We start from the raw sequence: 288,358 nt of genomic DNA, 5'->3' as shown, positions 1-288,358 counted from the left end.
CTATTAACTTCTTATTTTTATAAGGATGATATCATTGGATTTTATAGAAATTGAAAGATTTCATGATATAGCAAATGACAAATCTTACAGGTTTTTCTTCTATTTATTATTTTGCTGCTGAAGAGAACGCCTCTTTTGGATTTGAAAGAAAACTCTATGTTCTCTAGTTTTACAGGCATCATTAATATTGCTTGTCAGTTATTGTTCAACGACAGTGTGCAAGGTTAAGCATGAGCAGTCAAAGTAATAAAATGAGAGACTTAAAAAAAAGAGTAGGTATTTGCACTGGTAATGTCTTTCCTTCCAAGGACCATCTATTCAGAGTTTCTACTACCATCAGTCAGATGATCACTTCTTCCTTGAACATTTTGATGATAGTGCTCCCACCCCACCCATAGCCGTATTGCTTCTTCTCAGTCTCTGAGAGTCTTGTGTCCTCTCTCTAAAGAGAGGTTTAGAAGAGTGTTGGTATCTGCAGAGTGTTGCTCCTGGTCCTCTTCTGTTATGATTCTACATTTCCTGTTCACAGATCCCAATATTTATATCTCCAGCCAGCTTCTCTACTGAATTCCACACTTGTAAGCCAACACTCCTATTTGTACATTTTACAGGAATCTCAACTCATCAGTCCCAAATTAGAATCACCATCCTTCTCCCTAAATAATTGAGAGTTTCTCCCCTTCTCCCACATCCATTAGCTCAATAGGATCTTAGGTCAATTTCTTCTTAAAACACATTCACCTTTGCCAGATCCTTTTCATCATTGTTATTACCAACATATTTCAGGCCCTCATTTCTTTCCTAGGTGATTACAAGGGTAGGTCAAACTACCTCCAGTTTCACCAAGCCATCCTACAAACTGCTGCCAGACTGACTGTCCCCAAAATACAAATAACATGTGACTTAAAATATCTTCCTTCATTGCTTACGGAGTACAGTCCAGTCTCTGACATCAAATACAATAAAGCCTCCATGATACGGCCCTGTATTCTCTGTTATCTTCTTCCTCTACTGATTTCCCAGACTGATCCAGTTTCCTGAAAAAGCCATCATGTTCTTTCATGCCTTCATGCCTTTGTGTGTGCATGCGCGTACGCGCGCGCGCACACACACACACACACACACACACACCTCCTAAGAATGCCTTCCCTCTTTTCATAAATATAGGGAGTATCTTTGTTTGCCAAGATCCAGTGTAAACATGGCCTTCTCTTTGAAGCTTTCCCTCACCCCTCCTTCCCTGCTGCAGGTGGTTTATTACTAAATGCATTGTGTTACCAATTTTGCCTAAATGACACATAACTTCTATTATTACACTTACAATGTTGTATTTCCATTATCTTTTGCATGTCCATCTTCTGTAGAAAAGCATAAGTTCTTAAAGAGTAGGAACCATAGCTTTTTACCAACAGCATCTGGTTGCAGGACCCTCCACAAAATCTATCCAGTAAACTGTAAAGTATGAATGAAAAAAATGTAAAGATAAACTGCACTAAATGTGAAATCCTTACTAATTCCTGAAATTATGTGGAGGGAGTGAGAATCACACTCTACTGTAAGAGAGAAACAGCATGAAAATCAAATATCCAGGGCGGCCCTGGTGGCTCAGTGGTTTAGCGCCGCCTTCAGCCCAGGGGGTGATCCTTCAGCCCAGGGCTTGATCCTGGAGACTCAGGATCCAGTCCCATGTCGGGCTCCCTGCATGGAGCCTGCTTCTCCCTCTGCCTGTGTCTCTGCCTCTGTGTGTGTGTGTGTGTGTGTGTGTGTGTGTGTGTCTCATGAATAAATAAATAAAATTCTTATTTAAGAAAAAGATCAAATATCCAGAAGAATTAACACTTTGAAATCCAGTCACAACAAAAAAAAAATCAGTCAGGTTTTAACAAGTAGTATCAGATGTTTTTCTATGTAACAAAGTCAGAATTTAGAAGCAGACATGATTTAAAAGAATGCAAATGAAAATAATTGATATACCAAAACAATGGCAGAGGCAGAAAGGACTGAAAATTATTTACTGTAGTATAAACACTTTGATATTAGGAAAATAATAATGAAGAACAATGTGAAACACAATCAGTAGGAAAAGAAGAATTATAAAGGAAAATTATAAATCATAATAATGATCTCTACTAATTATTGCTTATCTCTAATCTCTACTTATATTGCCAAGCACTATGCTAGAACTTTGTATATATTATCTCATTTTATCCTCACAACCATCTTTGATATAGATATTACTATTTTTGCCATCTTATAGATAAGGAACCTCGTCTTACAAGGGTTAAGAAACTTAAATTATCAAAGTCACGTAGTGTAGTGACAGAGTCAGTCCTTAAAATCTGACTTGAAAGCCAAGTTCTTATTTACTACACTAAAACAGAGAGAATTCTTTACCCATGTTTTGACCATGTTTCTCTAGTCCCAGAGTGGGAAGACATTAGGAATCACATCAGATCAAAACTTCCTTTGAATTGCAGTAGCTGGATTAGACTACATTTTGTGATCATGGTCTTGGGATGATGGGAGCAACAGTTGAGAATGGTGTTTTCTCTACAGGGGATATATATTTGCCACATCAATCACCTACTCACTAAGTCAATCCGAGTGCATATCTGAGAATCAGACAGTAGGTGATCGTTTGAGATGGGAAAAAAGTTTCCTATTCCTTAGACTAGAAAGCAGATGCTTCTGTCTCTCAACAAAGGAAATAATGTGAAATGGTTTTGATGGACACCGATGAGCTGCCCCTGGCACATAGACTTAGTCAAGGTGTCTGCATGATCAGAGGAGGGGGACAAGAAGAGGGATTTGTGCAGAAGTTGCATTTAGTTTTTAAGAGATGCAAAAGCAGTGAACAGAAGGCAGCTGTGCCCAGAAGGTGGATATTTCTTGAGGGTCAGGGGTAACAGGAGCAGGCCTGTGGATTCAAAATAGAGAAAGCTGGGTTGAACAAATAAATAAACAGTGATGTGTACCAAGAATAGCAGCTGCTACACAGACAACAGTATATAAACGTTTGTCATTATGATCAACATAATTCAGTCACTGAAAGTAAGTATGATTTTATTTTTAGCCATAAGCTGTGAAGGCCTAGACCTCTAAATTACATTAATCATATTAAAGTGCCGCTTTAGGACCATTACTACCTCCTGCCCTCTTCAAAAGGAAGCTCAAGTTCCTTAACATGGCACCAACAAGGCAATTCATGAACAGCCCTATCGCTTAAGTCCTATCCTACCAGCCTTCTGCCTCTACACAACAGGCCCTCAAACTCAAATATACTGAATTATGAGCATTTCTCCAAGGATGCTGTTCTCTTTTACCTCTGGACACATGATGCTGTCTCCACGTGTAATTCACTTTCCCAAACCCTTCACCTGGTTGTGTCTCTGAAACTCATTCTTTGGGGTGCAGCACAAGAATTGCCTTTTCTAAGAAGTCTTTCATGACTAGAATTCAGCTTAGGTACCTAGCTTACTCTATTCCCCATTCAAGCCCTACAGAGCCTTATATTAGTCTTTTTCGCCCTGCATCATTATGATGTTTACTTAACTGCTTCCTTTTTACACCACATGCTCCCAGAGTGCCTGGCCTATGTAAGTAGGATGCAGTAATATTTGTTGAGCGAATGAATGGCCAATAATCCTCTTGGTCCTGTATAGTCACTGCTCTGGTCCTGGGAGATTTGCATGTGCCCTTTCCTCTTGGAAAGTTATGTAAGCTGGAGGCTGGTTCTTCCTTTAATTTGCAAATAAGTTTGACCAAGATTGAAATTAGTGAGGAAAGCAGAATAGGAGTTAAGAAAAAGTCGACACATTTTATTTTCCTTCCTTAGTTATCGTCACTGAAGTTATTACTGATTTTTTCATGTACTACATGAATTAAATTGAAAATACTTAAAACATGACCAAATGTTTAAAACATAGATATAATACTTACTGTTTCCAACATGGCTGCTAAATGTGGTCTATCTTTTTATGTGCTCACTAAGTAGATTTTCTCACAATGAACACTATCTAATGCTCCTTTCTCATACATATAATAATAATAATAATAATTAATAATAAAGATGTGCTTTCCCCTTAAGCAAGGTGCAGTATTCGAAATGAATGAGAGTACTTCAGTGAACAAAGATTTGATTAATTTTCCCAATCCATACGAACCATGATTCCATAGCTGTTTGTAAATAATTTTTTCACCATCCTGTCATTCTCAGGCACTGTCATCTTATTCATGGAGTAGAAGAATGTGTTGCTCTGATCCTTGACCTAATAATCAAATTTCAGGGCAGCCCGGGTGGCTCAGCGGTTTAGCGCCACCTTTAGTCCAGGGCCTGATCCTGCAGACCCAGGATCTAGTCCCACATCAGGATCCCTGCATGGAGCCTGCTTCTCCCTCTGTCTGTGTCTCTGCCTCTCTCTCTCATGAATAAATAAATAAAATCTTTTAAAATAAAAAACAACAACAACAAATTTCACCAAACTTTTAAACAAATTTGATTTACAACAGTCTATATAACAGAGATCAACTATTGCTTTTTAACTTAATATATTTTTACTGTACAGACATTTTTCTCTAGAAGTTTCTGTCCCAGATCTTGTGATCTCTCTATTTCAAATTACCAAGGGACAGCACCCACTAGCCTCTCTGTCTCACTGTGTTCCAATTCTATTTTGTTAGTAGTTTATTGCATAAAAATGGATACAGATAATGACTTATCAATATTGTTGACATGTTGTTACACTCCTTTCTTTTAATTGTGAAATGAAGGTTTTATACTTTTTATATAATTACATTAATATTTGACTAACAGCTTTTCTCTCTACCATTGATTGAATATCGCTCTTGCTTTATGTTCTGTGAGGTTTTGTCACAAATACTTATCTGAAAAAATATTTAAAGCATTATTCTTTTTCAACACTCATCCAAATCAATGTTAACAGGCTTCATATGTCATCAGCCTCCCTATCAAGATTTAATCTGCAAGGCTTATCATCAACTCTTTTTAGTTATAAAATATTTCATACATTCAAAAAGGCAGGGAAAAGATAAACACATGCAGTGAGGATCCACTTCACACTCCATAAAATGGCTATAATCAAAACTAAAGACAATAGCAAATGTTGGTGAGGATATAAAGAAATTGGAATCCTCACGCGTTACTCATGAGAATGTACATGATGCAGCTCTCTGGAAAATAGTTTCGCAGGTCCTCAAAAAGTGGCATACAGAGTTAACAAATGACACAGCCATTCCATTCCTAGATAATGTGAACATATGTCAACATAAGAACTTGTACACAAATGTTCATAGCAGCATTACTCACAATGGTTGGAAAATGGAAATATTGCAAATGTCCACAACTGATGAATGAATAAACAAAATATGATATGCCCAAATAATAGAATATTTGGCCATAAAAAGAAATTAAGTACTGATAAATGTTACAACATAGATAAACCTTGAAAACAGTATGCTAAGTCAAACAAACTAATCACAAAAGAACACATTGTATAATTTCATTTATGTGCAATGTACAGAATAGGAAAATTATCTACAGAGCAGGACGGAGATTAGCATTTACCTTGGGTAATGGGGGGTTTGGAAAAAGTGAAAAGTGACTGCTAATGGGTACACAGTTTCATTTTGGAGTGATGAAAATATTCTAGAACTGATTATAGTTATAGTTGTGCAACTCTGTGAATACACTAAAAAATTGTTGAATTGTATACTTTGAATTGGTGAATATATATGGCTTCCAAATTATATTTCAGTAAAGCTGTTGGAAAATACATAGAATGAAAAAACCCCTGCATATTACACACATATTACACACATTACATTACAATATGTAGTAGACCCATAAACTATCTTCAAGATTTTAAAATATGTTGTTTGGCCATTTTTGCTCCAAATTTTTTTTTTTTTAAGAAATGAAAGGCTACAAAATAAGTTGAAATCCCTGGCCTTCACATTTGCCAGCTTGCAGAGAAATAACCACTGTCATAAAGTTGGTAAGCATCGTTCCTATACATAGTCTATCCTTTTCTACTTATGTGTATACACATAAATAAAATATGTATCTGTTTTGAATGTTTTGGACATTTTACATACATGATATAAAAATAGCTTTCAAAGCCGCTTTTTAAAGTATTTAGCATGGTGTTAAAATGTAAAACTGGGGGCATCTGGGTGGCTCAATCATTGAGCATCTGCCTTCGGCTCAGGTCATGATCCCGGGGTCCCGGGATTGAGTCCTGCATCAGGTTCCCCATGGGGAGCCTGCTTCTCCCTCTGCTTATGTCTCTGCCTCTCTCTGTGTGTCTCTCATGAACAAATAAATAAAATCTTTACAAAAAATAAAATAAAATGTAAAACTGTGTCCATGTATACATATGTAGTTCATCTATTTAAATTCTATATAGTCTTCCAGTATGTTAAAATAGCATAATTTATCCATTGTTCCAGCGATAAAAATTTAAGTTGTTTCCAAACTTTTACTATTATAAAAAATATTAGAACAAACATTCCTTGAACATATTTCTATGGTGTGTTTACGAATATTTATCTAGAAGTATATATTTAATTTCACAAGTTTCTGGGTTAGAGGTTATGATCACTTTAAACAAAGTCTAGGTTAATTTCCAAAGGTTTTGTACCAATTTTCATCCTTGCTGACAGAATTTGAGAATATGAGTTCCTCCCACCCTCGCCATCACTTGGTATTACCAATCATTTCAAAGTTTTGCCAGTGTGATGGTGGTAAAATAATATATCCTATTTTAGGGTGCCTAGGTGGCTCAGTCAGTTGAGCTTCCTACTGTTGGTTTCAGCTCAGGTCATGATCTAGTGGTTTTGAGATCCAGCCCTGGGTCAGGCACTGAGCTCAGTGGGGAGTCTGCTGGAGATGCTCTCTGCCCCTCTCCTTAAGTCTTTCCCCACTGCTGGCTTGTGTGCACATGTGCACGCACTCTCTCTCTTTTTCTAAAATAAACAAATAAATATTTAAATATATATGTGTATATATATACATAGATACATATATATGTATATATCACTGTATTTTTTTTCTTGAATTTGGGTTTGATTGAACATTTCTGTCTTTATTATCTTTTGGATGTTGTTTCTATATTTTTTCCCTATCCATTGCTTATTTTCTTATTGAGTTATTTATGTTATTCTTACTGACTTGCAGTGACTCTTCATGTATTCTGGATTGTAATTATTAGTCAGATCTACTTTAAACAATTTTCTCAATTTTGATTTGCATTTCAAGTTTTTAAGTAACGTCTTTGTCAAATACAGTTTTAAAATTTTACGTCATTAAATGTAATAACCCATTTCCTTATTATGGCCTATGTTTTTAGTGACATAAATGTACTCTGCTATATTTTTTCTAAATAGTTTCAGATTTCACTTGTCATGTATGAATCTTAATCCCCCTGAAATTTATTTTTTGTATTGCATTAAGTAGAAAGATACTTTTCTTCTTTTCTTTAAAGACCACTTATCCTAGAGCCCTTTTCTTGCTGATTAATAACTGTTATAGGGGTCCCTGGGTGGCGCAGCGGTTTGGCGCCTGCCTTTGGCCCAGGGCGCGATCCTGGAGACCCGGGATCGAATCCCACATCAGGCTCCCGGTGCATGGAGCCTGCTTCTCCCTCTGCCTGTGTCTCTGCCTCTCTCTCTCTCACTGTGTGCCTATCATAAATAAAAAAATAAAAATAAAAAAAATAATAACTGTTATACACCTAGTTCCCAAGATAGATTTTTATGTATTTCTGATTATTGATTATTTCCATTTCTATTCCAAAAATAGAAAATTATTTCTATTTTTCTTTTCTTGTGTTAATACAATGCCTTTTTTTTTTTTTTAGATTTTATTTATTCACGAGAGACACACACACACAGAGAAAGAGGCAGAGACACAGGCAGTGGGAGAAACAGGCTTCATGCGGGGAGCCCGACGTGGGACCCGATCCCGGGACTCCAGGATCAGGCCCTGAGCCAATGGCAGGCGCTAAACCGCTGAGCCATCCAGGGATCCCCTACAATGCCTTTTTAATTACTATATCATATAAGTCTTGCTGGTTGGCTATCTTTTCTTGAACCCTATAAGCATTGCTTTGACCAATCACATAATAAACTTACAAACTTGTAGAGCAAAATATTTGGGGAAATAAATTTCCCAAAATGATAAGATGTTGGCATTGATTCTGGAATGTTGTTTGGAATAATTCACAGTGGTGCCTGTTAGTGATATGAGCAACTATCTGAAATGTTTTGAATCATGGCCAACTGTCATGGGGTTTTGAACATTGTATCTACTGGCAAACAATTTTCACCTGAAGCTGCATAGAACTCTTATTAAAACATTGGACCTATGAGAAATACATTAGAGCCTTGTTTTCAGTTTTTCATATATAATATAAAACTGTGTGTGGGAAAATAATGTTAAAAGCAAAATAACTAAATTCTGGAATAGTAAGATGTATTAATCATAATATAAATTTTTATGGTGCATTACAAACATCCATATATACTTTATATTGAAGTATTAATGCAAGGATTATTGAATATACTGAAATATACAAATAGAACAATTAAGAACATGGAAAAGGTCTTACCATAGTAGTAATTGGCAGTAGTCAAATAGCAACTTTTCTAATACTGATAAAAATCCTCAATAAAGTCTGTTAGGAAATTTCATCTGAATATAATACTAATTAAAACTCAACATTTCTTTTTTTTTAAGATTTTATCAATTTATTCATGAGAGACACAGAGAGAGAGAGAGAGAGGCAGAGATACAGGCAGAGGGAGAAGCAGGCTCCATGCAGGGACCCCCACGCGGAACTCGATCCCATGACTCTCGGACCATGCCCTGAGCCAAAGGCAGACGCTCAACCACTGAGCCACCCAGGCTTCCCTTTTTTTTTTCTTTTTTTAACTCAACAATTCTCAAGATGATTTGCCCACATGTCAGTTTCTGTTCTCAACTGCCTTATTTCTGACATTGGTATCATTTTCTTTATATTTTTCCAGGTCCAAAACCTTGGAATTATCCTTGATTTATTTCACCTCCATATAATCTATACATAGTAGGCAGAATAATGCCACTTCCCTCCTCCAAAAAGAAGTTCATGTCCGAATCCCTGGAATCTGAATATGTTGTGTTACACAGTAAGGGGGAATTAAGGTTGCAAATGGAATTAATGTTGCTAATAAGCTGACCTTAAAATAAGGAAATCATCCTACTTGTATGGATGAGCCCAAATGTAATCACAAGAATCTTTTAAATGTTGATGAGGGAGATGGAAGAGTCAGTGTTAGAGTGACTTGGTTTCAGGAAGATTCAACAGGCCATTTCTGGCTTTGAAGGTGGAAGGGAGCTGCAAGCCAAGAGAGGCGGGCAACCTCTAGAAGCTGTAAAAAGACAAGGAAACAGACCTTCCCTTCAGCTTTGCCAATACCTTGATTTAAGCTTGGTGGAACCCCTTTTGAACCTCTGACCTTTCAGAATGGTAAGATAATAAATTTGTGTTGTTCTAGACCAACCATCAAGTTTGTGGTAATTTGCTAGAGCAGTAATAAGAAATGAATATGCTATCCAATCACCAATCGCACCTTCATTGGTTCTTACCTTACACTTCCTCTCAAATGTCTTTTTCATCTCAATTTCAAATGGCAGTATCTAGTTCAGGCCTTCATTTGTTACCTCCAGATGTTGCAGTAGATTCCTAACCATGATATAGGGGAAATAGTCCTAAGTTGTGAGTGACGATACTTAAGTCCCAGTTTGTCTCTGTTATTGATTAGCTTGTGACCTGAGAAAACCTTTGTTCCAAACTTTCTCATCCTCCACCCTAACGCGTGCGCCGCACACACACACACACACACACACACACACACACCCCACATTCACCTTATCAGAAAAAGAGGAAGTTGAATAAGATGATTATTTAATTCATTTCTAGCTCTTGTTAGGGCCACTGTATAGTCTACCTCTTAGCTCCTCATATCTTTAACCCATCTCAGATATCAATTCAGAATTCTTAAAACCTGCTTTGAATATATTACACACTTTGAATATATTGCACACTTATGTCAACTTGCATTGGCTTTTCATTGCTTATAGGTTAAATAAGTCCCTATTAAAGATCTTTCACAAGGGTCCCTGGGGGCTCAGTCAGTTAAGCGTCTGCCTTCTGCTAGGGTCATGATCTCAGGGTCCTGGGATCAAGCCCCACATCAAGCTCCCTGCTCATTAAAAATTCTGCCTCTCACTCTCCTTCCTTTCTCCTCTCCCCCTACTCATGCTCTCTCTCTCTCATAAATAGATAGATAAATAAAATCTTTATTTAAAAAAAAAAGATTTTTCACAATTTGCCTACTGCCCCATATCTCTCCAACATTATTTTTTCCCCCAGAGTATCTTATCCTACCTACTTTAGCAAAAACATCTACTCATTTATTCTTCAAACATGGGCTGCCTGGGTTCTTCACCTTTCTGCAAAATCTGTTCCCCATATACATAGTTCTCTGGCCCCTGCTCCTTCTGTAAGAGGCCCAGCAACTACCACCCCTCACAGTTAACTGCCACATTTATTCCTCCTCCACAATTACTACCTACGCTGTGTTTCTCAAATTAAGTTATGATAAGAATCTATAAATGATCTAAATTTTCCAGCTCCTCAGGATTGAGAATGATGGTGAAAGGATGATTGAAGAGGAATAAAGGAAAAAAGAGAAACTACTTCAAAGGGGGTAAAGCTTTGCCTCTGAAGTTTCTGGAGAGTGAGGAAACACATATGTTCAGAGATAATCGGGTGCGATCTTGTGTTATTAGTTCTCTTTTTATGGATATGTCTTGTCTCCCAAGGTATAAGCCCTTAATAACAGGGTCATTTCTGATAGTTCTTTTTATTCCCACCACCTAGGAAAAGTTTTATGTTTTACCAACAAAAGTTACTTCCTTGTTTGCTCGATGTTGGAATACATATATGATAATGACACCAACACACCAAATCCCGTTTTAGCCTCCACAATTCATGAGGGAGAGGAAATACTTAGAGAAGATTTAATCAATGAGTTCATTAATCATGTATATATCAAAAGCTCACTGGAGCTCAGTGTATGTTATTCAAATAATCCCCAGTGCTGGACTATATAAACTCTCACTTAATCTCCTTCATTTCTTGGCTTCCAAAGCCCACCCTTTTAACAGCACTTTTTGGTATGTGCCAAACATGACTCATAATTCTCAGATCCCTCTTGAGTTTCTCTGGTTTCTGGAAGGGAGTTCTTCCTACTTGTGGTCCAAGGCCTACTTCATGGCAAGATAGAGTCACAGGCATTCCCAAAACACTCAGCTGCAGCCAGTGGGCAAGGCAGTGGCTTGAACGAATCCAAAAGGCGGCTCATTTTCCAAAACGAAGGGCAATCTCTTAAGAAACTGGGGATCTGTGGAAGGTAATATAATAAATGTATTCCTATCCTGCAACTTTATGAAACATTTTTAGATTCCCTTAGTTAACTCATAATAGCACTTAGGTTCTTTGCTTGAAAGTCTGTGCTGAAACCACCCTAAGCCAATATTTGCAATTCCGAATATAGCATCATCTCCATGGGGGTGCCACAACTTTGTCATTTTATTCTGAAACCAGAAAGACTTTTGCCTCATCAACTTACACTCCTGTACTCCACTGCACTAACAGCTGAGCTGCCGTGACAGAGGAAAACCCTTGGCTCAAGTCTGGGGTAATGATTTTAATCCAAAGTGAATAGAGCACTTGCTTGGAAATCCTAGACGCCATGTCAGCACAGATCCATCACTGAGAATCTAACGTGATGTTATTTAAAGTCATTACACATGACTAAACATTTTATTATTTTTACTGGTGTTCTCTATAGTATGTTCTCTTTCAGTTTTCTCATTCCTTTTTTTCCCCCACAATCAACTTCATTTCCGTATACGTATTATACCAATGGTCGGTAGCATCCAAATGCCTCTTTGGCTTGTCAATGACATAAATTTTCTTTAGTATATCCTGACAAGGGAATTTATTCAAAACGTCATTTCCTTCTCTCAATTAGTCACAGATTTTAAGTCTCTTAAACATTCCGTATCTTTTTCATACAAATTCTCTTACCTATACATTTTTTTCTTTCCTACACAGAACATGTATTTCTATACAACATAATGAATCTAGTAAAGAGATGACTACTTCAGTCTTCTAAAACCATGATATCTTGTACCTAATATACTATGAACTAGTTAGTTCAGTCATGCATATGTGTGTATGTGTATATATATATGTATATATAACATATGTATATAAGTATATATATATATATACACCTTTAAATGATGTCATTAATCACCTTTAAATGACATCACGTACAGACTCATTTCACATACATAGTCATACATATATATTAACTGTTGCTGTTTTAGACTTACAACATAGGCCTATCCATTTAGCCATAATCTCTTGTACTTCTATTTTCTCCTTTACCATATTTGTCACCACCAGGACCATGGTGTACTGATAGGTAACCTGACTATTGTGCCCAAAACTATTCAGAAGAGCATTCAGATGAAGTACTTTGCCAGAATAACATAACTGGATTTTACAGGATAGTGCAAAATATATCTTTATTTTTATATCACATCATCTTATTTGAGGATACAGAATAAACTTCCTATGGGCATTGTTAAGTTACCCTTTCTTCTATGAAACTACATTTCTTTTATATTTCTTACCATCATTGCTGCCTCCTCATAAAACTATCTCTATCTTGGGAGAACAAAGATGAATTTATGACTCTTTACAGTCCTTTTGAAAAGTAGATTAGGGAGTGCCTGGGTGGTTCAGTTGGTTAAGCATCCGACTCTTGATTTCAGCTCAGGTCATGGCCTCAGAATCGTGAGGTCAAGCCCCGTGTCAGGCTCTGCACTCAGCATGGAGTCTGCTTTCGATTCTCTCTCCGTGTGTCCCTCCCCCCACTCACACAGACTCTTTCTGAATAAATCAATAAATAAAATCTAAAAAAAAAAAAAAAAAAAAAAAGAAGAAGACTTAGGTATTTCAAATTCTCCAGATTCTACAGAGCAGAGCAATGATAACACAAACTCTTGTCTTTCTAATGCTGGTTATTATTTAAAACAAAATTTGGTGCACAGTTATGCTATGAAGAACTGGAGCTGGAACACCTGGGTAGCTCAGTGGTTGAGCATCTGTCTTTGGCTCATGGCATAATCCCAGGGTCCTGGGATCAAGTCCTGCATCAGGCTCCCTATAGGGAGCCTGCTTCTCCCTCTGCCTCTCTCTCTCTCTCTTTCTCTCTATCTCTCTCTCTCTCATGAATAAATAAATAAAATCTAACAACAACAACAACAAACAAACAAGGGATGTCTGGGTGGTTCAGTAGTTGAGTGTCTGCCTTTGGCTCAGTGCATGATCCTGGGTTCAGGATCGAATCTCACATTGGGCTCCTGGCATAGGGCCTGCTTCTCCTTCTGCCTGTGTCTCTACCTCTCTCTGTGTGTGTCTCTCATGAATAAATAAATAAATATTTAAAAATAAATAGAAAATAAATTAAAATTTAAAAAACAAAAACTGAACTGGAGCTGAGAATAAGAAAGTGCAAAGAAGAGGCAGCCCTCTCTAACCACAAATATGTAACAGCTAGCTGGACATACCAGGTACAGAGGCCCACAATCTTGAGGCCAAGCTCAGGGTGACCCAGATTAAATAATGGCCTGGTCAAAATTCTCACTGACCTGAGTCCTCAGGGCTAAATGGGACAATTGCTTTAGACAAGAGAGATACTTTGAATGGGTAGTGAGGCATCAAGGAAATTGCCTGGGAATATCTCGAGGACCTCAATCCAGTCTTGATGACAGCAGTTGGCTCTTGGGACATAGGTACAGGCAAAATCTGACAAACGCCTGAGACTTAAGATGTAAATAATAACAGACGGTGGAGCAACAGGGAGTATAAAAACTAAAAACGAGGAAGAAACCGGTGAAAGCTTCAAGGTAATATTTACAGTAATTCAGGAGTAAAACAGCCGAAGATTAAATCCCTTAAACCAGTGAGAATCCTCACCTCAGAACATAAGCTCTGTAAGGGCAAGGATCTAGGTCTTTTGTTGAAAGAGGTAATCTGCTTATGGGCCCTGAGAATCTCTATACAGTCTTACTAGATATGACAAGAATACAAGACTCTCAGTGGTCTTTACCTGGCCATTTTTCAGGGTTACAGTAGTATCAAGAAACTTTGAAGAGAAGTAACATCTCCCAAAGAACAGGTTTGTTACCATTCATTCTAAAATTGATAGATTCTCCAAGCACAATGTTCTTCCCCTGAGATGCATTCCAATGAGTGTGTCGGCACCCGCATATTTCCCCATGTGTCAGCCAGTGGCAACTGACACAAGTAAATGTGAAGTTTATTCTGCCTACTGTGCCATCAGCAGTAAAATCCTGTGTCTCCAACTCAAGAGTCTCTATCTTTTGCCAGCATCATGACACAGTAACAGACCACTTACTAGCTTGACAGTAAAGTGCCAGACCCTTCACAGTTCTTTTTAGCTCTAGTCCCAGTGCCCAGAATAATATCCAGCAAAGAAGGGTCAATCCATTTGTTAAATGAGTGCTTTACTTAATAAATATTTGAATTTCATTATTTCACTATTAACTTCATGAGCACTAAATTAGTCAATATAGTCTTGTGAAATCACATGACAGTATAATTTATTCCTGGTTAAAAGATCATGCTAGATGTTCACTGCTCAAATTCAAACTAAATGAAATTAGTGGAACTTTTATTAAGAAATGCTGCTAATGATTCCTATACACTAGTAATGAAGCAGCAGAAAGATAAATTAAGAAAATAATACCATTTACAATTGCACCCAAAATAATAAATTACCTGAATAAACTTAACCAGGAAGGTGAAAAACCTGTAGTCTGAAAGCTATAAAACTTTGATAAAAGAAATTGAAGATGACACAAAGAAATGGAAAGACATTCCATGTTCATGGATTGGAAGAACAAATACTGTTAAAATGTCAATACTACACAAAGCAATTTACAGATTAAATGCAATCCCTATTAAAATACCAACAGTATTTTTCACGGAACTAGAACAAACAATCCTAAAATTTGTGTGGAACCACAAAAGACCCCAAATAGCCAAAGCAATCTTGAAAAAGAAAAACAAAACTGGAGGCATCACAGTTCTAGACGTCAAACTCTATTACAAAGCTGCAGTAATCAAAACAGTACAGTACTGGCACAAAAAAAAAGATGCATAGGGCAGCCCCGGTGGCGCAGCAGTTTAGGGCCGCCTGCAGCCCCAGGGTGTGATCCTGGAGACCCAGGATCGAGTCCCACATCGGGCTTCCTGCATGGAGCCTGCTTCTCCCTCTGCCTGTGTCTCTGCCTCTCTCTTCACTCTCTCTGAATGAATAAATAAATAAAACAAATCTTTTTAAAAAAAAAGATGCATAGATGAATGTAACAGAATAGAAAGCCTAGAAATAAACCCATAATTATATAGTAAATCTTCAATAAAAGAAGCAAGAATATGCAATGGGGAAAAGACAGTCTCTTTGACAAATGGTGCTGGGAACACTGGACAGTTGCATGCAAAAGAATGAAACTGGACCATTTTCTTACACCATACACAAAAATACACTGAAATGGATTAAGGACCTAAATGGAGACCTGAAACCATAAAAATCCTAAAATAGAGCATAAGCAGTAATTTATCTGACATTGGCCATGGCGGCATCTTTCTAGATAGACCTCCTAAGGCATGGGAAATAAAGGCAAAAATAAATTATTAGGACTACATCAAAAATAAAAAGCTTCTGCAAAGCAAAGGAAACAGCCAACAAAGCTAAAAGACAACCTACTGAATGAAAGAAGGTATTTGCAAATGACATTCAATAAATGGTCAGTATCCAAAATATGTAAAGAACTTATCAATACCCCAAAAACAAATAATCCAATTTAAAAATAGGCAGAAGACCTGAGCAGGTATTTCTCCAAAGAAGACATCCAAATGACCAACAGACATATGAAAAGAAGCTCAGCATCACTCATCATCAAGAAAATGCAAATCATGGGATCCCTGGGTGGCGCAGTGGTGTGGCGCCTGCCTTTGGCCCAGGGCGTGATCCTGGAGACCCGGGATTGAGTCCCACGTCGGGCTCCTGGTGCATGGAGCCTGCTTCTCCCTCTGCCTATGTTTCTGCCTCTCTCTCTCTCTGTGTGTGACTATCATAAAAAAAAAAAATGCAAATCAAAACCACAATGAGATATCACCTCACACCTGTCAGAATGACTAAAATCAAAAACACAAGAAACAAGTGTTTGTGGAGAAAGAGGAGTCCTTGTGCACTGTTAGGGGGGAATGCAAACTGGTGCAGCCATTGTGGAAAACAGTGTGGAGATTTCTCAAAAAGGTAAAAATAGAATTACTCTAAGGTCCAGTTAATGAACTACTGAATATTTACCTGAAGAACACAAAAACACTAATTAGAGGGAATATATACACCCCTATGTTTATTGCATTGTTTACAATAGCCAAACTTTGGAAGCAGACCAAGTGTCCATAGATAGATGAATGGATAAAGAAGATATGGTATATACGTACAATGGAATATTATTCAGCCATAAAATAGATTGAAATCTTGCCTTTTGAAAAATATAGATGGATCTAGAGAGTATAATGCTAAGTGAAATAAGCCTGTCAGAGAAAGACAAATACCATATAATTTCACTCATATGTGGGATTTAAGGAACAAAACAGTGAGAAAAGGGGGGGAAAAAAGAAACAAACCAAAAAACAGATTCTTAACTATAGAGAACAAACATGGTTACCAGAGAGAGATAAGTAGGGGAATGGGTGAAATAATTGAAAGAGTTTAAGAGTACACTTATCTTGATGAGCACTGAGTAATACATGGAACTGTTGAATCACTATATTGTACACCTGAAATTAATATAATCCCGTATATTAACTACATTGGAATGAAAGAAAGAAAGAGAAAAAGACAGGGAAAGAGAGAGAAAGAAATGCTGCCAATAATTTCTGAATATTTGTCAAATCATGCTAATCAGTTACCACAAATATTTGAGAAAAGGCATCAAAATCTTAAATTATATTTTAAATTCATGTGTTAAATATAAAACTGCATTTTATTAAGATAGTGAGTGCCAGTTAATAAAGGAATGAAAAAAAAAAGATCTCTCACCATCAATTTTTCATTGTAGCCAGACCAGAATCCAGAATAGGAAGCTTTGGAAAAATAAACAACATAATTTTCCCCTTCACCCAAGGAAGGCTTTGTTCTCAGATTCTCTGAGGCTATTTCCATTAAGGCCTCAGGATAATCCTCTCACTTGTGTCTATAATTGATTTGTCAATAAAATGAATAACCATTGATTAATGATACCTTTCAATGGAATCTTTATCCTCTTACGTACTAGAGAATAAAATGGCTTAGACTTGAACTAACATTTGCAGGGCTCGTGTTGTGTACTGGTCTCTTTGTTATGTCCTTTCATATCCACGGTGATGCATAATCTTTGCAACACACAGTCAATATTAAGTCTCTAAAACAGGTTTGTTGTATTTTCCTCAATATGTTGCAATCCTTTTGCATGTGGGCTCCAAACCTTTCTTAATACTTGGTAACTTACGGGAAAGGCAACTTTTTTTTTTTTTTTTTTTCCTGGTGAGATGTTGTAGAATTTGTTTTAGCTGAAAAGAACTTCCTGGTAAGCCACCAGCAGTGGCACAAGTAACATTAGAACACAATTTCAAAGAGCAAAATTGATCATAAATATTTAATCCAAATCTTTAAATATGGTGAATGCCTTGAAATAATCTTACTGCACAATCTTCTCTAGATGTCTAAAGCTATATTGGAGATGAAAAGTAGTTTATTATAAAGAATCAAATTGGTCTTTGTAGATAACCTCATTACTTTTTTTTTTTTTTTTTGCCACGGATCTTTCTCTAAACAATTCACTCATATAGGATTCTGGAGCCCTAAGAATTGGACTAACACAACCATTAAAATCCCATATTTATAAATAAATGTAAAAAAAAACCCATTTAGATTATTCAGAGTATCACATTTGGCTGAAAAAGAAGAAACTGGAAGAAAAAGAAACATTGAGATATGTGAATTGTCCTAGCAGGTGTTGTACCAAATAATAATGCAAGACTTTGTAAAATGTATACGTATTCTCTATGTCATCACATCACCAATATGACAAACATTAAACAGATTTGCCTCACATCTGCCCAGAAACAGATTTTTCAAAGATGATCTGTGACCTTGTTATAGGCAAATAAAATTGTTTTCCCTTTGTCTTCATTTTTTTAAAAAAATTTTATTTATTTGAGAGAGAGAGAAAGAGAATATGAACACATGCACCTCTCCCTCACCCCTCCCACAAGAGTAGGGGGATGCAGAGGGAGAGGGAGAGGCAGGCTCCCTGATGAGCAGAGAGCTTGATGCTGGGCTAGATCCCAGGACACTGGGATTGTGACCTGAGCCAAAGGCAGCTGCTTAAACAACTGAACCACTCAGGCACTCCTTTTTGTCTTCATTTTTTTTTGAAGACATTGGTAGTCACATCTACCTTCTTGAATATTCTTTCTCCATTTAATATATTTTACAACCATCTCCTTACTAGGTCTGTCACCATCACTGGAGGACTGAAGATCTTTGATTGAAAAGACTATTTCTTATTCCTTTAAGTATATTTATATAGTTATGCATAGCTACATGTTTAGAACATTCTAAAGAATTAATAAATGTTGACTAAGTGAATATGTATCCTCTTATATTTATTTAGTCCCTAACTTAGAGGTTTAAAAATCTCTATAGATACTTCTTTGGCTTTCACCCATATATGGAAATCATCCAAGTATATCTGTTCATCCATCCATTCCCTCTGACCATTGGCTCTTTCAACTCCAACTGATTGCTGGGTATTTCTCACCAGATGCCCTGGAAGTCTGTAGTCTCAACATATGTAAAATTCTTAATAGTTTCCATTAATTCAACTCATCTTCAAAACTACAATTCAAAAGTTATTTCTTGACATCCTTGTGTAAAGGCCACTGCACTAGACAATGCAGGTGAAATGAATAAGAGTAAATCACAACGTCTACCTTCTAGAAGCTCACAGGTTAGTAATGGGGATGAGCATTTCAAAGTGTAGCGTCATAACTATTACAAGAGAAGTACAAACTAAGGACTGAAAATTCTGGAACTACCTCATAACCACTAACTCTTTGGGAAGCAAGAAAGATTCATCTAGGGGGCGCCAGGATGGCCCCATCAGTTAAGCGGTCTACTCTCGATTTGGGTTTAAGTCCCCATCTCAGGGTCATAAGATTGAGCCCTAGGGTGGGCTCTGCACTCAGCACAGAGTCTGCTTGAGATTCTCTCCCTCTCCCTCTGCCCCTCCTCTGCTTGCACTCAGATAGATAGATAGATAGATAGATAGATAGATAGATAGATAGAATTTAAAAAAATTCATCTAAAGCTACATGTGAACTTCAAATATTATCCAACATGCTTTGCTCCATGTTTACCCCCAGATCATTCACTGATTCTTTACATTGGCATCAATGTTATAATTATATCCAAAGTTTTGGCTACAATTTTTGGATCTTGATCAGCTTTCCCACTTACTACATATTCTTATCTTTAACATGCTAGAAAAGGTTTATGTTATCTCTCCAATCTCTAAACCCCTACTAGCTATCTAGGAATATTGACACCCTGACTCTCATCCATTTGGCCTTCTATGCTCTCATCCTGTCTCAGGATGCTTCTAAATCTGTATGATGTATGTCAAGAAGAAGTGGGAAAAAAATGTATTTCAGGACATACTTTAAGAATTAGCATTTGACTTAAATATTAAAGGATAGGTTTAATTTTAATAGGTTGAGAGTGAGAAAATTTACCAAGGTAGAGGGACTACTATGAGCAAAGACACCAGAAAAAAACCCAAGGGCATATTTCAGAAAGAGTGAATAGGTTAATTTGGTGTGCTTCAGTCTGTCAGGATCCCAGCTACTTAACTTACTCCCCTACTCACAAGGACTATTTGACCACATTATCCTCAAACTCAAAGACTAATCTTGATATTAGAGAAAAGAACTAATGATGCTAGAAAAAAGGCAGTATGAAGATGGGGAAGAAAGTAAATACACAGTAAAATAGAGTGGGAAATAGCTCAATGGGGTATCAGAGTTGCACAAAAGCAATTTGGGCATGTTGGTGGTTGTGCATACTATGATTTCCCCATTCACTAGTCTAAAGCAAGACAGTCAAGAGGTTTTGAATAACAGAATTTTAAAGTAGTAGATACTCTACAGAGTCTCTGGATGAGTATCCACTAGGTGAAAGCTGTCCTAACTACCCAGATTTCTTTTCTCTTCCTAGTCAGTATCCAAGGGATCGAGAGCTGTCCACGTTGGCCCATGAGCATGCTAATGACAGTAGTCTCTGCTGGGAGTCTAAAGATTGAAGTGGTGCTGTTCTTTATGATGGATGCCTCCTCTCCTCACCTTGATGGCTTTGCCCAATGTTATTACTGCCACTTACTTCACCTCTACTCCAAATCTGTCTTCCTACTGAGGCTGCCACTCCACTCCCACTAAACCCAAGCCACTCTGCTCAGGAGTCATAAGGTCATTTGCTATAACCTGGACTCTGAGCTGTGTCAAACCAATTATATGTTATGGAAATGCACAGATATGCTAGAGGAATACTCTAGCATAGAGAGAGAAAAGTGAAAAAGTTTTTGGAAAAGGTAGAACTTGTCCTGAGCTTTGAAACATGGGGGGAGGGGAACTTTGAATGGCAGAGAAGATAAAGGAGAGTTTTGTGAGTCTGAAGTAGAATGTCAACTATAGAATTACAATGTGTATTGGGAGTCACACCATAGAACTGTTCAGCAAGTGTCAAGAATTCGTGTGAAGGACTAGTGACATTATATTTTATCTCGGATCCAAATATTTTCCTTTAAGTGTCACAACAGAAAGGTAGAATGAACACACAAGAGCCTTTTATGAAGCTGAAATATCTTTCTCTTCTTGACTGAGGAGAGTTGAAAGTAATCTTTATGAGTTGAAAGTTTTCTTCCTCTTCACATGGTCTTCACACAGAGAATGGAAAGTACATACTTTTAACTAGAAAAAGCAGAGTGAAGACACTTATCACAGTGGTTCAAGTTCTCCAGGTACAATTAGTACATTTGCTTGGGTACCAATAGGGTGGGTGGCCTTCAGTAGGTCTACCTACTAAAAGGATGCCAACTTCATCCAATCAGATATATTCTCATATGGGCACATAGATCAGCGAGCTAAGTGAGAACTGAATTTGACCCCACTCGTCCCTATAGCCAGATGTCCTTGGGTAGCACACACCCTGAAGTAAAAGAAACAAACAAAAAATAGGCAATCTCCAGGTTCTAGCTATTTTAAATTGAATGTGGGAGGCCCCATTTCTCTTTCCTGTCTGACTTGAAAATAGATCAAGGTTTCAAATGACAATTAATTTATTTTCTGGTGCAGTAAGACATAAGCCTGGATTCCTCACCCCAACATCTATTTTTCCCCATCTGTTTCCTTGAGGTTGCATTACTTGTAGCCTTGAGTGCTTAAAAGGGAAGATTCAACCCATTTATTCAATTCAGTGTCACGATATTGATCCCAGGGCTCTCTACTGGAGGGGATTCTCTGTAGGCAGTGTTCACTGTGACTTTCAGGAGTTCAGGGAGAATTTATGAGCACAATTCTTCATTTAGTTAAAAAGGAAGCACATCCAAGATGTACTAAAACAGCTGAAAAGAAGTGTAGTGCCCTGCTTTATGAGCACAAGATGAACTTGTATTTACTAGACAAAGAATTTATGGCTGGGAGAAGTAGACTTCAGCTCTTAAGAATTTCTAGCTATCTTTCTACTTAGTCCAATAGCTCACCATAGAAAATTGGTTTCTGAGAGACTCTGAAAAATGATAAGGTCATAAACAATTGGATAATAACATTCAATTACTAGCTTCCTCAACTAATAATACTGCCTGTATGATTTAATGCAATTTATAAATAGCCATTTAAAATACATTCTCCCATTACACATAGTGAAATATAACATTGAAGATATTACATAGAATCTCTTCTATTACATAGAATGTAGGTCGCTAAAAATCATGCTTTCTATTCAAAGATTTGTTGTGGGAATCTAAAGAAAGAGTGGACCCGAAAGTACTTTTTCAACTTACCTAACTGTAAGACAAGATAGGGCATTTCATACTTTGTGAGATCTTTCAATTAGATAAGAAATTAATACCCTGTTTTGTTGTCTCTGATACTCATATGCAATTTCATGTAAGGCTACTCATATTTTTCTAAGTTGTGAAATATTGAAAAGTTAATGATAGAGTTTTCTATTTCAAACAAACAAAAAAACTAGACAACAGGATCCTATGTTAACACTTCACAGTATGACATTGATCATGTCACTTCATATTGTGGCATTTTGTTTTCCATGTTTCAAATGGATATTTTAAACCCTCTACTCTGACAAAACGAGAGCATAACCTCTCATTTCAGTATCCAAATTCTACTTGCAATTCAAACCTATCTCAAGCCTCTGTAGGAAAACCCCCCGATCCATCCTCTCTCCTTGAGATCCTATATCTCTTTAACCCATATACTCATTTATCTAATTTTAATGCAATCCCATGCATTCTTATATTATGTCTGTCTAATATGTATGAGCTTTGTTCCTTAGCAACACTATAAGCCCCAGAATAAGAAATGAGGCTTATCTCATTTTTGTTCCTGTACAGAGTTTGGTGTAGAGTTGAGCACAGAATTGGTGCTACTCAGTTTAATTCTGTAAATTTGAGACAGATTCCCCCCAACATACAGATTGTGTAAATTCCCAAGATGTTTGGCTCTGTGTGTGAGCATCCCCACATACAGATCTTTACCTACACTACAAACTATGTATACAAAATATGTATATTTTCTTTTTTTAACTACCAACACTCACCAGATCTTATCAGCTTTTACCTGTGGTCTACCACTCAACCTCAACTAAAGAATACAAAACATATAATTAAAATATGTTACATAAAATTTACATTAATATTTCCTTCCTTCAAGAGACTTAATAGCTTGGAAATGAAAAATGTTTGTTAAACTGTAATCAGCACCATAATATGTGAAGGAAGATAAAGTAATGTCTAATACTTACTGAATCTCAGGCTCCATTTTAAATGGTGTCTTCTTCATCCTCATAATGATCCAGAAGTTGGGGGTACTATTATCTTAATTTTTCAGAGGAGAAAACTGAGGCATAGAGGTAAAGTTGCATAGTTAATCCATGACAGAGCTGGGATTCTAAACCACACAATTTAACATAAGATCTAGGGTCTGAAGATAAGACATACTTTTATCCATTTGGATCGATGTTCTAGTGGCAACTACTGCGCTCAACATAGCTAAATTTGCTCCTTCCCCCCAGGCCCTGTGCACTGAATTTTTAAAAACCTGAAAACCAGTTTGATTTGAACTTCTTCCACAGTCACTCTGAGTGTACTCTTCCTGGAAGACACATCATAAGATGACTCTCAGCAAGTCACACCCCTGCATAATCTCCTTTCCTTGAGTGTTGGATAAAAACGATAACTTGCAGGGCATCTGAGTTGCTCAGTGAGTTAAATGTCTGCCTTCAGCTCAAGTCATGATCCTGGGGTCTTGGGATGGAGACTCACATCAGGGTTTCTGCTCAGCAGGGACCTAGATATCCTAGATTATCCTAGATATCCTAACCTAATCAGGTGAGTCTATGAAAGGAACTAGGACCTTCCTTGAGAGATCTGAAGTGTGGGGAGTGTCCAACCCAAGGTTGATTCTCCATTGCTGGCTTTGAAGATGGAGGGGGCCATACAGCAAAGAATGCAGGAGGTCTCCAGGAATTGAGAGTAGCTCCCTGCTGGCAGCCAGCAAGGAAATATAAGCCTTATTTCTATAGTCACAGGAACAGAATTTTGCTTGGAAAAGGACCTTGAGGTCCAGATGACAATGTAGCCTGGTGTACACCTTCATTTTAGCTTATTAAGACTCTGAACAAAAAAATCCAGTCACACCATGGCCAAACTTCTGACATACAGAACAGTGAACTAATACATGCCTGGTGTTTCAAACTGCTAATTTGTGGTAATTTGTTTAATTTGTTACATACCAGTAGAAAACGAATACACTGCTCATATTTGGAATTGACATAAATTGAGTCATTTCAAGTGAGACAAGTGAAACTACCCAATGCAGTGCCTGGAATATAGAAGATGCTAAATATTTGTGTGACATTTTTCCTAGTGAGCCTCTGAAATACAAAATTCTTTCCTTTTTTGCCAGAGTGATAAGTAACATTTGCAAGGAAAAATGTTCACTGTGAAGAATAAGTGAAAAATACTATAGTCATTACAGCCAAACTATCCTGTGGACATCTATAATTACTCAGGAACTGAAGCAAAGAAAATAAAAGTCAGTAGACTTTACCTGCACATCTCAGAATTGGAGGAAAAATAATGTAAGTTACTGTCTTGGCTCTTAAAAGGTAGACTTTTGGTGTTTCATATGTTAGTTATTCCGTTACTTATTATTTCTCCAACTTGCAACCATTCGCTTTCTAAAGTCTGAGGATGTTGAGATCATGGAAAAAATTTCAACAAGTTGTCTCTTGACTGAATCATAAAACTTGGCTGCTGTGAATTTGTTTGTCATCTATGTAAAAAGATCTCTGTGCTGAGAATTCAAATGCTTAAATTCTGGCCTATGTGTCATAGATAATTTGAGTATCAGTTCCAGGGTTTGGGGATAGATTCCAGTGTAAATATGTGTTTTCTGAAATTTAGCAGTTCTCCAACAGTTTAAAGCTTTTCACTTTCTGCTTTAAAAAATGTTATGCATCAAGTTGGTACAATTTGAGATGCTTTGGATGGCCCCAGAGGTGGTTTCATCTCACTGGTAAAAATAAATGATTCTCACATATATGTCTGTTAACCCACTGTGTTTTGAAATTTGTACGTGATCCTGATCATTTCAAGATCCCAAGTATTATGATTGAAATGAGTGCATTTAAGAGTTACTCTTTAACAGTGAAGAGTCAGCATGTAACATGTTGGTTTCAGCAAGGTTACAATTGACATTTGAGCATTACAGGAAGGTACCTTATAAAGAGTAGAGCTTTCTGTTAAAAAACACATTTGAACAATGAATAAAGTTACTTTTCCGAGTTTGTGCTGGTAAGGGGAGGTATGGGATGAGATGGCCCCAAATTTTTACTTATGTAAAAAATTTACTTATGGCCCCCATGGATGTCAATTTATCCTTAATAAGCTCAAGTAAATTATTTGAGACAATGCGCTGTTTATGTTGATTGTGAGTTTGTCATATTTATTTTATTTTTTAAAGCAGGCACTTTTGCTTTTGAATGGAGAAACAATTTGATATTCAGCTAAACAAGAATGTTTTCTCCTCTCTCTCTTTTTTCAACTTTTAAACATCAGCTACCTTTGCTACTCAAACTTGCAGTCCTGCCCTTAGAAATAATTCTGTTTTAAAGGGTAATGTACTGCTGTGGAAAAGTAGAGATTCATTTTTTTAAGGAGCCTGACATCTTTTGCCTATGAAAATATTATCTTCAGGGATTCTGATTAGTGTTTAAGAATTTACAGATTCAATCTTACAAGGTTTTATATTTCTGCTCACCAAAAAGTCTTATTCACAATTTGATATATATATATATATATATATAGGAAATAAATATATATATATATATAGGAAATGTTATTCTTTGAGGGTTCTGGAATGTCCAAGATGTTCCTACTATATGTTGAAAAGTAATTTCCTGTTAGAATGACCCAGTGGCCTACTAAGGCTCTTCCTAAATTTTACTCTTGGAGTAGTGAGGATGGGGAGGGTTTTATAGGATCAGTGATACATAAGGAATATCCATACACTGGATCAAAGGAAAATAGGGGATCCTATTAGGGCTCTTCCACATATTGTATGAATATTAAGAGGTTCTGAAAGCCTGAGCAAATGGTTAGAAGAATGATGGCCCTAGCTATAAAAATATAAAGCACACTATTATATACAACTCTCTTGGTTCTCCAGCTATCTCTTGAATCAAATTTTTCTATTTGCTTTATGAGCCCCATTATTTTCCTCACCTCGCAGGTACCCAAACAGAATTCATTATCTTTCCTAAAGCACCACTGTCATGGATGGCACTACCACTGAAATATCTAAGAGCTGTCCTCAACATTCTCTCTTTTATTGCCTGTGTACAATTACCAGCTCCTGTTGCTTAAAACTTCGAGATATCAGATCCCTCCCTTTGCTTCATTCCCATTGCTTTGGCATTAGGACAAACCCCAGTCATGTCTCGTCTGCAACATTGTTAACAGCCTCCTTATAATTGGTCTTCCTGCTTCCGCTGTCACATATCTACTCCTCCCTCACACCCTGAGCCAACTTCTATGGCGCCAGAATGATCTTTCAAAAATATAAGTCTTGTCTTTTCACTTTCTTGAATGATTTCCCATTGCCTAAAGAATCAAGTTCAAACTCTTTAACATGACATGTGAGTTTTTCATGATTTGGCTTTGACTAGTTCAACTTCTTTTCTCAGTTTCTCCATACACAGAATGTGCTTCTTACACTTTGATTCCTTTCTCAACGCTCTTCTCTCAGCCTACAATCTATTCCCTTTTCTCCCTGGTCCATATGATCAGACTTTACTTTTCCTTCTGTTTGTCTGGTTGTCTATTCAGTTGATTTCATTTCCCTCCTTCATCCATGTGCAAATAATTATGAAGCTACAAAGTTGAATTAACATATAGCCCACTTTCAAGAATCTTGTCCAGTGGAGTTCAGTGGAGCTATATTAGGGTGATGTGTGTACAAGCAGCAAGATGTTTGGGACAGTGAGTGTTCAGAGAAGGGAAATAAAATTGCAGTTTTTGCATTTGCATCCTTTTGGCATCTCTCATAGCAAAAATACAAACAGACCATGGTGAAGTGGAGGACAGTCAGGACACTGGGCTGGGCCGCCAGCAGGCTGCTTTTGATGTCAGCCGGATTGCAGAGGTGCTGGCATCTGTGGTGGCCCACCCCGACTTCCAGAGACTGGACACTAGCATGTTCTCTCTGCAGCCAGAGGAGCTCTTGCAGCAGCTGGAAGAGGTCATGGTCACCACCGCCTCTCTTTAGCGAATGCAGCCTGGATCAGGCGCGACCCTGAGGCACCAGCCTGGGAGGCAGGCAGTCTGTTCTAGTGTCGCTTCCAGAAATAAAGCTCAGTGCTTCTGGAAAAAAAAAAAAAAAAAAAAAAAAAAAACAGGATCTCGTCCTTGGTGAAGGTCAGACAGTCCTTGTCCTGGTCTCTGTCTTTCATCTCGAAATCATAAAGTGCTTTGCCCTGAGACAAACCTACAGACCACAGGTTGATCCAATGTAGTGTTTCATTTATTCCTCAAACATTTCATATTTAAAGATACTGTCAACATGAATCATAACTAAATTCAACAAAGGCATTGCTGTACCCTTACATATAGCTGATATATTTACCTAATTCTTTTTACTGTTTTTCATTAGGGGCTAATATTCAACAAATACTCATTTCCTTTATTTATTTAAGGTGTTATTTATCTATCTATCTATCTATCTATCTATCAATCATCTATCTATCTATCTATCTATCTATCTATCTATCTATCTATCTATCTATCATCTATATCTATTTATGTCTTTGAGTGAGAATAACAGCATAAGCCAGGGGAGGAGTAGAGGGAGAAGGACAAAGCAGACCCCCTGCCGAGCACAGATTCCCAACTCTGGTGATCTCACTACCCCAAGATCATGGCCTGAGTTGAAATCAAGAGTCCCACACTCCTACGACTGAGTCACCAAGGGTCCCCAACAAATACTTGCTTTATTTACAGATATGATATAGAAATTTGTTTAAGTTTGTTATTGTGCTTTATATTTTGTTCTGGTTCTTTTTTTTAAAGATTTTATTTATTCATTCATGAGAGACAGAGAGAGAGAGAGAGAGGCAGAGACACAGGCAGAGGGAGAAGCAGGCTCCATGCAGGGAGCCTGATGCAGGACTCGATCCTGGGACCCCAGGATCATGCCCTGGGCCAAAGGCAGGTGCTAAACTGCTGAGCCCCCAGGCGTCCCTTTGTTCTGGTTCTTAATAAAATATTTTTTCCTGCACATACTTCAGCTATCTATACAATAATTCAGCCAAATTATGTTTACTGTGGATGCATATTTAGTTAAAATGCTCAGTAAAATACTGTAGTAACTTTGCTTTACTGTATTATGTGATTTCCAACTCTCAGGACATTTACTGTGTACCTGCCTGCTACACGCCAGCATTCCATGACACCAAAACATTTCTTTTGAAATCAATGATTTCCATTTTTCAGGACTAAAGCTTAGAAGTTCTGCCTACCCAGAATTTATGCCTTCCTGCAGGATTTAGTATTTACATAAACCAAAAAATACATGTTTCCTCACAAAACCAATTTCAAAACATGTTTGCTAGTGTTCACTCATCACCACCTCCCATAACACAAATTTTATAAACTGGTGGTATGTTTTACCTAGCAGAAAACGTCAACAGTTAGAATACTTCCAGTTAAGGGATTTGGGGAAGGATCTGTGGAGGAAATAACATTTAAGCAGGGCTGAGATAGATGATTTGGAAGCAACACAGACAATACTGACAGAAAATGAAAGCAAGTCTATGAGGAAATTTCAGGAAGATAGGAAAGTTCAGAGCATAAGTGTGGTATTGCTGTAACTCAAGAAGACTACAACTGATGTGATAAAAGGAATTTAAGAGGTAAAATTGAAAAGTTTGATTGGAGCCAGATCATGGCAGCCCCTGAATGACAGGATATGGATATAGATGTTCATGTTTTAAGAAGTTGGGCGCCACTGAAGGTCTTTGTTTCTTTTTTTTTTTTTTTTTTTTTTAAGTATAGTAATAATGCAGGGAAGGTTGCAGCATTTTAAAAGTACTACAATGGGGGTGCCTGGATGGCTCAGATGTTGAGCATCTGCCTTTGGATCAGGTCATGATCCCGGGTCCCAGGATAGAGTCTTGCATCGGGCTCCCAGCAGGGAGCCTGCTTCTGCCTCTGCTTAGGTCTCTGCCTTTCTCTGTGTATCTCTCATGAATAAATAAATAAAATCTTTTTTTTTTTTTTTTAAAGAGAGTACTAAGATGGAGAGCTGGGAAGTGGAGGACACCTGTAGAGAGGCCAACAGTGCAGGTGATATAGCATAAAGGTAATGAGAGTCTAAACTCTAGCAGTAACATGGACCCTACAGAAGGGACAGAAAAAAAAAGGCAGGGGTAGAGATTCAATTAATCCGGTTCATTAGTTATTTGAATCTGGAAGGCAAAGGAGAGAAGAGACAAAGATTGCCTTTGGTCCTTAGGGGAATGGTGGTATGACTTAGGACAGAACTGATGTATTCATTTGGGAAAGCACTGAATCACTGAATGTCAGATGTCACCAGATCATTTGAACTGAGCTTTCCAGTAGGCAGTTTACAAGTTAGAAGCAGAAATCATGCAGAAGGCCATATTTGGAGGTGCTGATTCAGTGGTTGTGGTAGCTCATGTGAATGCGCCTGACAAACTTCCCACCTTAGGCAAAGTAGCTCCAGCTATTGGACTTTAAATTCACCTAGACTCCAGTTTGAGCCGAGGCCATGCATATTACAGGTGGCTTCCAGGCAATGAACAGGTGCGGGGGAATAATATTAAGGCAGATTAGCCTAAGAAGACAAAGTATTTCTTTGTCAACCAACTTGAGCTCAAGGATTCACCAACAGCTTTTCAGAGCCTTCTATCCACTGTGATACTATCGGTAGGGCTCCTACCCAATCCTTCTTCCCAATCTTCTCTTTCTCTCTCCTTTACTTAGGATTAGATTTGCATTAGGGTCTGACCTGTCTCTCGATCTTTCTAGACTCTTCCATTTCTTTTTTTAAAAAAGATTTTATTTATTTATTCATGAGAGATACAGAGAGAGAGAGAGGCAGAGGGAAAAGTAGGCTCCTTACAGGGAGCCTGACGTGGGACTCGATACCGGTCTCTAGGATCATGCCCTGGGCAGAAGATGGCACTAAACCACTGAGCCACCCCGGCTGCCCTAGACTCTTCCATTTCACATAACATAAACTCTCCACTTAATGCTGTCTCAGAGGGGCACCTGGGTGGCTCAGTGGTTGAGTGTCTGTCTGCCTTTGGCTCATGTCATAATCTTTTTTTTTTTTCATGTTATAATCTTGGGTCCTAGGATCAAATCCCACAACAGGCTCCTCACTGGGAGCCTACTTCTCCCTCTGCCTATGTCTCTGTCTCTCTCTCTCTGTGTCTCTCATGAATAAATAAATAAATAAATTGAAAAAAAATAATGCTCTCTTGGCATTTGCTTCTCAGAGCACCTAGATTAACACAACAGTTATTTGACAAGAAATGATAAATATTCCATATGTCGCTTTGCATAATTAGAATTAATGTTCCAAATACTGATGCTAAAATTTTCTAAAATCTTGAATCATTAAAGCAATATTAAATTATTAAATTTAACTCAGAAACTATAAAATTATATTTAGTAGATTTTATCTTTAAGTGAGGATGTTCTGCCTTTATATTTTAAAAGATTATTTTATTTTATTTTTTAAAAGTTTTTTTAATTTATTTATTCATGAGAGGTACAGAGAGAGAGAGAGAGGCAGAGAAACAGGCAGAGAAATAATAAAAGATTATTTTAAATAGAAAGGTGGAATCATTATAAAAAATTCTAGTTGGTGGATATATTAACCTTCAACAAATATTCCCAAGTTATGAATTATTGAGTTGAAATCATAGATAAGAATGACCTTTGAGCAATGCAAGACTTTAGGTAAGTAATATATATATATTTTTTTGTTTGTTTGTTTGTTTTGTTTTGTTTTCCAGATACTCAGAAAGATGTAGATCTGTTCATGTTGTTCTTCAGGACCCTTCTGCTACTTTTTAAAACGTTTGAGCAACATTACTGCTTCTAATATTAAAAAATAAATTCTGGTAACATATTATTTCATAAATAAGATGAGTAAATACATTAAAAGTTATCTAACCATTCACTATAGCATATTGCAATAAGTTTAGCAGACACTGGAGGTCTTTTTTATTGCAAGCAGCAAATAATCTTAAGGCTTCTCTTACACCATTGTTTCAAAAGAAAATTCATGCTCCCTAAAAAGGTATGGTTAGAATCAATCAAATCAAGACGGCTTAATCAATATAATAATTAGGCTTGCATCCGAATCACGTACACTATTATGATTTTCAGTATTATTGATGTGACTATTCCAAAGGCCAATGTAAATTGAGAGTTGTGGCTTTGGTTGCTACCGATATGGTAGTGTATCTCCTTAGATACCAGAATTTAACTCTAAGGAAAGCATTGTATGGATAAGCCTTTACTCAAAGGACTTGTGTTTCTTTACATTCTTAGGAATTGTTTACTTTCTCTTTTGCATTAAGCTGTGGTTTAGAAATCTAGTATGTTGTTAATTCTGTCTCTATTGGATGCCTTTTGACTCAGGAGACTAACAAACAATCTTAGCAGGAACATCTGTTGATCTTTTGAAAGGAGCCAATGATTTTGGAGTTTCCCTAGCCAGACAAATAGTGGGATCACAGCCCAGCACTGAGCTAAACTTAAGGACAATAAGATCAGTTCTGACATCTAGAAAAAAGAATGGAACACATGGGAAAATGCTAGACTTAGAGAAATTAATATTGTTGATTTTTTTCTCAGTTAAAATAAATGTAAAGTTAATATTGGTGCTAGCTAGAAAAGTTGTAAACACTTATATATGCACAATTAAAGGACTGAATGATTACACGGAAAATTTGGATCATATAATAAAACCGCGATTAAAAAAAACCCAAACATTTGGTCTTGTACTGCTCAATCTTGATGGTTCATTAGCAATAGAATTATTAGTAAACATATTCAATATTGAAATGCTTAAAATAACAGTATCTAGAAATAAGGCATCACTAGCGCAGATTACCTTTGGATATTGTTGGTTACTTCTTGGTAAAATTTCAGGTTTCGATTCTTTCTAGGTTTTTTTTTTTTTTTTTTTAATCCTTTAGTTACTCAATAGACTACCACCCAGCAGACAACCTTGTCCTCAATTTTTCCATTAGGTGATCTCCTACAGGAGCTTCAATCCACTGCAAATCTTTATTCCTTGTACTATTGTCTTTGTCCGTGGAGATATTAACTCCCTGGGCTCCAATTGCTACTTGTCTACACGCATTTCATACCTATATCCATCCTTCTATCCCTATCTTGCTCTCTGGCATTCTAACTAAAACATCTCAAGTCCCATTTCCAACCAAACTTACTAAGATAATTATTAATTGTCTTGGAACTATCATATATCCCCAAATCTAGTTATATTCTCCTCTTACTTCAGAATACACAGAATACACAGAATATTTGCCAGTTCTGTGCCATTATATGCATAGTTTATCTCTCAACTATACTTATAAACTTTTATAAGACAGATATATATGCTTTTTTATATCTCTCATACGTAAAATTTGATTTTATCTCGATCCTAGTAATATATAGTATTTCTTTGCAACATCTCTATTTTTTTAATTCTCACTTCTAAAAATAAAACATGATCAACATGGACAGATGCTTCACCTTAAAATACTCTCCCTTTGGCTTCTTAGTTACCACAAACACTGCTCATCTGCTCACTCCCCAGACAGCTTCTTTTCTGCCAACTTTGCCAACTCTTTCTCCTCTGCTCAGCCCTCGAATATCAAAGCTGATTGTGACTTTTTCTAGGTCTACTTTTCTTTTTTTTTTTTTTTTTTTTTTTTTTTTTTTTTTTAATTTATTTATTTATGATAGGCACACAGTGAGAGAGAGAGAGGCAGAGACACAGGCAGAGGGAGAAGCAGGCTCCATGCACCGGAAGCCCGATGTGGGATTTGATCCCGGGTCTCCAGGATCGCGCCCTGGGCCAAAGGCAGGCGCCAAACCGCTGCGCCACCCAGGGATCCCATAGGTCTACTTTTCTTATTAATTCCTATCACTTTAGATGATTTCTCTTCTTCAGTGGTTTCCATTGTGTTCCCCATGAATGTGAAGACTTTAAAATATGGCTGCAAATGCAACTTTCAGGTCACTACATGTTATCTATTGCCTCATAACACACTACATCAAAAAGTAGTGGCTTAAAACAAGTCAATTCTTTTTTTTATAATAAATTTATTTTTTATTGGTGTTCACTTTGCCAACATACAGAATAACACCCAGTGCTCATCCCCTAAAGTGCCCCCCTCAGTGCCTGTCACCCATTCACCCCCACCCCCTGCCCTCCTCCCCTTCCACCACCCCTAGTTCGTTTCCCAGAGTTAGCAGTCTTTGCGTTCTGTCTCCCTTTCTGATATTTCCCACACATTTCTTCTCCCTTCCCTTATATTCCCTTTCATTATTATTTATATTCCCCAAATTAATGAGAACATATAATGTTTGTCCTTCTCCGATTGACTTACTTCACTCAGCATAATACCCTCCAGTTCCATCCACGTGGAAGCAAATGGTGGGTATTTGTCGTTGCTAATGGCTGAGTAATATTCCATTGTATACATAAACCAAAAAAGCCAATTCTTTTGCTTACAGATCCAAAGGGCTCAGTTGGGTGGCTCATCTCTGCTCTGCATAGTGCTTAGCCAGCTGGAATGGCTTGCCTGGGGGCTGTAGGATCCAATTTCAAAATGGCTTACTCACATGCCTAGCAAGTTGGTGCAGGCTGTCAGCTGGGAGCTCAGCTGTAGCTTTGGTCAGGGGCCTCAGTTTCTCTTTACATTGGTCCTTCCATAGCCTTCTTGGGTTTCTTCATAGCATAGTTATTGTTCTGATGGTGAGTGTCCCCAGAAAACAAGTAGATATGGATGACATGATCTTACTTTAACTTAAAGCAGTCACAATGGCCTTCCCAGGTTCAAAGGGAAGAGACTTAGACTTCAGTTTTTGGGTAGTGGCAAGGGTATTGGAGAGCACATGAATAGGAGACACAATTGCAACTGTTTTTTAAAATCACAGTCTGAGGTGATGGGCATTAAGGCGGGAACATGATATAATGATGTAGTAACTGGGAGTTATATGCAACTGATGAGTCACTGAACTCTCCCTCTGAAACTAATAATATACCATATGTTAATTTAATTTAAATAAAATAAAATTTAAAAATAAAAAAAATTTAACTTAAAAAAATAAAATCATAGTCTGCTACAGTGACTAAAGTGCCAAGTCATCATCTGTAGTTTACTTCTGGATTATACACATAATTCAAATGGTAACCCATATGCCTCTCCAATTCTAATCAAAGCAACTTTTTGTCCATCTCTCTCCAAGTGTTTAAAGATAGTAGGAAATTTCTTTCATGCATTATGTTGTCAAATCATTATACATTATATCATGTATTAATGATATATTCTATGCATATAATATATAATATACATTATATATGTATTGTATATTATATATGTACTGTATAATATACATGGATTATATAATGATTACATAATACAATAATGCATATCATGTAAATATCTTCATAAATTACAATATCAAATTAGATTCCACATTATCATCTAGGTTAAATGTTGATTGATAATCAAATCTATACTGCTTTCACGTGTCATCTTTTCTTCCCCCCAGTTTTGAAGAGTGAAGAAAGTAAAACAAGCAAATAAAAACTCTCCCTTTGAACATGTCTTCAAAGAAAGTCTTACAAAAATTAGATAGTAAAACAGACAATCTTGTTTAGTTTATGTCATTTCTGTTGAGGTGGCCAATTTTTAGAAGAAGCATTAATTTTCCAAAATACTAACTGTGCTCCTCAATTTATTTCTCCTGGAACATAATTTTTAAACGGTTGAAAAAAATAGGGATCCCTGGGTGGTGCAGCGGTTTAGCGCCTGCCTTTGGCCCAGGGCGGGATCCTGGAGACCCGGGATCGAATCCCACATCGGGCTCCTGGTGCATGGAGCCTGCTTCTCCCTCTGCCTCTGTCTCTGCCTCTCTCTCTCTCTCTCTGTGTGCCTATCATAAATAAATAAAATTAAAAAAAAATAAAATAAAAAAAAAAAGAAAAAAATAATAGTCAGCAAATACGTGAAGTTAAACCAGAGACCTTCAAACTTAATGCTAAATGTCTCATTTTTAAAATTTGCTATAGTCTTATATTTAGCTCAGTTTCACTACCTACAGTATAGCTGAGTGTAACTTTTAGGGTCATCTATCATCTATCACAGGCGGAAAATAACAAATCAACATGTGACATTCTTACATTTCCAGGGTCACCAAAATATTACTCTTTCATAAAAGACCAAAAAAAAAAAAAAGGAGAGAGAGATAATATTTGCCAGTTTTATTTTATTTCCTTACAAATTCAAATTATACAAGTTAATATCTTGTTTTTCAAAGAAAACACATGCCTGAGCCTAAAGCTCACATCTTAGGTTTCCAGGAAAAGTCTCAATTCTGATCATTAACACCCTATGCAGATTATGGATCTTTTGTTGGCTTTTGGGTTTAAAGAACTTGCTGTTTTCAGCTTGATGGTCAAGGGAAAGAATTATTTTATGTTATCGATTTTATCTGAAATAAGTAAAATTTCGTTTAGAAACAACAAACCAAGACAACATAGAATGCACTTTATCTTAATAACTTATGTGTTCTAAGTATGGGAGCTATAATATCTTCCTTATAGTTTTAAATGTTTTTGTTATGTAAATAGATTTTAGGAATGATACTATGAATCAGAATTATGTAGTAGGAGTTGTTTAGAAACAACACAACACCAAAAGAATAAGCTAAAAAGAGAAAAACATAGCAAAACAAATGATTCTTATTTAGTTGCATAGTATCTGTATAAGAATTAGTTTTGTATTTAGATTAACCGGGTTCAAAGCGAGGTTCATATATTTATCGTGAAATGAGAATGATTAATGATTATCGTCTCTGCCTTTTAGGGTTAGGAGGATTAAATGAGAAATTTCCTGTAAATCCTATTAACATAGCGGCTGACACAGAGATGGGACTTGGTGATTCAAACCATTTATGATTGTTGCCAAGCTCAGCTGTCACTTCATCTGTGAAGCTCATCTCTCACATTTTCCCAAATACTTTAATGCAAACTATTCCTCTCCTTCTGTACTCCTTTGGCATTTTGCTTACATCTCTCTTATACTTCCTTCTACTGCATCTATTAATATATATGTTTGTCTTCCTCATTAGATATCACATTCCAAAGGGCAAGGATCATGTCCTCTTCATCTTTATATTTTTCTCACAGTGCACCTTTTCCAATACCTGATGCCAGATATATATATATATATGACTTTCTTTTTTTTTAAGATTTTATTTATTTATTCATGAGAGACAGAAGAGAAAGAGAGAGAGGCAGAGACACAGGCAGAGAGAGAAGCAGGCTCCATGCAGGGAGCCTGATGTGGGACTTGATCCCAGGACTCCAGGATCACACCCTGGGCTGAAGGCAGGCGCTCAACTGCTGAGCCACCCAGGGATCTCCCCTTTTTAGACTTTTTTAAAAAGATTTTTTAAAGATTTTTTTTTTAAGATTCATTTATTTATTTTAGCAAAAGCATGCTGTGCACAGATGCATATACATGAGGGGTGCAGGGAGGGGCAGAGGGGGAAGGAGAGAGAGAATCTCAAGCAGACTCCCCACTCAGCACAGAGCCTGATACAGGGCTCCATCCCTCAACCCTGAGACTGTGACCTGAGCCAAAATCAAGAGTTGGATGCTTAACAGACTGAGCCACCCAGGCACCCCTATATCTTAGGCTTTATTTTATTTTATTTTTTTATCTTAGGCTTTAAATGAATGTTTATTAAGTTAACAGGTTGCTTTTCATCCTTCAGGTCTCATGTCAAATATCACTTCTCTGTTGACTCATTTTAAAGAAGCCTCATGATCCCACCCACCCCCTACCAAAGTCACTCTATTACATTACCCTGTTTATTTTTATTTTATCATTTTGGGAAATTATTTAATTAACATACATACTTACTTATCTCGCATGATAAGATATAAGCACTATAGCAGTGGACACCTTAATCACCACTGAATCCTTAGCACCAGAACATAAGCATCAATTGAAGTCCTCAAGAAGTATTTCTTAAATGAATCGTTATACCTTCTAGGGCCCAGGTATGACGGTGGCAGCAGAAGTGATGTGTCCCAGTGACCCTTATTTAAATAACTAGGAAAGTTGGTGATGACTTTTGATTATTAAAAAGATGATACTCAGGAACAACTGTGAATCAGTTGAGTTCCTACTTCACTCCCTTTGCCTTTGTCATCCCCAACTACTTCTGCTCACAGAGAGCCCCCCTTGCAAGCTTAAATTCAAATGAATTCTCAAACCAATCTCATCACGAAGAAGGAAAGCCCTAAGCAGCTGCTGGGGCCATGGTTGAAACAGAGTTCGTAATGCCTGGGTTATACCTGAATGGCTTAGACACAGTTTGCTTATCTGGGAGGATCTATGAAATCACATTCCCCAGCAAGGACTGCCTCTTACCATAGGTAATGAAAGACTCTGGTTCACTAGAAGAGCAAGGACTTCACATCATTTAAATGATGCCAAGTTTCAAGTCACTATTATTAAAGGTAGGGAATGGAGATGGCCTTCCACTTGGCTCATTCCCAAAGTCTGGTCAATAACCTGGTGCCTTGAGAACAGATCTAAAAGATCTGGCAGGATTTGGGTAGAAAGAATGTCGAAGCCTCATAGATCATTATGGAACAAGCGTTTCTTATTCTTTTTCTGACTGAAGATGACTGGACTCCTAACGAATTATATACAGTATGGTGTATATCAGGGCATGGAAAAGAAATAAATTTTTTTGGCAGAAATTATGACCTTGGTGTTAAAGAAATCACATGGGCTATATCATAGTATAAAATTTTTGATGCAGTTTCTCATTAACTAAAAATGTTCTTACTTGGACCACAAATCTTGACTCTGGAGTCTCCAAGTTGGTGAACATGTGGAGGTGCTGGGAGAGCAACACACCCAGAGAGGGTGTGGAAGCTCCATCATCTCACACACCTTGCCCTAAGTACCTCTTCCATCTGGCTGTTCCTGCTTCGGTAATCAACCAGCAATTTAAAACCCAAGACACACAGAGAGAACACCACACTAAAAGAGGCAGAGATTGAAGCGATGCATTTACAGCCAAGGCACACCAAGGATGGCTGGCAACACCAGGAGCTAAGAAAAAGGCATGAAACAGATTCTTCCCTAGAAATTTCAGAAAGAGCACAGCTCTGATAACTCCTTGATTTTTATATTTCAGCATCCAGAACTGTGCAAGGGTAATTTCTATTGTTGTAAGCCACCTAGTTTGTGGTACTTTGTTATGCAGCCCAAAGAAACTAATGCTGGTTCCTCTATGTGCTGCCACCCCCATTTATAAATCACTCACATGGTAACAAAATTTTCCTCTGAGCACAGCATTCATTTCATAGCAAAAGAGTACAAAAGTCGTTTGATTCTTGGAGAATTTATTGTAGTGGCCCGGTTGTCTCATTGAAGGATTCAATGCATTTTCAGTTGTGATAAATTACTGCAATAAGATTAAAGAAAGGTGCATTGGAGCATGTTCTTCTCTGTGAACCTTATAGAAATAAGCATGAAATTTTGCCATTTGCAAAGACGTGGTTGGAGCCAGAGTGTATTATGCTAAGCAAAATAAGTGAGTCAGAGAAAGACAAATACCATACGATTTTACTCATATGTGGAATTAAAAAAAGACCAAAACAGTTGAACATAGTGGAAGGGGAAAAAAAAAGAGAGGGAGGCCAAGCATAAGAGACTCTTTTTTTTTTTTAATTAATTTATTTATTTATTTATTTATGATAGTCACAGAGAGAGAGAGAGAGGCAGAGACACAGGCAGAGGGAGAAGCAGGCTCCATGCACCGGGAGCCTGATGTGGGATTCGATCCCGAGTCTCCAGGATCGCGCCCTGGGCCAAAGGCAGGCGCCAAACCGCTGCGCCACCCAGGGATCCCAAGAGACTCTTAACTATAGAGAGCAAACTGAGGGTTGATGAAGGGAGGTGGGGGGAGATGGGCCAGATGGGTGTTAAGGAGGGCACTTGTTATGATGAGCACTGGATGTTATGTGTAAATGGTGAGTCACTAAATTCTACTTCTGAAATCAATATTACACTGTATGTATGTTTACTAACTCAAATTTAAATACAAACTTTTAAAGGGCATTAAAAATGTGAACTATTTAACTGCAATTTACTTTGAATTTTTAATAACAGTAGAAAAAATATCTTTAATTTTGTCTCTGCTTTCATTTGCACTTTTAACCAACACTGTAGCTAAGGTTTAAATTACAGGTTCAGAATTAGTACATTGAAAATGATACTGGAAATTGGGAAATCACGGTGGCTTTCTAGAAATTAAAATTTTTCTAAGTATGTTTTGCAAACATTAGTTCTATAAGAAGGTTGTGAAAAGAAAGGAAAGTCCATGAGCAAACATATGTGGTGGAAAACACACATATTGTATTGGTCTTTTATTATGTGTGAATTAGAATATCACAGGCTCTGTCATAATCTGTCATAAAGAAAACTGTTTTAACTTTGTTCAATTGAAAGAAAAGAAAAGGAAAGAAAGAAAGAAAGAAAGAAAGGAAGGAAGATGAAAAGAAGGCCTGTTAAGATTTATAATGTAATACTGGATATAAGATGAGAATATAATTTGTTTAATTGCTTTCCAGAAATAATTTATAAGGATTTTGAAGTACATTGCCTTTTCTGACAAAAGTTACATCTCCATATTATCAATTGTATTCTATTGGAGTTGCAAAGTTTTGATGTAGGATGAAGACAAATCATCAGCTAGACAAATAAGTGATAAAACAGGTGACAAAAGAAATACCCACTTAAAACTATAAAATAAAAATAAAAACCAATCTTAGGAAGTTGCTGGAATAAACAGTAGTCAAACCAGAATAGAAGCCATATTTTATACAACATAATATAGGCATTTAATAAATGTGAGTGTTTTCACTAAAACAAACAAACCTTGACTCTCTCTCACAGCCTCCATCCAACCCATCAGCATATTTTGTCAGCTTTTCCTTCAAAACATTCTAGTACCTGACCACTGTGTATCACCTCCATTGTACCACAGTTGTACAAGATTCCATCATCTCTCTAGGGGATTATTGCAATATCCTAATTTTGTTAGAATATTGTAATATCCTTTGTCAACTTTTGTTAACCTCAGATCATCTCACTCTTTTTGTTCAAAACTTTGCAGTTAGCTTCCTACTTCACTCTGATAGCCAAAATCTTTACAATGTCCTCAAAGACCCACATGATCTCCCCCTGTGCCTGCCTCCATCTCTCTCACTTCATCTCCTACCAACCTCCAACTTGATGACTACACTCAAACCTTGGTGGCCTCCTCGCTCCTCTCTTCCCTGAAATGTTCTTCATGCAGGTATCTAAATGGCTTTTTTATTTCCTTCAGTACTTTGATAAAATGTGACTACTTTAGCAATGACATTCTCTAGAGCCCATTCTTTTTCTGCACAGCTCTCATCACTATATGCCACACCATGTATATTATTTGATTATTTATCTACTCTTTCTGTCCCCATTAAAATATAAGCTCCATGAAAGCATAATGGGAGTGCCTGGCTGGTTCAGTCCATAGAGCATACGACTCTTGATCTCAGGTTCATGAGTTCAAGCCCCATGTTGGACATAGAGATTACTTTAAAAGAAAACGAAACAAAACAAGAGAAAACAAAAGTAAAGAAAACAAAAGAAAGCAGGATGTTTGTATGTTTTGCTCACTGCTCTGGCCTAGTCTTTAAGATCTTGCCTGGAACACAGTAGCACTGTAAATAAATATTTTTCATACATGATAATTCTTCATTTTTCTGACTCCTTCACTAGACTCTGTGTAAAGGCTATGTCTTATTCATCTATCTCAGTGATCTATGGTGTTCTTTGGATGAATTAATATGAAAGGTTTTTAATAGAACTCTACAGTGCCACTTATTTCAAAATATCACTTTACATTCACACCAAATAGCAATTAATAGGCACAGATGGTGTTATTTTTAAGTTTGTTTGTTTGAAAAGATGAGAAAAATAATTGAAAAGCAACCCATATTCATTTTGAATATTGACTTCTAATCTTCTTATTTTAAGATTCAAATTATGCTCTGTAATACACAGAAGGACTGAAGCAGACACTTAATTCTCTAGACACTGAGGCCATATTTCTTAGGTTGATGCAAAACTTAGGCTCTCTGTTCTTTTATTTTAATTCTCCTTTTTTTCCATTTCTATATGCAGAGGATAAAGAGAAACATTCATCCTCATAGAGTGGCATAGCATGCAGAAGAGATGAGGGCTGCTCTGTAAGAGGATTAAACACACAAAGAAGATAATTAACTTGCTGAGGCCCCACAGAAAATCATGGAATAGCAAGAAAAGCATTCAGAGTTTCTGTTATCCTATGGAAGATTCCATCGAATAGCTATGGTTCACATCGCAGAGTTTATAGTAGCCCGAAGTGTTAACATAAATTAAGAAAAATATTTAACCTTATAATGCAAAGAAAATAAACTATTAATAATTTACAAAACTAATTTGTTCTTAAATATAGGTTGACATCTACTTTAAGAACAAAATGCACTATATTTTTTGCTACAGTCTTTAAAATAATTGACAACAGCAATAGAAATCCAAATAAGAAAATTTCACTGGGGAAAATGAGAATGCAGAGATACAGATTTACTTCTCCAAATGCAAACCCTTATAATTGGATATATATTTTGGGATACTTTCCCTGGATGGGGAAAATAGGAATGATTTTAATTTTTCTTTGAGCTTTTACAGTCAGAAATTTTATAGAGGGCAGCCCCTGTGGCTCGGCAGTTTAGCACCACCTTCAGTCCAGGGCATGATCCTGGAGACCAGGGATCGAGTCCCACATCAGGCTCCCTGCATGGAGCTGCTCCTCCCTCTACCTGTGTCTCTGCCTCTCTCTCTCTCTCTCTCTCTCTCTCTCTCTCTCTGTATGTCTCTCATGCATAAATAAATAAAATCATAAAAAAATTTATAAAAACATTTTTTAATCAGAAAAAATATGAAAACTACAAGGTGTTTATATATTCTCTAATATACAGTAATTCCCCTTGAACATAATGTTCAGGCCTTAAATTTAGACATTAAAAATGCACTTCACATGTTGAAAAGCAAAAGGCTCAGTTGATCTGAATAAGAGCTCCAAGTCTTCCAAATTTGACTTATTCACCGAATACTGTTTATTTTAAATAAAAAATGTAATGCCAGGCAGATAAGTCATCATCTAACTAAAGTGAAACAGAGAGGAATCATTTGTGACAAGCAATTGGACTTGCAAAGAAAGGGGAGGGAGTAAGAGAAAAAAACTGGAGAGGATTTGGGATTTCTTTGATTACTGAATATCCTATATGCATACAGCAGTGAGAAATGGGCAATAATTAATTTAAAAAATCATACCTAAAGATCTGGTATCCTCTAAAATCATGGAAATTAATATTATCAATATCCCTGAATGTATTATTTCAGGAAAGACTTTAAATCATTCTGCCATAGATATATGCCATTATAACATTCTTCACAGAAGTGTCCTTTTTCCTACTACTCTCTGACTTTGGGAAGCTTGATCCAATTCTTAGCTTTCTGCCAACATGGAGTTGGTATACATAGAAAAAGGGTGGCAGTCTCCTAGCCTTGAATAACATTTGCTAGATTAATTCCTAGGAGTATCATCTTTAAGCCTAAAGGTCTAAATCAAGAATAAAAGCAAAAGTAAATTTAAGCGTGAAAGGAATTCCAGCCACCTTTTAAATAGTGAAATGGGGCTATTAGAATACCATTGATAGGGATCCCTGGGTGGCGCAGCGGTTTGGCGCCTGCCTTTGGCCCAGGGCGCGATCCTGGAGACCCGAGATCGAATCCCACGTCGGGCTCCCTGCATGGAGCCTGCTTCTCCCTCTGCCTGTGTCTCTGCCTCTCTCTCTCTCTCTGTGACTATCATGAATAAATAAATAAAATCTTTAAAAAAAAAAAAAGAATACCATTGATAGGAATAATGCCAATAATGCCAAACATTATATGGTCTCATTCATTTGGGGAATATAAATAATAGTGAAAGGGAATAGAGGCGAAGGGAGAAGAAATAGCTAGGAAATATCAGAAAGGGAGACAGAACATGAAGACTCCTAACTCTGGGAAACGAACTAGGGTGGTGGAAGGGGAGGAGGGCGGGGGGTGGGGGTGAATGGGTGGCGGGCACTGAGGGGGGCACTTGACAGGATGAGCACTGGGTGTTCTGTATGTTGGTAAATTGAACACCAATAAAATAAATTTATTATTAAAAAAAGGAATAATGCCAATAAATGTGAGGTGTTCATAAGGAAATGGACTTACATTTTAGATAATCAAAAACCACATTTTTTAGCATGTATTGAAATATCGTATAAACATAAATATATTATAATTTGTTGGTTGAAAAATAAAAATCTTTCGTAAACCATGCACCAATTTCTACAAAGGCGCTTCAAGGTTATAAATGGGGCAACACATGTGAAGGGACTGCCATCTAGTGGCTAAAGAAAAAATATATTTTGCGTAGGATGGGGGTAAAAACTAAGCAAATATTAGTATTCTCCATTATCCGTTTTACTAATCAAACATTTTATCTTTATTTAGGAATAATAAAAGAGGTTCAGATAAATAGACACATCTTGTGTTTTTAGGTATATAAATTATTTTTTCTGATAAATTATATTATTTTTTCCGTTTTACAACAATATGTTATTGTAGAAAATTTCTAAACTACAGAAAACTACAGAAAAGAAAGAAAAGTCTACAATTCTGCCACATAGATGCAACCATAGTTAACATTTTAATCAATTTTGTTCAACTCTTTCTACGCATTCACAATTTTAATTACACACATATATAATCGACATCACAGAAAGTAATCTGTTTTGAGGGATACTTTAAAACATTAAAGTCACATTATGTGTTTTTAACCATGTGATTAAAACTTGCTGTGTTTTGAGGGAGGTTCTTTTCCTGGAGGGAATAAAATATGCACATGCATGGATAAGTGGGAGGATGTCTTATGTTAGAAATTGCAAGTGGCTCAACACTGTTGGAAAATAAAGTGAGAATAAAGTTTACAGTTCAGTGAGAGTGTTAGGAAGAACTAACTGAAGTTGGGGAGGTGTGTAGAAACCAGACCAAGTACCATGGGCATGCCAGTTAGATACATTGTCTGTTAATTCGGATAACCACTGAGGAATTTTGGGTAGTGGACTGACATTATTGGATTCACGGACCACACAATAATAATAAACTAACTTGATACTAACATGGGGGGGGAGACTGAAATAATGGTTCTTGAGACTGGCCGCACTTTAGAACTACCTAGGAAGCTTTAAAAATGTTGATCTGCATGACATGATAGAAAACCCAAAAGACTCCACCCCAAGAATGCTAGAACTCATACAGCAATTTGGCAGTGTGGCAGGATACAAAGTCAATGCCCAGAAGTCAGTGGCATTTCTATACACTAACAATGAGACTGAAGAAAGAGAAATTAAGGAGTCAATCCCATTGCACCCAAAAGCATAAGATACCTAGGAATAAACTTAACCAAAGAGGTAAAGGATCTATACCCTAAAAATTACAGAACGCTTCTGAAAGAAATGGAGGAAGACACAAAGAGATGGAAAAATATTCCATGCTCATGGAATGGAAGAATTAATATTGTTAAAATGTCAATGTTACCCAGAGCAATTTACACGTTTAATGCAATCCCTATCAAAATACCATGGACTTTCTTCAGAGAGTTAGAACAAATTATTTTAAGATTTCTGTGGAATCAGAAAAGACCCCGAATAGCCAGGGGAATATTAAAAAAGAAAACCATAGCTGGGGGCATCACAAGGCCAGATTTCAGGTTGTACTACAAAGCTGTGGTCATCAAGACAGTGTGGTACTGGCACAAAAACAAACACATAGATCAATGGAACAGAATAGAGAATCCAGAAGTGGACCCTCAACTTTATGGTCAACTAATATTTGACAAAGGAGGAAAGACTATCCACTGGAAGAAAGTCTCTTCAATAAATGGTGCTGGGAAAATTGGACATCCACATGCAGAAGAATGAAACTAGACCACTCTCTTGCACCATACACAAAGATAAACTCAAAATGGATGAAAGATCTAAATGTGAGACCAGATTCCATCAAAATCCTAGAGGAGAACACAGGCAACACCCTTTTTGAACTCGGCCACAGTAACTTCTTGCAAGATACATCCACGAAGGCAAGAAAAACAAAAGCAAAAATGAACTATTGGGACTTCATCAAGATAAGAAGCTTTTGCACAGCAAAGGATACAGTCAACAAAACTAAAAGACAACCTACAGAATGGGAGAAGATATTTGCAAATGACATATCAGATAAAGGGCTAGTGTCCAAGATCTATGAAGAACTTATTAAACTCACCAGCAAAGAAACAAACAATCCAATCATGAAATGGGCAAAAGACATGAACAGAAATCTCACAGAGGAAGACATAGACATGGCCAACACGCACGTGAGAAAATGCTCTGCATCACTTGCCATCAGGGAAATACAAATCAAAACCACAATGAGATACCACCTCACACCAGTGAGAATGGGGAAAATTAACAAGGCAGGAAACCACAAATGTTGGAGAGGATGTGGAGAAAAGGGAACCCTCTTGCACTGTTGGTGGGAATGTGAACTGGTGCAGCCACTTTGGAAAACTGTGTGGAGGTTCCTCAAAGAGTTAAAAATAGACCTGCCCTACGACCCAGCAATTGCACTGCTGGGAATTTACTTCAAAGATACAGATGCAGTGAAACGCCGGGACACCTGAGCCCCGATGTTCATAGCAGCAATGTCCACAATAGCCAAACTGTGGAAGGAGCCTCGGTGTCCATCGAAAGATGAATGGATAAAGAAGATGTGGTCTCTGTATACAATGGAATATTCCTCAGCCATTAGAAACGACAAATACCCACCACTTGCTTCGACGTGGATGGAACTGGAGGGTATTATGCTGAGTGAAGTAAGTCAATTGGAGAAGGACAAACATTATATGCTCTCATTCATTTGGGGAATATAAAAAAAACAGTGAAAGGGAATAAAGGGGAAAGGAGAAAAAATGAGTGGGAAATATCAGAAAAGGAGACAGAACATGAGAGACTCCTAATTCTGGGAAACGAACAAGGGGTGGTAGAAAGGGAGGTGGGCAGGGGGTGGGGGTGACTGCGTGACGGGCACTGAGGGGGGCACTTGATGGGATGAGCACTGGGTGTTATTCTATATGTTGGCAAATTGAACACTAATAAAATATAAATAAAATAAGGTAAAAAAAATAAAAAATAAAAATATTGATCTGCAGACTCCAGTCCAAACCAATTAAAACAGGATGCTTGGGAACAAGATTTTTTATAAATATAAAAAGAATACCATATGATATTATTAGACAGCATGGTGTGAGACTCTCTAGACTAAAGACAAATGGAACTTGATATAGAAGTACCACTTAGAAGGGTGTTATACTAGATCATGTGAAAAATGATGTGTGCCAAACGAGGTGAGTGACAGCATACATGAGAAAGTTATTTAATTGACAAAAGCTGATAATTACACAGAAGGAATCAAAGATTATTCTCTGATGGTGCCTTGGTAAATGGTGGTGTTGGCAGGAAATACAGCCAATTAGGAATGTATGTGGGAAGTGGGGACCATGTTAAGAAGCTAGCATCTTTCTTTAGATTCATCGCCAGTGACACAAACATACAGATATATATTTTCTGTTTACCCTATTATAAATTCTTGGGCCAGATAATTTCTCTTAGCTTCACCCACCCTTTAATTATCTCCTATGTACTAGGGGATACCTGGACTCTGCAAATCACATGTTAGGCTCTTCCAGGAGGGACAAGAAAGGAAATCTACAATAGGAGGAGAAAAAGGGATTCTTGCTTTCCTGTTTGATTCTTGGTGGTTTCCTATCTGTTACTCATTCTACTGAAAATCACTCTGGCTGCACTTGTCCACCCCTGTAGCAGTCATGCTTTTCTGTAGTAGCAGCTGAATCCAGTTCAAAATTTTTTTCAACACTTGCAGAAACAGCCTCATCGCCACCCCCCACAGACACCAGAACTAAGTGGCTGGTATCTGCTCCCCAGATGTCTAGGTTTCAACACCCCAGGATCCCTTCTCTAAGTTTCTAAGTTTTTTTCTTTGTTCCTTCAGGCCTATACCTATGTCCACTAGACCTGCCTTACAAAGGAGGCTTAAAAGAGCTCTTCAAGCTGAAATGAAAATATGCTAATTAGTCACATAAATACATACAAGACACTGGTAAAGATGTGTTAGTACCTTAGTCAGGAATATGATGGAGTGTTTACCACTTAACCATGGAATAAAGGTTAAAGTATCAGAGTATTAAAAAATATGTATAGCTATAATAATTTATTAATGGATACATATTACAAAGGTGAGGTAAACTATGACATTAAAAACATAAAATGGAAGAGTTTTTGTATGCAATTGAAGTTAAATTGTTATTAGCTTCAAATAGACTGTTATATTTATAAGATATTTTATGTAAGCCCTGTGGTAATGACAAAGGAAAAAGCTATATAGTAGATTCACCAAATATAAAGAGAAAAAAGTCAAAGACTATCATATGGAAAATCATCAATTTACAAAAGAAAGCAGCAAGAGAGGTAGAAAAGAACAAGGGACTTATAGAACAGCTCAGTGAAGGTGTAAAAAAATATGCTCCATGCAAGAAAAAATCAAAAGAGGCAAGGGTAGCTAACCTTACATCAGACAAATAGACTCCAAGCCAAGAATAATAATGAGAGACAAAGAAGGTCATTTATATAATAATAAAGGGGTAAATTCATCAAGAGGATATAAAGCTATAAATATATATGCACTCACATTAGAGCACCTAAATACATTAAGCAAATACCAACAAATGATAGATCATCCAGACAGAAAATCAACAAAGAATCATTGGACTCAGCCCATATTTTAAACCAAATGGACTTAACAAATATATACAGACATTTTATCCAACTGCAACAAAATGCAATCTTCTCAGAAAGCACATGGAACATTCTCTAGGAGTGATCACATGATAAATCATACAAAACAAGTCATAGCAAATTAAAGAAGATTAAAATTGTGCCAGGTATATTTTCCAACCACAACTGTATGAAACTAGAAATAAATAATAGGAGAAAAGCTGGAAAATTAACGCAAATTAAACAACATACTCCTGAGTAACCAATAGTTCAAAGAAGAAATCAAAAGGAAATTTTAAAAAATCTTGAAACAAATGAAAATGGAAATGAGACATACCAAAATTTATGGTATGCAGCAAAAGCAGTTCCAAGAGGGAAGTTTACAGAAATATTAAGAAAAAAGAAATATATATGGGTACCTGGCTGGCTTAGTCAGTATAATATGACTCTTAATCTCAGGGTTGTGAGTTTAAGCCCTATACTGGTGTAGAGATTACTTAAAATTTTTTTTAAAATCTTTTAAAAAAAAAAGTTTCTCTGGGGCACCTGGGTGGCTCAGTCAGGCCTCCAACTCTTGATTTTAGCTTAGGTCATGATCTCAGGGCTGTGAGATCAGGACCTGCATTGGGTTCCACACTTAGCGCAGAGTCTACATGAGATTTTCTCTCTCTCTCCTTCTGCTCCTCCCCACTGCTTGTATACTCTCTCCCTAAATAAATAAATAAAATCTCTGAAAGAAAAAGGAAAAAAATACTAAATAAAAAAACCTAACTTTGTACCTCAAGGAACTTAAAAAAAAAGACAAAGTAAGTCCAAAGTTAGCAGAAGAAAAGAAATAACAAAAAAGAGAAAGAAGAAAAGAAAGAAAAAGAAAGGAAAAGAAGACCAGAAATAGAACTGAAAAGACCAATGAAATTAAGAACTGTGTTTTTTGAAAGATAAACAAAATTGTCAAACCTTAAGTAGACTAAAAGAGAGAAGACTCAAATAAATAAAATCAGAAATAGAAGAGGAGACACTATAATATACCACAGAAATAAAGATCATAAAAGAACATTTATACGCCAACAAATTGGATAGCCCAGAAGAAATAGATAAATTTCTAAAATATACCTACCAAAACTAAATCATGAAGAAATATAAAATTGTGATGAACCAATTAGGAGTAAGGAAATTGAATCAGTAATCAAAAACCACCCAACAAAAGCCATACCAGATGGCTTCACTGGTGGGTTATACCAAATACTTAAGGAAGAATTAACACTAATCCCTTTCAACATTATCCAAAAATTGGAGAGAAGGAAACACTTGCAAAGTCATTTTATAAGACCAGCATTACCTTGATCATGAAAGCAGATAAGGACACTACAAGAAAACTACAGACAAATATCCCTGATGAATATATATGTAAAATTCTTAACAAAATATTAACAAGTCATATTCAATAGCATATTAAAAGGATTATACATCATGATCAAGTGGGATTATCCCTGGGATACAAGGATAGTTCAACATATGCAAATCAATAACTGTGATAATATTACATTAATAGAATGAAGGATAAAATAATGTGATCATCTTAGTAAAGGCAGGAAAAGCATTTAACAAAATACAATATACTTTCATGACAAAAATGTTCAATTTTTGTATAAAAGGAATGTACTTCAACATAACAAAGTCTTCAAATAACAAGCCCACAGCTAACATCATACCCAAGGATGAAAGGTTGAAAGCGTTTCCTCTAAGATCAGGAACAAAGCTATGGTGTGCATTCTTACTATTCCTATTCAACATAGTACTAGAAGTCCCAGCCAGAGCAATCAGATGAGAAGAAACAAAAGGCATTCAAAACAGAAAGGAAAAAATAAAATCATCTTTGTTTTTTTTTTTTTTTTAAAGATTTATTTATTCAGAGAGGGCGCAAGAGAGGTAGAGACACAGGCAGAGGGAGAAGCAGGCATCATACAGAGAGCCTGATGTGGGACTTGATCCAGGGTCTCCAGGATCACACCCCGGGCTGCAAGCGGCGCTAAACCGCTGCGCCACCAGGGCTGCCCAAAATCATCTTTGTTGAAGATGATATGATTTCATATATAGAAAACCCTAAAGACTCCACCAAAAAACTGATAGGACTAATCAACAAATTCAGTAGAGTTGTAAGATACAAAAACAACATGCAGAAATCAGTTGCATTTCTATACAAGAACAATAAAAAATCTGAAAAAGAAATAAAGGAAATAATCCCATTTACACCTGCATCAAAAACAGTAAAATACTTCAGAATTAAGTATTTATTTAACTAAGAAGGTAATAATATATATACTAAAGACTCTGATTAAAGAAGTTGCAGAAAACACAAACCAGTGAAAAGATATTGCATTGGAAAAATGCACAGATTGGAAAAAATAATATGGTTAAAATGTCCATACCCAAAGCTATCTACAGATTCAATGCACTCTCTATGAAATTTCCAATAGCCTTTTTCACAGAAATAGAAAAAAAATCCTAAAATTTGTATGTAATCAAAAGACCCCAAATAGAGGTAACAATCCTGAGAAATAAGAACAAAGCTGGAGGCATTGAACTTCCTGATTTCAAACTACACTGTAAAGCTATAGCAATAAAAACAGTATGGCACTAGCATAAAAACAAGCATATAGATCAATGGAACAAAATCAAGAGCCCAGAAATAAACCTTGTATATAGAACCAATTAATAATTGATGAGGAAGCTGAGAATAGACAATTGGAAAAGGACAGACTATTCAATAAATGATGTTGGAAAACTGAATAATCACATGCAGAATAATGAAATTAATTTGAGATGGTTTAAAGGTTTAAACATAAGAACTAAAGTGATAAAACCAGGGAAAAAAAACAACAGGACAAAACTCCTTGACTTTGGTTTTGGCAATGAGTTTTTGGATATGACACCAACAGCATAAGCAACAAAAGCAAAAATTAATACATGAGAGTACATCAAAATAAAATACATCTGCACAGCAAAAGAAGTAACAAAATTAAAAAGGAACCTATGGACTGGAAGAAATATTTGCAAATCATATATCAGATGAGTTAATACTCCAAATATATAAAGAACTCATACAATTCAAAAGCAAAAAAAAAAAATCAATCCAGTTTAAAAATGAGCAGAGGATATCTTTATGTATGGTGTAAGATAATGGTCCAGTTTCATTCTTCCTCATGTAGCTGTACATGAATGTACAATTTTTCCAGCACCGCTTATTGAATAACCTGCCCTTTTTCCATTGGATATTCTTTCCTGCTTTGTTGAAGACTAGTTGACCATAGAGTTGATGAGACAATCCATCAATATCCTAGAGGAGAACACAGGCAGTAACTTCTGTGACCTCAGTCACAACAACTTCTTGCTGGACACGTCTTCAAAGGCAAAGGAAAAAAAAAAAAAAAAAAAAAAAAAAAAAAAAAAAAAAGGCAAAGGAAACAAAAGCAAAAGTGAACTTTTGGGACCTCGTCAAGATAAAAAAAAAAAAAAGCTTCTGCATAACAAAGGAAACAGCCAACAAAACTGAAAGGCAATCTACAGAATGGGAGAAGATATTTGCAAATGTTGTATCAGATAAAGGGATCCAAGATTTATAAAGAACAAGATTTATAAAGAACTTATCAAACTCAACACCCAAAAAACAAACAATCCAGTCAAGAAATGAGAAGACATGAACAGACATTTCTCCAAAGAAGACATATAAGTGGCCAACAGACACATGAAAAAATGCTCCACATCACTTGGCATCAGAAAATACAAATAAAAAACACAATGAGATACCATCTCACACCAGTTAGAATGGCTAAAATTAACAAGACAGGAAACAACAAATGTTGGAGAGGATGCAAAGAAAGGGGAACCCTCTTACAATGTTAGTGGGAATGCAATCTGGTACAGCCACTCTGGAAAACAGTGTGGAGTTTCCTCAAGAAGTTAGAATTTAGAGCTATCCTACAACCCAGCAATTGCACTACTAGGTATTTATCCCAAAGATACAAATATAGTGATCAAAAGGGGCGCCTGCACTTCAATGTTCATAGCAGCAATGTCCACAATAGCTAAGCTGAGGAAAGAGGCCAGATGTCCATCAACAGATGAATGGATAAAGATGACATGGTATATATACACAATGGAATATTATTCAACCATCGGAAAGGATGAATGCTTACCATTTATATCACCATGGATGGAACTGGAGGTTATGCTGAGCAAAATAAGTCAATCAGAGAAAGACAATTATTATATGATTTCACTCACATATGGAATATAACAAACAGTTCAGAGGATCACAGGGAAAGGGAGGGAAAACTGAATGGGAAGTCATCATGACAGAGAAAAACCATGAGAGACTCTTAAGTATAGGAAACAAACTGAGGGCTGCTAGAGGGGAGTTGGGTGGGGAGATGGGTTATTTGGGTGATGGGCATTAAGGAGGGCATGTGATGTGATGAGCATGGGCTGTTATACCCACCTGATAAATTACTGAACACTACATCTGAAACTAATGATGTACTATATGTTGGCTAATTGACTTTAAAAATAAGATACAAATGGGCAGAGGAACTGAATAACATTTTTTCAAAGAAGGCATACAATGGGTGACAGGTACATGAAAATCCCCAACAGGTACATCACTGATCATCAAGAAAATGAAAATCAAAACCACAATAAGATATCATTTCAAATCTATTAGAATCAGGGCACTTGGGTGGCTCAGTCAGTTAAGCGTCTGCCTTCAGTTCAGCTTATGGTCCCACAGTCCTGGAATCGAGCCTCACATCAGGCTCCCTGCTCAGCAGAGAGCCTGCTTCTCCCTCTCTCTGCTGCTCCCCCTGTTTGTGATCTCTCTCTCTCTGTTGAATAAATAAACAAAATCTCAAAATAAAATCTGTTAGAATGACTATCTTCAAAAAGAGATAACAAGTGTTGGTGTGGAGTGGATGTGGAGAAAATGGAACATTTGTGCCTTGTTAGTAGAAATGCAAATTGGTATAACCATTATGGAAAACAGTATGGAGTTCTCTAAAAGAAAAAAGAAGAAATTGAGCTAGTATGATCCAGTAAGCCCACTTCTGAGTATATATTCAAAGAAAATGAAATCAGTATTTTGAAGAGATATCTGTACTCCCATATTCATTGCAGCATTATTTACAATGGCCAAAATATGGAAACAACCAAAGTGTCCATCCATGGATCAAAGAGTAAACAAAATATGATACATATGTAATGTGTTTTATATATACTATATATGCAATGGAATATTATTCAGCTGTAAAAAATGAAATCTTGCAATTTGTACCAGCATGGATGGACCTCGAGGATATTATGCTAAGTGAATTAAGTCAGGCAGAGAAAGATACTCTATAATCTCACTTATATGTGGAATCTAAATTTAAAAAAGCAAAACAAGCTGATTGATAATGAGAACAGATTAGTGGTGTCCAGAGAAGTGGGGGGAAAGGAGAAGGGGCAAAATGGGTGAAGGAGGTCAAAAGATACAAAATTCCAGTGCTAAAATAAATAAGCCATGGGAATGTGATGCATAGCAGGGCAGCTATAGTTGATAATACTGTATTGCATATTTGAAAGTTGTGATCATTTTGCCATATACACAAATATCGAATCATTATGTTGTACACCTGAAACTGTTATATGTGAATTATTAAAAATTAACAGCTTGAAATATCACAAATTTGCTATCCTACAGTTTTTGTGTATTAGGTGTCCAGCGTGTTTTAACTGGGACTTCTGCTCTCACTATTTTAAAGGCTGAAATCAAGGTGTGGGCCCACTGAACCCTTATTGGGAAGCTCAACTAGGGAAATATCTGCTTCCAACTCGCTTAAGAACTTCATTATTATTCTTTTTCCCCTAATCCACAGTATAGCTCTGTCCCTAATTAGATTTTTTTGTATATGGACTATTATTTTGTTCCTTTCTTCTATTTGAATCCTCTGACATTGCCATAATGTTTATTACACTTGAAATTGAAAAAAAAATCATGATCTCTAGTTAAAGAAGTCTTCTCTTGTTTTTATTCTTTTATTTTTTTAAGGTTTTACTTACTTATTTAGAGGGGGAGGTTAGTGTGCAAGAGAGGGAGGAGGGGCAGAGGAAGGAGAGAATCTCAGACAGGCCCCATGCTGAGCACAAGGGCTCCATGTCATGAGCCTGAGATCATGACCTGAGCTGAAACTAAGAGTCAGTTGCTTAACCAACTGAGCCACGCAGGTGCCTGTTTTTCTTCTTTTAGAATGTGTCAGTGAGTTTTGGTCTTTTCCCATTCTGTATATTAACATTAGTTTGTAAAGTCTTATTTTAAACAATTGGGACTCTTATTTGGAATTGTGTTGAATCTGTGTATAAATTTGGAAATGTACTAGTTTGCAAGGGTTGTCATAACCAAATACGACAGACTGGGTGGCTTAAGCAAGAGAGATTTATTTTTTTTCACAGTTCTGGAGGCTAGAAGTCCAAGATCAAGATGTTGCAAGTTTGATTTCTTCTGGGTCTCTCTCCTTGGCTTGCAGATAGCTGCGTGTGGTCATCCATTGGTCTGCATCATCTCTATACTCTTCTGATAGTCCCCCATTATATTGGATTAGAGCCCACTCATATGATCTCATTTTACCTTCATTACCCCTTTAAAGGCCCTACCTCCAAATCTCTAAATACAGTCACAATTTGGTGGTTAGACTTGGAGGAACCAATTTGGTGGGAAAGGCATAGTTTAGCTTGTACTCGAGAAGCACTAACATTTTTCCAATATTGAATCTTCCAATCTATAAATACAATATATCCATCTATTTATTTTTATATTCAATGCCTCTCAATAAAATTTATCATTCTCCATAGAGATCTTAAAAATTATGTTGAATATTCTCAATGTACTTCATCAGATCCTCGCTTCTGCATTATGGTTCAAGTCTTAGAGGGTTGACATTTATCGGCTCCATCGAAAGGCTTCCTTGCCTCCTGACCTCTGAATAGGTTTAGCTAGAGGTAAGCATGGGCAGGAGATCTCAGTATTTATTTCCTCACTGCTTGTCCACTACTGGGCACATGATGATTGGCTGTAGATATGTTCCTCTCCTGAGTCTTGCTGTTCTAGCCTTCTCTTGTAGCTGTAGCTCTGGGAATTCAGGTTAGATAACTGCTTCCTTTCAATAAGTATTTTTTTTAATTTTTATTTATTTATGATAGTCACAGAGAGAGAGAGAGAGAGAGAGGCAGAGACTCAGGCAGAGGGAGAAGCAGGCTCCATGCACCGGGAGCCCGATGTGGGACTCGATCCCGGGTCTCCAGGATCGCGCCCTGGGCCAAAGGCAGGCGCCAAACCGCTGCGCCACCCAGGGATCCCCCTTTCAATTGTCCACTCAGATTTAAGGTTAGAAGCCCATCATCTTCCTGGGTTTCTTCACCATTCCTTATTGGTTACTTCTTTTTTTTTTTTTTTTTTAGAGAAAGAGTGCGTGAATGCATAAGGGAGGAAGAAGAGGAGGAATAGATAGAGAATAGTAAGTAGGTTCCACACCCAGTGTGGAACCCCACACTGGACTTGATCCCAAGACCCCGAGGTCATGTTTTGAGCTGAAATCAAGAGTCAAGGGCTTAACTGACAGAGCCACCCAGGTGCCCCTTTATTGGTTACTTTTGATTCTGACTACATCTTAATAAATGATCCATTCATTAAACTCTCCTCAATTTCTACATTTCAGTGTTCCAGATTTTTTCTGCTGGGGAACATACTTGGTCAGATTTAATCTCAAGTACTTTTCAGGTCTTGATGCTATTTTATACAGTACATTTAAAATTACATTTTGTTTGTTGTTAGTTATAGAATTGCAATTAGTTTTGCAATACCTTTTTTAAAAAATCCAGCAACCTTGGTGAACTTTCATTACTTCCAATGATTTATATTAGATCTTTAAAACATTTTTCTTTATATATAGTCCTCATAAATACTCTTTAAAGTCCTTACAGACTTGTAACTTACTTTGCAACACTTATGCCTTTTTGTGTTACCTAAACATCTAATAGAATGCTGTGTTGGAATGGTATTATTTTAATTGCATTAATCTGTCTTCTAATATTAAACTACCCTTGAAATCCACACCATTGATACACAATACTCTCAAAGCTTAGAATCCAAATGAGGAGGAAGTACACTTTCAAAACACCAATTTTTCCCTGTTTCCTTTTATTTAAAAAATTGAAGTATGGGGTGTCTGGGTGGCTCAGTGGTTGAGCATCTGCCTTTGGCTTGGGTTGTGATCCCGGGGTCCTGGGATTGAATCTTGCATCAGGCTCCCCATGGAGAGGCTGTTTCTCCCTCTGCCTCTCTGTATGTGTTCCTCATGAATAAATAAAATCTTAAAAAATAAATAAATAAATAAATAAATAATTGAAGTATTGTTGACATGCAATGTTCTATTAGCTTCAGGTGTACAACAGTGATATGACAATTTTATACATTACGCAATGCTCACCACCACAGGAATACAAGTCACTATGTAGTTACATATATTCTTTAGAGACAAGGTAGTTGTCAGTTATATGCTTACCTACACACAATGAGCAACAAATGGATCTATATCAATAGTTTACTGACAGTTGTTCTCACTTGAGTTGTCTTTTATTTACATCTATCGGTAATGCAGTGATTTATTTAATCAGTAAACAATCATTTGTTGAGCACCCACTAAATGGCATTCACTCTTCCAGTGCTAGAGTACGAAGATGCTAGAGCAATAACCACTGCCATTAAAAAGTTCATAATTTAAGTGTGTGAATGGAGTCTCTGTGTGTGTGTTGAGCCATGGGATAAGGTTGGAACAGAGGAAGTAGAAACAAAGATAATGGAAAACACATATAGCAAGTCTGTACTATAAATGAAATGAACAAAATGCTAAGTTATTTGTGGAAGTACTTCCAGCCCCCATTCAAGACTTGAACTTTGAACTACCATATGTTTATTTAAAAAAACATGACGGAGAAGGGAACATTCAGTCATTTGTGCTCCTTTATTGGTATATGCTTAGGTATTACAGTCTTGGGGGTAAAGTAGTGAATGTCACAATAATCTGTCTTCGGTTTACCTTGTAACATCAAAGGAAAGAAACAACTTGCCCCAGAGAGGATGTTTCTTTCCTACAAAGGTTTTATATAAGTCAACCGACATTCCAGTTGTTACACCAAACAGCAATACCCATACCCTACGTAGGCTACCTGCAGGAAGATAGACCAGTTTCTTTCTTTAAAAAAAAAAAAAAATTAATTAATTAATTAATTTATTTATTTATTTATTCATGAGAGATGCACAGAGAGAGAAGCAGAGACTTAGGCAGAGGGAAAAGCAGGCTCCCTGCATCAAGCTTGATGGGAGACTTGATCCCAGGATCCCACCCTGAGCCAAAGGCAGATATTCAAACATGAGCCACCCAGGCTCCCCAGAGTTTTTATTTATATTGAGTTTTCAGATCCTTCTAGTATGTTTACGCCTAATTATAACGTACAGGTATGTAACATCTACATCATTATCCGCACAACGAGAGTGCAGACTCGAGTTTTACAGCCTGGGTGGCCCAGCGGTTTAGCGCCGCCTTCAGCCCAGGGCGTGATCCTGGAGACCCGGGATCGAGTCCCGCGTCGGGCTCCCTGCATGGAGCCTGCTTCTCCCTCTGCCTGGGTCTCTGCCTCTCTCTCTGACTCTGTGTCTCTCATGAATAAATAAATAAAAATCTTTAAAAAATAAAAAAAAAGTTTGGGGGCCACTGCTCCAGAGTCCTCTGAGGTCCTTAAAAGGTTGAGTCATTTATTTTTTTTAAAAAGATTTTATTTATTCATGAGGGATCCAGGGAGAGAGGCAGCGACCCAGGCAGCGGGAGCAACGGGCTCCCTGCGTAGAGCCCCATGCGGGACTCGATCGCAGGGCCCCGGGATCACACCCCGAGCCACCCGGGCGCCCAGGATAAGCCACTTGAAGGTAACGTAACACTCAGGACGAAAACGCTAACGGTACGGGGACTTTTACATAGGAGTGCCTGGAGAAATTACTTTTCTCACGGCCCTTAACTTGCAGACAACACCAGAGGGTCCTCCTTTGTAGTTGATAAGAACTGGAAAAAAAAAAAAAAAGTTTTTAGACGATGTTTGCCGGTTTCCCCGCCTAGATGTTCAGGCGACAGCACAGCCCGGCCGCGGGCACCGCTCGGCGCGTAATCCCCAGGGGCCGCCGGGGCCGCGGCGGAGACGAGCAGCCACGGCTCCCGCACTCACCACGCCCCGCCCGGGGACCGACAGACGGCGGCGGGCGGCTCAGACCGCGCCCCGCGGGCTCCGCGCAGACCAGAGCTCCTCCCGGCGTCCGCAGCCGGCGTGGGGCCAGCGTCACGTGCCCAGCGTGCGCCGACCTCGCGCCTGCGCGCTGCCGCACTCTTCGCTCCGCTGCCGGGCAAACGAGCCCTCTTGCCAGATCGTCACTTCCGACGGACGCTGGCGTCATTGGTGTCATCACTTCCTGCCAGTACCGGTGTGGACGGTGCGGGTCGTGGCCGCCGGCTCTGCGGTTCTCCCCCTCCCCTACTCTCCTCCCTCCCTCCCTCTCCCTCCCTTGGCGGCTGTCGGTCGCCGGGCGCAGGCTCCCTGACCCGTCCCCAACCCTTTCCTGACCTCGGTGCTACCCGATTGGCCTCTTTTTCCTGTTTCTCGGCCCAGCCCCAGCCCCCAGTGTCAGGGCGGGGGCCCTGAGCCGGAGGCTCTGCGGCAGACGAAAGAAAGAGCCCAAACGACGACCCTCGACGCCTCCGCCGCATCGCTCGGTTCGCCGCCGCCATGGCAATGAGGCAGACGCCGCTCACCTGCTCGGGCCACACGAGGCCTGTGGTCGATTTGGCCTTCAGTGGCATCACGCCCTATGGCTATTTCTTGATCAGCGCTTGCAAAGGTGAGCGGGGCCCCTGGATGCGGGTCCCTCACGGCTAGGACTGGGCCAGAAGGTAGTGTGGCCGGTCCTCCCCAGTGACAAAGGGGGAATCTCAGTCTTTGAGGTTGGGGCCAGCAGTGGTCTGATGGGGAAAACAGTGTAAGTACTGCCCCCAACTCAGGCCTCTCCTTTCACTTTCCAGAAATTGGCATTTCTGGAGAAGCGGGGCTGTACACTTGCCTAGACACCCCGGCCATCGTATTCTCTAAATAAATCTTTCAAGGATGGGGGGTGGGGGGGTGGGGGGGTGGAGAAAATATGCCAAGCCAAGCAATACCTTTCCCTATTTTAGAGACTTGTCATTGCTGTTAGTTTATTGGACATTCCTTTATGGCATTAGCCCCATTTTTCAATTGGAAACCGAGGTTTAGGTTAAGTTTGTGCAAAATTAGGCCCAACTTTAGATTATTTTGATACGGACCAGCGTTAGTCCCACCGAATTATAAATGCTTCAGGGAGAATGTCTGGCTCAGCGCTTCAGTTTATTTCTGGACTTTTCTTAGTGACCCCAGCGAATAACGATAGTTACACAACAAAAGCCGTTTAACACTTTGGCATTTATCACGGTCACTTTATGTTTGGGTCTTTGATTTTAAGTAATCCGAACTCCTAAGTCACATGTCTTTTTAAATGTGTTTTAGACGGGAAACCTATGCTACGCCAGGGAGATACAGGAGACTGGATTGGAACATTTTTGGGTCATAAGGGTGCTGTTTGGGGCGCGACATTGAATAAGGATGCCACCAAAGCAGCTACAGCAGCTGCAGATTTCACTGCGTAAGTATAGCCAAATTGGCGGGTGTTGGAGATCCCCGTGGATTGTGTTGTGAAGTACTCAAAACTTCAGCTTCAGTTCATAAAATTTTGACTCCGTGCCTGCCATATAGAGCACATGATGTTTGATCTTTTCTAAAAACTCCACTCTGGTTCTTCCTGCTTTTTTCTCTTCAGTGGTTCTCATCAATTTTCAGAGACTTTAAATGACTTATTCTGTATGTCTCAATTGGGAACCAGGAATCTGTATTGTCGATAAGCACTCTAGATAACGAATCTTGGTTGTTGTGCTTAAAAATGCTCAACATGTGCTTCCTGAGTAATACCATTCCTGTGATGCCCTACTGCTGATGGCCCAGATTTTTAGCCCTGTCTCACTCCATTTTTGTTAACTAGCTTTGTACCTATTTAAAACTCAAATACTCTTCATTTTTAAGTTTTTTAAGGCTGAAATTTAAATATTCTTGATTTTTTCCCCTCTATGTCTATGTTGTATACCAACGGAGTGTCTACTATGATGGTTTTTATGCCTCTACCACTATCTTTCTGTCTCTGCATCTTCCCAGCTTCCTAAAAACAAATTTTATCATGTCATTTCTCCAGTGATCTTCCTGTCTTCCCTGTGCAGTTTCAGTGGTTCATGACCTTGAGTGAACCCAAAAATAACCCCAGAAGCTTTAAAATATTCATATGCATGTGTCTGAGAAATTCTGAATTGATCTGGGGATGGAATCCCAACATCAGTGTTTTCCTTTCCTAAAGTTCTTCTGGTTGGTTCTGATGTCAGGCCTTAGAATCACTGGCCTAAAGATTGAATTGCAGTTGTTGCCAGTTTGAAACTTGACTTCATCCTAATTTATCAGCATCGTCTGACACTGCACAGCATATGCCCTACAGTCTGGTTATATTAAACTTACTGTTTGCCAGAATACACCTTACCATTTTGGTTTTTGGCTTTTGCATATGTTAGAGTGACTTGCAATGACCCACTTTCCCCTTCAGGGCACTTTCCTATTTTATATAATCTTGGTATTCTAGTTCCTAATTGTGTTTATGACTTAACCCTGAGAGGTTTAAACTGATAAAGGCAATGTCAAGAGCTATTGTGCGATAGTAAACCTTGTTAGACTCCAGTCTGGAAAGTCAAAATAGCTTTGTTTTCCTCTCTCCTCTCAGAATTCCAAACGGGAGCAATTGTTAATGTGTTACTTCTTTGTTCTAAGCAAATCAAATATACAAAGTGTCTTATAAAAAATGAAGGTAGATTGATGGTGGTAATGGATTTATGACTATGCATTTGTTGAAACATGTAGATTTCTATATCACAGAATGGATTTTACCATAGGTAAGATTAAAAAATAAGTTCCAATTTTTTTTTAAATAAGGAGAGGGCGATACAGTGCTTACCTGGAATTAAATTTGAGATGATGAGAGATCAACAAGAAAAGTTATAAATGTCAGCCTGAACTTTTTTCTGTGCCTTCAATGAATAGATTTCTATTATGTCTTTCTTCATAACCATTGTAGGGCTTTGCACTGTGCCCTGTTGTGATTGTATGTTCTACTGCTGAAATGAGCGGCTTGATTTTATATAAATTCTTTAATATCAGCAGCTTCAGGTCAAATGTTGCTTTAGATGTCAGCATGCATACTTGTAATCTGTCATTTTCTTTTGTTAATTTGGTAAAAGTGATTCACAGATGGAAGACTTAATGGAGTGCTGTAAGGTGAAGGTGTTCATTCCTTGTTCTCACATTGTTACCTGTGTTAAAACTTCTGGTACTTTTATACTACTTAATTGTTTGTGTGTTGTTGCTTCTTGAGGTCAGGTTATATTTTTTATATGCTAGGCTTATTTAATACCTTAATGTTGAGTAAATAAGTAGAAGAAATTTTCTAAAGTAGAGGGTAAAGAATGGGTGAATTATAGATCTTGGTTTTGCTTCTGGAACACTTGTGTCTAATTGCCATGAGTTTAGCTTTTTTTTTCCCCCCTTCAACTCCTCCAAAGTTTGTTTTTTGCTCACTTTAGTAGGAAGATTCTCATTGGGAATGAATGTCATTGATTTTATAATAGAGGTAGAAATTGGGATTCCCAACTCTAGACTTCAGAGGTTTGATAAGTGGATTTTAAAAATGTCATTAGATGTTAGATGATAGACCCTACAGACATTAGCATTAAAAAAAAGATAAGCTTTTGAATTGCAATTCTAACGGGATACCTTTTTATTAACTTCAGTTCTGGGCCCTGTCAATGTTTATTATGTGAGGAAAATGCTGTCACCTCCTACCTGATGGTTTTGCCCTCATGTTTAAGAGACTTGTACAAAAGCTTGTTGGGAAGGATGCCTGTCTCTTTAAAATCTGTGAAGATTCTCAGTTTGTGCATTTGATCAAATGATATAATACCCGTCCTTGGGAAGATAAAGAACTAGATAGAAATTGCTGCGTTTGATTGGCGTGATAACCCCTCTGAAATGGAGAGAGAAACAAGCGTGAAAAAATGTGGCACTTTAAATACTTAATAGTCTTGGAAAGAGCAGTCAGGATTGTATCTTGATGCCAGTTATCTTTATTTAGGTCACTTATGATGCATTAATAACCATGCCCCACATTCCAGGACATGTCCCTGGATAGGTATTCAGCGTTGTTTTGTGCTTAACATTTCATGTCTCCGTGTCTATGTTTACAAGTGGCATTAAAAGCGTGAACCCTGTACTCGAATCCTATGACCTTGGGAATTTATTTAACCTCTTCTCTGTCATTGTCTATAAACATGAGAATAATAATAGTGCTTATCTCATATGACAGTTGTGAATATTAAATGAACTAAAATATTTAATATTTTAAAATATTAAAAAAATATTTTAAAATATTTTAATATCAACATTACATATTTCTAATATTCAGAACATTGCCTAAAATCTAATGGGTATATAAGTGTTACATGTGTAAGTTAACAATGATAGCTACCATTACCACTGGGCCAAAATCCTTTAAACTGATAAAGGCATTAGGTTATTTTGGACTTTCTGGGCTGAGGCCATGAAACTTTTTGCTTTTGTGCAAGACAGGTTGAGTAGATTTAAATATTAAGAAGAAATGCTTTTGGGTCCCCCTTCCACCCGCCCTGTTTCCTATTATATCATGGCAAGAAAGATGTAAGCATTCACTTTGCTTAGGCCTGAGTTCATGTGCTAGCTATGCTTTATATTTCCAGTTTGATCATGGGTTGCTTTTTAAAAGTTCGGTTTTCATATCTGTAAGATGGGAAGACCACATGGATATTGGGAGGATTTGAGAGATCTTTCTCCACTTACGTTCTTGGAATCTAGCAATAATATCTATTGCATAGTAGGTTCTCAATAAATAGTAATTGAGTCTTAACCCTTATTTGTTCAGTGTCTGTTTTTGAGGTGTGAGAATGTTGTATGTATTCTCTTTTAATGATTTGTCTGGAGCTTGCTGTTAAGGAACTTGATCCAGCTAAAGAATAGCTTCCCCAACCTACCTGATTATAGTCGATATAGATCATTTTTAGGCAGTTCTCTCCCCCAACTCCCATTTTTCTTAAAAAAAAAAGAAAATCATTAAAGTCATGTTTATGTGGAGGTGAATTTTGTTCTTGTGGAGAAAATATATTCAGCAGAGATGGGTCTGTGGGTCAGTTGGGAATGTTACCTTGAGGTAATTTGGGCATTTGAGTCAGGTGAGGAGTACACTATTCCCTTAAATTCCCTCCTCTTATTATCTTTTAATTCATGAAGCAAATATAAGCTTTACTTCCCATGATCCTCTTCTTAGCATCTCCACTTTCCTCTCATTAAAATCATCTGGAGAGAGTGCCAAAAATGGAGAAGATTATTGTACTCTGTTCCAGAGGATGATTAAATAGACCTGGAGTTGGGCCCAGCACTCTATAGGTAACCAAAGTATATGATCACTTTTCTCTCTTGTAAAAGAAATTAGATCGATTTCTCTCTGAATAGGTTGTCGATAAATTGAAGGTGGTATTATCTCCTTTTTGATGACTTGGTCATGTTAGGAAATGTTTTTCACCCAGAACAGCTTAATTTTTTTGTTAAGGCTTTAAAGTTAAGCAGCCCCTTTTTTGAGACTTGGAAGTATGTTCTCAGGATATGAAAAGCATTGAACAGATAGCATTAATTATGTGCATGAAACGGGGATATAAGGTGGGTCAGTAGTTTAGGGAGGTGACAAGTTCTTCATGAGTTGTGCAGGAAATAAATGTTAGAGGGTTAGCTGATAAAAAGATACTGTTAATGATGTTTCAGTGCCTTAATGTTAGTCCTGCAGCCAGCCTGGTAATAATCAGTTTCATGCCTGGAGATGGAAAAATACATTAAAAAACATTTAGGTTATTCCAGAATATTTTTAGGGCTGTAAGCCCTTTTTAGGACTTTTAGGACTCTTACTGTGAATAATGAAATATGCCAAAGTTAGTACAAGTGATTAGAGCATGCTTCTGTCAGAGAGCGTCATCTTCAATTTTAGTAGTTTCTAAACAGAAGGGAAAAGACTATAGATATGTTGGCCTCTCCTGTATGATACGACTTTGGTCAGCTCCACCACCACCTCTGTTTATTGTTTCCTTTATTTTTAAAAATAAATGTCAATTATATGAAAATGAAAATCTTTATAGAACATAGCTTGTTGTCTTTTTTTTTTTAATTTTTTTTAGCTTGTTCAGTCTTAACAGTTATTTTCCCAGTAAGCAAAGTTTTCTTGTTTATTTTTCAATCACCTCTTCTGATATAAAAATGAACTTTTTTTTCTTCTTTAATCTTTTTTATTGGGAGAACCCTGTACAGTATTTTTCTAATGTATTATTTAGCCATTATCCTGTGATTCATCAGGTGTGTGTGTGTGTGTGTGTGTGTAGACATAGAACCACACATATATTTTGGGTTGGATGGGGTCAGTGTAACAGTTGAGAGGTTAAAAATCCTGTTTAGCATTATATAATCAAGACTGATACTTTGTTGGAGAGTTAATTTGATTAGAATTTGAGAATTATGGGACACCTGGGTGGCTCAGTGATTGAGTGTCTGCCTTTGGCTCAGGTTGTGATCCTGGGGTCCAGGGATCGATTCTCACATCGGGCTCCTCACAGGGAGCCTGTCTCTCCCTCTGCCTATGTCTCTGCCTCTCTGTGTGTCTCTCATGAATAAATAAATAAAATCTTTAAAAAAAAAAAAGAATTGGAGAATTTTAAGAGTCAACTTTGAGAAAGAGATAGGGAGAATATTTTCTTCTCAGTAGTCTCAATTTAAAATTTTATGTAACCTGTATCAGGGCCTTTCATTCTCCTGTAAATTCTTGTCAGGATTTCTTGTTTTTCTTTTTTATGTTTTGCATGTTACATAATAAAGAATAGAGAAACAAATTGGAGAAATGAAATTTAAAATGTTTTGCAGTCTTGCTAAAAGGATATTATGGCTATAGACTAAAAGTAAGGATGGGCTGGTTCATGGATCTCATTTACTTAAATTTGTAGATCTTTTCCATTGTCAAAATTAGACTGATTATATGGCTACTACAGGTAAATTTCTTTTCCTTTAGAATTGTTTAAATATTTAATCAAATATTTAAATCTTAACAGTGAGGGATATTAGAGATAATGGGAGACTTCTAATACATTTATATAACATTTCACATATCTAACATATTTGGTAATCACCAAAATTACCATTATATTTATCTTTTAATTTTTTTTTTTTTTTTTTTTTTTTTTTTTTAACTTTTAGCAAAGTGTGGGATGCTGTCTCAGGAGATGAATTGATGACCCTGGCTCATAAACACATTGTCAAGACTGTGGATTTTACACAGGTATCAGAAAATAGAATTTATTTTAGAAGGTTTAGATTGCTGTTATTATATGCTGTAATAATGGTTGTGTATTTGGTTTGTATATTTATTGTATATTTGGGGGGATACAATTTGTTTATATTTGATTTAATTACAGATTAAGCTATACAGATTTATTTATTTGATTAATCCTAAGGTACTGTGGAACTCTTGGGTCAGTTCTTCCATCAGTAGCAGCAGACATCTAAAATGTGCAAGTAATGTTTCCTCAGTACTTTCAGAAGGGAGAGGAAAAATTTGAGGTCATCAAAGTGGTGTTTCTTAGGAGGGAGAGGTGCAGGATCAGGGCAGAGGAAGAAAATTAATGTGGTAGGTGGTATAATATATTTGAACTGGAGAGCTTAAAGGGTTTTGGCAATTATGAGAAAGATAAATGTTTTCTAGAAGCAATTGGCATGTATTGCATCTCTTTATGAAGTCTGAACTTTATTTGGATTTTAGTTGGTGTTAAAGTTTTAAAGAGATACAGCTATTAAAATGGCTAATCTGTTAACATTTTGCTTGTGTGTGTTTTCAGGATAGTAATTACTTGTTAACTGGGGGACAGGATAAACTGCTACGCATATATGATTTGAACAAACCTGAAGCAGGTGAGCATAATTTATATGTCTTTGGATTATATTTTCTTTTAATTTAAATGAATTTTTAATGTCTCTTTATTTGCTACATTGTGCTTGTGTAGTTTTCTTGCAAATTAAACACTTACCAGTTTATCATGCTAAATTTTTATCATATTAAGTTTAAAAAGGTACAGAGCAGTGTTACTACCTTTGGAAGGAAAGAATGGTTGTCTATAGAAAGTGAGAAGGGTAAGATTTTTTTTGTGTATATATTCAGATTTTTAAACCATGTGAATATATTAGCTAATCAGAAGAATTTTTTCTTTTTTTTTCAGAAGAATTTTTAAAATTAAAAAATTAACATTTTTTTCATGTCTTTATTCTATCCGCTGTTTTTAATGACTATATCATTTTCATCCTATGAATAAGTGGATTAACCCATCTCTTATTCTGGTCCATTTGGGCTATTTAGAAATCTTAAATATAAGTAGTATTATGCTGAACATTCTTAGAGTTGCAAATATTTCCGCAGTTATTTCTATAGAATAACTACACAGAAATAGAATTGTTGGTACAGAAAAGAGGTACACTTGGAAGCCATTGGTAGGTATTACCGAAGTGTGCTCCAATGAAATCTAAAAATATATAGCTAACCTGTTCTGACAAGGACCGATAACTAATTCTGCCTTTCCCAATTTAATAGAAGAAAAGTGATTCTGTGATTGTAATGTGAACTTGAAAAAATTATTCATGAGATTAAAATACTGTTGAATACCATTTTAATGTATTCTTTTGTGAACTAATAGTCTGTTCATGCCCTTTGCCAATTTATCTGTTAGGATGTTCATCTTTTTATTAATGGTTTTAAGGTTCTTATCTTCTAATTTGTCTTTTGCTTTTAAATTTCGTTAATAAAGTTTATGGTATACGCATTGTAAAGGCTCTGGTGGTGGAATTTATCATTTACTTTATGAATTCTCTTATTGCACAGAAGCTATAAAAGATGCTTTTTCAAAACTCCCTGGTCCAGATATTCGTCTCTTTTGTAGTTTCTTAATGCTTTTCTAGCCACATAGTATATATATTTCAAAAATCAGCAGATTATGATAAACAGGGTTGTATTTATTTTATATAAGTTGGTATCTTCTATATTGTATCATGGGTATTTATTATTTATTCGTAATAAATCTATGAACGTCAGAAGTTTGTATGAAAGTCAAAGTTACATTGGATATTAAGCAGTTATTCTCAAGATACTCTTTTCTAAAAGCATTTCTAAGGCGAGCAAACTGACTACATTTATAGATTATTCTTCACAGACCCAGTGGTATTTCTTTTCATTTTCTTTAATAACGTTATGCCAAAACATAAAGCATTTGGACCTCATTTCATCATGTATCTTTCTGACTCAGCAAGGTGGTTCAGGTCTTAGGCGGACATTTTTCCATCTTTTACCTTTCTCAAAGCTGTTTTTTGAAAGTGCCTCTTTACTGTATTGTCAATAGAAATAATAGCAGTTAACTGCTTTTACTGTATGTCAGACTCCAGGTTAGAAACCTTAGATGTATATTCTCATTTGATCTTCATTCTCAAGCTATGAGGTATATGGTAACTATTGTTATCCCATTTTGCAGATGAAGAAATGGAAAGGGTTAAGTAACCTTTATTTCAACAGGTTTATTTCAACAGGTTAAATGACTTGCTCAAAATTGTGTTGAATGGCTTTGCCTCCAGCATCTGCTTTTGCCCAAAGATAAGAGTAGGGTTTTTTTTTTTCTTGTTAATCTTTTGCAGGGAAAGTCTCCAGCAGAGACAGATTCCCCCCCCCCCCCCTTTTTTTGATGCTTTGTTCTCAATGTAGAAATATTCTTGGGAATTACTGCATTGCTTTTTATTTTCCTTTTCTCCTGTCAGCCTCTACTTCCCTCTTTTTTCCTGTTTCTACCAACAGGCTGGGAGGAGGGTCCCAGTGTTAGTGATAATGTTGGATGAGCTTCTTTTATTTCAGTGTGGTACAGTTATGCTACTGAAAGCAGAAACAGCCTGGAGGGAGCAATGCATTCACTCCCAGATACATATAGCAGCATTGCTCTTGGGTTCTTTGTCATGCAGATAAATTTTTAATCCAGTGTAGAAAAACTAAATGTATTCTGTGGAAACCATAAGTTTTCATTGTGTTGGGCTTTGAAAAGTTGCAGCTTAATTTAAAATGTACTTCTTTTTTCTTCACATAGTTAATTGTTCCAGTATTGCTTAGTTTAAAAAACCAAATATTAACAAATATATTCTACATTGTTTCATTTTAAGAACCTAAGGAAATCAGTGGTCACACCTCTGGTATTAAGAAAGCTCTATGGTGCAGTGAGGATAAACAGATTCTTTCAGCTGATGATAAAACTGTCCGGTAAGTAATTTTTCTTTAGTAATTTAAAGTTTGAAACATTTGACCTTAGTGCTTATATTTTAAATATTTCTCATAACTGTATGTAGGAAGAATTATCTCTATACATTGAAAGTTAAGTTGTACATAGGTCACATTTTCTTGGAGCTATCCATTTACTGTTATAAACATAGAGCATAATCTACAAGACACTGAATTAAAATTATTGACATCTTTATAAGCATGTGCTCTTGACCTGAAGTAGTGGACACACTGGCTACAGGAGGTCCATGAAACTCCTGAAATTCTATGAAATTTTGTGTGCTGACACCTGATGTTTTTTTCTGTGGAGAAAAAACCCCAATCAGATTTATAAATACAGAATTTAAGAACTGTTATTTAGAGTGACACTAAAATTGCTAAGATTAAAACCTTACATGACTTTTAGCATAGTTTTGCCAAGAGAGGTATTTTTAAGTATAAGTTAACTTTACCAACAAGATACCAAGTAATTTAACATTGTATAGGAACCCCAAATTTCTCCATATCATCTATAATTTATGAGTTGGAATGGAGGAGGTTTTACTACAATTGTGATTATGCTTTCATTGGTTAATCTGTAAATATAATTGGGAATTAAGCTTTTTTCTTAAATAAGCTAATTATCACCTTATTTTCCTCTTCTTTTGCAGCCTTTGGGATCATGCTACCATGACAGAAGTGAAATCTCTAAATTTTAATATGTCTGTTAGCAGTATGGAATATATTCCTGAGGGAGAGATCTTGGTAATAACTTATGGACGATCTATTGCTTTTCATAGTGCAGTAAGGTATGTCCAAGAAATACCTTCCCTTTTTTTTTGGTAACTTAAAAATTGGAAGGCAGAAGTGAAAAATATATAACTCTTTAATAAGGCAAATCTTGACCATATTATATGGGGAAAATGTTTCCATACCACTAATAATGTGTATTTTAAGAATTTGATACACTAGGGAATTAATCTAATTATTTCCAGTGTTTAGGGGAGATTTATTGGTAAAATTTAGTAACTTTTAAATTTTCTTTTTTTGATTATATTTTTCTTAAAAGGATCTCTAGACTGGAATTATACTTAACGTTCATTACTGTATAAAGCTACTGTGATCTTGATTCTCTTATTCATTTTCCCTTTAACATTTTAGAGAAATAGTGATTTTTTTTTCTTCTATTCCAAAGTTTGTATAGACCTAATAATGTTTTTTAAAAACAGACGTAGGGGATCCCTGGGTGGCTCAGAGGTTTAGTGCCTGCCTTTGGCCCAGGGCATGATCCTGGAGTCCTGGGATTGAGTCCCATGTTGGGCTCCCTGCATGGAGCCTACTTCTCCCTCTGCCTGTGTCTCTGCCTCTCTCTCTCTCTCTCTCTCTCTCTCTGTCTCTCATGAATAAATAAATAAAATCTTTAAAAAAAAAAAAGATGTAATTTTTTTGTGACTGTAAATATAGTAAATGCCCTTGTTGAAAATTTGGGAAATATAATTTTTAAAAATTTACCCACTGTTCTTCAACCATAGATGCCAGAATGTTAATGGTAGTTGTATCTTCCATTAGTTTTTTTTCTTGGTTACACATTTTTTCTTCATTATACATGTGTAACATTATATATGCATGTATTTGTGTGGGTATTTTTTTTAATTACTAGGGCCCTATAAGTGTAATTTTGATTTTTTATTTTAAACTGTTGTTAGCTATTCAAAATTGTTTGAAAATACTTAGGTTTTACTAAATTATGTATCAATTTCTCTGAAAAAGCTGATGTGAAAACTCACTGATATTCATGTGAAACTATTGGTATGCATTGATTTTTATTATATAGCTATAGTTTCAAATTTGGTTTTTCTTTCAAGCTTGATAGCAAAGATGGAACCATCTTTAGCAGTTTTATATTTTTGTGATATTGAAGGTTTTGTTTCAGAAGCTTATAAATTCTCAGCAGTTGAGAATAATGTACAAATAGTGTTTTATGTTAATTACTATAAAACATTTTCTCAAAGATAATGTGTAGTTGTCATGGAAAAATCAAACAATACAGAATTAAATTTCTTTCAGGGCAAAAATCCAGATATATTAACCATACTGTTGTGAATTAGCCACCACAGTCATTTCTAGGGAAGCGTTCATTGTACAAAGTGTACTTGTATTCCTGGAATGAATTCCACTTGGGCAGAGTATCCTTCTGGACTTTTGCTAATATTATTTAGAGGTTTTTTTGTTGTTGTTGTTGTTGTTTTAACATCACTATGTTTGACTAAATGAAAATATAATTATTTCTTGGGTTTCAGGAATTAGGAACAGTTTAAAAGTACTCTTTCCTGGTATTGTTTATGCAATATTGAAAATTTATAAATATTATTTAAATCATTTTTCAGTTTGGACCCAATTAAATCTTTTGAAGCTCCTGCAACCATCAATTCTGCATCTCTTCATCCTGAGAAAGAATTTCTTGTTGCAGGTGGTGAAGACTTTAAACTTTATAAGTATGATTATAATAGTGGAGAAGAATTAGGTGGGTTGTTCTCTTTTTCCTCCCTTAAAATGATGTGGTTACATTTATCAATGCTGGATTTCAGTAATACCTCAGTTAACAAATTTTTCAGCTAACTAAAACTTTCTATTTTCAAGTGAAAAAGGATTTTTTTCCCACTCTGGATAGAAGTATTTATAGAGCTATAAACAAAGCATGCTAAACTCTCAATTTTACCTTTTCCTTTTAACTTAAGTTCATTGTATTCAGATATTCTATACAGTAGTGCAGTGTATTTATTTGAGGGAAGGAGGAGGCAGGCAGTCTTACGTCAAAATCATGTTAAACAGATGTAAGAGTATTTGTTCTTTCTGAAGTATAATGCTAATATGTAGCTCATCTACCTGGCTTCCCTTTTAGCCAATGTAAAAATCTCTAAGCTCTATAGAGAATAGTGTAGACAAAAAACAGTTATGGTGTATTATAGGGATACCTTAGGGATCTGAATTGGAGGGGATTTTTGTTTGGTAGGGGTTTTTTTTTGTTTGGAGTCTGACTTTTGCTTCCGTTTTCATAGTAGTCCTTCATAAAGGAAGGGGAAGGGCAGGTAAGATTAATTTGAAGTTAATCTACATCCTAACTTTACATTTATCTGATTGACTAGCTATTTTATAATCATGGTTCTCAGTATCTACTTTTAGCCTTCACAGAATTTCTTTTTGAACTAGTGTATTTAGTCTTTTTCTGTAAGCTGCTACTTGTTTCTAGCTGCCTTGCTTTACTACCCAATGAAATTAAGCTTGTTAGAATTATACACAAAGAACAAAAGACAACTATATGTTTTGTTTCTTTAGGAAAACTGATAGATTTGGGTTGGATAAATGGAAGTTTGGTGAATGAAACATAGAATCTATTATAATTGTTTATAGTTCACCCTATATTGTTTGAATATAGATGACTTTTAAATGAGAGACTTTTTTTATTATTTTTATTTAATGTCACTTTTCAAAGTTTCAGAATGTTTTGGCCATGTTTTTTATTTTTTGAAAAAGAAGTAAATTATTTGCCTGAGATCTGAGATCACAGTTAGTGAACACCAGACCTTGGACCCAGCTTATTCTCATTACAAACCTCTCATATTCTTTCTACTTTCATGAAAATTTTACTCTCACGATAAAACTCTCTTGGTATTCTCTGGTTGTACAGAGATGGGGAAGATGAGGTTCCTTGAGTTGACCCAGAGACAGAATAGAAGCATTGGTCTAGGTAATAGTAAAGACTTTGAAAACTACTAAGGTGATGAGGCATTATCATCAAAAATTTGTAAATAAGTATAGGACTTAAACAGAGAAACACTACTACTGATCTGTATATTTTCTCATTAAATTCCCCAGACTAAAATATTTAAGGATTGCCATTGATCTTGTATCTTCATGTTCTGTGTGACAGAATGACTAGTAGACTCTTAGATATAGTCTGGCAGGAAATTAAGAGGCAGATTGTGTAAAAGAGCTCCATCTGGTGGCTCTCTGTGGTCATAAGAAGAATTGGTTCCCTGGTAAACAGGCAGTGAGTTTATGATGTGGAAATTGGGGCTGAATTGACAGACTTTAGATTTGCTTTCTGTAGAATTTACTCCTTTCCTTCACCCTTACTGGGATTGAAGCCATTTTTTTTTTTTTTTTTAAAGAGGGACAGTATGAAACCATAATGTGTGATAGAATTAGAAGGGGGTAATTTTACAGAGAAATGGTAGATATTATGTACCACTTTGCAGTAAGAATCACTTTATTTTTAATGAGGTTTAGTTCTTTGAATTTGCACTTAAGAATTTCATGTCTTTCCAATAATACAGATAGTATTTTCCTTAGTGTGTCAATACTTAACCAACATTTAAGTCTTAAGTTATCTAATAGCACTTCTCTTCTTTTCCAGAATCCTACAAGGGACACTTTGGTCCTATTCACTGTGTGAGATTTAGTCCTGATGGAGAACTCTATGCCAGTGGTTCTGAAGATGGAACATTGAGACTATGGCAAACTGTGGTAGGAAAAACATACGGCCTTTGGAAATGTGTGCTTCCTGGTAAGGATTTGTATCTAAAGTTATCAAGTAAAGGGGTGCCTGGCTAGCTCAGTCGGTGGAGCATGTAACTCTTGATCTCAGGGTCATGAGTTTAAGCCCCACGTTGGTAGAGTTCACTTAAAAATGACAAAGTTGTCAAGTTAAGCTTCATGATTTTGTGTCATTTTTCATCTTTAACTTTGTTTCTATTTTTCTGTCTTCTGTAGATTTTAAATTATTCAATACAGTTTAAGCAGAGACCCATAACTATAAATTGGCTATTGTGTTATTTTGTTTGGTTAAGTTTTTTGTTTTGTCTTCTTTTATGTGTGTATGTGTGTGTTTTCTATTTTGTTCCTGAATTTTTTACACTAGATCATTTGGTGAATGACATGAATCTAATTCAGAATTTGCTAGAGGGCAATATAAAGAATTTATAAGTAAATTTATTTAATCTCTGAGTGGTTAGTACTCACTGATTCTTAGAAGGTAGACATGTTTTTAATAAAAATACTTACTGATCCCAAAGTAGTTGTAATAAGAACTTAAAAATGAATTTTGAGGAATGACAAACTATTTTAGAATCACAGTTATTAAAAAAGAAGAGGTTCCCATTATGTTCTGTAGCTCATTGCTGAGAATAGTTTTAGTGTACTCTTCTTGCTTATTAAATACTGGAAGTTATTGGTAATATTGTGGTTCACATAATCATGATTACTTTTTTTTTTTTCATAGAAGAAGATAGTGGTGAGCTGGCAAAGCCAAAGATCAGTTTTCCAGAGACAACAGAAGAGGAGCTAGGTAAATACTAATGAATTAACTTTTGTAGAGTCCTGGGGTATTTAAAATTGAAGTGTTAGGTGAGTTTTACTCATTGTCAAAGGGAATTTATTTAATATGAGCATATATTTCATAATATAAATAGTTAAGTGTTTACTGCATAGTAGCAGGCATGGAGATGTAGTATGGATCTGAGGTCGTTACTCTTACAGTACTTAGAGTCTAACGTAAGGAGGCAGTTGCTAAAATAAAAAAAATCGTTATAGTTGCAGTTATTATTTATGAGGCACTTACTACTTACTAAGTGCTATTTCCCAAATCTAGAATTACAGATTCTTACAATCTGATTGTAAGATACACCAATCATATAATCTTGCTTGAAACTTGAATAAATACAGGAGGGAACCAAATCTTTCAAGATACAACTTGTAATTCATTGTTTACTAGATAGTTGGGAGTCACTGAAAGTTTAGCCCAGAAGCAGAACCCCTGGGAAGTTAAGATATGGTGTAAAAAAGTTTGGTGGGTGAAATCTATGAACTTATTTTTCACTGCATTGTCAGTGGCCTGAGTCTAGTCATTAACAGCATGTGCCCTTGTTCTCTTTTGCCTCTCCTCATCAGCACACTTTCAAAAAATCTTTATTCATTCATTTCACAGGAAATGAAGTCAACATAGAAATTTTCTTTATTAAGTTGACTAATGTGGGTTTTTTTTTAATTATTTTTTTTCATTACAGAAGAAATTACTTCAGAGAATTCAGATTCCATCTATAGTTCAACTCCTGAAGTGAAGGCCTGAGCACTGGGCACATGCCGCAGATAATGTACAACTTATGGACTAAAACAAGCAAGCAGAGAAAAGCATCAGCATCCCAAAGTGACTCTCTGCTTAAGGCAAACATGAGCAGTAAATAATGGGGAATATGAATTAGCTCCAGTCCTGGAACTAACTTGGTGTTACCTGTATGTGAAAGGCAAGAGTATCAGATGAAGGCAGGTGGAATTAGGCTCTTGTGGTATGATGGCCTGTTGTCTTTTTAATGAATATGTGCAAGCCAACATCCAATTTCTCTTATTACAATTAGATTTCTTGTAGCTGTTTATGTTATTATGAAGAAGAAAAATATATTGGCCTATTTTTCTGACTTTTCCCTTAAAGCAGAAAGCCTTTTTTTTTTTTTTTTTTTTTTTTTTTTTTTGCTTTAGTTGTAAAGAAGAGGGAATACATGATAAAGTAATTGGTTTGATTTCTCTTTCATTGTACACTGCTTCTGAACATCTAATTGTTTTAGTTGTCTAAATAAAATGCCTCTAAAACAAAACAATGTTTGTTTCCTGGGAAAAATACTGATTTGAGTTTATAGATGGAAATTGCCAGAAAGTTTTTCTACATCAACTATATCAAAAGACAATGTGGTTAAAGAATCTTTAGTAAACATATTGGTTCCTAATTTTGAAATGCAATTACTTCTACTGGGTTTTTAAATTTTCCATGTTTTTTGCTGGAGTTGCATTCACCTTCCTCCTAGGTTGGATAGAAATACTTGATTTGCTTTTTAAAAAAGTATCAGAATAATGTCTTACTAAATGACACGTACTAGTTATAAGGGGAAAAAATGAGGTAAATCAGAATTGGCAGAAAGCAGGAGAATTGCTTAAAATCCCACCATCCCCAAAATCTGTTAAAAATTAGCATTAATTTTGTGTACCTGTATGTGTGTATACAGATATAAAATATTTTATAGAAGTGGGATAATTGTAGATCTACAATGTTTATTTTACTTTATCCTTTAAGTTCAGATGGCATTCAAAAAACCTTTTTACCAGTCTCCTAATAAAATGGGTCAACTGGGTTTAGACTATACTGATTTTTTAAAATACAAGAGGTATATTAAACTAGTAATTTGGAAATATTTTAGACCAATGAATAACATCTTTGTCAAATCGCTTCTTGTCTCCTCATTCATCTTGTGAATGGCCCTTGATAACTTTCCTTAAAAAAAAAAAAAGATACAGGCAAAGAGTAAGTTTTCGGAGATTTGTGGTAATCTGAAGAAAAGCACTGTGGGGTAGGACTGTCTCTAAAGCCCAAGAGCGGTTATGTCATGGGGAGAGCCACTGAAAATCCACACAAGGTCTCATAGAATGGTTGTTTTGTGTCCGTCTTGCTCCATGCCTGGTCCTCTACTTTGCTGTAGCAATATTGTCAGTATACCCTGGGTTGCTTAGACTCTAGTAAGAGTCTGACTTACCTTAAAGTTGAGATTTATATGCACCAGATTGGATTAATGAAATTGCTGGATATTTATGAAATTTATGGTTCAAGAGGATTTCTCCTACTTGGGTTTTATAAAAATCTAAAGACTGTGCACAGATACGTGTTTACACATCACTGGGTGGCAGACAGCTTGGAATCTGTAAAAGTTGTTTGAGTTAAGTTTGTAAGCTGAAAAATTTCAGGCCATGAAGTCCTACTATGCCTTGTATTTCTTTTGTGACTAGAATGTTCATGTTGTTCACATCTCTGTGTTGATGTGAACTATCAGGTTCTTAAGCTTTTAACCCATTATTAGGTTCTGGTTACTCAAGTCCTTTCATCTCAATTTTTAGCTTTTGCCAGATTAATAGAGTTGTTTTTGATTGTTAGCTACTTTTGTTCTTATTTATTTTTTTAAGATTTTTTTTTTTTTAATTTGTAAGTAATCTATACATCCAATGTGGGGCTCAAACCTACAACCCCGAAGAGTCACATGTGCCACAGTCTGAGTCAGCCAGGTGCCCTGCTACTTTTGTTTTTAATAACAGAGGGCATGTTTTCAGAGATTTTACCTATTTAACTTTTTTTTTATTTTTGAAGATTGATTGATTTTAGAGAGCATGTGGGGGCAGAGGGAGAGGGAGAAAAAGTCTCAAGCAGACGCTGAACTGAGCTTGGAGCTTGATGTGGGGCTCCATCCTACAACCCTGAGATCATGACCTGAGCCGAAACCGAGAGTTGGATACTTAACCAACTGAGCCACATCAGGCACCCCTAGTATTAAGCTTTTAAGGCTAACAGTTTCCCTTTGTAGTGGTATATACTGGGCATTTAGACCACTAGCAGGCTACGGAAATAACTGCTTTGGTATCCTTTGTGTATTGATTTTCTATTGCTGTTGTAACAAATTACCATAAATTTGTGACTTAAAACAACACAAATTTGTCTAACAGTTAAGGAGGTCAAAAATCCAAAATAAGTGTCACTAAACTAAAAATAAAGGTTTTTATTGACAGGATTGCATTTCTTCTGAAGGACTCTAGAAGAGCATCTGTTTCCTTATATTTTCCTGCTTCTAGAAGCCGCTGACCTACCTTGGCTCATGGTCCTTTCCTCTGTCTTCGGTGCCCGCTAATATCTTCAAATCTTGGACTCTCCTGCCACCCTCCTTCACTTAAAAGGACATGTGTGACTATAGTGGACCTGGATAATTTCCCCAGTTCAAGTTTCTTAATGATATCTACAAACTCTCTTTTGGTGTGTAAGGTCATATTTGCAGGTTCCAGGAATTAAGACATGGACATCTTTTGTAGGCCATTAGTCTGCCTACCACATTATGTAATGGGAGAATCTTCTAATAGAACAAACTTTCACAAAAAGTTCAAGTATCTACTCTAGTTGCACTTGTCAAAGTCTCTAGCATTCTTTGTGTTTCTAACCTAATCACTGTTCTTGTCTTACTCAACGTTCAGCAGCACTCAGTAGTTGTCTTTTAACTTGTTTTTGAAATATATTTTCATTGCTGTGAAACCACATGCCTGGTTTTCCTTATACTTTTCTAACTCCTCCTATATTTGCCATTTCTTTTTCTGCTTGACTTCAAGTCTGGGTTGTACTTCCTAGTTCCTTCTCTCCAAAGGGGGAAAAAATATCCATTGTTATGGCACTCAGTATTTTCTGATATCTTCTAAATTTGTATATCCAGTCTCTCTGAGCACCAGAGTTTAATGGTATAGTTGTGTGTTGCACCTTAACCTTTATAAGTATCTCAGACTTAATTATTTAAAACATCTTAATTTTTCAACCAAACCAATTTCTCTTACCTTATTACTTATTCCAGTAACCAGCACTACCTAATACTTAATACAAACTAAAAGATAAGTCCTTGGGTTGCCTGGGTGGCTCAGTGTGTTAAGCAGCCGACTCTGTCTTGGCTCAGTTCATGATCTCAAGGTCTTGGGATTGAGCCCTGTGTCGGGCTCTGTGCTCAGTGTGGAGTTGACTTCAGATTTTTCTCTCTCTGACTCTCCTTTTACTCTCTCCCTCTCTCTAAAATAAAGTTTTTTTTGTTTTTTTTTTTTTAAGTCCTTGAGTCCATTCTTACCCCATTTCTAGTTTATACACAAGTCCTGCGGGGGCTTCTGAATCTAACTTGCCTCTTCTTCATTGTTACCCCCTCCAGGCCAGGCTTTCTATTTGTCACTTGACATTATTACCATGCCTCTCTGACTACTCTTATTACCATGCCTCGCTGACTGCTCTTCTTGTGCCTTTTCCCTCTACCCTGTCCCCATCCATCCATCCATCCTCTACATGGCAGGAAAGCTGATTGCTTTAGGATTTGAAGAGGCCAGGGGGCTGCCTTATTTAAATCCATAGTGGCTTCCTATTCTAGCAATTTCTTATTATGATCAGACTTCTGCCTTCTGTGACCTTTTCATTTTTCCTTTGCTTGCTTACATTGCTGTAGCCATGGTGGCTTCATTTCAACCTCAAGGCCTTTTCACTTGGCTTGCTATGTCTCCTACTGGGTCCACTCTTACCTAGGTATTTGGATGGCTAACCCTTGTGATTTGGGTCTCAAGTCCTCCTGTATTCTTTCTCATCACTTATTTTGCCTTTATTTATAGTTCTTATCTGAAATTACCTTGCCTGTTTTTCATCTTCAGTAATACTACCCATTGGCTAGAAAAGAGGCTGGTGTACTAGTAAGTACTCAGAAGTTACTGAAACAAGGCCCTAAATTAGCACCAAATCTTATTAGACTAGGAGGGTAATTTTCCATTTATCCCCCTTGCAACAGATCATCCTGTTCAGTCATTGAAAATCAAAGCCCTTGGCCATGTACAGCCAAAGGCAACCTGTGGCCCATTTACTTAGAAGGAGCCCAGCTTGTATGAGAGTCTCATCCTAACCAACTGTTTCCCATTCCATTCTTCCTATGGAGCTGCCTCTTTAGGTCCTACTGTGCAGTAGGTCATGATAATTGAATTCCCACCTCACTTTTAGTAATTTCACTTGTGAATCATTACTTTTTAGTTTTAGTATCGTCCAGAGGTTTTTTCCCAAGAAACCAGGATTGAGTGTGGTCAGTAAATTGTCTTGAGAATTTTTTCCTATCAATAAATAAAGGCCACATTCTTTTTAATGGCTATAAAATAGTACAATAAATATGTGCTATAATTTATAACTTAAAATATTAAATTTTTAGTAGTTCATATTCAGCGTAGAATTATTTAATTGAGCTGGCTTTTCTTTGAGACTAAGGGCAGAGGAGTGGGGCACATAGTATGTAACTTTCCAGAAGGAGCAATAACATAATGGGAGTTGAAAATGCAGACTAGGAAGAAACATTTCTTTAGTAGCTACCAATGTTTTATACCAGGAGGATTAATATTTTGAAAAAAATGTGATTCCTGTTGGATTACCGTATAAATTACTGTACATGTTGGATTTTATACCAGGGGGATTCCTAAGGAGCAAGAGCATTCTCAGGAGGTGTAGCTTTTGTTTATAGGGATGCACAATTGCCAGTGATACAGTGCCACTTAGAACAGTACAGAATCACAGTTCCTGATGAGACAAAGGAGGCATCTAACAAATTTACCTAGGAAAACAAGGTCAAAGCCTCTGAATGATGGCTAATGAACAGTAATAATACTTTATAGGTTGAGTCACTTTATATAATGGGAGAATAGAACTTGGTCAAAATATCTCCAGTAACCCAATGAAGGTTAGGATATTACCCATTTTATATATTGAGAATCTGACTTTGAAAGGTTAAATGGCTGGTCTAATGAGTTTGGCTTCAGCAAGATAGTGGGAACAGTACTTCTTTGGTCTGTAGAGTTATATTGCCTGGGCTTTAAACCATCCGCTAGCACTCACACTAATTTCACTTTATCTGTAAGAGGAGATAATAGCTCTTATACATTTTTTGGGGGAATCTCTAACATTTAAAAAAAATATATCGAATAATTGATGTAAGGAACTTAACCCATAGGAAGCACTTAGTGTTAGATAGTATTATATATTCTATCAATGATTGTATAACTTTGAGATTTTGTGGAGCAATAGGTTAAAGGAAAAAAGTAGATCGGGGCAAGATAGAATGGTTTGCTTTTAATCTTGACAAGTGAGGCTGTTCAAATTTTTTTCTACTACCATAATCTTCATAAAAGAAAAGAAATTTTAAAAAATCCAAGTTGGTACTGAAAGACCTAGTCTCAGAATAAAGATCAGTTACTTAAATTGAATAAATTTAGGTTCCATAAAAGACTCAATATAATTCTTATTCTCTTATTTCACCATGAAGCAGGATTAGATGTTCTATTAAGTGTCCTTCCAGTTCTGAAATATGTTGATTTGACATTCGTACTTTTGCCTAGTTCTCATTGCTTCTACATCTCTCCTCTTTTGACTTAGAAAACTGGTTACAATCCATGATCCGAGTCCATATTACCTAAGGAATCTGAGTTCTCCTAGGAATCATAGGATTTGAGATTAGTCAAATGGAATTGGGCTGGATAAAACCATTGCCACCATAAGAAAATAGCCTAGCAAGTAATACATAATCCTTCATCTAATAAATAGACACATATGACTACTATGTGGCAATGACTCCACTAGACCCTAGGCATATGAAGAAGCAAACACAAATGGTCCTTTCAAAGTTAACAGTTGAATTACTCCTAACTCCAGGCTTTGTAGGTTCTTGAGACTTCAAGATAAATATGATAAATTACTAGAGCTTTAATTTTAATTGAAGATAGTGTGGGGATGGGAAAAGTAATTTATTTGGCAATTTAAAAATTATATTAAAAAAGGAACAACAAAATTTGCATGACCTAAAAAAATGACAATACTTGAGTTTTTACTCATGTAAGAGCCGGTTTGAGCAATAGCTCCAGACTGGCATGCAGAGTTTACTCTTCTCTGTTCCAGGTTGATGATTCTTTACAATTAGGTTGCATTAACATTATGTGAAGGAACTTAAAAACATGGATTCCAGAGTGATGCCTAGGTGGCTCAGAGGTTGAGCGCCTGCCTTCCACCCAGGGCATGATCCTGGGACTCCATGAGTCCCACATCAGGCACCCTGCATGGAGCCTGCTTCTCCCTCTGTCTGTGTCTCTGCCTCTCTCTTTGTCTCTGTGTTCCATGAATAAATAAATAAAATCTTTAAAAAATATATATGAATTCCAGGATCCTAGAGACTGTGATTCAGTAGGGCTGTGGTAAAGCCTAGAATCTAGAAAAAACTCTTGGAAGATTCCAGTATAGTAGTGGTGGTCTACAGATAATTCTTTGAGAAGCCTTACTTAGGATACTTCAAAAGTTTCAGAAAGCAGTCAGTTTAAAAGGGAAAGTCACAAAGTGAAGCTTGCCAACATTTCTCCATTAAATTTATTTCATGGGGTGCCTGGCTGGCAAAGTTGGTAGAGCGTGTCATTCTTCATCTCAGAGTTGTGAGTTCCAGCCCCACATTGGGTGGAGCTTACCTAAAAAAGAGTAAGTAAAAAGCATAAAACAAACCCTCACTTTTTGCGTTCTATCCCTACTATCTTTCTGAATCCTGACAATTTAACTGAGTTTCAAACTGTAGAGATTGATTCCAGATTAGTATCAGCAACTGGCCAATTTTAGAAAAGGTCACTGAGAAATTTTTGAAGGAGACTGCCCAGATTTTGGTGTTTGTTTAAAATTGTATTTATTTATTCATGATAGACAGAGAGACAGAGAGAGAGGCACAGACACAGGCAGAGGGAAAAAGCAGGCTCCATGCAGGGACCCCGATGCGGCACTCGATCCCGGGACTCCAGGATCACACCCCGGGCCAAAGGCAGGCGCTAAACCAGGGCCTGGTTTAGCCACCCAGGGATCCTCCAGATTTTGGTGTTTTAATTAAGCTAGAATCTCACTGCTTTTGTTTGTTTTAATAAGTTTACATTATATGTGGATACATATAACAAGTGGCTTAGAATCTGGCTTAGAGTTGTATCTTCCCCTAAAATCAGAATTCCATTTATTTTCTTTATATCTTTTAGGGATGTCAGTGCTTTCTAGCTGAAGACCACAGGAATGCACCTATAGTTGGATAAATTTGGGTTTATCGATTTGTTGGAACAAGGATAAACAACATATGGAACTGTGAAGTGCCTCAGTAAGAAAGTGTTAGAAATGACATAGGGTTTGGGCTTGTGTTACATGATTTGGAGAAGGTTCAAAGAGGCAGAACATTACTCTGGATTGGATGCTGGCAGGAAGTGGTGATAATTCTATGACAGGGCATCTTAATTCTTGGTTGAAATACGAGAAAAATGAGGTGAGGTTAAAGCAGATGGGTAAAGAAGTGACAGTTATATTAGCCAGGATGGGAACTGTTTTTTCATTTTTTGTGGTTTGTACATGTTCATGTTTGTTTTCTGTGTTCAAGTGCGGTTCCAGTGACCTTGGCCGATATTGATGTTTTGTGAAATTGTTTATGTTCTACTTGGGAGCACCATGGTCTAGCTGCTCTGGACTTTCACAGCCTGTTTTTCACTTTTTCAGGGTTAAAATGAAAATAGAGGAAAAATGCTGTTATACATATGAGTAGAATCTAAACATGTCTAAAATCACTGAGCAATAGCTATGTCTTGACAAGCAGAGAGGCAGCTCAGCGTAGGGGAATAAGACTGGAATTACTTTTCCTATTTATCCCCATAACTGTTGTGTGAACCCGACAATAACATTAACAGCTTTCATTTGTTGAGCATCTACTATATGCAGTAACATTTTTTAGGTGTTTTATACACATTGAGCAGCTTTGCAAGACATATATATTTTGATCTCCCCATTTTACAGACAAGTAGACAGTAACATTCCTAGAACCACCTAGTTAATAAGTGGGATTGCTGGGACGCCTGGGTGGCTCAGTGTTTGAGTGTCTGTCTACCTTTAGCTCAGGGCAGGATCCCAGGGTCCTGGGATGGAGTCCTGCATCAGGCTCCCTGCAGGGAGCTTGCTTCTCCCTCTGCTGATGTCTTTGCCTCTCTCACTCTCATTAATAAATAAATAAAATCGAAGAAAAAAAAAGTGGAATTGCTGATATAATAAGGGGAGGGGATAGAACCTACTCACTTTCCGCTATACCAGGACGCCTCTTTATTCAGAACATTGGTGTCTGCAGGCTTAGCAATGGAGATCTACGTACTTGGCGGGATTGTTCTGAGACTCCCACGCTGTCATACATCTGAAAGCACCTAGCACAGTGACAGGCTCATGGTGGACAAGCTACAACTAAGACTTTTCTTTCAGCAGAGTGGAGGTGCCTCTGTCGAGATGAGGTGGCTAGTAGTCCATGTTGAGTGACTCCAGTCAATTTAAACATCCTGGATACAGAAAAGTCAGGCTGGAAAAAAAAAAACAAAAAGTTAGTATCACAGATTCCGAGTTTCTCTAATAATTTCCAAGAAATTGTCAAGGTCATTTCTTAGAGATGACAAAAATGAAGCTTAGAAAGGCAGTTGATGGGGAAGAAAAACAAAAAGAGAGAGAGAGAGAGGGAGAGAGAGGCAGCTGATGCGTCCCGCGTCCCACTGCATCACTCAGTGCAATGCTGAGGCACAGGCGTGACTTCATCTTGCAGTTACAAGTTTCTAAACGTGTTGGCTCAGCGCATTTGGCAACTGAAGCATTTTAAAACGGGCTTCGGTGCCCCGTGCGGGGCGCTGGCGCCCGGCGGAGGAGGGCGGCGGGGGGCGGGGCGAGCGCGGCGCCGCCTGGCGGGGGGCGGGGGGCGGGGAGGGCCGCGCCGAGGGAGCCGGGCGCCGAGCAGCCGGCGGCGCCATGTCCGCGCGCAACTGGGGCACGGAGCTGGGTAAGGGCCCCGCGGGTGGTCCCCGCCCGCACCCACCGCGCCCCCGCACAGCGCTCCCCGCGCTCGCCGCCCCCGCCCCCCCCCCGGGCTAGGGCCAGGGCCAGACCCGGGGCTCGGCGGCTCCGGTGCTCGCGGGCGCCGGGCCTGGGGCGAGCGGGAGGCGGAGCGCGGGACCCGCCTGGCGCCTGGCGTGGCCCCGCGGGACTCGCTCCCTCTGCCCCCGCTGCTGGCAGACGGACCGACCCCAAACCAGCCGAGCGCACTAGCAGCGCCTCCCCGGAGGGGCCCTCACACAGCAGAGCAAGCCCTCAAACCACCAAAACGCACGAGCGGAAACAACCCCAAAACCGAGGCAGCCCCCCCCCCCCCCGCCCCGGGCGAGCCCCTCGCGACGGCTCCCCGCCGGGCGTCCGTGGGGGTCCGCGGTGACCACCTGCGCCCCGATGGCCCCACGCGGCCTTGCCCCTGGGAAAGTGGGCCCGGGCCCGTTTCCGTGAAGTCCGGAGATTCCCGAACGCGCGTGCATTGATTATTTGATCGTTTTTCATTTTATTGATACTATCGACTATGGCAGGAAAAAGTTTACTTCTGATTTCCTCAAATGTGAGAATTTCACGATCCAAACAGCAGAACCACGATCGGGGCCAGAGGTCAAAGATCTCAGTTCGAGTGTAGCTCCGGATGCCTGGATCCTGGATCTTCAACTTAGTTGTGTGATTTTGGGCAACTTCCTTGATCACTCTGTGCTGAAGTTTTTTTGATCTGTAAAATGGTTATAATCGTAGTACTTCGTAGGGCAGTTTGGAGATCAAATGAGAGGATTTAAAGTGTTTGGTACATTCTGGGGCTAGTTTTCAGAGAATTAGCTATGATTTTTTGCGACACACGGAAGCACTTTTTGTTTTTTTTTCTTTAAAAGCGACGGTTCCAATTAAATAGGCCAGACTTAAGGAGGTAGTCCAGAACTTTTGTTAAATGGTAAGTGTGTGTCTTTATAAAGATACTCGATTTCTTCACCAAATTGATTCTCCTTCAAGTTATTGCCCTTTAGCAGATTATGTTTTAAACTCTAGTTTTAAATCTGAGACGTGGACTTTAGTAATAAAGGCATATTCCCCAGATTAGGAGATCCAGAAAGATGGTGGATGGGGTACAGGATGGAGTATAGGCCTTACGTTGGTATCTTCTCGAATATGGCTCTTGTACTTGGCACACATTGAGCATACACCATTATTTTCCAAAACTTAGATGCTTATTTTTCTTCCAAGAAATACTATTAAAACCATTTTTACTTTTTTATTGATAAAATTGACACGTGACATTTTACCTTATTTGCAAAAATTACCATCACATCCGTACATTTGTTGAAAAGTATCAGTAAAGACAAAAAACAATTGTTATGTAGAATCATTGTAAATGTAGTTTTTTTGCAGCTATTTAAAGGATCATAGTTTTGCTTTATTCTCTTTGTTTAAATAAAATCAGATACATTTCAAGGATTTTTTTTTTCCTTCCCTGGTATTAATCATTATTCCAGACAGAGATTTAGCCTAAAATGTAAAATAAGTTACTTGAATTATTTATGTACTAGGAAAAAAATCATTCAGTATTAATTTATGCAGTATATTAACTGATGCCTTTTATAGTTTTCTAATTAAAAGTCTTTTTGAATAAACACTGTCACTTCTTTTAAAGAAATTAATGTGAATTCCCTATTACAAAAGGAATTCATGACTATTGTAAAAATTTTAGAAAATATAATTAGCACAAAAAACCTGAAATTATTACTAATCCAATCACTTATTTATATGAAGTGTATATACCTCTAGTTAATAGATTTTTTTTGAATAAATAAATAGGCTCATTTGAGACTGAGCCTCACCCTTATGATCAAACCCTTTAGGGAAAACCTACTTTTATCATGGCATTTAGATATGTGAAAGAAAGCAAATCCTCTAACTTTAATGTTAATTTTTATGTCTGTGGTTAGTGATCAGTGCTGTCTGTGTAGGGTATTTTATACTTAAAACATTTCTGATTTTCTCCAACTCAAACATAAAGCTAAAAACACTTTCTTTGGGCTGTGTTTGCCCTTTGTGCATAAGTGACAGCTGTATCCTCATAAAAGCTTGATCAGTTTGGAGTCGGAAGGGTTAAAAGCCCTAAATCTGGGCCTGGTATTGAGAAACCTATGGTTCTGGCCAAGCTACTTGATTTGTTTCCACCTAAGTCATTGGCTGTCAAAGTTTGCTTCCTGGACTAGCAGCGTTGACATTGTATGAGATCATATTAGAAATGCACATTCTCGGGCCCTGTTGACATCTTAATGAATCAGTTCTGGGATGGGGCTGGGCCTTCTGAGTTCTAAGTCCTCTGGGTGGTTCTGCAGCACACACGTTTGAGAACCACTAGCCTAATGAGCTCTATGGTGCTATGGGGCGTTTCTTGCCTTATGTATTCTATTAAAATGTTCCTATGTTCTTTTCTTTATTCTCCTAGACACCTCCCAAGTTTTGCCTAAAATGTAGGTACAGCACAGGCAGTGATCTTTCTTTTTGTTCATTGGTGTATCTCAGGCACCTGGAATAGTTTTCACCGTACCAGAGGCCCTCAAAGATATCTGTTGAATGAACTAATGAATTTAGAACCGCTCCTTGCTTGGGAGAACTGGGGCATTTCTGTGTAGGCAGGTGCTAGGGGAGGTACACTTTCCTTTTTCTGTACATTATTAAAATTTAAATTTGTTACTTTTGTCTCAAGAGGCTTATGAAGGATGTTGACTGTGTGGCTTCCTTTCATTTTTTAAAAAATTATTATTTATTTATTTATTTATTTATTTATTTATTTATTTATTTATTTTATTTATTTATTTATTTATGGCTTCCATTCAAATGTAATTTTCTTTGGAGGCATCTGGAAAATGGGGGTGTTGTATTAGGTGACTTCTAACGATCTCCCTACTCTGTATATCTGTAAGCTCTTGTGTACAGAAAGAAAAATGTCAAAAGTATCTGAAAAACAATAGGGAAAGAAAGCAATTGAAAACTGATTTTTATTTTATGTAAGTATTTATTTATTTATTTTTAAAGATTTATTTATTTGTTAATGAGAGACACAGGCAGAGGGAGAAGCAGTCTCCATGCAGGGAGCCCGATGTGGGACTTGATCCTGGGTCTCCAGGATCATGCCCTGGGCTGAAAGCGGTGCTAAACTGCTGATCCACCTAGGCTGCCCAAAAACCGATTTTTATTTTTATTTATTTGTTTATTTATGTATTTATTTTTTTATTTTTCAAAAACTGATTTTTAATTTGGAGGGATGGCTTTCCTGTATTACATACACAGGAGATTATTTTAGGCATATATCCTCAGTTGGAATGATCAGAGATCATGATTACTGAGGAATGTAAAGATTATTTTACTCTGTGGAGGCGCTTTCTGTAGTGCAAGTCAGAACAAACAAAAGGGGCCTCTTATTTGTTTAAAACACAGATAAAGGAGATTAGCTTTGGCTAGTTGCCAAACCAAGAGCCATGATGGGATTTTGTATTTTATGAAGCACATTTATTCATTCAGAAAGTGGTTATTGAATACCAATTAGGCACTGGGTAGTAGTATTCTGGATACAAGATGGACAAGGATAGTTCCTGCTTTCACAGACCTAGGTCTGATTCAGGAGCTGGGCATCAAGCCAAAGGTACAATTAAAATAATTGCAAATGTGATAAGCAGTTATTTTTCATTTATTTTTGTCCGCTTAAGCAATTAGCTAGAGGTACCTAAGCTGTACCTTGAATGGATTGTGATATCCAAGTGTTCCGCCTTCTGACATTGTAACTTTTATTTTCCCTTGAAGAACTTAGGTAAGAACCAAGAATGTAGGGAGCTCATTTTTGCCACTCCTGCTGAAGAGTAACTTTGATGTAGAACACAGATTTTGGTAATGATGATTTTTCCACTGCAAAGCTATCTTTAAAGAATTTTTTAAAAAATAATTTGGAATGAAATTTTAAATCTTAAAGTTTGGCCAAGCACAGGATGCTGGAGAATAATTCTTCAACACTAGCCACGTGCCAGACACTGTGCCTAGATGCTAGGTACAAAGATAATGGTTAACATAGAGCTCTAGCTACATTCCAGGCAGTATGTTAAATACTTTTTGCATTATCTGTTACTCTTCGCAACAGCTCTATGAAGATTCTACTATGATGTCCTTTGTGCAGATGTGCAAACTGAGATACAGAGAGTTTTAAGTAACTTGCCAAAAACCAGTTAGGCAGAGCTTAGGCAGAGCTAAGGTGTCAGAGCCAGAATTCAAACCTAGGTGGTTTGGTGCTAACGCTGCATGGTTAACCACTGGACACTGTCTCTTGGTGCTAATTGGGGGCACTCAGTCTGTAATACAAGACTGTATTGTTGACCAGCAAGTCAATAGCAGGTGAATAATTTTAATGTGAGTCTCTTAGGTTTGCCCATGTCTTTGTGAAATCTTGTTTTTTTTTTTTTAAAGATTTTATTTATTTATTCATGAGAGACACAGGGATAGAGAAAGGGGCAGAGACACAGGCAGAGGGAGAAGCAGGCCCCATGCTGGGAGCCCAACATGGGCTCCATCCTGGGTCTCCAAGATCACGCCCTGGGCCGAAGGCAGGCGCTAAACCGCTGACCCCCCCCCCCCCCCCACCAGGGATCCTCTGTGAAAGCTTTTTGTTTTCTTCCCATAATCCACCTTTTTCTTTTTCTTTTTTTTTTCTTTTTTTACCTTTTTTTCTTTCTTCTTTTTTCCTTTTTTTTTTTTTTTTTGAGATTTATTTATTTATTCAGATTGAGAGAAAGAGAGAGGCAGAGACACAGGCAGAGGGAGAAGCAGGTTCCATGCAGGGAGCCCGATGTGGGACTCGATCCTGGGTCTCCAGGATCACACCCCAGGCTGCAGGCAGCGCTAAACTGCTGCGCCACCGGGGCTGCCCTTTTTTTTTTTTTTTTTAATTAAGTAAATTCTACACCCAATGTGAAGCTTGAACCCAAGATGAAGACTTGATGACTGAGCCAGCCAGGTGCCCCCATAATCCACACCTTAACCATTGCAATTTGTTTTAGAGAAGATGAAGTTTATTTTGAGAAAGAATGGAAGTATCCAATCTTTGGTAGATTAGGAGAGTAGGTTTAGATATCACTGAATGAGAAATTTTCTGGGATGACATGTTAAACCCATCCTTCCTCTGGGAATTTTTTTTTTTAAGATTATTTATTCATTCGAGAGAGAGAGCAGGGGAAGGAGCATGAGGAGAGAATCTCACTCAGATTCCCCACTGAGCATGGAGCCCGATGTGGGGCTGGATTCCATGACCTATGAGATCATGACCTGAGCCAAAATCGAGGGATGCTCAGCTGACTGAGCCACCCAGGCACTTTTGGGAATTCTTTACATAGATGTACTGATACACCTCAGAGTATGCCTCAGAGCATCGTGGAGTGGGGACCTGGGAGTGATTTGCCAAGTGATCAGAGTAGAGGAGTTTTAGTTTCCTTAATTTCTTTTTCTTGTCTCTTTGTATTTTTATAAAATCCCAGCTTTCATGCTCCAGTCTTTGGGCTTACCTTGTCTTGCTGGGTTTAAAAACCAATCCTGTCTCTTGATGTCATCTCATGATTAAAAAAAGAAGAAGAAAGAATGAAAATAAGTACTTACTGAAAATTTGTAATTTGTTTTGTTAATTTGAGATGACTTTCTTGTCCATTTTGTTTTTTTGATTTCTAAGTCTGAGGCCTCTCTCTATAGTTTCCTGAGAACTAGAATCTCTTCAGTTGTAAACAAGGCAAGCAGAATTAAAAGTCTCTAGATTTTAGGAGAGAAATGACATAAATCACCCTTCAATAATTCCATTTATTTATTTATTTATTTAGTGAGACAGAAGGATGTTGAAGTTTGTTTTTGAGTTAAAAAAGCCAATCCCTGCTTAAAACAAAATGTATGGTAGCATATTCTATTAGGTGGCATGTGAAAATTTGGCTGTAGCTCAGGTTAGGTAAGAATAAAATTTAAAAATTTATAGATTTCTGAGGGAAATGGACCAAGTGGAGTTAACTTGAGATTTTTTTTTGACATTAAACTTGGTTTGTGCAATATTTTAAGTTAGTGTGTATTTTATATCTGAATCCAGTATTTTTTCTCCTTAATGCTTAACATATGTATATATTCTTTTGGGTCTAATAGGGTAATTTTGTAAACATTTTCTCTTTTAATTCTCCTAGTAATCCTCATCTCATAGGTGAGAAAACTAAAGCATTGAGAGTGTAAGTAACTTGTTAAATGTTTCAGAGTTAGTAAGAGTTGAGGTCGTGATTCAAATCCAGAACTTCTGATTCCAAGTTCTTTGTACCATAGCTGCCTCTGTATGTGCATGTGTGTGTGTGTGTGCACTTATGCACGTGTGCAGAATATTCTAGGAGCTTGGGTAAAAAGATACTATGAAAGTAATTATTTTATGTAATTATGATATTGGTAATGATGAATTTATTATCCTTCCATTAAATATGATTATAAACCAGAATAACAAAAAAAATTCTTTTTGCTACACCTTTTTCTTTTAACTTTAAAACAACCTTAAACTTTTAGGAAAGTTGTAAGTACCATAGGAAGATCTTTTTCCTCTGAACCATTTGAGGAAAATGGCTGACTGCCATGTGTGTCACTACCTCTGGTTGTTTATTTCCTCTAGGAGATTTTTCTTAATAGCTACAACAGCATTGCACCCATTATAGTGAGAATGTTGACATTGATGCATTATTATATCCAGTACATGAATCTCATTCAAATGTAACCACTTGTTCAAATACTGTGCTTTATTTCAAAAAAATTCGGTTCAGAATCACACATTGCCTTTGTCCTGTGTCTCTTTAGTCTTCTTCAGTATAGAATAGTCTTTCATGGACTTGCAGGATCTTCACGCTTTTGCAGTCTACAGACCAGGTATTTTGTAGAATGTTCCTCAGTTTCTGTCTGCATTGTTTTTTGTTTTTTTTTTTTTGTGGTTAGATATAGGTCATGCATCTTTGATGGAATTATCACAGAAAAGATGCTGTGTTCTTGCTGCATCCTATTGAGTAAGCATATGATTTTGATTTATTTCATTATGGATGATGTTCATTTTGATCACTCGGTTAAGGTGGTAGCCAGCCTTCCCATAGTAAAGTTAGTTTGTTTTTTAAAAAGATTTTATTTATATATTTGACAGAGAGAGAAAGAGAGCACAAACAGGTAGAGTGGCAGGCAGAGGGAGAGGGAGAAGCAGGCTCCCCAATGAGCAGAGAGCCCAATGTCAGGCTGAATCCCAGGATGCTTGAAGGCAGACACTTAACCAACTGAGCCACCCAGATGCCCCAGTAAAGTCAGTTTTTAACCTTTGTAATTAATATGTATTTTGTGGGGGGTGGTACTTTAAAAATTTTAACTAGGCTCCATGCCTAACATGGAGCCCAACGCAGGGCTTGAACTTATGACCCTGGGATCAAGACCTGAGCTGAGAACAAGAGTTGGATACAGGGTGCCTGGATGGCTCAGTCAGTCAAGCATCCAACTCTGGATTTCAGCTCAGGTCAGGATCTCAGGGTTGTGGGATTGAGCCCCACGTCAGTTTCCGAGCTTAGTGTGGGGTTTACTTGTCCTCTCTCTCTTCCTCTTCCCACTTGTGCTCTCTCTCTCTCTCTCTCTCTCTCTTAAATAAATAAATAAACAAAATCTTTTTTTTTTTTTTTTAAGAGTTAGATACTTAACCTGCTGAGTCACCCAGGTGCCCCTGTGGGGTGGTACCTTGAAACTATTTAAATATCCTGTTCCTCTGCAAATTTTCAATTTATGTTTGCTTGTTTATATTAGTATGTATTTGAGGTTTCTTATTTTCCCCATGTGTTGTAATTGTTACTATTATTAGTTAATATTCAGATTGTCCCAGATTTTGCCTACGAGAGCCCTTTCAGCCTGGCTTCTCTCTTTTTTTGACATGACCATTACTTTTAAGTACTTCCTATTTTCCGGCTTCACAAGGTATTCCACGTTTATTTGATACTTTCCTTGCCCTAGCACCAGAGCCAGCCATTTCTCTGAGTGTTTCTTTTGGTGGATGATGGTATTTAGAAGCAAGATCTGGGCAGTTGGTATGCTCATGGTAAATGGAGTGTCTCTATTCCCAAGTCTCCCACTTGGCAGAGCTAGAGAATGTATGTACTATACACACACACACACACACACACACACGCATTTACTTCTATATTTATCTAATTATCATCTATCTATGTTTCTCTCTATAATGAGAACTTTGATTATCCTTTCCCCCCACTACCCTTCCCAACAATGGTCAGAAAGGAAAAGGAAAGAGGGCACCAGAATAAATTTTTTTAAATTTATTTTTATATGTTATAAATTTATAGTATAAATAGTTTATACTATACATAGTATATACATAGTTTTTTTAAAAAAACAAACTATGTGGCGTGCCTGCTGTTGCTGGCACTTGTTTCTGGATACTTATAGTATCAAATTATCAAAATAAGCATTACCTGTTCTGTGCTCTCCCTGGAGTTCACAGTCCACTAAGGGAGATAGTCATATAAATCATTACAGAGAAGTAGTCAGATTGCAGAAATACAGAGGAATTCACAGGCAGTTCAAGGGAGGCTTTTTGGTAAAGGATATTTTAACAGATGGTAGTTTCCGCAAAGGGCCTGAGTAAAACCAGCGTGGCATGTTTCTTTAACTATAGGAACCCAGTTTTTAGATTTCTAGTGTAATCTTCTCATTATATTATAATGGGTAAGAGTAATATTTTAGTGAAGAAAGAAAACAATCCTTCATATTCTATTTATGAAATACATACACTGTCAATATAATAATTATATGCATCTTTAGATTTTAAATTGGCATCCTTTTATGAACTTTGGCTTTTACCTTAGAAGTTTTTTACTATTTGCTTGTGAGCATGAGTGATGAGGCTATTATTTACTATTTTTATTTTTATTTTTATTTGTTTAAAGATTCTATTTATTCATGAGAGACACAGAGAGGCAGAGACATAGGCAGAGGGAGAAGCAGGCTCCCTGCGGGGAGCTTGATGTGGGTCTCATTCCAGGACCCCAGGATCACAACCTGAGCCAAAGGCAGAAGCTCAACCACTGAGCCACCCAGGTGCCCCAAGGCTGTCTTTTATTATTCTGATAAATAGAAAAAAAAAAGTATAATAATTTGGATTGGTCATACAATTAAATAATTGAAAGTCCTCTATGGTGCCTCCTTAGTTAAGAAAATTTTTTTTAAGCATCTCAGCCTCGTAGATATTAATTGTCAGAAAGGAAGAGAAACTTCAAGCACTCACTTAAAATGGGATACCTCTGGAAAGAAAGACTAGTAAATAGGACAGCAGATAGAGCCCTTGAGGATGCGATTTAAACATGTCACTAGAACTTGTTTAAGTGGAGAGCTCTGGCCCTTTTAAAACACTGTCTGTCACTTGAGGATTGGGTCACCTTGAAATGTGTTCATCTTTGAGTTGAAGGCATAAAAAGGCACTTTGAAATTTTTCAGTTAACTTTGGTGTGTGTTGTGTGCTTGTCTAACGGATGTACCTCTCGTCAGTCTGCCTCAGCTGTGAGTCAGTCCCTTGGAAACTAAAGTGGTTGCAAGAGAAGGATAATGTTTCATCTCCGCTCCAGCAAACTATACAGGATATTTTAAAAAGTGAAGACACTGGCTGCAACTTCTGACTCTCTGTATAGTCTGGTCTTCCTCGCCTAAAGCAAAGGCTGAGATAAGAGTAGCTTCTGGTAATTACTTCCTAAAAGAATGCCACTTAACTGGTGCTTTGGTTCTGACGGAATGTGGTTAATGATGTCAAGGTTGTGGTCTTTATAGTTTGGTAAAAATATCCGAATTAACTATTCTTGTAATCTGGATTTGGATAAACTTTTCAGTTGAACACCTAGTAGACACACTCCTGTCCCCATGGCCAGAACGTAAGAGTGTGTGTGTGTGTGTGTGTGTGTGAGAGAGAGAGAGAGAGAGAGAGAGAAATTCAAATTTAACATTTGACACTAAGCTAGGTGTCTAGCATGCTTAAGGTATGTTAGACTCTTCATCTAAGATGTAGAGATTCTCGAATGAACATTTCCAAGTCCCTCAGTAGCTTTAAATATCCATAGTGGGGAGAAGTGCCCAGGAATCTGCATTTTCACAAGCTCCGCAGAGGGTTCCTGTGAGCACTTCAGATTCAGAACCCTGCAGGAAATTCTAGAGTAACCTAGATTAATTAGAGATTCAAGAATCTTCCATTACTATATATCATTTTTGACAAATCCTCTCTCTGTCACTTTTACCTTTAATTTCTTTGTCATATTTATGTTTGGTTAGCAATGTTTCTGTAAGCAGATTTGGGGAGAAAGGAACCTTTTATTTTTTGATTGCAGGAAGTGAAGAATTAAGCATGAAGGCATCTTGGAAAAATCAGGAGGGGTGTTAGGCAGTCAACTAGTTGCATATAAGTGAAAGGACATTGTGTCTGAAAAGGAGTGTATTTTATTCAAATAATGCCAGTGACTAATGGGAAATATAAGTGCTCTTCATGGTGATTTTGGAAATTGGCATGAGTGTATCTTCTCTATGGTCCTCAGATACAGGAGGGGACAGACCCTAAAGATTTCTCATTACCTGAAGATGTGAGATGATCTACCAGAAAGAGTCATGTAGTTAATTTTCTGGTGGAAAAAAAGAACTTGTTCATGTTTCCTTGGAGATTATTAATTAAGTTTGTATTGTGGATTCAGTGGAAAGGTAGGTTGTGATGATTCTCATTTTATTTGGATTTGGCAAAGAAGCTCAAGCTCTGTAGGATTTGATGTTTCGAGGGAGTTTTTTTTTTCTCTTTAGTATGTGGGGAGAAATTTCAGTGCTTCTGATAGTTTTCCAAGAAGAAACAAGAAATTTATCTTAGTCTTCTAAATCTTTATAAACACAGTTTATTTTCCTTTTTTTTTTTTTAAAAAAGTAGGCTCCACACCCAGCATGGAACCCCATGTTGGACTTAACCCCATGTTGGACTCACAACCCTGAAATCCACAGTTGGATGCTTGACCAGCTGAGTCACCCAGGAGCCTTTTTTTTTTTTTTTTTTCAACTTTTGACTCCAGGATACAGTCATTATAATAATTTAAATTATTTTATTCAGCAGGTGTGTGTGTATATATATATATATATATATATATATAGTTGAAATATATATAGAGAGAGAGAGACTCCTGCTGTATACTCAGTACTTTCCATGTCTTTGTGAAAGACACGAGAGCAGTAGAAGTTAGGAGGCCCTGCCCTTGAGAAACTTCCATTAATCAAACTAAAATATCACTGGGGAGGTGCACTGCTGTACACAGAGCGGACTTTGCCCATCGTCAGGATATGCAGCTGCCTGTTTCAAATGATGAACCAGCCAACACTGGATTATTAACCTTTGGATAATCATTTTAAAATACTGTGAGAGGTCTCTTTATATAGGCAAAGATCTGATATGGATCTCTATTAGTGAAAACACCTCCATAGAGCTGGCTCCAGGAAGAAAAAAAAATCAGTTTCAGTCTGTAGATGGATACTGTGTTTGATTGCTTGTAGTATTACCTTAGTAATTACATAATGTAGAGAAACTATGGTACATAGTGATTCTCATGTAGAGTCTAGACTAGAGGCATCGATGCTACCTGAAGATGTCCCAGAGAAAAGCAGAGTTCCATCTACTCTGGAAAGAAATTGTTTTGGTACATGACAGTAGCTATTTTTACAGTCCAATTTGAAATCTGGTATCCTTTGGGATGATTGATGGGAATCCATTTGGTCATGTATGCTTCACTGAATGCCTTTTGGCTTCTTTGGGAAGAATATAGGATTGGGACTTCAGCATTTTAGTCCTACCTCTGCATCTGGCCCTGTGGTCTTGGGCAGGGGACTTCAGTGTACTAGCTTATATGATGGAGATTCATCAGTGCATCAACAAATGCACTGCTCTGGTGGGGTGGGAGGGTGGGAGGGTATGTATGGGGTGGAGGAGGCTATGCATGTATGGGGACAAAAGGAGATGGGAAATCTTTGTACCTTCTGCTCAATTTTGCTGTGTAACCCTAAAACTTCCCTAAAAAAATTGAGTCTATTTAAAACATTAAACAAAAAAGCAGACACATGATCCCTGAGGATCCTTTCAGTTCTGAACTTATTTGAGTCTTCTGATCATTACTTAGAATTTCCATTCTTTGGAATTTTAGGTTTATGATGTTCCCTGTGCTTGGAATTCATACTTTTTTATTCATGCCCTGGCCATCACAGTCCTCTCTGGCTTTCAAGGCTCTAAGTTCCAGGGATTAGTTTACATTCCCTCTCCCCTGTTTCTCTGATGATTGAACTTGATTGAATACCTAACTATATATTTTCTTTCTCTCTAGATGTTTCATGAGTGTACATCTCAACTTCATAAATCTTTATGTAGTCAGAGCCTTTTATTTTGTGTTTATTCCTCTGCATGGCAGAGTATTGATTATAGTCTTACTGTATCTTCCATAAAAAATATCTTGTGGATTCCCCCCTTTCTCTTTTCTTTTATTCCTATGCTTGGCTTGTTCTATTATACACCTAAATCACATTGGTAGCCTCGCAGCTGACTTCTCCACCCTGGTCTGTCTTATCTGCCCCAGGAAAATCTATATGTGGCTAAACTTTTTCTTGTTGTTTGCTCACACAGAAGAAATTATATTTATCTTCTCAGATTTGCTATTTTGGTTTCTCTAAAGATGGACTTACATTTCTTGAGAAGTATATACCCTGATATAATGAAATTAATGTAATCACTGTCTTTAGTCAAAGGAAATAACTTGAGTTGATGGGGACAACTAAATAGTGCTGTCAGGAAATGGTGAATGTGGAATTCCAGGTAGGAATTCTCACAAGACTGGAAATAGAAATGTCTGTTAAATTCTTAAGACTATCTGTCAAATAGTTGAATTAAGTAAATGTGTTTTCAACCAAATGATTGTTCCCTAAGTAGGGTAGATTTGGAATCATGGAGACCTGGGTTGGAATCTTAGCCCTGACATATTCTGCGTGACCTTGGACAAGTGATTTCATCTCTTTGAGTTTCAGTTTTCTCATCTGTAAAATGGACCTACTATGTGGCAGAGTTAGTGTCAGTATTCAGTGAGAAAGACAGTTGGATCACCCTTAATTTGATGAGTGACTAATAGATTATTTCAGTAATCTTCCTAAAATACTGCTTTAATTATTTTTAAAGATTTTATTTATTTATTTGAGAGGGGGAGAGAGAGAGAGAGAGAGAGAGAGAGACCACGTGCCAGAGAGCACAAGTAGGGTAATGGAAGAGGGAGGAGGAGAAGCAGGCTTCTTGCTTCCTTCTTGATCCCAAGACCCCAGGATCATGACCTGAACTGAAGGCAGAGGCTTAACCCTGAGCCACTCAGGCACCCCTGCTTTCATTATTTAATCTGTGAAGACTGTGTCCTCTGCTGTTCATCCCTCATCTTCTGAGGTCCTTTGTCTTCTCTTCTGGTAGCTACTGATTTTCATCTTGTGTGTGTATGTAGTAGCGTTACTGTATTAATAAGCCACTTGAGGGTAGGGTCTGTGTTTGTTAGATCTGTATCCCTCCTTTCACTTAGAACAGGACTTTTCATGATGTAAGCAACTTGTTTCTTTTTTTTAAATATATATATATATTTTTAAAGATTTTATTCATTTATTCATAGAGACACAGAGAGAATGAGAGGCAGAGACACAGGCAGAGGGAGAAGCAGGCTCCATGCAGGGAACCCGACGTGGGACTCGATCCAGGGTCTCCAGGGTCACACCCCGGGCCGCAGGGGGCACTAAACCGCTGCGCCACCGGGGCTGCCCCCAAGCAACTTGTTTCTATCAGTGTTTATTAAATGGAATAAATAAAGAAGCATTGTCGCCTTTTCTAGGAACTTACAGTGGCTTTTTACTGCCAAGTGTGCAAATTCCAACACTTCTGCTCTTTGTTTCTTTGATGATTCTGTGTCATTTGGCCTGTGCCTGTGACCTGTACCCACCTCTGCCCTTTGAGGTCAAGCCCGATTCCCCTCCCCCTTTCATGAAAACTTATTCTTTTTTTTTTTTTTTTTTTGAGAGATGTCTGTTAACACTTAATTTTATTTTTTTCTCTACAAGTTTTCTTCTTACTATTTTGATCACATTTCCCTTAACACCAAGGACAATAACTACTATATAAGGTGTATACCTATCTGTGAACTTTGGAGAATGGATCACTATGGAGTGATTTGAAATGTTTAAAATTTATGTCACCTGGGATGAAATTTTTGTAAAATTAAGTATCTTTAAAAGATGTTTTTGTCTACTTACAAAGGTAATACACAGTTATTATAGAGGTTTTTGAAAATTCATAAATATAAAGAAGGAAATAAAAATTACCCAGTATCTCCCATGGAGCAGTAGAACTCTGAAGGTTTAGTCCCTGTCTGAGGGAGAGTACACTGAGTAGAATTTAATAGTTTTTGGTGACTTGGAGGATCACTGTTACAAGCATGTAATTTCTTGTGGGTACTCAATATTGTAAGTACTCAGTAAATATTAACTTCTAGTATAAAAGGTATAAATGGACTCATGAGGCTTTTTCCCTCTGATTAGGTGACCAGGCTGCTCTGCTGTTTGTTTCATTGAGTGAGTTTTTAATAAACTTTTGAAATTCTCTCCTGTGATCATTCTTCTGCTATAGAGATTCCTACCTTCTGATTTGCTGTTTCCAATATACTGGAGACAAGAGCATCAATGTGAAATGTGAATAAATAAACTAAGAGCAAGAGGGTTCTGAGTGAGATTCTAGCAGCCTTCTGCAGTTGGGGTTCTGCATGAGAATTAAGCCTTACTGCCCTAAGGCATCCATTATATATCACAAATTAACTTCTCTCTGAAGCATCTAGAAGGGTACTAGTTCTCCATTGGGAAGAATGAGAAAACAGTCATTTAAATCATTGTTTTATTCTCTGGTTCAGATGAGAAACCCTGTCTGAGAAATGCTGCTAGGCTCTCCTGATGAGTCGTGTGCATAAACACCATGTGCGGGTGCTGTGAAATCCCTATTCACAGATTAAAGCCCTTTCCTTTACTCGTGCTTTGATTCTTGGCCACATGCCAGGGAGGTAAAATTGATGCCTGCCTGGTTTTTCTTCTTAAGCAATGGTTAACTGTTATCTCATGTCACCCATTCTATATTGGGCTCCTGGAGGATTCTTAATAAATACATATTGATGGACCAATTGATTCTTTTTAACCTTTTAATTATGAAGGTTTTCAAACATTCACAGAAGTGGAGAGATTAGTGTAATGAACTCATATACCTGTCTCGCAGTTTCAACAGAAATCAATTTTGCCACACTTATTATACTAGCCCTCCTTTTCTGCTGTAGTAACTTCAAATAAACTCAAAATGGCATCATGCCATTTTGCTCCTACTACTTTGGTTATGCATCTCTAGAAAAACATTCTGTTGTTACAAAACTACTTGATTGTTACATGCTAACAAAATTAAAATTGATTTACTTAAAAGATTTTTGAAGGGAGATGATCTTGCCTTCATGAAAATGATATAAATATTATGATAACAGTTAATTTTTATTAAATACTTAAAATAGGGCAGCCTGGGTGGCTCAGTGGTTTAGCGCTGCATTCAGCCCAGGGTGTGATCCTGGAGACCTGGGATCAGTCCCATGTCAGGCTCCCTACATGGATCGAGTCCTACATCAGGCTCCCTGCATGCTTCTCCCTCTGCCTGTGTCTCTGCCTCTCTCTCTCTCTCTTTCTCCCTCTCTCTCTCTCTCTCTCTGTCTCTCATGAATAAATAAATAAAATCTTAAAAATAAATAAAAATAAATACTTAAAATATGCAAGGCACTGTGCTAAGTACATGGGGTAGCCTGTACTTTTCCCAACAATTTTATGTAGTCAGTATTATTTTCATCCTGATTGTATAAATCAAGGGGCTGAATTTTGAGAGGTAAAGCATCTTGCCTGTGGTCATACATCTAGCGAAACACTGGCGACTTGAAACTCAGCCCTGGTCTGTGTGACTTGAGATTCTTCCCACTCTGAAAGTTATATTGCTTCTGTATATACTTATTAAAAAACTTTTTTTTTTACTTATATTTTTGTTAATACCTCCTCACATTCCATATATGACCACTGGCTCATGACCCATCTTAACTTTAAACCCAAAATGAAGGGAGATAGGATATCTATAGATAATCTTCAATGTTGTTTTAATTAATAATTTTAAAATTTCTTGTTCATTCTTCCTCTTTGGGGGATTTTAAAACAAAAAAAAATGATTACTTTAAAATTCAACTCTATATACTTGCATTTTGGACTATATGCTGGACATTTCATGGGCAAACAATTAGAATGAGAAAAGACCAGGGGCCTAGATCAACCTGTTTGGGTCATTAATCCCTGAACAATTGAGAGTCCCACTCGTGTCAGAGTTACTCCTTATGAGGCAGGGGAAATTTTGCCTCTGGGTGCACCAGCTTCTTGTTGCACACCTTCTGCACCTCTGATGTGTCTCCTCTGAGGGTACCTTTCTCCTTGTTTGAACACTGTCTGGGAGAAGAAAAAATTCACTTTTCACTAATGTTTGAGAGATTGATGGCATAAAGAGCTACATTTTCCTGGGAAAGCCAGCTTTAATAAGTACCAAGGAATGATTCTTTAATTATGTAATTTGAAATATTTGCCCATAGGGAATATTGAGTGATGGGGAGCCCTCTTCCTACACTTGAAATCTTAAGTGTTTTCTCTTCTGGTTGCTCTGTGTTTTGTATAGTTGACCTTAAGTAAAAAGTCTCTCAGCCCTCTGGATCTGTGGCTGTTAAATCCTGCCTGTAGACAGAAGTAGCCTTGTCTGTGAAAATTGGACAAGACCCAGCTTCCCTGGAGAGCTGACACAGTCACATGACTTCCACCACCGCTTCAGGTTCCTCCTGCCCCCAGGAGCAGGCTCCAGGAAGCCCCTGTGTTCCTGTGGTGCACCAAAAGGGGGAATGCTTCTAGGTGAATGGCCAAGTTGTTATTGTAGAGCTAACTCAGACTAACTTCTGAGTTGGCATATCTAATGACTTTTAAAAGGAGGGGTGGTGGTGCTTTAGAATTTTTGATGACTTGTCACGGAGCATCTAAAAGCATTGGGAAAATGGGCCACCTTGTCAAAACCTGTGCCGTGAAAGAACTTCCTGAGGAGAAATTGCAGAAGGAGATGAGGTGCTGGGGAAAGCGGTGTTTAGAATCAGCACCCAGCAGGTGGTGAATACCATTCAGAATCAGTTTTGAACAGATATTCCCAGGCAGTGTTGGCAATCTTTGTGCTCCATAATGCAGCGGGAGTTTGTTTGTTTGTTTTGGAAGACAATATCAGCTCAAGCCCTGTCTGCTTACAGGCAGACTATTTTAGCACGTGTTAGATGCCTGCTGCTTAAGGGGTACACCTACATGCCAAGCTCCTTCTGCGTGTGTTTAAATATATTTTTGAACACAGATAAGGCATTACCAGAGAGCATGAGATTGTGGTAAGTAGGGATCTGGAAAGCATTTGATATTTTCCGCAAATCAAAGGGTAGGGAGAAGGTCATTTAAGGCTTGAGTAATACATATGGTAGTTCTACCAGAAGTGTTTCTCTTTTAGAAAAAAATTTTTTTTTCTTTCAAAGCTTACTTCACTTTGGATGTTCCCTTAGTTGAGAGGATGTTCTCTTGTTCAAGTTTGAGAATTTGGCTCTGTAGTTCTAGATGACCCAGCCTAAAATTTTCTGCAAATAAATAGATGCTTGAGATGGTTACCTATTTAATTAAATAGAGCTTTCTTGGGGAAATGAAGTTAGACTTGAAATTCATCCTGCCTAGGATTCAAATCCTCATTCATCCACCTATGATTTTTGAGTTTGCACACCTAAAACAAGGTGGTGGATAAAAGCTAGGTCATAGAATAGTTGTGAAGATTAAATGAGGTATCACATGTAGAGCAACTGGCCTGGTGCCAGTAAGCCACAGTAAGAATTATTTACCCTTCCCTTTGCACAGATGTAATAGGGATGATGGAAAGTTCTGACCTTAAAGCTAAAGGGTAACTGATTGTGAACAAAGATATTTGTTGTCCAGAATATAACGTGGGATTGTGAGGGAGAGATTCAAAGAGGGGTGGGTGGAGCCCCAGTGTGTGCTGGAATATAATGGAGGTTGAAACTAGATGTGTATTCAATACCTTTACAGTGATTTGCTCCCCTTCATATGGAAATATGATAAAAGGTAGATATCTCTGGGGTTTCTTTTTGCCCAGTTCATATTCTTTTATTTCTCTAATTATTTTTTCTGTGATCAGCATCTTTGGAAATTGATCAGTACCCAGACTATAGAGTAGGTGTTCATTCATTAATTAAGTCTCTGTGGTGCCACTCTATGACCATTTTAGATTTTAGGTAAATAATCATAGGCAAATATTTATAAACCATTCAACTGAAAACAGCAGTATCTTTTGGTAAAAGTAGACATCGGTTTCAAAATTCAATTTATACAAATTTTAATAGTAGAATTGTAGTGATTCTTAGTAGGTCATTTAAAAAACATTTGCTTAAAAGGTTAAGTATCAGGAATAATATAAATTCACAAGCTTTTGGAAATAATTTAACATCCTTTATACAACTTGTCATTTATAATTCACCATATCTTACCATAGAAGTAAAACTTAGAAGTAAATCTTCCTGGGAGAGATCATATGTTACCTTAAAATCATGAGTAAAGTGCATATGACCAATAGTAGATTTTTTTCTGAAATGAGATTTAGGTGGGATAGTGTGTGGTGAGAGCAGGGCATTGAGTACTGGGCAGTGGAAATAGGGAAATAGGTTTCTGGAAAAATAAGAATAGGTTTCATATAAATTCTAGGTTTCATTAACAGGTGTATTCTTTTTTTTTTCTTGAGATTACTGTACTTTTAAATTTAAATGAAATAAATTTTATTATTTAATTCTATTCTGTAGCATTTAAATTATGTTTCTGGTATTTTGGTGGGGTGAATTGTGCAGGTTTATTTTAGCACATAAGTATCCTTGCAGATTCTATCTTGTATGATTAGCACAACATCTAGCACAGGTGGCAGCTTTATGAATAATCTTTTGCTATTGCCTTATAATATGAACTCAGTAAGTAACAGGGCATTTTTTGACATTTTCAAATTTTAATTTAGGGAAGTTTGTCGTCAACTCTCATTGAGAGGAAAGAGTTAAATATTCTTGGAAGCTCATAGCTCCTGGAATAATTGATCAAATCTTCTCCAAGGACTGAGAGTTAGATCTTTACCCAACAGGGGGCCACAGTTATCTGACTTCTTAGTGAATTTCTCTAAGGTCTAATGATTCTTTCTAAACACTAGGCACATTTAGGGTTTTGGAGAAATACTCATCCGAAGTTTTCCCAGAGTTTGTTAAATTGAAAGACTATGTATTTGGAAATCCAGGCATGGTTTAGTAAGTCTTATGCTGTATCTTCATAAAAGTGTTTAGGAGTAAAACCAAGATCTCGGCAATGAAATGCCTTGTGATATGGGAAATTTTGTCTACTAGCAATTTTATTTAAGATGTTAATTTGATTGAAAAGCATGGAATCAGTGATTTTTTAGGTGATACTTTCGAAGAGTATTGGGAGTTTAAGGACTGATTCACAGCAGTGTTTGATATGTAAATGTGTGTGTGTGTATGTGTGTTTCGAATTTGACAAACACGTATGAAACCCATGTAGATCCTGGCAAAGTCACAGGGATAGATAGAGGCTTGAATAAGCAATACTTGATTTAGGTGGACAGAGAGTTCATTTCATAAAGGTGAAGGGTAGGCCAGGTAGACATTAAAAGAAACTGTAAAGAACTTTTTGTCTTCTTGCTTCTGAGATATTTTCTCTTATCCTTATAAAGCAAAGCATCAGGATATAGTGATATTTCAGTTATGGTGTAAGTTGGGCAGTGCCGGTGGCTCAGCGGTTTAGCACCGCCTTCAGCCCAGGGCCTGATCCTGGAGATCCTGCATGGAGTCTGCTTCTCCCTCCACCTGTGTCTCTGCCTCTCTCTCTCTCTGTGTCTCTCATGAATAAATAAAATCTTTAAAAATAAATAAAATCAGTTATGGTGTAAGTCCATATGTTAAGTCTAGAATGTGAGTCCTGATGGTCTGTGAAATAGGAAAAGCTGCCTCATTGAGGAAATATAATGGTTTCTAATGACATTGCTGAAATAGAGGCACAATGAAATAGGATGGAATGTAGAGAATTATTGGGGGACAATCAGTGACCCTTAATCTTAGATGTGCCCTGGCAGCAAATCTCTTGGGGGAATTATTAGAGTGATAAAGGAATTTATAAGTATCTAGTAGTATAGAAACACTGAGGAGGGGTTGGCTCTTTGGTTTTAACTTTGGGCTCAAACTCTCACATCTGAGTTTTTTTGCCAGCTAATCCTTTGAGAAAATCCCTTTGAGAGGACAAGAGAAATGTAAACAGTATTCTCCACACCCTTTTACTGCACAACATAAAGCCTGCTGGTATTTATCCTGATGAATTATAAAATGCTTCCCCTCTCTTTTAAAATATTCTATTTTTATTGACCATATGTGTATGTGTGTGTGTGTGTGTGTGTGTGTGTGTATGTATATATATACACATACACACAGGCTTGGGATGGGTGGAGTAGGAAGGAGAACACCACAGCCAGGTGAGTGGGTTACATATGTACACACACGTATTATTGACCATAGCTTTATACTCTTTAACTCCATTCATGTTGTTGAAATGGCAAGATTTCATTCCTTTTATGATTAATATTCCATTATATGTATGTGTGTGTGTATATATATATATACACATACACACACACACACACACACACAGATATATACCACATCTTTATCCATTCATCTATTGATTGCACTTGGGCTACTTCCACAATTTGGCTGTTGTAAATAATGCTGCAGTAAACATAAGGGTGCATATATCTTATCAAATTAGAGTTTCTACATTCTTTGGGTAAATACCCAGTAGTGGAATTACTGGATTATATACTAATTCTATTTTCAATTTTTCAATACTATTTTCCAAGTGGCAACACCAGTTTGCATTCCTATCAACAGTGTGCAGGGATTCCTCTTTCTCCACATCCTCACTAACACATGTTGTTTTTTCTGTGTTTGAATTTACTCACTCTGACAGTTGTGTGGTGGTATCTTATTCTGGTTTTGATTTGTATTTCTCCTATGATAAGTGATGTTGAGTATCTTCTCATGTGCCTGTTGGTCATCTGTGTATGTTCTTTGGAAGAATGTCTGTTCATGTTTCTTGTGCATTTTTAATTGTTTTATTTTTTGATGTTAGGTTCTTCATATATTTTGGATACTAACCCCTTATCAGATATATCATTTACAGACGTCTTCTCCCTTTCAGTAGGTTGTCTTAATTTTGTTTATCGTTTCCTTTGCTGTGCGGAAGCTTTTTATTTTGATGTAGTCTCAATAGTTTATTTTTGCTTTTGTTTTCCTTGCCTCAGGAGACATATCTAGAAAGATGTTGCTATATAGCTGATGTCAGATAAATTACTGCCTGTCTCTCTCCCAGGATTTTTATGACTTCAGGTCTTATATTTAATCAATTTTCAGCTTATTTTTATATACGATGTAAGAAAGTAGTCCAGCTTCATTCTTTTGCATGTATTGTCCAGTTTTCCCAGCACTATTTGTTGAAGAGACTATCTTTTTCCCTTCGCATATTCTTGCTTTCTTCATTGAAGATTAATTAACCATGTACTTGTGGGTTTATTGCTGAGATCTTTCTTCTGTCCCATATGTTTTTGTGCCAGTACCGTATTGTTTTGATTACTACAGCTTTGGTAGTTTATCTTGAAATTTGAGATTGTGATGCCTCCAGTTTTGTTCTTCTTTTCCAAGATTGCTTTGGCTCTTTGGGGTTTTTTGTGGTTCCATATAAAGCTTAGGATTGTTTGTTCTAGTTTTGTGAAAAATGCTATTTGTATTTTGATAGGGATTGCTTTAAATCTGTAAATGCTTTGGGTAGTGTAGACATTTTAACAGTATTTGTTCTTCTAGTCCATGAGCTTGGAATATCTTTCCATTTGTTTCTGTCATCTTCAATTTCTTTCATTGGTGTTTTTACAGTTTGCACAGTAGAGATCTTTTACCTTCTTGGTTAAGTATATTCCTTGGTGCAATAGTAAATGGGATTGTTTTCTTAATTTCTCTTTCTACTGCTTCATTGTTAGTGTACAGTAATACAACAGATTTCTGTACCTTGATTTTGTATCCTGTTACCTTACTGAATTCATTTATCAGTTCTAGTAGTTTTTTGGTGAAATCTTCAGGTTTTCCTTTCTTTTTTTTTAAGATTTTATTTATTTTTTTGAGAGAGTACATGCAAGCAGCAGGGACAGGGTAGGGGTGGTCAGAGGGGGAGGGAGAAGGAGAGAATCTCAAGAAGACTCTGCACTGAGCATACAGCCCAACATCAGGCTCAATCTTACAACCCTGAGACCATGACTTGAGTCAAAACTAAGAGTTGAATGCTTAACCCACTGAGTCACTCAGGCACTCCTAGGTTTTTCTATATATAGTATGTCATCTGCAAATAGTAAGAATTCTACTTCTTCCTTACAAATTTGTGTTTTTTTAAATTTTTTTATTTGTTTATGATAGTCACACAGAGAGAGAGGCAGAGACACAGGCAGAGGGAGAAGCAGGCTCCATGCACCGGGAGCCCGATGTGGGATTTGATCCCAGGTCCCCAGGATCGTGCCCTGGGCCAAAGGCAGGCGCCAAACCGCTGCGCCACCCAGGGATCCCCTTCCTTACAAATTTGAATGCCTTCTGTTTCTTTTTCTTGTCTGAGTTGCTGTGGCTAGGACTTACAGTGCTATGTTGAATAAAAGTGGGAAGAGTGGACATCTTGTCTTGTTCCTGATTTTAGGGGAAATCTCAGTTTTTCACAGTTGAGTGTGATGTTAGCTGTGGATTTTTCATATATGGGTTTAGTTATGTTGAGGTATGTTCCCTCTAAACTTAGTTGTTCAAGGCTTTTATCATAAATGGATGTCCTGCTGCCATTTCCTCTGTCTCTTTTTGATGAGTCTGGCTAAGATTTTATCAATTTTGTTCATTCTTTCAAATAACCAGTTCCTGGTTTCAGTGAAATATTCTATTGGGGTGCCTTCCTGGTGCAGTTGGTTAAGTGTCTGACTCTTGGTTTTGGCTCAGGTCATGATCTCAGGGTTATGAGATTGAGCCCCATGTTGGACTCTGCTCATCACAGACTCTGCTTGAGATTCTCTCCCTCTCCCTCTCCCCCTTCCCCCCCACACTCACACACTCTCTCTCAAATAAATAAATATTTTTAAAAGAAATGTTTTATTGTTTTCTTAGTTTCTATTTTGTTTATTTCTGCTCTAATGTTTATTATTTCCTTCCTTCTACTGGTTTTGGATTTTGTTTGTTCTTTTTCTAGCTTCTTTAGATGTAAGTGTAGGTTGTTTATTTGAGATTGTTCTTGCTTCTTAAGGGAGGCCTGTATTGCTGTAAACATTCCTCTTGGAATAGCTTTTGCAGCATTCCCAAAATTTTGGTCTATTATATTTTCATTTTCATTTGTCTCTACGTATTTTTCAATTTCCTCTTTGTTTGTTGACCTTTTCATTGTTTAGTAACATGTTATTTAACGTCCATGTATTTGTGTTCTTTCCAGCCTTTTTCTTGTGATTAATTTCTAGTTTCATAGCTTTGTGGTAGGAAAAGATACATGGTATGACTTTAGTCTTTCTGAATTTGTTGAGACTTGTTTTGTGGCCTGGTATATGATCTATTCTGGAGAATGTTCCGTGTGTACTTGAAAGAATGGGTATTCTGCTGTTTTATGATGGAATGTTCTGAATATATAGCTGTTAGATCCGTTTGGTCCACTGTGCATTCAAAGCCACTATTTCCTTGTGGATTTTCTGTTTGGACAATGTGTCCTTTGATTTAAGTGGGGTGTTAAACTCTTATAGTATTGTAGTCTATCAATTAGTCCTTTATGTTATTAGCTGCTTCATGTATTGGGTGCTCCCACGTTGGGTGTATAATTATTTACAATTATTACATCTTCTTGTGGATGGTTCCCTATATGATTATATGGTCCTTTGTCTATTGTTATAGTCTTTGTATTAAAGTCTGTTTTGTCTGATACAAGTATTGCTACTTCAGCTTTCTTTTCCCTTCCATTTGCATGATAAATGGTTTTCTATCCCCTCACTCTCAATCTTCATATGTCTTTAGATCTGAAATTAGTCTCTTATAGGCAGTACATAGATGAGTCTTGCTTTGTTATCCATTCTGTCACCCTATATCTTTTGATTGGAGCCCTTAGTCCATTTACAGAGGAATTTTAGATAGATATGTACTTACTGCCATTTCTTACTTGTTTTATGGTAGTTCTGTAGTTCTTCTCTGTTCCCTTCTTTTACTCTTCTCTCTCATAGTTTTCTGGCTTTCTTTAGTGATATACTTGGATTCCTTTCTCTTTATTTTTTGTATATTTATTACTAATTTTTGATTTGTAGGTTTGTATATAACATGTTATATGGCAGTCTATATTAAGTTAATGATTGCTTACACTTGAAGCTATTCTTTACTGCTCTCCCCCTACATTTCACATGTCATACTTTACATTCATTCAATTTGTGAATCCTTTGACTTATTTTTATAAATATACCTAATTTTACTACTTCCTCCTTTCCTTACTGCTACCTGTGGTCTTTCCTTTCCACTCAGAGAGTCTCCTTTAACATTTCCTGTAGATCATGAATTCCTTTAGTTTTTGTTTGGGAAACTCTTTTCCTCTCCTATTCTGAATGATAGTCTTGCTGGATAGAGTATTCTTGGCTGCAGGTTTCTTTCTTTCCACAGTATGAATATATCATGCCACTTTCTTCTGGCCTGCAAGTTTCTTTTGACAAATCAGCTTATAGCCTTATGGGGTTTCTCTTGTATGTGACTGTTTTCTTTTCTCTTGTTACTTTTAAAATTCTCTATCATTATGTTTTGCCACTTTAATTACTATGTGAGTTGGTATGAACTTCCTTGGGTTAATTTTGTTGGGGGCTCTCTTTGCTTCTTGGATTTGGATTTCTGTTTCCTTCCCTAGACTCATGAGGTGTTCAGCTTTTATGTTCTTTCAAGTAATTTTTATGCCCCCTTTTCTCTTTCTTCTGCTTTTGAGATTCCTATAATGCAAATGTTATCATGCTTGATGGTGTTTCTGAGTTCCTTAGGTCTGTTTTCATTTTTTATTATTATTTTTTCTCTCATCCGCTCAACTTGATTGTTTTTCATTGCTCTATCATCCAGGTCACTGATCTGCTTCTGCTTCCTCTAGTCTACCATTTATTCCATCTAGTATATTCTTAATTTCAGTTATTGAGTTCTTTCATCTCTGATTGGTTCTCCTTTACATTTTCTGTCTTTGTTGAAAGTCTCCCTGAGGTCCTTCACTCTTTTCTCAAATCCACTGAGTATGACCATTATTTTAAATTCTCTGTCATCATGGCCAACATGCACATGAGAAAATGCTCTGCATCACTTGCCATCAGGGAAATACAAATCAAAACCACAATGAGATACCACCTCACACCACTGAGAATGGGGAAAATTAACAAGGCAGGAAACCACAAATGTTGGAGAGGATGTGGAGAAAAGGGAACCCTCTTACACTGTTGGTGGGAACATGAACTGGTGCAGCCACTCTGGAAAACTGTGGAGGTTCCTCAAAGAGTTAAAAATAGACCTGCCCTACGACCCAGCAATTGCACTGTTGGGGATTTACCCCAAAGATACAGATGCAATGAAACGCCGGGACACCTGCACCCTGATGTTTCTAGCAGCAATGTCCACAATAGCCAAACTGTGGAAGGAGCCTCGGTGTCCATCGAAAGATGAATGGATAAAGAAGATGTGGTTTACGTATACAATGGAATATTACTCAGCCATTAGAAATGACAAATACCCACCATTTGCTTCGACGTGGATGGACCTGGAGGGTATTATGCTGAGTGAAGTAAGTCAATCGGAGAAGGACAAACGTTATATGTTCTCATTCACTTGGGGAATATAAATAATAGTGAAAGGGAATATAAGGGAAGGGAGAAGAAATGTGTGGGAAATATCAGAAAGGGAGACAGAACATAAAGACTCCTAACTCTGGGAAACGAACTAGGGGTGGTGGAAGGGGAGGAGGGCGGGGAGTGGGGGTGAATGGGTGACGGGCACTGAGGGGGGCATGTGACGGGATGAGCACTGGGTGTTATTATGTATGTTGGTAAATTGAACACCAATAAAAAATAAATTTATTATAAAAAAACAAATTATCTGTCAGACATGTTACTTATTTTCATTTCATTTAGCTCTCTTGCTGTAATTTTGTCCTTTGATTTGGGACATATTCCTCTGTCTTCCTCATTTTGTCTAACTCTCTGTGTCTGTTTCTATGTGTTAGGAAAGTCAGCTGTGTCTCTTGCTCTTAAAAGTAGTGTCCTTGTGAAGAAGAGATCCTTTAGTGCCCTGAAGGGCAGTGTTCCTTGTTTACCAGGACCTGGCACTTTAGGGACATCTCCCATGTGTGTTGTATACACCCTGCTATTTTGGCTAAGCCACATTTGCCTTCAGTCCAGTTGTCTGCAACGGCTGTCTTTGCCTATAAGCACAGGATTTTGTCCCTGCGTTGTTACTGGGCCAGTCTGGGACCACTTTGGGCTTGAGTTGAGTCAGTCAAACCAGGCATTTGCCAGAGATGCAGTAGCACCGAATTGTAGGGCACTTTCCCTATGTTGTCTCCTGAGAAGTGCTCATTAGTGGGTGGGGCCTGTAGTAGACCGTATGTCTGCCCCCACCCCCCTCCTGGGGCCACAGTCAAGACTGGTGTGTGTGGTTATGTTTCCCTCTTCTCAAGAAAGGAGTCACTTTGGGGTGGTGCTGGCCCCTCTCAGGGCTGCTTGCATACTGCCAAGCCTGTGGCAGCACTTTGAATGGGCTGTAGCCAAGTTTATATTGGAGTGGGCAGGTCCACAGGAGAAAGCTGGCCTGTGGTGCACAGTGTTAACAAGCTTTGTACAGGTCTGCTGTACTTTAGGAAACTGCCACAGGACTAGAAGGGCGAGTCCTCAGGTGGGAGTAGGATGCACAGTGTTAGCAAGGTTTGCAGGAGTCTGCTATGGGAGGGGACCAGGAGAGGAGACCTGGCTGGAGGTGGACTATGCACAGGGAAATGTGGGGGCAGATGCTGTAAACAAGTTAGTTGGAAAGCATTGGCTGGCAGTGGTTCCTACAGGTGTCCATGTGTCAGACAGAGGAAGGAAATGGCTACTAGCAGCTCTTCAGTTCTTGGAGAAATCTTCCAAGGATCCCTGACTCTCCAGCATACTTTCTGAGATTAGTAAACAAATCTCCCTTCCACATACCCTGGACATTTTTAAACTGTGCTATATGTCACCAGGGGCTGTTTGTTGTTGTCTCTTTCTAAGAGCAGGACTCAGTTTCCTCTCTCCACTGCCCTCTGACTCTCCCAGAACTGATCCTACTGATTTCTAAAGTGCAGATGTTAAGCCCTGCTGATTGTAAGGACTCATGAATTTAGGCTCCTCAGGCTTTCAAAGCCAGATGTTATGGGATTCATCTTCCCAGTCTGGGTTCCCTGTACCTAGGATGTTTGGTGTGAAGGTCTATTTCTCTCCTCTCTCTGCACCTGCATATCTCTGCCTCCTGAGAACAGTCTGGTGGTCCACCCTTCCTGCCTTCTTCCAGTGGCCTCTTCTCTGTATTTAGCTATGGGGAATTTATTTTGCCAGTCTTCGGTTTTCTGGGTTATTTAATACCAATGTGGATTTCATCTAGTTGTATTGTAGGAGGAGGTAAGCTTAGGATCTTCCTATTCTTCCATCTTCCCCAGAAGTCTGCTGTATTCTAGATTCTATTCACTGTTCTGTTGACAAATTTGATTTTATTCTTATCACCATTATATAATGTGATCTCCTTTATTCTTCTTTGTGAAAGGTGGAAAAATTTTCTCATTGTCTTCAGGGTTCTAAAATTTCATAGACATGAACTTTGGTGGTATAGGCTTTTCATTTCTGCCATCACATTTTTAATTTCTAAGAGCTCCTTAGCTTTTTTTTTTTCCTCCTTAGCTTTATAAATGTTTCTTTTCCCTCCCTCTCTCCATCCCTTCTCCTTCCTGCCTTCCTGCCTTCCTTCCTGCCTGCCTTCCTGCCTGCCTTTCTGCCTGCCTTCATTCTTTACTTCCTTCCATAGTCTCCATGCCCAACATGGATTGCAATGCAGGGATTGAACTCACAACCCAGAGATCAAGACTTGAGCTGAGATTGAGTTCAGATGCTTAACTGACTGAGCAACCCAGGCACTCCTAAATGTTTCTTTTTCTTAATAGAAATAGCTTCCTCTTCTGGTTTTGTGGGTGAGGATGTTACTTATACACATTTTCAAATTTTGTTCTGCTTCCTACATGTTTTACTTCCTCTAAGTGTTCTTCATTCTGTCCTTTCTTCTCCCCTCTGGTTGTTTTTGCTTTGCCTCTTTCATGTTAGAAGATTTCTTCATATATGAGGTAATTCTATTTTGTCCATTTATATTTAAGAATGAGACATTTGTGTAGTAAGGAATTTAGTCTTTTTTTTTTAAATATATATTTATTTATTATTTGTGATAGAGAGAGAGAGAGAGAGAGAGAGAGAGAGGCAGAGACACAGGAGGAGGGAGAAGCAGGCTCCATGCCAGGCCTGACGCGGGACTCGATCCCGGGTCTCCAGGATCGCGCCCTGGGCCAAAGGCAGGCGCTAAACTGCTGCGCCACCCGGGGATCCCTTTCTTTTTTTTTTTTTAAATATATATTTATTTATTATTTATGATAGAGAGAGGGAATTTAGTCTTGTTCAAAGAGGTGTCTCTTTTGCCCTTGGCTCATGGGAGGTAATCTTAAGTTCCTGAAATGTCGTACCTTATAGAGTGTCTTTGTTTATTTGGGGCTTTGGGCCAAGCCAGTTAGTCTAACAGTATGGTTCATGTTGAATGTTTTGGGTCAAGTGGTATCAGCTCTACCCCAAGGGGCTGGAGACTGAGGTCAGCCTCTAGGAGCTAACCACATCTTTGTGACCAACCCCCAATAAAAACTCGGGACCCCAAGGCTCAGGTGAGTTTCCTTGGTTGGCAGTACTCTGCATATTCACACACATTGTTACTGGGAGGTGTTAATGCTGTCCATTGCTCCATCAAGAGAAGACAACTGGAAGCTCTACATTTGAAACTCCCCTGGACTTTGCCTCAGTTGTCTCTTCTCCTAGCTGAATTTAATCCATAAGCTTTTGTTGAGATAAACTATCACCGTGGGTGTAAAAGCTCTCTAGCTTCTGTTGAGTTCTGTAAACCTTCTAGTAAATTATTAAATCCGAGGTGGTCTTAGGGATCCATCCCCCAAACTTGCCATTGGCATCAGAAGTGAGGGTTGTCTTGTACATTTTTCCAAGCTTTGTAGCAGTTAAGAAGCTTATTAGAAGCTTTCTGAGCATGGATGGGGCTTATAAACTGTAGAGCGATCTTGCTGGGCTGTTTCATTGAAAAGACTCCAACTTTACTGTCTGTGGGTCTTTTTTCTTGGTCTGGGCAGTTTCTGCAGAAATGAATCCTCCAGTATTTTTTAAAAGTATTTTATTTATTTATTCATGAGAGACACATAGAGAGGCAGAGAGAGAAGCACGCTCCATGCAGGAGCCTGATGTGGGACTTGATCCCGAGATTCTAGAATCATGCCCTGGGCCGAAGGCAGATGCTCAACCACTGAGTCACCTGGGCATCCCGAATCCAAAGAGTCTTTTGCTTAGGAGAGCATAAACCTAACTGCTAGTGTTTTCAGAGTTGAGTAGGAGGAGGATAATAGCACTGAATATTGATTTTCATTTATTCCTTTTATTTTTCTCTATAATAGTCTTTAAAACATTTTTTTGTATATTTTTTTTATTGGAGTTCAATTTGCCAACATATCGTATAACACCCAGTGCTCATCCTATCTCTCTATAACAGTCTTGACAACAGAAGCAGTACAAAGTGTTGAGGGAGCACATGAACCAGGACACCTAATGTACTTGGGGCATCAAAGAAAGAATCACAGAGAATATTTAAACAGATACCCATGGATGGGTAGAGGAAGCTAGCTAGGTGAGAATGGAGGGAATGGTATTTTAGACAGAGACTCATAAATTTCTTTGAGTAGATGTGTCAGTATTACTTGGGAAGGGGTAGTACATAAGGTATCAGTTTGTTATAATGGTCCATATTATCAGAAATATAGTACCAGGGATATAATACCATAGGCAATTTTTAGTTTGAAGGGAATACATCTGTTGGTGTTTAATTCTGCTAACTAGTCAATAACAAATCTTTTTCAGTTGTATGTATAAAGGCATTGAGGACCTAAAGGAATTTTTGTTTAGGAGTCAAGATTTAAACTTACACATTAGGTATGTGTAGTTTGAGTTCTCATGAAAAGTTGAGTATTTATATAAGTCATGCATTTTCTTGTTAATCTGTATTGATTCTTTGTTGACTTTACCTTCCAGGTATCGTGTGTTTTTTGTTTTGTAATGGTAATCTGGCCAACTAGAGTAGTTTTAAGTAGATACTGAAACTTAGATTAGCTATTGCTTATACCTGAGTATTTAGATGGCTTGAAGGACTTTTGAATTTACCTTTGGAATACTAGGGCACAGTATTACACTTTTGGGCTTAAAACTTTCAATGTCTTCCATTTTTCTATTGCGTTAGATTCAATCTAGTGCTAATCTACCAATCTTGGGATCCCTGGGTGGCGCGGCGGTTTGGCTCCTGCCTTTGGCCCAGGGCGCGATCCTGGAGACCCGGGATCGAATCCCACGTCGGGCTCCCGGTGCATGGAGCCTGCTTCTCCCTCTGCCTGTGTCTCTGCCTCTCTCTCTCTCTCTGTGACTATCATAAATAAATAAAAATAAAAAAAAAATTTAAAAAATATATAATTAAAAAAAAAAAATAATCTACCAATCTTCACCTTTCATGATATATTCCCAACTTCTCTTTCAGCCTTTGTTTCTATCTCTATGTAAACAACCACAACAGAACAAAAACAACTGTGATTATTCCTGAATTAAATTTGTATTCTTTCCCCCCAGTGTCTTGCTTAGAATGAGGCTCTTGCCTTCTCAGCCACCAATCCCCACCTTAGAGAATGCACGTAAGTGTTCTAAGTTATACTTGTTCAGAATATCCCTTCAGGATATCCCATTATATTTACATCTTCGTTTGACATTATAATTTGATACCAAAGACAAAAAAGCCTAACTACTTGGCTCTGTTTTCCCCCATTTACCTTTCTTAAAAACCATTTTATTCAAAAGTTTTATTTGTTCAAGTCATCTCTACACCCAATGTGCTTAGTTTTTCCCTCCCAGGGTTTTAAAGAAGTAAATGTTCATTATACAGAACTGGAAGAAATTTGACTATAGTTTTTCCCTTTTTCCATTCTACTGTATACACCAACTGATCAAATAAATTAATTGTGGTCCAGTATTTCAAATCTGGAGTATCTTGTGTGTAAATTTCGGGATTCTGTGTGACCTGATACCACCTTACCTATACAGCCATATATTTACTCTCAAACACACCTTTTTGCCATTGTTAGTATTCTGGGAACAAGCTATAACCATTCCTGTATTGGTCTATAGTTAATTTTTACTAATCTCTCAGGGGAAGTTGGCTTGCTGAAACCTTCTCTAGCCAGCCTAGAGTTCTCATTATGACAGAGTTGGAGTTAGAATGCAGTCTCTTGCCTTGTTTTGCACTGTCATGCCCTCTGCACTGTCATGCCTATTGCTCAGATTAATTGAATACATCCTGTGGTTAAGGTAATCAGAGGAGACCTACATTGTCAAATCAGCCTTACTATGTTAAAACATAATAGGACACCTATTGAGTGCCTGACGTAGGGTCAGTGCATCATTACCTGTTGTCCATGGTTTGCCAATTCCAAATCCAATGATGACCCAGATCACAGAAGCAGAACATGAAATTCCTTTTTTTCCAGGGTAGTGCTGTGTATCCAGAGCTGACACCCCCATGAGTCTATGATTCTCCATCATTGCCAGTAAAGTATTAGGCCCCAGTAGATAGCCTATGGGTTTGGATTGTTACCACTATACTGTTGAAGTTTTATAGTAAAGTCACTTGGAACTATAGTAAATTAAAAATAAAGTAAGTGGGAAACTATTGGATATTTTAACTGCCTCTTTCTTTCACTTCTTGATTCAAGCTAAGAGTACATTTCTCAAACAGCTTTGATATGTGGATTGCTGAGGAAAACTATAGCATTCCAACCTGGCAGGTTAAGAGTTCTTTGAAATAGTTAATGAAATGCTTCATACTGGGAACCTAGTAGAAATACTTAGTTTCTGAAAAGCCTTTTGATAATGCTTCCCTTAAGAGTTTAAGAAAAATGCCAACAGAGTAAAAAGTATTGCTTTTTTCATAGATTTGAACATATTTAAACAATAGAAAAAAAATGTGAGTGAAAAGCTGCTGTGCATTCCCCAGAGAGGTCAGTCATTGGCTGACACCATTTTTATTATAGTACATGATATTTTCAATGCTAACAGAACTCTTTGGAAGACAGCTTAGAAAAACAATTGATGGATATAAACTTTTGAAAAACTAAAAAATGCGCAAGCTTTGTAAATAACTTAGGCTGAATTTAAAAATATGGATGTACCATCACATGATATTTAGCTTCTAGAGTTTCACTAATTTTTAAAAATAAATTTTATTGAACTATATCTTAGTCTGTCAAGGCTGCTATAACAGAGATACCATAGATTGGGTGGCTTATAAACAGCAGAAGTTTATTTCTCACAGTTCTGCAGGATGGGGAGTCCAAGAATCAAGGCATCAGCAGACTTGGGGTCTGATGAGGACTGGCTTCCTCTTTAATGGGTGTTTTTTCATTGTAACTTCACATGGTCTCTAGGGCCTCTTTTATAAGAGCACTAATCCCATTCTAAGGGCTTCATTCTTATGACTAATCAGTTGCTAAGGGCCCTACCTCCAAATGCTGTCACATTGGGGATTAGGTTTCAACATATGAATTTGTGTGTGTGAGGGGAGATGACATAAACATGCATTCAGACTGTAAGACATATCTACAGTAAGATGTACTAATCTTAACTGTAAAGATACCTATAGAGACGAGTTTCAGTATAATTTGATTTATACATTTTTATTAGTGTTAAATATTTACATTGGAACTCTTAGTCTGCCATTTTATACTTGTGATACTGTTTGCTATGGGCACCTTGTTGTATTGGATTTTGTATGTTATGTATTACTATGAAATAAATGGCTCCCAAAATTAGTAACCTAAAACAATAAACATTTATTATCTCTCAGTTTTTGTGGGCCAAATTTGGGAGTTGTTTAGCTGTGTGGTTCTGGTTTGGGGCTCTCATGAGGGTTAGGTCAATTTATCAGTCAAAGCTGCAATCACCTGAAGGTTTACCTGGAGCTGGAGCTCTGCTTTCAAAGTGGCTCCTTCCCATGGTTGACAAATTAGTGTTGGCAACTGGCCAGAGCCCTCAGCTCACTGTTATGTGGACCTCACTCTAGGCCTCACCTGACTATCCTGTGTTGCAGCACCTGGCTTCTTTCAAAAAGAGTGCTCCAAAATAGTAATGCAAGAGCCACAGTGTCTTTTATTACCAAATGGAAGTCATACCCTGATATTTCCCCAATATCTTAATGGTCATATGGGTGGGTCGTCCATTCATTGTGGAAGGAACTTGAATACCAGGAGATGAGAATCACTGGGGGCAATTTTGATGCCTATCATGGTTCCTCTTATTCATTATGATATTTATTTTAGCTTGCTTTTGTTTACTGTTAATTACTAAAAATTTCAAACATTCTGAAAAATAGAAGGATTAATGTAAATCACCCATAGATACCAATCTCTTAGAGGTAATAGTTGTTAGTGGTTTGGCAATTTTTTTCCAAAATATTTTAAATTAAAATTACAGACATCACAATATTTTATTTATAAATACTTGTTTGCATCTTTTAAGGAATAAAGATATTTTCTTACAACATCCCCATATCATTGTTGCAGTCACCAAATTTAAAATAATTCCCTGATATTATCTAATACTAAGTATTTAAATTTTTCCAGTTGTCCCTAAGATGTATTTTATTGCTGGTTTGTTCAAGCCAGAATCTTATAAGACCATACATTATATTCAGTTTTTGTATTTGTGGAGACAAGTAATCATCTGGAATAGCATTCATTTCTTTTACTGTCATGAGTTTGATGATTTGGGGTTATTTAACTTGTAGATTGCCCCAACTTTAGGATTTATCTGATTATTTCCTCATGATGTCATTTAACTTATTTTTTTCTCTTCTGTATTCCCTTTAATTTAGAAGTCATATATTAGTTTGGGTTCTCTAGAAAAACAGAGTCAGTAGTAGATATATGAATATAGATACAAATATAGATGAAGAGAGTTAATATAAGGAATTAGCTCGTGTAATTATGGAGTCTGAGAAGTCCAAGATAGGGTTAGTGAGCTAGAGATTTAGGGGAGCCAGTGGTACAGTTCCAGTCCAAGTGTGAAGGACTGAGAGCCAAGAGAACTGTTGTTATAAGTTCTAGTCCTAGTCCAAAAGTCTGTGACACAGGTGAGCAGATGGTCTAAGTTCCAGTCTGAGTCTGAGAGCCTGGAAACTAGACAAGCCAACAGTGTAAGTTCTGGTCCAAGTCCAAAGGCAAGAGAAGACCAAGGTCCCAGTTCAAAGACAGGCAGAAAGAATTCTTTCTTACTCAGCCTTTTATTCTATTGAGGCCATCAGCGGATTGGATGACACTCAGGCATATTGCAGAAGACAACCTCCTTTACTCAATCTGATTCAAGTGCTGATCCCATCCAGAAACACCCTTGTAAGACACACCCAGAAATTATGTTTAAATAAACACCTGGGCTCCATGTGGCCCAAAGTTGACATATAAGATTAGCTATCACATATTTAAAACTTGATTAGATTCAGATTAAACAGCTCTGGTAAGAGTACTTTATAAGTGATGCTGTATATTTTATATTATATCATGAGGCTCATAATGAGTGATTATCTCACTCTCAGTAATATTAAGTTTGATCATTTGTTTAAGGAGATTACAGTTGCATCTGCCAATTGTATAATTCCAGTTTATGCCTTTTGACCTACAGGTGATATATGAGGTGATATTTCCATACCATGTGAGTATCTAGTTCCCCACAGATTTTTCACTCAGTGTCTTTTTTTTTTTTTTAAAGATTTTATTTATTTATTCATGAGAGACACACAGAGAGAGGCAGAGACATAGAGGGAGAAGCAGGTTCCCTGTGGGGAGCTTGATGTGAGACTCAATTCCAGGACTCAATTCCATCATGACCTGAGCCAAATGCAGACACTCAACCACTGAGCCACCCAGGATGCCCCTTTTGCATCCTGGTCTCTTGACAGCATTGATTTGTGCTGTCCTTGGCTCACTTTAACTCAGAGAATGTAGCAGAAGTGAGGTTTTCATAGCTGTTTCTATGATTTGGGGAGTTCTCAGCTCAGCTGCCTTGTAAGAGGTTCAGCTACCCTGTTGAAGAAAGCACTTGGAGAAGGAGAAGTTCTGGTCCTACATGGAGACCTATGTACTGTCCCAGCAGAGCTTGCCTGTATCCATTATTTAATTAAATATAGCAAAATAATGTAGTTTGTTTTAATTTGATTCACTGTGTTAAGTCCCACATTTTTCTTCTCCCTTCCCCTCAGATGCCAGTACTTCTTCCACAGGCTTTGCTGTTTTTGAATCCTTCTTCCTTGTCCCCAGATGTCCCTTCCTTCTGAAGTTTTCTCACCAGATGGTAGCTATGTGATGAATCTTGGTTAAATGAATGGCTCTAATTTTTTTGTTCTAGTGTATCAAGGCTTCCTCAAACTGCCAGTCCCCTTTCTCCAAAATACATATATTATCTTTAAGGATTTATTTATTTGAGAGAGAGAGAGAGAGAGAGAGAAAGAATGCAGGAGGAAGGGGCAGAGGAAGAGGTAGAGAGAATCTTAAGCAGACTCTGCACTGAGTGTGGAGCCCAACATGGGGCTTGATCTCACGACCTGAAATCACAACCTAAGCCAAAACCAAGAGTTTTCTGCTCAACCAGATGTGCAACAAGGCCTCCCTATAATCTATGTGTTTTTATCATTGATTCCTCAAATGTTGATAGATGATTTGCTACATGTCACTTAAATGCAGTGATGGGGAGCTGGGCTGGGGGAGGTAGAAATTCGTATACTAATGAAATGGTCTGAGTCTCAGCTCTGTGGAGGCTTCTCTTGTTGGCAACATCTAACTAGACAATTCAACAAGCAGTCCAACATAATAACCACTAGATTATGGGCTTGTGCCTGATACATAGTAAACACCTAAATATTTGGTGAATGACTTGGGTAAGAATTGTGATTATATATTATCTGTTAAGGTTCTAGTGGAGCTCAGAAGGTTTTGTGATTGAAAGGCTTGGGAAAGTTGCTCAGGGTGACGTAGAGTAGGAATTTCGATAGGGGTGACATAGTGTGCAAACTAGATACTTTTGACAGTGAAAAGAGGCATTAAAACACTTAATATAATTACAAATATTTATTAACTGACAAATTGTTTCTGTATTTTTAGGGAACCTTCTATTCAAGAGAAAATAGCTCTATTCAAAAACTTTTAAAAACACTTCATTCTGAAACAAAATATATTTATGTATATCAAAGCCAAAAAAATGTATCCATCTTAATTATCTCAGCATTATGAAACAACATAAGTTGAGGCATTGCTCTGCTTTAACCAGTTTCTTAGCTATATCAATCTGTTGTGTCATTAGTATCTTTTTAAGACCAATGAAAATTTTAAAAAATAATTGAAATGTCCATCAATTTTTTTCAAGTTCCATCTTATGTTTCTTAAATTTTAAAATTCTTGACACCTTCAGTTGATTCTTCTCTGTGGAACATATCATTTCTAATTGAGAAAATATTTTCTTTATGGATGGTGAGGTATCTGGTAAGCTTAGAACAAATTCTGCAAGTAGAGGTTGTTCTTCTCATTTTTAAAAATTGAAATGTGTAAAAATTTTGGCACAAATAGTTTCACAGCTAATGTATTTTTTCCTCTTTGCTAAGGCAAAATAATATGTATTTTTATAAGACAAAAACTTGTCATATAAGATGTCTCTGTTTAAGGTTCTTTTGAAGAAGATTTTGCTAAATCTAAATACTGTAAAACCTCAAGCCTTCTCCATTTCATTTCTTTCCAGTACAGGATATAAATGTATCCAGTTTAAAAGTGGAGTTTGTGGTAACTAGACTCCAAAGATGGATCAGGTGTCTGGGATCCGGGCTGCCCTTGACTCACCTTGACCCAGAGAATGCAGCACAAGTGAGGCTTTAATAGCTGTTTTTATGATTTGGGGAGCCATGATCCACCTTGTAGGAGGTTCAGTTACTTTGTTTAGAAGGCACTTGGAGGGATCCCTGGGTGGCGCAGCGGTTTGGCGCCTGCCTTTGGCGCAGGGCGCGATCCTGGAGACCCGGGATCGAATCCCACGTCGGGCTCTGGGTGCATGGAGCCTGCCTATGTCTCTGCCTCTCTCTCTCTCTCTCTCTCTCTCTCTGTGACTATCATAAACAAATAAAAATTAAAAAAAAAAAAATGAAGGCACTTGGAGAGGGAGATGTTCTGGTTCTGCATGGAGAAAGAGAAGGACACTAAGTGTCCTTGCAGAGCCCAGGCTCCTAGCTGCCTTCCCTAAGGCACCAGGTATGTGGGTGAAGCTATTTGGCAGGTTTCAGCTCCACTCAACCCACAGAATCAGGAGAAGTAACGCAAGGGTTGCTGATTTCAGCCATGACATTGTGTGGTGGTTTGTTTTACAGCAGTAGATAATCAAAACAGATAAGCAGTGATATTTGAAAGTGCAATTTTAGATCTTAAAAACAAAGCCTTGTTTACTGGTTGAAATGCCCTCATTTAATTTGTTGAAATCTTGTCTTTACTTTTGTAGGGATATATTTTAGTGTCTTCCTGTTTGCAATGTTTACAAACAGTTGTCATCAGTAATTGTGGTTCACTAAGTTTCAAAAGCTGGAGGCTTTTGGTTTTTTATTTACTTAACAGTTTTTTTTCTTTAAAAAGATTTTCAACCGATTTTGAGAAACAATAAAGCCAACATTTAAAGGTCTTATTTACAAACTAGTTCAGGACTAGTTGTACATCAGCTGAGATTGACTGACAAAATGGTTCCTACTCTTCCAAGAGCCAAATGTTCTAATATTCAACTGATGATGATCAGTAGAGAGATAGTGCCTACTGCCAGGAAGAAGTATTTATTTTTAATTAAACATCAGCTTTCTCACAAAGATCAGGTAGTTCACTTATTCTGTGTACATATAAAATATTTAAAATTTGACAGCTACAGCTTGCAGTTTGTTACAATGTGGAAGCTTATTTGGATGAAAATATAAATTATGTGTCTATCACAACCATATCCAAGTATATTTATGCTCCATAGGTTTCTTAATTTAATAAGAAATTTTTTTTATCATGATACTATATTCCAACAAAATTTGTATCCATGTTATCATTGCAAAATCAAATAATTACATGTTCAACACCAACCTGTTAAACTGAATTTACAGTGGCAGCCCCAATGATGTCAGATGTTTGACCTTCAACAAAATTGACTTCTAAAATTTTTCTTTGATTTGATAAATTCAATTTTTAAAATAAGCCAATATTTGAATTAATTTAACAGATTTTCTCCTTGAAGCACCTGTGCCTCTATGTAAGACTCGTATTTTCTAGTTGATTGTGAAATTCTGCTTCTAAGCAAACAAATTAATAACTTCTGCTTTACTTCTACTAGATTTGGATGTAAAAATGAGCTGTATTTTTTTTTAATTTAATTTAATTTATTTTAATGAGCTGTATTTAGAGTACAGATCTTCCTCGACTTATGGTAGGGTCACGTTCTGATAAACCCATCACAAGTTGAACATATTGTAAGTGAAATGCATTTAACACACTAACCCACCAAACATCGTAGCTGAGTCTAGTCTACCTTAAATGTGCTCAGAACACTTCTATTGTGTGGGCAGGATCATCTAACACAAAGCCTACTTTATAGCAAAGTGTTGAGTAACTCATGGAATATATTAAATACTGGACTGACATAAACAGAATGATTGCTATGGGTACAGGATGGTTGTCACTATTGGTGGTTTACCTTTGTAACTACGTGACTGACCGGAAACTGTGGCTGCCACTGCCCAGCATTATGAGAGAGGATCCTACTACATTGTTGCTAGCCTGGGAGAAGGTCAAAATTGCAAATTTGAAGTATGGTTCCTACTGAATGTGTATTACTTTTGCATCATTGTAAAATTGAAAAATTATAAATCGAACCATCGTAAGTTGGGGACCATCCATACTTCTTTTATCTAAATGGAAAGTCATGCTTCAGAGCTTTCTGTAACTGCTTCTTCTGAGGCTGTGTTAAAATTGCCATCTTTAAGCACAGGCTTCTTAACATAACTGCTAATTTTTGCAGTATATAAAGATGCTTTTTAGCAGATTTGGGTCTTGGAGTCAGTGATATCTCTGTTGAGCTGTGTTGGCACGTGATAAATGTTGAAAAGCATTTTGTGCAAATTATAGATCATCAACTTTTCAGAGAAGTGGAAATTCAGAATTTAATATTTCATTAAGCATACTTTTTTGGAGATCATTGTTGCTAATATATATTTTTTTCAAAATAAAAAGGGCTAACCCTAAATATGTTTAGCTATATAGAATATAAAAACGACAAAAGTAGGGCGCCTGGTGGCTCAGTCGGTTAAGCATCTACCTTCAGCTTAGGGCATGATCCAAAATCCTGGGATCAAGCCCCACATGGATTCCCTGCTCAGCAGGGAGTCTGCTTCTCCCTCTGCTCCCAGCATACGTTCTCTCTTATTATTTCTGTGGCTCTCTCTCTCTCTCTCTCTCTCAAATAAATAAATAAAAATCTTTAAAATTTTTTAAAAAATGAGAAAAGCATTGCTTTCAATTAGTTCTCCTCTAGGAGTTTAGATATTCCCCATACATATTCCATATTCATGTTGCCTACAGATTGTCATACTTCTCATGCCCTACTGACTGGTGGCATGGGGTATCTATATCTCTTGCGGGCTTGGGCCGAGGCCAGGGCACAGCTGACTGGTATATTCACATGACTGCAGGGACACAAGAGCATTGCAAACTTCTACCCCTACCCAAGACAGGAAGGAGTTAGCCGTTGCTAACCACAAATATTACAAGAACCCTCAGTTGTCAGTAAATGCCTTGTGTGCTGGAAGTGTTAGTTTTGCCCTATCTGGGAGCCAGGGGAAAAGTCGAGTTTTGGTCTCCTTACAGAGTGAACCACATGTTCAAACAAGGCTTCTGTTCCCTGCACTTTCCTCTAAAACTATTACTAGAGAATGTGGTAGAAGTTGGGGGTCTGTGAAACCCACTCTGGTTTATGATGTTTATTAAAAAATGAAATAAAAAAAATGAAATATAGGGTGCCTGGGTGGTTCAGTCGTTTGGGCATCTGCCTTCAGCTCAGGTCATGATCTCAGGGTCCTGGGAATAGTTCTGTGTTGGGCTCCCTGCTCAGTGGGAAGTCTGCTTTTCCCTCTCCTACAGGCTCATCTCCTTTTGCTCTATCTTCTGTGCTCTCTCTCTCATAAATAAATAAATAAATAAATAAATAAATAAATAAATAAATAAATAAAATTTTTTAAGAATATATGAACCATAGAAGCAAATGCTAAACTGAATGGGACAGGAGGTGTAAACCAGGGTGATGGGGTCCAGAAGCTAGTGAGGACCAGAAGCTCAGCAGATAGAACGGATTGGGAAGAGTAGTCAGTTTTACTGTCGTGGTCAGAGCATGGAGACAGAGGGATCAGCTCTGATGGTTTGTGCCAGTCTGTGAACTCTTCCACACAGAGACTTACCTGAGGATACTTGTGGGTACTGAGCAGATGGAATTCTTCCTTGAATTCTGTGCTCTTTGAACCTTGGAGCTGCTTCTGGAATATCAGCTTTTCTTGGACACTTCATTCTCCCGATGGCACCAGAGAATGAGCATCTCATATTTGTTTGAAGGCAAATTTTAAAGACAGAAATGCTACAGGGATCCCCAGGTGGCGCAGCGGTTTAGCGCCTGCCTTTGGCCCAGGGCGCGATCTTGGAGACCCGGGATCGAATCCCACGTCGGGCTCCCGGTGCATGGAGCCTGCTTCTCCCTCTGCCTGTGTCTCTGCCTCTCTCTCTCTCTGTGTGACTATCATAAATAAATAAATAATTAAAAAAAAAAAAGAAAAGAAATGCTACAGTTGGTGCACTGATGAGATTTTGACCATTCTCTCCTCCTCACTACTATTGTTCTGGTTCAAGCTACCACTTGCTGTTGCTTGAGCCTCCTAATTGGCTTCCCCTTAGCAGCCAGAGGGACTTTTTAAAATGTAAATCTAAATCAGATCATTTCATTCCTCTGCACAGAGTTCTCTGAAGACTTCCTGTCTCACATCTGAAGTCCTTTCCATGCTGAAAATGTCCTTCTTGAGGGGCTTTCAAACCTTATGGGCATGCCTCACAACAGGCCACATATTTTATATTGCCACACAGTACATGCCGTCGTATGTATAATTGAAACAACATTTCTGTAAATGACCCTTACTTGTATTATATATAAGGTGTCCTGATGTTTTCCATTTTATTGTTTCTTCTTCTTTTCAAAAAATACTAGTTGCAGCTGACAAACTTGATTTCATGACAGGTCCATGGGTCATGACTCTCAGTTTGGAGAACATTTTACTATATGATCTGGTCCTTGCCTGCCTCTCAGACTTTAACTCTGCCACTCCCAGTCCCCCTGGCTTACTGTCCTCCAGTTAAACCTGTGTCCCTGCTTTGCCATAAATATGACATGTTCGCTCTTACTTGAGGGCTTTTGCATTTGCTCTTCTCTCTGCCTAGAACACTGTTTCCCCTGGTTGATGGTTTTATATGGAGCTCCGCTCAAGTGTTTCCTTATCAGAGACTCTCCCTGACCATGCCCATCCCTGCATTCTCCATTCTCTTATCCAATGTAACTTTTCACTGTAGCCCACGGATACTGTGTAATATATTCAGTATACATTTATATGTTTGTCTCATTTCATTAGAAGAAGCTCTGTGAGAGTACCGATTTTGTTTTCTCACTGCTGAATCCGCTGAACCTAGAGCAGTGCTGGCACCATCGTGTGTTAGTTGAATGAATGAATAAATGTAATTCACAGACAGATATGGACTGACCAAACTTTCTAGGAGCAGAGTTCCAAACCTGTATCCTATCTTATGCTTAAGCTACTGATTTTGGGTCGGAGAACCCTATAAACTCTGTGAGCAGACCTGATGCCATTTGGTCTGAGAATTTTGGAATCCTGTCTACCTTGCCTGGAAGGAGAATGTGATCTTGGGGAAAGTCTAGACCTTTGACCCCATAGACTTCCTTCACTATGGGAAAGGGCATTGGTCTGCAAGGGCCAGCGTGGGCCTGTCTCACCCAGGTGTGATATTTGTGTCATTCAGGATTTATATAATAATCAGGTTCTTTCTGGTAGCCCAGGGTGCTAATGTTTAGTGATCTTCTTTATGGGAGCAGTAATGATGGTGTTCTGATTATATTATCATTTCTGCCTAGTATCATGCAGCTGAGTCAGGCTGGATTGATGGAAGCCCTCAATGGCAGAGTTTGGGTATGACAGGTCTGGAGTTTGAAATGCCCCAGGGAGGTGTTGTCCTATGCTGATGCCTGGATTATAGGTAGCAACAGCCATCTTGCTGGTTTACCTTCTATTGTCTCTTTTCTACCTGCCCTGCGCACTGCTGCCTGGCAGTGCCTCTTAATTCAAAAGTTAAGTATATTTTGTTTTTACTGCTCAATAAGGTAATGCATGCTCTTGGTAAAAAATTTCAGTGTTATGGAACTATATGAGAAAGTAGAAATCTTTTTTTTTTTTTTTCCTTTTTACAAAGTAGAAATCTTATGTAATTCTAGCTCTGAAGAGAAACTCTTCTATCAATTTGGTATATATTCTATTATTTTTTTTTACCCATGTAGCAACAGATATATGTTTTATACTTGTATTTTTGTTTTTACAAACATTTTTATTTTAGAAAATCACTGCTGTACAGGCTACTTGTTTTCACCGAGTCAAGTATCATAATTGGTTTTCCATGACAGTGCTTACTCATCTACCTCATTCTTTTTAATAATGGGTATAGTCTACCTTATGGATCTGCTATATTTGAAGCCATCATGGATCTTGGTGTCACTTGCAACAATACTAGCATAAATATTTTTCCATATTTGCACTTGGCATATTTGTGTAAGTATTTCTATGGGACCTATTCTGCATGCTGATTATTTTTAGGAAATACTTCTTTAATTCTATTACAGTTTGCTTTAGAAATCTTTGATGGCTCTCATCACTTGCAGGATAAAGTCTAGACCAGTGCTGTTTAATAGAAATATAATATACAACATGAAGTAATTTAAAATTTCCTGGAGTGCACATTATAAAAGGTGAAAAGAAACAAGTGAAAATAATTTTAATAGCTTTTTATTTAACCAGATGTAACCCAGATACCATATTTTGAGTGCATAAGCAATATCAAAACATAATTACAGAAGGGTGCCTGGGTGGCCCAGTCAGTTGAGCATTGACTGACTCTTGATCTCAGCTCACGTCTTGATCTCAGGGTTGTGAGTTCAAGGCCCACATTGGGCACCATGCTGAGCTTAAAAACAAAAAACATAATTACAGAAATATTTTGTATTTTTTTTTGTACTAAATCTTTGAAATCTGCTAAGTACTTTACACTTAAAGCACATCTCAAAATTGGACTGTTCCACATTTCAAATGCTCAGATGGCCACATGTGACCAGTGGCTACTGATTGGATAGCACAGATCTAGACTCCTTTCCCTGGTACTGAAGCCACAGTGAATCAAATAGGGCCAACTTGCCTGTGCTCCTGACACTCTTGTTTCCTATAAACTTTCAGCACTTCCTCTTTATTTTTCCTGAATCCTGCCCATGCTTTGGGTAGGGTTTCTCAGCACTGTTGACATTTGGGGCCAGTTAATTCTCTAGGATTGGACTTTTCCATTGGTCCTGAGCCTGTTAATGGCAGTGCCCTTGGTTAGGAATGCCCGGGATGCTAACTTGGGCATATCACTTGTGGCAAATTCCATAGACGGTTCCCCTACTGGGCCTCCTCTTTATGGGTGGGCTGTCTCTTCTGGTTCTTATTTTGACTTCAGGACACACACTTCAACAAAAACCATCAGGGAACTTGAGGATCAGGATTTATTACTCACAATCCTAGAGAGTGCAAGTGTATCCAAGAGCTGCACTGTGAGGTTTCGGGCAGAAAGAGCAAGTGTGCACAGGCAAGCAATGACCTGAGTCTTTATTAGGGTCTGAGGGTGGGATGTCTAGGGTTTTGTGGGTTAACTCTTTATTAGTTAATTTAAAGCTAAAGAGCAGGAATTGCGGTATGGGAAGGGGAAGCAGGGTCACTTGAGCAGGCAGTTATCTAGGTTACCCAGAGCTTTTTCTGAAAGAGGAACCTTCGTGTGGGGGGGCTGTCTAGTTCATAGTAGCAATGTCATGCGGCTGGCCATATGTTTATTCAGGATGAATGTCTTTTGAAATGGATGCCTCAGCAATAAAAAGCTTAATGTCAGGCACTTATACTACAATTAGAAAGCTTAATATCAGGCACTTACACTATTGAGAGACTATTAGCAGCATCCCTGACTTCTACCCACTAGGTGCAAGTGGCACTTTCCTACCACCAGCTGTGACAACCACAAATGTCTCTAGACTGAGAACCTCTGCTTTAGCCTCAATCTCACATCTCCACTTATCTACTAAGAGGGTTTTCTGTGTGTGTGTGTGTGTGTGTGTGTGTGAACTGGATGAGCCTACTCTGGCTTTCCATTTCTCTGAGCTTGACTTATTGTCCAGCCAGTGTGGTAAGTGTATGTAACAGGGAAAAAGCCTTTTATGATCAGATGTTTGAGAAATGCTGAATTAAAGAAAATTCCGCATTTCTTTCCTGTGGGACTTTGTCATAGAATCTAATGTGCTAAATGCTTTATGCATCTCATGTCCATCTAGTACAGTCCAAAAATGCTTTATACATCTCCAAGAGAAGCTAACTCACCTAGCATGTCCCAAACTCACTTATCATTGTAATAGAAATTTATCACTTTTTGGCTTTCCAGCAACTAACATGTGTCCTCTTAGTATTGGGTCATTCTATCTAACTTACATAGATCAGGTTGGTGGCACTACAGAGGAAGGAATGGACCTTCCCTCTTCCCTGCTCCACACAAGCATGCATGGTTCAGGCTTTGGATGCTTCCATATGGAACTTGAGGCTGAGTGAGCTGGAGTGAGAGGCTGTTGGTGTAAAATACTGATGTTCTTCTAACTTACTGTCTTTGGTCCTTGTCTGTTTCCTGAGCTTGGTTTTCCAGTCTCTTCTCAGTTACCTGAGCTTTTACCACCCTTCCCTTTTTGTTCCAGTCACTAAAGTCAGTTTTCACCATTTTTAACGGAAAGGTTCTTGACTGACATGACCAGTAGAACTAGTTGGAAATGTTGGTTGCAAGCATTAATTTTTGTCCCCATATGTTGGCTTACATTTTATATTTTTCAACTCTTCCCATTCTGTGCCTTTATTCCCTAAGCTTTTTCAGAACAGCAGCAACCTACTTAGTGGCACTGCATTTCTCACATCCTGTCACCCCGTGCCTGCTCTCCAGAGGTGCTAAATGCAGAGGCATTAGGACTTGTGGTAGGTGGGTGCTTTACTGCACTAAAGGCTTGTGGTTCTCTAGCGACATAACTGCAGCCACTACCTGCTGCTGAGCCTGTGAGGCTGGTCACTGAGTAATTACAGGTACCCTGGGAACAAGTGGAACAGAAGTAAGCAAACTGGAGATTGCACCGAACAGTATTTGGATGTCAGAATAATTGACCCAGTTCTGCTTTTATTTTTTTTAAGGATTTTATTTATTTATTCATGAGACACAGAGAGAGAGAGAGAGGGCAGAGACACAGGCAGAGGGAGAAGCAGGCCCCATGGAGGGAGCCCGACGTGGAACTCGATCCCAGGACTCCAGGCTTACACCCTGAGTCAAAAGTAGAGCTCAACCACTGAGCCATCCAGGCGTCCCTAGGTTCTGCTTTTAATGCCTAGCTTAACTGACAGGTAATAGCTGTTGGTTGAGAAGGGGAATAATGACAAAAATTGATTAGTGAAGAGCAGCAAAAGCTGGGAAAGGGCTAATATCTCAAGGAGGGATGAAGGGTAAGAGAAAAGTGGGAAATTTTTAAAATACCATATGATGCTGTGTGTGAAGCCAGGTGCAAGAGCACAGATGCCTGTAATGTGAACCCAGACTCTCTTCCACTGTGATCATGTGTTCTGAGAAAATGTTATAATCTATGTGGCTATGGATATAAGACATACTGGAAATGACAGAGGGAAGAGGAGTATAAGCAGAAAATATTCAAGGCTGGTATCAAAGGATCAAGTGAACAGATCATGTTGGCCTTCACCTTGGTGCCTGAAATCTATTCTGAAGTATTTTAGGGAGTGTAGTAAACTCATTATTCACCTGGACTCAGACTGATATCCTAAAGAAAGGTCTAGATGGAGAATGTATGTGGGATGGGAGTTGTAGATTAGGGTCAAAGTAGCTGTGGGAGACGTCATAGTAGTAAGGCTCTGTGAGTGGTGGCAGTATATGCTGTCAGGTTGTTGGTGTCATGGTTTCTAGACCATCTGTCTAGGTTCTAAGAATTAGGCTTACACAGTAGAATGTTGGACAAGTTGACTCATGTCCACTAGGGGCATGGATCCCCTAGAGAGCTCACCCAGGGCTTATTGGATGGTAGACTAGACTTTGGGGAAAAAAATTAATTCTAGTTTCTACCTGTTAGTAAGGATGAGGCTCTCAGCATGGTATCTGTCTTGTATCTTTGGTTAGGAATTGAATAAGGCTGAGTCTGCTCATTTACGTATGTTGAATATCTTTGAGGCTGAATGGTTCAGGCATGCCCTGACATCCAGGGCTCTTTTTTTCTAGCTATGCTAACCTTTTCCGAGGCTAAGATCAAATACTAGACATGATCAAGTTGATATTTCACTGGTTTCAGTGTCTGAGGTAAAAAAAATAAATGTACTATGATGCAAGGGGCTTATTGAGCAACTATTTCTGTGCTGGGCACTTGCACATATGGGAAGGTGTGACTGATTCCTGGGAAGTTGCAAATTTGAATTGAAAATAACCAGAAAAAATGAAAAGAGAAAACATGGGAAATTTAATCTTTCCTTTCCCAAATTTAGGAGAAAGAATCTCTAATAAATTATCACAATTTATTTTTCTCCATTAGGAACAAAGGTAAAATCAAAATACAAAATAAACCTCATTTTACAAAGTTCTCACTTGGTGTTACATGGTTTAGGAATATTGTGAATATGTGCAAGAACATCCATGGAAGCACCAACGGAAGTGACAAAAAGACTATATGGTGGATTTGTAGAGAAGATGATTTGTCTCCACTGAGGCATAGGAAAAATAATAATAAAAAATTGTGAGAAGAGTATTTGAGAACAAATTTATAACTGACAGAAGGGCCTGAAAGCCAACCAAATGACTTACTAAGAGACACAGTAGGGTATTTTTTCATGGGAGAGTTTTGAGAAAAGAATATTATCGCCGTCCAATTATGGCTTCATGTCTCTTCTTCCCAAAGGCACGTGTACTTGAAACCCCTCTTGGCCCCATAAGAGAAGATTCTATGGTACTGATGAGATTGTGTGCATTAGAATCACTTCTCCTGGAAAGGAGACGCTAAAGGGTACTCGAATAAAATATTAAAAATTATGAAGGACATAACAAAGGCCAATCAGCCCTTTCTTTTCCCTAGACCCCATAATAAGAGAACAAGGGTTATTTGATGAAATTAAAGAGTAGCAAATTAAGTGCTAATAAAATGAGATAGTCACTTATATAATTCATTACCATGGGAGGTCACAGAGGCAAATTTTGTGGCTGGATTAAATATGGGGCCGGATAATTTTATGACCACTAATGATATTTTTAACAGTGAAGGCTGATATTGCCAGATAAGTAATCCTATTACATCCTCCAGTAGGTGGTTTGCGGGGACCTCTAGCAAGTAGTGTCTCAGAAGTGTGAGAGCAGGCCTTGTGGGTTCTAACCTTTGGTGGAGAATTGTACTAAAAATTAGTTTTTAAGGCAGATGCCCTTAGGTATTGCGTTCATGTTTCAGTCCCAGCTTCTCTTATGAAGATCCATAAGTTCTTTAATCAGAAGCAGTTGGGGTGCAGAGTTTCATCTTTCAAGATGAATAAGTTGCAGAGACCTAGTGTACAGCACTTTGACTAATGTTTTGTGTTTTTTTTTTTAAGATCTTATTTCTTTATTAGAGAGAGAGAGAGAGAAAGTGAGCCTGGGGAGGAACAGAGGGAGAGGGACAAGCAGACTCCCTGCTGAGCATGGAGCCAGGCTATAAGGGGCTTCATCCCAGGACCCTGACTGAGATCATGACCTTAGTCAGACACTCAGCTGACTGAGCCACCCAGGCACCCCCAATGTGACTATTGTTAACAAAACTATATTGTATGGTTGAATTCTGCTGAGAGAGTAGATCTTAAATGTTCTTAGCCCACACAAAAAAGAAAAAAAAAAAAAAGAACATGGGAAATGTGTCAAGTGATAGATAATTAGCTCGATTGTGGTGATTTTTTCACCATGTATATGTGTATCAAAACATCAAGATGTATATCTTAAACATATATAATTTTTGTCAGTTATACTTCAGTAAAGCTGGAGGGGGGAGGTAAACACTAATTTTTTTTTTTTTTTAAGAAAAAGTAGTTGAGAAAGATACTGCCCAAATTTTGATCATTTCTGGTCTTGGAGAACCACTCATTTTATTTATTGAATGCCACCCATGTGTCAGGCACTTTGCTTGGAGTTTTAAAAATCTGTTGGGAATATAAACAATTTGACAAATCAGTGCATTCAGAATTAGGGGACTACACTAAAGATAGATGCTAAGGTAGCATTAAGTGCAAAGAAGCAAAGGAATAGCTCAACTTGTGTGGGTGAGAGAAAATTCACAGAGAAGGTGGCCTTTGAACTAAGTCTTAAGGGTTGAGGAGGAGTTAACCATATTGGCAAGATAACGAAGGGCAGAAGGAACCACCAGCATGCACAGATCCAGAGACAGAAGGTGACATCATTGCCAGTGAGAGCTGTGCCACAGGGTTGGAGGGGCAGAGAAGGAGAAGAGGGGTCCTCTGAGGGCAAAGGGAGCCAGATGGTGAAGTCTTGGATTGTCTGAGATGTCTCTCCAGTAGCAGTACTTCCAGTGGTGGCAGTGTGTGTAGGGAGGAGAGAGGAGGTGGGGAGGGGCTTTATGACAGATAAAGGAAAGCCTCTCAAAGCCTTGCCCCACAGATAGGCGTCCCTGTTTTGGCCACTGTCAAAAGTTGCTTCAAAGCCTTATATTTCACACAACTCTACCTCATTGTTACTATCTCCCAGAAACAGTCTTTGCCATAAGCCTAATCACCATTCATTATTAGTGTTTTTTTTTTTTATAAAAAAGAATCTCCCCTGCCTTTGGGTAGAGAGGGGTTCTTATAGGTCTTATAAATTAGGATGAGTCTGGTGTATCTGTTTGGTCTTATTTCTTTGGGCTTTACCTAGAACCCATCTTTGGGTGCAAAAGGAGAGGCAGGTTTCATTTGCTTGACCTTAGACTCCCTTTTTCTCTGTGATTTTGGCTCAGCAGATGAGCAGGAAAACATACAGTGTCTTTTGAGGAGCAGATGGATTGAAATGTTAAAAACCTGTTTTGTTAAATGATTTCGGCTAACAAAATAATTTAATTAGGGAAAAAAAGCATCCAGACTCTGCTCCTTATTCAGTGATATTTAAATAAGTATATCATTATTAATCACTCAGACTCTGACTTGGAATTTCTACAATATTAATATTGATAGGCAGAATCAATTGGAAACGAATTCTTTTGTAGAAATGTGGTCTTATTTTTATGGTGGATACAAATACTGTATTATTATTATTATTATTATTATTATTATTATCATCATCATTATTTGTGTTGTTACATAGTGCAATATGCAGTTAGTAGTTTTCTCCACCACATTACAGAGAATTGTGTATGGTAGTCCCCTCTTATTTGTGGGAAATGTGCTCTAAGACCAACCCCAGGGGATGCCTGAAAGTGTAGACAGCATTGAACATATATACTATGTTTTTTCCTATTCATACACATCTATGATAAATTTTAGTTTATCAGTTAGGCACAGTAAGAGATTAACAACAGTAATTAATAATAAAATACAACAGTTATAACAATATGGCATAGTAAGTTATGTGAATGTGGTCTCTGGAATACTCTTTTGTATTGTAGTCACCCTTTTTGTGACGATGTGAGATGATAAAATGCCTACCTGATGAGAGGAAATGAGGTGAATGATATAGGCATTGTGATGTAACATCAGGCTACTATTCGCCTTCTGATTTACCTCAGAAGGAGGATTATCTGTTCTTGGGCTGCAGTTGACCATAGGTAACTGAAATTGCAGAAAGCAAAATTGTGGATAATTGGGGCTATTTCCTTTTCCATAGTAGTTTTTTAAGTCTCTTCTAAGAAGAAGTTGCTAGAGGGATATAAAAAGGAAGTTAGTTGTAGAAGGTAGAAGAGGTTATTAGAAGGATATAAAAGTTATATATATATATATGTTAGTTATAGAAGATAAATGGGTATGTGTTCAATTTACTGCGAGGTCTCCCATGTAATAGAGTGTTGGTGGATAAAACTGAAATATAATTGAAATACACATTGTGTTTTTCATGTGTTAGACACTCAAAAATAAGATCATGACTCCATACAGTAAGGACAGGACACCATCTTACCATGACTCCTTGATGAACTGAATACAAGTTATATAGTACAACAGCATCCAAATGTTAGCTCTATCTGGGGAGTGGGCAGTGTTTTCATGAAAGCCAACATGTAGGCTGGTTTTAAAACAAATTATGGTTAATTAAGACAGAGGGTAGGATCGAGGTAGGGAAGAGCATTTTGAAACAGAAGCAGTAGAGATATCTCCCAGAATTTTGAACACCTTGTTTTTTTTCTTTCTCTTTTTCTAACTTCTGTTCTGTCGATGTTGTAATTTCTAATACATTTGGAAAAAGTCTCCTTTGAGGAAAGAATGGGCTATATCATATCAGCATCTAGGAGATATTAATCTTGTCAGTAAGGGGGTAGTGATCAAGGATTCCTTTAAGCCCCAACATTAATTCACTTAGGTATTTATTAATCATTTGTTCTCCTGCACTGGGCTCTTACAAATAAGTCTTTGCTGTCAGAAGTGAGGCACGTGGCATGGGTAACACAACATTTTCCTCCCTCGTTAGACGTGTCTGTGTAATGAATCAATACAGGTCCTTCCAGTTCCAAATGTACTTGATTTTACATGAAGCATGCCTTTTCATGACTGGGTTTCTTTCAACAAGGTTATTTATTTGTAATTGTGCAAAAAGAAGCATAAGCTTTAAAAGAGTTTTCATGTAAAATGATATATCCCTTCAAGGGCCATGGAAAAATAGGTGAATATATTTAATAAGAAGTGTTCTTCTTTCCCCTTTAGACCTTAGTTGGATCTCCAAAATACAAGTGAATCAACCAGCAGTTCTGAGGCGTGCAGAACAAATCCAGACTCGGAGAACCGTGAAAAAGGAGTGGCAAGTAAGTTTCTTCTTGAGTATTCTATTCCTGTAGTTTACAATGCCTGGTCTCTTCCCTCAAGGCCGCAATATTGAATTTTGCTCAAGATGCATCTAAACTTAAAAGATTGCAGCTGTCCATGACTTATTTTAATAATTCATATATGATGATGACGGGTTGAAGAAAGATAACACATTTATCCAAACAAGTTAAAAATCTTATCACTCTTGAGTGGCAAAGCCGCAAATGAATTTGAGGCATCTTTATTCATGAGTGAATTAAATGGCATATTTCCTCAACACATTTATTCAGTTCCTTAGACATACCTTCTTTGGTTGTCTTCTATTTTAATTTTTAAACCATAACATCTAAACCTGGTGTGTTTGCTATTGAGGTCCTTAGGCATAAGAGTTGACCTCCTTTGACCATTGTGTTTACCTTACTATTAATTTTCATAAATCATTTTCCAAAACTCAAAAAGGATGTTTCACAGGGTACTTGTGGTCAGCATATCCTTCAGTGTATACTGACCAAAGATGTGCTGTGCATCACAAGACTAAAAGGTGTTCAGAGTTCATTTCACAAATGAGGCAAAATATTGTGATAGAATATTTTAGGGTGACATTTTACATTTTGCTCATCCTTGGAAATATTCCTATTGAAAGGTAAAAGGAAATTCATTAGAATGAATTATGAACTATGAATATTGTTTTAAAAACAGAATTGGATTAAGGTGGAAAAAAAATCCGACAAAGAAATTAGAGACTCTTTTCTAAATATCTCATCCCAGATCCCAGGGCTGGAGGTAAAATATCAGATAGAGATTCTCTTATTCCCAAGTTCTACTATACCATGGTAGCTATCAGGGGCTCCTAGTTGAGGAGATAGAGAAGTCTCATGTGGGGAGGCTTGATCTATTAGGGATTTCACTTTGGGATAGCTATGGAAAGAAAAATAATTTTTTTAAAGATTTTATTTATTGATGGAGTGAGTGAGCACGTGTGCTTGGGAGGTGAGGCAAAGGGAAGAGAAAAAAAATCTCAATCCCAGAGCTGAGCCCAGAACCTGACTCAGTGCTCAGTCTCAACAACCCTGAGCTCACAAACTGAGCCAAAACCAAGAGTCGGATGCTTAACCAACTGCACCACCCAGGCGCCCTGGAAAAATAATTTTTTTAAGGCTACTCTTTTATTTTGTTCTATGCAGTGTTCATCTTATTAGTCACTCTTGAGCAATGCTTATAGCACATATGAAAATGACATGCCTTAGATGTCAGATTTTAGTACCCCTGTTTGTCTAATGATTTTCTATTCACTGAATTGGAAATGATTTTTTTTTAAACTTGTTTTTTTTTTTTCTTAAACCAGGCTGCTTGGCTCCTGAAAGCTGTTACCTTTATAGATCTTACTACACTTTCAGGGGATGACACATCTTCCAATGTTCAGAGGCTCTGTTATAAAGCCAAGTATCCAATCCGGGAAGATCTCTTAAAAGCTTTAAATATGCACGATAAAGGTAATGTTGTTGTGTTTAATCTGTCTGTGTTTGCCTCTTTACAGAACTAATTACTAAATCTAAGAGGACTTAAGACAAGATTCAGCTGCTAAAATGATAACAGCAATAAAAATCCATGGTTGAATTGTGTACATAGACAAATAATTAAGATTCTTCTCTGAAAAACAGCAGGGAGAGAATCTGAGTCTCATTTTTAGGTCAGTTCTTTCCATCATGGATTAAAGTTGCTGGTAGAGAGTTTCTTTATTTTTCTTTCCAGTTCTTCAGTGTGGAAAAATTTCTATCTAGTGACTCTAAAATACTGATTTTCATTCCCTAGCCACATGTGCAAAAGCCAGTCTCATTACTTAATAATCACATCTCATACATAAAGTATTTTCTGTGAGTAAATGAAATACTTTGGAGAATAAAATGCAAATGGGGAATATTGCATGCTCGTATATTAGGTTAGATCTTTTGAAAAAAGTTATATTCACTCTCTTAGTATACATGAAAGAAAAGACTTTATGAAGTTGCCGTAAGTTTAGAATCTTAACATTTTAGGAATGGAGAAGACCTTTGAGAGTTGATCCCCTATTTCTAAATGAGGAAACTGAGGTCTGGAAGACTAAATGGTGTTTCCAAGACCGTGTGCCATGGTTCTCACTGGGCTGATTTTAGGAGCCACATCTTTCTCTGGAGGGATGCTTCATGATTCCCAAATGCCTGTCCATAATGAATATGCAACTAGAGATGTTACATAGGCCCAATGCAGGTATTTTATCCCAAGTAATTTGAAAATAATTTATAGGCCTGAACAACTCCACAGCTTTTGAAAAATATCTATTATGTTTCTTTTGAGTTGATAATAAAAACACCACCTACTTATAGACCTATACAACATTGTTAAAAGTAACAACTTTGTGGGAGAGGCTGAAAAAGAGTAGCAACTTTGTATGAGTCTATGTTCTTGCTTTGTTTTATAGTGGCTATTCGATTTTTTTTTTTTAATATAAGAGCTTATCCCTCCAAATGAGGACTCCATATTCAGATTGTGTTATTTCTTAAAAGAGAGGAAATACGATCAGTTAAATGTCATTTTGCTATACTACCCCGTAAGGTTCATGTCTACTTTTTTCAGCCACTGTTTGTTAACTCTACAAATCTGGATTTTGTTACCTACTTGAAATCAAATATTTTCATTGAGTTGAGGCCATTAAGTTTAACCGTTTAGGAGTTTTTAGAAACTGTGGTCTTATATTGACTGCAAAATACAGTGGAATAAACATGGAAAAACATGGAATAATCACAATTATTCCATGACTTGTCCAAGGGGAAAATGATCCATATTTTCAAGAACTAGGAGGGACTTCAGAGAGCCAAAACTTTTTCATTTGGGGCAGCATCATAGAATTATTCTTCCTCTCATTTTGATTTCTGCCAGTGTTATGGTGTAAATAATAATTAAAAGTGTGTTATGCAAATTGAGCTTCCCATAAAGCAGGCCATTATGATTCTTTCTTCACAGGCATTACTACCGCTGCTGTTTGTGTTTATCCTGCACGGGTGTCTGATGCTGTAAAAGCACTGAAGACTGCAGGCTGTACAATCCCGGTGGCTTCGGGTAAGATGGTTTTGACTTTTGCTGTTGTCCTTCTACCTGTTTCTAGCTCTTCCGCTCAGACCCCTGGGGTTTTATATATAATTTATATTATGACGTTAATTAGTTGTATGTGTGTGTGTGTATTTAAGATTTTATTTATTTATTCATGAAAGACACAGAGAGAAAGGCGGAGACCTAGGTAAAGGGAGAAGGAGGCTCCCTACAGGGAGCCTGACATGGGACTTGATCCCAGGACCCTGGGATCATGACCTGAGCCAAAGGCTCAACCACTGAACCACCCAGGTGCCCCAAGTTTTATATATTTAATTATTTCTTTTTTACTCATTCTTTCAGTATCTAATTGCCTCCTGAGTAACAAACCATACTCGTTTTCAAGAATACAGAACTGTATCCCTGTCCTTAAGGAAACTTGGTTGTTTAGGAGGAATGATCGAGTTTAAAACATCAGGCAGGATATGTTGTATTATATATATGTAAAGTGTGATAGTAAAGATATGCAGAAGGTACAGTTGTAACTCTGAGCAGGGGGTGATTTATTTTGCACGGACTGGTAATGCTCAGAGAGTGAGGGGATTCTTCGTAGAGGAGATAACTGCTTGGGGTCTCAAAGGAGAAGGAGGAGTTGACGGTGTTGGTGAGATAGGGAATGGCATTTTAGAAGAACTAGCATGTGTGAAGACACAGAAGCATGCACAGGGAGCTGCAAGTAGTTTATAATTGTTGGATCTAAATTGGGATGAAGGGGGAGCTCTGGGAGTTGAAGAGGAAGAGGTAGATTAGGGCCAGTTCACATAGGGAAACCAGGTCTGGCAGTAGCATTTGGAGTCTATTCTGCTGATGGGAGGGATACTGCAAGATTTTAAGCAAAGGCATATCATGATCAGCTGCATGATGCAATGAGTCAGGGGGATGGTAGTGGATACAGTAGAGAGAGGTGACAGGGAGTTAAGGAGACTTACCATAGTCCATGTGAGAAGTGAGGAGAGCCACCCCAAAGCCTGGGAGGTAAAGAAGAGAGGGTATGTTCAGGAATTATTACTTAAGATAGACCCAATAGGACTTGGCAAGAAAGTAAGAAGAGTCTTTAAAGTTTCTGTGTAGGTGAGTGTGTGTGTGTGTGTGCGTGTGTGTGTGTTATGGATAGATACAAAATTAGATTGTACTTTTAGAGGAATATCCTGGTGCTTTAAAATAAGGAGTCTAAACATGATTACTTTATTTTATTAGGGATACATCAGAAGAAACACATAGTATTGATATACAAGCTACTTGTGAAGATTCTGAAAGTGTTTGGCAGCTACCTTAAATTTTTTCATCAGCCTCAGTCAATTCAACTTTTCTTTTATACAACAGGGAAACATGCTTCCCTCTAAGATAGCAGACCCAAGGAATTTAATAACATCAAGGAAATATAAAAGGTTATCATTAGTAATGGAAGTGGAATTAATGATGCACATGTAAAAAATGTAATGGTTTTTCTGAAGTGTAGCTGTGTTTCCATTTTTAAAGAAATTTGTGCTTGGTTTTGCTCTTCCCAACTCACCCCTGCCCCAGTTTTGTAGACTTTATTAGATGCTTTTCCCTGGTACAGTCTTTCCCTTTATTCTCATCTATATGGCTATTCATTTTAAGATAGGCAGTGAGAAGAACCTATGTTACCATTTGGTTACAACAGCTGTAAATGTTAGTGAGTAAATCAAGAATACAGTGATAACCAATTTGATTAAGAGTAGGATCCATAATTAACCAGTGTCCATCAAGACAAGTCTATAACTACTATTTTATGACTATCACTGTGATGATACATATTTTCTTAATTTCTGTTTATTTAAAGCCTGCTTATGAGCATCTCTACGGAAACTTAATTTCAGGTTTTTCAGACAACAAAATACTAATATTTATCCTAACTCCAATATCATGAGATGACATTCTGTTTCTTTGCACTTCACTTTATAAGATAAGGGTGTAGAAGCTCTTTAGTGTCATCTATTCCTTGATCAAAATGCTGTTTTGTTTTGTTTTGTTTTGTATGAAACTCCTAGTTGAGATACACCAACTGAAATTTGTCTCCCTCTCTCCCTCCCTTCCTATCCTCCTTCCCTCTTTCCTTTCTTTTCTCTCTCTCTACTAGTGGCCACTGGCTTTCCAGCTGGACAGACTCATTTAAAAACACGATTGGAAGAGATCAGATTGGCTGTGGAAGATGGAGCCACAGAAATTGACGTGGTCATTAACAGGACCTTGGTGCTGACGGGCCAGTGGGAAGGTATGTGCAAGTCCTTCCCCAAAAGGGAGACATAGTTCTTCCTGCGTGAATCAAACGGTGAGGATTGGATAAGAGGCAACATGTTTTGGAAGTCATTGTTCTAGGTTACAAGTCACCAGATCAGAGGGTGAATTTCAGAGAAAACATGGCTAGTATTGCTTTTCCTTGTTCCCCTCATAAATCCTAGGTAGTTGCCCACCTGCATTAACTTTTTAGATCCCTTTGAGTGCTTAGGTGAGTGGTTATTTCTATGCAGTAGATTATTAATTTTTATTCTATTCTCTAGTGTTTTATTACTCAATACATAAATCACTCTAGGCAAGTCATTTATGCAAAGTTTATTTTAATAGGTGGAAGAAACTTCCCTTTTTTAATGTTAATCTTGGTGGATTTTGAGGATGTGGACTTAGTAATAAGTCTGCTAAGTCTGTTTTCACTCCTGCTGTTCTTACACATAATTCCTATGGATACTACTTTATATTTACCTTTGAGATTCATGATTTACTATCATACCGATTATGATAAAACATCACCCATTTCAGTAACAAGCTGTTGTTTTTATAATTAGATATTAAAAAAATAGATTTGACCTTTGCCTTAAATATATTTTGTATATTAGAGATTGTTTGTTGATAGCTAAGATAAGTACAATTCTCTGCTTCAAAAAAATCATTATAAAAATAGTTCAACTAAAATTTTTAATTAAATCATAAGATAAAACCAGAATAATATGTTGTCTCTTTAGATAGGTGGATATGAAATACATGGCATATTTTATAGTCATTATTGAGGTTTTACCTGCTTGCTGTTAAAAACAAAAATTCTAACCAGTAATAAAGAAAATAGATGTTCCACATAATCTTATCCCCTAGAAATAACGTCATAACAGCACAATTTTTCAGACTTTTTTCTCTTCATATATACACACATGCAACTGACATCCTTTTTAAAAGTTTAAATAAAAAGTAGGATTATACTTAATGTATTTTTTTTTAGTCTACTTATTGGACTTGCCAATGTCTCATTGTTATCTTTCTGTGTTGCTTATCCATCGGTCCATCTAGCTTATCTTCTATAAATCCTAATTCCATTGTTTATCCATTAAGAATTGCTTTTGGTTACAGAGTAGCAAAGATTTAGTAGTTTCAACACTTGAGGATTTATTTTCTTATACAAAATCTGGAGGTAGGTATTTCAGGGGTACTGTGGCAGTCCCAAAAAGTTCTTAATGACCTATGCTATTTTGATCTTCCACTTCCAAAGTGGATGGGGTGGCTTCTACTCTCAGACTTAAGGGCACTCCATCATCTAAGATGGCTTCTGAAGCTCCAGCCTTTCCACTCATCTCCCAGATAACAGGAAAGAAGGGCTGTCTTATCCTAAAAGTCTCCCACAGCATTTTTGTATATACCTCCTTGGCTCAAACTGAATTACATGGCCATCTTGGCTGCAAGTGAGGCCAGAGAATGTAGTCTTTTAGCTTAGAATGTTAACTGTGTTCTCATACATTCTTAACAAGTTAAATGATGTACATTTCTGTGCCCAGATGGAAAGGACTGAGGGAAGTTCTGGCATGGAAGGACAGATTGCAATAAGGAGCTAAATGGGGACTGACATTAAAAAGCTTAATAGCAAAGGATCTTATGAAACAACAATAACACAAATATTTAAATAAAAAGAGACATGTAGTCAAAAGGCACAGCACTATTAGTTGTGGAGCAGGTCACCTCAGAGATTTCAGCAGCTCCATGAGCATCACTGTGCTCTGGGATAATACAATCACTGATACCACAGTTCTGAATGATCTAGAAAAAAAAATATGTCAGCCATTCCTATTGTCCTATACTCCCAACTATACTCATCAACATCTTTAATCCTTACCCAGTTTAAATTCTTGACAGTTCACAAGTATCTTTTTGTGCTTTTGATTTTTGTTCCTTTTTTTATGGTTCATATGAGATTTGGTCAATTTGCATTCACTCATAAAAGACTTATTTTAAATAGATGTCCCTTTTCCCTAGATATTGATTCTTATTTCCTTCTAGTCATAGATTTCAGTTAAGATTTCAGGCCAGAATAAGAGGGAAAAAAATGAATGTGTGTAATATTTAAAACAAATTTGGAAATAAACTATATGATTTAGTTAGATAAAAAAAAAAAAAAACCCGATGTGTCTTTTATTAAATGTAGACGTAGAAGCATATGTTCTATTATAACTTGTGCTCTTGTCTCTAGAATACTAATTGGGAAATAAAATATAATAGGAGATGAGTTTTGATGTAATTGACTGTCCCTTAATGAACTAGGAATGGTTGTTTTTAGGAACTGATAATTTCCTAATAATAGGCATTCATGCAAAATATAATAATACATCTTTGTCCTAGACCATACTTTTCTATTAACTTTTTTATGGTGTTAATAACCTCTTGACCCAAAACAAATTGAAAAGGAACATTTAATACTAGAAATTTAATTCTAAATAGAAACCTGCAATGACTGAAGCCTTTTTTCACTGCAGTATTTTGTCTTAATTTGCCTCAGTTTGATTACATATTATATTTTTCAGTGTCATGCTTTCATTAGCTGTTTATTATAAAATATGAGCCTAAAATTGATTTCTTGTAATGTACCAGTGGAAATATCTGTCCGGCTAGTACACATTCAAATCCAGGTCCATCTCCTCTGTGCACTGAGGTGTGTAGGACACTGGTTAGAGCACAAAAGAAAGAATCCCATTTTTAAACCTGGCCATTCAGAGTGTATCCTGATCAGTTCTCACTGTTATAGGGTCTATAGTTTCGGGTGTGAACTCAAAGAGGCAACTGGAGGGGTGGGGGGGGGCTCATTTTCTTCTTCTTGAATTCTCCCTGGTGACAACTTAAAATCTCTGCTCTCCCCAAGCTTTTAATTCTTCTGGCCACCTTGAGGCTCCTTCTCTCTTAGCAGAAGACCTACCTGCTACCTTCCAGGGAATACAAATAACATTTTTTTTAAAGATTTCATTTATTTATTGGAAAGAGAGCACAAGCAAGAGAAGAGGCAGAGGGAGAGAGAAGCAGACGCCCCACTGAGTAGGGAGCCCGATGTGGGGCTTGATCCCAGGACCCAGGGATCATAACCTGAGCTGAAAGCAGAGGCTTAACTGAGTGAGCACCCCAGGCACCCCAGGACAGTAGCTTTAACTGGATAGGGTACAGAATATATTGCTGGTTCTCAGAATTCCCTGACAGACATTTTCAAACTACTTTCTCCAGCCCCTCTCCTCCCAGAATCTAGCATGCCCTTCTGTGAGTGTATGTAAGATCAGAGCTGGGTGTTGGAGGTGAGGGCAATAGGCTCCTGTAGTTTGAAGATTGCCCCAGGTGATTTTGATTCTACCCTCCCTCCCATCCTATAGTCATAGAGAATCAATCACTAACTTGGAGCGTCTATTTTTCTTTTAAAAAAACATACTCCTTGTTCTTGGTTCCATAGTTTAGATGCAGGGTAATTGAAACATTATTGAACTTATATGTTGGTTAATTAGTACAAATAGTGTTTCCTCTGGGTTTCCATTTATTTAGCCTGGATCTACAGTTAGCTGTAACAGAAAGGCCTAAGGATAAAGAGTTAATCTGGAAAGTGTTGCCAGAGAGACTTCTACCTCCTAAGCTCTTGGGAAAAGGATGGCTCTCCTCTACCTGGGAAAGTTGTGCTGGACTAGAGGAGAGGTGGGGGCACCCAGCCAGACAGATAGCATATGAGCCGGTCATGACTGGAGGTGGCCAGACCCAGAGCTTACCCAGAACAAATGTACTGTGGAGTAAGAAGGAAGGTTAACTCTGGGAGATTAGCAATGGTTGAAAGCAGATCTTTGCTTCAGACAGAGACCTTGGTTGGAATCCTGGCACTACCATTACCAGCTATTTTGTCTTAGGCAAGTTACTTCTCAGTGTCTTCTGTTCTTTCTCTGCAAAATAAGAATAATGGCATCTACTTCACAGGGTTATAATGGGGATTAAATTAGATAATGTATGTAAATTTATCATCCCGTTGCTTGGCCCAGATGAATCCCTCCTTGCCAGCTGTGGTTTCTTCTCTTTCTCTCTCCTCCTTCCGATACTGATAGTATGTTGTTAAGGGAAGTACCCATAATAGTACATGTATTGAGGAAATGAAGTAGAACTCTAAAAGACTTGGATTTTAGTCTTTGTGATTTTGCTAATTTATACCTAGTCCTTGGGCAAACACTTCACTTCTCTCTGCCTCCATTTAAATAAGCTACCAATGAGGGGATAAAACTTAATGATTTCTACAGTCCTTTAGAGCTATAATGGCCTGTGATTTTATATTTGGCATTTTCATTGTCTGGGAGTATTATTCCCTTGATAAGGACCTATAATACAGTATTTTTTCATGATGATATTAAAGTCGACATCTAAGTTGCATTTCTTAAACAGTTCTTTGAAGAAAGCATTCACCAGAAGGGGTTCATCATCTCATAAATCTTATTGAACAGGTTTTGAAAATTAAATGCATTCCATGCTCTGTAAATACAGAGGTGTTCATTTTTTACTTTTTTATGACCTTTCTCTGCTGCATATATTTACCTTAATATATTACCAGTGACATGGAAATGTTATCAGATTCTGCCTTGTTCAAGAATCTTCCAGTTCTTTGAATATAGGACCTAGAGCTGACTTTACTGGCTTTTGGAAACCCATTCCATATTGGAGCATCATCAGAAACAACCCCAAAGGTGGATTCTTTTGTGACATTTTTCAGCATAGTGTGTTGTGTTCAGTGTTGCACTTGGAAATATTGTTTGTATCCTGTATCCGAAGCCCTATTTTATCCTCTTTGGTTCTTCAGCCCTGACTTGCTCTCCTAAACTTGGTTTGCGGAGTACATGCCTCATGCTATCAAGAGCTTTAGGGCAAGAGATTGAAATATTTGGGCCAACACCACAGTGCCGATCATTGTGTCTTATGAAGTGGATCCTGAAAAATCTTGCATCCAGGCCAGAAGTTTGTTTTTCTTATTTGCTTATTTTAACACAAGAAGGATGGTAGAAAGAGCAACTCTTAAAAGAAATTGGAATTTTTCCTTGTTTTATAGAGCTCTTAATCATAATATCTTATGAGAAAAGCAATCTCTAAATCTATAGACACTGTTTGGAGAGGAATCACATAATCTATAATCTGTGGTTTCTCGGTTTTGGGGGTTGTTTATAACAGAAAAATTCTGGAGATACTTATGATAGCTGTAGACTTTTATGGCTTTTGTATTTAGACTATGATTCTTTAAAACTTCAAATACTATTGACCAAAATGTGTGTGTTTTATCTCTCGTAGGTTACTTTTGCTACCTGGTGTTTTAGCTCATCTCTGTTTTAGTCTTACAAGATTAATTAGTTGCATTGGTGGATGAAAACTGTTCTTGAACATTTTGTGACTTTTTTAGTTTCAAAGGTTGCTGCACAATTTATATTAAGTGTTTTACTGTACATATAATTATCTTAAGAGTTATTTTCAGGCCATTCTTGTGCAGTGTTGAACATCTTCCTGGTACTCAAAAATAATTGCTTAGATATATTCGTTAACAATTATTTTTTAAGTGTATTTGAATAGCATGAAATATAAAAGGGAATCTGCTTTATGACTTTTAGATAGGAAACATAGTCTTTAAACACTTGGATTTTTACTTAAGTCATAATTTGTATTCATGAAAGCTTTACTAGTAACATAGTTTTCTTTGTCTTATAGCAGAGCTTTTCCAGAAAACTTAACTGATTGCCAGGAGTCTCAAGATTAAGAATATACTTTCCTTATAGGTGGAAGCTGGAGACAAATAAGATAATTTTGAATGGAGAAAAGCAAAATGCTATAGATGCAAGTTCCTGCTGACACAGGGAGGCAGAAGGTAGAGCCAGTTGTCAACTGTTTGGGATGCTGTTTAAAACAGATGCAGCGTGACCCCCTCTGCTCCTTGGATCTACATTCTCATCACACAGGCCTTTCCCAGTGTGGCTAGGTTCTCTGATTCCTGTCAGTGAACACACTCCGTCAACACAGCCCCTCACTTGTTTTTCAGCTGGGAAGGATGAGCAGAAGGTCAGGTTACGACCTCCATTCCTCCTTCTCAGTGTGGCACTAGTAGGAGGGATGTGAGGGGACAGATAGGAGACAACTCCTCTGCTGGTTGTGCTACTATATTGATTATGCATCAACAGTGTAATATATCCTGGGTTTCTAATACACCCACTTTTGCTATTCCTGAAAACCTCATTAAAAGTCAAAACATTTATTATCAGGTTTTTAATGTGACATCACTATGCCAGCATCTTCTCTGGGGTATGTGTTTTGTTGTATTTTGCATTATTCTGACTAATTTGCAGTCATGGTGTTTGAATTCCATTTTCATTTGTCAGTCATCTTTTATAATAGCCTTCCTGATTATTATTTTTCTGTTACATGCAAGATTTTTTTTTCTTTTTTTTAAATGGGGAATTTTGAGTTTCTGTAATGTTTGAATTTTTAGCAATGAACATGGATTACATGGAAGTATGTGAGCAGAAAAATTAATAAAGGCTCTAAGGAATAGGTCATGATGTATGCAAAGATGTAACCATAGGACGTTTACTGAAGTATTGTTCGTAATAGCAAAAAAACTGAAACCTTAAGTATCCAATAATAGAAAAATGATTGAATAAATTATTTATAACCATGCAATGGGAGATTATGCAGCCATTAAAAATTGTGCTTACAAACTTATATTTATTAATATGGAAAGATGTATGTGATATTTCGAGGGGAAAACAGCAAGTTACCAAATAATATGTACCATATATAATCATTTTTTTGTTTAAAAAACAGAACAGTTGATAATCTCGAAAGCCCTTCTATAAGAAAAATATCTAGATGCTGAATAAATTACAATAGTGTAGTGAAACATGTCTTTTTAACATTTATTTTTGAATAATTTTCAACTTACAGAAATGTTGTAAAAATCATCCACACAACTGTTTACTCTTCACTGAGATTCCACAATGATTAAATTCTGCTCTATTGGGCAGCCCTGGTGGCTTAGCGGTTTAGCGCCACCTTCGGTCCAGGGCGTGATCCTGGAGACCCTGGATCGAGTCCCATGTCAGGCTCCCTGCATGGAGCCTGCTCCTTTCTCTGCCTGTGTCTCTGCCTCTTTCTCTGTGTGTCTCTCATTCATGAATAAATAAAGTCTTAAAAAAAAATTCTGCTTTATCTACCTTTTGCCTTCTTATTGTCTCTTTGTGTGTACGTATGTACGTGTGTGCATATATATAAAATTGTGTATATGTAATTGTTGTTTTAATTATTTGTGATTAAGTTGCAGACCTGTCAACCCATTACTCATAAATATTTCAGTGTTTATTTTCTAAAAACAAGAACACTTGGACCAAGCCACAGTGCACCATCAAAATCAGGAAATTAACATTGATATCATACTACCATTAAATCCATAGACTGCTTAAATTTTGCAGATTGTCTCAATAATGTTCTTTATTGGCTTCTGTTGTTATATGCCTCTTTAGACTTCTTCAATCTAGAACAGTCTTCAGTCTTTCCTTGAGTTAAAAGAATAGGTGCCTGTCATTTTGTAAAATATGCTTCTTTTGGGTTTGTTTGATGTTTTCTCATGATTAGATTCAAGTTATATGTTTTGGGGAGAAATACCACAGATGTTTTGCTCATTTCTTCTCAGTGCATTATTTCAGGAATCATAAGATATTGGTTTGTCCCATTATGTTAATTTTTAAATGGCAAAGATGCTTTTTGGCAAGTTTCTCCATTGTAAAATTAATAAATATTTTGTGTTTTAATAATTAATTAATACAGAATATGAATGGAAGTATTTTTAGACTTTGTTAATATCCTATCCCTCATCTAACGTTTATTCAGTAGTTTTAACATTCATTCATAATTCTTCAGTTATTACTCTGTTGTCAAGTGGCAATTTTCTAATTCCAGCATTTCTTCTATACTTACTAGCGTCACCTTCTCCTCTCCCATTTTCTTCCTTTCTGTTTGTAAGAACTCATGGAATTCTATTTTATTTAACTAGTTATAATCCATTACTGTCATTATTTATCTTAATACTCAGATTTTCTCAGATTTGGCTAGTGGGAGCTGCTTCAGATGGCTCTTCTGTCCTTTTTTTTTTTTATGAATTATAGTTGTTGTTGTTTTTTATGATAGTAACACAGAGAGAGAGAGAGAGAGGCAGAGACACAGGCAGAGGGAGAAGCAGGCTCCATGCACCGGGAGCCCGACGTGGGATTCGATCCCGGGTCTCCAGGATCGCGCCCTGGGCCAAAGGCAGGCGCCAAACCGCTACGCCACCCAGGGATCCCTTCTTCTGTCCTTCTGATATGTTCGTATTATTCTTTGAGAACTTCCTTGAATTCTTATCAAAAATATTTCAGGCTTATCTTTAACTTTCTCTGCCCAAGCCCTGGAATCAGCCATTTTTCCAAGAGCTCTGCTTCTTTTCATTGAAGACTGGTATTTAGAAACCAAGATCTGGGTGCTAGATGGGCTCATTGCTGCAAGGCTATTGTTTCTAAGCCCTTTCAGTGGACAGATCTAGGAAACACGTGAATGTTCACATATACACGATGAACATGTATAAACACACATGCATTTATATCTATTTGTCTATCTATCATCCACAGTAGAAACCGTAAGTTCACATCGATGACTTCCTCATAAGCCAACATCATGTGGTTATTCTTCCCCTTTCCCTTTCTATATTTATGCCCCTCTTTCTTGTCATGAGAAATCTTGTTCCCATCGTCCTCAGTATATTTCTTTATTTGATCAGTTGTCTTGTATGTAACAGTCTCTTGACCACACAGGCTATCTCCCTGGCTCAGTACTGCACAGTCAGGCTAGTTGAGTTCACCACGTCCTCCAGAACTCCCAGCCCTCACTGATGAGGATAACCACCCCTGACCCTGATCTGGCAGCATGTGAGCCCAGAATTTCCCAAGACCCCAGTAACATGCCAGTTCCAAGCTTACTTCCACCTTCATGGCAGTGTGCAAATGAAAGTACCTCTGTTCCCCTACCTCTCTCTGGCTGAGAGCTACCACAACCACAAAGTATAGAGTTCCAAAATGTCTTTCTAAACCAATAACAAGAAGCTGTTTGGTCTTAATTCTAACAATATAACATTTTAGAGCAAGTCAAAGTGTATCTTCATTTTTATAACTGCTTATTATTAAAGATGGAGCCAAGAGAAAGACAATTAATAGATTACCTTCATAATTATTTAAATAATTACATTTACATTTATTCCCGGGATTTGAGATGTCTTTGAGCCCCAAAAGTAAAGATCTTCTGTCAGATCTTGAGTAGAAAAATGATGCTTGGAGAGGTTCAGTAACTTTCCCAAATGACAACAGCCAATTAGTGGGTAAGCAAGTGCAGAAAAGTCCTGATTCAGACAAGTGAACTTCACTATAACATAGTGTGCTGTTCTGATTCCATCCAGAAGGCTGATAGAGCAATTAATAGTTTTTTTTAGCATATTGAATCATAAAATTATTTTATGCTTCTGAATTATTCTGGAACTTTTCAATTTCCTCAACTTTGTTTTCCCTCCAAGAATGAAAATCAGGTCCTAGGATTATAATGCTCATCTGTAATGTTTGTAATTTGAACTAAATGGGAGTTGACATCCGTTTGGGTCCTAGGTTTTGATTACTCTATTACATGACGTTCTTCAGTTTATTTCCTTGAGAATGTATTTTAACGACAGCATGTGTGTATCTGCCCACATGTATGTGTTTGGTGCAATAGAGACAAAAAATTGTGAGGAGATTTTTGGCAAGTCATTCATCTCTCTGCATTTCACTTTTCACATATAAAATGTAGAGGTAACTGTCAGCTACCCCACAGGGATGTTTAACTGATACGTAGAAAACACTGAGCATTCTAGAAGAAGATGCTTTACAACTTAGGGAGTTTCTCATTGTTTTCAGTAGCTGTTCCTCATGAAGAGTTTTTTGGGAAGAGGGTCTATTGAACATATTAATTCCACTATAATTTCCTCCACATGTATATTCCAGTAGCAATTATATAAACCCACATGCCGATGCTGTCCTTTCCTGCTGATGAGGAGGAAAATCCACCCATTAGTTTTTCCATTATTTCCTTCATCTATAGTGAAAGGAAATTATGATTTGAGATTGACTGGGTTACATTTCAGCCATCAAGTCACTTGGATTTACATATGTCATCAATCACTGTAATGCCAAGGTGGTTAAAACTACCTGGACACTACTGGTGCTTTTCTGTGGCTTCTATGGTTTGTGTTGGAGTGAAGTGGTCTATTTTTCTAACAGGTTAAATTTGTAAATTCTAATTTTGTTTTTATAAATATTAAGACAGTTCTTGCTCCATTTAATTTTTCAAAGTTACTTTTGCATTCCTGAAACTATATAAGGAAAAGTTTGGAAATCTAGTATTGACTGAGTAAATGCCTATTAACTGCTTTGTTCTATTCTGGCCAAATGTATTATTTTATCCAATCTTCACAAAAATATATGAGCAAACCTAGGCTCCCCTAACTGATCAGGGTTGGAAAATGGAATGATTCCTGTAAATTTACATAACTAGCAAGTAGCAAAACTCTTATCCCAGGAGTCTGGGAACATGGGCTCCAAGTTAAAAAAAGTTTGTGATGTAGTAAACATTATTCCCCCAACCTGCTTTCTAGGCCCCAAAGAGGTTGTGTTTATGTTTTCTTAGAAACATAGGTCACAGTCTCCCCTGCTTTGTTAAGTCCCTCTAGGTCAGAACCTAATAAGCACTCAGCAGTAACAATAACAGCACCACCAGCAACAGGAAAATAATCTGACATTCTTTGAGCATTAACCGATGTACCAGATACTATCCTTAGCACTTTACACATATTAGCCTACTTAATGCTTGAAAGAACTCTATGAGGTGTGCATACCTCTATAATCCCCATTTTATTGAAGAGGAAACTGAGACAAAGTTTAAGAGTTAATTGCCCAAATCAAACAGCAGATTAGTTTTGGAACTAGCATATGAACCCAGGTCGTTCATATGCACCCATGCTCTTGTCCTACACTATACCAGCCTTGCAAATGCTTGTTATACTAAAATTATGAATTGAAAATTAATGAAACCAATTCAGATTAAGTTAAGCTGAAAAGGCATCTATTGGGAGGACATAGAGTAGCTTACTGAGTCAGTAAGAAGCCAGGAGAACCAGGCTTGAGAAATAAGCAGGACCATGAAAGACTGGGGAGCAGAGAATATAGCCAGATGTGACATGGGAAGGGTGGTTATCAGGCTACTTCTGGTGCTGCCACCAAGGCCAGCATAGGTACTATGGCCAGTGGCCACTGGGTCATGGGACTCTTGGATCTGCTGCCATTGGTGATGCTGCTGTAGTCATACTAATGAACGTCCTGACTGCATTGTCATCTTTGCATCGCTTAGTAAGATCCAGAAGCCGAAACATTTGCCTGATAGAGCCCAGTCACATTATACAAAGGACAAGTTCAGTATGCTTTTTATTGAATTGTTCTGGTATATTCTGGGCAAAATAGTAACAGAAAAAAATGACGAACAACTTCCCAGTGTTGAACTCTAAGGATTAAGATACTTGCTCAGCAAAATTGACCCTGTTCTGTGGTGAAATCGTTTAGTAAAATGATTTGAGGAGTTGGCAGTTAGAGAATGAGAAGACACTGGTTATGTATTTGTTTAAGTCCAGTTACACTCTGGATCATGGATTACAGAGCATCACTTCCAGGTGGCTGATAATTGAGTCATAAAATACATCTTTTTTTCTGATTAATTTTAACTGAAGGTGAAATTGACTGGATATCAAAAGGTAATAGAAAAAGGTTGATAGTTTTGTTCATAAGTATGATTGGGATCACTGTTTTAAGAATTTTGTTGTACAGATCAAACTTCACCTTAACAAATGTTGTAATAAAACATTTTCAAGCCTTATCTGATGACTCACTGATTGTAAGCACTAATCCGTATAACAAGATTTTGGTGCAGTACAAGGAGTTGGGTCAGGCCATGAATCAGATTTGGCTTTTATCACACAACCTTAATTGAAACTCATTTTACTAGAATTCTGAGCTTAAGAATGATGGTTAAACTTTCTGAGTGTTTACAATGAGCCAGACAATGTATAGAGTACTTTGTATCTTCCCTTTTAATCCTCATAATAACCCTATAAAATAAGTATTATTATTGACACTTCAAGGATGGGACTGAGACTGAGAGAGAATAACTTGCCCAAGGTCATGCAGGAAGGGATGGATGGGTTTTAAATCCACATTTGTCTGACTCTCAAGCCTGCTTTTTATGGCTATGCTGTACTGTGGAAGAAAAATCATTAAGTCACAAGTTAACTCTGGGTTAGTATTCTTGAATTTTCAGATCAAGAGATTTCCTTGTCACTAGTTCTTAGAGAACAACTTTCTGTTTTTAGATTGAGTAACTAGACAAGTGTTATTCCATCCAAGATTCGTTCCTTGAGCTAAAAGAATATAAAGAATATAAATTGTTATTGCCACATAGTCTTTCCTGCCTATACCACTCTCACACATGTCATATCGGATGTGTAGGTGAGATGACTTCTCACGATTTGGGTAGGATGGCCCAGGGTGAGGTAGGCAGTGTGGCATCTTAGATCATCTCTAATGCTCCAAGCCACTGATTATTAGGGATTTGTGAAAATATGCAGTCCTTTCTTGAAAAACCTTCTGTAGATGCCGTCTCTTGACAGTGACAAACACTAAAATTTACCAAGCATCCTGTAATAGAATATTTGCTTTTATTTGGGTTCAGTTTTCCCTTTGAGCTTCAAGTTGAGTTCAGGTTTTCTGGGATTGAGATGCCAGGTCTTCTTCATCTTGATAGAATTTTCATGGTTTTGACTGAGTTTGCTGACTTGTGACTAATTTTTAGTCTTTTACATGGACTTTAGTAAACCCATGAATTGATAAGGAAGTCTCGTGTCTGCATTCAAAACTGCTTACCCTAACCCTATCCCATATTATAAATGTTTCTTTCCTGCTCAGTTTAGACCATGTGCTTATGTATTCTGAATAGGTGTATATCCTAAAATATACACCTATACAGAGGAACAAAAAAGTCCTGATACTATGCAACAGTGTGTGGTAATAACCCAAGTTCAGCGAACAAGTGCAGTGAACCTGATGCAGAGTAAAAGCCAAATCTACTGGTGTCATGACAGAAGGCTCTGTTAAGTAATTTTTCAAAAATTTCATACTCATTGGGGCAGCCTCAGTGGCGCAGCGGTTTAGCGCCGCCTGCAGCCCGGGGCGTGATCCTGGAGACCCTGGATCAAGTCCCACATGAGGCTCTCTGTATGATGCCTGCTTCTCCCTCTGCCTGTGTCTCTGCCTCTCTCTCTCTCTCTCTGTCTCTATGAATAAATAAATAAAATCTTTAAAAATTTTTTTCATACTCCTTAAGCTGATTTTGTTTACTAAAATTCTGTTGATTTTGTTTGAATATGAACTGTTCCCCCCCTTGATTCTTTTTTTGTTGTTGAGTATAGGTTTTTTGGGGGTTTTGGGGGTGTATGTGTATTTTTAATTAAGCTGTTTTCAGGGTGCTTAGTGGATCCATCAAAAGCCAGATTTGGTACCATGTTCAGGGGTGAATAGATTCAAGACTGCACCTATGAATCTCTCTACAATTGGCTTTGTGCACATACATCCAGCATACCTGGCTAGGCCAATGCTTTTTAGTCAGATATTTAAACAGATAATGGGGAAGGCTGTTACATCTTTATTGTCATTAACAGAGCTCTCAGGAAAGGCCTGCTTTATATTCTAACAAGGGAACTTATTATGTGTGAATGGAAGTATTAATAAGGACCTGAGGATTTTTTTTATTTAGTTTGCAAAGTGGCACACCCCCATATATGGTAGATAAATGTGTTTTTTCTCGTAAGTAACCAACATATGGGAGAGGTAGAAATTATTTGTGATTTGCATGTCATTATAATGATATTTTAAAAGCTGTGTGGCTCTGGACCTTGGGCAGGGGCTTAGAAAGTTTCCTGGTAACAAACTAAGCATTTCTTGTAACAGGATGTGAACGGCAACAGAATGCTCTAGGCGATATTAAATTGGGGTGATTTTTAGAAAGTGACAAATGTTTTATGTTTCCTAAATCCGAGATGGGTTCTACCAGCTGCACATGGTTGCCAAGTTATGTTATCACTTGCCTGCTTTGTAACTGCTTCAATTATTTCCTCCCCCAGCCCTGTATGATGAGATTCGTCAGTTTCGCAAGGCCTGTGGGGAGGCTCATCTCAAAACCATCTTAGCAACAGGAGAACTTGCATCTCTTACTAATGTCTATAAAGCCAGTATGATAGCAATGATGGCAGGTAAGTGTTCTAATTCAAATGATTATATAAATTGAATTGATGTTTTTAGGAGAAACAAGCAAGCTAAAATATTTGGCTATTAGCTAAAAAATGCTAACCACTTGGACATTTTTGTAGGAGGACTCAGATATTCTGTGAATACATGTACAGTGTGAAGTGGTCACAAACTTGGCTTTCTCTCACGTTTTTTGTGGCATTTCATTGCTGCACTATCCTTGTAAGGCAGTAGATGGCTCTCTTGTTAGTGAATTGCCTTCTTGTTATTCTTTGATTATTCATTCATCAACATATGTTAGACAGGAATTTCTTTAACTCTGACTTATTCCTCTCTGTGAATTTAAGTGTTTGATTTTTCTCAGAGATGTGTAACTATACCGTCTAAGGCAGCCTGTGCTTTTGTTTGTGTTAATTTTTCTTTTAAAATGGAGTGCAATATCATTGCTTTTTATACTTTCAAATGCAGGTTGACTTCTTCATCTCCTTGAACAGCAGGCCTGCCTGTCCGTTCATACATCTAAGCTTGAAACCTGGGAGTCAAGCTTGGTTCCTTCTTTTCCTCACCTTCACGTGAACTAGTGAATGAGTATTGAGAAGTCTACCTCTTCACTGTATCTAACACATCTTCTCTCCATCCTGCGTGCTGCCATCTCCGGCCATACCCAGCATGGATCACATCAGTCTCCTCACTACTTGCCCCGTCTCTGCTTTTGTTCCCATCCAATCTGTTTCCCACACTGTTGCCAGAATAGTCTCTTAAAAATGCTAATTTGATTTTGGTAGTGCTTGCTTAAAATCCTTTGGTGGCTTACGCTGTCCCTGGACCCAGTTGGAGACAAAGGAAAATACTTGTGCACCTGTACACTTGAGCTAGTATTTGCCAGCAGGGCACCTCTGAATCCAGTGTGCTTTATGTAATCTTGCCACTGAATGATTCTTTTAATACATAAGAAAAATGTGAAGGTGGAGAGCACATGAGGAGAGAGGTGATGGAAGGAGCAGCCTTCTCTTCAGCGAGATGTGAGGGAAATAAAATTCACTTGCATTAATAAGAAACAACACACACGTACACACACACACACACAAGGCCTTCACCAGAAGCTGCACTCTCTACCTCCCCTGCCCTCCACTCTCACATCACTTTCAGAGAGCCAGGGTCACCACAAGGGGCACCTGGCCTGCCCAGTCAAAGAAAAAAAATCCTTTAGTGGATTCCCTTCATTGTCAAGGTAAAATGTAAATTCCTTCAGCCTGACTTTAAAGGTCCTTCTTAAGACCCTGCCTATGCCTTTACAGTCTCATTGTTCCTTCACACCATATGCTCCAGCTGTATGAAATTCCTTATAGTTCTCCACAGATGGCACCATCCAACCCTTTCAAGTCATCATACATGCTGTGGCCATTGCCTGGAATGCCTTTTGCCCAAGTAATTCCTTCATAGCTTTGGATTCAGCACAGGCGTCCCCTTTTTCAAGAGTATTTCCCCAATACTGCTTCCTCCCTCACCATTTCGTTCAGTATCTCGTCTGCATGCCCCCAGGGCATTTTGTTGAACCCTCTGTCAGGTGACATAACACATTTAGCGTGAATTAGTATTACATTTCTAGATGCCCTACCAGTGGCTCCGTATCTGGGTGAAGATACATGACTTCTCAGGTCTTCACTATGAACCTCTGTTGTAGTCACCCTCTAGATTTTTATACTCATATACTTTTTGAGTACTGTCAGATTGTCATTGTTCCCTGGAACTCTACAGAAAATCAACCTGCTGGGCATTCATGAAGCTATTGCTCTACTCATTGCCACTGTATCCAGATGATCTCTGCTCTGGTTGTTTCATTTAGAGCACAACCTCTGAAAACCTAAGGATGAGGAATAATGGAAGATGGTAAACAGTGGGTTATCGGTTACGTTGGCATTTCAAAAGTCTGCAATAATAGAAGACTCGCTGCAGCTCTTATGAGCCTGGGTAAAGCCCCTTGGAGTCCTAGGTAGGCAGGTAAAAAACTCCCTTTTCATGCTCCTTGCCAGGACAAGGGATTGTTAGCCCAGAATGCTGTGGTCCAGGTCATAAGGAAAGTATATTCATTCTGGGAGGTCAGCCAACCTCCAGCCTATCCTACTCACTGTACCTACTGCTCATGATAGGAACATGGTATTAAGTCGTCATGCCAGGAAGCCCCTATTCTACCCTCCACAAGAAAAAAAACAAAACCAAACCAAACATGAGTAGGAACATGCTGTCCCCTGTCTCTTCCTGTCTGCATGTATCTCTGTCCAAGTGGTTGCTTATCTCTTTCATGTCTTCATTTAATCAGTGTCTGTTGAACACTTCCTATGGGTAAGAAAACTTATATTTGTGTGTGCGTTACCAGATACTTTAAAATGATATTCCTTAATCTTCACATCAACTCAGTCGTTGATGAAGAAATTTAAAAGTGACTTGTCTAAGGTCACAAAGCTAATAGATCACATATAGTCATTATTTGAACATAGGTCTTCTGGCTCCAGGGTTATTACTTTCGCTGTAACACAGCTGTCTCCTCAGGTACTGTGCTTGACCTTATAATGAGTTAAGTAAGACACATAACCATCTTTGCAAGATATAATAAGTGAAAGCATTCAGCATACTTCCTGGCCGATAGTTTATGGTTCATATTCTCTTAAGAAGGTATATAATAGAAATGAAGTATGTTTTGAAGAATTTTTAAGAATTCTGGACTGAATTTACATTTATATATATTACAGTTCTACCTTGGCATTTTTTATTGATATATTTTTTCCTTAAAAATCAACTTCATTGAGGTAAATTTGTATACATTGGGGTGTTAAGTGTACAATATGATGACTTTCTACAATATATATTTTCCATCATCCCAGAAATATTTTTGGTGCCTCTGCTTTCAGTTCCACACTTTTTACCTTCTGCCCCAGCTGCCATTAGTGCTCTGATTTTATCTGCATAGATTGGCTTTGCCAGTTTTAGAACATCATAGAGTTATACAGTATGTACTCTTCTGTGCCTGTTCTCCCTCCACCCGGAAGATAATAGCAGTGAGATCTATCCATGTTGTTCTGTGTGTAGGAGTCTGCTTAGGTATTCCATTGTACAAATATACCGAGTTGCCAAATTTATTGCTGTAAAATTTATGATATTCCAGTGTCTATAGGGTCTGTAGTTATACCTCCTTTTTTACTTTTGATGTTGTCATTTTTGTTTTCTTTCCTGTTGTTTGTTAGTTTCTGTCTTTCTTCTTGGTAGAAAAGAATATTGCTAGAGTTCTGCCAATTTTATTAATCTTTTCAGAGAACTAATTTTTTGCTTTGTTGCTTTTTCATCCTCATTGAGTTAAAAATACTGCTAATTTCCCTTGTGATATCTCTTGGTATTTAGGATATTATTAGAGTGTTATTTATAATAAACATTTATATTGGAGCACCTAAATACATAAAGCAAATATTAACAGAGATAGATCAACAGAATGTTTAATTCCCAAGTATTCTGTGCTTCTCTGGATATCTTATTGTTATTGACTTGTAATTTAAAATTCTGTTATGCTCAGGGAAGAGTAAGAATTTTTTGTCTTTTGAAGTTAAAGAGCTTTGTAGCCCATTTTATGGTATATTTTAAGTATGCATCCAGTGCACTTGAAAAGAATATCATGTATTTGCAGATACTAGTATCAGTGTTCTATAAATATCAAGTAGGTCAAGTTGGTGATCACATTTTTCAGATCTGGTTTTGTTTTATTTTGTTTTGGTCTACCTGTTCTGTATATTACCAAGAGACAAGGGTGTTAAAGTCTCCAAATATGATTGTAGATTTGTCCACTTACTGCTTTAGTTTTGTCAGTTTTTTTGAAATGTATTTTGGAGTTTTGTTATTAAGTATATACACTTTTAGGATTGTTATGTTTGTTTACCTGTTGAATTAATGCTTTTATTATGACATGTCCCTTTTTATTTCCTGTATTAGTCCTGTCTGAATGTCTGCTTTGTCTGGTATTAATCTAACCCGACCAGATTTCTTGTGTGTTTCTTACCATTTACATGGTATATCTTTTTCTCATCCTTTTATTATGAAAAAAATATGTGTATGTATGAAATATATAACCCATCTTCTGTTATATATATAAAGCTATCTCTTGTAGGCAGTCTGTTTTTCTTCCATTGTGAGAATCTGTACTTTTAATTAGAATGTTTTGTTCATTTTCATTTTACACAATATTTGATATGATAGAACTTAAATCTGTCATTTTGCAATTAGTTTCCTATTTATTCTGATCCATTTTTTCTTTTCTCCTGCTATCTTTTGGGTTCATTAAATATTTGATAACACTTCATTTTATTTTTTCTCTATTTGCTTTTTATTTACAGCCTTTTTGTACCTTTCAAGCAGTTGCTCTAGCAATTACAATATGCATCTTTTAAAAAATATATATTATTTATTTATTTATTCATGAGAGACGCAGAGAAGCAGAGACCTAGACAGAGGGAGAAGTAGGCTCTCTGTGGGGAACCTGATGCGGAACTTGGTCCTGGGTCTCCAGGATCACGCCCTGAGCCGAAGGCAGAAGTTCAACCACTGAGCCACCCAGGCGTCCCACAATATGCATCTTTAACTTACCACATTTTACATAGATTTAATATTATTCTACTTTACAGTTCATGTGTTATGAGTGCAAAAACCTTAACAACAGTTGTGTGTTTACACCCTCTTTAGTCCTTTGACTTATTTTAGTGGTGTTCTTCCATCTATTTATAAAACTCCTCCTTAAATAGGATGTGATTTTTGTTTTAACAGTCATTTGTCCTTTAAGGACATTAAAAGAAAACTAAGCAAAACTAGTCTTTTATATTTTCTCACACATATGTCGTTTCCTTCTTTATTCTTACTTGTAAGTCTGCTGGTGACTAATTCTCTTAGATTTTGTCCATCTGAAAATGTGTTCATTTTGCATTCATGTTTCAAGGTATGTTTGCTGAATATGGTGTTCCAGATTATTGTTTTATTTTTATTTCAATACATTAAACATGCCATTCCATTTCTTGGAATTCCACTTTTTCTTGTTTCCTTGTAAGTAAGGTTTCCTCTTACTCTGGTTGTGGTCAATTAGTATTATCTCTTTATCCTTGTTTTTTTAACTAATTTGACCATGATGTGCCTAAATATGATTTTCTTTGTATTTATCCTGCTTTTAGTTTCCTAAACTTCTTGGATTTGTAGGTTGATGTTTTCCACCCAGTTTTGGACTAAAATGTCCATAGTTATTTTTTCAAATATATTTTCGACCCCCCTTTTCCCTTCTAGGACTTTAAGTATGGGAGTGCTAGATAGTGTCTCACAGGTTACTGAAGTCCTGTTTATTTTTTTATTTTTAGTTTTTTAAAGATTTATTTATTTTAGGGAGAGGAGAGAGCATGAGTGGGAGGGGAATCTCCAGCAGACTCTTCCCTGAGCATGGATCCTGATGCGGGTCTCAATCTCACAACTGGAGATGAAACCAAGAGTCTAATGCTCAGCCAACTATTCTACCGAGGCACCCCCTGTTCATTTTAATTTAATTTAATTTAATTTAATTTAATTTAATTTAATTTAATTTAATTAATTTTTTTTTTTTTAAGATTTATTTATTTATGATAGACATAGAGAGAAAGAGAGAGGCAGAGACACAGGAGGAGGGAGAAGCAGGCTCCATGCTGGGAGCCCGACGTGGGACTCGATCCCGGGACTCCAGGATCGCACCCTGGGCCAAAGGCAGGCGATAAACCGCTGAGCCACCCAGGGATCCCCCATTTTAATTTTAATCTTTTTTTCCTTCCTCTGTTCTTCTGATTGGTTAATTTACATGGATCATCAAGTTCATTGACCCTTATTTTCCGCTCAAATTTGCTCTTATGCCCATGTAGTGAAATTTATGCTATTGTACATACATTTTTCGTTTTAGAATTTCCATTTCATTTTTTTTAGAGATTCATTTCTCTGCTGATGTTCAACATTTTTTCACTCATTGAGATTATATTTTTTATAAGTCTTTGAACATATTTATAACAGTTGATTAAAAGTCCTTCCCTACTAATTTATGTAACTGGATTATCTCGGCATCTGTATCTGAGCTGCCAGTTTTCCAGGGCCTGAAAATAGTTGCCTTTTATATTTTGTTTCAGTGGTATGGCTGTAGCAGGAGGGTAAATCTGGTACATTTATTCTGTTTTATCTTCATAGCTTTTGTTTTCTCTTTAATTTAGCATAAAAATCTCAAAAGGAAAGATGTTTTATAATTCACATTAATAATAGTTATCTTGTTACATTGATAGCTATTTAGATTATTGCAGACCAATTCTCTGGATAGTAAGCTAGAGACATGTAACTGTATTGGTCTGGTATCAGGCTTCATTGTAAATAAAAAGCTAACCTAGATGTTCCCATGTTTGGTCAACTAGATTGCTAGCTTACTCTTGGTTTACTTTGGTTTAGGTCTTTCAGATGTTTTAAGGGAAGGAGCCATAGGTCATGGAGTTAGAAGACCTGGATTCTTGTTCTTTCTTGCACAGTTTGTGACTTTAAGTAAATAAATTAATCTGATTATCATTTCAAGTGAAGTAATGTGTATGGCTGCATTATATAGAAAGTACTTTGCAAGTTATTAAAAAATATCAGCATACCTTCCTACGCCATCCTACCTCAGTTGGGAAGGAAACATAATTGAATCTTTTTTTCCTAGACTATTATAAGGCATTATTCAGACTATCACTTTTCAGAACCATCTGGTGTAGCTGCAGGAGATAGAATATATTGAGCAGGATTCCATTCTGTGATGATCTCAAAGCTTATTAATATGTTAGTAGGATTGTTCAGCGAATCTTAGATAGGAACTTGTTTTGCCAACTTTTGGCTCTGTCTTAAAAAAGAAAATTTTCAAAAGAATTTGATCAGTTTAGAATCACTATTAGATGTGGCCCAATTAAATTGTTTATCCTATACTTCTCAGCTGTGGTTATTTGTCATACCTCCTAATTCCTTTACTCTGGAAACTATAAGCCACCTTATCTCCTTAGATGTGTATTGGAATAAAATATTTAACTGGAGATCACTTACTCAGCAGCCACAATGATCCAGAATGAAGCCAGGAACTAGGAGGAAAAAAAGGAAAGAAAATATTTCAAAGAGATGAAATATATGTAATACAATCTACAGTACAATAGTAATAGCAGCATTTCTTGAACTCTTACTATGTGACAGATACTATTTTAAGGACTTTATATATGTTTACATTTAACCTTCACAGTAACTCTATGAGGTAGGTACTTTTCTATGGCAAAATGGGAACATCAGTTAAAAAGGATTTTTTGCTGCAATTCTATATGGTCATTATTGATATTTGGAAACATTCCACATACTTCTGTCTTTGTTACATCATTTCCTTTGTCTATTACAGCTTTCTCTTCTCCTCTTAGCTGTTTTTATAGATTTAAATAAAATATTCATACTTTGCCAAACCTCTCCATGATCCTCTAGAGGCAGAATTAATTATTGTTCATACCGTTGTGCTCCTAGGACAGTTGTGAATACTGGTAGCATTTGTCATACAGTATCATCATCCATTGTTTTACCTGTTGAGTCTTTTGCAAAACTATGAACCATCCTGAGCCAAGGACTATCTCTAATTTATTTGTATTTCTCTGTGATTGCTACTATGCCTGGCATCTAAGACAGCCTAAGAAAATATTTTGAAATGAATGAATGAACAAATGGACAGACAGATGAATGAGAAAGAAAGAGATAAGGAAAAGTAAAAACAGGCAAAGTAAACACTGAAGACCTAGATTCAACCTTCCAGATGTACCACGACCTTGTAGAATTTGGACGTGTTATCTGGAGAGCAAAATTTTATTTTAATTGAACAAAAAGATAGATAATTTATAGTGTTGACAAGGAGATTATGTATTGGGGGCATTGTTTGAATGACACAAGCAGTGGTATGACATATAAAAGTTTTGAGAAGATTCTGAGGCAGCTGGAGGGCTACAGAAAAACTTCTGCCTTGGCTTTTTGGTCAAGGAAAATGGATCTGACTTTCACATTGCTGGCAGTATGGTGAGAGAAATACAAATAAAGGAGGGGGTGAGGTAAGAGTAAGCAATTCAAAAGGAATATAATCAGGAAAGAAAAACGAGAGCCATATTTTTTCATCAAACAATCCAAAAACAAGGTGATAGGAAGTAAGATAGAAAGGGAAACATGCTTATAGAAAAGAGAAGTCTAAAGCAGGTCCATCTACTGCTAAGGGATTTCAGCCCCGCAAACGCACACATTAAGAATAATGCCAGAATGTAGAAAAGTGGCTTTATCTTTCAGTAGCGGTGGACTGTTCACACACACGCAACAGCTAACAAGCTCCATTCTGAAGTTATTCTAGACCTTATCTTTGGAAATAATGCAGGCATGATAAATAAGGTTGGAGTAGAAAAGCACTAAAGATGCAATCATAATGTCATCAGGTTTGAATTGCTGATGAAGATCTGTGGGAAGAGTACGAACACAAAAATATGGGGCTTGAGAAAAGCAGACCTTGAAGGAATGCAAAATGAGTTTTGAACTTGGCTGGAATTTTGTAATGTATAGGAAATCAAAAATGAAAAAAGTAGAAACCAGGGGAGGGGATATTTGAAATTCAACCCAATAAGATCAGAGTAATTCAGGAACAATAAGATGAAGCAGAGAAATAAAAGAAAGTATAAGGGAAGCCATTAAAAATAATAAAACGGGAAGAAAATAAACCGTGAGAAACCTGTTATAACTGAAGGAAACCAACGCTTTAAAAGAAATGCTGTGATTAGGAGGAAATTAACATCTAAGATTTAAAAACCATTTTTAAAAATTTAAATGGGAGTCAAATGGTAGAGTAAATGACAGTGTATTTTTATTTTTCTCAAGATTGTCACAAGTCACACTGAGTCCTTCATCTGAGGCTGAAAATCTTTGTATACTCAAGAAGTATTGATCCAGATGGCACATCTAGACCCCTGTGGGGATCCAGCCTGGTTTTCTCGTTTGGGGGGTTTTTAAAAATAAGATCTTGCCTTTCATAGGAAAAACATTTAATTTATGAAAAGATATGCTACAGCTGAGAGTTCACCACTGGGGAAAGTGTAAGAATATCGGGTTGGGTTAAGAGTTAATGGATTTAAAGCATAAATTGGTTTACAGTTCCTTAAACTAGCCCTGAAAATTAAACCACCGATAGAATAAGAACTAATTAACTTGCCATCTCATTTCAGGGAGCAAATTTAAATTTAGCCCCCCGGAGCAAAAGTTTCAGGTTTACCCCTTCATACCCACCCACCCACCCTGCAGTCCTCGTGCACCCTCTCACCATCCTTTGTTGAATGCAAAATAGCTCAGTACGAGAGAGAAGCTGCCATGTTTTCTGGCCTTCCAGTAGTACAGGAACTTCTGATGGTTCATTTTGGGGTATGTGTGTTGTTTTAAAGAAAATAAGTATACATTTAAACATAAAGTGTTTTCTTTGCCTCTTCATGGCTGCTTTTAGAGGGAAAAAAAAGCAAATAAGCTTCATTTTTTTATGTTGTATATACTAGTGTGTATGTGTGTAAGATTTTTAAAAACATAACCCACCGTATTCTAAAATCTTATAACAACAACAACAACAAAAAAAAAATACCAACCTAAAATCTTATAACTGCCTTCTCCAGAGGTAGCTTGTTCAGAGAAACTTGTAGGTACAGGGCTGACGCCTAGGAAGTACTTATTGATGGGTTTAGTTATCAGGTACAAAGGCATTGATAGATATATTTGTAAACAACATGTATAAAATTCAGTTTTTTAATAAATATATGTTTTGAATTAAAAGAAACATTAAGGGATTTTTTTTCATGTCTCGATGAAATTCTGATACATGACAAAGAGGCCAGGCCTATAGATACTTGCTCACATTTCTGAGATTCTGTTACTCTTTTGTCTTCAATTCCAAACACGTTCACTTCTGTTATTTATTCTTTAATGTCTCTGCTGGATGGTTACTGATGTATTGGCAAACTCTTAAATGCTAGGAAATTGGAATCCTTGAATGGGTTTCTCAGCATATTGCACCAGGTAGATATTTGATACACATTTGTTGAATGAGCAAATGAGTAAAGATTAATAAATCATGGGAGGTTACTAGTTCACAGATTCTTTTTGCAGTTGTCTTAAGAGGGCACTAGGGGAGGTACCTTATCATCTTGTAATAGATGAAAACCTGGGTGCTGAGAAGTTAAGTGAAAAGACCAAGGCCATATACTGAGGCAATGGCAAAATTCTGAAGGACTCTTGACTCGAGATTCCATGTACAATCCTGTTCTCCATCCTGCAATTCCTCTGTATGTAAGATATTATATAGAAGCTGTGTATAATCTTTGGAGGCACAGATGTATTTTTAGAGTCTCTGAGTGAGATTTATATGTTGAGCTGACTTTTTTATTGACAAGCAAAGTAAAGACAATACAGAGGAAGCAAGGACAATAGAGAGACACAGTATTTGGAGGAAAACTACAGGGGATGGCAGACATGAAATAAACATGAAGGAGAACAATGGAAGTAAGCCCAGGGGCCCATGCATGATAGGCCTGCAGTAACCCTTGTTGAGTGAAAAGGAAGGGTACCTAGAGTATCCTCACCTCAGGTGGATTATACTGTTTGTGTGTGTGTGTTTACCTGCTCTGCTGATGGTCCCCATGATGACGCCCTCGGAATATCAGTGGGGTCATGACTTAATGACTGCTGCTGGAGTCCTGCACTGAGGCTCTTGATTATTTTCAGATTTTCTACCTGGATGGTGAGAGGACAACTAGGGAGTGATCCAGAAAGTGGACCTTTCGCTTATCCACCCAGTGGAGTCAGTCTGAGAATGAAGGAGCAGAGGGGGTGACATAAAAGGGTATGGGACAGTAGTGATGAGATTGGAGCACGTGTAGAGGATTGACCTAGCAAAGGATGAGGGGCATTAAAAACTTCTTATGAAGAGCGATCAAAAGGAAAGTGGGCATCTTATTTGGGAGGACGGCAGTTGCTGGGGTTATGATACTGAATTCAAATACTTGTATACACCCATACAAAAAGGATGAAAAAGCATGATTAATCTCTATTATTCCAATATAGGAGGACTGGGAGCCAGCTTTTAGAAGTTGTGGAAAGATGGATTCTGGCCTCGTATAAGGCAGAGTTTTGTTAAGGTCCAGATTTTCCAGAAATTGGATGGGTCACATCAGGAGTAGGAGATATTCAAAGCACAGGCTAAATGACAGCCCAATGGAGCTGTTACATATGTGATATTAAGTGCCCATAAGAGATGTGTGCTGTTTTAGAGTTCAGTGTGATCCTATGAAGAAGAGAAAAACATATCACACACATACACACAACTGTTACATGTGTATGAGACATTTCAATGTATATTACAATCCAGTATAGACAGGGCCCCAAATATGGAAATAATGAGAAAAGAGTGTATTGGTTTCCTCGGTTTCCACTTCAAACTGAGTGACTTGAAACAACAGAATTTATTATCACGGTTCTGGAGGGTAGAAGCCTGAAAACAAGGTACCCGCAGGGCCCCACTCCCTCTGTAACATGTAGGGTAGAATCCTTGCTTGCCTTTTTTAGCTTCTGGTGTTGGCAATCCTTGACATTCCTTGGCTTATAGGTGCAACACTCCATTCTCTGTCTCTATCAACACATGGCCCTATATATTTCTGTTGTGTCTCTTCCTTTTTTATAAGGACACCAGTCACTTAATGGCCCCATCTTACTCTGCAAAACCTTGTCTTATTTTTATTTGAGAGAGATAGAGCGAGGGTATGAGCAGGAGGAGGGACAGAGGGAAAAGCCGACTGCCCCCTGAGCAGGGAGCCTGTTGTGGGACTCCATCCCTGGACCCCAGGATCATGACCTGAGCCGAAGGCAGGTACTTAACCAACTGAGCCACCCAGGCGTTCTGACAAGACTTTGTCTTTATTCAACTAATTATGTCTGCAATGACCCTATTTCCAAATAGGTTACTTTCTAAGGTACCAGGAATTGGAATTTCAACGTACCTTTTTGAGGGGCAAGATTAAACCCATAACAAAGAGAAATAGGGTTCTTGCACTGTGATTCTGTTATTTCCTGTAAAGACCTGAAGAAGTTGGAAAAAAATACTTTGAGTCAAACCAGCAAACTTAAATTCAGGTACAAAAGATTGATTTTTCCCTCTAAGCAATGTTGGATGGTTTTGTGGATAGGGGAAATCTAGTAGATATTAAATATTTTTATCTGCAAAAAGCATTTGGTAAGGTTCTCAATGGGAGATTAATGGCTAAAATAAAGAATGAGGCATTAGGAGATAAATTTGCTTATGAGCAAGAGACAGAGACTAACAGTAGAAGGAAATACTTTTTAGATTGGAAAGGAGTGACATACAGCACAAGCCAGGAATCAGTTTTGGGACCTATGGGTTTTTCACTTTATTTTTATTGGACTTTGTAATAAAAATACAGATCTTCAAACAGTCCAAGACAGAGTGAGTAATACTACAAGCATCAGTAATCAAAAGTTATTCTCTATCATAAACTAAATGACTGATAATAAATACTGACACAAGACTACACAATGTACCATAATATTATAAAATGGAGCAAGCGATTCTCCTGTGTTCTGTTTTCTTCTGCATGGGTGAATATTTCTTTATTTGCTTTTTAAAAAGTATTTGCAGGTTTCTCGGTTTACTTTATAAGCCAAATAAATGAAAAAAAATTTTTTTTTAAACTTGGGAAGATGTGCTTGCTGAGAGAAAAATTGGTTGAAGCAAGACAAAGGTTATATTACCATCACCAGAATAAAGAAATTAGGGACCCTGTGTGTTAAATTGCTCAGCAAGCTATTCAGTAAAAAGACTTAAGGAGTGAGGGGGCGTTCTTGAAATCATCAGCTTATTCTGCAGTCATGACTTTAATGGAAGCATATACAAAAAAGTCATTGTTAGAACGATGAAGCTATGTATCTGAGGCAGTGAAATATTAGAGTATGGAAGGTTTCTCTCTTCTTTTCCATTTTAAAATTTTTAACATAATGGCTCGAAACAATCCATAAAATTCAGTGATTGTGTAGGTAACTTTTGTCCTCCCAGGAACTAGTTAAGTATGGGGGAAACAACACTTGTAAAATTGGAATTTTGCTTGCAACTCCTTTTGTCTAAGTCACAAAAAGATCTTTACAAATTCATCTCTGTTTTTCCTTGATTTGTACATTGTCATTGTTTACAAATTCATCTCTGTTTTTCCTTGATTTGTACATTGTCAGATAAGTCGAGAGAAATAGAGCAACTAAAGTTAAAAGTTAACTTGTAAAAGTTGTAAATGCTTTGAAAACTGGAAAGGATTATAAGGTATAAAGGAGCTTCATTAATTTCAAAGCTTTCATTTTACAGGTGAAAAAAAACCAAGATCCAGAAAGGTCAAATTCGTAAGGAATTTATCCAGGGACAAATATTCTAAAATCAAAACAATTTAGAAGGAGGTTCTCAATCCAGGCTGTATGTTTAGAATTTCCTGAAGAGTTTTTTAAATAAGCTATTTAAAAGATCCCATCACCAGAGATCCTGATTTTAATTGGTATTGAATGGAGCCAAGAGAATTAGTGCTCTTTTTTTTTTTTTTTTTAAGATTTTTATTTATTCATTCATGAAAGAGAGAGAGGCAGAGACACATGCAGAGGGAGAAGCAGGCTCCATGCAGGGAGCCCCATGCGAGACTCGATCCTGGGGCTCCAGGATCACAACCTGGGCCAAAGGTAGGCGCCAAACCACTGAGCAACCCAGGGATCCCCCAAGAATTAGTGCTTTTAAAAATTTTCTCGAGTGTTCCCACTGTCTAGGAATGAGAACCTCTATCTGGAATCTAGGTTTCCTGATGTTAAGACTAGCATTTTTCCCACTCACCCTGGTAGTTGAGAAATTATTTAGAGAAAGAATTTCAGATTCTGGGGGGGGGGGGGGGGGAATCTTGAGCATGGACAGCACACAGTTCACAAATCGATTGTCCTAGTGGTTGGCTACTTTACAGATTGCTTGTTTGGAACTCTAAGCCTGCACTCCCATAGAAACAAGATAATAAATGGTCAGCTCTGCACCAGTAGTTCTATAAGTCAGAACCAACACATGAAACAGTGGTTTTGGAAAGACACGGATTTATATTTTTAATTAAGTCTCCAAGAACATTTTTAATCCTTTCACCTCCTTGATAGAAGTATTATGACTTCTCCTCCTTCCTCCTTTAACATATTAGGTGTAGGATTTGAATGACGACTCCCCCAGTTCCAAGCTCTGCCAGAGAGCTGAAGGAGAGGAGAGGCTGAGGGGGTGGGGCAGGAGAGCTGCAGTGGGGACAGAGGAACAGGGGAGAGGGAAGGAGGCTAGTCAAGAAGAAGAAGACTAAGGATCTCTGTCATCTTGATGCCTGGGGACATTCCTTGTACTTGAATAGGCTTATCCCATAAGCAAGCATTTAGTGAGCATCTAATGTTTATCAGATGCTACTCTCCACATGGGAGAGGCATAAGAAGAGAGAAAGAGGAGAGAAAAATTAGACAGAACCCCTTCCATTTATTTACTTTTTATTTATTTATGTATTTATTTATTTAGTTATTTATTTATTTATTTATTTAAGATTTTTGATTTATTCATTTGTGAGAGACACAGACACACACAGGCAGAAGGAGAAGCAGGCTCCACGTAGGGAGCCCGACGTGGGACTCTATCCCAGGTCTCCAGGATCATTGGGGGGTCGAAGGTGACGCCAAACTGCTGGGCCACCCGGGCTGCCCAACCCCTTCCCTTTAAAACACTGATAGTGTCTCTTAGTTTGATGAGGGAGTGAAATGGAAGGTTTATGATTGCTTCATTGCGAACATGTTGAGAGCCATAGGGACACTTATGCCAATTGCTGCATGAGCAGGGCTACCCTCCAGAGAGTCATGGGAGGTTTGTAAAGCAAGTGGTACTTGTGTAGGTGTCATTAGGTGCAGAGAGACATAGAGGAAGGGTATTTTAGACAGAGAAACACATGCTGTTTCATACACAGACGTAGAAGGCATGGCAAGATGAGAAAGCTGGTATGGTTGGGGTGCAGAGTTAATGGAGAGTGACAGGAGAGGTGGAGAATGAAGTTGGTAAATTGCTGGGGCTTAATGCCATGCTAAAGAATTTGAGTTTCCTGTTTGGGTAGGGAAAGTTTGGGGTTTTTAAACGATTGATTGATTGATTGATTGATTGATTGATTGATTGGTGAGAGACACAGAGAGAGAGGCAGAGACATAGGCAGAGAGAAAAGCAGGGTCCCTGCAGTGAACCTGAAGCAGAGACTCAATCCCAGGATCCCGGGATCATGACCTGAGCTGAAGGCAGACGCTCAACCACTGAGCCACCCAGGTGCCCCAGGTAGGGGAAGTTTTTAACTCTTAGAAGTTTCTAGCCTGAGAATTGAGCAGTTGAGTAATTCATCCACCCAGCTCTTCATTCACTAGGGCTTATTGAAGTCTATTTTGTGTCACACACCAGGGGATAAAAGATCCTTACTCCAGATACTTTGTGGTGGTGGAACGATGCTCAGCTTTTCATTTTAGGAACATGGCCTTTAGGCAGTGTGTTTAGGCTGGAGGCAGAGGACCTGTTAGGAAGCTGTTATTCCAGTGTAGTTGACCATGACGTGGGGCTGAATTGAGGTAGTGCTGTGAGGGTGATGAGGAGGGAGCGGCTGGGGGAGACATTCAGGGGGCAGAATAAATGGTGTTTGGTGAATGATTCTATACTGACCAGGGAAGGACAGGATAAGACAACTCAGAATGGTTCCATTTGTCCACAGCCTCACTACAGTAACCCATAATGGTGTGCCATTTCCCCAGGGTAGGGAGTTCAAGACAAATGTGGCTTCTTCCGAGCCCCGGAATCCGAGTCTTGAGCTTCCACTGCCCTCTATAAGACCTCCATCGGTTCATTCCTTTGCTGGCTTACTGCAGAGTCTTACCACTTTTCCTCTACTTTTCTGTTCTTGTCACAAGGAAAAAAATATTTAGTGTTTTTAAGGAAATCTGATTAAGGCTGTGGCAGTGAAAAAGAGAGAGGCTATTTTTCTATTTAGAACACATGAACAAGACAAGGCATATAAAATGAAATGGAGAGGAGGAAAAGGAAATTCATGCTTTTCCTTGAATTATCGGGGTGAGGCTTTGCTTTGCTAGTGGTCCAAGAATGAGTGTTATAGTATGCTTTTTGTAAAAAATTTATCATCAACTGGGGCATCGAAAGGAAGTTTCCTGTGCTACAAAGCTGCTAAATTGGTCAGGGACAACAGAAGAGGCACTGAATAGTCAATGAAATTGGAAAGAATTTAGATCATCCATGTCACACAAAGCCTGCAAAAGGCTGTTTGTAGAATGTTAGCTGCTATCACACTGGTTTGATATTAACATTCTAGTGAATAATTAAAATATTCCTGTTTATTTTTTAATAAAAAGCTAAAGCATATAAATTACCTCAGAGTTTATAGTGTTACCTGGAGTTGCAGTCACAGCTACTGAAGTTTCTGCCTGAGATTGCAGATTAGATAATTTAGGCAATTAAAAAGCAGATTTTCTTCTGCCTTTCTTGGTGTCCTCATTTTACAGTATTCATTATTATAAGGCCTTTGAAAAATATAAAATAAAAAAATTCTTTAAACAGCTGAGACATTTTCATTATAGATGGTATTCTCTAAATTGAGTGGTTATTAAGTATATTCTTCTACTGAAATTATTTTTGAAGTACATTTCTCATTTTCATCTTCCATTCGTAAGCACACACCCAGGCAGGCTGATACTCGATTTCTTCCTGCCTGGCTTTTTAACCAGACTCCCATGAAGAGATTAGGCACTTCTTATAACTGAGTATAATTTTCAGTTAAACCCATCTCTTTCCACTAACTGTTTTCTGTGGTTGTTCCTTCAGGGCTAGACTGGAAAAGTTCAGAGTTTTAATTCAAGACAATTGGCTCAGAGAAAAGAATAACTCCCATAGAGACAGGAACGAGATTCATGCTTAGAAACACAGAGAGGGGGGAAAGGTGCTTGTGAAACCATAGTCTTACAGTCTTGGTCTTGTGCTATATTGTATTTGCTGCTCTTAAAGGTGTGCCATGTTTAAGTAATCTAGACATGTATAGGATCACTGGAGGGGATCTGCCTGAGTTTATGTCTATTGGATGGTAGTCAAAGAGGGGAATGCAACTAGGAAGGACAAGAAGAGGAAATAAATGGTATTAGAGGAAGGATTTCCTAAGAGGGCAAGGTAATGAGTTGAGAGAACATAAGCCTGACCACCCTGCCTCCTGCTCCCCAGAGATGGCCATGGCCAGGGACTTTGGAAGGGGAGGCATTTGACTGGAAAGTTGTTGAGAGTGTGGGTGTTCTAGAAGCTTAGAAAGGAAATCTCAATGTGGACTTCACAGACACCTTTCTTTAGTGCCCCAAATAGGTCCAATTCAATAAAGTTAGAATGGTTACCAGGCACTGTAAAAAGCAAGATTATAAACTCTATAAATTATTAGCTAGAGAAACAATATAGATGTAGAAGGAAATGTGGCTCTTCTTCATGACCAGAGACTACCAAGAACATTGGCAGAGAACTTAGGAATGCCCCTGCTCCTCAGAGCTGCCTTCATCACCCACTACCCACACAGACCTGGTTACCCAGCCCTCCTCTGCCTCATCATCTTGAGATTCCTTGTCCAAATGCAAACCTTGTTGGTAATTTAAAGCTCAGAGTAACTTATCCCCAACCTGGCAGATGATAGAGGTATTGGGTTGTAAAGATGGACAGTCATATGTATCCTGGCCTTCCCTTCTTTTCTTAGGGGAATTGCCATGCAAAATGCTTTGGAGGGGTTAGTAGAACTCAGGTTCAGTAAAGGTAAAACATACTTTTGGGGGCTGACCTGAGACTTACTATCAGGGGAAATATTGTTTATCTGGAGAAGTACAGTTTGATTTCCAGAAAGCCATGAATTTACAGACTTGGAATGTGATCCATTTCTGGGTTGGAGAATTGTGTATTAATCCTTTCAATTTACTAATTAAAGGTGGAAAAATATAACCAGTTTATCAGTATAATCCACTAACAGTTTAATATATGCAGATCATTTAAATCTGAATCTAAAACCAGCATTCACAATAAAAAATACAGGTGTACCTGGATGGCTCAGTCAATTAAGTGTCTGCCTGCAGCTTAGGGCCTGAACCCAGGGTCCTGGGATCGAGCCCCGTATCAGGGATCCTGCTTCTCCCTCTCCCTCTGCCTGCCGCTCCTTCTGCTTGTTCTTGCTCTCTCTCTCTCTCTGTCAAATAAATAATCTTTAAAATATAGAGAAAAAATTAAAAAAGCACACATAATTTCCCCTAGAGACCTTACATAAGGCAAAACTAAACTAAAAAGCTTTAACTGCTCCCTGACAACCTTGTTCCCCCACCAAATCTTGTTTCTTTTTCTTTATTGTATGAATCTAGGAGTGTCATGCCTCCTGGTCTTTAATAAAAAGATAACTTGTAAATGCAACAATTCTCAATTTTTGTTAATGAATTGAAAAAAAAAGCTAATGAGGAAAAGGGGTAGCGTTATTTTCTGACATAAGAGAACTGGCCATCTTCCTAAATTTATATTAGTAATCACTGTAGTTTATAAAATTGTATGCTATCATCTTAAAAACAAGAGGGCATTTGCAAGTGTATTCTTTTTACAATGCCAACAAATGGCTTAGTGGAACTTTGGTTCTTTTTTGTATTCTTTTTTTTTTTTTTCCAAAAATTAACATAGATTATAAAGAATGTTTTTTAAGAATTAAAGAAAATCCTACTACAAATTAAGATGAAGCTACCTTGAGAGTTTTCAAAATCAAGGTTAGGAACCACTGATTCATAAAGATCATCTGCGTATGTATATGTCTTAGTGCAAGGGGTTAGAAACCTACCTTTTGATAATTTAAGGGGATTTATGAACCTTTTTAAAGAATTAGTCTGTGAAAAACTAGATAAAGAAGAAACAGCAATGATGATTTGGTTTCATGTCCTACATAGAGTTAAAATAAAATTTTGCTAAAAAAGAGTTTTAGAAGTTTGAAAGATTATCTTCTTTCTTTTTCATGCAGTCTACTTCAAAACACATTTTCATTAGCTAGTCAGTATAACGAACTCCACAATACATGGCCTTGGATGATTTGGAATGCTGGAAAAGTAGAGTCAGAACTGAAAGGTTATTCTAAAGACCAGCTTGCCTCCAACCAAATGAATAAAGAAAAATTGTGTATTTGGGGACAGCTTTTCAGCTAAAACAATGATTTCTAAATTGTATTCTGTGAAACAGTATTTCAGTGAAAACTCTCACAAAAGGGCCTCATGGTCATTCGGCTTTGGGGATACTGGGTAATATATACTCTAGTAAGACACACTCCTAGTGCACATGTATTTAGAAAGGACCCTGAAAACTTACAAAAGGGAAAATTGTGTATTTTTGTTTAAGGCTGTCATATCAAACATTTCAAAGTATGGCAGCATTTTTCCTCATATATCATTATTAATATTGAACCAAAGAAAAGAGTAAGAAGAATACTCAGTAGGTTGTGTCAGGTCCTGTAGACATAGAAGATTGTGGTCTGTGGAAATGTAACTTTTTAAGCAGACAGGATTACAGTTAACAGGTAGCTGTAGAAGCATAAGCATGCCACTGTTATGGGTCCAATTATAGAAAACCTCCCATGTGATCTTTGGTAACACTGCCCCCTTCCCATTCTTGTGGCTCATATTAGGAATTCCACTGTTAGATCCTCATTCTTTAATTTAAGCCTGCTAAAATTTAAATCTGTGTGAAAGAAGTAATATACTTTAGTACCTGTGTAACATTACTTGTGCAAAAGTAATATCTTCACCAGCAGATAGGTGAAGAGAACTATGTGTGTGGATTCTGTGAAAATATTTGATTAAAGAAAATCCACCAAGTTGAAGCCATGGGCTACAAACCCTTCCTCATTCTGTCCTCCCTTCTCACCAGTGAAGTTTGGACATTTATCCAACCAAAATTAGAAACTCTTCCAAGAAAAGAGAAGATTTTCTCTCTAGGCTGAAAACAGCATTGCCAATCAAGATATTTTATGTTAATGTTATAACTAAATAATTTAGAAAAGGAGAGCAGAAGAAATTTAATATAAATTTGCTCAGTTAAACCAACTGTGACTAGGACTAAAATCAGATAATCCAAACCCAAATTGTACCCTTTAGTGTGGAGCCCTAATTTAGAATGTCCTGGAACTAAGTTGCTCTCTCTCCATCCACTGTTCCTCCTATTGCACTGGCTGAGGAGAAATCTCAGCCACTCGCTTCTTCACATTGTATCTGTGGACTCCAATCTGTCATTGCACTGTAGTTTGTACTTTCCAGCTATCCCTCCCTTCTCCGGCACTTTGTATAGGCCACTTCGCACCTATGTATGTCCCACTCTCAAAATGGAGCCACTTCGGGTCAGGGAAGCTTATAGTCATCGCTGAGCGCACAGCAGTCATCCACAAATACTTGTGATGGGAAAAAAATAGGTCAAGTAAAGATCCCCAGAGCCAGGAAGCATAAGCCTGGGTTGCCATCAAGGATTTCTCAAGATTTCTTCTTGAGTATGTCAGCCTTAAAAATATGTCTTCTCCTCTATGTTACACCCAGACTTACTCAGCAGGATCACTTTATTTGGAGCCGGAAGAGTCGGGTAACTGCTTTCTTTGCAATGATTTGGCAGGTTATTCTTAAAGCTCTTAGGGCACTGTCCAGCACGTGGTAAGTGCTGTGTTAAGTGTTGATTAAAGAAAGTGAATTAAATAAAAACCATTTGTTTATACAAATAGGCAGATGTGGTATCATTGAAGAGTTCATTTGTGTTCAGTGTGGGTATTATGTTTCACTAAAGCTTGACTAATACTGAATTCATTTGGATTGTGTAATTATTAAGTTTATACTATGACCACCGTGCTAGCTGCACATGGGCAGTATCATGATGATGAATGAGACAGTCACAGCCCTCAAAGAGCATGTCTTCCCTGGGCTGAGGAGTGAGGAGCAGACACATATGTAGAAATTTCTCAACTTATTCAGGCCCTACCTTTTCCAATTAGCTTTTTTTTTTTTTTAAGACTTGTACTTTAGTTTCTTCTTCCATTTTCTATTATTGCTAGAGCTCCTTATATTCTCTGTTCCTTGATAAAATAGTTCCTTTCTCTTGGTTTCTTCCATAACTTGTTCACATAATTGGTATGTAGATGCTTCATTGACTAGTCTCTCAGATGGTTGCTTCTCTACCAGAAATCTCTACTGTTCTGTGGCTTTTCACTTTTAGCTTTTCCTAATAATTCCTAACAGCTTTCTTGAATCCCCTTTCACTTGCTACTTTTCCTTCCACATTTTTTTCAGTTAGACTCAGACTTCTGTCTGATTAACCAGCGTAGGCAGAGTGGGGAGGTAAAGGCCTGGATAAGCATAGCTGGAGGTATCATAGGGTTCTCAGCTAGGCAGAGTGGGTGCATGTAGGTGCGTGCGCATGTGTGGGTGTGTGTGTGTGTCGTGTGTGTGTGTGTGTGTGTGTGTGTGTGTGTGTGGCAGGGGTGATAATTTGTGTCATGGTTGCAGAGATATGCCCTGGGAAATTAATAGATGTAGTGTGCCATTGGATTTCTGGGTCAGCAGAGCAAAAGTAAATATTCCAGAGACTGTATCAGTTAGGCTTGCATATGGCTGCAAATAGCATAGAACTTGACAACAGTGACTTAAATAAATAAGAAATTATTTTTCTTACATAACAAGAAGTCTAGAGATGTAACCAGTCACTGCTGCTGGCTCATCATCAGTACCAAGATTGATGCCTGTTATTCTCTTGGCATTTGCCTCATGGGTTGAAAAATGGCTGCCAAGCTCCAGTCATCACATTACATTCAAAACAGGAAGAAAGCAACATTGGTGCCACTTCATATTGAAAGGAACAGTTGAACTAGGTCAGATAGGATTTTGACAGGGAGAGAAGGAATAGAGAGTACAAAGTTAATAAGGTAGACATTGGGTTTTTTTGTTTTTGCAAAACAGTAACTAGTCTGGGTTAGGAGACAGGTGTGTAGTGGTTAAGAGCCTGGATTTAGAAAAAGCTGTGTTAAATTCCATTCATGACATTTAAAAGCTGTGGTCCTAGATGAACTCCTCAATATCTCTAACCCTTGTTTTTTTTTTTTTTTCATTTGCAAATGGAGATCACAAAAGTACCTGTCTTTGAAGTTATCCTAAAAATTAAATGAGGATAGATATGTAAAGTGTTTATCTAGAGCCAAGCACCTGGTGAATTCTCAGAAAGGGGGACCTGTTCTGTCACTACTACCACTGTTAGTGCTGTGTCATCATCAGCTCAGAGTTAGCTAGAGTCCAAGATACTTTAGAGTGAGTAGCAGGAGAGAACAATGGAATACTAGATTAGATTCAGATCCTGGCGAGTAGAAATCCTCAAGTTTTATTCTTTAAGCAATTGACGGTTTGAGATGAAAAATGCCATGATCAAACCTGTCTTATCTGTCCTTTCCATATTACAACACTTTTTAGCTCCTCATACTTAAAAAATTGTATGCTCTTTAGTTTCCATGTGTAAGATATTAAAAAAAAGTGGGCCAGGTCAACTCAGAAAATCTTCTTTCTCAAGAGTAAATGTATGTTATTTCTGACAGAAACACAAGTAAATGGATCTCCAACATAAGTTGACACTGTGAACTGTCTCTAACCCAGCTTTTTAAATGCCATTTTACCTCATAGGTTATCACTGTGAATCCCATTTCCTATTTTTGGTAATAAACTTAACAGCTGAAATTTTTTCTTCACCAAGATTTTACATTTTTTAGTTCCCCACATGTTCACTTTGGATTTTGACATTTAATAGCTCCCTGAAATACCTGGGAGAAATTATATCTATGATATAACATGTACTTTAGAGGGAAGGAATAAATGCCACACTCAAAGCAATTATATAGGTAATATTAAAAACATTAAATATGTATCAGAAGTTTTCAATGTAGGTTTAAAAGGAAGGTAGGTAAAGACCTAACTTATACATGTTAAGAAACTATTTATATTCTGTTTTCTAGTGGGGGAAAATCTCCTAAAAATGAATAGCCTTTTAATCAAACCTATTAGTTTTGTAATAAGGAGTTCTGTGAGAGACAGATAAAACCTCCATATTAAGTGTGTAGTGTAAGCTATTTGTCTGAAATATACATCATTACCGTATGGTTATATGTTATTTCTATTTCTATTAAGTTTCAAAAAAGGCACCCATAGCCTTCCTGCTATGAGGGAAATTCAGGCATGTATATTCATTGGCAAGGTAGTGCTTTAAAAAAAAAAAAAATATATATATATATATATATGGCATCCAGGGAGATCCTAGATGAGTTCTAGTTAGTATGCAAAATGTATCCAGCTAATGCAAGCATGTGGTATTAGTCCATGACTTTTGCAGAGTCTGGGTCAGGACTAGTCTTCCTACCTAGTTTACAAACTTCCTTCTCCCTCCTTTCTCTTTGCCTCATGTGTTTTCAGGAATTTGTGAGAGATTCTAATGTCCCAGTGATGCACATGACTTGGCAAAAGTTTGCCGTGACCCTTTCTGATTATAGACCCTCATCCATAGATGAGATTTGCAGAGCTCTATCACTTTCTCCTCGCTAGTACCTACCTCTTTTGTGGAGGAAGCAAGGTCTCTGGTGGTAGTTGAGTGAAAAGGAGAAATAAAGATAAAAATGAAGGCATGCCTAGCTGAAAAATAGAAACAGAATTCTAATGTGAAAATGGTTTGTGAACAGTAGGAGAGATGCAGCATTGTCTTTGGAAGTGGTTGGTGAATGGTAACTGCAGTTAACCCCAGTGGCCAACCCTGAACGCTCCACATGGTAAATACTTTCAGAGCATTTTCAAGGTGGACCCATCTGTAGATCTGCTAATGGGAAGCATATGATAGGAGTCTCCAGGTACAGTGAAACAATCACCTCAAGATAAAAATCCCCACAGAAAAATTAACACAACTTCTATTATGAAAGACAGGTCACCGTAAAAAGAAACTCTACATACTTATCATCCATTGTTGAAAAAAAAAGATTTATGATGACATTGAGGTATGATAATCTCAAATATGCTCTGCATTGTTTTTAAAAGCTTTGTGTTTAAAATTCATAGCACTTTCTAATCCTGATAAAGTAGCCTAATTTTCTAGCTTGCTTTGTTCAGTAAAATGTATTTCTAAATCCATTTTAAGCAGCTATTTCTTCAATTTGAGTAATTTTCTCTCAAGTTAATAGATTCCACACAAGCATACCTGACTTTTAATGTTAATATATACTATATATTCCAAACTTGCTAGTGACAATAGGAAGCACAATCAAAATGAAATTCAGTTGTTTGAAGCATATCTAGCTTGTTATTTTATAAAATGCTTCTTCATTTTATTCTTCTTTGCCAAAGTATAGTGATACCAAATCACATTTTTACCTCGTATTGAGGTTCCATCTCCCTCTTCCCTCCCAGCAAATGCGGAGGAAAAAGGAATATGTTAGATATGCTTGTGTCATTTTAAGATAAGATGACTTTAAAACTACCATATCAATAGAGGACATTTGCTTAACATAGTAAATCCCTACATCAGTAAGTTCGGCTGCAGGGGCTGGCTAAACAGGAAAGCATTCCGATTTTGAGGCATTTGGCATCAGTAACTTGATTTACAGATTGATGTTTTCACTTTATATTGAGTCTAAAACACTTTACTACTTTATCCAAACCATTATACCTATACAATAACAATGCCTGTGGGTATTTCTGGCATTTTTGTTTGATCATTGAGTACCAGCCTAATCTCATGAATCTCAGTATTTTTCTTCTTAGCAATGCCACATGCTCTCTGAAAAAACAGGGTAATGTGATGGAGACAGATAAATATATATATTTTTTAATTTAAGTAGACAGACTAAGAGAAAAAAAAATACAACTTCTATACTAAATCAGTGTTGCCTCTAATGGTACAGAGTCCTGTAAAGGAAAACCTTGGTTTGTACACACTGCTGTGTCTGTAGGTGTACAACTGTACCAGCACATGGTAAGTGGTCAGTAGATATTAGTTGAATGGATGTGGAAGGGTTGGGAAAGAGAGTGGTTGGGTTGAGCACAGAGCTGTGAGTATAAGTCATATTCAGTCTAGTGTAGTTTTAGAGTTAGTCCTGTGTATTTGAAAACCGAAAGCCAGGCCAATTCTAGACAATTAAGGGCTGGCCAGTTGGTCAGTTTCCTAGGGTGCTAATTCATAAGAGGCATTGAAACCACTGAAATTGTTCCAGACAGAGGAAGTGGCATTTACTAGAATTCCTCTACGGTATGTGATTGGGATTGGGTATAAGACATTCCAAGGACATGTTCTTATGTTCTCCAGATGGATCATCTACACTTTTTAAGAAAGGTGGGTCTAGTTAATTACAGAGCTTTTGTTTGGCTGAGTGAAGGATTCAGATTTGAGGGCAGAGCCGAATTGCTTGGATAAGAGAATAGTTAAGTGCTGTCACCAGGGATCTTCTTGCTCTACCTCTAGGCAGAATTGAACCTTTTTTTTTTTTTTTTCAAAATAAATTTAAACCAACACGTAAAGGATATTAGTTTAAAAGGACATCAAATTGTAGCCTACATGGGATGATTACAGACTTTGGTGTCTTGTTGAAGCTCGAGACCAGTACTGTCTAACAGAGATATAGAATTTAAAAATTTTTAATAGCTACATTAGTAGAGTAAAAAGAAACAGGTGGAAGAAATTATAATAATGTATTTTATTTAACCCAATAAATCTACAACATATCATTTCAAGTGTAATCAACATAAAACTTATTTATGAGTTATTTTATGTTCCATTTTTTATACTAAATCTCCAAAACCCTTTGCACATTTTACTCTTCGGATACATCCCAGTTTGGATTAACCACTTTTCAATGCTCAGTAGCTGCACTGGTGAGTGACTGCCATATTAGACAGTGTGGCCCCAGACTGTGCACAGGGCAGTCTCTACCCCAGCAGGCATCAGTGAGCTGGTCCTGAAAGGTCCTTTCATTAAAATTCTCTCTCTTTGATCAGCATGAAATTCACAGTGTTGGTGTCACTCTTCAAAAATCTTTATAAGGAACTATAATGATAAATGTGTTGAAGTATTTTTCTTCAAAAGTAGTGCTTCAGGTTGTTTAGTGCTTTGAATATGAATGCTGTTCATTTGGTTAACTTCATCTACTAAGGAAAGCATTATCAACAGATACCATATCTATTTAAACCATGACAGCTAAATGTTATGTTGTAATAGTTGATGACAGAGAGAAGGCTTGGATTGTGGATGTCCTACTTGGGAGCTGGTGGGAACAACTTACAGACTAGGAGTTGCCTTAAAACATGAGTTCAGGGGGTGCCTGGGGGCTCAGTTGGTTAAGTAGCTGCCTTTCGCTCGGGTCATGATCCCAGGGTCCTGAGATTGAGCCCCACTTTGGGCTCCCTGCTCACTGGGGACTCTGCTTTTCTCTCTCTCCTCCTTGCCTGTGCTCTCTCTCTCAAATAAACAAACAAAACAAAACAAAAACATGAGTTCAAGAAAGGGATAGGGTACAATTGATTATATATACTTGATTTGTCAACTACTTGATAATTTTATTTACAGTTAGTCTTATTAGATAGTTTTTTTCTCCCTCTGTCTCATGAATACATTCCCTTTTGCTTTTTAAGTTGAGATACAATTCCCACAAGGTAAAATTCACCTTGAAAATGTGAAGTTCAGGAATTTTTAGTCATATTTATAAAGTTTTGTAACCCTCCCTACTATCTTAACTCCAGAACCTTTGTTTTAATTGTAAATCTTCTAGGGCTTACTTATCTCTGCTTTTCTTCCCTGATCCCCTTACTCAAAAAAAGAAGGAGAGAGAAGAGGGGACATAAGAGCTCAGAAGTGCAACATAATTTTGAGAACTCATTTCTGAACTGTAAATTCCATGTAGATATTCACAAACATCCTCAGGAACACTAATACAATATTAAAAATTAGGGGTGCCTGGTGGCTCAGTTGGTTGGGTATCCAACTGTTGGTTTGGGTTCATTGTCATTATCTCAGGATCATGGGATGGAGCCCTTTGTGGGGCTGAATATAGAGTCAGCTTGTTCCTCTCCCTCTGCCTCTGCCTCTCTTGCTGTCACACGTGCTCTCACTTCTCTCAAATAAATAAATAAATCTTTAAAAAAAATTAGAGGAGGCATAGAGATCCTCTATGTTAGGAAACATTCTATTGTTTCTCAGTTTGCTGACAATATGGGCTTGTAAAGAGTTGAGTTATTCTTTTCTTTTTCCAAATTTGTAAAAAAACAAAATGAAGAACAAAACAAACAAAACATTTAGAGTTGTTTGAAAGATTAAACAATTTAAATCCACTGTAAAAGAGATGTTTGCATTGACTGGAAACTCATCTCTAGCATTATTACAGTTCTGAAACTCATTTCAAATAACCTAAGTTTTAGAAGTGAAAGGAAACTTTTGTCATATTAGACATAATTCAGGGACTCTTGTTAGTGTCAAGCAGTTCTAACACATATCTTTGTATGGTTAGCATAATGGTTTAGAATATCCTCCCAGGGACATTACTGTCAATTACCAAGGATTATATAGTCAGAGTCCCCACCTTGTATTCCATTTGAATCATACTGTTCTGCATTATTTTAAATGGCCACATTTTTATTTTTATTGAGGGGAAGGCAACTGCAAGGAATGTGGTTATCATGAACTAATCTTACCCTTGGGGTATTTGAGATATTTTCTAACTCTGAGATTGTGATTGCTTTCTGATTGCCATTCTGCTTGAACATGCCTTGCTGCTTAATTATGATGCTCTGTTGCCTTTCTCATGTGACAGACTAGACCAACTGAAGAGTATTTTCAGTGCTCACTATTTAGATTGAAAGAACTGAGAAAGCAGGTGTTTTTATTTTTTTCTTTCCTTCTTAAGCTTTTCCTCTCTCTTTTAGAAAACATTCTCCCCCACACACCCCTTTCTTAAGGTTATTATCCTTGGATCATGTAAGGATGTCTTTGTGGTTTAATTGTCTCCAGATTGAATATTAACACCATATTGATACCTCCCCCAGGGCCTTCTGCTTCCGTCTTTACTCTGGCCAGTTCTTTAGCCATAACACTGGATCTTTATGTCTCACTCCAAATTATTTTCAAGCCTATGTTGAGTGAAAGAATATAGTATCAAAGAAAATGTTTTAATTTAGGGCTTCGTATTTTTGTACATTATATTTGTTTTTAAAAAAGTGTCCCATTGCAGATTGCAAGTATAAATTAGTGTCAGAATTACCATACAAAACTCTCTTGCTAACTTTAATCGGTAATTTCTTAGAGAGCGATAGAAAACATGGTGCTAATGAATAATGTGCCCAGAAGCTCTTATTATAGGGTTGGCATGAATTCCGCTTAATGACAAGCTTTCTCAAGCAGCAGTTGATTTTAAATCCTATTTTTCATTAGCAAAGTATAAAATGTTAATAATACCTTCCATTGTGCTGTTCTTTTGTAGCACAGGAACATGTATCTTCCATGTTCACCAAGACTGTCTTTAAGATCCTGCTAGTAACTTCCTATCTCATAAATAAGATTTGTTCGGGAAATAAAAATGTATGTTTTCCCATTGTTAGCTATATGTTTTTCTAATAATCACATCTGAAGCTTATTATGCAGTAATAGCCTTAAGATATTATTTTTTTTAATGTACTACTGTGGTCTTAATACTAGTTTTTAATCTCTTCTTGTTTCTATGAAGTCTGAATGAGATTTTCAAAATTGAATAATAATTTGATCCGTTAATCTTTTGAAGCTAGTAATTTTATTTTCCTCTCTTTGCAGTCTCTGAGGTTCGCAAATGAATAGAGCTTCATTACTGCAGTCTGCATTTAATAACCATTATCCATTATCTTGTAATTAAGACTCCCTGTAACGAATCATGAGGACAATGCAAAAATACATAGTACATTTCTTTAATGAACTGGAAAATGTTCATCTTGTTCTATTTAGTAATGAGTTGCTGAATAGTCATTAAATCCACTGGAGAATAGAGCTAGATGGATTTTGAAGACTGTCTTGAGTTTGTGGTTAATCTATTAGAATTAAAATTTCATCTTCTATTTTTATCAACAGCTGATTAGAAGTCATTCTGTTTGACCAAATTGATTAGAAGACCATATACAAGGGCAGCTGTTGTTTAATGAAAGTTTTTAATGAAACTGTACCATGGAGACTTGTAATTATAGGCCTTAGAAAAGCTTTGAGTTGCTTTAGACCACAAAAAAGTATTGTGCTAGAGATTTCAGATTAAGAAAATAAAAAAATACAATTGAATAAAATATTATAAATTTATTATTAATGTTAATTTCAGCTAATCACAGTTGAATTCTGATCCATTTAATGTGTTACTTTTGACTTTTCAGGCCTTTTATCTCCTAGTTTCGTCATTTCCTTGAAATTGTGGGCACTGATGGAGGAACATTTATATGGATAGCTATTTTAATTGTGAGATATTTTCTCAGAAGGTTTTTTTCCCAAAGCTGAGCAGAGGTGAGCTTGGTTAATGTTGGATTTACATGAGCCCTGAGGAGAGTTTACAGTGTTCTGTGATATTGATAATTTGAAATCTAGCTTTATTTCTCTAAGGTAATTTTGTTATAGCAGAGGGGTGAGGGAAAGCAATATTAAAATAAGAAGTAAGACAAAAGTGTGTGCCCACTTAGTCCCACTGGAAAATCCATTGTTCTTTTGACAGTTGTAAAATACTAATGTACTTTCTGAAGTATTTTGTATAATTAAAGCTAAGTCTTATTCCTGGATATAAAGAAATAGCTGTATGCCCAAACTGCTGTTTTAATCTCTCATGTGGTTTCTGGCTCTCAGTTATCCTCAGCTGATCCAACAAACACCGCATTTACTGCCTTAAACAGTAATAACAAGTGGTCAGACCTTATGCTCCCTAAGGGACTTTTATAGTCACGTGTTCTAAAATAGACATTGACAACTTCTACCTCTCATGCTCCCTGTCCCTCACAGAGTTTCCTCAGATGTATCCATTCATTATTATTTGGCTGTGTCTCGTACTTTCTGTGCTTTCAGTGCCTCTTCCGATGGTGGTGCTCTTCCTTCTACCCTCTCATCTTTACATTTTATCTCTTCTTCAAGATCTGTGCCAAATTCCATCTGTTCCATGAATCCTTCCTCTATTCTTTTAGCTAAAGTGAATCTGAGCCTTTTCAGTTCTTTTTGACCATGATAGTTACTTGGCATATGTCCCAAACACCTTAAATACCATATATAATTAGTATCTCTACCTGTACCTGATTTATACACAATAAAGTCTCAATATTTAAGAACTTCTGCTGCCAGTCCTGACACATGAAGAGCTTGGAAGTTGTCACTCTTGTCCTTAGAGCAAAAACAAAAATGAACAAAAAAAGATGAATATTTGGAAAATCAATGACTTTTCCCGGACTTATCAAAGAACTTAGATCTCAGGGCAAACTGCCACTTTGAAGTCTGGAGGGATGGTGACTGCTGAGAGTCAACCAAGATCTGCTAGAACCATAAACTGGTAAAAACACTTAAATGATAACTTTAACAACTTGTTGGAGGCCAAGTGTGGTGCCAGCACTTTTGTGGGTTTTACTTCCAGGAACCCTAGGTTCTTACAGTGAAGAGCCAAGATCTTCTCTTGGCTGTGGCAGGGTCGGGAGAAGATAATCTTTGCAAAATATGCACAAAGTGTTTTCCTTAACAAAGGCCTGCTCTCCAGGGCAACAGAATTTGCTGGAATCTTATCCCACCTAGAAGGGCATTTCCCTTTCACTCTTTCAGCCTCATCAAAGTGGGAGAGAAAAGCTAAGACACACTTGTGAAGGTTACAACCTAGAGACATGATGAGTCCACTATGACTGAAGTTTAATAATGGGATTATGAAATACTTGTTCTCCCCTATACATTATCACCATATCAGTTGGACTCCAGTAATCTAGTGGATGACAGTTAACAGAGCTAAAAGATAGAGACTGTCTCTGAAGAGGAAGACCAAGGAAGCCCAGAGTAAGAGGGTGGACAAAAACAAGGGCACTATTGTACTTGAAGACTTAGCACTGGTGACTGCAGCAAATGTAAAACACAGCCTAGTTCCTGACCAGATTAGTGTAAAATCTCACACAAAAGGCCTGTTTACTTCAGTTCCTAATATGTCATGTCTGCTTCCCACAACAAATTATAAGAGATGCTGCAAAGCAAGAGAAAACACAGTCTGTAGAGACAAAACAAGCATCAGAACCAGATTCAGACATGACATAGATGTTGAAATTATCAGAATGAGAAATTTAAAATAATTGTAATTGATAAAGTACTAATTCTAATGGAAAAAAATAGAAATGGAAGAATGATAGGTAATATAAGCAGAGAGAAACTCTAAGAAATATTCAAAAGGAAAAGTAAGAAATCAAAAACTGGAGCATGGGCCTTGATGGGCTCATTAGATTACTGGATAGAATCAATGACCATGAAGATAGAACCAGAAAAACCTCCAAACTGAAACGTAAAGAGATAAAAGGACAAAAAAAAGCAGAACAAAAACTGAGGGACAATTTCAAAAGATGTGATACATGTATTTGGAATAACAGAAGAAGAAAGAGAAAATGGAGCAGACAAGATGTTTGAATTAATGGCCAAGAATTTTCCAAAATTAATGACAGATAACTAAACCATGGATCCAGGAAGCTCAGAGAACACCACAGGATAAATATGAAAAAACAAACAAACAAAACAAAAAACAAAAAAAAAAAACTACACCTAAATATATCATAATCAACCTAGAGGAAACCAAAGACAAATAGAAAATCTTGAAAAAAGCCAGAGAAAGAAAACATCTTACCTATAGAAGAAAAATAATTACAGCAGACTTCTTATTGAAAACCATGTCAGCAAGAAGTGGATAAAATGAAGCACTAAGTGTTCAAAGAAAAAACACCCAAGCAAAAAATCTATATCCAGTGAAATTATCCTTCAAAAGTGAAAGAGCTCAGACATATATAACTGAGGGAATTCACTGCCAGCAGTCCTGTGTTGTAAGAAATGTTCAAGGAGAAGGAAAATAATATACATCAGAAACTCTGATCTACATTGAAAAAGGAAGAATATCAGAGAAGGAATACATGAAAAATAAAAAATCACTTTTCTTTCCCAATTGATGTAAAAGGTAACTGTTAAAAATAGTAGTAACAATGCACATGAATGGGATAAGAGGGAGGAATTAGGAATACTTTGTTAAAAGATATCTCCAATACCTATGTAGCAGTATAGTATTATACTATAATTTGCTAAAAATTTGCTAAAATTTGCTAAATTTTAAATTTGCTAAAAATATATTCTGAAAACTCCAGGACAACCACTAAAAAAATGTACAAAAGGAAGTGTAATTGATATGCTGAGAGGAGATAAAATGGAACCATAGAAAATGTTCAATTAAAACCAGGGAAGGCAGAAAAAGAGGTGTAAAAATTAATTAAAGAAAAAAAAAAGACAAAAAGCCCTATTTCAGTGAATGTCCTCAGACTACTTGAGTAGTCTGCTGGGTTTTTTTGTTTTTGTTTTTGAAGTTTTCTATAAATATCAGTTTGATCATAATTGATGATTGATGATGCTATTCAATTTGAATGTATCTGCTCATATTCTATATGTTTATCAATTACTGAAAGAAGGGTTTTGAAGTCTCCAGCTATAATAGTAGATTTGTCTATTTCACTTCAATTCTGTCAGATTTTGCCTCATGTATTTTTGATGCTCCATTATTAGGTGCATACATGTTTAGGATTGCTATGTCTCCTTGGAGAAATAACCCCTTTATCATTATGTCATACCCTTTTTTATCCCTGTAATTTTCCTTTTTCTGAAGTCTGCTTTGCCTGAAATTAATATGGGTACTCTACTCTGATTAATTCTATATATATTTTATATATTTTTCCATCCCTTTATTTTTAACCTTCCGGATCTTTATGTTTAAAGTAGATTTCTTAGAGACAACATACATTATTTTTTGTCAGTCTCTGATTTTAACTGGTGCATTTAGACCACTAACATTTAAAGTGATTGTTTATTTACTTGGATTACTATCTGCAAGGTGATGGCCTGCCCAGATGGCTCAGCGGTTTGGCGCCACCTTCAGCCCAGGGCGTGATCCTGGAGCCCCGGGATTGAGTCCCATGTCGGGTCCCTGCATGGAGCCTGTTTCTCCCTCTGTCTGTGTCTCTGCCTTTCTCTCTCCATGTCTTTCATGAATAAATAAAATCTTAAAAAAAAAAAATATCTGCGAGGATAAATAGTCCAAATAAGCCTGTATCTATTAAGGAAGTTATTTTAATTTTAATTTGATTTATTTTATAAATATTATATATAATAAATACATAAGCATATATTTATACAAACTATTATAAAACTATTTTAATTCTAAAATATTGTAAAATAAATTTCTTATTTATTTAATAATTTAATAAGTTACTACGGAAAGATTAAAAGATTAAAACCTTCCAATAGGGAAAGCAGTGGCTAAAGGTGGTTTCACTGATGAATTCTACTGAACATTTAAGGAAGAAATAATACCAATTATCTGTCTCTTCTAGAAAATTGAAGGATAGTGCTCACTCTGTGAGGCCATCGTTACCCCAATACCAAAGCCACATAAAGACATTGCAAGAAAGGAAAATTATAGATCAGTATCACCCATGACATGGATGCAAAAACAGTCCTCAACAATGTATTAGCAAAATGAGTTCAACAATGTATAAAAAGTATTATATGCCACAACCAAGGGGGATTTACTCCAGGTATGCAAGGCTGGGTCAGTGTAATGTAATCCAGCATATCAGTACACTATAGAGGAAAAATCATATGGTCATATCAAATGATACAGATGAGGCATCTAACATATTTATAATATATATTTATAATAAAAGCTCTCAGGCACCTAGGTGGCTCAGTGGTTGAGTGTCTGCCTTTGGCTCAGGTTGTGATCCCGGGATCAAGTCCAGCATTGGGCTCCCCACAGGGAGCCTACCTCTCCCTCTGCCTATGTCTCTGCCTCTGTGTGTGAGTGTGTATCTCATGAATAAATAAATAAAATATTTTTTAAAATAAAATAAATAAATAAAAGCTCTCAGCAAACCAGGAATACTAGGGAACATTCTAAGCTTGATAAAGAACACCTACAAACAAACTTTAGTTAACACACTTATGAGAAACAACACTATTCCCCAAAAGTCTCCCTAAGAATAAAGCAAGAATAAGTTCCTATTCAGCATTGTACTGGAAAGTCCTAGCTAGTGCAAGAAGACAAGAGAAAGAATTTAGATAAACACAAATTGGTAAGTGTGGTAGGCTAATAATGACTCCCAGAGATACATCCACATCCTAACCCCCAGAACCTGTGAATATTGCCTTATTTGGAGAAAAGGGTCTTTGCAGACATGATTAAATTAAGGATCTTGAGATGAAATGACTATTCTGGATTTTCCAGGCAGGACATAAATGCCATCACAAACGTTATTATCAGCGAGAGGCAAAGAAAGATTATATCTAAAAGAGAAGGCTATGTGAAGATGGAGGCAGAGGTGGGAGTGATGCAGCCAAGGAATGCTGGCAGCTCTAAGAAGCTGGATGAGTTAGGGAACAGATTTTCCCTAGGCCCTCCACAAGATGTGCAGCTCTGCTGACAACTTGATTTTGGACTTCTGCCCTACAAAACTGTGAGAAAATTTTCTATTGCTTTAAGATACCGAGTTTGTTATAATTTGTTACAACAACCAAGAAATTAGTATAGGAAGAATGATATAAGAGTGTCTTTGCTCATAGATCACATGATTGTCTGTGGAGAAAATCCTCCCAAACCAACAAACTCTTGAAAACTACTGAGTGAGTTTACCAAGGTTGCATGACACAAGGTTAATATAAAAAGTCTATTGCTTTCCTGTCTACCAGCAGTGTGAACAATTGGAATTTAAAATTAAAAAAAAAAAAAACTATCATTTAAAACAGCAATCCATAAATTGAATACTTGGGTATAATCTAACAAAAATATGCTTGTAATCTATATGTACACTTATTAGGTTGGATAAGATCCAAACACTGACAACACCAATTACTAGTAAAGATATAGAGCATCAGGAACTCTCATTCACTGCTCTTGGGAATGCAAGATGATACAGCTACTTTGGAAGATAATTTGGCAGTTTCTTTCAAAGCAAAATATGGTCTTACCATATAATCTCGCAATTGCCCCTCTCAGTATTTGTCCAACTGATTTGAAGATTTATGTCCACACAAAATCCTGCATATGAATGTTTGTAGCAGCTTTATTCATAAGTGCTAAAACTGAAGAAACCAAGATATCCTTTAAAAGGTGAATTGATAAATTGTGGTACATCCATTCAATGGAATATTATTTATCAATTTAAAAAATGAAGCCATGAAAAGACATGAGTAAACCTTGAATGCACATTGCTAAGTGAAAAGCCAGTCTGAAAGGCTGTATGATTCCCATACATGACATCCTGGAAAAGGCAAAACTGTCGTGATAGTAAAACGATCAGTGGTTGTCAGTATGAGTTGGAGAAGATGAAAATGTGGAGCACGGGGCTTTTTAGAGTGGTGAAAGTGATCTGTGTGATCCTGTAAGGATGCGTGTGTGACACTGTACATTTGTCAGAAGTACTAGAAACTCCACAAAGAGTGAACCTTAATATATGCACATTTTTTAAAAAATCACTTACGTAATCAGGGCGTTCCAGGATCGGATGTGGACTGTGAGCAAAGAATCTAGCTGTATTACAAATATACGAAACAGCCTCCCTGAAGGAAGTAGAAAAAAGGTGATGACCTACATAATATTATAAATAAAGGTGGGCTGTAAAGCTAAAGACACAGGAAAGTGCACATTAACACTGCATAGTAGTTAATAAAGTTGTTTCCCATGGTGTAGGTTAACAGTTCTGGTAGCAGTATATGTGGATACTGGATGTGAACAATTAAATAAATGGGTGACAGATGGTAGGTACTAGGTTTCTCACTGTTGAAGTGGGAGTTTACAGATGAAGGGGAGAGAGGGCCAGGATGATCCATGTGGTAATGGGTCAGAGTTGGAGTTGTCAGTATTATGGATGTTTAGTTTAATATAGATACAGATTGTTAAATATGGAATTATTAAAAGATACGTATATATAAATGGGTTAGTATACACACATAGATTTCCTTTTGAGGCAACAGAGACAGCCAGAAATAAGACCCTGTAGTAGCAATGAGTACCCCTCCACCAAGATTTTGGATTCAAATACCATTCTCTAAAAAAAAAAAAAAAGAAAAGAAAACAAATACAATTCTGTAATAAAAGGAACTAGGGCTCTTTGGAGAAATGGCTTATTCTGGGACTGGGGCAGAAAACATAAAAGATAAACCTGGAACATTTGGCAATACCAGAGGAAGTGCTAAAAAAAAAACAAAAATTCTACATGATGGAGGTGTGTCTTAGGAATATAGGAAGCAGCTGAAAGAACTCCCAGTGGCCAAAGGTAGAACCATTTGAGCAATGAAATTGAGCAATGAAATAAAGTAATATTGGATTATAAACTCAAGTATAAAATAAATGTCTTTGAGTCTGTACTGATTTAAATGACTGTAAATAAGTATGAGAGGAGACAAATCTCCCACGCAAAAAAAGTCCACATAATTTATGTAGTTATTCCCCCCAAAGGTGTTAAATTATAATTCCTCATTCCTTAAGCATAGAATACACATAAGGGCTTCTTTCCAGGGGTACAGTATGGAAAATAGGGAAAAGAGAGTGACTTTGCAATGAAGAAACCTGACAAAAACTACCTCCTGAGTGATTACAGTCAACATCAACAGTGGTAAACCATGCTGATGGCAGGTACACATGATTTGATATGATGAGAATGTCACTTTACCTCTATGGTCTTCCTCCCCAGAAACCCATAACCCCAATTTAATCATGAAAGAAGTGTCAGATAAGTCCTAGTTGAGGGAAATTTTACAAAATACCTGACCAGTACTCCTCAAAACTGTTAAGGTCATCAAAATAAGGCAAATCCAAGAAGAACTGGAAACTATCACGGCCAAGAAGAACCCATGGTGATATGATAAATGGTATTTCATAGTATCCTGGATGTATGGATTTGGGTTAGTAGTAATATATCTATGTTGGTTCATTAATTATAACAAATGTACCATACTGATAAAAGTTGTTAATTACAGGGGGAAACTGGGTGTGGGATATATGGAAGTTCTCTGTACTGGCTTGATAATGTTTCTGTAGCTTTAGATCTGTTCTAAAATTTAAAATTTATTTAAAAACAAATAGAATGATATATTCTTGTGAGTCACCTGTCCAGTTTTGTTACCTGAACTGGAATGAAAGTCAAAACTATCTTCCCTTTCTCATTAGTCAGTTAAAGATGGGAAATACTGTAGTTTGCTATTTCTTGGTAGCTGTAGCCATCCGTCAATTCATCTATCCATCCGTCTATCCATTCAAAATTCATTAATGAGCTTTGCATGTGTGTCATGCTCTGGGGATTCAGAGTGCATAGAAAGAAAGCTATAGCACCTGCCCTCTAATGTGCTTAAAATGCAATCAAGAAAGGGAGACAAACACGCAATGTGTAGGCCACTGTTACTACTCCTGGGCTCTTGTTGCTATTATGGTAGGTGTTCTGCTTTGCTCCTCCCAAATATGTTAGGAGGAGAATCCCTCCCTTATCCTAACTCTAGACTCTTTCAAAGGAGTTTGGCTCTTTTGGTTAACTTTAAACTGTGATTTTTAAGTGACCATACCATTTTTTTAGGCCTCCAAATGTGGTCGTGGACTTGTAATAATCTTCTCTTCTACGATGCTTGAAAGAATTTGGATGCTATCCAGTGTTGTACCCGAAAGCTTTCTGGTGGTTCAGAAGACAATGTCTTGGTCTCATTTTGAATTCTTTGGGGTTGTTCCTCTCACCTCTTACGTCTATTTGGAGGTTCTACTGTCTTCCCCTTGATTTCTTATTTCTGGTGTCATAGGGACTAGACATTGGTTCTATGGTCCTATTCATTTGTTCACCTATTATTAAACTTAGCATATGCCTAGTTTAGGGCTTTCATACTGGCTGTTTCTCTGCTTGTGATGTTCTTTTCACAGATTCCTTTCATTCACTCTTTATTTGAATTTCACTCTTGAGAGATGCCTTTATGATAACTCTGTATAAATATAGCTACCTCTCCCCAATTCCATCACTTTCTACCTCATTACAATGCTTTTTTTTTTCATAACACTTATCTCCACCTGACATTTATTATATATTTACTTGCTTATTGTCTTTCTCTTCTAGAAAATCTGCTCACAATGGTAGGAACTTTATTGTTTAGTGGTCTCAGCATCTACGACAGTCTAGAACATAGCAAGCACTCAGTGAATATTTGGTAGATAAATGTGTGCATGACAGATCATTCTTCCAGTGGGCCTACAGACCTCCTTGCCTCAAAAAAAGCTTCTGATGACCTGCTTTCATTAATCAGAATTTCTACCATGTTTTTACAGATTGAAACCCTGCCTAGGTCCTTGATCCATTTATATTTGTAAATGCTTGAGAGTTTTCAAAGTGCTTTCACCTAGATTGTTGCTTTTAATTTCTTGTATGAATTAAAACTATGAATTAACTAAGAATTTTCTGATGTATTTTACAAACATGACAGTTTGGGAGATGAAATCAGATCTTCTGACTTCTGGCTCATCAAGTGATTACCCAGGATTTATGTTTCATCTCCACCTGTACTTTTGAGGGGCTTTTGAGGGCAAGGGCTTAAATTATTTGTTTTATTTTCCATTGTGCCTTAAACACATTGTGTTTACATAAAGGTGTGTTGATTTAAACCCTTCCATCCACAGAATAGTTGTGGAAATATCCTTTCCATTTGCAACTAAAGTGGAAAATTTTAGCCACTTCTTTCCTCTGCTTCTATTGACTTTGATGGACCTTGGGAGAATCTCAGAGATTAGCATTACCTATGGTTCCACAGAATCAGTGGGTTAGGGCTGTGAATTGCATAGAAATCACTTTGGAACCTTGTTAATATTCAGATTCTGGTTCAGTCGATCTAGTATAGGACCCAAAAGACTGCATTTTTAGCAAGCACCCTCGTGGTACCCATGCTACTCATCTGTAGAGCACATGTTGAATATTTCAGGGGTTAGTAACCACATAAAAGCTGGAATCTCTATTTGGCTACCTGACTTTGTGACCCTAGGTGAGTTTCTTGGAGACAGTACAGCATATTGGTTAAGCTATATTTCTTTGGTTAGAATTCTACGTCCCTACCTTACTATGACTCCGAGCGGGTTATTTAACTTTTCTGTATCTCAATTTCATCTTTTTAAAATAGGGATCATATTAGTACTTATACAGTTATGAGGAATGACTGAGTTATTACTTGTGAACCTAGAATAGAAGATAGCGCATAGCACACAGTGAATCTTAACTGTTACTATCATTTCTTTGTCTCCTTGTGCGATTCTGTTAAATTACATCAGTAGGTTTAAGATAAATCTGAGAGACAGAAAATTGTTTAAAGTATTTGTAGGATGAAATTCCTAATCTCATTGGGAAGACAGTGCTTTCATTAATGAACAGTGCAGTACAAATCAGCTGGTGTTGGTTCTTCTTGTTATCATAGCTGTGTACTTCCTATCAAGTATGGGAAAATGAGTAGGCACTCCAGTTTTGTAGTGTTGTAATATATGATATTAAGCATAGAGCATGAAATTGTTTTTATTCATCTCAGTTATGCATTAAATAAGCCAACTTGATTTTAATTGATGATTTGGAAATATGGAGGCAGGGGCCCCAAGAATCAGTGAGAACCCAACTGGTACTTCATGTCATTCATGTAACAATTGGGGGATGGAAAGTATAGACAGAATTATTTTAAAGAGAGGTTTTGTTTCTCATTTTTCAAATAACTAATGAAAAATAAAGTGTTCCTCTGGAAAAAAATTTACATAGCCCACTTCTTTCACTGACTAAAAAGTGTAAAAATAAGTTTTTCATTAACACAGAGTTTTTTTTTTTTCCTTTTGTTTTAGGATCAGATTTTATTAAGACCTCTACTGGAAAAGAAACAGTAAATGCCACTTTCCCAGTAGCTATAGTAATGCTACGGGCCATTAGAGATTTCTTCTGGAAAACTGGAAACAAGGTATATTATTGCCAGCAAATCTTTCTTCAGAGTAAAGATAATGTTATTTATAATACTAGTTACAGCCACAGAAACTGTCTTTATATGCAGAAGGTGTGAATGAGTTACCTTTATGAAGATAAATGTTTAATTTACCTTTCATTACAAAAGAACACATTCATGGAGAAAAATGTGCGATTAACAGAAAGTGAGTGTGAGTGTGGGAGTAAGTCTGTGTGATCAAGATGTAAACTCACTTTATGTCCTTTTATTAACTGAAGACAATTTTATCACTGACAAGAGATTCCTAAATGGGTTCTTTAACGAACTAATTCTGCTACAACACAGGCTTTCTGGTAAGGCGTTGGCCAGCGAAAACAGGTTAATGCAGAAATTAAACTTCCTTGAGGAATGGAAAGAATTGCAGAGTAACATTTATTGAATGATAAGCTGTGGTGGTGATATGAAAAGTATGCAATATAATGGGAAATAATCTTTTCCTGTCATTATTGAAGGACACACATAAATTGGTTTTTCTGTTGGGAAACCCCCGGTCCAGAAAAACTTATTACTTTTAATAATATGAGGTGAAGAGAAAATTCTCGAGGAGATGAACTTATTAAACAAAATAATGAAATGCTGTGAAACAGCAGGGAAAAGGTAGCTAGACGTTATATAGCTCTTGAATTAAATATCCATTTTTGCGTTTTATGGCAGTTGGATGTGCTCTTTGGAAGACTGTTAAGCTGAGGAGGGTATGTGCTAGCTTTTGTCAGCTTTTCGAAAAATAATACATATTTTTTTGAAACATATGATGTTAAAAAGAAAAATGCGTATGAGGTGTTTTTTAAAATGAGTTTGGATTTTCCTTTTCACTTCAAGTTGCTTGTTTAGCTGCAAATTATCTCAAAGGATTTTTTTTTTTTACATCATTGGAGAGAAAGGTAGTTTGTTTTTCTTTTTGTTGTTGTTTTTTTAATGAAACTGTGCCTTCCTCAGAAGACATCTTTTAAAACCAATCTATGGATTTCTGTCAAATGGAAACCCAAAAAAGACCTTTAATCCTATGCCAGCTAGATGTGATGACTTTATATGTGACTATACCTTTGGTTCATTTTTGGAAGTATTTTAGAGTGTACTGGGTTCGAGAGGAAATGAACTCCTTCCAGAATTTTCTCCTTCAGAATAACTTCATATCTTTAAAAAAGTACAAATAGGAAAGATAGTTACTGTGACCTTACATATGGCAGTTGACTCAATTTGAGTAACCTCTAGTTTGGTAGCTTTTCTGCACTGATCCAAATTAAAAAAAAGAAAGAAAGAAAGAAAGAAATGTTTAGCTATAAAAAAGAAAACTCTGTCTTTGGTCCTGCCAGCTGAGACCACCACCATTCATTTAGACCAGTGGTTCTTATTTACCATCAAAGTACAACAAAATAAGTGTGAAGCTTTTTATGCTTATAGGTTCCTGGGCCCTTGTCCCTAGCACTTCTGGATGAGGAGTAATCCTTAGACATCTATATGTTTCATAAGCTCTATAGTCGGGATTAAAATCCACAATTGGACACCTAACCCTGCTGTGTTCTCAACAGACATTTGAGTAGCTAAGTATGTGTCATGTTAACCTATGTTAACAGAGATACAAAATGAACAAGTCCCTTTCCAGGAGAGCTTGTAGACAATAAGCAAAGAATTTCAATAAAAGTTTTAAGTGCTCAATATTCTAGGCTAGAGTAAGAAGGGACTCTGCTGGCTTTCATTACTTCTTTTTAATTGTATTGACCCTTTCCTCGGCTAATAAACAAAGTTTATCCCAGTTTTATTAAGAAACAGATACAAGTCAAATCATATTCATATTCATCTTAATCACGTTTGATTTCACATAGTGAAGATCTGTATATGTATCTGCAAATCAGGTGCATCCTTTCAGGTTGTTGACGAGTTGCCTGGGCAGCCCTTAGACTGTAAACTTTCTACATCATTGATTTAAGGGGTGTTTTAAAATGTGATGGGCCGTCTTCCAGACCATGATTAGTGTCACTCTGAGCAGCAGAGGTTTAATATTTCATAACTGATTTCATTGCAGATTTATGTTTTCCATATTCTCTCCCTTAAAAAAAAGGATAAACTTATGCTAGAACCTCTCTTTAGAAACACTGCCAAACAGACTTGCTGACACAACTGAACTGTATAGAAAAATCTATATGCAGCTGCCTAATTGACAGAAATGCTCTTATGATTAACATGTATGCTAATATCAGCTAATTGATTTGGGGGGCCTTTTCTCAATAAATAATCTCATCCTCTTTATCTTCCCCACTTGCCCCATGTCTCTGCACTCTTTCAGAGCCACTTGGACTCCAGGGTAATAGGCAGATAGGGTTAGGATCAGTGTAATAGCTGCAATGGATCAGTGTACAGTGGCAATGTATGACTGAGGCAGGGAAACTAGTAAGGAGACCCACCGATCTTAGAACTAATGAGGGTCTAAACTAAAACAGCAGAAGTGAGAGTACAGAGGAAGTATGGATAGGAGGAGGGAGATACAGAAGTTAAAGAGGGAAGATTGGTAGGACTTGACCTTTGATTGATTGGGTGTGGTGTGGTGTGGTGTAGTGTGGTGTGGTGGGGAAAATGGTGGAATCCAGGTTAACTGTGAGATTTCTAGCTTAGGTTAATTATGGGACCATTCATGTATTGTCTCCCTTCTCTAGCATTCTTTTAGCAACTAACCCCGTGTTGGTGCTACCTATCGAATCAATGGCTCTTTGTGTTCAAATGCCTGAGCTTTAGTACTTGGGCTATGCAGTGTTTTCTTGATTGTTCTTGTCTGTAGATTCTCTACTCTACTGGTTTCAGGTTCTTGAGACAAGTAAATCTAGATAAGCAGGTTTTACTGTTTATAGAATACATTTATCCATTTCTAATGGACTCAGGGACATCATTTGTAAACATCAGATATTGGCTGAGTCGTGCTGTTTTATGTTCACCTTCAAAGACTACTGAACTGTGAAGAGCTCCTACACTCTTTCTACTGTGCTTATTTAACTGGTCTGGCTGCTTTACAGAACTCTTGCTACTGACGACTTAGAAAAAAGTCCCTACACTTCAGTTGATGAAAATAACTGCCAGTGCTCCTTCCTGATTGCTGCCACTTTGGTTACTGTGGCCTCACTGATTCTCTCCTCTTATTTTGAATACGTGTATGTGTTTTTTTCACCTCTGAAGGAAGGGCTGAAAGGCAACTAGACTGGCTGAATTGTAGAAATGTAGAATGAATGGGCTTTGGTGGTATCTGTTTTCCTTATTTATTGACACCTCTCTTGTTTATCCCCGGTTCACAGCTATAGTCTAGATGGTTGAGGTTTATGACTTTCCAATAAACGCAATGTTAATGAGGGTTATTAACGCTCATTAGTGTCTCCTCAGAAGCAGTGACATTCTTCGCATTAATCTTGGAAAAGTCATTTTGTAGTGTGAATGGGTGTGAGTCAGTGATCTGAGCTCTTTTGCTGGGTGAAGTGAAATAGACTTAATAAGAGAGAAAGAGAATTGAGACCCTGTATTAATGCAGTACCATTTTTTTATTGTTGTTAAAGATTTTATTTACTTAGTTTTGAGAGAGAGAACACATGCCTGAGAGCCAGCATGTGCAGGGGGAGGAGCTGAGGGAGAGAATCTCCAGCAGACTCTGTGCTGAGTGTGGAGCCTGACAAGGGGCCCAAATCCCAGGACTCTGAGATCATGACCTGAGCAGAAACCAAGAGTCCGGAGCTGAAACCAACTGAGCCAACCAGGCACCCCCATGCAGTATCATTTTTTAAAGCACTCCAGGAACAATAAACATTGTTCTCTTTCCCACCTTCCTTTGTAGATAGGCTTTAAACCAGCAGGAGGCATCCGCAGTGCAAAGGATTCCCTTGCTTGGCTCTCCCTCATAAAAGAAGAGCTGGGAGATGAATGGCTGACGCCAGAACTCTTTCGAATAGGTGCCAGTACCCTGCTTTCAGACATCGAGAGGCAGGTATGTAATAATCTATTGCCTTTGGGACAAATTGACAAGTGTGTTTTTGAGAGAGAAATGAAAAATCCCCTGCTGGGCTATGAGACCTAGAGAAAAAAATTCATCTGATTTACCTCATTGCCTCCAAACTTCTGCTTTCTTTCAAGCAAACCTCCACCTGAAGTAGGTTGAATGGAGAGTCTGCTGAAATGCGTAATAATGTGGGGCTTTATAATGAAACATTAAAGTTATTAATATTTAGTAGTATAATAATTAATATGTATGTGATATAGAATACTTATTAATTAACTAAATTCTGATTTACCTTACAGATTTACCATCACGTGACTGGAAGATATGCAGCCTATCACGATCTTGCAATGTGTTAAATCACTGACCAATTCCAGAAGAGCTCTTTAGATCAGTGTTTAGAATGTGTTTTTCTATGTGATTGCTAAAATTGTTTAATTAAAATATGAGGGGACTTTTTTTTCCCTTAAAACTTTCACTGAATTTAATTCAAAGAATAAAAGAAAAAAACAACTAACCCATACATAGTATTCTTTTCAGGCACTTTTGAAATGGTCCTAATTACTTGAAAATCTGTATGGTTAATTTTGTGAAGATTTTTCCCTTAAAAATTCTGAGTAAAATATTAATGATGGCTTTGACAACGTTAAATTCTAAGGAAAAAAAAAAGTTAAACTGCCCAAGAAATGTGCCTTAGCAAAAGAAAACGCAGCCTCCCTGAGCTGCTGGCCCTACTCTAATGACTTCAGGAGTCACTGACTTGGCACTAATTTCCTGCAATGAAAATCTGTCTTTAATTTTTGCAACAGATATGCTCTTATATTAATTGTTTCACTAATGAAACTTATGTTGTTGTTATAGGATATTATGGACATTGCATTTTTAAATATAAAAATCCCTGTAGTTATTTTTTTGGAAAAAAAACACTTTAAATCGTAACAACACCTACTGAAAAATTAATCCATTAAACATATAAAGAGGTTTTAATTAATGACTTTTTGAAGTCACACCTTCTAGTAGAGTCTTTGCATATGTATATCGGAAGGCACCTCAGTAAGAGCATTAATGAATACAACTTATGTAGATATGCTGAAACTTCAGATTTTTCTGGCATAACGAATAAGGGAAAGAAATAGCAGACACTAACATAGCACTTAATATGTCCTAAGCTCTTCACATCAATCAATGTATTTGAACCCTGTAACAGTCAGTACTGGTATTATCATTCTTTTATACAGATGAGGGCCTGAGGCCAGAAAGCTGAAGCAACTTGTCAAAGATCACAGAGCCCCCCATTGGCAGAGTCAAGAATCAAGCCCAGGCCGACAGCCTGGCTCCTGGGTGTCAGTCACCCTGGGTGTGCACCACTGCCCCTCAGCACCCATAGGCACAGCATCAGAGTTCACTGTCTGCTCTGGAGAATGGGCATCTGCTTTGTTGTCTACTCTTCCCTTGCTCTGTCTGTCCCTCCAAGCTTTCCACGTCTACCATTTTTGCTTCCTAGCACCTCTCCCGCACGATTGAACCTATTAAGTTTCGGAGAGAGTCTTTTATCCTCCTTGAACAAGTCTCCAGCTACTCCTCAGTGGGAAACCTCAGACTGGGCATCCGTTTTGGTTTCACCTTCTGATAGTGGAAGCCCAGCCAGCCTCTTCCTCTTTCTAACCCTCTGACCTTGCTTCAGTCAGTTCACCTCTCTGGACCTTAGCTTCTTTATCTGTAAAAGAGAAAGATTGGGCAGGCAATATCAAGGTTCTTTGAGACCTAAAATCATATTGCCCTAAGGATAATTATAACAAATGCTAGAAAATGTTTTACAGCTATAAAGAGAAAACACTTTTGTAGCAATCTAAATTAGAATGTGCCTCTTGGGAATCAATTAGGCAAGTCCCCAAAGCACCTCTCCAACTGGAAATGAAATGACTAAAAAAGAAGGGAGGAGAAATCTTGCTTTCCCCCATTCCCTTAGCAGAAGGCTGTCCCTTGACTTACACCTTTGGATATGGTCAGTAGCTCTGAATGCCATATCCACCTTCATAACAACGCCAGCCCAGGTGCCCACAGCACAATGGCCAGTCACCTTTAGAGAAGTAACTTTGCAGAAAAATAATTACATTCTATCACCTTTGAAACTATTCCAATTTCACAGGGGTTTCTGTTTTCTTCCCATTAAACCCAGCTGGTCATTTTAGTTGATCAAGTGAACAGGCATCATTATCTTCAATTCTAATTTATATGAGGCATCCACTGAAATTGACCCCTGCGGACAATTATAGATTCACATAGGAAATTAAGACTGTGAGTCCCTCAAACCTATTAAAGGCTGATGAGCATGGCCTGATCTGAAGGTGTGTAATCTTATATTTTGGGGGACAATTTAGTCTAAGGACTGTCAGGCTCTTCATCAGGAATGTCTGCCCCTTACCTGGCTCTTGAAATCAAATGTAACACAGATGACTTTAATAGGAAGAGCCTAGTAAATGTTGATTGCTATGAAAACATAAGAGGAAGAGGTCATTTTCGAGGTGACTGTGATTTACTACAAGCAGATTTGTGTACTTGAGAACATAGGGAGCAGATGCTTTATATGATCAGAAAATGAGGATTGTGTCCTGTGTTTAAAGCTTCTATATTAATAAAGCAACCCCCCACCCCAGTTGTCCCAGTTGCTCAATAAAGCATATTAGGCCTTAAAGTTACTTTATAAACAACAAATCAGATAATTTGGGGGCTTAAAAAGCCTTTAGAGGATGTGTATTTCTAACTATCATTTTTTTTATGTAAGAAAAGAAACTGAACGTGGGGAAGTCATTTATGTAAGACCATGTAAAAAGTGAGAGCTGTGACTATGGGAGAGCCAGATTCCAGAAGGTAAAAGAAACAATGAAAACAGGAACACGCATAAATGGCAACTGCTTATAAAGCCGTAAGTCAACCCACACTCGGAGCTTCACCTCTGTACGTGAGCTTGGTGGTGCCTGATGGTGTAGCCCCTTTAGGCCTCTCTGTTCCAAGATACTGGACTCTGAATAATCATTGTGTCTGTCATTGGAACACGTCATGCATCACTGAAACCAGAACTTAGGCCCGTATTTTGGCCGTGAAATATTTTACAAGACATAGCCAGGGCTTTAGAATCGAAAGTTTCTTTCTTATTTATACATTCTACCACACCTAACATTATGTTGGTCAGCATGTAAAATTCAGACTTTCAGAAGACTCACTTTTGCCTCTTAAGAGTCTTCTGGGGGCGCCTGGGTGGCATCTGACTTGGTTTCGGCTCAGTCGTGATCTCTGGGTTGTGGGGTCTAGCCCCGCTTCACGTTGGGCTCTGTGCTCAGCACAGTCTGCTTCTCCCTCTCCCTCTGCTCCACACCCCCATATGCTGTCTCTCAAATAAATAAAATTAAAAAAAAAAAAGTCTTCTTAATGGTGTTTTGAAGACCAACCATCTAAATCTAGCCCAGGTGATGGTGTGGTGTATGCCATCTACTTTCTGAATTTTGGGTGACCTCAAAAACTGAAAAAAAATAAAAAAAAGTTGAATGTTGCTTTATTGTGTTTATTATTTTTTTTAAGGACAAAAATGAGAAGGGGCTTGTTTGGATTCTGGTTTGTCTACAAATGAAGAGAAAATGACTAGTGCAATCACAAAACAATTTCATAATTACAGTATCTTTGCCTCATTCTAGATTATTTCAGTGCTAACAGGAAATTTAGGCAAATTAGTTTGCATGAAAAATAGCTTCTAAGGAGACCTGTATAAAAGCAGGAACTGTTAGAAATTCTATCTGGAAGTCATTCTCTGTGCTCAGGGCACAATAGTCTCTGTCTTGATGGAGCAGAATGGTTTGCTAGGCCATAGGTAGATGTCTCCCATAAACTACATCTAGAGAAACCAAATCAGTTTCATTCGAAAAAACAACTTACACTTCTAGTGCAGAGAAAAACCAGTATTAATTTTTCTTCTACAAACCAGATAATTTTTTGACACAATATAAATAGGGCCAGAGTGGAGATAGAAGAAAGAATTTGAATAGATCATACTTTCAAAGGAAATGAAGCATTATGGCCATTTTGGCACTAAGAAAAAGGTATGAGGTGAAATCAATTTCTACATTTGCTTTCCTGATCATGCTCAAGAGTCTTGCCTCCCAAAGGAAAATATGTATTTTATAACCACCACCAAATGATCCTTTCCAGAAATGACCACAGGTAACATCTGGCCAATATATAAAATATGTAGTAAAAATAATCATTTTTAATTAACTAAAACCTGCTCAGGAGAGAGAGTCAGTGGAATATCCATCTGGTCAATTCTTATTTAATAGGGCAAATGAGGATCAGAATGTTTAATGCAATACTTAGTGACCTTACAATGAACTAAAACTAAAACTTTTTTTCTTTTCCTTCCTTTTTTTTCCTTTTTTTTTTTGGAAGAACAAGGGGGAGGGGGGAGAAATCAATATCTTGAAATGACAGACCTAAAATTTGATTTTTTTTTTTTCAGAAGTACATGTACTTTCAAGCATGGGTAGAATATAAGAGACCTAGGTTTTGTGGCATTATTTTATATGGTTCAACAACAGAAAGTGTGTTTTAATCGATTTGAATGGTAAAATGATGCTGTACTTTATTCTGGAGCTTGACCAGGATGACAAAGAGTTTTAAGTGATTATAAATAAAGGTAAAAGGAACTAGGATTGTTTAGCCCCAGGAGAAGATTGAAGAGTACTTGATGTCTAATGGCCCTAGGAAAAGTTTTATACTGGCTCATAGTAACCAAGTCCTATATCCCCTCTGTAGAAGAAGAAATGCATCTACGCTACATGAGAAGTTAGATTAGTTCTAGGGAAGAACTCTTTTAATACTTTGAAATGTGTTATTAAGAAGGTACATCTTTGTCTTCCCTTCTCAGAAATAGATTGTCCTTTGATTGCAGCAGTTTAGTTGTGCTTCCAAAGAAAGTGGTTCTCAAACTTTAGTACACATGAAAATCCCAAGAGAGGTTTTATCAAGATTTATTTATTTTAGAGAGAGAGGGGGAGAGGGGCTGAGGGAGTGGGGGAAAATTAGCAGACTCCCTGCCGAGCACAGAGGCCCACGTGGAGCTTTATCTCAGGACCTTGAGATCATGACCTGAGCCAAAACCAAGAGTGGACGCTTAACCAATTTAGCACCCAGGCACCCCAAGGGGGTTGTTTTTATTGTTGTTGTTTTATAAAACACAGAATCCTGGCCTCAACCCGAGAAGTTTCCAATTCAGTTAAATTGGCTGTGGGGCCTAAGAATTTGCATTTCCAGGAAGTTCCCAAACAATGTTGATGCTCCAAAACCTCACTCTGAGAACCACTGGACTGGAATGCCTTACACTCAATACCTAGGTTCCAAAGTAAATGCATCCCTTCATTAGTAAAATCCACCAGCTGCAGTACTTCCATATCATGAAACTAGGATAAATGTGTATATTTTGCTGCTTTTCATAGCCAGGAATAAGAGAGGGAGCAATGTAAATGACATTTCCTGTAACCCTTTCACAGTAGGCAGCAAACTTGACTACACTTGGGGCTTAGATGAAGCTTTGGAGCCTAGAATAAACATTTCAGATGAGTTTAGGATCATTATCCATAAAATCTATCCAGGCTTTCAGCAAGTCAAGATAGTAAGATTCAGCTGTCTTTGATTTTACCTATTTGGAATGCTTTGACTTTGGTGATTCCAGTGTAATTGTACTTAAAACTAAGACCTGTTTTAACAGAGCCCATTCTTTAACATATAAATATTTTTTAAAGATTTTATTTATTCATGAGAGACACAGAGAGAGAGGCAGAGACACAGGCAGAGGGAGAAGCAGGCTCCCTGCAGGGAGCCGGATATAGGACTCAATCCTGGGACTCCACGCCCTGGGCCAAAGGCAGGCGCTAAACCACTGAACCACCCAGGGATCCCCTAACTTATATTTAAAGTAGATAACATGTTGTAGGGAGGGGACATTTCACAGATACTTGGCTTTTTAATTTGAAGCTACCGTGTAAATGATCTCTAGACTAGGAGCTAATGAAAACATTAGGTCCTTGGTCTTTTTAACACTAAAAGATGTTTTAAATTTGTTTTTGTCTTTTTAAGTGTGTGTTCTGCAACCATTATGCATTATCAGGCATGGTTCATGGTTGCAAATAACAGAACTCCCCTCTATCTAGAAGACAGCCAGCTAGGAATAATGCCCAAAACACTCTTTAGGGCTGCTCCACTCTTTAGACACTGCTACCACCACTGGGCGCTTGATACCTGAACCTCTGCCTTTGCCATCAAAAGCTGGAGCCCTAACTTGGCACAGTAGCCAAAGTTGGACTCCTCACCTTGCTCTCTTGGGTGTCAAAGTCCTGTGTGGTTGTGTCTGATTGTTGGAGCCTCTGTTACATGCCTGTAAAACTCAATCTGTAGAGGAAGCTGGGAAAGCAAGTTTGGCCTTCTTGGGGGAAGTGGCACATGGTAATCCAAGAGGTTGGGTGGTCACTCATCATGACAATTATCAACCACAATATAATAAGGTAGCACTGGAGAGATTGTTCATATTTTGTGCTAGGGAAGGATTCATTGCCCCTCAACTATCTTTCCACTTCTTAGGAGTCCCTAAAATTGAATTCTGCAAAAGCTGCCCTGTGTCTCTTGGTCCCACACAATGGGGCTAGAGAAGTCCTATGAAGCCCTTCCTATAGTCACTCTCACTAGCAATATATGACAGTGTCCCTTATATTTAAACTTCTAGATCTCTAGACAGCTAGCTATTGACTTTCTACCATGAGTAATGATGGAATTAGTTTTTCTATTTTCCACCCCTAGCTTCCTCCCCAGTGCACCTGACTCTTGATGATCATATAATTTTTCATATCTTATTCTTTAGATTTTGAAATGTACTTATAGCTTTATTACATGATTTATCAGCTTCAATAATCTTTCTATCCTCTGCTCTACCAGATGAGAAAATCAGCATATTGACATTACTACCCACCATCTGTCCTCTTCCCCCTCCAAACCTTTGCTATATTATTTCTACATCATTAGAGTTTATCACATTTAAATTCTGTTCTGTGACCATAACCTCCACAATTATTTTAGTTTTAGTCCTACAGTTAAATGAAGTCAGTACTTAGGATCAGTACTCCACTTATCTCCTTGCTTTTCAGATTTTGGCCTGTAGTATTTTCTTCAGGAAGGGCTTAGGGTATATTGCCTGAGTTTTTGCAAGCTCAGAAAATGTTCATTTTCATTATACATTAATGACTCTTTGGCTGTGTATAATTCTTGGATCACGTACTTTATTTCCTGAGGACTTTGCAATTATACTATTGTTCCAGTATCTTCTAGGACTGAACATTTTTGAGAAAAGTAACAATGTGACTTAAACTTTTTTGCCTTAATGCGCAACAACCTTTTTCTTTGAGTTCCAGCAGCTTTATTAAAACATGATTCAGGGTTAAATGTTTTGTGTAAGTTTTTCGAAGTTCAGTGAGTCCTCTCAGTTTATAGAGTATGAGTTATATTTCTGAAAAGCTACTTCAAAGCTTATCTGTAGCTTTTTTCCTATTTTATTATTTTTCAACCTCTTCAGGATATTAGTTATTACACATATTTAGGCTTTTTTTTTAATCTGTCCACGTTAGCTATTATTCTTTCATAATTCTTGTTAATTTTTTCTACTTCATTGAATTGCACTCTTTTTCCATTCCTCATGTACTTGTTTCTTTCCATGTTTTAGCAGAATCTGGTTGCTGCCAGTGAAATGTGTGATTCCTGGGCTCTGCCAAATTGTATTTCATTTCCTATTTCCTTGCAGTATCTTCCCTGAGCTCTTGTATATCCTATATGAGCTCTTGCTTTATAGGTATGGAAGCTTTGTTTAGGTCGTTTACCCTTCAAGTTTATAACAATATTTTTGGCTCAAATGTTTAATTGTTCTACGGAAAACTTTTTTTTCTGTTGCATATTGTTTGTCTTTCATTTTCTCTCTATTTCTTCTCTTATTTTCCTGTAGTAGCGTTATGTGGATGCTTATTTTTGAAAGAGGTCAGTTTTTTGTTTTTTGTTTTTTTTTCTGGACCAGCTACTGGCAGAAGGTTTGTATGGGAGAGATGCTATGTCCATGTTTTCCACTAGCAGGAATTCTTACTGTTTTCAGACACATAAGTTCCTTATGACATGGAATTATGTGTTTAAGTGAATCCTTTTTCCCCAGCTACCAGAGATCAGTGACTTTAGGGCTACTCACAATGCAGTCTGTCCTCTGGCCCTGTCTCAACAATAGGCTGCTGCTTGCAAATTTTGGGTTGCTATATGATTTTTCTTTTAGCCTTATCTTCCGTGCTTTTCTTTGATTCCAAACTGAGTCCAGGGAAACTTCTGCTGCCAGTCAGTATACCACCTATCCCTATCAATCTGTAGAAGTTCTGGGTCTGTCTTCCTAGGGTGGGCTACCTGCTTTGATATGCTGCCTTAGTCTAAGGCCACTAGTTGGAATTGGTAACAATGTTACATTTAAATAGGAATAGTTGTTAATTGTATTTGGGGTGAATATAAATTTTGATTCACTGTAAAATCAGTAGCAAAAGCAACAGCAATTCTAAAATGGAAAGTGCCAAGAAATGGGGGGTTGAAGCCGCAGTGCCTGAGGCAACTGGCATTATTCAGTATCTCACTCTCAGATAAAACATCTTCCCAACTGGAAAATGGAGGAGAATAATAAATAAAACTGAGCTTGGAAAGTGTCTTGTGTGTAGAAACTGTTCAAAAAGTTCTAGTTAGGGACGCTTGGGTGGCTCAGTGGTTGAGTGTCTGCCTTTGGCCCAGGGCGTGATCCTGGAGTCCTGGGATCGAGTCCCACATCAGGCTTTCTGCATGGAGCCTGTTTCTCCCTCTGCCTTTGTCTCTCCCTCTCTATCCGTGTCACTCATGATTAAATAAATAAAATCTTTTTTTAAAAAAGTTCTAGTTATACTCTCTATCATCATCATGACATCATTTTTTAAAAAAGGATGGAAAAATCACATGTAAAGATATACTATTTTGGTAATACAAATCTAATATTTTTGTCAGTGTAAACATGCTTCTGCTCCAGTTCTTCCTACTAGTCATCCTTGAAGCCCATCACTAAGCAGCATCAAAAAAGAAGATTCAAAATTAGAAGCCATTTTTCATGCTTCCAACTTACTGTAATGACTGGTTTCTATCATTCTGTATGTCATTATTATACTCAAATTATTGTCTGGTACTTTTTTCCCCATTTCTCCTCTATGGCAAGCAGGTTGTGAGGAGGAGGGGAAGCAAGGGATGCTGGGGAGGAGTCTCAGCAAAGTAGTATCAGTCTTGCAATGCAGAACTGGCAAGCAAATCTCTTACCTGGAGCTTTGCAAGTCTGGAACTCAAGAGTGGAGAAAAATCCAAGTCAGCAAAGAGGCTCTAAACAAGTCTGTTAACAAATGCACTAGCCTGGGGTGGGTAGAGATACATGGATACATAAACTAAGAGATCACAGAAGTTAGAGACAAATGGCAAAAAAAGTCATACAGGAGTGGTCTAGGACAGAGGTCTTAGATCTTCGTCATGATGACATGGTAGGCCTGGAACCTGTAAAAGGACAGAGCAAATGTCTTGTATTTGATTTATTCATCTGCATTATCTTTCTGCCCTCCCTAAGTGGGAACCTTGAGAAGTAAGCCTGTTGCCACCAGCTGGACCTGCCCCTCACCTTTTTTTTCCCCTCACCTTTTAATATCCAGTAAAGAGTAGGTGATCCAATATATCCAGTAGACCTAGTAAAGAGTAGGTGATCCAGAGTTATTTATTAATTTAAAAGATAATTATCACTTTGGATAAACACAGGGGATATGTGATTATAAAATAACCCTGATCTAAAGATAAACATAAAATATCGGTGCCATCCAAGTAGACAAAAGTGCAGTTTTGCTAGTGAATGCAATTCCAAGGTAAATGCACAATACCTATTTTTAGAGTGGTTTTTCATAGAATAACCACACGTTAAGTTTAATGCATTTTAATCTGGGGGGACAATGATACATTTTACCAGTGGTTTCCATAATTTCAGACCTGGGATTTGCTGGATGAGTTGCAAATGTATGAAAAATGGTTTAGGAAAAACAATTTTTATTCATTAAGTTGTTTGTTTTGATAGATAAAAAAGCACATATCTTTCTAAAGCAATGTTTATTTCATGTTTTGAGTGGCAGAAAAAATAATTGCATGTTTGAAATCTTTGAAATATGTTTTAATGCTTTTAAAATGACTTAAGAGCAAATGTGCCAAATTTACCCACTTCTTAAGCCATTCCGTGGTTGAAAGTTACCTTTACTTCTAAGCTATATGAAACTGTTTAATATGTTCTTTGATTATATCTTTTAAACTGCAGTCAGTGTCTGTACCTGGTGGTATGTTTAGAACATTTGACACACCTACAGCAAGATTTTGCAAAGAAAAGATATTACAGATATTGTGTAAATGCTTGATTGAAGCTCTAAAAATGGATATGAATATTTTTGAATATAATAGAATTATGCAAACATGGTCTTATAATAGGATTTCATTGGTAGATTCAACATGTCTATGCTTGGTATATATATAGGGACTTAGTTTTCGGTAAAAACTAACTGCCTTTCTAATTTGAAATTTTATTTTAATGAGACAAGATATTTAAAAGGATTTGGGTAAGACTATAAAATTCAGACCCAGGATCGGTCTACAGAACTTTGTGAGTGCCTATTAAATGTGTATTTTAAGTTACTGGAAATTCATGGTATTGTAGAATTCTCTGAACACATATTTGCTGGTACTAACTAGAAATTTATACTTTATCGTACATTAAGTATATGATAGACACAGTTCTATGTGCTTTATATATATTAACTATTTAATCCTCACAGCATGCCTATGAGATGGGTATGATTATTATCATTTCACAGATAAGTTGATGAAGGCATAAAGAAAGGAAGTGATTTGTTTTAAAGTCACAGAGATAGCTGGGATTTGAGGCCAGTTACTCTTGTTTGCAGCATCTGTACTTTTAACTATTGTGACAGACTATGTGCCAAGAGCTTTGATAAAGTGAAGCTTTTGTGCCATGTTTCCAAGAAGGAAACTCACCAGAATGATAGAATTTCGTGGGGTAAGAGCAGACCCCCAAAGGTCATTTAATCTAACCATTCTGCCGATGATCATGCTCTCAAGGAGTCTGCAGGCTGCCATGGAGATAGGGAGAAATAACAATCCAGTGGAATCTCTATAATGAGCTGTTCAGGGACAGAAACAGTGCCCTCCTTATAGGTTAAACATGTTATATCAGGCTTTTATTATATTTACTGCTGGGTCTTAGGATCTGGGATTTGGCCCATGTTATTTCCAAATCCTTATATAATGAGCTGTGCTACTGCAGGTTTCTACCATTATAGCTATAAATACAAAACACATAAACACACAAAGGCATGCACCCAACTATAAAATTACTAGGGAAATGGGAAGGATACAAAAATGAATTGTTAGGTTTGAGGGATTATTAATAGTGGCACTGGTCTGGCTAGATCTTGATAGGAAATGAGAGTATTTTGGAAAGATTTCAGGGGCATCATGCAAGTTGAGTACAGATTTGTGAAGGTCAAAGGATGTAAACAGTTTTCAGATGGTGCAATGGCACGTGTAAATTATTTCATAGAAAAAGGGCACCTGTGTATTTAGTACTTCCAAATATGTTGACAGAATAAATGGCAGAGCTAAGAATCTGAGAGCTGTATCAGAGATGCTGATAAATATCATTTCCCCAAGTTTTTGAAGGCAGAAATAGTTCATTTGTATTTGCATTCTTCATGTCTTGTGTGTAATAGTGTTAATATCACTTGTTGAATTTATGTGTACAAAATGTTATGTAAGCAGAGGGGAGACTAAGTCAAGAAGTTAAGTAAAGTGTCATCCAAGAGGTAACATTTGAGTATGATAAGCAGGTTGTAGTTAAAGGATATCATTTGTGGTGTGTGGGGGGTGGGGGGCGCTGGAGGGTATGTTTCATTACCATTCCTGTTTTCTTTATGTGAAAGAAAGCCACTAGCATCCCACTCTCCTCAGTTTCTCCTGGTTTTTCCCCTCAGTCATCTGCCTTCTGGAAAGATGGAGTGATGTCCCTACTTGTTGACTCTGGGATAAGGAACTAGGGATTGCATGTAGCTCAAGTCACTCCTCCTTTCTCTTCTTGGGAGGAAGCCCTCTTTCTTTCTCAAAATTTAATAATGGAGCAGGGAGACTCTATTGGAGGCTTGCAGTTGCCCAACACAGTCTGTGTGGGGGTGAGTGTACCTGTAAGGTTCCAAGGGTTAAATATCAAGAAGCCCATTGCTGCCTATATTCTTCAAAATCAGCCCTATTGATAATAAAAGTGATACTCGGTTCTCTCTCTGCTTGCTTTTTTTGTTTTATTTCTTATTCAGAGCTTGGATAGGGTTATAATTTATTGAGTTCCCTCAAATCTTGATATAGCCACCAGGGATAGGCATTCCTGGAAGGGAGAATGGTATTTATAAAAACACAGAGAACTGAAAATGCATATTGTGTTTGGGAAGGAGTCAGGTTTCTGTATGGCTCTAACAATGAGCATGATGGACTAACTGAGGGAAGTACAGGGTTGAATCAAAAAAGGATTCATGGCATGCTAAAGAATTAGAATTGATCCTTTGGACTTTATGGTTCTCTAAGCACTGTGCACAGACCTCTGAGGTCTCCAAGAACCTTTCAGGGAATCCAGGAGGCCAATACTACATTCATAATAATACTAGGGCACTGTTTACGTTTTTCATGTTCCTTCTCCCCTGAGTGTACAGGAAAGTTTTCCAAAGGCTACATGATGTGCAATATTGCAACAAATTGAATGCCAAAACAGATATGAGACTTCTGCTTCTACTATAATAGAATATCTTTTAAGCCAGTAATTAAAGAGATTTGCAAAAATGTAAAGCAATGCCATATGTCTCCCTCATGTTTTTTTTTTTTTGAAAATAGTTATCTCTTATAAACATGTTATTTGTATTAACACATAATGGGTTTGTTTTTCAATGAATTAAATAAAAATTCAAATTTTTGTTTATATTAACTTATAGTAACATTAATATACAACACAGCAAATATTAATAAGTATAACCTATGTAAATAAAAGCTTTTTAGGGCCCTTAATAATTTTTAAGACCCTGAAGAGGTCCTGCAACCAAAAAGTTTGAAAATGACTCCTATGGATGGTGGAAAAACTTTGGAGGTCTTAAAATAGAGGAGCAACATGATCTGTTTCATATTAAATATTAAATTCTTCAAAAGTTACAAAGGATGCGCATGCCCAGTGTTGGTAAAGATGTAGGAAATGAGCATTCTTATGTCCAATTGGTAGGAATATGCATGAGTACAGCCTTCAAATGGGTATTTTGGCAGTATGTACCATATGATTGCAAATGAGCATAGTCTTTGTCTTAGCAATTCCACTTTTAGGGATTTATCCTAAGGAAATAACTGAACAAATGTTAAAGATATAAACACCATATATTAATACGTAGTGTAGTATTGTTTATAATGATTAAAAAAACAATCTAAATGCTCATGTTTTAGGTTCTGCCAGTTTTGGAAATTACTCCACTGCATGGTCCATACTGAGCCTTGATTCTTTCTTTTAATTATAATGAGACAGAGATGTCCACATTTCAAGAGGCAAAGGCTCATGAAAGTTTGCATGTGCCCTTTATCTTCTATCAGACTTGGTGCCCAAATAATGTTCCAAACTCAACTGCACTGTATTCAGCCACCTGCCCCAAGGTGAGAGATTTAAAAGTCCAAAGGTTCCAGGCACTCAGGGCTGGCATCCTTCTCCCAGGGCCTGCAAGGCACCAGTGATAGAAGATTTCACAGTTTTACATCCACAGATTTGATGGGCTACCTCTCCTAGGTTAAAACTGTAAGCCCATAATAAAATTCTTTTACATCTTCCTCTTGTCCTACTTAGGATGTAAACATATGAGTTTTTCACAAAATACTTCATTTTTTTAAAAAAAGGAACACAGTTCATAAACTACACAAGCTCTAATCAAAAGATTCACTGAAATGACTCATTTTACAACAGTGTAAATACATAGATTTCTTAGTGTAAGAGCACATTGACCCTCGGCAATATTAGCTTTTTTCTCATAAGAGGAAAAGGAAATGTACATGGTTAGCACCAGAATTTTCAAGTCCATTTAGTATTTCTCTAAGAAATCTGAGCAGTAATCCAACAATAGGGAATTGGTAAAATTCTGATATGGAAAGACAATTAGTAACCTCAAGGGTGAAGAAAGATATACTTCTTTTTTTTTAAGATTTATTTATTTGAGAGAGAGAGAGAGAGAGTGAGTGAGCATGGGGTGGGGAGGGGCAGAGGGACAGGGAGAGAGAGAATCTCAGGCAGACGCTGCTGAGTGTGGAGTCCATTGTGGGGCTCCATCCCATGACCCGTGAGTTCATAACCTGAACCAAAACCCAGAGGTGGAGCCTCAAATGGCTGAGCCATGCAGGTGCCCCGAGAAAGATATACTTCTTATCTTTGTGCCTCTATTAGTAAGATTTTTTTCACTTGAATTGTTTCAGGGTTTTTTCCTTTATCTTTGACTTTCTCTGGCTTGAAAATGATATGCCTAGTTATACTGGTTTTGGTATTTATTCTGTTTGGTATTCTCTGAGCTTCCTGGATTTGTGGTTTGGTGTATGATGGTCATTTGAGCATATTTAGTCATAATTATTTCATAATTATTTCAAATTATTGAAAGTCATAATTATTTCAAATATTTCTTCTGTTCCTTCCTCTCTTTCTTCTCCTCTTGTATTCTCATTACATACATATTACACCTTGTGTAGTTGTCTTGGATATTCTGTTGCTTTTCTCAGACTTTGTGATTTTCAAGGATACTATTGGCATATTATCTAAAGACCTGGATGACAAGGAGGTAGCCGGGGAAGATCTACAGGAAAGGTGTTCCAGAAAAAACAGCAAGCAAAGACTCTGCCTGGAAGGGTTGACTGGAGTAGGAGGATTTGTGGTAAAAGGGTTTTGAGAGAGAGAAGATTGAAGAAATGGGTGGAGGGCCTTGTTGGCCATAATAAGGGGGTTGCACTTTTCTACCTAACTTGAAGTAGGTAAAGGAATGAGAAGCCATTGCAAGAACTTAAGAGGAGTGACATGATCTGAATTAGGTTTACTGATTCAGTAATTAGGTTTATTCAGGTAATTAGGTTTTGTTTTTTTAAGATTATTTATTTATTTATTCATGAGGGACACAGAGAGAGAGAGAGAGAGGCAGAGACACAGGCAGAGGGAGAAGCAGGCTCCATGCAGGGAGCGCAATGTGGGACTTGATCCCAAGACTCCAGGATCATGCCCTGGGCCGAAGGCAGGCTCTAAACCACTGAGCCACCCAGGCGTCCCTCAGGTAATTAGGTTTATTATTAGATTACTCTTCCTGGATTGAGAATGAATGATAGTGGGGCAGACTGGAGAAAGGGCAGTTGGTTAGGAGGCCATTGCAATAAACTGACCACTAAGACATAATGGTGCTTGGAGTTAGAGGGGTGGTAGTGATGTGGGAGAAGGTGGATGGATAGTGCGCAAATATCCATATTCACAACAGTCTTATGAAGTCCAGGTTACTGCCCCATTTTACAGATGGAAGATATTGTAACCTTTTCTTTTCTTCTTCTTTTTTTTTAATCCCAATCCTTTTTTTTTTTAAATCCCAATCCTTTTGCAGATAGTCCATAGGTTTTAATATTTTCCCCTAATTCAAATTTTTAATTTTTTCACTCCCATATAGAAAAGAAAGCACAGAATAGCACATTGCCCAAGTATTCCCTCCCATTTACAATAAGAAATCCACATTGGGACACCTGGTGGCTTCGTGATTGAGCACCTGCCCCTGGCTCAGGGCATGATCCATGGTCTCAGGATCGAGTCCCACATCGGGCTCTCTGCCTGGAGCCTGCTTCTCCCTCTGCCTACGTCTCTGCCTTTCTCTCTGTGTGTCTTTCATGAACAAATAAATAAAATCTTAAAAAAAAAGAAATCCACATTTTTAGCTATGCTTTTTGAGAAAGTGCACGTTTCAGATTTCTAATTCTAGCTCAATTTTTCCTTTACCGTTTTTACATGTTGTGACTGGTGGCTTAGAAATACTTTGATTTTTGTCTCTTTATCACAACACACTGGGCATTAAAATCTAATTGTTGGGTTTTTATTGTTTTAATATATTTCGTCATTTTTTTTTCTCAAAATGTCATCAATATTAGAGGATATATCATATATATCAATGGTCCTCAGGTACCCAGAGGTTCTTTCTTTGCCATGTCCAAAATAAGATCCTTAAAGGCATCCATCATTTCTGTTGCAGTGTTTTTTTATCTCTAGCATTTTATTTTGTTTTGTTTTTCCCCTTGGAATTTCTTTCTACTTATTTTGGCCATCTATTCTTTCATGTTGTCTACTTTATCTATTAGCACCTTTAGTATACTAATCATAGTTGTTTCAAATTCCCCATCTAATAATTCCAACATACCTGCTTCTGGTGCTTAATCTGTCTCTTCAAATTGTGCTTTTTGCCTTTTCTAATGGTCTCTGATCTTTTCTTGATAACTAAACACGATGTGCTGGCTAAAAGGAACTGTGTAAATAGACCTTTAGTAATGTGGTGATGAGGTGTGGGGGCAGGGGAAGGGTTCTGTAGTTCTATTTTTAGGTTTCAGTCTTTTAGTGCCACTGTGCCACTGGACTGTGAACTTCACAATGTTTCTAAGTTTTTCTCTCCCTATTTGTGTGGGGCAGGATGGCTAGAGCTGGAGCTGGGTATTTCCCTTCCTCAGGTCAGTCACACTTTGATAATACCTGACTAGGTTAGAAGCTGGTTAACTATTTCCTCCAAGGGTAGGTTTTATTAAAAGGAGAATCCTCTGAGGTATTTCAAAGTAATTCCTTTCCCCCTCCTCCTACAGAAGCCCCAGGGGCATTTTCTCCTAGCTTTACTGTGGGAATCAGGGTATGTTCCCAAGGGGTAAATCTCACAATATTGTTAGGGCTCCCCTATGACTGGTTCCCTTTGGAATTTTTAATTCTTAGTAAGACTTGTCTGCACCGAGCCTTCAGCAATTCATCAGTTACAGTTCAGATTTTCCTACCCTGACACTGGTTCCCATGGTGGTTTCTGCTTGTGAGTCTCTGCTCTCCTAAACCACAATTCTTCGTATTTACCTGTCTCTCCAGACTTGGAGGTGGCAGCTTGCCCTGCCTGGATCCTCCTCTCTCTGGCAGATCCATGAAAAGTTGTTGATTTTTCAGTCTCTTCAGCCTCTTACTTGTTCTTAAGGTGGAGTGGCAACTTCTAAGCTTCTTATATGTGGAACCAGAAACCAGAAGTGTAAATGATTTAAAAAAATGAATGAATGCATTAAAATTTATATTTACACTCTCCGTTAATAGATTTAAAAATAAATGAAGAAATCCATATAGATCTGTAATCTATTTAACCCCCTCTTTTTTTAACCAATGTCAATTTCTTGCTTTTGATAATATACTACAGTTAATGTAAAGATGTTACCGATGCAAGAACCTTGGTACACAAGAACTCTGTAGTATAGTTTGCAACTGCCTGTGAATCTATATTTTAAAATAAAGGTTGTTTTTTTTTTTAAGTAAATTAAGTTAACACAAGAGAGGAAAAATTCAAAGCCTTGCTATACAATAAGCTTACCAATGAAAAATACATTCTAGTAGAAAAATGGACAAAAGCCATAAATATGTATTTTTTCAAAACATAGGTCGCTAAATTTATAAAAAGTTGTTCAAACTCACTAATAAGAAACTCAAGAAATAACAAATAGAAGACTTACTGCTTTCTATTTATCAGCCTAGTAATGATTAACAATGGACATAATGTAGCCAAGGGTACAGGTAGTTGGGTACTCCATCTACTGCTAGTAGTAAGGTAAGTTGGCACAATTTTGTAGGAAGTTATTTGATAACACACAAAGTCACACAAAGTTGCAAAATTAATATAGAGGGATTTATTTTAGGAAATAAGGATGTGTATAAATACATCTATAAGAATTTTCCTTAGGGGGCACCTGGGTTGGCTTAGTTGGCCAAGTGTCTGCCTTCAGTTCAGGTCATGATTCCAGGGTCCTGGGAACAAGGCCCACGTCTGGCTCCCAGCTGAGCAGGAGTCTGCTTCTCCCTCTTTTTCTGCCACTTTCCCTGCTTGTGCTCTCTCTCTCTCTCTCCCCCTCTCAAATAAATAAAATCTTAAAAACAAAACAAACAAACAAACAAAAAAAACGAGTATTCCTCAGGGCAGTTGGGTGGCTCATCAGTTGAGTATCTGGCTCTTGATTTTGGCTCAGATCATGATCCTGGGGTCTTGGGCCCTAGGATTGAGCTGCATGTTCAGCTGCACAATCAGTGGGGAGTTTGCTCAAGATTCTCCCTCTCCCTCTGCCCCTTCTCCTGCTCTCATGCTCTCTCTCTCTTTTTCTCTCTCTCAAATCTTAGAAAAAGAATATTCCTCAAATATTATTTATAATAAGAAATATTAAGGAACAGTAACAAGAAAATGATTAAATAAATACAAGAGCTATTATCATTGTAGAAGAATATTAAATGGTTTGGAAAAATGATGTCTGCTACAAAAAATCAAATTTATAAAAATATGAAAAGATACATTCCAAAAGTTCTCCTCAAGCCTCTAATACATCACTACACAGTGCCTCTTCCCCAAATGCAACTGCTATCTTGACTTCTATTAGTATATTTTAGTTTTGCTAAAATATATTATACCTATAGTTTTGTAGCTATGGAATATTCAATTGTATGCATATAACAAAATGCATTATCCATATATTTGTATATTATTAGCTTGGTACTATTAATAGTCTAAGAAAATGAAAGTATATATAAAGTATGATGTCAATTACATTTGCAAAGGTTGTCCATAGAAAAACATGGAAATAACAAAATAGCAATAGTTGGATATCCTGGGATAGTAGGATCATATATGATTTTTTTCTTCCTTGCAGTTGTGTAAATTGTATTTTACAATATTGATCATTTTTTCTTTTTAAGGTTTTACTTTTAAGCAATGTCTACACTCAACGTAGGTTTGGAACTCCTACAATCCATTCACATGCTCTGACTGAGCCAGCGAGGCGCCCCGATCATGTATTACTTTTATAAAATCAAACAAATTTAAATAAAATTTGTCAACCAAATTTATTAAACTCCAATTAGCCTAGGTGATACAGGAACAGTAATACTCTTATATTTTTAAAGTTTATAACCTCAAAGATAAGCTAATTTAAGATGATAGGAGCATATAAACATGCATAAATCAAAGCTCTCTAGGAGTGCTAAGAAGAAATCTGTAAAGAAAGTAACGTGAACTTGGCAATTAGTCAGATCTGGCCTTAAGTCCTACCTTTCATGATTTGAAAAAAAACAACAAGCAAACCAGCTCAGTTTTCTCATCTAAGAATGGGGAAAATAATATTACATCATCTGAGTTGTAATGAGAATTAGATGAAATAGATATGTAGATGCCTAATATACAGAATGTGTTCAATAGTTGTAAGTTTCCTTTCTCCAAAGAGAGTTGTGGTAATAAGAGAAGTAGATCTTGGGAGGTCTGGAAAGAGAAAATATAAACACAATGAAGAGGTAAGAGGGTACAGGTTACTCTAGTGGAGTCAGATAGGGCAGGTGGGAGTTGTGAGGGAGAAACAAGGTACCCACAAAGACTGAAATGGAAGAGAAGGGGCACCTGGGTGGCTCAGTGGTTGAGCTTCTGCCTTTGGCTCAGGTTGTGATCCTGGGATCCTGGAATCAAGTCCAGCATCGGGCTCCACACAGGGAGCCTACTTCTTCCTCTGCGGATGTCTCTGCTTCTCTCTGTGTGTCTGTCATGAATAACCAAATAAAATCTTTAAAATAAAAAAAGAAAAGGGTAAAGAAATGAAAGAGAGCTACCACCTGAGCAAAGTACAGCTTCTGACAGGGGCTTGGGGAGGGATTGTAATAGAAAGGGAAATGGGAAACCTGCTAAAATGTTGATTACTGTCCCACTGGATTTATGCTCCTTGAGGGCAGGCATTTGTTTGTCTAGTTCCTCTTGGACCTCAGCTCCTAGAAGAGCACATGGCACCTGGTAGGTACTCACTGAATGTTTATGGAATGGACAAATGTGAGATTATAATATTTATTCAAGTGTAATGTTTATTAATACGACATCTTTTTATTGCCCAGTCAGAAGTGCTTGATTTGTTCATTTATTCACTCATTGACTGTAATAGATTTACTGGATGCCTACATGTGCCCTAGAGTCAGGCCTAGAGTAATGAATAACAAGGTGATCCATGTCTTCAAGCAGTGGTGTGCTGGAGCCCACTTGTGCATGTGAGAGTCAACTGTTCAATTTTTAGGAATTGTATTAAGCAGAGCCATTGTAAAAAAATTAAATTATATGACTTTATAAATAAAATAAATTACATTACAAATAAAGATAATAAACACTCAAGCATATTACTTCCCGATTCAGTTACATTTTATTATCACTGATGCTTTTGAAGTTCTTTATTCCACTGTGTCTGCATAGCAGAAATACTATATAATGAGGGCCACTGCTCATCTATTCCCAACTGCACGATAAATGATGTCATGTTGGCAGCCTGAGTTTGGTCTTGGTGGAAGTAGCTATACCACAGAAATTGATAAACACTGTAAATCAGGGTTGTTATTTTTTCCCCCAGGAGAATCCATTTTATTATTATTATTTTTCTACTTTTTATATTTTTTACTATTTTTAAAGATTTTGTTTTTTTTTTTTTTTAATTTTTTTATTTATTTATGATAGTCACAGAGAGAGAGAGAGGCAGAGACACAGGCAGAGGGAGAAGCAGGCTCCATGCACCGGGAGCCCGATGTGGGAATCGATCCCGGGTCTCCAGGATCGCGCCCTGGGCCAAAGGCAGGCGCCAAACCGCTGCGCCACCCAGGGATCCCAAGATTTTGTTTTTAATTATTCTCTACATCCAATGTGGAGTTCCAACCAACAACCCTGGCATGAAGAGTTACATGGTCCACTGACTGAGCCAGTCAGGTGCCTCCAGAAGAATCAAGTTTTAAAGATGATGAGAACACCACTGCCCTCAAAAAGAGAGTATCTTACCATGCATAGAGATCCCTGGGAAAGATTCTGGTTTGTGGGTTTTCTGGTCAGGTTGGCAGAAAGTGTGGCTAACTAGGGGTGTGTCTCTGGTACAGCAGGGCTTGAGCCACTTTATGAGGGTAAGAGGCAAGGTTTTACTCCCCTAAGAAGAGAGACCAGGATGAGCAGAATGAGGTAGGGTGATCAAAGTGGCAACCTGTTCCTGAGACCTGATACATCCCAGGCAGTAGTACAGGGGATGCCAGTGATTGCCCTTTGGCCACCAGATCCCAGGACTTAGCATCAGCAAAAGGACACATGAAGCCCCATTGGTCAGCATCAGAGTACATGGGAGAATGATATTAAGTCCCCCTAAATACACATGCATGCACATGGATATATGTGTGTACTGGAATATGCTTGTGTATGTGTGCTGTGGGGGAATGGAGTTGAGACCATTTAGTTCTTCCTTACATCACACCTTAATTCCTGGAAGAACTGAAGCCTGAAAAAAAAAAAAAAAAAAAAAAAAAAAGAACTGAAGCCTGAGTCTTTGTGTTATGCGGGAGCAAAGAACATCTGACTTGGCAGTGCGGTATGAGAAGGAAGAAGAACTGATTTAACTCTAAGATTCTGGGGGAGGCAGAAAGTGAAGAACTGAAGTATGTGGATGAATCCTCGGAACTGGAAGCCCATGAACTGAATCCAGTTCATATATGTGACTACCACAGTAAATTCTCCTCTGCCCTCTCCCATGCCATGGACCTTTCCCTGCAAGCGACCCGGGTTCTTGTTTCCAGACTGGATAAGGCTTTCACTTCCTTTTGACAACTAGGTCCTGATAAATGTAGAAATACAGTAAATAATTCCGAACACCATGATTCATTTTTCTCTATCACAATGTGATAAGTAACCATAGGTTAGTAAGTGATGATAGATTAGGTTTGATATTTTGTAAAAGCAAAGGCTAGCACTTAGTGAGGGCCAGCTGAAGGCACTGGTTTTTCCTATCGCTTTGGACTCAGATGGCTGCGAGTGCAAGTCTCAACTCTTCATTTTTAGCCATGCGGTAGCTATTGCCCTTGCTCAGCCTCAGTTTTCTTGTTTATAAAATGCGAGTAACAATAGTACCGTATCCACTAAATGATATGATACATATAAAACACCTACCACAGCGCCTGGCATGTGGAAAGCACTCAAAAATTTAAGATTCTTCTTTTAATTAATTATTTTAGAGAGAGAGCATTAACCGTGGGGATGGGCGGCAGGTGCATAGATAGAGGGAGAGAAGGAGAGAGAATCTCAAGCAGACTCTGTGCTGAGTGTAGAGCTGAACACGGGGCTTGATCTCACAACCCTGAGAGTACCACCCTAGCTAAAATCAAGTCAGTTGCTTAGCCTACTGCTACCCAGGCACCCCTAAATTTAAATTTTTTTTTATGGATTTAATGTAATGATTTTGCACTTTTGCATGATGGAAATTGTGTGCATGTGTGTGACAATAAATATGCTATGGAAATAAGAACCAATTTTTATGGATATAGTAGCAGAATAGTCATTGCCAAAGCTGATGATATGCTCTGTTGTCTGGTTTCTTTCACACAAGATAATGTCTGTGAGACGTATCGATATTGCTGCCTTATCAGTTTTCTCCTTTTGATTGAGGAGTAGTATTCAGTTGTATGACTATACCACAATTTTTTCACCTGTGAATGGACATTTGGGTTATTTCCAGTTTAAACTTTTATGGAAAAGTTTGCCATGAACTTTCATATACACATATGTTGTTGGGTGCATACTTTTTCATTTTTTATTGGGTAAATACCTAGAAGTGGAATTGTGGGATCATTGTGTAAGTTCTGCTGAACTTTATAAGAAACTCCCACACCCATTTCCAAAGGCACTACACCACTGAACATTCCCACCAGCAATTTATTTGTGTTCTGGTTGGTTTACATCTTCACCAATCTTTGGTAACATCGATCTTTTTACTTTTATCTGTTCAACTGTGTACTTATCTCCTTGGGTTGAATTTGCATTTCTCTGGTGAATGGCAATATTGAGCATTTTGCCAGATTTATGTTCTCTGTCCTAATTTTCTGTTCTCAAGCAAATGGAAATGACAATAATAAGAAATCAAGCACATCAACAGTGTAAAATACCTCCTACAGTTTGCCTATTGACTCACCTTTATTTGCACCCCCTATGAAGTGTTGTCATGTATACACCTAGAGGTGTAAACTAACTTACGTTAGTTTCTGCCTTTTCTACACATTTTTCTTATTACTGTTATTATCTAGCCGGATTTAACACAAAGTAACTGTGCTCTTGCTAAAATCCTCCTGATTATTTATATGATAATCGTGAAGTGGAGCCTTTCAGATTACTTAATGCCTTGTATTTGGAGGCATGCCTTTGTTCAGGAGCGCTCAAAGCCCTTTGAAGTTAATATTCACAACATCTTTGTGAAGTGGGTGGAAAGCACTGGGAGAAGAAACTGAAATTTCAGAAGGCAAAGAGACTTAGCCCAAATCTCAAAGCGAACTGGTGAAATTCAGTCTGTAACTTGAATCACAGTCATCAGATGTGTCGCCAGACCTACTGCCACCTAGTAAACCGAGGTATGTCTCCTTATGGGGTCAGACTGATAAAGGTTTCAAATAAAGTCAAGTTGCTTCATCTGCTGATATAAAGTTAATATAGTTTTCCCCCCAAATCTTTGAGAACTGGAAAGTTATCATAAGCTGTGCCATGTAGAGTCCCTGTGGATTTGTGAGCTGATGGTTATAAAGAAAACTAGAGTCATTCTGCCCCATGGAAAAAGATGTGTGAGAATGCAGTAATGTAGAAAAAAAAAAGTTTCAAAGAACAATGTACAAAAATCTCCTATCCTCTCATATACACATAAATATTTTCAAATAAGAAGGCTCTGTGTTTTGAAAAAAACAACAAAGAAAAGAATCGGACCTCTAGCAATAAAGAAATAAAACACAACAGTGTTCCGGGTTGGTTTTTCCTGCATCTGAACGTATTGCATATTTAAAGAGTCACTCTAAAGTAATATGTGTGATGTTTAACAAATATGCCAGAATCCACACACCCAAATAGGTGCTTTTTTCTCCAAAGTATGCATCTAGTAAGTATACACTTACTTCAATGTCACTTTGTCACTGATGAAAACATTTTTGGAATTGCTGTTTTGGAGTTGCCTTCAGAGCCTTAGGAACATTCTTTTGACTATCTTCAGGATTCTGTGACTCCATAAAAAAAAAGTATTCCTCTATTTTATTGTCTTAAGTCTTAGGCTCCTTATCTTGGATCCTTTTTACTCATCTTGTAATTCAGACAATTAACCTCTTACCTCTCTTCTTGTCCATGATCTTGATTTTTTTCTGCTGAGGTGCTAGAGGTAGCTCTAGGTGAAAACTCTCTTGGTCCAACCTGACACCAAGAATAATTGTCCTGCCTGAGTCCAAGGTATAGGACTCCCCAGGAGCAGTAGATAAAGACCTACTGGCAGTAATTCTCGTCCTCTAAGAGCAAAATTAACTTGGTAAAATGGCCCACAGTCATTTGGTACCAATGACTGACATGTAGTGAATGACATGTAGGTTCAAGCTATAGGTTGAAAGGTTGAAAAATGGCTATCAAGTAGTGGGACTCTATTTATGCTGTGGCTCTGAATGCTGCATTGACTCACTCTCCTTAGATGAAGGAATGTCGCTTTCAGGTATAGACCAAGTTCATGTGTGGCTCCAAGTACATTTGGTGGAGCCGCAGCTCTGCTCCATGCCTTCTCTCTGGAAGCCACACTGATGAGACCTGTCTCTTGATAGAAATGAGACGTAATGAAACACAGTCTTACATTCAAGGTATTGGCAGCAAAATTGGGATAAATATACTGCTTGCTTGTAGTTGGTTGAAGGGAAAACAAATTTAGATTTGTTTTTAAAAGGTAGATTTTTGTTGGTTTTGTTTTAAATGTCTTTATTGTGGGCAGGACATTTATGTTCCTTTATCTCGCTAGCAACTTTGAAATATTTACACTATATGAGGAAAAGCAATGGATGGGTAAATACAAGCACCAACAATAAAAGTACATTTGTATTTTCTTTTGGTGGGTACATTTTTATAGTGGCATTTACCAATTGATTTTCCTAATTGCATTTTACCTGAATTAATATAAACATGGGGTGTATTTTCTGAGTGCAGGAAAGCAGATTATCCCAAATGTAGAAACGCAGAAGCTGTGTGTGTGTTCACAACCTCAGAAGTTCTCCAGAAGGAAATCTGAAACAGGCCCCAGACCTTTAGGGCAAGGGGAGAACAAAGAAAGAAGCAAACCATTCCTGATTGGTAGGAGGCAGTTTTTGTTTTGTTTCATTTCTTTTTGGGAGAGGAGGAGAGGACAGAAAGAGAGAGAATCTCAAGTAGGCACCAGGCCCAGTGCAGAACCCAAGGAGGGGCTCGATCGCACCACCCTGAGATCATGACCTGAGAGTTGGATGTTTAACCCACTCAGCCACCCAGCTGCCTACCCCAGTGGGTGGCAATTTTAATAAGCAAGTGAACTTACATAGGAAGCTTGGATCCAGTGGCTGCAAGACAAGTAAATCTCCACAGCCAACTTTCAGAATATTAAAACTTTATAGAGAGGCCTTAATGAGGCTCAGTCATGTAAATGCCCCAGGTGGACTCAGCAACATCTTACTGTCAAGGTTGCATCCTTCAAACCACTCAGGCTGTGGGCAGGGTGGGCGGAAGGTACATCCCAAAGATAGAATAGGGTGTGGGGAGCCTTTGATTCCTGGGGCCAGCTCTTGGGTCAGCCAGAAGTCACATCCCCTTCAAGGGCAGTCTCCAACCCGTGGTCTTTGCTCAAGCTCAAAGATGACCTGTTTGTGGAATCCCTGGATACTGTTCATCTGTTAGGGAAGTCAAAACCCAGTGCATGATTTGCAATATTCCCCTTGCCAAATTCACCTGACGAGTCTGACTTAAAACCAAAAGGAAACCCACCTACTTAATGAAAGCACTACGGATTAGTTCAGGATTTAGATCGATGCCTAAGAGAATGGGGTGGTTCTCTAAGCGCATGTGAGAAGGCAATCATGAGTTTATGGGGAGGGCAGGGTGACCCAGGCAGGAGAGGGTGTGTGTGGTGGGGGAGGGCTGCACAGCACTGCCTTGCTCTCCATCCGCAAGGCTGCCACAGACCCTCATGGAGGAAGAGCAGAGTAGTTAAGGCAGGAAGTTAGATTGCATTTTGTCTTCTGTCCACGCACTCAGCTTGGTTCCCGACATGCAGGGGAGAGGATAGAAAAGGCACTCTGTCAAAGCTCCATCATCGAAATCCTACAAAGGAAACAGATTTTAAAAGCCGCAAGAAGGATTTATGACTTCAGGGACCTTTGTGAGTCCTTTTATTAGCCTAGTACATCACTTCTCTCCCATCTTTATGCTGACAACACTCCTCAGCCCTTCTCTGGATTTCTTGTCAAACTGGGCAACTATATAAAATGAACAGACAAGAGCTGCAGCTGATTGATTCCTGTGTACGCCTGTACATTAGGAGCAATTTTATTCTGCTAAGAGGTTCTCTTATGCAGTCTTCCAGTGAGGGGATCTTGGATTGTTTCTGACAACTATGTGTTTTTAAAGAGTTTTATTTTTTCTTATAATGGTCTTCCTAGGAGCATAAATCAACATGTAAAGAGAATAGCACGCTAGCCTAAATAGTTCTATAGAAGTTGTTTGAGAGTTTGGAGATGGCTCTGATTGATGTGGCTTAGCCATCAAAGTCAGTAAATGGCGTAAACCCTTTCAAGCTTTCTATATGGCTGGCCTTTTATTTCTACTCACTTTACTTATGAATGTGAAGTTCATAAGGGAAACCTCAAATGTCTTCTCCATCAAGCCTTTCTTAATTTCTGCAAGAATGGATTAATGTCTCCCTCCTCTGTATCCCAACAATGACAACAAAATAGTTGCAAAAATTTCATGAACGTTTGCATGTTTCATAGGCATTATTCTATGCTCACTGACCCATCGATTCTCTACAACAACCTTGTGATGTCTGTGCTATCATTTTCTGAGACCCAATACTTAAATGACTTGCCCAAGATTACACAGCTACAAAGTAGAAGAACATGAATTTTAACCTATATATAAACAGTGTGACTCTAGACTTGATTTTTTTATTGTTAATATTTTTTATTGACGGATAATTGACATACAATATTTTGTTAGTTTCAGGGGTCCGTCATAGTGATTCAATATTTTTATACATTATGAAATGATCCTCACAATAAGTGTAGCTACCATCTGTTACCAGACAAAGTTATGACAGTATTTAGAGCATTAACCTGGGCCCTCGACAGCATCTTTTTTACACTATTAACAGCATAAAATTTCAGAGATGATCACAATTTTAGTAGCCAATCTCTACTGGGTATTGAGCATGTATCAGATACTCTGCCAAATGATTCACAATCACAAATTGGCTCCACAATTTGAGGGACCGAGTGGAAAATGAAATTGAGGGTCCTTCTTTCAAAAAGGTACTAAAATATAAAGCTTTTTCCTTTTCTTCTGTGGTCTCTCTTTTGACTTAGTCATGGTGTTTTTTTCCTTTTGCTGCTTAATTGTGGCTAAAAATTTTTATTGATTACAAGTGTAAATTTTACCATTAATCTTCATATTTATGTGTGCCAACTTTAAACATAAAAATAGTTAATTCATCTGCAGAACCACCCAAATTACACAACTAGTATCGCTTACATATTTTGTTGTATTACTTTTTATTTTGCTTTTTTTTCTTTTTGTTACTATCAGAATAGCAGAATGTTGTGCAAAACTAGCTCAAGTGTTTTTATTTCACTTCTTGAGAAGTGTACATTCTAACAACACTCTACATCTGGTTTACAGTTGAGTTACACAAAGGCTGAAAGAAGAGGAACTATGGGCTGCCCTATTTTCCTTTTCCTTTACCTTCATAATTTTTAGCATAAGTGGTTCCCTATCGCAGGGGAATGACATCCAAGTAAGAAGGGGTAAGATGGGGTTCCTTGGTTGTTTCTATTTCTTTGTATGTCCTGCCTTTTTTTTCTTTAGTGGAGATACATCTGACCTATAACATTACGTTAGTTTTAGATGTACAACATAATGATTTGTACATATTGTGAAATGATCACCACAGTAAGTCAAGTTAACATCCATCACCATACATAATTACAATATTTTTCCTGTGATGAGAAGATCTGTTTTCTTTATTTCAAACAAATTCTGGTTCAGAAAGGAAGGAATACATCTCAGGCTATCAGTGCTCCCATTTACTCAGTTATAGACCTAATGGACTTACCTGATTCCTGCATTGAATCTCACTGAACTCCTATATGTGATGGGTCCACTGGAATCCTGTGCTCATGGGGCATCCTGAATGTTATATGCTTGTGGAGTAAAGAAGGAATTCACAGAGGCACACATCTGGTACATATCTCCTCTGCCCATATGCACACTCCATTGTCACATTGCACTTCTCTTGATGAAAGTAGAAACACAAACTTGATGAAATTATTAAGAATTTCAAGTTAATGACAGCAGAGCATTAAACCAAATGTGGGGCCCTTCTGTGTTAGTACTCAGGTTTATGTTTATGAAGTTGCCCCTAGATATGAGATAGTACCTAAGTTTTTAAATTTTCAGATGAGATAGTGATAGTAAGATAAGTAATATACTTAAGGGACCCCGGGATGACTCCATCAGTTAAGCATCTGACTTTTGATTTTGGCTCCGGTCATAATCTCAGGGTCCTGATTCTGCACTCAGCAGAGAGTCTGCTTGATTCTCTCTCTCTCTCTCTCCCTCTGCCCCTCCCCCGGCCTCTGTGCACTCTCTCTCTATCAAATAAATCTTAAAAAAAAAGAAAAGAAAAAAGAAGTAACACACTTAAGTTCAAACAAACAGAAATGGGGGGATCCTGGATTTGAACTCTGGTTTGTCCATCTGATTCCAGAGCTCACATTCCTAACTATTTTTTTTTAAAGACTTTATTTACTTATACATGAGAGACACAGACACACACACACACACACACACAGAAAGAGAGAGAGAGAGGCAGAGACACAGGCAGAGGGAGAAGCAGACTCCATGCAGGGAGCCCAACATGGGACTCGATGCCGGGTTTCCAGGATCACACCCTGGGCCAAAGGTGGCACTGAACCGCTAAGCCACCGGGACTACCCTGTTCCTAACTATTCAGTGCTGTAAAAACTCATCTATGCATTTGCCTATAACCATTGGTGGATTTTAGAAATCTAAAAGTAACAATCACTGTGTGGGTTATAAAGAGTCCATATGGTTCACCCTCTTTACTCATTCTCCCGTATAGCACTTAGCCAAAGCACCTTACCTTAGATTGTTCTTTATATTTTTCTAAATACTTCATTTCCTCTATACATCACCTTAATTGATCATCATCACAATCCCAAGAGTGACTTGGAATTGTTACTCACATTGCAGGTGAGGAAATCAGGGCTTAAATTTAGGAAGTGACTTTTCTAGGTGACTCTTTCTATCAAGGTCAGGGCCGAGTCTGGAGTTCTTCCCTTGACAAGTCACCTCTTGAGTCAAAACCCAAATAAACTTAACAGGACTTGTGGACAGGTGAAAAGGGAAAGAATATTGGCTCAAAAAAGCAAAGCAAGGTTTTCAGATTTCCTTTACATAATGGGGAACATGATTTAGTAGGCAAAATCTGTGAATGGAGGTCAGAAAGACTGGACTTTATGGCTGCCACCTATTAATTGGGGAAACTTGGAAATTTCTACTTCTGAGGCCCCAGATTCTCATATGCCAAAAAAGGGTATTTATAGTGACTTCAGGGCAACCCCAGTGGCGCAACGGTTTAGCGCCGCCTACAGCCCAGGGCGTGATCCTGGAGACCCTGGATCGAGTCCCACCTCAGGCTCTCTGCGTGGAGCCTGCTTCTCCCTCCTCTCTCTCTCTGTCTCTATGAATAAATAAAGTCTTAAAAAAATATATACTGACTTCGAAGGACTCTTGTATCAAATAAGAAAACTTCTGGAGCTCAGGAAGTGTTAGTTTTCTGTTCCTACTGGTTATGATCTACTGCTGAACAGATAGTAGAGCATTCAGTCTAACATCCTCTATTCCGGGATCCCTGGGTGGCGCAGCGGTTTGGCGCCTGCCTTTGGCCCAGGGCGCGATCCTGGAGACCCGGAATCGAATCCCACGTCGGGCTCCCGGTGCATGGAGCCTGCTTCTCCCTCTGCCTGTGTCTCTGCCTCTCTCTCTCTCTCTCTCTCTGTGACTATCATAAATAAATTAAAAAAAAAAATCCTCTATTCCACAGAGGCCATTCTGGCCATAGGTGAGTTCAGAAGGAAGGAAATACCTAGAGTCTTAAGTCCCATTCTTCATTTTCTCATGCTCTCTGACTCTTATCTATCATGTCATTAATATTTAGGTCTAAGGGAGACACACCACCATGTACTATGGTTAATGCATAGAAGATGTGCTCAATGTGCAAGACCATAGACATCCCAGTCCTTACATGATACCAGTTCAGAAATTTCCTTGGGAAGTCATTTAAAAATATGAACTAATGTGTACACACTAATGGGTAGTTTGGCCACACTTACTAGATTTGAAATCATTATTAATTTCTTTAATACTGTGATAACACTGATTTAGATGAACCTTTATAACATAGAAAGTGTATAGTATTTAGTAGTAATTAACATCCTTTAATTAGGAGGAATTGCCAAGTAGTTTTCTCTCTTGGCTTTGTTGTAGCTAAGGGCAGCTGGATGATAATTCTGCTTAATCACAAAGGGAATATCTTGTGTTTTATGTTTAATTTGCCTTTAATGGATAAAAAATAGTCTTTGGTGTTATATTTTTATCATAAAAAGGCACATTTGAGTCAGCAATGTCATAGAATGTGAATAGTACAAATGCCATAAACCTTATAGATAAAGCCATTCACCTAGAGATGCACGTATATGATATAAAATGAGTGCAGAAATTTGATATGTCTGTCCATATGCTCACTGACTTGTGTAGGTCTTAATACTGGCTTTGCTATTATTATTCCTCTAGAATCACAATATAAAATTTCATATTTTCATGTACATTTATAGTAAATGTTACTCTTTGCTAACCAGAGAGGCATTTAGGCAATTGCTGGGTATGAAAATTGCTGACATTTTCTGAATTTCATATGACAAATGAGATGCTCCTGTCAGTTTACTGTGTAACTCCATAGCATATGGTGCTTCTGCTGGTGGGTGTTATTTCAAAGTTTGCAAATCACACCATGAGAAAGTCCCTCTGGTGGGCTCCTGGAACACTTAGCAACTGTGAATCTGAAGTGACAGTACAGAGGGAAATGACTAAAAAAAAAAATAGCTTTTTTTTTTTTTTTTGACAGTGAGAAGGCAGTACAAAGTGAATGATAAGTTAATTCAGGGAGGTGGAGGGGAAAAAGACACCCATCTAGCAAAGAAAAAAAAAAAAGAAGAAGAAGAAGAAGCAGTTTTCCCTTTTATAGAACAAACCAGGAAGTTATCTAAATTCTTAAAACAGAGTGTATAATGTCAGATCTCAGAGAAAGAATAAGAATTAAGAAACTGACTAGAATTAGAATAATTGTCAACTATGCCACACAGAAGTTTAGAAATGGAGGAGAGATTGTTTCAAGGACTAGAGAATGGTGCCAAAATTATAGCTACACCAGAAATTACAAAATAACTTCAAATAATAAAGATTTGAAAAGAAAGCCTCTGCTATTCAAAATGGGGCAGCTTATTTAAAACCAGCTCCTAGCAGAACCCCGCTTCTTTCATTGTAACCTAAATTAACAGGTCACTTAGTTTTGCTGTATTCAAAAAAGCCCACATTCCAGAGTATTTCTACACAATGCTCAAGCCACCAGTCAATTGCAAAGCCAAGGAAATTGGTTCCTGGAATTGATTGGCCAGTTCCAACACAGCAGTTCAGCCAACTGCCTGCCCTAAGGACCTCGGCCCAAGACTCCTCCTAGAATTCAAACACTTCTCATGTTTATGAACCACAAACTTTTAATTTAATTGTATGCCTAAAAAGTGAAAAGAAGTGTGAGTGACTTAAAAAGATGTGTTTTTAAAGAGTTGAACCTCTCATTCCTCTTACTCTGGAGTTCTCCTCTTTTTTTATGCCCAAGTTTATAGAATACAGATTTTTCAAGTAGGAAGGGAGAAATTATCCAGTAGAAAATAAGGAGTGGGCTGAACAGTATGTAATATCTAGATTATTGAACTGACAGATGTTAGGAGTTGACTCCAGACAATAGCAACAAATACTAATGAGGATAGGTAAAATGTACTGCATTATAAGCCATGTCATGTAAATTAAATCATATAATTCTCACAAAATAACACTATCCTCATTTAACAAAGAGGAAATTGAGGCACACAGAGGTCAAGTATCTTACTCAAGTTCCCCTTGGAAGTGATATAACCTTCTTCTAGTGATGTTCTAGAATAGATATTGGTTAATGTGCCTGCAAAATCTTCAGCTCCTCCCCTGCCCCTATACACTCATCATCCCTTGGTTAAGCCATTATCGCCCTACATTTATACTTACATTGGACTCGGACTCTCTCTTTCAGGTTACAGATGATAGGATGTAAGAGTGGATCATCCAAAGGCTGGGCTGGGCCAAATCTTACCTTTTTCCTGAGACCACTGGACTTTTCATTGGGTTGGGGTGGCCCAGGGCACCTAAGGAAGGTGAAAAGACCAGTAGGCTGAGCCAGAGAAGAATCACTGTAGAGAGCAGTGGGGTTGAGAGGGACTCTTGGTGAGAAGGAAAGAGCAGACTCTGTTATCAACATTTTACTCCCCAATTCCTATCTGCAGGAAACCTAGACGTACTTCTCACAATTGAGTTCTGTGGGGGAACCCTAGGGCTTTCTACCAAAACTCTATTTTTCCTTACCTGAGTTTGGGTGAGTTCCTGTGGTACACAACCAAATGATTCTTTTTGTTTGTTTGTTTTTTAAGGTTTTATTTATTCACAAGAGACACACAGAGAGAGACAGAGACATAGGCAGAGGGAGGAGCAGGCTCCCCACAGCAAGCCCGAAGTGGGACTAGATCCCAGTGTCCTGGGATCATGACCTGAGCCAAAGGCAGAAGCTGAACCACTTAGGTGCCTCCCAGGTGCCTCTACAACTAAATGATTCTTAAGAAAACCAGGATTCTTCTCTGAGGGGCTTCTCTTCTGCTTATCCCCAGACGACTCTGAATCGCTACACCCAAACATGTGTTCATCCAGGGGTTTCCCAAACATTTATTTAATTCCCCCCAGCATTGATACTGTCATCAGAAAGCAGAGTTACCAAAAGGTAAAAATAAAGATTCCAGATACTGCTTACTCCTGACAAGACTGGGAATGAGTTTTAACAAGATAGGATATGTCTGAATCACCTGCTGTGGCACTTGGTACATCAGAGTCTCCTAAAAAATGTTTGTTTTATCTTCATTTCCATGTATTCAGTGAACATGCTGTTCCATAATATATTAACATGTGTTAAAGTGTGTGTCTGTTTCCAGTTGGAGAAATACGCAGAGGAGCAATTTGGTCAAAAGGGGAGTCAGATTGGCTTATAATAACAGTACCTACCTGTGCTGGCTAATTTTCCTGTCTACCTCATCTGTCCAAGGGATGCCCAGATGAGTGGTAAAACATGATTCCTGAGTGTGTCTACAGGGTGTTTCCAGAACAGATTAGCATTTAAATAGGTAACATTTAAATGAGTAAAGAAAATCACCCTCATCAGTGTGGGTGGGCATCATTCAATAAGTTGAGAGTCTGAACAGAACAAAAAGTGAGGGAAGGGCAAATTCACTTTGCTTGAGCTGAGATCCTGTTTCTCCTTCCTTCAGACATTGGCACTCCTGGTCTTTAGGCCTCCAGACTAGGACTGAACTAGACCACCAGCTTTTTTGGGCTCTCTGGATTGTAGACAGCAGGCATGGGACTTCTGAGCCTCATTGAGCTGATTCCTAAAGTAAATCTCTACCTACCTACCTACCTACCTACCTACCTACCTACCTACCTATTTATCTATCATCATGTTGGTTTTGTTTCTCTGGGTAACTCTGATTAAATACCCTACCTAGGCTTAGAACAGTGTCTGGCTCACTAAAAGAGTTCAGGGAATGTTCACATTAAGTATCATTTTTATTATCATCATTATACCTCTGATCCCTTTCTTTTATCAATGGCACCCTTCTAAAATTCTTTGGATTAGTCCTAACCAAGCTTATTTTCCAAAATTCTGTAGAAAGACATCATTGGTGAGTAAATTTGATCTATAGGAGCTGTCTGTGTTCCTTTTCTTAAAAGTAATGGTTATTAGGCCCACTCCATCTTATTTGCTTGCAAATCTTGGTTTTTCTGTATTTTTCCAAGAAACATGGCAAAATACTCAAAGCTTCTCTATAGATTTTTGCTTTGTGTGACACTTTTCTAGCATATAAAGAATTGCTTACCAAAGGCATTTTAATAGAACTAGATTTAAATTTACTTTTCAACTGTTTACCTTTTCCAAGTTTCTTTAGCCAAGTAGTGTGCACATCTCAAGATAAAGGAGAGGGTTGTTTATCGTAATGCCCGACAAAATCCAGAGAGTCATCTGGTGCAGTTCTCCAGTGTTCTGCTTTCATTTAATATCAAAGTATCATAGAAAAAAAGGAGAAATAATGTAAAAAAAAAAAAGTGCAGTAAACAGAATCCAACAGACTGCCATGACAGGAAATATTAGATTGTATGTTACTTTAGGGCAAAGTTATAATATCTTCTTCTTTCTTTGTAGCTTCACCCAGACTTAATAAATGTTGACTGAACTAACTGCCATGGATTCTGCCCTTAATACATTAGAAACAGAACTTTTCCTTCAACATATAATTAGCATATTTCTTCAGAGCAGCAGGATAAACAGAGACCGCTAGGTGGTTGTAGCTATGCTATCATTTCATTTTATAGAGAAATAATACAAATAGGAGGAGATGATAAGCCATAGTTTCATGCTGTGTAACTCTATGCAATTATCTATTACTATTATATCCTTATTAGTAGAGATGCTATTGTGATTTGATGTCACAAAACATTACCCTTCTCTGAGAGATATTGTAAGCCAAACTGCTGGTAAGAGCCAGTTAGCCTCAAAATGACAGAAGTCCTATATTCTCATCAGATTCAGTGTTAAGAAAAGTTTCATCTCATCTGTCACACTTGATGGACGTAACATCAATTTCAAGGCCCATGTTTGTAATAACAAGGTGTTCTATGGACATAATGCTCAGAAGATAGAGGCTGCTACATCATGGGAAGGGAAGTCACCAGGACAGGGCATTGATGGCCACATAGGTGAGCGTAGTCAGGTTTGAGACGTGAAGGAGCACTAGGAGTACTCTTGAACACTAGATAGGTACCTCAAACCAGGTTTTCATGACCCTTACAAACCATCAGACCCATAGAGTGCCTTTGTGAGAGCTGAACAAAGCATTCCTATAGGTGGAACAAATTAGTAAAAGGCTGTTTTCTAGTTGTATGTGCCAGTTATCAATCTCTGGCTTCTCAACCACAAATTCCCTCTTCATTTTCCTGGTAGTGATACTGGAACTAGAATTGAGATGAAGATGAATTGCTATGTCTCAGCTCTCAAGATGTCGTTAGGATAGTGGAAGGGACAGACAAGTAAAAAGACAACTAGGAGTAGGCTTTGATGGGCAGAAACACAGGGTACTATGGAAAACTGTAGAAGAGAGACCCTGTTTCTATTGCTGCATAACAAATTACTCCAAAACATAGAGGCTTAGCACGACAATAAATATTTATTATCTACATAGCTTCTATGCAGTGGTAATTGGGGAGTCATTTAGTAGGATTATTCTGGCTTGAGATCTCCTAGGTTATAGTCCAGGTGTCAGCCAGGGTGTAGTTCTTTGAAAGTGCATCTAGGGCTGCAGGAGATCTTTCAAAGATGGCTCACTCACATGACTGACAAGTTGACAACCAGCTGTTGGCACAAGGCCTCCACACACTGAGCTTTCTGAGGGCTGGTTGAATGATTTCAAGATATGGCAGTGGGCTTCTACCAGAGTAAGTCATCAAAATAAGAGCAATATAGGGGGCACCTGAGTGGCTCAGTCATTGAGTGTCTGCCTTTGGCTCGGGTCATGACCCAGGGGTCCTGGGATTGAGGCCTGCATCAGGCTTCCCTTGGGGAGCCTGCTTCTCCCTCTGCCTATGTCTCTGCCTCTCTCTTTGTGTCTTTCACAAATAAATAAAATCTTTAAAAAAAAGAACAAGGTAGGATTTACTATTTTTATTATGACAGCCTCAGAAAGTCACACATTTGACCATTCCCTACAGGTTACACAGGTCAACTTTATTCAGTTAGGAGATCATAGAAGTATAAGTATCAAGAGGTAAGATCACTGTGGGCCATCATAAAGCCTGGCTATTCCAGACTCCCCAGAACAAACTGGAAAGAAAGAAGCTTCCTGCAGGAGGGAACCCTGGAGCGAATCTGAAGGCTGTATTAGCAAGTGACATAGAGTAGAAGGCTGTTCCAAGCAGAGGTTGGAGTATGTGCAAAGGTACGGCAAGATGAAAAGGTAATGACAAGTATTTTAGTACCACTCTGTCATAGGATTCAGGGTTTTGAGGTGGGAGTGAAGGTGGGCAAATGCAATGAGAAAAGAGTCTGGATAAATCATCAGGTGAAATCACAAAGGACTTTGTTTGGCATTTTGCTTAGAGGAAATGGGTAGTTTAACTGATTTTAATCAGGATAATGTTTCCAAATACTTGCATCTCAGAAGGAAGGCACCCAGATTCAGTGCATATATGACAGTGTTAATTTCCAACTCTTCTTAGAAGCACTCAACTGCCTTCAGGGTGGACTCCCTGCTTTCTTATTTGTTCCCTCTCCAGTTTTCTTCTCCTCAAACACATCTGAAGCATAAGGGGTATGGCCAGGATAGATCGAGAAGCTCTGTTCCAGATTTCTCCACCAATCCTGGAAAGTCCTCTCTAAAGGCCTGCAACCTAGCTGTGGGTATTGCAAGGGCTTTGGTCAAAGACGGATCAAGGGATATCAGCCCTAGTCAGTGGCAGTGCTTGAGTCAAGCAACATCATCTCTTTAAAGGACATTTTATACATGTGTCAATGTGGCAGATCTTTTCAGCTATAGTAATAAGCAAGAAAAATAATGCTGTCAACATTAGCATTTTCTCTTTTTTTTTTTTTGGATTTTTAAAACTTTATGTATTTGAGAGAGGGAGTGGGAAGGAGGAGCAGAGGGAGACAGAATCTCAAGCAGACTCTGTGTCCAGCACAGAGCCTGATGCAGGGCTCGATCCCAGGACTCTGATATCATGACCTGAGCTAAAATCAAGAGTCTGATGATTAACCAATCAACAATCAAATTAAGCCACCCAGATGCCCCAACATTAGCATTTTCAAAGGTGAAGGACAACTCCACACACAAATAAACACATCACACACACACATATCAGTTAGGCTTGGGACCCTGGAGTAAGAAGTATTATCTCTCTCTTTGAGGAACAGAAGCAATCTGTTAAAGTCAATTTCCAGTTTTCCATAGAAGAAGGAGTAGGAATAAGAAAATTAAAATCTTTACATGATCCTCCAATATTACTTTCATTACTATTGTCATATTCTTCTCTTGAAAAACTTCAGAGGTGTAACCAAGTCAGTTTACAAGAAGCAGATTGCTGGGCACCCGGGTGGCTCAGCCAGTTAAGCATCTGCCTTTGGCTCAGGTCAAGTGCTGCATTTGGCTCCCTGCTCCACTGGTAGCCTTCTATTCTCTTCATCTCTCTCTCTAGAGAGAGAGAGAGAGAGAGAGAGAGAGAGAGAGGGAGAAAGAGAGAGAGAGACAGAAACACAGGCAGAGGGAGAAGCAGGATCCCTGCAAGGAGCCTGATGCTGGGCTAGATCCCTGTACTGGGGGATCATGACTTGAGCCTAAGGTAGACATTAAACAGCTGAGCCACCCAGGTGTCCCATAAATAAAATCTTAAAAAAAAAAAAAAAAAAAAAAAAGGCCAAGTAGCAAATTGCCTAATTTCAGTCTCTTCCATGAACTCATTCACATGCCTTGGTGATTTGCCTTCCTTTCTTAAGACAGTTGGCTAACCCACAAAGGAGAGGATTAGGCATGGTTAACCTCTATGTCTCTTCTAGATCGAAAAGATCCCATTTTATAAATTTCACTTTTCAAAGCCATACTCTTATTGGGGTTAATAATGGATGTGGGAATTTGAGATATGAAAAGAGATACAGTAATTCACAAGCCATATAATCAGTCTCTGAATAATTTAAAATTTCGTGTACTATTCGATGCTGTGTTTTACTTGCTATTGACAGAATTCAGATAACAAAGGGAAGAGTCATCAAAAAACTCTTAATGAAGAGGAAGTCTATATTGCTGATTCTTGGTCTAATTTTTTTCCAGAAGTACCCTAACTGGACTAGTGTAGCCCTTAGGAAACACTCATACACACTTAAAATTCACTATTAAAAATATATATATAATATTTTTAAAAAATTACCTTCCGACCTTATACCTCCTTATTTAGTCCACTCTTTCTAAGATATTTCTTGGTTCCTTATATGTTTTCTCAGTGCTTTGCTACTGACTTTTACTGCTCATGATCTGTAGAGGCCCAAGCACTGAGGAGCCTTTCCAGCAGCTGACAGAGACACAGCAAGGTCTGGCTGACAGGGGTAGAATGCCTAAACAGGAAAGATGTAATGGCATTCACAAGGCAAGTGTAGGGTTGACCCCAGAATTCTCTTCCCCAGTTATAGCTATTTGAGTTGACTGTGGACAAAAATCTCAATTGGTCACTTAGTTTGTTAGCAAATGTGATAGTTCATTTAATGTCTTGACTTGAGTGGCACATATATGGTCAAATATTATTCTGGATATTTCTATGAGGAAGTTTTTGGATTAATATTTAAGTTGGTAGAATGAGTAAAGCAGATTGTCCTCCCTAATGTGGGTGGGCCTATCCAGTCAGTTGAAGGCCTGACTAGAGCAAAAAGGCTGACTCTCTCCCAAGTAAAAGAAAATTCCTTCTGCTTGTGGGCAGAACTGGCTGCCTAGGTAGAGGATAATTATTTTGGGAGTGAGATGGGACAAGTAAAACTTCTCTCTAATCTCACAAAAGTCCTCTCTATCTAATGGAAGGTGCTCAAAATTCATCTTCATTCTTTTTTTTTTTTTTTTTTTGATATATATTCAACACTTCCAGGTGATCTCAGGGTCCTGGAATCCAGCCCCAAGTCGGGTTCCCTGCTCAGTAGGAAGTCTGCTTCTCCCTCTTCCTCTGCCTCTCCCCCTGGTCATGCTCTTTCTCTCTCAAATAGATAAATAAAACCTTAAAAAAAAGAATATAACATTTCAAACAGTTATTTATAGCATTTTTGGATCAATTATGATCCAGATAGGAAATCAGAAACCACATTAGGTATTTCAACAGAAGGAATTTAAAACAAAGCATCACTTAAGCAAATGTTGGAAAAATGAAAAGCCAAATGTGAATAACAAGTTACACAGAGATAGTAATTAGAAGAAGTAACCACCTAGAACAAAGGAAAGAGGTTGGAATTATCTAAACCTAGAAGCTTAAGGAAGATGCCCCACATAGAATTTAGGCTTCTCAGAAAGGGGAGCTATTCAGCAGCTTCTGGTACCTCAGGAAGTCGAAGGAGTTGGGCCCATGGATTTAGAACTCAGGACCTGAAGGAAAGACACTTCCCAGCTGGTGCTTCTAGGTGTCTTGGAGTGAGGAAGAAAGCTGGAAAAAGACCACCCTACCACTAGGCTATTGTTGGCAAGATGTGAACAATTGGTGTATAAAACGTGAGTCTCCATTCTTTCTCTACTTCCCCTTATTGGTCATCTCTAAAAGACAAAGGAGAAATCTAATACTAGCCCTCACCCCACAGCCCCATCTGTGGTTTTGTTTTTGTTTTCATTGCTTTCAGTTAATTGTCAATCTTGGTTTGAAAGTAGAAAATCCTTCTTCTGATTTATCCTCAGCAGGTCAATAGTAGCCTAAAGCTATGTCACAATCTCTACATCATTCACCTCACTTCATCTCATAATGTAGGCATTTTATTACCTACATCATCACAAAAAGAAGGGTGACTACAGTTCAATAAGATATTTTCAGAGTGAGAGGCCACATCACATAACTTTTATTACAGCGTATTGTTATAATTGCTTTATTTTATTATTATTGTTGTTAGTGTCTTACTGTGCCTAATTTATAAATGAAACTTTATCATAGATGCATATGAATAAAACATAGTATATATATGGTTTGGTGCTATCCGTGGTTTCAGACATCCACTGGAGGTCTCATAATATATTCCTATAGATAAGAAGGGTGACTGCTATAGTTTTTGCCACATCTGAGCCTAACACTACAGAGTAGAGAGGGATGGGTTTTTATCTAAAAGAGAATAGCTTAATAACCAACAAGCTTACTGTGAAAGGAAAGATTTGAAAACTGGTTTTGATAGAGAAGAAAAACCAGGTGAGATGATTCCAATGGAATTAGAGGGGAACATGAATGAAATTTCCAGGAGGGTAAACAGAGAACAGGAAATTATCCTTTTGCACAGTGTCAGCTTTGATGTCTCTAGATAATAATATTAACATAGAAAGATTAAAGATAGTTAAAAATATTAGTAGGCATATAAATAACAAAATAATAATATACATTTATGCTTATAATCTATATTGCTTATCCAGCTATGCTGAGCATGGTATATAATACTTTATATCCATATGGATGTTTTGTAATCTTCAATAACCTTGTAAAAATGGTTAAACTTATTATAGAGATAAGAAATAACTATAGTAATATAACTGAACATTAAAACATAATCACTTTGTGAGGCACCTGGGTGGCTCAGTCAGTTAAGTGTTGGATTCTTAATTTTGGCTCAAGTCATGATCTCTGGGTAGTGGGATGGAGTCCTGCATCAGGCTTGGTGCTGAGAGATTCTCTCTCTCTCTCTCTCTCTCTCTCCCGCCCCCCCTTCCTCTTCTCAGCTCCTGCTCTCTCTCTCTTTCTAAAATAAATAAATAAAATCTTTAAAAAAAAACCCGTATCACTTTGGGAAATTATATACAATATTCCAAATATTTAAAGAGTTAACACTGGATAATTACCATGTTCCTGGCAATATTTTAAGTGCTTTACATGTATTAACTCACTGTAACTATTTCTTTTATTTTCCCATTTTATAGATTAAAAAAATTATGATAGACATTAAGTAATTTGCCAACAATCACACAGCCCTAAGAAGCAAAACTAAGATTTTACTCTAGTATTCTGATGTTGAAGCATTCCATTCTATGTTGTTAGAAAAAAAACAAATTGGATTTACAAAAACCCTTCAAGTTATGTTATAAGCCTTAGTTTCCTTCTCTGTAAATATGATTAGTAATTCCTGCATGATGGGATTTTTGCAAAGATTAGATAGTACAATGTTTGTTGAAAGTACTAGTACAGGGTACAATATTTGTAAAGAGTACTAGCTATCAGTTGTACTTCTGAATATCATGATTGAGATAGCTGAAATGTTATCTGCGGGTCCATGTGATATTTTGGAAATAAAAATATCTCCCGTAACCAAGATTAATGAGTGAAGGGAGAAGTCACACTGGCCACTAATACCACCTGATAAACAACAAGCTGTTCTATGACGGATAGCATGGATTTTATTATGTGCTTTCTAGATGGCTAGTTATATTAAGATCATTATCAGAAAAATCATCTTAACTTTTAAAATCTCAATTTCCTAAAGAAATGAGGAAGCAACAAAACAAAGCAATTACTAGCAGAGCCGTGCTAGGGAGCTCTACCTTTTGGCCTGCCCTACTAGCCCTACTCGATCCGCACTCAAGAGGGAAAAATGCCACTTTGGTACTGGAATACTGATGGGCTGTAAGGTGATTTATTTTTCTGTTTGCTTTAAAAAAGAGAGATGAGAGTATATACTGTAGAGTAATGGCTGCATTGTGTGATTGTGGATAAGGCAAATATAATAATATTCTTCTCTAACACAAAATAATAACCGATTCCTTCTCATTATTCTTTTAAGTGCATGAACATGCAATACAAATGTTCTAAATGAAAGCCCTGTGTTTCAAGGTTACTTATTGAAGAGACCTCATAAAAATATCTGTATAAGACTAAGACTCCATATTGGCTAAAACTAATTTAGATGGGCCACAAAGAAGAAAAGAAGGAACACTTTGCTCTTGGGGTGTTTTAGGAAATTTCGAAACACAGAACTGTAATACCCAGAGCATCTCAGGTTTGTAACCAAGGCAACACCTCCCGCTCTGCGTTCAGGCTTTCCTGTTGATTATCTATTGTAATGCCAATAATTGCAGCTGAGAGGAGTCTCTGTTTGTTGTGAGAGACAATTAGCACTTGAAATAAAATAACAGATTTAAATAAATTGGGGGACTCAACGGTGTGACCTGATCTCTTAGGAACAAGCAACAGCTTTGGAATATGACTGACTCTTGTGTTTGCAGCAGCCTCCAGAGTGAGAGAACCATCGTTCCAAGTTACTTGAGGTCATATTGGTGATTACTCCAGTTGTTATGGTCGAAAACCATTTGTTTCTTCTTAGATTATATTGGAAAATAGTTTAGTAAGCCCAAACCTGCAAGAAGGTGATACTGAATTTTCAATGATAGGCTTATTCAAGCAACTTGTCTCTACATGTAATGCTTCTTGAAAAATATTTCTTCCAATTACTGTCATAATTACTCTTCACTGTTATACAGACTGTATTTTAAATTGCTGTTTACTTTAATTCAGATGAGAATGGGAAGCTTGCAATTCCTGATCTCACCTGCAATTTTTGCTTTCAAAATGAAAGTCACCATTGGTATTATGACCATTTACCAAAACCATTACATGGCACCAACTCTCAAAATCATTGTTAATTAACCCATGGACCCTAGACTCAGGGAGCTTTTCCCTCTAAGTCTCCATAAATCTTTAGTGTTCTGGGGACAAGTAAGTTTTCCCTGACTCAACTAGTTTTCAGAGTCTCAATTATTATTTGTATAAAAAGTCAATCTGATTTCATGTTTCCATGTGATGGGGCTTCTGCCAGAATGATACTCTTGGCCTCTCCCTTCAGCTATCTGATTTATGAATTCTTTTTTTTTTTTTTTTTTTAAGAGAGACACAGGCAGAAGGAAATCATGCTCCCTGCGGGGAATCCAATGTGGGACTCAATCCCAGGACCCTGGGATCATGACCTGAGCCAAAGGCAGTTGCTCAACCACTGAGCCACCCAGGCATCCTTGATTTGTGAATCCAAGAGAAGAACCCAAACATACTGGACTCAGCCCCTCCTGGGCTACTCTTTTTCAGAGTGAACCTGTCTGCAGGATTCATACATCCCCATGGCCTCTCCTCTGCATGGTAAAAGCTCTGTTTCTAGGGGAAAATGGCCTGCAGTTGTCAAACTATACCAGTGAATAAGGAAATGGGTCTTTTAAAATTCAGTGATAAAGGCAGATCTAAAGCCACATTCTCCAATCAACTCTAACAGTAATAAAGCTGTTGGTTTGATCTCCATCTGTCTATCTCGTCTATCTTTAAATTGCTTCTGAGTTCAATTGGGAAAGAGAGATGTTACTTATTGGCTAGCTGAAACACCTAACATATGTTTTCCATATCAAATGTAGTCGATAAATATTAAATAATGACAAAGTCGTACAATGTAAATTCCAGGAGAGCAGAGTCCTTGCTTGTCTTGTTCACTGCCATTTCCCTCATACATAGAGGTTCTTAAAAACATCTGTAGAATGACTGAAGTTATAGCTTCTCTAGTTCAGATCACAAGTATTCTCATTCATATCTTAGAATAAAGCATTTGGGGCACTTCCTATTTTTCTAACACCCAAAAGATTAATGAAAGCTGATCTCAATGTAAATGAAAGGACCGGGAACCACAGAATCACTGAATTATTCACAGCGGAGACTGACAGCGTGCTGTGCCATGGATTGGAATGTAGACTCATCTAAGGCTTGTTCCCTGGCTGAGGACCACAGTACTGGGAAATCTCAAAGAATGGAAAAGGAACAAAGGACTCTGACATGGGCCAGTAGTGAAAACTAGTCCTCAGATACACAAGGAAAGGATTTGAGTACGTGAAAGGTAGATTGAATAGGAGATCAGGAGTTCACACAGTATCAGGTATGAATAATCAAAGAGTAATGTGTCTGAACTTCTGTTTCTATCAGGAAGTGTGGACTGACAGAGTATCATGGCACGGGACACTGGGATAGAAGTTTTCAAAACAAGAAACCCTTCTTGTTGCCAACAAGCATGTGCTTTAAAATCCACCATTTGATTGTATCTGTCAAACAGCCAGTGACTAGTGGAGAGACCTGTAGTAGGGTGGACATGACCAAACCCTATGAGGAGTGTAAGCTCCTGGGGTGCTTTAGGAGCACCTAAAGAGAACTGCAGGCTTTTGCAAATGAGAAGACCAATGCTTTATCCCAGATATCTGAAAACAAAGGGAAGCCAATCCTAGAACACAAAAGAATGTAGAGCAACTTGGAGCAACACCCAGAGAAAAGAATCAGGACCACAACAAAACAGAGAGGAGCTATTCTTTTGCTCACGTTAGATCTAGATGCCTAAAAGGAACTGGTATGTCCTCTCCAGTGTACACTGCTTACAACCTGTTGTCTATAATTAGACTTAAGAATAGCAAAATGTACGAAGGTCTTCTTCCCGTGTGTGGATTCAGGTATTCACCCAAAGATCCCTATATGAAGTCCCCAGGCTGTGTCATTCTTCTGAGCATGTTTTATATATATAGCACTTGACCATTAATGTCAGAATCATGGTGCTTAGCATGGATATGAACATGGAAACAGAATTGGATAATACTGTCGGAATAAGGCATATTATCTAAGTAATGGAGTCCGTGGAGGTCTGGAGTAGTACCTGCATGCAGGCACTGGAGCTGGAGCACTAGTAGGCCACTTACTAGCTGGTTGTAAAAGCTTGGGTTAGTTAGTCAACATTTTTAGCTTCAGTTACCTCATCTGTAGAAATGTACAAATATAGATAGACTGTAATAGTACTTAAATGAAAGAGCAGTAGCAAGAATTCAAAAAGATGAATCACACACGCCTAAGTATTTATATGAAATGAATTATTACCTGTTTATATAAACTTAGCGAGTTTTCTGAATTTGATCATTTACATAAAGCCCTTGCATAGTGATTGGCGTATGACTGAGTTTATACCAATGGTGAGATATTACTATTAATGGATTCTGCAAACATGTGCTGAGTCCCTGCTGCGTACTAAGTGCCTGTCTAAAATGCACAAAATATCCTGTTACAACTATCTCACTGTACTTTATAGTTCATATTAATTTCACTCTCTTTAAAAGCTGATAATTTTCCCTTTCTCTGTAATAGTAGTCATATTTTTTCATTCCAAAAAGCATCAACAGTGTATGGTTGGGCTACCTCTCCCCTTCCTTAAAGAATTTTAGTGACAAGTGAGTTGGTGGGATGGTCAGAGCCTTCGGTCTATTGTTTTACCCAACCTGGGAGTGTTATTTAAGGACTTTTGTGTTCATTGCCCACTTCCTCCCCCTTTCCCTCTCTTATTTCCTTCTTGACTTATTTCTTAAGCCCCTATTATGTAAATTGTACAGTGCTAGAACCTGTGGAAAATATCAAGAAACACACACACACCATGTTCTCAAGCATTTAGAAGCCATTTAAGGAGACAAAACATGAAAACTCAAATGTAAGAATTGAATGGCAATACAAGATACTATTGTAAGATACATATTAAGCTGTTTATGATATGCAATCGGTGATATCCCTTACACATTTAGCATATCACATTATCAATCTCTGTTGGGAAAAATTTAGTTTTTGATTCCTTCTTTCACACAGAGATAGCTTTAGTCTATAGATCATGAAGATGTTGAAATCATGTCATTTCAGTAATACCGGATGAACTTATTACTTCAGCAGAAATAAGTTAGAGACCCAAATGACTACATAAAAGAAATTCAGTATCAGTAACATTTTTGAAATTTGATGCAATTATTTGTTTGAGGTGCTGTCAAAATCATCACCAAATTCCTCTTGGGGTGTGTATGAGCATAAAATGTTAAAAGAAAATGTGCTGACTAATGATACACAGAGAATTGTTCCAAACAGTGATGTTTTGATAAATGGAGCTAATGTATTTGGGAAGTATGAAGTGAAACAGACACTCATACAGGAGGAAAAACTTGGAAAGTAGTAATGCTAAATGGATTGGGGTGATAACCAGCAGCAAATTTATATGAACATGTAATGCAAGGGGGTGCAGGGGAAAAAAAGCAATATGACTTTAGGTAGACTACACAAAGAAATCACATTATAGATCAAAAAAATATAGACAAGTCTGTTTATATCTTCTTGGCGAAACACTTTTGGAATAAAACACATGATCTCAGGGTTTCAGCATGAGGAAGACGTTGAAAAACAAAGGAGATTCAGATGTGAAAAGCACAAGTGATTATAAGGAGCTGCCAGATTGATTTATGAGGTATGAATGGCACAACGACCACCTAAATATGTGCATATGTGTGAGTATCTCTTACAGAAACCCAATGATTATCAAAATAATTATAGTCTCCTTTTGTGGTTCTGTTGTCAGGGATAAGCATTTGTTGGCTTAAGTAAAAATCCCTTACCTTGAAAAGGAGATTATTTTAAAATTTCTCATCAGGCAGGCCCTATCCAAGAAATACAAATGTGTGCAATTCACACACAATTGTCAAATTCAAGCTCATTTGTAATAAACTAAGGAGACTATGGTTCTAAAAAACAAATGGTTCTGGTGGCAATAGAAATGAAAAATAACCCTAGCTGATAGATAACTAGTAGTTGCTGCTGGACTTATTTCTGCTCAACAGCCCACGTGCAGGGTTTGAAATTTTATAAATATATTATCTTAAAGGCAGAAGTGACTAATAACCTTAGGAGGGGAGAGCTAATAGAATGAAGAAAGAAATGGGGGAAAATAAAAAGTCCAAGGGCTGAGATGTGTCCATTCAATGACATAGTTTCTTAGAAAAGGTGAGAGAGCTTGAACTAATTTAATTGTCACCAGGAAGTACATAAATTTACCTTGTTCACTTAAAAAAGCGAGAACTGTATTTTATAAGACACAGATTACTGAATTTATAATATGAATATATTTAAACACATGAATGTTTTAAATATAGGATAAAAACAGTCCTTGGTACAAATCCTATTTATTCAAAAGGCTGACTATGCATATATAAATGTTATGAAAGAAATAACTTTACATTCTTTATTAATCAACTGACATTTTGGCATTTTAGAGTGAACCACAAAAAAAAAAGTCAACAGCAAATGTGAAGAATTTTAGAATACATATATCTCAGAAATGATTACCTTTTATTTATAAATAAATATATACTCTAGAATATATTCACTATGAATTATTTTCCATTTGGAAATAATTGCCTATAAGTGATATAAAGAAAAGGAAAATTATAGGCAAACACACAACTTGTAAAACTATTTTATTGATTGTGGTTCCATATATATTTATGCTGGAGTTTATGGGAAGTGTTTTGAAATTCATGTAGAGCACTGAAAAAAAAATTATACGGCAAATGATTCAAACTGAGGTCAACCAAGTTATAAATCAAAATATAAATGTAGTTCACAGTACATTTATTTCCAACATAGTTCATAAAATAACCTGTTTATTTCCTGAAACAAAGCATATATATTTTAAAATTTATTTTAGCCAGAATTACCATCTTTTGAAGAAGCCAGAAGTAGTACAATCATATCACTCCTCTGTGCAAAAACTTTGATTGCTCATCATTGTTTATTGAGTTGAATAAATAATTTTCAGCTTATGGGCAGCTCAATTTCCAGTCTTCTCCACAGTGTAGATGACTCAATCTACTTTTCCTATTCCAGTAATTCATGACTTATAACTTAATAGTCACTTCTTTCTGAAGTGAACAGAATAATTTTAAACACTTTCCTAATCATATTGACATTGTTTCAAGTTCTTAGAAGATATTTCCTGTGTTTCTTCTGGATTAGTTGCTGCAGATTCAAATGCCTAACAAGGGAACATAAGTAAGTTCAGTGGATCTGGAGGAGACCAGGCCAATGAATGCAAACACATCCTGTCTATGGGTCAGCCTTTACACAATTTTGGTTGTTGACATTGCAGTAATGGTGTCTTTGGTTGCCAGCTCTACCAATTCTTTAAGAGGAGCCTGAAATTACTCTTATGTGAAATTTCCCACTTTCAAATGTGAGCATGATTCGAATTAAAAGAAAAATGCTGCAAACTCCCAGAGAAAATAAAAAGTTTCCAGGCTGAATATGGCCTGTGGACTGCTACTTGTAAACTCTGTAACAAACACTAAACCAACTAAATCCCCCAACCCCCAATTCCATTTTATGCCCCAGTTTCCTTGCATGACAGTTCACAAGCCAAGACAACTGCTTCCCCTCTTTTCCCATCACTTCATGGTGAAATTTCCCTTGATCCTCTTCTTTATGAAACCTCTCTTCTCTATCTTCCGATCTCCTTTTTCTCTGAATCTGTGTAATAATAAACCTTTCTACACCAAATTCTGTCTCGAATCTTCTGTGTTTTATTCTTACTGCTAACAGTATAAACTTCCTGAAGGCAGACATTGTTTTACTGTGCTTGACACTTAGGAGACATTCAGTAAATGCTTGTAGAATTAAACTGAATTGGATATGGAGGATATAATTTAGAGATGCCCCATCAGCAATATTTTTCATGGAGACTTTCATTTGAATATCTCCTGCAAATGAAAAACTGCAGAAGTAGGCAAACTTTTTTGTAAAGAACTAGATACTAGTTCTTTCAGTGTAGAGTTAATATTTCCAATGCTGAAGTCTAGTGAAAAAAAAAATCAGTTAAATCATGTTTCCTTAACAGATGGTGCATCTGTGTTTCCTAATGCAATATCCTGACTGTGTATAGTTGTCATAATTAAGTAATAGCTGCCTGCACAATCTTTGGTAACAAGAACCTTTCCTATATGTGAACTTCAATTATGTTCCAATCCTGATCGATAACTGCTCCTGCATTTGATTCAGTATGGACCATTTCTGGGTGCATTTCCTTCTTTGCACGCCACCCCAAAAATTGATGAAGTTCTTTTTGGTTTCAGATGGGGAAACAGGCAGTTTAGAATGAACTGGGCCTGTGTGGTTAATTCCTGAAATGACCTGGGATGCAAGACACAGGATTTTCTGGCTTCGTGGTTATTCCCAGCTTGGCGTAATGCTAGTGTCATGGGGGACTCAACAGAACTTGAGGAGTGTTGATGAATTGTCTTTCATGCTCTTGAGCACTAACTACACTCATCCATAGAGCATTATTTAGAAACTGTTATGATTCATACTTTTTCCTGTTTGATCTGTATAGAGTGCATTGTTTATGAGACAGTTGGGTATGTGGTAGAAAGATCCTTGAAACTGAAATCAAGAGATCAGCTGTTTGATCTTGAAAAGCAAGGAAGTTACCTGAGCACCCTGAGACTACTTTTCTCACGTGTAAGATAAAAAAATATGATATGCCTGCCTCTTAGAGTAATCCTTATTTCCAGACTAAATGAAAATATGTGAAAACCCTTTGTGAGCATGCTTTCCAAGTGTTCCATTTTTGTTTATTTAAAGAATTCAAGCACTTGTTCCTTTAGTGGTAGATATTTAATTTCTTGGGAACCCTTCTGAGTCAGCAAACAATGGCTGGATCAAATCAGACCAAACCCACTGGTTTTATGTATTGTCTATGGCTGCTTCGCTCAACTGTGGCAGTGCTGAGTACTTACAAAAGAAACCGTAGGTCCCACAAAGTGAAAAATATTTAGTATCTAGTTCTTTACAAAAAAGTTTGCCTACTTCTGCAGTTTTTCATTTGCAGGAGATATTCAAACATTTGGCTTCAGATCTGAACTTGAAGAGCACCCCAACTAGACCTTCTCAGATTTACTGTTTATTTTTCCTGTGGTCACAGGGCAGGAATGAAAACACCTGTGGGATTTGGGACCAGAACAATAATTACTTCTCAGTCTTATCTCCTGCAGCCAGAAGAAAACATCTGCTTTTTTAATTCTGCAGAGAAGGGCAGAATTAAAACTCTCTAGGGACTTGGGCTATATCTCTGGCACAGAGAAGGAAGGGTAGAGGCAGGCAAGAACATTTCTAGTTTAACTGAATGCAAAATTAACGCAAATCAAATTAGCTGAAGGTGAAGCCTTGGCTGTAAAGTTTAAACCTAAATAGATCTCATTGCTGTTTCTGAACCAATGGATAGTTATTGGCAAAAATCCCACTAATTCTTTGATTTGTTTAATAAAAGTGATTTAAAAAAAATCAAATGGATCACTGGGCAGGAATTTGACCAGAAACACCTTCCAAGTGATAATTAGCTAGCCAATTTTTTCCCGAGTTTTATGTTACCATAAATATTCATGACACAGTCCCCATCAAATTGTAAGTTCTTCAGGAAACACTGTTATCAGTTTAAGAACATGAATCAGACTGATAAAGCTAATTGGTTAGGGTTCTTTTTTCTCCTTCATTTTAAATAAAGCTGTCGAAGGTTCCCAGGGTAATGAAGAGCTTTGTTGTTATGACAACTGCTTATTCCTTTCCCTTTGAAGAAGCCTGTGATGTGATAGGCAACACATCAGGAATAATTAAAACAAATGATAAGCGAGACACATCCGCTTAGAGGAATAAACCAGCACAAATTTAAACCATTTTACTGGCTTTTAGGTCCTCTTTTCATGGCAGGAAGTTCACATCATCTGTGCTGGTCATTTGTGCCAATTTCCACCATTTCTTGATCCGATAAATGCATCATTCTGAGAGGATGTAGGTACATACTGAGATCTTTTTCATCCGGTGCTTCTCACTGTCTGACCCACTCTTCTGCAGATGGTCTGAAACAGAGAACTGATGGTTTATCAGGGCAATGAAGCGCACTCTAAAATGATTCCAAAAGCTCACATGGTTTACTTACTCTGATTTCTTCAATCAAAAGGGAATTTGTGCTGTGACCTTTGTGCTCACTCCCTAGAACCATAACACAGTATTCACTTGTTGCTTTGTGGTAGGCCTTTCACATTCCCTTTCTGCCTTAACCTCTACAACAATTCAGGAAACTTGTTGATATTGTTTCACAGAGGAGGAATATAATCCCAGAAAATCTAAGGGACCTATTCAAGGTACTATGGCTGAAAACAGGCAAGAATTCAAACTCAAGTGTTTTTTTTTTAAACTCTAATTGGTCTTTATATAATTCTATAGCTGAAGGAGACAATTGGTTTGAATAATTAAAATGAAACAGATAATTCTCTACTCAGGTATACGGTTTTTGTTAATCCAGTTCCTCATTTCTTTGCTAAACACAGCCTATCTAGCCTAATGCATTTTTCCCCAACTCCAGGACATGAATTGTTGGGAGTAAAAAGAATTTTATAAATAAAACACAAAATCTTTTATTTAAAAAGATAGACAACAAAGTAGGATTTAAAATATTTGGGTTCCTTCACACATAGTAAGGGTAAGTATTGTCATATACATATATATACATACATGTAAATATTTTTGTATACATGCTTGTGTATACATGGTGCTAAGTCATGGTCTGAAATATTTGAAAGCCACCTCTCTAATACTATCATCTTTCCCCTGCTAAGTCTCTAATTCCACTTCACTTCTCTTTCTTTGCCTTTTTTGATTCTGATAGACATGAAATGCAGTGGGAAATATTTGTCTTTAATAAATAGTATCTGCAAAAGCAGACTTGGCTACTTCTCTCTGAAATAATACTAAGAAGTATGCTGTCCCTTTTACATGAAATTCAAGATTCTATTTTGTCATCATGAGGGTCAGGGAGACAAGACCTCAGTGAAAATGACGCTGCAGCCATCTGAGTCCAACCGCATGCACACTGACTGGCAAATGTGGCTTTTATTCCACATTTTCTGTGAATATCTGTAGTTTTACTAAATGGGGTTAACTGCTGCTCTTCTTGAAAATAGCCCCAAAGAATTGGGGTGGGAAATTATATGGAAGGAAGGAATATGAGAGTATATTGGATAGCTGGGTATACTTCTATGTAGTCTTCTTGCCCAAAATATTTAACCTGAATTCACTGAGGCTGTAGACCTAATCATAGAGGAAATACAGGGACTGGAGGCACATGTTAAATGACACCATAGAGAAACAGACGAGTCCAGAGTGTGGGATACTGTAGAAGACAGATTGGTCCGGATTTTTCAAAAAGGTAGTGTCATGGGGGAAAAAAAAAGAAGCAGGGATTAGATGGTATATTAAAAGAGACCAAAGAGATAATTAACAACCAACTGTAATAAGTGAGACCTGATTGAATATTGCTTAGAAAAAGAGTATATGAAAATCATTTTTGGCAAAATTGAGGAAAATTATATATGAATTGGATGGTAGATATTATGGAATTATTGTTCATTTTCTTCAGTGTGATAATATTATGGTTATGTAGTTGAATGGCTTTATTCTTAGGACATACATGGTGAAGCATTTAAAAATGAGGTGTCATGTCCCTATCTGTAATTTAGTTTCTAATCTATCTATCTATCATCTATCTATCTATCTATCTATCTATCTATCTATCTATCTATCTATCATCTATCTATCTATCTATCATCTATCTATCTATCATCTATCTATAATCTATAAAAAGGGAGAAATATATATTGAGAAGGGTGGCCAAATATTTGTGACTAGTAAATCTAGGTTAATGATATATGAGTATTTTTTTATACAATATTACAACTTTTCTGTATTCTTAGGACATACATGAATACAGTTTAAAAGTTTTCAAAGAAAAAGTTGAGGGAAGAAACAAAACATATGGTATAATTTTCCATTTATATAAAGTTTAAAAATAGAAAAAAATAATCTATGGTGTCATGATTAGATGTCATTAGATGTCAGGATATCCATGACTTCAGGAAAGTCCTACAAGGATTATGATTGGGAGGGGACACAAGTGGACTGAGGTCTAGGAATGTACTCATTCTTAACTTAAGGAGTGCTTAGATGGATGTGTTCCCATTGAGATAGATCACTAGGATGCATACTTATTATTTGTGCATGTTTTCTATATATCTTGTGCTTAAAAAAGTTAAAAGAGAGTAGAGAAGTGATATTTTAGAGTAGTTTGTTTCTGCTAGGGCCCAGTGATTGATTTTTTCAACATGAGGAAATGCTGGACTTACCAAAGACCATGTCTGAGTTTTGGCAAGGCTTTCAGATATCTCTTGAGTTTGGGAAAATAGGGGCTTAAGCTAATCTGCATAGTTTCTGTGTGTAGCTAATTAAAAAATATTTTGCTGTTAAAATTGCTTATTTATATGTAAAATAAATTATAGTAATTAAAAAATGATTATTGCTTCAGATGTTGAACTTGAAAGCCCTGCTATACAATGTATGATTATCATACTCCTTTAGGCTTATTATTATACAGTTGTGTTATAGCTATTTCTGTAAGACTTTTATAATAGGATCCAAAATAATATCCTTTTTTTTATCATGAAAATTTGGGTTTGTCTCCCAAAGGTAATAGTACCGCCAGGTGGAATAGAATCTGTTTTATGGGCAAAAATGGATTTCTCTCAATTGGTATCTCTCTAAGCCTTTTACTTTGGGTTAGAAAGAGAATGACTAATTCTCCTCACTTTCAACTACTCACCTGTCATTATGGATGGTTGCAGGTCTACTGGATGGTGATTTGGAAGGCTTTCATTTACTGAAACACTTGCTGCTCATGGAGGCTGCTAGGTATGTGTTTAACTTTTTGAGAAATTGTTAAACTGTTTTATATAGTGGTTGTTCCACTGTACATTTTATCCAGTAGGACATGAGAGTTCTAGTTGCTTCACATCATTAGTATTTTTAATTTTAGAGAATTTTTAAAAAGATTTTATTTATGTATTTGAGAGAGAGAGAGAGACAGAGAGAGACAGAGATAGCTAGAGAGCACAAGTAGTAAGAAGTGGGAGAAACAGACTGCCCCCTGAGCGGGGAGCCTGACATGGGACTCCATCCCAGAACCCTGGGATCATGACCTGAGCCCAAGGCAGACATTTAACCAACTGAGCCACCTAGACATCCGATTTTAATAGGTGTTTGATAGTATTTCATTGTGGTTTTAATTTACATTTCTCTAACTACTAATGATGTTTAAAATCTATTCAATACATTTTTATTATTTTTATGTTGTATACTAATTATCCTTCAGGGGGAGTTAAATAATAAGAAAAAAGTTTATTTTTCATAGTTTCTAATGCATTATTTCTGCTTGTGATTTAAAAAAATATTTTGCCTTCGCTATGAAAGAGTTTTTTATTGGATATAAAATCCGAGGTTGATAGTTTTATTCTTCCAGTACTTTAAAGATGCTGCTCCACTATCTTCTCTGTTGTCTTGTTTCCAGTGAGAAGTCAATTATCCTCCTCATCTTTGTTCTTCTGTATATAATGTGACTTTTTGCTCCCTAACCAATTTTTCTGTTTACTACTGGTTTTAAGCATCCTAATTATGATGTTCCTTGGTGTAGTTTTCTTCATGTGTTTTATTGTGCTTGGGACTTGTTGAGCTTCTAGGATTCATGGGTTTATAGTTTTCATCAAATTTAGAAAAAATTTGATCATTATACTTTTAAATATTTTATCTGTCCACTCTCTTTTATGGATACCAATTATATGTATATTAAGCCACTTGAAGATGTTCCACAACTCCCAGAAGATCTTCTCATTTTTCCCCCCAATGTTTTTCTTTCTGTATTTCTTTTTGGATGGTTTCTAATTCTATGTCTGAAAATTCAATATTTTTATCTGCAGTATCTAATCTGTTACTGTTCCCATAAGAGGCATTTTTCATTTCAGATATTATAGTTTCATTCCTAGAAGCTTGATTTGCACCTTTTATATATTTTCACGTCTCTACTTAACATGTTCAATCTTTCCTTTAACTTAGTAAACATATCAAATGGTTACAATAACTGTTGCAGTGTCCTTGTCTGCTAATCCCACCACCTGTTCGATTTCTGGGTGGAATTCTATTATGGCATAGAATTCTTTTATACTCCAGGGAGACCCACCATAGATCTCCACAGTGCTGCTCACAGCCCCTTTTACCCTGTGAATTTGAGCTGCCATGGCTTACCTAGACTTCTGACTCTGTTTTCTCAAGAACACCTCTGGGATCTACTTGGGTTCTTCTTATTGTGCTACAGCCTGGAAACTCTCCTCAGTTAGGAAGCTGGGGCATTCATAATGTTCACCTCGTTTCTTTCTTGTCTCTCAGTGATTGTTGTCCTTAATTTTCTGATGTTCAATTTCTGAAAACCACTCCTTTGATATATTTTGTCTTTTTTTTAGGTTGTTTTGGTCCAGAGGGATAATGGTTGCTGTTCTTCATCTTGACTGGAAGTGGATGTCTCTTTGTCATTCTTGACCACCTGTTGGAATTTCACTATGACTACCACTACTACAACACCAACAAGAAACACCAAAAGAAAAAAAAATAGCCCTAGCAGAGAATTGAATAATGGTGAAGAACATAAATTTCTTACACACAATTGTTACTTAATAAATATTAAACAGGTAAATAAGTGAAGTATTGTACTTGGAAAAGATAACTTCTGTGGAGAAGTAAAAAGGAGGAGAAGAAGCAGAATTGTGTTTGCCTTCTTAACACATCTTATTCATGAGGATAACAGAAATAAGCCTTCAGTTGTGCCATTTGTCAGATATTACTGGTTCAGAAAGCAACAATGGCAGGTGTAGATGCCAGGGAAATGAAGCATTACTATTTAACAGAATGGGCACACTTCAATTTTTTCATGGTAATGTCTTCATAGGAATAAAAGAAAATATTATTTTAGCAGATACGAAAAAAAGTGGACTGAGATTGATAGTGTCTGCAGTGCAAAATATCTTTGGATTGAGATGTGCAGTTTATGAAATAATGTCATAACTCTTCAAAGACCAGTCTCTTGCTGCCCTGATCCCACCCTGAAATTTCTTCCTTTCTCACCAATGAAACGATGTATTGCATGAATGTGGGGATGTTTGGTAGAGCCCAGTGTGTCAATGTAAAACATCATTTTAGCTGTGTGTAATGAGGAATCCTGCAGCCTGAAAAAATGGGAGACTGCTGTGCCAACCAGCATTACTGTGAGCACATTATTTTCCACATAGAGCTGAGGACCACTGCTAGTTTGAAAAAAAAAAAAAAAAAACAGACTAAGCCAACTTGGTATTATATAATTCTTGAAACACAACTGCCCTGCACTTTTCTTTTAAATCCACTTAAAGGCTGGAAAGATTTAAGAAGGGATTGTAATGACTTAATATAAGAACTGTGCATAGAATTAGCATGTCTGAAAGTTTTTTTTCCTCCTTTAAACTGTTGAATAAAGGAAGATAGTTTTTGAGATTGAGATATGTGGCTTATTGACATAAAAACCATGTACCACAAGGACCATTTTAGACAATAGTATTATGGCTTTGTTTTTATCCCTTAGGGAGGGACTTCCTCTCCACTGACTTCCACAACACACACCGTGTCAGCAAGTTGGCAACTGAGGAGAAGAGCTAAGGCTGTGGCTTCTATATAGTGCATGACAAATGCTGGAATCTACCCTAACATATTTTTCAAATCAAAATAATTCTATATCATGTAAAAATTCTGTCTGCTATACACATGCAACATGACATGGTTGCAAACATCCTCTGATGAATCCCAAATTTTCATCTACTTCTCATTCATTTGCCTTTGTTAAATTGTGCTATCCCCTGACCTCTCAACATGCAAATATTCCTGGGAGAGATATGATGCATCTCACAGTAAAAGTTTTTATCAGATCATTTTGTTCCTCTTTCATAGAAAAGACTGGTCGATATGAAAGGCCTGAATGCCTTGGGAGAGGAAGGAATAATAGAAGAGATGCAGGAAAGGAAAACAGGATCCAAAGACTTATCTCCTGCTTCAGCATTTTAGTAAGGGGCAGTAATGATTTGTTTATTTATTCAATTCAACAAACATTTATTGAGTGTAAACAATTTATTATTTTTTACCTTCCTTCATACCAAAAAGGAACTTTGGTGTGAAGGATTAGTGACACAATCCCAGTTCTCCATGGAGACATGACACAGACCTAAAAGCTACGGAATAACAAGTTATATATATATATATATATATATATATATATATATATATATGTAAAAAAAAGATTGATCATAGTTCAAAGTATAAAGTGCTATATAAATTAGTTTATCATAGGTTATGCTAAGTCCAGTTCAAAAGAAAGGAGAACTCTAGGAAAAAACTGTAGGATTTAGTGAGGATGGATGTCTCCAAGATTTCTAGTTTGGGCAAGTAAGAGTCATCATAACTGAGATACAAAAGGCAGGCAAAGCTTCACATCTAGGGGGAAAGATAATGAGTTCAAGTTTGGAACCATCAAGTTTGAAGGCAACATCCAGTTGGTGGTTGGATAGCCTGGAGCTAAAGAGGGACATTTCTAAACTAGAGGTAGAGATTTTGGAGTTATAGTCTCTAGGTGGTAGTTTAACATTTTGTTGGATGAGATTGACCAGGAAGATCAAATATACTGAAAAGAAGTTCAAGGAAGGTATAAAAATTTTAATGGGCAACATAGGCAGTGCAGAAAAAATGGGATTGGGAAGTGGGGCACAGAAAGGCAGGAAAGAAACCAAGGGACAGTGATGTGACAGAAACCAAGAGAGGAGAACATTTTGTGATAGGTGGGAGGGAATTGTCAGTGGTGTCAAATGCTTTGGGGTTAGTGCAGTCAATCTAGAAATTGGAACCTGGAGAACGATTCAAACAGATTCAGGAAATCAGATTTCAGTGAATTGAAGAGTGAATGTCAGGCAGAGAAGTGTAAATGCTAAATGCAGTCTTTGAAGGCAAGTTATCTGTGACTCTTTTAAGCCCCTCCAAAATGTGGTCTCTGGCCAAAAAAAAATCACACTTTGTCACTAAGGAAATTATCAGAGATATGCACAAAAGTGTATAGATATGTACTAATCACAGCATTATTTATAATGATAAAAAATTGGAAATACCTTTGATGTTCAATTATAAGGCACCAGTTAAGTAATTCATGATCTAGTCATATGATGAAAACAAATTCCTCCCTTAGGGGCACCTGGGTGGCTCAGTGGTTGAGCATCTGCCTTCGGCTCGATTGTGATCCTGGGGTCCTGGGATTGAGTCTCATATCAGGCTTCCTGCAGGGAGCCTGCTTCTCCCTCTGCCCATGTTTCTGCTTCTCTCTTTCTGTGTCTTTCATTAATAAATAAATAAAACCTTTAAAAAAATTCCTCCTCTAAAGTTATACTAAAAAAAATGTACAGACATAAAAACCACTTATGTAGTGTGTTTTCTAAGATGTCTGCATTGAGACAGCATTCATTCTTTTTAATTTTGGGGAAAGTCATTAAAAATGCTATCTACGCCCAAACTAAACCTGACTATGGAGGCAGGGCAGAGATAAGGCAGTTGGTGGAGGGGGATCAGTCAAGGAATGCTTTGTTTTCTTCATCGTCTCCTCTCTCCTCTCTTCTCCTTCTTATTCTTTAATTGGAGACACTAAAACATGCTTATTTGCTAAGAGCAAGGAGACAGTAGAGAAAGGCTTAGCATTATGAGGATTGGGCATGGGATAGGAACAGATTAGTGAGGAAGCAAGACTCATCTGAAGTTGGGAGAAAATTAGATCCAGTGAAGAGATGAAGATTGTGATGTTAAGCAAGAATGAAGGGGGGGAGGAGATAAGAGGTTGGAATATAAATAAGCATGTAGGTGAAGAACAGGTGAAAGTCTGAGAAATGTTCATTCAAGGAGTTTTGCTTTTTCTGTGAAAGAAATAGCCAGATCATCCATCTGCAGAAGGTAAATGGGGCATGGCAGGACTGAAGACTCAGAAAGGTTGAAGTTTAGGAATAAGCCCATTTGTAGGGGATGGGAAATGACACAGCAGTCTTATGAATGAAAACTTACAGAGCATGCCTTGTTTCCTTTCATATCAATTCTATGAGAAGACAATAAAAGGGGAGTAGAGTGTTAGTTTGTTAATGATAGGAGTTTCCTTGCATAAATGCATGAGTGAAGAAGGTCCTGCCTCTTTAGCTCATCACCATCATTAGCATGTGTTTATTAAATTCTTATGATCAAGGCACTGAAGAGATTGCAAGAGCAATGAGATATGGTGCCCATCCTTATGGAACTTACATCTGGTTGGGGAGATGAATCACAACCACTTGAAAAGTTAACTACATTACAAGGTAATTTTGCCGTAAGTGATGAAAGTGGCATAAGGAATCAGAGAAATGATTGATCACTTACAACTGGAGTAGTCAAGGAAGATTTCATATTATTCTTACATTGCCTTTGTGTATTTATTTATTTCTCCTTTCCAATAGAGTAGGCACTGCCATATTCATCTTCAGCTTCATCACATTTCTTGGTACATGACAAGCACTCAATAACCATTGCTGAATGAATGGACTCATGAATAAGCGAATAAACAAGTCAAGTAAGATTTGAATGGGCGGAGGGGTAGAAATTCATTTCAGTGGGGTTATGGTAACATATAAAAATGTACAAGGAGAAAAGAAGAAGGGAAAAAAGAAAATAGCATTTACTGAATAATTATATGCCAGGCACTGTTATAAATGCCTTCACCTATGATAGAGGCTCATTTCACTGTCAAGATGATGTTGTAAAATAGATATAAATATCCCCACTTTGGAGGATGAAGAAGTTTCAGAGACATTAGGTGACTTGCTCATGTAGTGAATAAATGTCGGCTCTGGGACTGGAACCTCTGAACAGGCTGGTTCTGGGGCAATGGAGAGGTGGGTTTTTATATACTCCCTTGCAAAGATGTGGCTCTCTCCTGTTTGACTACAGCATATTGTTTCTTTATTATTAAATTTCTGTGACCACTAGTTTTGTTTCAGTTCAGCGTGTTATAGATGGCCTGAGTTCCTACTGCCTGAGTTGTCATGGCAAAGGGAAGTCTTCAGTATGGCAAAGAGGTTCTAAGTGACTTGGTCCCGGTTTGTCTCCCCTGATAACTCATTCTCTGCAACTATCCCTCGTCACCAATACGAATATGAATGCTCCTGGCTTCCTCACTCACCCTTCTCCACTTTCCCTCATGCTGTTCTCTATGTCCTGAAATGCTCTTCCTCATCTGGGTACTTATTCATCTTTCAAAATTTAACTCCATGGCCACTTCCTCTTTTTCTAACTTACAAATAATATTGGTTTGCATGAATTGACACTTTTGTCTTTATGAGTTTTCATCATATTCTCTTGTCTTTTCCCACAAAGAGCTATATTAAGGGATTCTTATCTTCTCTCTCCTCCCCTAAAGAGCCCCCTGACCAAAGTGCAGTTGGATATTTCTATAGCTACAGTTGGCCTCTGTACTGTAATATCATGAAACACAAGGAAATTTTGTGCATTTGTCCCTAAGGCTATGACTCTGAAATTTTGTATCCTCTGTAACTATGAAATATCCTCCTCTAATTCCATGGGATAAAGAAAAAAGAATGGAAGTTAGGCATACATGTGTTGATTTGTTCAGAGCCCATACACTTGTTCAGTGTTCTCACATTCTGGAATTCCTGTACTGCTCTATGTACATCCGTTCCTGCCCCTATTATATTTCTATCCATTTTGAGATGTATCTACTGAGCTGCTCAAGAGAAGTAGAGAGGAAAAAAAAAAAAGAAGTAGAGAAGATGCTTCTCTAAGCTCTGCCCAGAGGTGGCAGCCAGTATGCAACTGTGCAGGCCTCCTCCAGAGAGCTTTTGAATTTCAGAGGCTGGAAATGAAATGCTGGTGCCCTGAGATAGTCTCTTTCTCAGGAACAGCATGAAACAACACCCTTGTCTAGCTCTAGGGATTAATTAACACTGCTCTAAAATAAATTCCATAGAAGAATTTTGCTTCTCTGCAAAAGAAAGACATTTTTACATCTAGACTAATTTGCTCTTAGATGTGACTAAGGATGATCTCCTTACATAGTCATCTTCTGGAAACAGCTGATGACTTTAAATCTAAAAAGCACCCTTACTACCACTATGACTAGGTCTTGCCCATAAGGATGCAGAGGGTATAGGAAGTGTGATCTTTGCCATAGGCTGTGCCTAGAGTTAAGTGTTCCAGGTGGTGATGGTAATGGAGATTGGGGTTGACATACAGTTTAACCTAACTCGAGAGATAGCCCTGTTGGTACTCACTGGACAGAAAACCAGGAAGGGATAGAGGATTGTTCCAGGAAATCTTAGGAGAGTCTTTGCTGATCCTCTTCTCTAGAGTCAAATGGCAACTAGAAGAGTGGAGCAGCCATGAGGCACCCACAATGCACCACGAAGCCCACCAAGATTCCCAGCTTCTCTGCTCCTCCTCCAGATCTTCTATCTCTCCCTCATTAGTGCTGAGCAATTCCCCAAGGGGTGCTACTCTGCAGCTCTCCTGCCATTGTGCTCTCATAAAGTGGTATCACAGAACAATTGTAGGCTACCTCCCACACTTCATTAAGTTTTACAAAGTCTGATAAAATGTTTGCTTCTTATCAAAGAGAACAAATGTTGTCTTCCAACAGATATACAGGCCAAATAAGGATGTGCACCTAAGGATGCCATGACTAGAGGAGGGAAGGACAGGAGGTAGGCACACTAGGAGACCAGTATCATAAAGGATCAAAATTACATCTTCAAGTGTTCATTAATACAGTTACTAAGATTCCTAAAATCTCTGTATATTAATAATAACTAAAAGCCATAGATAATTTAAATAAATATCTAACCTTTTGGTTGAAGGTTCCAGTTCTGTGTTTCTTTCTGATTTTAGTGAAATTTGAGGCATCCTGGAAACCCTTTTTCTATATAAAATATATTCCCTAAATTATGAGTAGGAGGGGCAGAGGGAGAGGGACAGAGACTCTCAAGAGATTCTGCACTGAGCACAGAGCCCAATGCAAGGCTCGTTCTCATGACTCTGATATCATGACCTGAGCTGAAACCAAGAGTCAGGCACTTAACACACTGCACCACCCAGGTGCCCCAACACAATAACATTTAGCACTTATTGAGTCTCTTCTATTAATTGTGGCTCAAAGGACCACATTTATGCTGGAAGCAAAAAAGTAAATAGAATGTAGTCCCTACTCTGAGGGAGCTTCTAAGAGAATGGAGGATGCCAACATGTAAGTTAATCATGGCAAAAGAGCCAGAGAATGTTTCAAGTATGTGGGAAATTGAAAAGCAGTGATTGTTCATGCCTGAAGGTGTTGAGAAAACCTACTCAGATAAAGTGACATTTCAGTGTGAGAACCTTGAAAGATAGATAAATAGAAGTTCACCAGGTGGTGAATAACTTGGCAGAGGGATTCCAGAGTCACCATGAAAGAGCAATGGTCATGAATACTTGTTTTGGTTGCATGTGGAGGGTCTGGTGGAGTGGAGTGAGAGATGAGCTGGAATAGCAAGTTTGAGTCAGAATGCATATTCTTATTTTGTCCTTTTACCTCTGGGGGAAATGTTAGTAGACATTCAAGCAGGGGAAGGACACTGTCATGTGTTTGTTTAGAGTAACATCTCTGTTGGCAGTGTTGTGAGTAGGGAGAGACAGGAGGTAGGAAGGTATACTAGGAGCTGGAAGGTTGTGGGCATAAAAGATCAGAGATAAGGCAGAACAGTGGGGAAGAAGGGATGAATCTAATTGATTCCATTGGGTAAAGTAGTAAGATTTGGTAACCACTCAGTGTAAGGTAGTGCTAAAGAAAAGAAGGGTTGAAGTCACTTTGAGATTTGGGTTAAATGACTGGATAATTATGATGACAACTATGAGAATAACGTGCATAGCTTTGAATGTGTTGAGTCTGAAGTGCATACACATGTCCAGGTGGAAACACCTAGAAACAATCGGAAGAAGAATGTGTGTGGAGGATAAATGTTTGCAAAGGTGAAGACTGGAGAAAAAACAAACACATGGTAATTAAACTGAGTGTGGTGGTAAAAATTCCTCAGGGGCACATAGTAGGGATGAAGGGGAGGAAAGTGCTTTAAAATTTCAAATTTAGTGAACATTTGAGAGGAGGACAGCCAATGATTTGGAGTCAGAGAGGTAAGAGAACTAGCAGAAAGGGTTGTGGAAATGCTAAGGGAGGAAAAGTTTGAAGAGGAAGAGTTTGATGAACAACCACCTAGGTCATAAAAAAAAGGAGAAATGTTATACCCCATGATTGTATTCATTGTCATTCTCCAGGAACACAAAACTACTAGGATATATATAAATGTATTTAAAAGTTAAGTAAAAACATTTATATATAAATAAGTATAAAGAGATTTATTATATGAAATTGGCTGATGTAGCTCTCAAGGCTGGGAAGTACTAAGATCTGTAGCTATCAAGCTGGAGACCCAGGTGTGCTGGTCCAGTCGGAGTCTGAAGGCAGGAGAAGATGGATGTCCCAGTTCAAGAGAGGCAGAGAAAGAGAATTCTTTCTTACTCAGGTTTTTTGTTCTGTGCAGGACTTCAGTGGATTGGATGAGGCCCAGCCACAGGGGAGGACAGTCTCCTTTACTCTCAGTCTACCAGTTCAAATGCTAATCTCATCCAGAAACAACCTCACAGACGTACTGAGAATGATGTTTAACCAAATATCTGGGCATCCCATGTCCCAGGCAAGCCAATACATAGGATTTACTATCACAGCAGTGAAAAATCACTAGTGACCAGCAAACTTACCAAGAGGAATTCTAGTTGAGCGGTTCTGGTGATATCCAAATATCAAAAGATTGAGAAATAAACGGGGAAGTGAATAAATGGACAAAGTAGGTGAAGACTTCTCATTCAAGATAGTTGACTGAACAAAGAAGAAAAGAGATAAAGCAATAAATCCAAGAGGAGCACAAGTTGAGGAAGGAGGTTTTTTTTTTTTTTAAGGTGAAGGAAATTTGAGTGTGTTTAATATTTATTGGCTGAGACAGGCACTTGTGAAGAGCAAATGATTGAAATGACACATGAAAAGAAGAAATAATTGATAGGGCAGGATATTGAGGGAGGCCTTAAAGAATGAGGTTTATATGCAAATAGTTAGAAAATAAAGCAACCTAATTGTAATAATAATTATAATAATAACACAAAGTAAGAAATACGTTCCATTGCTTAAATACTAGATTTAGCTTTTAAACATTCAGAGATGTGAAAGATCTATGGAGAATTATATCCCAAAACATGTTCCATGCATTTATACAAGAAAATGAATGATACCAAGTGATTGCAAACATAGGTGGTGTGATTTGCTTCCAAATGTCCCAGAGTGTGAAGCTTGATCATTATAAAGGTGTCAGGAACACTATCTTGAATTGCTATCTAAAGCCCCTGCCTCATTCATCTGGCTACAATCTCAAAGAGATAACAAGTCGAAGAAGCTACTTAGCTCAGAGAAGAAATGTCACAGAAAAATCTTGAAGTGTTATAGATTCTTCAGGAATGACACAATTATCTTCTGTAGCATTCAACCCCAGAATGGAAGTGAAATGGGAGATTACTCTGAACCTATGCAGAATGTCATCATTATGCAGGATTGAACCACACCGAATGATAGTAAGCTTTAGCCAATAGGGGACTCTGTTCTATTTCCAAGGCTTGGCACCTAGAAAGCATTTAAAAAATATTGGTCGAATGAGTGAATGAGAATGTTGTGATCTTAGAAATGCAAGTCTTCACATAAATTGAATTTCAACACACAAAGGAAATTCTTTAAAGGCCAAATTCCTAGGCATCTTTGGAACTTTGAAGCAGAACTCTTCAAAACATAAGACCAGGGCACCTGGGTGGCTCAGTTGCTTAAGCATCTGCATTTCAGCTCAGGTCATGATCCTGGAGTCTCAGAATCAAGCCAGATGTTGTCAGGCTCCTGGCTAAGCAGGAAGTCGGCTTCTCCCTCTGTCCCTCCTCCTGCTCCTTGTCTCTCTCGCTCACTCTCTCTCTCACATAAATAAAATCTTTAAAAAACAAAAACAAAAACATAAGACCAAAAGGTACTGGAGGGGCAAGGTGAGATGCAAGCTTGTAGAAACAGTGTCCCTGACACATGACTTGCAGTGAGGAGGTTGAATTGTTCTCTCTCTGGTGGATGCTCCACCAAGCTGTCCAGCTCCCCTTAAGACTGAGGCACTCCTGTCCTATCACGCGGGCATATTGGTGGCTGACAGCTCTTAGCTGAGGGACCCTCAGGGAATTACCCTCAAGGGAGGAGAGAGCCATTTAGCCTCAGGCCCTGCCACTTCCCCAGGAGCAGCGCACATTCAGGGTCAGTGGCAGGGTCAGTGGTGGTGGTAATAGAGCCCATGCCCCTCGCCTCAAGATGAAACAGCTTTGAGTGGCCATCCCGGCTCCAGGCCTTTCCCTAGGATTGTCTGAGGTCTGTGTTTTGCCTTATCACAGTCCCATTCTTGGCTCTACCCAATTCTTCCGCTCCCTCCCAGCTGTTGGTCTCCACAAGCAACGTCCTACAAACCTCATGCATGCGCAGTTCTCCGCCAGAGTTGGCCTGCTCTGGAGCCTGACAGGAGACATTCTGTGCCACTTATTGTTTCTAGATAGACAAGTGGGTACTTTTTCAAGAGCTAAAACATTTCAGGGAGAATTGAGCTAAGGGCCTTGGTTCTAGTTCAGTGCTAGACTCCCATGAATTACAAAAAAATGTAAAATGGTAACCAGAGAATCTGGGAGGGCTGAGTTGGCTTGCATGGGCCAGAACGAGTGTCTTTGTCCTCTTACACAGAGAGGGTCGATTCCTCACTATTGTAGCTACACATCCATGCTTTTTGGCACCAAAACATCCTTCACTAGGGTTTTCATTTTCTTATCCCGATTCTTCCAAAGGTTATTCCCCTTTTATTTCTGTTGCTTTGGGTACTTAATTTTTCCATTCTTAGGAAAGCTCTAATTCTGAGCAGATATTGCAACTTCTCTTTCTGACCCAGGAGAAAACCAAAGATGAAATTTTTAATTTCCTGTCTTTGCTAGAGTCTGTTCCGAAGACTAGAGCCAAATCTAGGTATTTCCTGAGACTCTTAGAACTTCTTCATCTTGAATCTCTCTTTTCTATTGCTTAGTTGCTTATTATAATGTTAGGACATTTAAAGATGTTTTCCATTTAATTTTAAGTATTGGTAACATTTATTTAGCACTTATCACTTGTTTATGTGACATTTCTATTTAAAATAAAGCACAGATACAGACAGTCATACAAAAACGCATAGATTAGTGAACTATGTGTTTATTGTAACCCCTACTCAGGATTAGGAATAGGACTTTTCCAGTTATGCCAGAAACCACTCCCTAGATCCTAATCCAATCTCAGCATTCCTCCTCCCCAAACTAGCCGCCATCCTGAGTCTATAATAATACACTTCTATTATTAGAAGCCATTAATAATGGCTTCTTTGTATGACTTCATAGTTTTCTAGAAAAGTAATGCACCCTTAAACTGTACGTTAATTAGGTTGCTGTATTTTAAAAATTTAAGTCTTTTAAATCTCTCTTGAGGCAGTTGGATAGCTCAGTCAGTTAAGTGTGGGACTGTTGGTTTCAGCTCAGGTCATGATCTCAGGGTCATGAGATTGAGCCCTGCATGTGGCTCCATGCTCAGCACGGAGTCTGCTTGAGATTCCCTCTCTCTTTCTCTCTCTCTCTCTCTCCTTCTGCTTCTCTCCTCCACCCCCATGCTTTCTCTCTCTTGCTCACTTGCTGTCTCTCTCTCTAAAATAAATAACTCTCAAAAAAAGTTAATCTCTCTTAATGTGCAGTTCTCCTTCCATCGCTTTCTTTTTCTCACAAATTCTTTTTTGAACAACCTGAGGTATCAGAGCTGTAGTTTCTCACGGTCTAGATTTTTCACTTTGACACTTTATTATCTTTTCTCTATTCCCTACAAATTGTCAGCTGGATCCAGACATTTGGCCAGACTTGCGTTTGTTTCCTTCTGCAAAAAAAAGAAATTTCAGTCCCCATTACGTCCACTCAAATGTCTTTATGGAAGCTCAAATTGCCCTGTATTTGGCTAGTAGGAGCCTCTACATGTTGGCTTCTGAATCCTTTTAATCCACTTTTTGATAGCTTCTTTGCTATAACAAGGTTTCCGGGCTCATCTTGTATATTTCCAGCCCCAAATAGTTACTGCTCTAGAAGCATCTGGATGTTTTGGGGAGGTGAGGTTTGGGATGGGGTTGGGTGGCGGTGATGATAGTACTTCAAAACCACAATCTGCTGGGAATGGTGATTATTTCCAGGTCTCTTCAGTGGACAGTGTTACTTTATGAGTTCCTATCAATAGGCCTAATTGAGATTCAGGAACACAGGGTTTTTTACTTAAAAAGTAATACAGAAGTTCTTTACTTCTGTATTATATCTCTATTTCTTTTCTTCCATAGCAAAAATCTTAGCTCTTAAGGACACAGGGGATGACAGAATCAGGATACTGTGCTGTTGTTCATTTACTCAGTTCCAATATTATATTCACAAATACTGGCAATATGATCACTGAAACTAAATGCTTTTTGCATATACTTTCCTCATCTCACATTAATTTTTATAGCTTATTACATCTGGATTAGTCCAGATAATAATTACATATAGACATTAGTCCTATACCTTCTCCTTTTAATGCTTATTTGATCTTAGTTCTATAACTAAATGTTTTATATATTTAGTCCTTACCATCAGCCCTTGTGTCTATTTCTTTGTCGTGATTTTTATTCTCATTTATGGTATTTTCTGAAGCTCATTTACAGTATATTCATCAGGAAGGGCTCATGGGAATAATATTCCTTGAGTTCTTACATGTTGATAACAGTTTGTTTATGCTCTTCATATCTGAAAGTCAGTTTGGCTGGATAAAAAATCCTTTTTAAAATATTTCCTTTAGACATTCCTTGAGTACGTTAATTAGGTTGCTGTATATTTTTTCCTATCATAAAACGTTGTTGTAAAGTATGGTGATAGCTTAATTTTTTTCCCTTATGAATCACTTGCCTTTCCCCCAGATGCTCAAATATTTTTTTTTCTTTTTAAAACCGTATGAATTTATTAGAATATGCCTTGACATTGGTCATTCTGAGTTGATGGTCTCTGGTGGCTGGTGTGTCTTCCAATAGATATTTTCAATTCTTTTTTAATTTTAGGAAATTTTTTCTCGAACTATTTTTTTTTTTCGAACTATTATTATAGCACTTATTCTCTTCCTTGCTTTGGTTTTCTTCCACGGGGATTTCTGTATTATGGAATTTGAATCTTCTTTGGCTATCTTTTCTTTGTCATGTTCTTTTAAAATCTTTTTATCTCTTTATTTCTTTTTGATTTTTAAAATCTTTGTCCTTACCACTTTCTATTTTCTGGAGGCATATTTTATGTTTATTTGCTTTTGTGTTCGTTCTATTATAGTCTTCATTTCTGAAATGTCTTTTCATTTATTTATAATTCTTTCCTATGCTCTGTCACTTCATTTCTGAGTTTTTCTAATTCTGATTTATATTGTTCTTTTACATCTTGTATCATTTCTTAATGTTTTAGCTCATTTTGAAATAGGTTACAGTTTTGATCTGTCCCTGTCTTTCTGATATGCTTTTATTATCTGTAGTGATGTGATTCTCCTCTTTATTCTCTTTTATCTTACAATAACTTTGCATAGGACTTGACTTCGATACTTTTTCTGCTGCTCATTTTTATGTTAAATCAGATTCCTGAAATTTTAGAGACCTGGTTCAGGGTAGCTTTTCTAACTTTACAGAGTTTCCTCTTCTGTTGTTTTCCAGGACTTCTGTTTCTGAAATTTTATTTTTATTTTTTTTAAGATTTTATTCTTTTATTCATGAGAGACACAGAGAGAGAAATGAGGCAGAGACACAGGCAGAGGGGAGCCTGATGTGGGACTGGATCCTCAGACTCTGGTATCACGTCCTGAGCCAAAGGCAGATGCTCAACTGCTGAGCCACCCAGGCGTCCCTCTTTCTGAAATTTTAAAGGCCTGGTTCAGAGTGGCTTTTCTAACTCAGAAAGTTCCCTCTTTCATTGTTTTCCAAGACTTCCATGGCTTTTCTAAAGCTTCTGTTCTCCTCCTCCACTTTTATTTGTATTTTTTCTTTCCTTTGTCTCTATTGGGCCTATTCTGTTCAATTTTTTTTTTTATTCTGTTCAATTTTGACTACATTCCAGCAATTTCCCCTTAGTGCATGGCCCTTTCCTGAAAAGGAGCCTTTTCCTGAAAGAAAGTTTAGAAGGACTAGATTCCTCCAGGGCCTCCAGTCCTCACAGAGAGGGATCTTTGTATTCACCCATTACTGGATTAGCTAAAACCCTTTTGGATTCAGTGACTGTTGTCAAATGGGCACACGGTGATGGTGCTTTGTCTTTACTTCTCTCTATTTTCTTCTGCACAGACCCTGATACCATGCTTGCTGGTGTTGTGGCTGTGGTAGTTTATCCTCACCAGCTGGTATTCTGAAGTTTGTAAAGAAATCTAATCATCTAGTTTCATTGTAAATGTTGACCATACATTTTGGTTTGCTATTTAATTGATTTATCTGTTTTAATGTAGATCTAAAAGAAAAATATACCGTGTCCATCATTCTCTTCTCCCAAGCACTATTTGTCAAGCACCCTACATATACTGTCTCATTCAATTTTCAGGCTGTCCCCATGGGGTAGGAATAATTATTATTCTTATTTCACATACAAGGAAACTCAGGTTCAAGGAGTCAAATGGTTTTTTAAGATCACTTGACCAGTAAGTGATAGTGCTAGAATTGGGACCTATGTCTGCTTGATCCCTAAGTCTGCTAAACTTTATGTATAAAATATATTAAAACCAGTCTTCAGGGCAGCGAGTGACTCAGCAGTTTAGCGCCACCTTCAGCCCAGGGTGTGATCCTGGAGACCCAGGATGGAGTCCTATGTCAGGCTCCCTGCATGGAGCCTGCTTCTCCCTCTGCCTGTGTCTCTGCCTCTCTCTCTCTCTGTGTCTCTCATGAATAAATAAATAAATAATCTTAAAAAAATAAAATAAAATAAAACCGGTCTTCAAAATTTAAAATGTACATTTCCATGGAATGTTTTCCTAATCAAATGGTTGCAATTAATGGTTAAGAGAATATTAGAAAATGTGCATCTTTAATAAGAATTGGATGATTTTTTTTCTTTTGTGCACACTCCCAAATTTCTCTGAGTATGTTATGTCCAAATTGAAGATCCCAATACACCTTATCTTAAAAATTAAAATGAGCATAGTTGAAAGGTTCTGTGGCTAGTCTCAAAAGTTTATTTAACCCATGATTTACCTGAAATACAGTACAAATATGTGTATGCATGTATATACAAATATATAAATATGTATACATACACACACTTGATTAAAGAAGCAAATCATGCATCTGCAATAGTAAGTTTTAGCATCATTGTTTAGATGCATAAGGATTAAAGAAATAGGATCTGTGTTCAGATAAACTTCAGTTTGACTTCTTTATTTTTATCTTCATTTACCTTGGTCAAATTTTTCAGCTCATTCAAAACTCAGTTTCCTTATTTGTAAAATGGGGATCATTTCCTATGGTTGTCCTCAATGTAAAACGACAACGCAAGTGAAGCGAAACACTTAAGTCAGTGCCCAGAAAGAATAAGCACTCACTAAATATGCATAGTTGTTAAACACAAGAAAAACAATAAATAAATTAGGCCAATCAGGGGAAGTAGATGGAGGATTATAGCTATCCTGAAAATAAATTTTATATAATATAAAGCATTTACAAATAGATGGCTTTTTGGTTTGTTTTAGAGGGGAGGATTTTTAGAAAATTTATCAAAGATCAATGCATGCCTTTAAAATTTTTTCTCACAACTGGGAAAAACAATTTCAGGAAGTAGCCTTAGAGTAGATAGTCCAGTGTGGACACATACGGTTCACACATAACATAAAAAGTATGTACAATCGAGATATTTGGTGTGTAGGGGCCAAAGGCAGGTTGCCCCAAAATGGGCCATTTGGGCATGAACATTATTTTGAGTTGAAAGTAGTCAAAACCCAGTGTGTGCAGGAAAAGCTCTCTTTCTGGTCCTTGCCTACCTTTCTATTGAAAAGGAGAGCCTGTACCAGGAAGAGAGCTATTAACAGAAACCTTTACCTAAGAAACTTACTTATCTACACAGTAGGGCAGCCTTTGTTTTTCTAAAAGCCTCCTTTCACATTTTTGCTAATGAGCTTTCTCTCCTTTGTATCCTTAGGCCTTACTCCTCTCTTTAGCTCATATAAGCTTCATATTGCCTCATTGTCTTTAGAATAGCCATGTCTGGGTGGATTCCTGTATGTAAGCCCATTAAAGTTGACTTTTCCCTGACAATATGTGTCATGTTAACTTGATTCTAATTCCCGCTGGAAGGACCTTAAAGAGAAAAAAAATTTTTTTCCTTCTCAACAGGTGTCACTTGGAAGTTGACTTCCTGTAGTGTGTTGTGGGACCAAATTGGAAATTGCCCCATTGGGCAAAACTTTGTCAGGCCTCCCCAGGACATGATATGGAAGGTCATTTGTAACACTGATAATTTAAACAAATTGGACTGAAGTGGTAACTTGAAGTATGCATTGGTGAGACTTGTTAGAATATTTACCTGCAATGAGTTTAACTGGATATAAAAGTGTGGTTCTTTTTGGATAATGTAATACACCTTACCTTCCCCCACTGGGTTTGTTATTTCATGATGTTTGCTAGAGAGATAATAGAAGGTTTTAATTTTATTGAGCAAAAATATGTGATTTGAAATGTATACGTGTAATGGCTCCTCTAATTTCTGACTATAATATCATCTATTCAATGATAATACACCTGTTAACATACAGAAGCCAACACAGAGGTCGTCTCCTGTGTCCAGAACCTGGGGTAGATAAAGTTTGGGTATGGTGCTTGTATTGCAAAAGAAATCACCTGGTACCTCAGGAGATGTTTCGAGTTGAGGTGCATTCCTGCTAATTAGTGATTGTGCTTGTGTGCCTGCCTTCCCAGGCTGAGCTCCTCTCCCCATTTCTCTCCTCAAAACCACCTGGGAAGTCCAGTAGTACTTGCTGACAATAAGCATGGGTAAGAGTGAATGAACAGTTGCCTCCAGTACATTCTTTTTATTTTTTTTTAATTTTTATTTATTTATGATAGTCACACAGAGAGAGAGAGAGAGGCAGAGACATAGGCAGAGGGAGAAGCAGGCTCCATGCACCGGGAGCCCGATGTGGGATTCAATCCCGGGTCTCCAGGATCGCACCCTGGGCCAAAGGCAGGCGCCAAACCGCTGTGCCACCCAGGGATTCCCCTCCAGTACATTCTATGAAAGAAAATCATAATGGAAAAGAATCTGTTAGCTAATGTTAACTGTAAAAAACTTCCTGCTACAAATGTTAGTTGTGAGACATACATAACAGATGATATTCAGCTCCAAGAATCTAGAAGATTCTTTTTGTGTTCCCAGTTCCTAGAAAAGATGCATTTCTTAGCAACTGTTTTTTTTTCTTTTTTTTTAAAGATTTTTATTTATTTGAGAGAAAGAGAGCGAGCATGAGAAGGGGAGAGATAGGCAGAGAGAGAAGGAGAAGTGAGCTGCCTGCTGAGCAAGGAACCCGATGCCCGGCTTGATCCCAGGACCCCAGGACCATAGCCTGAACTGAAGGCAGACACTTAATCTGCTGAACCAGCCAGGCACCCCTGTTTTTCTTTTTTTTTCTTTTTAAGACTTTATTTATTTATTCATGAGAGATACACAAAGAGAGAGAGGCAGAGACATAGGCAGAGGGAGAAGCCGGCTCCATGCAGGGATCCCGAAGTGAGACTCGATCCAGGAACTCCAGGATCACACCCTGAGCCAAAGGGAGATGCTCAACCATTGAGCCATGCAGGTATCCTTGTTTTTATTTTCTGATAGGTATTTTGTGAACTCTGAAACAAATGGCAGGGAGGAGGACTCCTTTGCCCTTCAAAGTCCTTCCAGCTGGACTTAGAATCAAATTGTCATGAGCAGACTAACAGGAAAAAAGTAAAATTTAATAGGTGTACCTATGGGAAATCCACACAGAAGTAGAAATTCCAAAGACAATGAGGGCACATGAAGCTTACATGAACTAAGGAGATGGGTAAGGGCCTGGGGATACAAATGTTGGAAGACCATTAGTAGGAAAGTAAAAGGAGAATTTTGGAAAAACAAGGTTGTCCTATTATGTGGTTAAGTTCCTTAGGTAAAAGGGGGGATGTCTCTGTTAACATTTCTCTTCCTGGTACAGGTTCTCCTTTCCAACATAAAATTAGGCAGTTGAGGACCAGGAAAAGAGCTTTTCCTGATATGCTGGATTTTGATGACTTTCAACTCAAAATAATGCTCCTGCAAAGTGGCCTATCATGGCCCCTACACAAATAATGATTCATTCTTTGCTTCCATCACTAAGAAGCCAGTCATATTTGTCATCTGTCTCTATAATATCTAAGTTCTAAAGACACAAACTTTTATGTAGTTAGTTATCTGGAGAACAGGGATATATCTCTATATTTTCATCGTCCCTTCATTGTGATTGCCTCATTTATCATTTATTCCCCAGTCTATATACATTTCTGTCAGTCATATCAAATCCTTTTTGAATCTAGTTAAATTAGATCCACACCTAACATTTCCAAAGTCAGAACAAGAGTTCATAAGGAGGCCTACATCCCTTCACATTGTTTGATCTGGTAATGAAATCATCACTTATTAAAGAAGATAAAGTTGCAAGGATTTCATATGATCTATTCCATTTGTTGTCTTTTGAAGAAAAAAACCCACAACTTTCTTCCTCATTTACTTGTTACGATCAGTAATTGCATCTTTACCAAATAAAGAATTTGTAAGATCCTGTTTCTGAATTCTATGTGTGGTGTAACAGAGTTTTTAAAAATTCTTTCTTGACTTAGTTTTGAGGCCCTGGCTGGAGGCTGGTAGTTACCCCTCTTGAGCAGCTAAATTCACACCCACAATCATCTGCTTTATATGGGGCGTCATACTCTAGGCCACTTTATACCTGCTTTGATTCAACCAGACAAACCAGAGATTGCCCATCTCCCCCAGAGCCTGAGGCATTTATTCAAATTGGTGAATTTTAAATCTGCTTGTCTTGCCTCATGCTTTCTTTCCCACAGAAACCACATTAAGGTGCTTTTCCCCCACATTCCCCTTCCACCTCATGAGTGACCTGGTTGCCTCCCCTGTGTGGTCCTTTGTAGCATGCTGTGTTCTCTCCAGGGAGCTGTATAACAGAACTGTAACCTAGGTGCCTGTTTCTCTCTCTTGATTTGCATCTGGGTCTTATCAGACTTCCCTCAAGGTTAAACCAGTGAGTGATACTTAACAGACATGTCTGTTCATTGCTCTGGGTTTTAAAAATTTTAGCAGTCCACTTTTTAAGGAATTTCTATTTATGTTTTTAGGTTTTCTGTTTTGTTTCCTGAGATTTGCTTTGGTTTTTGCTATCATTCTATCATTTGAAAAGATCAAAAATAGAATGTAAACCACACAAAGTACATTTCAATATGTTTTCACCAAAAAGTATCAATTAAAGCAAATGTATAAAACAAAAAATTGGAACTTTTTTCATATATGCTTGCAAAAATGATAGTCTCCTAAAATATTTAAAAATCTATTAAAATTATAAGGCAAAATGCGAATTATAAGGAATAGATATCAAAATTTAAAATGTTATTTAGTAGTGTTGTTTTAAATTTAATTTTTAAGATATTTAATCAAATCTTATTAAGTATTTTTAGAAAGAACTAATCACAATCTGAGAGTTCAACAACCATCAGGTTGCAAACGTAATGAAACAATGTCATGTTTCATGTGTGTAATGTCCTGCCTAGGGATTCTCAACTGGGGAGATTTGGCAATGTCTGTAGACATTTTTGATTGTCATAAACTGGGCTGGGGAGAAACTACTGGCTTCCAGAGGTTGGAAAGCTGTAATGCTGCTACATCTGAGTATCTTACGATGCATAGGCGAGCACCCCCTCTCCACCAAAAAGCAAAATAGAAGACCAAAAACAACTCAGAGAATTAATGTACCCCAAATGTAAATTGCTCAGGCGTTGAGAAACCCTGGTGTATGTCTATGTCTATGTCTACGTGTATGTGCATATGCATATATTAATTATACACACACAAATGTAAGAGTAGTATGAATTGTTTAAAATTGTAAAACGTTTCTCAGCTATCATGTATAATGGCTGCACCCATCTTATTAATTTGTGAGTACCCCTGGAACCATGAATTGGAACACAAATAAAATCAAGAAAACATTTTAGCATGGCTGGGAAATAATACTTTGTTATGCAATAGTCTTTGGTGTGCATACTACCTCAGAGGAAACATTTGGCAGGTTAATTAATTTGTCTTGTCTCTTCAACACCTCTGCCACTGAGATCTTCTTCATATTCCAAAGCAGGGTGGGTGCATCAAGCAGTGGCACAACCCACAAACCTTTACAGCAAGTGAATGAAGTCGTTCTATATGTAGTGAATCTGGGGCATGAGGTGAAGGGTGTTTCTTTGGGGTTTTAACAATGTTGGCCATAAGGGTGGATGTAGATAATATAAGAGGTGCTATGCCAGTGAAAGATCCCGAGGGACAGAGGCACCTATGCAGCCCTTAAAACCTTTATTTGTGTGTGAGTGCAGTGTGCTATGGGGACCCTCTAAAGCACCTGCCCAAGCACAGAGGCCCCTAGGCTCACATCTAAGGGCAGAACTGACATAAATACTTAAAAAAAAAAAAAAAAGTGTGAAATTTGAGGCCTTGGATTTTCAGCTTGAAACCACAAGGTGTTTAGGTGGGAACCAAGTCAGAAATGAATGGCGTACGGTAATATTAGAAGAATTTGTTTTACATTTATACTTGAATACTGTCACAAAGGACAAGCATTTCTGTACATCTGGTAGTCTCCTGAGTAAAATATAGAGCATGTGTAGACTAATCCCAGGCAAAGTCATCTGTGCCTAGAGCAAGATGAGAAGTGAAAAAGCCTGATGTGGGCGAGGCCTGGGGGCACAGGGACCCTTGATCCTGAAGCTGCCTTTGCTTGATTCTACCCAGGGGATCACAGTGAAAGAAAACTTAGGTTTAAATACTTTCACTTTGCTGGATCTTATTTCCCTTCCCCACTCCAATTTCCCTGGTTCATTTTCTCTTAATTGGTCCTGATTGGAAGTCATCATAAATCAGAATAATTTCTCTTTCATGCTCTTCAAATTTTAACTTACCAAAAAAAGTCTTTAGCTGGAAATGTCCATAAAAGATGAATGTCAGTGGTTTCATCTCTAACAGGGAGAAAATGAAACTCAGACATTTTGGAGTCACAGTCAAACTACCTCAGTATGAATGTGAATTGATTTATACAGGGCCTTTAAGAAACTTCATGTCCTTTTTGGAATATACTAAGCAGGAATCACTCTCTCACAAATCCAGAAATTATAGCCACCCGTGAAGTTAAATGCTATATCTGTCTTAGCCTGGGTCTGTACTAGGCTGATAATTTACTTCAAGACTCAAAAAAGCGATTTGACTCTGCTATCTAGTTCTTGAAATGACTTATGTAATACTGAGTATTTAGATAAAGGCTGAAGATTTCCTTCCTTCCTTCCTTCCTTCCTTCCTTCCTTCCTTCCTTCCTTCCTACCTTCCTTCCTTCCTTCCTTCCTGCTTTCCTTCCTTCTTTTCCATCCTCCCTCTTTCTTTCCTTTTCTCCTCCTCTTTTCCTTCTCTCCTTCCTTCCTTCCCTCTTGCCCTTTCAGATTTCCTTCTAGATTGTTGAGATTGAGAAGAGGTAGGATATGTGTAAGTTACATCATTAATAGTTAATTGAATAGTTAATTGAATTGACTAGTTGAATAGTCAACTTATATTATCTATTAACTTCCTTAGTTTGTAGAATCTGGGCATAAACCTCAGAGAAAACTTGAGAAGACATTGTAACAAAATAAATCTAAGTTCCTGACTTAAATCATGGGCTAGTCTATTTTTTGAAACAGTTTTAAAACTTTTCAAAACTCAGTACATTAGTGCTGTATAGATAAATCATGAAGGTCAACCAAAAAGATCCAGAGAAGATTGATGTTAAGAGAGTAGAACTTTCATTTTGGAGCTGTATCTCACTCTCTCTCTCTCTCTCTCTGTTCAATAGAGACACTTCCAAATAGAGTTCCTCTCATGCTGTCATCTTGGTTAAGGCCAATAGGAAGGCTGCTTTACATTATGTTTTACTTTTTGGCCATATAACTTTGAAACCCTGAGCTTCAGTTTATTCATAAAGTGAGACAGCCATTTTATTTGCTTTGCAGAGTTGTGAAGCCTGAGTGGTAAATTCAGTTATAATGTTGGTCAAACCCCAAAGCTTTATGCTGATGCAAGGCAGTAGTACTGCAGCAAACATCAGGTTTTGTTTTAAAGATTTTATTTGCTTATTTATTTTTTGGGGGGTGAGGAGAACATGCAAGCAGAGGGTGGGGCAAAAGGGGGAGGAGCAGACTCCATGCTGAGCACAGAGCCCAATTTGGGTGATCTCTTGGCCCTGAGATCATGACCTGAGCTGAAATCAAGAGTCAGGTGCTTAACCTACTGAGCCATGCAGGTGCCCCCAGACATAAGTGGTTTTATTTATTTTTATTTTTTATTTTATTTTTTTCATAAGTGGCTTTAAAGAATGAAGATGGGACAGTTGTTATCTTATGAAGGACAAAGGGTACAGGATATAATCCTAGGTTTAGGCATGTGGAGCCGGTAAGGTGCCTCTAAGAGGAGGGGTAAAAAGGCAAAAGATAAGTTTTTCTCACTTCCAGTTTTGCTCAGGCTTTGTCTAGTATTTAATCATTCTTCTCACTTGATAGGGCCATTTATGTTCAGTCTACTGAAGCAAAAACAGATTTTATGGTTTTCAGATTTGGGGAGTGGCATCCTTATGATATACAGAATTATTTTCTCCCACAAGATAGTGGCATCGACAAGATATTAGAAATATTTCTCCCACATTTCTGCCTGTCCAGAAAAAACATGTCCCTCTCCTTAGCCTTCCAACATATGTGGAAAAAGAAAAATATGAAGACTTCTAAGTATTTATGTCTTGAATGGGATTTCCTATTTTATTAAAGTAATTGGGTTTATAAGATACACATCTGCCTATTTTTATGCCTGTACATGTACAGTACACGTACAATAAGGTGGTAATAGAAACAGATGGGAAGGGAAGGGAAAGGAGGGGACAGAGAAGGAAGGGGAGAGAAAGAACAGGAACATTTATCAGGCATCTACTGTTTGTCAAACACTGCATCACACATTTTACATTTTAGAAAATTAAACCACATAGTCTGGTATTTTCTTTGCCAACTCCAGTGACTACTGGACATTGAGACTAATTTATTGTTTTCAGATTAAGTGGTAATAATTTTAAAAATCACTTTTTAAATTTCTCTGAGCCAGGTGGTATCTTTAGGTGATGTAGTCAGTTTGGCTGATATAACAAAAATATCACGGAATGGATAGCTTTAACAGCAAACACATTTCTCACAGTTCTGCAGGCTGAGAAGTCTAAGATTAAGGAGTTGGCGGATTATGGTATCTGATGAGGACCTGCTTCCTGGCTCCTAGGCAGCCATCTTCAAGCTGTGTCTTCATTGGTGGAAGCAGTGGGATAGCTCACTGGGGTCTCTCCTATTATAGCAGTAAACCCACTCCAGAGGGCCCCACACTCTAGACTGAATCACTCCTTCCCCCAGGCCCCACTTCCTGATACCTTGAAGTTGAGGGCTAGGATTTTAACATATGAATGGGGGCAGGGCACAGGCATTCAACCCCTTGAAGATGGGGAAAAAGAAATGCCTTCTGCTTCACTAAATATGCAAGGGATAATCCTATATTTTTAAACCAGGGTTTGGCACTCTACAGTGTAGCCCAGCAGCTGGGTATCATAGGTTTGGACAGAATGCTGAAAGTCCTGATGAAACTACTCACCAGCTCTGGAGAATTTTTCTGTTTCCTCCTTAGGAACAGCAAGTTTAGTGATAAGAGATAGATGAATAAAGCCTAGAGACCAATTAACAGGCTAGCAGTGCCTTATCTAATCAGACTGTGACAGTCAAACAAAAGCTTTCCTTGAGTGCCTGCCTAGAAGGTGTTTTGTGGAGAACACAGATGCTTAAAATGAGCACCTGCTTTTTAGGTGAACACACTGGGATTACAGATCTGATTTTTCCAGGGTTGATGAAATACTTGCCTTTTTTTTTTTTTTTTTAAGAGTCTTATCTTTGGGCCAAAGGGATTTGAAGTCTTCAGTGAAACTTTACGTTTTCACATTTTAGATAGACTTGACTCATCTGGCCTGCTGGAATTCATGGACCAATTCATAGAATTCATAGAAAAAGAGGGGAAACAAAGACAGAGATCACGCTGAATTTGGCAGGCCAAAGGATTTTTCTGGGTAAGCATGGTGAAGTGCTTTTGCCTGGTGGTCAACATAGGCTGCTATTATAAGAGTCTGATACAACCAACTCTCTGAATAAAACGTCCCAGATCCCCTCTTCTCGTATGAAGATGAGCAGCTTCTGTTAGAACAATAAGAGTTCTGGGAAAGTGGTTATTCTGACTTTCCATCTCTTCAATATATAACATCTCTCCCCCCCGTCCCTCCCCCCAATTAACTAAGATCAAGAATGTGAAAGATGGAAACAGTTTAGGGAGGAGCAGACTGGAAGAGGGGGGAAAAACCCACAAATTTTATCTGGACATATTGGAATTGAAGCTCTCCATGTGGAGATACCTACTAGATGGATTAAGAAATAGGTCTGGAACTCAGAAGAGAGGTATGGGCTGAAGATAGAGAGTTGGCTTACAGGTGTAGATGGGAATTGGCACTATTATGGACATGATGCATAAAGTGAGAAGTAGAATCTAGGGTGGAATTGTGGAGGGAATATCAAGTTCTTATGGCAGTGTTTAAGAGAAAATCAGTGCAAGAAAATCACCACCAGAACACATGGTTCCTGACTGGAATTGAAATGGAAACTTTCTGCTGGCCTAAGCCATGATGATAACATTTCAACCATCTTCAAACATTATACTATGAGGTAGGTGGTCCAGTTAGTGGTGGCTGGTGGCAAAACAGGGAATCTTCCAGAGTCCAAGACTGCATAGTAATTTGTGTGAGGGAGTCAGGGGACCAGCATGTGGGAAATTGAGAAAGGAAGAGAAAAAGATGCTGAAGAGGAAGGAAAAGTAGAAGTATATATGTGTGTGTATATGTGTGTGTGCATGTGTATGCAGTTTGAGCTGCTGAAAATGGAGTAAGTGTATCCCTTGTATTTAGCAGTCATTTATAAATACCACGAACAGAAATATCTCCCCAAAATAACTGACTACGTACTTGGTTCTTTGACCACATGCATTTGCTACCTACGAAAAGCATTACTATGAAGTTTGAAATTATACCGCCAACATTTATCTCCATCAACAATGCGCATTTAAATGTAAGAAATTCGAAATATGAGTGTGCATTGTCTTCCTTGGGTTGATTTATTAATTTTCAAATTTGTTCACCAAATATTTTTTGACTTCGCTTTTTGTCTAACCTTTATGTAAACATATACGAGATTAGGGAAAATTATTTCCTCCTCTTGCTGGGCAACAGGGTCACAAGGGTGAGAAGTGTGGAAGTGCCTCTTATGCATGCAGCTGATCCTCTACAGATAAACCTCCCCGGAAAGTCAGCTATAGGTAGGAGCCTAAGTTCAGGCATCAGACAAGGTATTGAAACAGAAACAGCCCGGGGAACTTTGGGTCCATGACAAACAACATATCTCCAACTTGATTCTTCATCTTCCCTTCTTCTGCTCCTTCAACTTTTCCTCTTCTCGTATTCACTTCCCTATGATAGCAACACCATCCCTCAGTAAGTGTTTTCCTAAGTACTTTCTAAATTGTGACCCATTATTGGGCTGTAAAATCAATTTGGTGGGTTGTGACCAGCATTTAAAAACAAAAACAGGGTGCCTGAGTGGCTCAGTCAGTTAAGCATCTGTCTTCTGCTCAGATCATGATCCCAGGGTCCTAGGATCGAGCCCCATATAGGGGCTCCCTGCTCAGCAGAGTCCGCTTTTCCCTCCCCCTCTACCCCTCCCCTTGCTATGGTCTTTCTCTTCAAATAAATAAATAAATAAATAAAATATTTAAAAAAACCCAAAACCAAAACAAAAACAGAAAAGAACATACCACAAGTGCACTGCGTATAGTAAGGTTAAATGTTGTTCCATAAAACTCCAAGAGCAGTTCCAGATGGGTGTGTTTATATATGTATATATACTTGGTCTCAATGCAAAATGTTTCTTGGTGGATCACAGTAAAAAAAAACTTATTGAAAGCTGCTGCTCTTGACCAGTTGTTATCCAGCTAGAAACCTGGGAGTCACATTAACTTTCTTCTTCTGTTTAGATGTCTTCCTTTCCATCCCTTCCACTCTTGCTTTCATTCAGGTCTCCACTGCCTTAGGCAGATGGATAGCAGGAATCTCCTCACTAGTCTGGCTCCAGTCATGCCTTTCTCACACTATCATTCATGTATTTGATGGAGCCAACCTTCTGACATGCAAAGTCTGGCCCCAGCCCAATTTTCTGGCCCTGTCTCCTTCTACTCTTCCTCTTACAGCTCTTCCATCAGTCCGACTAAAACAATGCCAGTGCCCTGCATACTCTTTCTTACTTCTGTGCCTAAGCTCATGTTCTCTGCCAAGAAGCCTCTTGCATTTATCGTATCCGTCGTTGCTATGTATTTACTGCTTATTCTTCCGGTGGGGTTTCACTCAACACTGCTTCTGATAAACACTCCTTAGACCATCACTCTGGTTTCCCTGATCTTTGTGGTCCAAAAATACTCTGTACACGTCCTCAAATATATCGTATTATCTGAATTTCTGTCCCCAACCTGGGAAAGGAAGGAAGAAGTATACTTTTTTTCTATGCTTCGATTTATATATTAAGCCCCCATTCTCCCAAGGGATATGGACATTTCATGTCAGTTAAGTTGAGGTTTATTCTATTTTCCCTGGAGTAGAGGCTGATTTTTAGGGGCTTGCATGGTGCTAAGGCTTCTTCAGAGGGGAGGACCTGGAGAGGGAGAAAAAAAAAAAAAAACGATCCTTGATGTTTCTCTAAAAACCATCCCCTACTAAATATGACTCATCTCATGCTCTGGGTTGAACTGTGCCCCTTAAAAGATATGCCAAAGTCCTAAACTCGGGATCGCCGTGTGGCTCAGTGGTTTAGCACCTGCCTTCCACCCAGGGCGTGATCCTGGAGACCCAGGATCGAGTCCCACGTTGGGCTCCCTGCATGGAGCCTGCTTCTCCCTCTGCCTGTGTCTCTGCCACTCTCTCTGCATCTCTCATGAATAAATAAATCTTTAAAAACAACAACAACAACAACAAAGTCCTAACCTCTGGTACCTGTAAGTGTGACCTTATTTGGAAATAGAATCTTTGCAGATATAAATCAAATTCAAATGAGGTCATACTGGATTAGGATAAGTCTTAAATCCATTGACTGGTATTCTTATAAAAAGAGAAATTTGAAGACACAGGAAAGGGTGCCTTGTATAGATAGAGGCAGGGATTGGAGTGATGTGCCTACATAGGCTTGCTGGCAACCACAGAAGCTGGGAGAGAGCATGGACCAGATCCTTCCCTAGAGCCTTCAGAGGAAGCAGTGGCCCTGCTGAGACTTTGGTTTTGGACTTTCAGGCTCCAGAATTATGAAAGAATGCATTTCTGTTGTTTTAAGTCACCTAGTTTGTGGTGTGTAGTTATGGAATCCCGAGGAAATGGATTTAATCCATCGTCCATGTGGGCCCCTCAGACCCCTGCTCCTATCGTGCCTTGCTAGGTAGGAAACCTTTTTGATTTCTCCCAGATCTCATGGTCTCTCTTCTCTCCTCCTGTGTTATGCTTCAGTTTGTCAAAGTTATTTTAAAAATAATATCCTGACACATGATTAACACATTTACTGATAGTCCATGATCTACTTGATTGTTTCTTGAACAAAGTGATTATAACTCTCTCATTTCATATCTGTAGTACCTAGCCCATAGTGTGTCTTTAATAAATGAGTTTGGTTGACAGTGTGTCCAAAGGAGAAAAGGTTCTCAGACGTCTGTGTGTCAACACCCTTTGCAATACTAGAATTGCTGGCAACACACTTAAAGGGGTTAAAACACAAAAAGTTGTTTAAATAAACAAGTTGGGAAAACCAAGAAAAAAATATTCATTGTCATCATGCTATTCATTTGCTGCCATTCAACAACACAGGACTGGTTACTGCCTTGACCATGTTTATTTATTTATAAAACAAAGTTCTGACAATTTTAGTAATCACATGATGTGAGATCACAAACACAAATATACATATATTCAGATATGCAAAGAAAATGTGAATCCTTAAATTTTCAATAGTAATCTGTTCCTTAAAGCTTTCTACCCACTGGATGATGAAAGGAAAACCCACCTATATTTTATTTTATTATTTTATTTTTAAAGACAATTTATTTATTTATTTGACAGGGGGAGGGTCAGAGGGAGAGAATCTCAAGCAGACTCCCTGCTGAGCATGGAGCCTGACACAAGGCTCAATCTCACGACCCTGAGATCATGACCCACCTGAGCCAAAACCAAGAGTTGGGTGCTTAACTAACTGAGCCACTGAGGTGCCCCATTTAAAAAAGAAATATTTGTTTATTTTAAAACCCACCTATATTTTAGTCTAATGTTTAAATAGCCTCTTCATGTAAATTGGCTTCTGTGTAGATGACTCAAATAAAATAGTCTTTTGGAATTCCATCTCCATATCTGTTATATTAGTTCCCTAGGACCACCATAATAAAGTACCACAAAAATGGGTGGTTTAAAAGATAGAAATGTATTAACTCATAGTTCTGAAGGCCAGAAGTCCATGGCAGGGCTATGAATCATCTGAAATTTTAGGGAACTCCTTTCTGGCCTATTCCTAACTTCTGGTCATATGTTAGCAACCATCGGTGTTCTTAGCTTGCAGGTGTGTAATCCCAATCTCTGCTTCATCATCACATGGTGTTCTCCCTGTGTGTCTCTGTCATCACATGACTGTCTTATAAGATCATCAGTCAAATCATAATAGAGAGCCTACCCTACTCCAATATCACTTCATCATTTTTTTTAATGGTTTTATTTATTTCGAGAGACAGAGAGAGAATGAGACAGAGAGAGAAGCAAACCAGGGGAGGGGCAGAGGCAGAGGGAGAGAGAGAATCTTTTTTTTTTTTTTTTTTTTTTTTTTTTTTTTTTTTTTTTGAGAGAGAGAATCTTAAACAGGCTCCATGCCCAGTACAGAGCCCCATGTGGGGCTTGATCGCATGACTCTGAGATCATGATGTGAGCTGAAATCAAGAGTCGACACTTAACTGACGGAGCAACCCAGACGCCCTCATTATCACCTCATCTTAACCAATCATATCTGCAACGACCTTATTTCTAAATAAGGGCATATTCTGAGGTACTGGGGGGTTAGGAATTCAGTATATATTTTTTGGGGGGGTACACAACTGAAATCATAATACTCATCTTTTCTTGAAGGGGGAATTAAGCTACATGAAGGAGGGTGATTGCTTACCTGACAGTGGGTCACTATTTTTTGCATCTTTGTTGGTCTTTGCTGAGAGGTGGCTCTTCTGACTTGCTTGTGAGCCTTTTCCTATTCTCGTCCTAATGGCGTGGCCTGCTGAAGTGTGATATTGGTGTGACCCATTTTCTCTCTGGGTGGTCAAACTCAACTTGGGAGAGTGTGGGAAATTTGCAGTCCACCTTCTCAATTCCGTCTCATCATCAGAGACTGAGGGTGTTCAGGAGAATTGAATTCTGGCTTTCCTTTTGCCTAGATGTGATGAGTCATTGAGATTATATTACTGTCACCACTCACAGATAAAAGGCAAGGCAGAAAGCAGTTTTTTCCCAGACTTATAAATAGGAGGCTCTCTACTCTCTACTCCTAAGGTGCTTACATACCTAACTATACCTAACTATAGGTTTCTCTAAATTTCCTTGAACCTATGCTGCTTTTTCCACAAGGTTTTGAGAAGGCAGGGGTAGGGGAAGAAAATAATAAAGGGTGCTGAAATTGGCCTTCTTTTTCTACCTCAGTCTTCCAGATTTTTTCCACAGTCCCTTTGGGTGGAAGGGGAGGATCTTTTTTCCCTGTGTGGCAAGGGCCTTCTACCTTAGGGCAATAAGCCTTATTGCCAGGTGATCATGAAGGAAGGTATATGCCTTTCTCTGTTTGGAAGGAACCCTTGTGATTTGTGTCCTCCAGACATGGGTTTAATATGGAGACCTTAATATGTCTTTGAATGGAGTATGACCAAAGATACCAAGTAGCTTGGCTTAATTTGACAAAAAAAATCTTATGCACTACTGACTTGAATTACAATGTATAAATTAAGAGAATAGGCTTTGGAGTGAGACTTCCTGGGTTCAATCCTCAGCTCTACCACTTTCTTTGAGGAAAGTTACTTAATTGTTAGGAGTCTCTATTTCCTGGTCTTGAAAATTGGAATATCGTGAATACCTCCCTGAGGGTTATTGTGAAGATTCAAGGAAGTAATAAAGTCTTTCAAGAGCACCAGGCACATAGAGATTGCTCAGTAAATGTTGGCCGGCATTACTGGTAGCATTTGTTTGGCATTACCTACTTTGCTATTATGCTATGCCTTTTGCTTTCTGACTTCCAGAAAATTGTAGTCTTCTCCCTATGGCATTTTATCTGACAAGACATTGCCTGTCACACAACAGTATATATCCTCAGTTTTAACACAGATGCTTCTCACATTTAGATCACAAATTTCTGCTATGCCTATGGAGGGTTGGCAGCCCATCAACATGTAGTGAAAGACTGTTTAAGAAGCACTGATCTGGTGGTGAATAACCCCATGGCCCTAATGTAGGCATGAACTTTTTAGCTGAAGAGGACACATGGCTAGCCTCTTACAGGCTAAAATAGACAGGACATCATTTATTTTTTGTATTATTTTTAACTGGTGTTTTTCTTTGTATTCTGAATATATAGGAAAGATGCCAATTTTCATCTGTAGGACAATTTTCATCTTTCTACGGGATCTATGTAACTATGTGAAAGAAACATAATGGAAAACGATATGAAACAAACCTTATCCTTCCTGATGGAAAGAGGATAATTTGTTATCTAATTCATAATTTATATTGCTGTATGGAAAACCGCCTGATGATTTATTGAGTTTGAGAATAAGATCTCAACCAGAGGAAAAGTTCTCTAAGAACAGAAAATGGTCACAACCAAATTTATATTTTGCATAGTACTTTTGACAAAGACTTACTTTATTAGACACATTAGATGGAACTCTAGGTAGCAAACGTTCTCGTGGCAGATTTTGGAGAGTAATGGGACTTAATTCACTAGAGTGCTCCAACTACCTTTGCACTATTAAATGCTTATTGAAATATAACTAAGTCTACTAGTTTTCTTTCTCGAGATTATAGGGTTGAAAATTATTGAAGTGAGAATTAGTGAGGTTCTGCTCTATTTAACCCAAGTTTTGTCTTCTGTAGCTTAAAAGCCATTAGTTCTTGTTCTGTCTTCTTGACTAATGAGAATAATTGATTCCTGTCTTCTTCTTACATTATCCATTTATGTATTTTTGTCCATTAAGCTTTCCTTTTTAAAGGGATGTTTTCAAGAAATGCCATATAGATGAACTGTGAGTAGAGGTTCCTGGTTATACTAATATGAAAGGGTGAGTA

At 37.7% G+C, this 288,358-nt stretch overlaps 2 protein-coding genes and 1 long non-coding RNA gene across 5 annotated transcripts; 2 read left to right on the top strand and 1 right to left on the bottom strand.

Annotated features, from left to right (window-relative positions):
- The first annotated feature begins 58,834 nt into the window (after positions 1–58,834).
- LOC112665445 (serine/threonine kinase receptor associated protein) lies at positions 58,835–76,278 on the top strand. 2 transcript variants are annotated; one of them, XM_025455212.3, is made up of 10 exons: positions 58,835–59,343; positions 60,024–60,159; positions 65,925–66,006; positions 66,563–66,635; positions 68,913–69,009; positions 69,678–69,815; positions 71,394–71,530; positions 73,424–73,573; positions 74,288–74,353; positions 75,072–76,278. In XM_025455212.3, the coding sequence occupies exons 1-10, from the start codon at positions 59,232–59,234 to the stop codon at positions 75,131–75,133; spliced, it is 1,053 nt and encodes a 350-aa protein (XP_025310997.1). In that variant the 5' UTR covers positions 58,835–59,231; the 3' UTR covers positions 75,134–76,278. The 2 variants fall into 2 exon arrangements, with proteins under 2 accessions (XP_025310997.1, XP_025310998.1); XM_025455213.3 differs by having other exon boundaries at positions 58,876–59,343; positions 74,291–74,353.
- Positions 76,279–84,360: 8,082 nt separating this feature from the next.
- DERA (deoxyribose-phosphate aldolase) lies at positions 84,361–201,419 on the top strand. Of its 2 annotated transcripts, XM_025455214.3 has the most exons (9): positions 84,361–84,452; positions 136,552–136,649; positions 137,996–138,143; positions 139,651–139,746; positions 141,878–142,012; positions 156,320–156,448; positions 196,778–196,890; positions 200,744–200,893; positions 201,205–201,419. In XM_025455214.3, exons 1-9 carry the CDS (start codon positions 84,422–84,424, stop codon positions 201,259–201,261), a joined length of 957 nt encoding a protein of 318 aa, XP_025310999.1. In that variant the 5' UTR covers positions 84,361–84,421; the 3' UTR covers positions 201,262–201,419. The 2 variants fall into 2 exon arrangements, with proteins under 2 accessions (XP_025310999.1, XP_025311000.1); XM_025455215.3 differs by lacking the exon at positions 156,320–156,448 and having other exon boundaries at positions 84,365–84,452.
- Positions 201,420–252,093: 50,674 nt separating this feature from the next.
- LOC112665447 (uncharacterized) lies at positions 252,094–262,915 on the bottom strand. Its single transcript, XR_003140373.2, has 2 exons — positions 262,698–262,915; positions 252,094–252,308 (listed from the first exon to the last, which is right to left on the bottom strand). It is a non-coding gene; the product is annotated as an uncharacterized LOC112665447 (long non-coding RNA).
- Positions 262,916–288,358: the final 25,443 nt, after the last annotated feature.

Source organism: Canis lupus, chromosome 27 (genome assembly GCF_003254725.2).
Source record: "Canis lupus dingo isolate Sandy chromosome 27, ASM325472v2, whole genome shotgun sequence".
NCBI lineage: Eukaryota > Metazoa > Chordata > Mammalia > Carnivora > Canidae > Canis > Canis lupus.
Note: the sequence above shows the minus strand (reverse complement) of the source record. Positions and strands in the feature narration are given on the sequence as shown.

Excerpts from the sequence above, each read along its gene's own strand:
- LOC112665445 (XM_025455212.3), top strand. The coding sequence starts at position 59,232 with ATGGCAATGAGGCAGACGCCGCTCACCTGCTCGGGCCACACGAGGCCT. Across the intron at positions 60,160-65,924 it reads GCAGCTGCAGATTTCACTGC|CAAAGTGTGGGATGCTGTCT; the intron begins GTAAGTATAGCC and ends TTTAACTTTTAG. Across the intron at positions 66,007-66,562 it reads AGACTGTGGATTTTACACAG|GATAGTAATTACTTGTTAAC; the intron begins GTATCAGAAAAT and ends GTGTGTTTTCAG.
- DERA (XM_025455214.3), top strand. The coding sequence starts at position 84,422 with ATGTCCGCGCGCAACTGGGGCACGGAGCTGG. Across the intron at positions 84,453-136,551 it reads CAACTGGGGCACGGAGCTGG|ACCTTAGTTGGATCTCCAAA; the intron begins GTAAGGGCCCCG and ends TTTCCCCTTTAG. Across the intron at positions 136,650-137,995 it reads CCGTGAAAAAGGAGTGGCAA|GCTGCTTGGCTCCTGAAAGC; the intron begins GTAAGTTTCTTC and ends TTCTTAAACCAG.